This window comes from Anopheles stephensi, chromosome 2, assembly GCF_013141755.1.
Source record: "Anopheles stephensi strain Indian chromosome 2, UCI_ANSTEP_V1.0, whole genome shotgun sequence".
NCBI classification, from domain to species: Eukaryota; Metazoa; Arthropoda; class Insecta; order Diptera; family Culicidae; genus Anopheles; species Anopheles stephensi.
Window position 1 is genome coordinate 42,309,795 of NC_050202.1, and position 213,621 is coordinate 42,523,415.

Below are 213,621 nucleotides of genomic sequence, written 5' to 3' on the forward strand. Positions count from 1 at the left end.
GTTGTCTGTCTACACTTCTCGTCTATCCAACAACATCGTGTAACAAGAACAATCGATCAAGTGGAGACAGAAAGCTTAAAGTACCGGTTTAAAAAAAAACTTATAAATAGGCGAAAAAAGAGCAATCAATAACACTTTTTTCACAGAGTTAGCGCTGCTGCTTTTAGTGACACGATACAAATGTGTGCTGGGAAAAATAATTTAGTGTTATTTTTAACCTTTTTAAGATTTTTAATGAATAACAAAATGATGGTTGGTGCAAAAAATCTTCTTTGGGATTTTATTTTAATTCGATCGCTCCTTTGAAGGATCGGAAAGAACCTAGTATGACGATGGGAACATTACTAACTGTGGATGTTGCAGTGCAGTTAGATATTCACGAGTCCTTGAGATCGTAGAACAAAATGGTAGGTTTTATGTAGGAAGAAAATTTCCTTATGCTTTTTACTAACTCTTCTTTTCCGTTTGGTTCAACAACATAGAAGGTTTTACTTTGACTGTTATTGCTGCTATTGACTGCTATTACCCATAGCTGAGTAGTCAGTCCTGCGATGGTTGGAAGTCCAAAATTCAAATATGGATGCAACCAGAATAAGTGTACAAGAAGAGATTATGTTTTGTATTATTTTTTGCGAGTTTTCTAGGAAGTATACACGATCACATATCCCGGATACAGACTCGTAGAATATCGTAGAACTTCTATCTGAATACGACCGTCCAGACAACCAAAAATCAAAACAAAACAATCAAAAATCTGGATTTAACTGTAGTGCGTGGAATTTTATCTTGAATATAGGAATATAGGAATGATTGCCCTGGCACCCATGAAATTTTTTAAGGAACGATCTTTACTGGTATGATGGATACATTGAAACCTTACCGTGTATAGGAGGCCCTCGATGCTTTTGAAAGGAGAAAAAAGTTAAACTAGGATGGATGGAAAGTTAAACTAGGTCCTACCCCGACGGTTCGAAGACTTTTTTATGTACACCAAAGCAAATTATTTAAATAGCTGTAAGTGCCGGGCCAAGCCTCTTGGAGACCCTAGGCGTAACGGATGTTGGGGTCCCTTAAATGCGACACTTATCCAAAGCAGTCGATGGGGCCCTAGAATCATCAAATAAATGGATGAGCACCTAGATTTACCTTCGATTTACAAACATTAACGAGCTCTAAAAAAATATATAAGAAAAAATAAATCAATTATCTTTAAAAAGGGAAAATTAAAAGTATTTTCATTCGGTTAGTTGACAGAGATTTTGAACCATTCAACTTTAATCGTCGTTGTGCTATTACTCCCGTTTCTTTCCAACAAGAACCAATTTTCTAAAAGATGAATATAAGAAGCATAGGACTATAAATTTAAATGTTTGCTATCATCTGCCATAGTTTTATTCTTTTGCTTCTTATCTCTATACGAAAAAAAGTTATTAACACTCTCGGAACAAACATTTGTAAACTGCCGTCGGAAAATATCTAAAATAATCTGTTCTTAACACTAATAGTCTTTTGCCACTCGGAGTACTAATTTCGACGAAAGAACTTCATCACTTGTGCCACTGGTTTTATCACGATCGATAGTAAATAGCCTATCGACACGAATCACTGGGATGCTGGATCCAATGCACTAATCCCACCTACTAGTATCCAAAGACATGGGACGCGTACATTGGCATCAACATGGCCGCCGCCGCGGCTGCAGCTGCCGACGCTGGCATCAGCCCATACGTGTACCGTTCCTGGGGCATGTGAGTTTTGGTGTGCTTCTTGAGGTGATCCCGACGGCCAAACTTTTTCCCGCACGTCTGGCAGCCGTACGGTCGGATGCCGGTGTGGATACGTTTATGGCGCGTAAGTTCCTCATTGCGGGTGAACGTTTTACCACAGCTAGGTTCATCACACTTGAACGGCCGTTCGCCTGGGGAGAGAGAAGATCGGAACCATAACCGGTACGTTAGTATCGATCACGAAGAGGATAGACCGAGCATTGGATAGACCGAGCATTGCATGGATACCTACCGGTATGAATGCGGATGTGTCCCTTCAGCTGACCATTGTTGGAGAACGCTACGTCGCAGTGGGGACATTTGAACTTCTTCGGTCGCTGCTTTCGGCTGGCCAGTAGCTTCGCCTTTGCATCCTCACTCAGCACACGCATGTACTCCTGCTCCATCTGATCGTACGAAAACCCGAGCGGATCGATCACAGAAGGCATGGTGCCGGGTGCGCCGAAAGCTCCCACCGGACCAGGAACTCTGAGCGGGTCCGCATGCAGCTGGCTCGGTAGTGGATGTTCGGCCAGTTGTTGCTGCTGCTGATAGCAATAATGGTAGTACGCGGCTACATCCGCCGAAGGATAATGCATCATCGACGGGTCCGCGCCGATGGGAAGCTTCGATCCGTAGATCTCACCACATTTCACTGGACTGTGCTGGCTGTAATCCGTCGGTTCGGATTTAATCGTTTGCTCACTTTCACTGTCACTGTACGCGTCCGATTCTTCACCGTTCACACGACTTGGGCTTGGTTCACGGCTGCAGGTTGCCGACGGTAACACCTCTTCAGGTTTTGCTTCCTTACCATCCCACGGACGAAACAGCCGCGAGTACGTTTGCGGTGGCGTTAGTGTTTTGGCCGACATTTTGTTCACTTTTTTCGGATACGGTGCGATGCACGAGATGTTCACACTTGGATAGCTGCGCGCAAAATGAGATGACTAAGCAGGGAAGCGTACAAATATAAACGAAAATGCCCTCCAGAATCCTGGACACGTAAGGACACGGAGCGAGATGGGACGATCTGCGGGAAGAGGACGGGATGTGTGTCCTTTTTTTCGGGATGGGATTCGTTGGATGCGAGGGTTTTCCCTGCCTGCACCAAAAATCCAACAGACAGTCTGTCTGCGAGGGATCGATAGGCACAGGACATCGATTGTAGCCGAACACAGTCTCGCCAAGGATGCCTTCTTGCCAAACAGAGGGGTGCGTGAAGAGGCCTTTTCGTATGGCTAGCACCAAAGACAAACCCTAAACGGGGCCAGCACCATATTTCCTGCGCGTCCTTGCTGCGTAGCCTCCTCCCAGTTTTTTTTTTCTCGTGCTCGCCGGAACGACTCTATCGCGATCAGGTTCTTCCGTAGGGGTTGCTTGCATGTCGCTATCTTTTTCACAACAACTGCAACTCTGCTAAGCGTGTATTAACCGCAGAGATTCTTCGTAAGCCGGCCGAGATTACACTCTCCCTATTTTACAAACCTGGACTGTTGTTGATGTAATCATTCCCTGCTACCCCGCCGAGGAGTGGTGAATATCTTCCAGTTTAGCAAATGGTGCATAATTTTTGGCCGTACGTCCTCCGGCCATGCGTTGTTAAATTGCCCACCGTGAAAAGGCATATCACACTCAAGCAGGGGACTGAGCAAGGGCATCTTCAGCGTAACACATCGAGGGCTTCGTTAAAAGCAAATGCACGTAATGCCAAAAATGCTACTCCCGAAAAATTGGATGATCGATCGAAGAGATCGAGCTGTCAAAAATAGTGCATTTTTTGCGAACGGTTCCACTTCTCGCCGCAACATCTTCCAAGTGTCCGTCACTGGGCTGGCATTTGTGCTAATTGTGACGGATCGTCGGAAAGGCTTTCTACGAAAATTGTCTCCGCTCCGGTCGATCCGGTCGAAAAAAAGGTTTCTACGCCTGAATGTCATCCCTCAACAAAAACCAACTGAACGCTGGCCGAAGAGCCCTCGGAGCACGAGTACGAATGCTATTCGAAATTTATTAGTGGTTTTTATTGCACCTTCCTTTTGCGGGACAATCTCGAACCATTTTCTTTGTGCAACGTTTTTGTGTAACAATGTAAAGCGCAACGTTTAATGTAACAATGCAGCAGCCACACTCGCTCGCTTGAGGTGCAAAAATGCATTTTTTTCTCTTTCCGAAAAGGGATCACATTTGAAGATAGAAAAAAACAGTCGTATCACCTCAATCGGTGGCCACATTGTGTTCAAAAGCATTTTTTTCGACGCAATCGAACTAGGAGAGGATGAAACAGGATCAACCGTTAGTCCGAATGGTCGAATTTCTGCGTAAATTTCTGATCGTTTTATTGTTCTCGTTGACATTGCGCATAAAAGCCGACACTTGAATAAAATGGGAATCGAATGATCGATAGGTGCTCTATGAACCGTACATGGCTGAAGGGAACAAGAATAAGCATCTGTGGTTGGAATTGTAGGCAAGACAGATTGTATTATAAGTTTTAATATGGTTTGCTGGATAATGCTTAACTTTGTAGCTTTCCGCCATCTTTGCTACGATCACATGCACGATATCCGTTTCACCACGTAGTAAAACATTGGTCGTTTAGATATCCCAATCCTTGGGCAAAATTATTCAGAAGGCTATTTTGCCTGGATTATAATATTCATTGAGAACATGAATTGTCCAAACCCCGAGCGTCCATGTCCAGCGAAGGTGAGACAATCCATTTTATAACGCTACAATTGGAACTCCTTCAAGGATTTGTACCGCAAGCTTCCCGAAGTGTGCTTTCCGAGCTTGAGCCCTTCAAAGCCGGCTGCCTTCCAACGCACCTTTTTCCTTGACACAATCAAAGGAAAGAGCACGAGTCACACGTGCTCCTCTCACGTTGGATGCTTTTCACACCTTTTCCCTTCTAAACACCGCGCGCGCACGCGGATCGCGCGGGCGATCGTAAAACCCTGTCCGGGCCCTGCACAAAGGGCTTTCGTAGAGCCCAAAACGAAACCTCCCGAAAACGCCATAAATAATGTGTCACACTTTGTCAACAGGGTAGCCCAAGTTCCTTTCATTCCTGTGGTTGGCCGCGGTTGCAAGCTGCGGCGGCTACCTTTTAAGCGGCTGCTGCCCGCTACCCGTGGACCGTCGCTAGTTTTATCCGAGGTGCAGGAGCTTGGGAGAATTAATCATTTTTCACTCAAAAACTGGATTCAGCGTTTTCGTGAACGCTCTCGGACAATGGTTAGATCGTGGCGAGTGCCCGCTTCAGATCGCCCGGTGTCCTAGAAGTCGCTTTCACTGTGGTTACTGTGAAATTATGAGACATCGATAGCGCGACAGTTCGTCGATAGCATCATCTTCTGAGCTCAAAATTAAGCAAATTTTAAGCTGGTTAATGAGTTTAGAGAAAATGTGGGGTTCTGTAATGCAATCTCATAAGGACTTTTCAAATATTTTCTTTCAGCGATACGTCATATGCCAACAAAAAGTTATTTTTGTGGGAAAAGTCGAATCTCATCCACAATTCGTTTATTGTATAGAGCACTTCAACCGAGAATCATTGAATGATTTTTTTTGTGCAACGGTTTTAGTTTTATATTGTAGCTTGAATCTTAACAAACACCATGTTTGTTTCTTTTGAAAACTTAGAAACACACTTTAAATATAAAATAAATAAATACGTTTTCTTATATTTTTGCATATTTTTACGCACACTAATACTTATTTTTATTGAGTTGAAAATCTATATGTTTTATTGGGTATCATAACTATAAGGCCACTTACGAAAATCCATTGTTTTTTATATTATTCCGCATTTAAAAATTCGGTAAAAAAGCACTTCTCATTTTGGTATCGATTGCTTTGTATTGAATTGTACCTTTTGTTTATAGCTTTGGGCACGACAGAAAGAGATAGAGATAAGAAGATATGGAAGACGAGATAACTATAAAAACATTGCAGGAGGATCGATAGTTTCGCTAGTCTTGTTCGTAAGCAGTTAAACGTGCTTCTGTTGCAGTAAAAGAGGGGTGTGCGTAGCAGCCGTTGACCATAGGAAAAATCTAAAAAAATATTTCTGATATTCTTTGGTCTTTCACATTATGTCCAAATTTTTGCATAATTTTATCTTTTGTTTTCAAAATTCACGATGCTCTTAAAACAATTTATCTCGCAAAAAGGCCTCCCTACATTTATTAAGCTCCTGATCATGTTATACGAAATGTACCAGGGAAATTTATTCATATTTTGAAAGGTGAAACTCAATAAAAAAATAAGCATTAGTGTGCGTAACAATATGCAAAAAATATAAGAAAACGTATTTTTTATTCTCTACAACTTTGCACAACATCATTTTAACCTATGTTTTCAAATTTCTAGTTATTCTCAAAAAACTAGTGACCCTATTGTTCTGTTACGCACTGTATATAAAATTATAACGCAAAATTACTATAAAATAAATGAAATAATATGGATTCACGAATGACGGCCTGGCCATATTGCTAATACATTTTATAAGTAAGTAAAAAAACCTTACATATCCTGAATAGAATGTATCATATATCGATATAGCATATATCTTCTTTTTTTAATGTCTACATTGTTTTCTGAATTTAAAAAGTTTTCGCTCATAAAATTTTAATGAATAGGTAATAAGACATCTAATCCTATGAATCATAATATGAAAATCTGCATCTCAATTATATTAGCGAAGAAAGTAGTTTCCGTCGAGATTTGCTGCATTATGTGAGCAAAAATGTGTTTAAAGTAAAAAAAAGTGTACATTACTTAAAAATGTGTAAAAGACGATACAAGTTTTTAATTACAACTTGCTGCATCGCTGTGTTAAGCCTTTCTACGTACAGACGGTAAGGACTGTAAGCAATACATCCAGGATGTTATCTCGCTCTTAAGTCTAATTATCTAAACTGAAAAAAAATATTAATTAAAAAAAAAGAAGAATCCCTAAAACATCAAGCTATGCAACGCCAACTTTTTATAATAAAAGTGGGGTTGGATAGTGAAAAGGAAATCTGGAAAAGGTTAGCTAACACAAAGCTGTTCATAAAAAAGCCATAAACAGTCTGCTCTGAAATAGAGATAAAGTTATATAGAACACTAATTCGACGAGTGTTCAGATCTTGAGATTTTAGAGCAGAACTTAAGATACTAATTTTATTAAATTATAATTATATTAGGTTGTTAAGTTCGTTTTAGGTGTGAAAATTGCATGCAGAAGGTCCAAAGTAATATTTAAAAAGAATAGAAAAATGTTCATCTAACAATACGACCTGTCCGTTGCCAACGAGCTAAGCAAAAAGCTTACCTAGGACACCAATTAGGGTCGTCCCGAAGAGTTTTCGCTGGACGATAATTCCTAGCCTTTTCGCGGACAAGTATGGACCATTCAGAAAACCACAAAACAGTACTTTACCGACGGGTTTTTTTTTTCAATTAAAATATGGTACAGGTTTTGGTATATACAGCAACTCCAAAGAACTATTCCACAAGTTGAGTTTCACCATGTTCTATTTATTTTGCAGCAACCAACCACCTGATGAGTACTCAAAACATCAAGCTTTGGTAAGAGTTTAGACTTTTTTTGACCATCAATTATTGAAGTTCTAAGTTCTCGGTTTGATAAAGCATTTCGCATTTCACTTCAATGGATTCCTTTTCATGCTGCTAACATCTGTAACAAGGAAGCGAATGAATTAAGAAACCAGCACCACTGTTGGTGACTTTTACATGTAAACTGTTTCACGAATTCATCCTCTCTTCACGAGAGATATGTATGCCTTGATGGGAGAATTCGTACCATGCGGACGATCTTGGGAATTTACTTTACACGATCTCTTCTACAATCGTTTGGCTAATTCACCGAAAAGGAGACCGTTAATCCGCATGTTGTCGAAGCTCTTGTCATAAAATTATCATTGAACGATCAGCTTTAGCGTATAAACCGAGCTCCAACGAAAGCATACAGTCGCACTGTAGAACATCGTGACATAGACCAGCATCTTTAGTCTTGTAAACATATAATCCCGCTAAAGAATCTCTGTTAACATCTGCGGGATGCAATAGACAGACAACAAGTTGATGCCTCCCTATAACAGCTCCCATCAGGGATCTAATGGCGACAAAAGACCTGCGTTATATGAAAGTAATTTGCGAAAGAACATGACTTAAGCCTATAAGTGTCAATTCTCCGTTTACTTTACGGATCCAAGTAATAATTGTTGTACCGTGTACTTTCATGTATGTAGCACTGCACGTAGCACTATACCGCAAGTTTATCGAAACACAGAAGTTGAATATGGCAACACGGATTATAATGAATCGAATAAGAAAAGCTTAATTCTTCTAACTTTCGTGGACGCAAAACGGTTGCATTTTTGTCTTTGTAGTTGCGATACCACAAATCCTTTTATAATTTACTCTTAGCTTGTGTGCTGGCAACTGTTCAGAAATACTGAATAAAGTATAACACTGTTCAAGGACTAAGGTAGATCAATTTCTTTGTAAAACACGAGCCCTTGATGAACAGCATTCGGAATATCCTTGCAGAAGAGCTCTTCTACACCGATACTCTTGTAATATATGTACAGCTCCTATCCTGGAGGTAGGGCTGTACGGTGCAGATTCGACAGCGGCCACATGGCAGGCCCAGGGTTCAAATCCCATCCAGACGGTACGACTGACTATCCAGCTACGGCAAAAGCTAAGTCACAGCAAGCCAGAAATAGCAGGCCGTGACCTTTCGAGATTGAAGTGCCAAACAAAAAAAAAGACATGGAACAGGACCAAGAATATGGCACCTATCACCGATGCTTGTTGTAACTCGTTTCATTAAAGTATCCAGAATTCCGAGAAAATATCGAACCGGTACCAAACGTAAGCTAATGAATCCAATATCGGCAACACCCAGCACCAATCACTAGCTATATTTTCCTCGACCCCAGACCCGAACCCGGGATCTGTTTTGCGAATTTACCGGGCAAAAATGAATGGATTCGCTTCAACCTAAATCAACAAACCGGCATGACACGGTAATTGATCTCATCAGCATGTGCATTGTACGCGTCCAAACACCGTGGTACACCGGCCATCAACATCTTTCAACACCAGCTTCATTTGCTCCCGTACAGGCACGGGTGCAGGACAAATTGAACCAAATATTAGCATAATAATTCCTTTCACAACCGAAAGCCTTTAAATTGTGCCGAAATGGGACCAACAGACGCGTGGCACGCAGAAAGAGAGAGAGAGAGCGAGGCAGCTCGATTAGGATTGTTTTTGCACAAGTAACAACACCGCCACAGGTCACACCAAGCTGGCAAGGCAAGGGATTAGGACATTTTTGTGTTTGGTTTGGCAAAATGGTTAATCCCATTCCGGATCATTTCATCGGCCATCATCAGAGAGCGAAAAACCGACCCGCCCCTCCCCCCGGTCCCGAACCGGTGCAGCAGAAAGGTGTGAAATGGTTTTGAATGGTCGAAATCCCTTAAATCGATGCACTTTCCAGCTCGTTTTCCCAATTGTTGGACGGATTAGGAGCTGTTGCTTTTGGCTTTCCCTTCTTCTGATGGTCTTTTTCTGGACCCCCAGAACCAGCAAATGAATGAACGTCCTCTGGAGGACCATTTCAAGCACCGTTCCGGTAATAAGGTGAAGATGAAAGGATCTCCAGAACAGTGGAAGGATCACAGAAGTTAGGAGGATTATCGGGCGGCAATGTCATGTTAATTAACTCACCTTACCGTTACGCTGCATTAGCTACGGATTCTTGACACCCGCAAGAACCAACCGTAGCTAATCCGTGACGAATGGCGGGCACAACTCAATTCCTTCGCTATCGACTCTTGGCGCAATCGTCGTCGATACGTGTGACGTCCAAGCGAGACGAACTTTCAACAAACTCTCGCAATGGAATTCATAATCCACCGTCCCGTAAGGTGAGCAAACCACTCCAACTCCGGACCGAATTGTGGCTTAAGGGTCCTGCGCCCAATACAACATGGGAGTGCTTGTCTGCTTGGTAAGAAGGTAAGGCCACCGGTTGACTCTGTGGTGACCGGTACCAGTTCCTGCGGGTATCATTTGAGGATAATGAATGTAATGAAAGACGAAAAACCCAACCGATCAATTTGCTGAGACTGCGTTCAAGATGCGGTTTTTGACGATCACCAGGATGCAGCGTCTATCGGGACCGAGGAGTGTCCCTCGAAGGATAGAAAAATGCTACAAACCTGGGCTGGAAGGAAGCTCGAAGGGAATGGCACGATGTGTAATAAATAGGTGTACCCACTGCGAAGGACGCGATGATGACGCTTCTCCGGTCGATCATTGTCTCGGATGAAAGGTTGCACTGTTTGTTGGAACGGCGCAACAGCCAGCCGCAACAGAAAAGAAGGAACACGGAGGGAACCGGCAAAAGGTGGCAGTATGTGCGAAACGAAAGTCAGCGTCAGACAGTCTGGCATTTGAAATAAATCCTGACGTTTACCTTTTTTCGCCTCCACGCCCAGGCACCGGGGCGACGCAAAAAGGGACGACGACGACGACGACGGTACTGAATCGTTAATATTACTTCCAGGAATTGTACGCTGCAACACGAACGCTTAAATATCACTGGGCAATAGTCTGGGCTGGGCTGACAGTCGATAGGATAGGAACACCCAGCAGAAGCAGAAGGAGCGGCTCGCGAGGAAGCGAAGTTTCTGTTTCAATAAAAGGATTTACTCAAGTGCCACTCGGTGGACAATGCGAAAATTGGTTAAATTAACTGCGCTTTCGTACTGAATTTACTTACGCCCTGAGCACAACATTTCTGTTTCCACTTCGAAAGGAAAGGTAAAGCTTTACTGTGATTGCGCCCTTTTTTGCTGGTGGTTACGGAAGCGTGGATGGTCATGGCACGTTTTCCATCATTTCATGCTTTCAATAAAGTAACGTTCGAAATGGTGAAACAGACACTATTACAAAGGAGCAATGGAGAAGACTATTACAAAACGAGAAAAGACTGATAAAATATATAATCTACCTACTTTTGGTTGGTGTAAAGAGTTCCTTTCGTATTAATAATACCATCGTGAGCTTTTGGCCGTGTATTCGCCAAATGCTGCAATGGCAAACTTTACATGGATGAGGCAGTTGTTGTATTTTAATTTGAATTGGTTGGTTGAATTGGCTATAGAAATGGTTGGCAATTTCCTACTTTATAGGCGGCGTGCGCCTGGACGGGAATCGTTCCCCCGTCTTGCCGTGTGAAGACCGACATCGCTATGGCGTTGGATAATGGACGATTAGTACAGAGCATTAATTTGATCGATGCAGACGCAAACAAAAGTCTCAACAATCAGCAAGAATATAGAAGAATTCTGGGCGGATGAGGATTTGCTCAGCCAGACTTGCCTTCATCGTTGGGTTTCCTCAACAACTACCATCGATTGCCCAGCCCAGCGCTCTCGTCGGTGGGTCTATAAGTAAGTGATCCGACGCCCCGGACCTTGTTTGGCTCGCGTAACCCTTTGGTCTGCATATGTCAACCCAGTCGATGATGCCTTTGGTTTGTCGGTTGAATAAAAATGCTAAAACGCAGCTATTTTAGTAAATAACAATTGTACTCCTTAAGTGATTAAATTTCTTTGACCACCATAACAACACAGGCATGAAGTTCTATGTAAAAGCAGGAGTGATGATCGCTCTCTAAAGTAAAACAATTTAAACATATTGCATTCTCTCTGTTTAGCTTTATAAAGTTTACGCCACTTACACTAAGATTTGTTCATTATGGAACGAATTGATTGGATTTTTCAACTTACACAAATTTCAACGAATGTTTCAACCGAATGCCAGCTCTAAAACGTCCTGCTCGCAACCGATCAATTTTGTTTTAATTTTTGAAGATCGTTATTCAAAAACAAGGATCATTATTCTTATTACTTGTTTCTGGATTGATCAATTGGGAATAAATATGGCGTTACGGCGAGGCCGTCTTACGCAAATAAACTTCAATCATGTATGATCGTTCCTGGGTCCAAATCTATGATACTTCACTTCAACTTTCTCCAGAAGTGTTATCGATCTCCACAAGGCTTCTGTGCGATGCACAAAAGTCTGATCGTGTAATGGGTCATTTTTTGTTTGTTACCTCTCAACGCTAAGAAAGCTACTCAGCATGACTTTAAGTACCATGTAAACGGGGAACCACATAAAAAAAACCCGCTTACGGCCAGGACACGCATTGCTTGTCATCCTGCCGGCTAATCGGCATACAGCAAACAAACAGCTCACTATCTCGCTCTCGCACAAAAGGTGCACCAACACCCTTCGACCGAGCACTGCCGTGACACCTACCGAAACTCATCAGCGGCACCGGCAGCATTATGAAGATGTTGTCCATAAACATCACTTGAGAGAAGTCAACCTCTGAAAGGATGCTCAACTGAAGCAGCACAAGCCGAAAATAAGGCGGTTTCAATGGGCTGGTTTGTCGAGTCCCGATTTTGCCAGTGCCAGTACCCAGCAAATGACGTTGCCTTTTTTGTGACAAACGGTGACCGCTTTTGTGCTGGAGAGCGCGGGAACAAACGAATCGTGCCGACATGTCGGCAGCGCGATAAAGGTAAAGCTCCGGTTTGCAGAAAACCTCTAGCTCTAGTTTCTACAATAGTCCTGCGCTCCATTCCATTCCGACCCCGGGTGACAGTTTGCCGAAAGAAAAGGCCGGTAAGGGCGGCAAATGCCAGTGGCACAAAGCGGTACCACAACAACGGCGATCGTACAGTTCAAAGGGATAGAACGGCTGTAAGTCACGTGAAATGTGAGCAAAATAGGTGCGAAAAGGTACTCCTCCCAACAAAATGCGTGATAAAGGTGCGCCGTGCGTCAGCCTAAGAGCTACCGATGCGTTTTTGCAGTACTTTAATGTTTCAATCGACCAAGAGCCACACTCCCGTACCGTACCATCCCACACAATCTCGTATGGAGAGGTTCAGAAGTCCCGGTAGTCACCGCCCTTCACAAACAAAACCAAACTCGAGCTCAAACCTTTGCACGTTCCATTCCGGCTAGATGACAACTTTGTTTGAACCGTGCTGGGAATCCCTCGGCCCATCACCAGCAACGCCAACCAGATGGGATCGATGGTTTAATCGCTCTTATAGAGAACCCCTTTGTGCCCACGACAGGCCACGACAAACGATACAGTTTGTAAGGAATGGCTTGTAAATCGATCCAATACCGAGCATTTATGTCGTCAACTTCCCGCCGTTCGCTGAGCCCCTTTCTTCAACTCTTTGCTTGCTTCAATCGGTACCAAACCGATCGATCATTGTAAAATGAAAGCTTTCCGTTTAGAGGAAATGATGCTGCACGCGCTTTAAAGTTGAATTTGTAATCGCGTCATGTTTCCCATACTGGATGTGTCACATCAGCGCTAATCGTGAGTGATCGATCATCTTTAAAGTGTTTAAATTTTTGTGCAATTAACATCCGAACAATACTAAGTGGATAGATTAAGTGGAAGTTACATTGTTGAGCTAAGTTACGTGGCAAATGTAATGTAAAAACTGTTACAACTTCAATTTTCTATAGCGATAACAGGTTAATTCTATAGGCTTTCCCAACAGGTTAATTCTACATGACGCTTATCAGGCAACAAGTCTAATGAACAGATAAAAGATGCCATCTCCTAGTTTCCAATTGTACATCTCTTTGCTGGTCTGTCACTGTTGAAGCTGTTTATGATGGTAAGTTTATTTATGTATACCTTTTGATTTAGCTTCAACACCTTCGATTCGATTTTGGGAAAACTCGTGCAAAAATTTTCAAAATATCAGCTTGAACGCTTCGTCTAAGAGACCTCATTCAAAGGGCTTTAGTCAAGGGGTCTCGTCTTTGAGGAGACAATTCGAGAGTTTCGTCATCCAAAAGGCCTTCACGTGCAAGAGGAATTGGCTTTTTTCATTGGTTAGGGCTAAAAGTGTTATCTTTTAGGATTACATGGCTCTCGTTCTCCATGGTGTCAGGGCATTCAGGGTAGTTTAGCGAGCCTTATAGAATGGCGTTCTTATTAAAATAATTAAAGAGAAATCTACTCTCGTTAAGGCTCTTGGTCACACATGTCAAACATACGGCCCTCGAGTCCTTTAAATCTGGTCCGCAAAGGATCGCTTGAATATTCAACTTCTGGGAACTTTGCAGTAAGTTTTCCAGTAGACATGCTGACGCCTCAACTTTGACAATTGATTGTGCGCTAATTGTTGTAACTGCACGTGTCAAGTAGTGCGTTTTTCCAAACGATTCTTTAGCTTCCCACTCAGCCCGTTGAACACTCCGGCAGCTGGAAGCATATCCAAATTTTGCTCGACACACGAGGTTTAATAAGTGTAATAAGACTGATCGCTCAAGTCAACAGATGTCCATCAACGAGATTCCAGTCGACCTTTGCGTCAGAAGCACGAAAGGTTTAGCCTCTGAAATATTCATCTCAGTTTCATTTATTGAAATTGTTATTAGTAGAACACTTAGTTGGTATCCCTTTAAATCTTAATTTCATCTCTTTTCATTTCCTTTCGATATATTTCAAGGTCCGCCCAGAGACTAAACCTATAAATACTAACTTAAAATATAGTAACAAAAATAATGGTAATTCTAAGTAATCCTCTAGTAACCGGCCTTCCATCCTGCCCGAGATTCTAAATACGACGTTAAAGGTGCTCTAGGCCTACAACATTGTTAGATCTTGACTATTCAGGTACGTGTAACATCAAGCAACGGAAAGCCAGAAATGGAACGCCAAGACCTCTCGAGATTGTAGTATCAAAGAAGAAGCTGATTAATGAGTCCTGTTTGCAGGGAAGACAGTCTGGACGAGATTCGATATCGATTCGATGTTTTGCCTCATTAGTTCGTCAACAACTAGTATGGTACTGGCGACTAGACAAGCACCTTGTGGAATGTGATTGTCATCTGAATTCCTCTAATGCTTTACGACCTTTGCTTATAACTGCTCTATAGCAGATGCTTCTATTGCAGCCGGTCTCTAGTGATCTTCCCCGGCTGCTTGCAGACGCTTAGATTTCAGCACGATCTGGGACGGCTGTGGTGTTGTTTATGAATGAGTTCCACTGCGAGATATCTCAGGTTCTCCGCTAAGCATAATCCGTACTAAGGCTCGCTTGCTGTTATCCTCACTGCAGTGCGTGATGGATGCAAAGGGTCTTGAAGACGGAGAACCTATTTCGGCATTAGTTCAGAGGAACTTTACCAGAACTGATGAAGTGCGTGGGTTCGGACTTTTAGTGATAATCAAACATATTTTTTGGCTTCGGGGAGTTAAAATCGTGCGATGTGGGAGTAGTTCATTGGATATTATATAGTTAAAGACACATTAAAGGTACGATAGCCATTGTACAGAAATTGCAAATGACATTACTCTATGTCTTCTATGTCCAACCATAATTGCTGCTACCCTTTTTTGTATTATGCAGCTCGTTGAAATTGCTGTGCAATCTCTCTTTTTTCTCTGTCCGGGTAATATGGCCTCTTTTGAAGCAGCTCAAAATCAAAAACCTTTAAGTCTTCCCACCATCCACATCTTCGTTCTTCCTTGGCCCTTGTATCTGTCCGGTCCTTTGAGACACGATCGAAGCTCGCTCTCTAACCACAATATTACCGACCAAAAATAAAAGAATTTTGTTGCGAAATCCCGACAAAAACACAAATCAATGCGAAAAATTTCCATTACAAACACACCAGCACTCTGGCCCATTCTGTGTTGTGTTGAATAATTTGCTAAAACCACTTCCATTCATGGGGCCCGTGTGTGGGCAACTCTTGCCATCAAATTCCAACTTTCTCACCAACGGGTGGTGGTGCCTGGTGGTGTGGCCCAACACCACCGACCCGTTTGGCGTTTAACTCCTGCTGATACGCCCGCTGTTTGGCGTCGTGCTGCGTTTTCCTTTCATTAAGCCATCCCCGGGGAAGGACAGGAACGGGACTCACGTAAGAGAAGGACGCGCGCGAGAAGACTAAAGGAATGTATGCGTGAGGGATGCTCACATCCGGCCAAAGGGAAAATGACGGTTAGTGGTAATTTGTATCGATAATTTTCTTCCATTCATACACAAAACATACACTGGCTGGTTAGTTCCGGGTCAATCGTTGACCCGGTGACATAAGTGCAGTGGTACAACGGGGTGTAATGCTTGGGAACTTTGTGGTGACAGATGAGGCAATGTGAGCACGATGGACGGACGGAAGGACGGATGGACGTACATCCGTACAAAGAAGGAAATCAATTTGTGCACGGTGGGCGGTTATATTTTGCGGTTCTGCGGAAACAATTTCAACAGCTTTGCTGGGCGCTGGGAACTGAATCCGTAGATTTTGGAAAAGGTTTCCGACTGGTAAGAGATTTATGATGCAAAACGGATGCAATGTAAAATGTGGCTCCACACAGTCGAGTTGTCCGGTACTTATTTTATCTGTTTTGTTTTACTCCCTAAAGGGCACTCCATTTAGCGGCGCACTGCAACAGGTACTTAAAAACTTTCCCGGGGAAAGGCAACATTTTCTTTCTCCCAAGAGGGCGCTAAGTAAATAACGAAGCGCCTCTACGCCCGACGATAGCTTACATCCGGTGTGATCCGTGATCTCACTGCTCCAGCACGGTCCGTGACAAGGATTAATCCTGGCAGTAGAAGTACCATCGTAGAGTAGTCGGGATCGTGACCACGCTTGAGCCGCGCACCGCACAAAACCGACAAATCCGACATCCGACATCCCGAGAAGAGGCGCCTACGGTCATCGTTAGCTCGCCAACACACCAACCTTCCGTTTCATCCCCCACAGTCGGAGTTGAGAGGAAAAGCGAAAGTGAACCGACAAGCGAGCAGTCGCACGTTCCGGTGAGCTACCACCGCAAGCAGGACCCAGTGCGCAACCGTGGAAAACGGGAAAGCCCGAACGCGTTCTGCTCGGGCCACCCATCCTCGTCGTGGTCCCCCCAAATCCCTGTGCCCTGTGCCGAGCTTTCTCCGTTGCACATCGTGCGATGTCCCTTTTGCTCGGGTTGGGGCCGTCGCCAGCGAGTCGTCACTGTTCAGTAGTCCAGTAGCGTTTGTGACTCGCGCTTACACACGCTCGGTCGGTCGCGTCGTGTCGTGTCGGGGCCGGTGAACAGTGAAGAGAGAGCGGTGGACAATCTTTTCCTGTGCCCTGTGGGTTGCAGCAGTAGTAGGGTGCGTGCGTGTGTGTGTGTGTGCAGCCGTGACTGCCTGGTGTATGTGTGTGGGCACGCGTTTGTATGTGCATCTCGGCGAGAGATAATAACAAAGGCCGTTGTGAAGGAAAGCGACGAAAGTCCGCTCGCTATCTACCTACCGGAGCCCCAGCGGGTTAAAGGTAAAGGTAATAAACCCGTCCGTGTGTAGGTGCGAATTGTGCTCCCTCCAAGCGTGTGTGTGAGCGTGTGTGTGTGTGTGAGTGTATGTGTGCTGATTTTCACGAAAAGTGTATGTCAGTGTGGATGTGTGGGAAAACGGTGCTCGGATGAATGGAAAATAGCAAATTATAGCGGAAAGAACAGCCCGTGAAAAGCGCAAAAGCCGTTCACATATTGGAATTTTGGGGCGTGAAGACATCCGACGCTATGTCGAGGGAGTAATGAAGTGCGTGCCAAATTTTAAAACGAGGACAAAACAAGCTCATGTGACCTGATGATGGAAAAGCCCCAGCGCGTGTTTCTGTTCCCCATTTTATGAATCAAAGCTCGAGTTGTCCTATCGTTGACTGCAAAAGTAGCTCCATTGTCCGCTCCGCTTACATCATACGGGCCAGCAGAAGGACTTTCAACTTAAGCTTCGAGGAAAGCCCTTCTGAAGTCTTGCGTTCCTGCCCTGAACGGGGTATCCAAAATAGAAAATCAATGAAATTTTCGTGCCTCGACAGGCTGGGAGGATGTCCGGACCGGACTCGTGTTGAGCGCTCCCCGTACACTAAGCGCGCTCGCGTTCTTGTTAAAGAATCCATCCTTTCCATCCCGTCAGAACACAGATTGTTCTGCCCTAAACCAGGACGAGCCGTCCCTCTAGTCTTGCTGCGCTCGTACACTCGTGAGATCCCCAGTTATTACGTGATGGCTTGCGGATGAGAGCCGCAGCTCATTCCTGATTTAGAAATAGTAGCCACACCGGTGTGAGGTTGAAGCATGGCAGACTGGTCGTTTGTTTTGTACTGCCTGCCACAGTCTGCCAGCCTGCCGGGTAAAGAACGTTGCCTCACTTTTGAATGGCGAGCTCTCGTGTGGCGAACGGCTCGATTTTTGGCCCAGCGAAATAATAAAGTGAGTGGTACGCGTACCCGAAATCTTCGCTTCGGTGCGGATTTTTTTTTTGGGTACGATTTGTGTGGGGGTCGCCGTGCCTACGTCACGCATTTGTAACGATTTTTCGAAGCGCCCAACATTTCAGCCAGCCCCAATATCGTGACCGAATTGTGTTTGGATATTGGATATTTCTAATGTAAAGAACGCGGCGGATAGTAATGGAGAGAATTATCAATAGTCATGGTTGTTTAATCGACTGTCAATTACGATACGTTGACACGCCACATCGAGTTCAAACTGCACTAGAAGTTCTGAACATGCTTTGGCCTTACTTTACTACTTCCAAGTGCCCATTAGTTGCATTTTCTTGCTCGCTCTCTCGCTCTCCCTCTCTTGGTCGTATCGTTATGATGAATCATGTTCATCCGATCGAGAAACCCAGTGCCTATAAAAGTAATGCCGATACTTCCGGAAAATCCTACACATAGTACACGCGACCACGCAGGCCGAAATGAATGCAGCGTGGAGCAGGGGCACCAAATCGATAACCGTCCAACCGGCGCGGTGCCAATGAGAAACAGGACAGCAACAAAATCCTCGTGACCCGCCACCATCATTGACATGACCAGTTGCACCAGTTCCAGCACAAACCATGGATGGGGCATCCATCGTGGAACCATGGATCGTCGTCTAGCCCCGGAGTAATAAAACACCTTAACGAGCAGGATCCTGTCGCTTCAGTTCTGTCGGCACCGCGCAAACTGTGGCACCGCGAGGGCATCCAAGTCCCGGAATGCAATGGGTTTGGGGACGGTTTGCCCTTTTTTATTTGCGTCTCCTTCGGCATTGCTCATCATCCCAACTATCGATCGGGTGTAGCTTGTGTGGTGCTAGAGCATCGGAACGGAAATTTCCCTCGACTGCGGCTACGATAATTCCTTCTGTGTCCGTACGGGCAATGCGCGTGTGAGTGTTTGTGTTTCCCTTGTTCCGACATTCTGGCTGCGGAAGATAATGCGAACATCTTTTGGCAGTTTCTGGTCACACAGAAACAATCCCCCGCACACGAAAGACACTTATTTTTGTCTCATTAAACTCGCCTCTTCCGACTCGAAGCTGCCTGTTTGCTAGACCTAAAAATACAGGCATCATCGATTCTGGACAACCTCACAATAGCCTTTTGGTTGAACTAAATTGGATTTTCAGTATGTGTGTGTGTGTGTGTTATGTGTAGATTTTTGCTGTATATTATGCTAAACGTTACTGTAATTGTGCACTAAACAAGAGCGAACCTTTGCCTTAGTGGATCGCAAATCTAGTGCAACGTGCGGACAATGGGCTAATACAAACATAAGTGAAGTGGCCAGCATAAAACGCAGTTACATAATTTTAGTGTGGCACACGGACTCGCTTGGTGGATGGATTAGCAACCAAACGGGGTGGGGGCGGGGGGCTGGTGGAACCGGTACAAAAATAGCAGCCACAAACGGAACTTGGCGGTGGCACAAAGCTGTGGTGCATACTGGTGGTTAGCTAGTGTTTGTTTGTGCTCTCGGGTCATCGGGTTTCTATCGACCTCCCGTGGATGTGTACTGCGTACTCACACCCATACAAGCGGCAAATGCTAATCAGGGGTAACGGCGGGCCCGATGCCCTAACCCCCCTTTACCTGAAGGCTTCCATTCTTGAAGGCACGTTCCTGTGTGTTCGCACGAGATGCGAGCTCACCGTGCATTAATAAGTAATTTTCTTAATGAAACCGCCGCATTCATTAATATTGGCTGCTCCATTGAGATGCTTTCCCCCATTCACGAATGCGATATTCCGTGCGGAACCATGCATTTTTCTTTAAAATGAGCACAGGATCACTTTAATATTTTAACAACTAATAACACACAGGAACGACAATAAACGAAAATGGTTCTTTCTAGTGTCAAAATGTACAGACTTCAGGATAGCTGAAATCAAGATGGCAGTTTCTACTCCGAACTCTATGTGTAGTGGACTGTGAGATGAATTATTGACTCCTGATTTATTGTAAATGTCATTTGACATTTTGAGGCGAGAATTCTGAACGTTTTCTAATTCGACGGCTATGCAACCCAAACTAGTATCCAATGGAGCTATTAAATGTTTTCTAAAAAAAAAACAAATAAAATAAAAATAACTTTGAATGGCATGTGCCATTAAACAAGCAAATTAAACTGTTTGAAATGAAATGTCGATGAATTCCTAAATGAATTTCACAAGGCAGGAGCATATATGAAATCCCAGCCTAACCTTTCTCTTTTTGTACAATAAAAGTCCAGCCAAAAGGATAGGAATCTAGTAATGGCAGGCCAAGACAACTTCTTCATACACATTGTCATCTTAGTGAGCGTCCATTCGGAATTGAGATGAGATTAACCCACGGATGTGCGTAGAAATTAATATTCGCAGCTTTTTTTCTCGTTCTGGGCTCTTTGATGACAGGTCGATCCTCTGTATTAGCTACAGAATGATTGAGTAAAGCACTCAGCTAGAGCTGCGGTCACTCGAGAGCTCCTTAAATAGATAACACGCTCACCGCCTAAAAGACTTGCCATATGACGCTTATTTTTAGTGATTATCAGATGGACAGTGTCTTCTCAGATATGGAATATGTCTGTCTTGCCCAGGATATCCTCCACAGTTTAGACGAATGTCCTTACCCTTGGAGGCATTCTTCACAACGATACAAGCTTAAAAGGCAATAAACCTTTGATTATTCTCGTTAGTTTCTGCTTCATTTGTGTTACGTGTCACAAATTTCCGTGGTCTGAAAAGATTCATCTTGATCATCTTGAAAAGTGTTCCTTCTTATTATTGTCCACTTTATCTTGTATCCAGAAACGGCTAGCACATCGCTAGTTGAACTCGAAACCTTCGTAATTAACTTTCGCATGAGGAAAACGGTCCAGCAAGCGGGCATCGTCGGGCCCGATAGCTGCAAGACCGTTGCAAATTGAATTGCTATAAATCCACAGCAAAGCTGCATCCATTCGGTACATCCTACCTTAAAGGTACGACACGACAATCTACCTTCGGCATTCATTTCCTGTTGCACGCACACAATCACGTTTATTAGAGCAATGTTTATTCATAAAACACACTTTGCTCTAATCACATTAAAACGGGTCGCCACAGTGTGGTGTGCCTTGTTTATCTCGAGCCGAGAAGGATCGGCTTCCTCGCCACAGGCTCCACGCTCTCGACGCAATCGGAAACAAATCCACATGCAATGAAATTACCGTCGAAAGATCTTTGCTTTGGTAGTGGCCGTGCAAGCTCTATATAGATATCGACCTGCTGCACCAAAGCCGCAAAGCACGTAAGCACAAATATCATTACTTGATCCGATGCCGTGCTCTATCGTCGGCAAACAGGCAGTCTGTGTTGGCACTGTTGGAGCGGCGTTCGGTACGCATGAACTCGAACGGAGCACCAGCAGCATCCCGAAAAGAAAATATAAACGAACAAAAATGCGTTGAAAATGTAAATCGGCTGAACAGAAAACAACATGATGTACGCACACACATACACACCCGCCCTTTCATGCTAAGTGTTTGCTCCCCTGTAATGTCGATGCTTCTCCCTACGCACGCCGAATGGGGAGTAACGCCAAGCTTTTATCCCTAGTGACGATAGCAGCGAGAACGGGCAGCGAATGAAGTTCACCCCGGCCACGGCCCTGACGACCGAAAAAATGCTGCTAAATGTTCGCACCACTTTTTTCGGTAGCATCCGGTTCATTCTTTTCGCCTTCGTCTTCGTCTCACGTGAGCTGACAGCATTGACGGGGGAGGGGGAAAAAGGGTCGCCCATTTGGTCCTGTGAAAATCGGAACTGACAGCGCAAAGGAGAACTGTGGTGTGTGCAGGAGGGCAGAACGAAGAAAAGCGAAGGAAAATTCACTTGCCTCCCCACTTACAGTAGTAGTACGTTCAGTACTTCGGTTCTACTTTCGGTCGGTGGTAGGTGCGATTGCCTACATTTAGGCGTCCAGATGGCCCGACGGCCCACCAGGTAGTGTGAAGAGCAAATAAAGCAATTATTAAACCGTGGACGCGAGAGGGTTTGCAAAGTGAAAAAACTCAGACACTCAGCCTGGCCAAGGTCACTTCGAATACCTTGAGCATGGTTGACGTATGGTCCTAATGGTCAACACAACACTTTTGAGTGTTAAAAATCTATTATTCATCACAGAGTGAATTGAAAAGCCGGTGTGCAGTGGGTGTGTAGTAACCTAGCACGTGTGGCCACTTGTGCACACTCCCGATTGGTCTGGTAGAAGACACATCAAAGACAACAGTTTGTGATGCAGTTAATAAGCATTTTTCCCAGCTATAACACAACCAAGGGGAGGTCTTGTGGTCGTTTGCCACTTCTGGCCTTACTCTTGACTTGATTTACTTTTTTAGTCGGACCGTCAATTCCTTCTTACTGGGCTACGGTTAAAGAAGGGAATCGATATAAGGTCCCTCCGGAGCGAAAATCTTGCACTACAGCCAAAGCTTCAGATGACAAATTGGAAGGATATGCAAGGTAAAGCTTGAAGCCTTGGGACTAGGAATAAGGCCCCGATGGAAATGGCATAATTGGAATTGAAATCGATTGTAGGACGGCGGCAGCCCGCGCTGATTGATTATTCGGTTTCGAGTTATCGTGGTGCCGTGCAGGCACTATTTGTGTACCGGAAGTCTTGCTGCACCATCAAGAACGCGAACGATAATGGCGTGTGCAAGCAAAGTCACGAATATTTTCTTATCAGTCTTCGCCACCTTCGCTACCAGAATGCTGATTCGTTTTGTGAAACGAATGTCTTACTTCCTTACTAAACGAACCACCGTCGATCACTAACTATAGTGATCATAGTCGTGAGGATTTCCTCCAAAAAGAAAAAGCCATCAATCCAAAATATCGTTAAACTACAAAAGGCACAATTGTTCGACCGAACACAAACGGATAAAAACCAAATCCCATAAACAGCGATGGGAAATTGATGCTCGTGCCGTACAATCATACCTCGTGCTAGATGTGCTCTCGCATCTCGTTACCAACTTCCAACGCTACGATCTAGAGTCCTCGATCGTCCCTCCATTTCTACGAGCATTATCCTGCCAGATGAATCCTTCGCCGCAGCCCCGGGACGGAAATGGCAAATGCGAATTAGTAGACAGACGCAAGAGCCAAACATTAACTGGGACCGGGTAAAGCATGCGCCCGCTAAACTATCCTTGGGGAGAGGTTCGAACGTTTATTCAACGGTTTAATGAAATCAACTCGAGTACCCAACATCATCGACCGAGCTAGCGAACGAACAAACGACTCCAAGCGATGAATGGACAAGCGAGTGGCCGGAATTGATTGCGAACGCTCCTTCTCGTGCGCTCTTTTTTCTCCTGTTTTTTTCTGTTCCTCAATTCCACGTTTTCCTTTTTATGCCATTTCTTTTTCCCGGGGAAAATCAAATGCTATTGTAAAGGTGCCACTTGGTTTGACAGTGATAGCGGCTTTTCTTTTGCGCTATGACGCACATTAACCGAGTGAGATCAGCGAGCAGGAAAGAATATTATTAAACGGAGAGAACACCACTCAATGTCATACTAATGCTTGTTTGATGACTATCGTTTCGTCTAACCATGTCTTGCTGTTGCTTCTTCTTCTTATGCTGCTACCGCTTTGCATCCCTACGTTTGGCCGGGTAGGATAAGAAAGGCGAACCCCTCATCATCATCATCATCATCAGTAGCACCATCACGTTCTCGCACACCGGCAGCTAACCATCCAAGACTTGCGATGGCCATCGGTATGGCAGGGCGTCGGCAAACCCGGCGAGGTCGCTACTGGCACATGGGCATCGTATTCCTGGTGTACTCCAGTTTCCACGCGTACTCGGCCTCGATCGGTGGGGCCAGCGAAGAGAAGGGTGGCCTCGATCTCGGCAACCTCGACCTGTCCAACATTACACCGAACCCAGCATTCTTCGCTACCTCTGCCTCGTCCTCAGGCGAAACGTCCGGCGAAACGGACACTACCGGCCCGGACGAGGTAGGTCCGACGGAGGAAACGAAACCGACGGAAGGCCGCGTACATCATACGCATCCGACGTGGAGACCGAAGCGTGAAAACTGTACACCGCCGGCGATCGAACAATTCCCGCAGCCACTGATGGGACCGAACGTGCGGAAGCATGGTGGTCTGATCATACACGTGCTGGTAGCGATCTTCACCTTCCTTGGGCTGGCAATCGTGTGCGACGATTACTTTGTGTCGAGTTTAGACAGAATATGCGAAGGTAAGTTTTCTCGCTCGTTTGATCATCGAAACTGCCACCATTTCATCTCGCTTTTCTACTCCATTTCAGAACTCAAACTCTCACCCGATGTTGCCGGTGCCACGTTTATGGCGGCAGGCAGCTCAGCGCCCGAGTTGGCAACCGTCGTCATTGGGGTGTTCTTCGCCAAGGACGATATCGGCATTAGTGGCGTGATTGGATCGGCCGTGTTCAACATCATGTTCGTGATATCGGTGTGCGCCCTCTGCTCAGGCACCGTGCTCCAGCTGAACTGGTGGCCACTGGTACGAGATTGCACCTTCTACACCATCTCCATACTGGTGATGTTGATCGTCATCTTCAACGATGTCATCTCGTGGATCGAATCGCTGATCATGCTGCTGTTCTACGTCGTGTACTGTGTCGCGCTGCACTTTAACACTCCGCTCGAGAAGTGGGCCCACACCTGGAACCTGCCGATCAAGCTCCCCACAAAGGAAGAACAGTCGGCACTGGTCACGTACAAGAACCTGCCCGAGACGACCTACACCCAGGGTCAGCAGCCAGGCCAAGAACAGCAGCAGCAGCAGCAACCACCAGCCGATCAACCCCCGGCGGTTGATCAGGGTTACTCAGCGTACATGGATCCAAACGCAAGCTGGGACCCAAATGCGGCCTGGGGAGAACCGGCCCCGGCCGTAACGAACTCATCGGTAGCAAACGTAAACGATGCTTGGAACTCCGGTACCGGTCAGCAGAACTATGCGTACGAAGATCAGTACGGCCAGGACGGTCAGAAGACGCAGCAACAGCAGCAGACACAGGTCGTACAGCAGACGGCTGTAGCAGCACCGGCCGCAAGCGAAGACTACTACAAACCGAAGGAACCACGACCACAGGACTCGCACAACCCACTCGAAAAACCCGTCGACGGAGGTATCCTGGCACAGGTGTCGTGGGCGATCGTCTACCCAATCCACTACACTGCCCGGTTAACCATGCCGGACTGCAAGACGGAAAAGTATAAAAACTGGTACCCCTTCACCTTCCTGATCTCGATGATCTGGATCTCGTTCTACTCGTACTTCATGGTGTGGATGATCACGATCATCGGCTCGACCCTCGGCATCCCTGATACCGTCATGGGACTAACGTTCGTGGCCGCGGGTGTGTCCGTCCCGGACGCGCTTAGTTCCATCGCAGTGATCAAGGAGGGGTACGGCGACATGGCCGTCTCCAACGCCGTTGGGTCGAACGTGTTCGACATACTCATCTGTCTCGGGCTGCCGTGGTTCATCCAGACCGCCATCATCAAGCCCGGCTCGCACGTGAACGTCATCTCCAAGGGACTGACCTACTCGACGCTTTCGCTCCTGTCGACCGTGCTGTTCCTGCTGTTCGCTACGCACCTGAACGGCTGGAAGCTGGACAAGCGTCTCGGGATCGTGCTGATGTTCTGGTACCTGCTCTTCATCACCGTCGCTTCCCTGTACGAGCTGAACTTTTTCGGTCAGCTCAATCCACCCGAGTGTCCGAGTAAGTCCGAGCCGTCCTTGTTGCGTTCTAGCTTGCTTTTCTCTAATGTATCTTGTACTTCCGACAGGTATCTACTAAAGCGGGTACCAGCGGGCACCAAACACCAAACAAGTATCGCCTACGTCCACCCCATTATTCTTCCGCACATGTACTTCTTCCGCAGAACCACGACAGTAACACTTTCTCCCTTATTACCAAATAACGTTTGCTTAGCGTGGAAGGCATCCAATATCTTCCAGCTATTTCATACATTGCGTTTAGCGTCCGTTTCTATATCCATTTTCTTTTTGTGTTTGAAGCAGGTATGTTACGATCGAGACAATTGCCACAGCAATGATCGTCTTCGGGTTTTAGCGTAGACATTTACATACGATTGTATAGTTAGCCAAAATGATATCATCCTTAGTGACTGTGTGCCGGCCGGCATTTTGTTATGGTAACAGCGATTGCTTTCTTAGTTTTATTGCACAGTTGTGCCGATGATAGCGAGCTGATAAAAAGCCACGTTATAGCATAAGATGTTACGATTAGCGTTGTTGGTTCTGTTCCTTATTTTTTTGTTTGCATCATTTTACTTACTACACCGGCCAATGTAGCAATACTTGCACCACCAGGATTTTATTTCACTTCTTCATACTGACCAGGAAGGAAGCTTTCCAATTCCTGTTCCCCGCCCCAACAACAAAATTTAAGCTCTAGGACCAAAAGGATTAAATGACAAGTATTACCCTGTTCTCGCTCGCAACTCTGAATAGCTAATATGTTATCGTGATCGTGATCGCGATCGCAGCAGTATTCCGTTTTGCGCAGTATCAAATCCCATCGATCGTTTCCTTAGGACGTAGAATTGTGCATTCTACTGCATCACACTTGCGAAATTGAGAGAGGTAGAGGTGGCATGAGCGCTCGAGCAGATGTGTCGCGTATTAGGTGTAAATACACTAATTCCCATTCCCCGCCACTAACGAATGCGATCAAAAACATGTAAAGAAAGGCATTATTAAGCAAGCAAACTTGTACGCTCTGTATAAACACACAAGCACACCCACACACACTCAGCGTCATGGCAATATTGAGCTGTTAAAAAATCACAAAAGAAAAACACAAAAAAGAGTCAAAAAAGTTAAACCCACACCTATAGCTATGTCTAAACAGGATCAAACCAAACACTCATTATGTCCTCGTTGTTGTTCCGTGTCTGTTTCGGTTTGGCAAAAATTGTAGTGTATCCGTGTACAACCACCACCATCACTCATCTGCTAACGCGTCGCAGATCGCTTTAACTTGATTGAGCTGCGCCTTAGTCATTCCTTCATCCGTAGATGCTGTGAGGTCTACACTAACTCTATTTAACGGTCCTATTCCACTATAAGAACGAATAAGTATTAGAGACAATATATACATACTTACATAAATATACATACATATATATTTATCATACATCTAAAACAAAAGCCGTCACGGGTACCGAAATTGCCGAGAGAGCGCGAGCTAGGGAAGATGAAAACACGCCACATATACACCAAAACACGTGCATCCAACTGTTACTGTTCTTCGTTAGGCGCCTAACAGCTGTCCAGGTCAGTTTTGAATTAGATTGGGTAGCTACAAAACGAACCGAACGACCGAAAACACCGTCGTCGTCAGGCATAAGAGGATAAGCTGACGCCAGACACTGTGTCAGACTATGTATGGGGCAAATTATGACTACGTTAAACGACCGTACCGGAAAGCGTTATTTACATACTAAATTAAAGGTATACATATAAATATAGGATAAACAATCGCTGGCGCCGAAAGGACAATCCGGAGGACAGTATCCGGCAAATGGTACACCCCTTCACTCGCTGTCCTTTCATGTACTTCCAGTTATATAAGGCATGATCCCATGCCACTATTTACTGCTGATTGTTGCCCTGTTGTTGTGTCCCTTTTTGTTTAATTGTCCCTTCCGATAGGAAGTGATCTACCGAAGTATTCAGCTAAGGATCTAAAATCGGCTATGGAAATTGTTAAGTCACAGCTATAGATCACCAGCACTCGACAACACTCACAGACAGAAAGATTGCGGGTCGACAAATGCTAAGCGTGCAAATCGTGCTTATACAGCCTGTTCATACAGTATTATACTGATTTTATTGTTGCAGAGTACCTATATCCACGGTTCAAGTATAACGCTACAAAACGCACGAACTAAAGCATTACTTCAATGTGAGAGGCGTACCACTCTACAAGGCTCTGTTAAGTTGAGCTATAATGCTGAGCTGGGACTCCATACGGTCCATGAGGTGCGAAACCAGGGTTGCCATATGGTCTATTTCTATTAGTTCCTGTCTGGCATGGAAAATTTAGATCTAATGTACTGGTTTTCATATTTTATATATAATTTAAAGTTAACGAAGGATTTTTTGCTTGGTTATGAAATTACATAAAAAGAGGCAGGCTAAAACGATACTATTAGACATCCAAGAAAGAGGGTTGAATTTTCTTCTGCAGCTTTGGAATTAACCTTCCTAGATTATCAGAGAATAGGGCGATTTTTTAACCAATGTTCTATTCACCATGCTGAAAGTGGTGGAACTCGTTGAGTCAAACATACAAATTCTTCAACACCATTTAGTCTCGAGTTAATAACGATGAAGAAAAGTATAAAAATGCTCTTGAAATTATTCTAGTCAAAGGATAATTTACCGACCGGAAATAGGTAGTAAAGGATTTAAAATTAAAAGGCATTTCAAACGTGCCGGGGGGGGAATAAGATCTTCCAAAGATAGCAGACCTCGAGCAGAGCGGAAGTTGACCTTATCACGACACTTGTTTTGTAATGTTTAGTATGTTTTTTGTAAGATGAAGTTGTTTTGCTTATATTAACTTACATTGCTTATATAACAGTATGCAAACAAGAAAACAAAAAACAACTGGCATATTTTGGGTATAACTTTGAGGAAAAGCGACACATAGAATGAAGTTAATGGTGTAGCAACCGCTTACTCCAGTGTAAAACACGCTCGTATAAAAGCAGTTCCATCTATTACACGTCAGTTAAACGTTTCGACGTTGGAAAAGGAAAACGAGGACTACCAGCTTATGATTATCCTTTACCAAAAACCATAAATTCACCACCGAAAAGCATACACAAAAAAGAGGGCATAAATTCACCACGAAGACCCTCGGAACGTAGAAACACCACTTACACATACAAACGCAAGGAGGAGTATATACATGTAGCTCCGCCCCTAGTTTTTCACCTTCTTTTTTTCCTCGTTATCCCATATTCTTGTTCGCTTATGTTACACACGATTGATGCACATAAACTGCAATGCAATCATAGATGCAACATTGCACCGACCGCACTCTCAGCTGCAAGCGCATATAAGTATAGTTGAGCACACGCGGACACGAGGCGTAGGTCGTGTACCGTCGTTGGTACCTTGGGGATCGACATTGTCCGGTACCAACCACGAACAACGGTTAGTCTTCGTTCGGGACGCAATCACCATCGGTTGCCTTTCAAGTGTCCATCTTAGCTGCTGCCTTAGCTTGGGAAAGGAATCGTGTGTCGTGTTGTGTTGAGCGTGCCGATGATCCACGCCGGTCAGTGCTCAGCCGCACACGACGTTCACAGGCAGAAAGGAGACACGGAGGATCATACTATCCTGACGATGGGCTAACTGCCGTTCATGGTTCATCCACATCACACGTTCAGTAGTATGGGTAGTAGCACCAGCACCAGTATTTTCAGCACCGTAGAAAAGTTCCGATTGAAATTATCAAGCGACGTGTGCAGGTGAACGAGAAACTCAACAGAATTGGTTAGAATGTGCCCAACTCACCCAATGGATCGTTTTATTTAGAACGTAGGACGAACACAAAAAACCTACATTCTACACGCCAATATCAAGCATGTATGTTTCAGATCGTGAGGATCGGTCAGCGATACAACCGCAGCCGCTGAACTCGGCCAATACGTTAGCCAAAGTCTCTTACAAACCGCTTGTGTCACAGGCTGAATGGAAACGGCCATGGAGAGACAGCCACATCACCGCGCACATTATTTCCATCGTATCGTCGTGGACTTACAGATTTTAGCATGACACCGTTCGAAACAACGAATCTCTAATGTCAATTGAATGCCTCCGTACTGCAATACTGAAGTAAAACAGAGGGAGAGAGAGAGAGAGATAGAGAGAGAGAGAGCGCAGCAAGTTAGTAGAAAAAGCAACTCTGAAAGCTTTGGAGATCAACTCACCAAACATCTGCCAGCTAGTTTACGGTCTACATTTGTGTTTGCAATATTAGTTCTTCCCTGTCGCTACAACATTCTTCCCACTCAGTTCCGGGAAAAGGGGACATAACGTTACGTTTAGATAAAAAAAAAGATCGGACAATTAGTATCTAGTGGCAGCTAGCTAAACATGTCAATCAATCAATCATTCAACTCACAGTATAGATGTAAACGTTTGAGAAGGTACTAGGCGGTGCGGAGGGACACTCGTGTTGCGTATCACAGGACCCACAAAGAGGCCGACATGCAAGGCGACTGCTCTAGAACAAAAAAAAACATGATCGAATGCACAATAAGCAACTAATAACCCTGCGTTGACTTTCTCTCTTAGTAAAACAGAACAGCAAACAAGGTATCGAAACCCATCAACACCCGATGTCTACCGTCTACCTATATAAATATATTAGCTAACTCTCTATCCAGTGTGGTGGGGCACTCATAGAACTATCATTTCGCACACAAAACTTGCGCGGGCAAATACTCTTAATACTTTACGGAAGAAACGAGTTGAGGAACCCGATAGCCATGAAGATCTTTGTAGAAATTCAGTACCAACAAACATCCTGCAGCATGGTCGTACGTGAGAGGATTTCTGTAAAATCATCTATGTTACTGCAAGTCCCTTTCACTCCAAATTGCTAAACACCGACCGTTGAACTATTGATGTCAGCACATCAAAAACAACAAGAACAACAAGAATAAAAACAACAACTAGAATATGGGTCGAATCTCAGACCATTCACCAGTTCACCAACGGAACGCAGGCAATGGATTCGACCGCTATTGGACGTATTTGGGGAAGTGAGGACAAAACTATAAAATTATAAAACCAAAACAAGTCTAAAACCAAACAAACTGCTCATGCTATGAGATGTTAATTGTTGAAAAAGTTAAATAAAAATGTAATGATAAAATCGAACACGTGCACAGAGTCATGTTTTCACAACAGAATATGAAAGAACGGCAACACAACGGGTTTGTAATATTGAATTTTAACCAATTATTTCAGACAGTTTCAATGGTCCAAGTTATATTAATTACTTTAAAATCATATTGATTACATTTTACATTATGCAAACAGCGACTAAAATTCAAATTGCAACCAAATGCCCACGATGTGTGATAACTTTTGTTTGTAGTGCTGCTACTTGCCAACAGATGGCAGCACACGCAGGAAAAGAGAGTTTCATCAGAGTTTGCTTTCCTTCGTACAATGACCCATCACAATTGCTCCCATAAGTGATTGTAAATGGATAACAATAATTTGTGGAATGAAGTAATAGTAATAATGAAACTTTAATATTTTCTACATCAAAAGATTTCTGCTGAATTAGCTAATAGGACTATGGCTTCAGGCTTGCTTTCGAAAAGGGTGCATTCGCTTCTGTTTTGAGTTCAATTTTTCAACTCTATAAATAGTTAACTTATGTGATGCTGTGAAAAAAATGTGGTACACGGCTTTTACTTTCTTGTAGTCTTAGTAGACTTCTAAGTCCTAATTCCCGCTTCTATGTGTAATGAGTTGATGGTATTATAGATGTTTGTTGCTCACACGACTCATTCAAACTCATACCTAATTTTCTGTCTCTCTGTACGCCGAGCATACTATCCAGCAATGAGCAAATCAAGTAAAAGATCCTGAAAACAGCAGGGCAAGACCTATCGAGTTTTTATAGTATCATAAAAAATGAATTATTCTTATTTATTAATCCAGATGAACCTTTTGCTTCATAAGATAAAAAGGGGCTTCTATGCTAAGGAAATGTTAAGCACAGATCTTTCATCTGGCAGGAATAGGTATCGAATCTCATCTGGATCATAACCTCGTAAGTATGACTAACTATCCAGCGACGACCAAATGATGTTAATTCGATGGCCTGCAATGGCAGACCAAAATAGTTTAGTCACCACGTACTGATCTTGCTAGTAGACAATGCCTGGGTTCAAATTTCGCCCCGATTGTGCGTGCCTCGATTAGCAAGATATAAGTATATTTCGAGTGGCCTGTTGGTAGAGTCGACGACAGAATTCTGACCGTAATGAGGTTATCCCGTAATGAGCACAATTTACAATTTCAATTAAACACTTTCCATTTCTACCGCGTTGCGTATATTCAGCTGTGGAGAGAACGAGATAGAAAATGGACTGTACATACGGTTCCGTTTGGGCCATCGCACGCATTTTGCTTCTGTCAAAACGCTTCAATACGCACCGGATTTTTGCTGTGTGTAAACGAGGCTTTAGTGGTTTCCAAGAAAGAGATGCATTTAGGTAAAACTGCACTGCTCTGCACAAAATTTGTTCAGTAATCGTTCACGATAAAAGAGATACGGTAATTGAAGTGTCTCACTGAAGAATGAGTGGTTTTGTTCCAAAATTTTAGCTAATCTTCTCGCTCTATTATCTGTCAAATCGTAAAACAAAAAAATAACAAACAGACCGGACCCGTCCTGACCGCTGATAGCACAAACAATCGCCGCAACAGACTATCCGGACGCGAAATCAGAAGCTGTCCATCTTCTACACTCCTCGCACGGGTCCCCCCTTGCGTAGAACTTTACTGCCGCCGGTCGCCGGGTTCGGGTTTGTGGGGGTCGGAATGCTAATTTAATGTAACTGTATGAGGGATGGTCGTGTGCGTGCCATTGGATTCGTCTGTACCTCTCAGCCACACCGTCGTAACCACTCGTGCTTATCAGTGAACGACAGTGAAGTGAAGAGCACCAGTTAGTCCAGCAGACCGAAAGCGAACCGCAACTTTGATCACGATCGAAACGTCGTTAGTGCTTCAACGAAATCCGCCTTCGAAAGGTGTGTGTGCAGAAGGGTAGCAGACAGCCCAGTCAGGCCCACTGAGATCGTCCCACCCCTCTCACCAGGCTACCGAGCTTACATAATCATCCATCGGTTGTACTGAAACTTGTCACCTCCGCAGTGTTACCATGGCAATCGAACTACCTCGCGTTAATCTAGACGAACCGCGCTACGACCAAAGTACCTACCTGAACCGTGCCAAGCATTTTCTTATCGTGACCAATCCACTGAATGCTTTCGCTACCGAGGAGCAGCTAGACCGGGCCGCCCGAATTGTGCGCGACTATCGGTAACGAACCCTGAAACACTGATCTGACCTCCCGCTTGCTGGTGGCGCACTACGTGTACTTCATGCTCCTAACGCATGCATTTTTGCTTTGCTTCCATGGCCTGCTTCCGTTTCGTCCTGTTTTTTCCCTCTCTCTGAATACACATGCTATAGCGCCGGTAAACCCGTCCCAGATGTCACCAGTGTCGATGAGCTGTGGAGCGCCAAATATCTGTACGATAGTGCGTTCCACCCGGATACGGGCGAGAAGATGCTGCTCGTCGGTCGCATGTCGGCCCAGGTCCCAATGAACATGACCATCACGGGGTGCATGATGACGTTCTACAAGTCGACACCCGCCGTCATCTTCTGGCAGTGGTTCAACCAGTCGTTCAATGCGGTGGTCAACTACACGAACCGCTCCGGTGCGTCACCGATCAGCCAGGAGCAGTTGCTCACCTCGTACTGCATGGCAACAGGTGGCGCCCTGGTGACTGCACTTTCGCTTAATCGTCTCGTACGGGTATGTACTACCGTGCCATGTCATCTGGGGGATTCCCTGGTCGTGGCATGTGCCCCGGGCAAGCAGCTGTTGAGCATCAACGAATTCTGATCATACCTCTTTCAGAATGCTCCTCCGCTGGTCGGACGTCTCGTGCCGCTTGCCGCTGTAGCCGCCGCCAATTGCATTAACATTCCGCTGATGCGCATACAGTAAGTATATGTTGCCAACGTCGCCCAAACGTATGGTTGCATCAAATAACGCTGAGCGCACCACACACATGTGGTGCTTCGTTCGCACTGCAGGCTACGGGAAGGCAGAGGCACATTGCAAAAACGGGAGTTCAAAAATAGAACCACTAATGACGCGCAAATCGCGTTCGAGTGGCAGTGACAATGTGTCTTGACATTGGGGGAAGACTCGTCGTTATTTATGAATCAAAAAAGAATCCCAAAAAACACATGTGTGGAGGGATGGCCGCGAGCTAAGAGGGCCAAGATAGGCGGTTAACCTTTTTTCTTGCTCTCTCCATCGCTTAGGGAAATCAAAAACGGCGTTACCCTGCTGGATAAGGATGGAAATGAACTGGGTCAATCGGTCCGGGCAGCGAAGGAAGGCATATCCGCCGTCACTTTCAGTCGTATCCTGATGGCCATGCCTGGAATGGGTAATTTTAAGTAGTACGGTTTTTTTGTGAAGGATTTTTTTTATACCATATCTTTCCCACCCATTCTTCAGTCTTCACTCCGGTGCTGATGAATACGCTTGAAAAGCGCGGCTTCCTGCGACGCTTCCCGTGGGCAAATGCACCGATACAGACGCTCTTCTGTGGGTTGTGTCTCACGTTCGCCACCCCGCTCTGCTGCGCGCTGTTCAGTCAGAAGGCGTCGATCAACGTGGCCAGCCTCGAGGAGGATTTGCGCGAGAAGCTACGCAAAGAACGGCCCGAGCTCGATGTCGTGTACTACAACAAGGGTCTGTAGATCGAGAACGCTGCTAAGATCGGGGCGGTCGCACGAAACCGATCGTTTGCCGTTTGGATCCGTTTGCATTTAGTACAATGAGCTTTTATGCCCGTTCGATTCGGACAAATCCGAACAGTTTGCACGTTTATTCGACTCACCACACTCCACTTGCTGCCATATTATTGCGTCAATCAAGACTTCTCTTCATCCTTAAGCGTGCCAGCGCCAGTCCCATACAGTAAAAACAAAATAATTACTTGTATATGTGTGTGTGTGCGTGTGTGAGGGCACGCGTGTATGACAATAAATGTAGGACACTATCTTCGTATACTCACAAACCGCAAGCGTCTGTTTAGCTGGATGATGTGGTAGATCTTTATCATATGGCACAAATATACGCCTGGTTGTAACAAAGAATGCCCTTCTCCGTGTTGCTTTCATTCGTGAGGGAAATGATTACTGAATCGCATGTTTATAGCGCATCATCAGTCATGTCATGAGAATGACACCGGACGTTCCACCGGACGTAAGCTGAAATTGAGATGGAGCGTTTAGTATAGTAGGAAGAAGTAGAATACTTCCAAATTCAAACACCAAAGTAGCCATTGCTTCGATCCCATATAAAAGCAGTTGAAGTCTTGAAATAATACACTTTTCTAAGTTATCCTCAGTGTTTAAAAAGCCGCATCAGGTGTCCGGGACCGCGCAACAGGTAACTAAAACGCACAAACGAACAATTAATTTAATACGATCCTTCTTTATTCTTCTTTATCCATGTTTTTTGAGTTTCTGTACGTTTGTAGAATTGGTTCAGGGTTTGCTATAATAAATCAGTAACACTCACTCCGTGCGCTTGCTTTTGTTCTTGCCGTCACGGAAGTAGTAATGCGAAACAATTTCGTGCCTGTAAGCCAAGAGCAGTCTCTTCTAAAGAATGGGGATAATTTTTCAAAAGTGTGAGTCCTCTTAATCCACAAAGCGCGCTGCCACAGTCCAACGCAAGGGACTTCGAAAAAAGATATTCAAATTTAAAAACAAAAACAACTAAATTTAGACCGATAGTTTAACAAAAACACCGTGAAACAAGGATAAAGCGAAAGTGTTCGTACTACGCAATGATCGCAAAACCATTTCTTCAAACCCCCTTTACTATTGACCACGACTGGTGAACACATGAGCGCTCATAAACGCCGGTAAACGCCTGTTTGCCACTCTAAATCCCCTTTGCACAATCGGGATTTGCTCTTTTCCAATTTTCCCCACTATCCGTAGCCTAATCCTGCCAACACGAACCTTCTCTAATTAAGCAATTCGTTCCTTCACGTTCCATTTTCTACACTTTCGAGCCTTTTTGCTGATTGTTTGATGGGTTTTGATGTTTTACTACGCCGGGGCATTTTGAAAACAGCATTTCAAAACAAACTGAGCCCACGCAAACTGTTTGCAGCTTAATGAAACACATTTCCACACACAAATTGTATTGTATTGTTTGTTTGTTTGCTTGTTTGTTTGCCGTGCGTATCTCGTATCGTATCTAAAGGTGCGTTCACTCACACTATTGGCTCTAACCAATACTACCGCAACTACTTGTTTGTTCACAACAATGCTGTTAATGTTCTGCTCCGTACGACGTAGTTTACGAAAAACTGGCTTTTTCCGTATCCGCTATTGACCGAGCTAGTAGTAGTTGATCGCACGACCGAACTAGTAGTAGTTGATCGCACAAGTAGCGCAAGTCTCTATCGCCTTTACACACATACACTTTCATTTCGTTTGCTTTATGGAGAATGTCCGATTAATTTAGCATTTGCTTCGCTTCTTTAAAGGTATTCGTTTACTTACTTCACGTATTGGTTTCTATCGATTTCATGCACCTCACTTACAGTAACAGTCAGTCCATTGCTCACACTGAAACAGACGCCGGGAATTTACCAGAATAATGAAAAGGAAAGCAAAAACAAAAACACTTTCAAGGAACCGCCAGAAGTGCTACCGTATCATCTTAAACATTAGGAAATCCCGCAGAGATGCATTAGAAAAACGACATTCATAGTACGACAATCGGAAGGGGATAGGGGGGAAGGGGTGGGGTTCGTAAGGAGGGAAGCGGTCAGAATACGCTACAGACAGTACGCGCGGGATGGCTCGTCCACTCTTCTACCCTTTAAGAGGAGGGTGGCGATGATGTTATGCTGGCGCGCTTCTTCGGACACGGTTCCTCCGTATCGACGCTCGGGACTAGAGTTTCCGTGTCCACCGGCACCGGTATTGTGGAACCGTCGTCCGCATCCGCACCGTCTATGCTAGCGGGATCGGCCGGAATGACGGGTGGCTTGTTGTCGTCTTTGTTTTCCTTCGCCGCTTCCAACTCGGCCGTTTGTTTTGCCGTTTCGATGCGCTTCGACAGCTCTTTGTGGAGTTTCGTAATCACATCCGGGCGGGACTGTGGGACCGAGGAAGGAAAAATGCATTACGATGCGGATGCATTCGAAAACGGGAACCAACAGGATACGTTACTTACCATCACAAGAAATACTTTTATCTGTCCAGAACTGTCGATCGCTGTGAGACGTAGACTTTTTTGACTCGGTTGTTGTGCGACCATACCGGCCCATACCTGGAGGAAAAGTAATTGTAGGCGTTATCAAACCGTTCCAAACCGTATTTGATGATTAAGAAATGTTGTTGGAAGATTCAAGATTAACAAGTTCAACTCATGTCGTTGCAAGTACTGTCATCTCTTTCATAACGAATTCAATCTGTTCCGATGTGTTTCAGGCGTGATGCTTCAGGTTCCAACTACAAATTATATAAAAAGTAACATAATCCGTCCTAATCCGTAGCATGGACGGCAATTTTTTTATAATAATCTGTTCATCTTGGCTATATTCACCGTTTGGTCGGATACTCTGACCTTTGGACTAAAATTTCACAACGATAAAGCAACCAGGCGATAAAGATTCCGTTTTTGCCTATTACTATCGTGCAATTTATGGTCACATAACTCTGTTTTGTGGACGGATTCTATAACTCATTTTCGGGAAGATATTGCAAAAATCACAACAGCTATAACTGCCGTTCACGAGGACATACGGGGCAATCTGAGGGCAACTGTACCCTATGCTTTCTAACGTCTTCAGAATTATTATTAATCGCTTGTTTCCATTTTGGCAACGAGTATCAAACATTTGGTTTCAGGACCCCATTCGCTCGCTATGCTGGAGCTTTTGCTGGGAGGAAGAAGTATTGTTGTATAGCATTTTGATTTGCTCATTGTGTGAGAATTTAGCAACTTGAACCTCGCTATGATAGAGAGGACTGTTGTTTTGTGGAGCAAACGCATGAGTTAAGTGTTACAAAAAAGTACAACCATTGGGATTGGCCGCTTACCTTAGTGTTAATTAAAACACGCAGATTTCCAGACTGTCGAAACACAACGCGAGATTCATTGTTGTCTTTGTCGTTAAGTCTCAGCGTACCGTGGCCACGCTCCTCCCAGTTCGACTTGGCAAACGCAAACAGCTTGCAATTGATTTCGACCACATTCCGCTCATCCTCCTCGCCCGTGATCGTTTCCACCTCCTCGTACTTGCGTTTCAGAGCACCCCGGCTTTCCTCGTACCGGCGAGCAGCTTCCTCCAGGCTTTCGCGATCCTTTGGCTCCCGGCTACTGCCGTCGGATGAGTCTGATCCTTCCTTGCCGGGTGTCGTTCCCGTTGCGTTTGCTGCGGCGCTAGTCGTATTGACCGTACCACCTCCCGCCGCTCCACTGTCACCCGCCGTTGCAGCAACGCTCGTGGCAAAAGAAAAGCCCGTGGTCGGTAGATTGTTTCCACTAGCGGCGTTGCTCAGATTTTCACCCGTCACGCGCTCATGCACGTTCTGGCCGAACACAAAACCGCACGAAGCTTCACTGAGCGTCGATTTCTTAACGTTCGCAAACAGATTCGATTTTGGCAGGGAGGCACTCTTTAACTTTGCCAGTGGATCGATATTGTTGCTGCTGTTACTATCGCCAGCGCCATCCCGATTTTCGGTGCCCGATTTGCTACTTTCTGCCGAGCTGGCTTTCGCATCCGACTCCGATGGTTCCTCCTCGCTGAACTGCGTCTTCAGGAAGGGGTTCGTGGAGGCGATGCCGACCGCGTCGTTGCCATTCTTGTCTGCCGCTCCGTTGCCTTCTTTGATGCCGCCGATTCCGCCAAAGGTGAGCTGTGATGGTTTGAGAACGCTCGGTTTCAGGTTAAAGCTGTTGCCTAAGCTGCTGGCACCGGTGCCGCCGACGGACCCGGCGAGCGATGGGGACGATGATATGCTGTTGCTCGACGAAGATCCACCACCACCGCCGCCGCCGCCACCGAGAAACGAAGACCCGCCAAAGGTGGACTGTCGTAGGACGCTGGATTTCAGCTGGAAGCTGGACGGCTGCACAACACTACTCGAGCCATTGCTACTGTTGGATTGCGATGATTCCTGTTCTTCATTCAACATGTTGTCTTCTCCTGTTTTTTGAAAGAGGCAGAAAGGATACACGGACATTGTCGGATGAAAACATTGCAAGCAAACAATGTCGGCAGCAGCACCGGAACAGGGATCAGTTTCGATGCAATTCGTACGAATGGCAACTTCCCGCCACGGTGTGCCCGTAACATTCTACAAGCTTATCCACTCCCCGAAACACACTCGTCACACTTACTTTCAACATTCGCCATTCGCCGTAACAGAAGATAGATTTCGTGCCCTTAGGTCTTGGGGGTGGTGGAATCTTCCAGGATGTTTGTCCTCACGATTAGGGCGAGTGTCCGTGCACGCCACGATTCTGCAAAGCGTGTTTGTGGTGCTGCCAGTGGTAAAGGCAACCAGCGCAAGAGTTGTTGCGAAACCGCAGACAATGGATATTGATAAAAAGTGCTAGGGGAAAACGTTTTGTCAGCATCAAAACCGACCTATTCCACACACCAATCGTCAATCGCGCACACACACAAAACGATCTGAAGCAAGGAAACAGAGGCAAAGTGGACGACGCTGCACGACAGTCGAATACCCGGAATCATGGAACAAATCGCGATGACATTACGTGAAACAAATATCGGTTAAAATTGTATATTTCGCATCCTTCCGGTTGATTGCAAGTGGCAGAAAATGTGTTTCAAACAAATTCTTCTTAAAACCCACTTATATTTCGATTAAAAAATACATCCAAGATAAATCGGTTGGTTGCGTTGAACCTCATCGGCCTGGTGAGAACCGAACCACTTGCTATAAACACCGCCCCAGATGAAACATCAACAAAGTCAATTCTAGTTGGATTTGAGCTGTCAAGAGGACATTTTCTTTTTCACATCAACAGAAGAAAGACCCAGCAGCGTCGCCAAAGAGAGATTTATTGTGTACATTAATTTTGTTTTTATCTGTAGTTTTGGTGCGTATCCTTGCCTGCTGTAAGTGTTGCGAAAAGGATAACACGGGCAGGATGTCGCTATCTACGGTTCTACCCGCGCCTTCCAATCCCGTTTGGGATCGGGACGATGAACGCAAAATGAAGACACCTTCGATGGGCGCGTTGGTAAGTGCCAAGGTTGCAGCACCTCCGTACGGCCAGCGCAAGGGCTGGATACCACGCACTGATGCTGACTTTGGCGATGGAGGCGCCTTTCCGGAAATTCACGTAGCACAGTACCCGTTAGGTAAGAAACCAATAGCAGATTAAGTCGGTTCCGTTAACACACCATGCAATTGTTCTTTGCATGACACAGGTATGGGCGCTCCCGGAAATGCGTCCAAGAAATCGAACGCACTAGCGGTGCAACTAGACCAAACCGGCAAGGTGAAGTACGACGCGATCGCTCGTCAGGGTCATGCGAAGGACAAGATTGTGTACTCGAACATAAATCAATTGCTTCCGGCTGAAGTGTTGGCCGAGGACTCGGAAGAACTGCAACTGCCTGACCAGGAGGCAATCAACGAGATCACCGAAAACACGCGCAAAGCGCTGGAAAAGTTGACCAACCAGAAGATCGTATCGGCTATGCCAGTGCGAGCCGCTGAAAAGCAAGCACCAGCTCAGTACATCCGCTACACACCGTCCCAGCAGGGCGACGCATTCAATTCCGGAGCAAAGCAGCGCATCATTCGCATGGTGGAAGCGCAAGTGGACCCGATGGAACCGCCCCGTTTCCGTATCAACAAAAAGATTCCCCGAGGTCCTCCATCACCCCCGGCGCCGGTACTTCACTCACCAACCCGGAAGGTCACAGTGAAAGAGCAGAAGGAATGGAAAGTTCCACCTTGCATATCCAACTGGAAGAACGCAAAGGGCTACACCATTCCACTCGACAAACGTTTAGCAGCAGATGGGCGTGGGCTGCAGCAAGTGCACATTAACGAAAAGTTCGCCAAAATGGCCGAAGCACTCTACATCGCCGATCGAAAAGCACGTGAGGCCGTCGAGGCCCGTGCCCAGCTCGAGAAGAAATTGGCCCAAAAAGAAAAGGAAAAGAAGGAAGACATGCTTCGTCAGATGGCACAAAGGGCTCGTGACGAGCGAGCCGGTATCCGTCATCCGGATGCAGCTGGTGGTGAGGGCATTGCCGCCGGTGGTGGATCGGCCACAACCGATTTACGCGAGCGTGATGAGATTCGTGCTGAAAGACATCGGGAGCGGGCACGCGACCGAAATCTTGCTCGGGCCGCACCCGAGAAGCGGTCCAAATTGCAACGCGAACGAGAACGAGACATCTCCGAACAGATTGCGTTGGGCATGCCGGCTAAAACGAATCTGGCAGGAGAATCACAATTCGACCAGCGGCTGTTCAATACCTCCAAGGGTATGGACTCCGGGTACGGGGATGACGAAGCGTACAACGTGTACGACAAACCCTGGCGTGAGTCGGGCACGCTCGGGCAGCATTTGTATCGGCCAAGCAAGGCCGTCGATAACGATGCTTACGGTGCGGATCTGGATAAGATCGTAAACACCAACAGGTTCGTGCCTGACAAAGAGTTCAGCGGTACGGATCGTAGCGGTCAAACCGTTCGCCAGGGTCCGGTACAGTTCGAGAAGGAGGAAGATCCATTCGGGTTGGACCAGTTCTTGTCGATGGCCAAGAAAGCGCCGAAACGAAAAGACGATTCAGCGGCAGGGACTAGTGGCAGCAGCAGCCGGGACAAGGATCGTAAGAAGCGTAGAGATTAGATGGACACAAACTCAACACCGACGATCACTCGGTCACGATGTACTGTCTCTTTTGAGTGGAACGGTAAAATTGCTATTAAATAAATTTTAACGGATAACGGAACAGTCCTTCGGATGTCGAAACTCCTTCCTAATGTTTTTCATACGCATCAAATAAACAAATATGATTTTTTATGAGAATAAACGGCCCATATTTCAATCTCTTCCGAGACTGTGAGGTTCCACGCGTGTACCGCGCTCGTACGGTATCAACCCTGCATTATAAACGCACCTGCACCATTGCGAGCTGTCAAATGACGATGGAATGCCAAAATAGAAAAAAGAAAGCAAAAAACATTGTTTCGTTTGAAACAATTTGCCGAAACAATTGTTCCGTAGCAGGGCCGTGCACTTGTGCTACGTTTTGTTTCTTTTAATTTAAGTGCTCGTTTGAAATCGTAACCGCATAGTTCCGTCGGTTCAATGATCACGTTTTGGGGAGAACCCATCATTGTGCGTAAAGCAGATCGCGTATAGTTCGGTCGTCGGTCGCAGCGCCGTGTTGAACAATTCTCAGCTCGCGGACAAGATAACTGTGCAGCACTCGTTGTCATCATCGTCGTCATCCTCCTTCTCCTACATTGTACGACAATGACCCAGCCCCTGTTGGGTGGCAATAGAAGAACAAGCGGACAAGTAGATAAAACTGTGCATGGTTTGTAGCAGCAGTTCGGAGTGCTGTCACCGTGTGTACGTACCGTCGTCTCTAATTAAATACCATCACAGGCAGTGGCGGTGTCTGCGCTAGGCATTGCTGATATCCCATAAGGTCATTGGGGTAGATATTTTCATGCCCATCTGTTTGTTTTTTACGCACGGCCATCTTTGACCGGTACCATCATCAATCGAAGGACCGATTACGAGCGATACGCGGTACTGTCCGAACGTCCCCCAAAATACCAACCTTCTCGCAATTGTAAGCCCTCAGTCGGGTGGGGGACATGAGTAGCAGTAGCGCCAGTGCTAGCACGGCCGGTGGTACTACTACTTCGGCCGATGGTTCCACGTCCTCCTCGTTTTGGCGCAACAACAGCCGCACCATTCCCGGGCGACCGACAACGGTCGGAGTGAATCGCATCGGGAGTGGTCGTCCGATCGGATCGGGATCGTCCGGTGGCAGCTCATCCTTTCAGGACTATCAGGACTCCGTTAGCGATGCGTGGGATTTGGGCGATGACGAATTTTGTATCATTTCCGGCGTAGTGGACACGCGCATATCAAAACGAGCTTCACAGACGGCGGCACTGAATGTGATTAAAACCCATAAGAGCGGCGCCGCTGGTAGTGGTGGTGGTGCCAAACCCCAGAATTCCGTCCGCTCGGACACACCGGAATCAAGCGGCGCAGCTACAAGTGCAGGATCGGGGCGGGTAGTGGCAGAACATCCCGCCGATGAAGGGTCGCACGTAACGGCAGTCATGCGAATAGAGAATTTAGATATCCAAACTCAGCAGCAGCAGGGACAACAACAGCAGTCCAGCGAGGGAATGGGATACGTAAACGATCAGCGGTAAATGAGTGCAGCAAGTGTAACTATGGACTAATCTTACTAACCTATCCTTCGTTTATCCTTTTAGCCTCCGCCAACGGTTTCATGCGTACCCGGGACGTCCACAGCTGCTAAAGCTCTCCTCAAATGTAGCCTCCAAGGATGTGGAGTGTGAATCAAAGTACGAAAAGTTTAGCAACATTCTCGAAGCCCCACTGCTGAACCTGATCGCGCTGAAGGAACTCAGCTGGTCCGGCGTGCCACGCAAGATGCGGGCCGTCACGTGGAGGCTTCTGTCCGGCTATCTGCCGACCAGCCTGGAACGCCGTCAAACGGTGCTGGAACGGAAGCGCGTCGATTACCAGAAGCTGGTGCAGCAGTACTTCGACGCGGACCGTCGGGACGAAAGCCAGCAGGATACGTACCGCCAGATTCACATCGATGTGCCGCGTATGAATCCGCACGTGGCACTGTTTCAGCAGAAGCTGGTGCAGGAAATGTTCGAGCGAATACTGTTCATCTGGGCTATTCGGCATCCGGCGTCGGGGTATGTGCAGGGTATCAACGATCTCGTAACACCGTTTTTCATCGTCTTTCTGCAGGAAGCTGTAGGAGCGGGTACGGAGGATTGCACCGGCGGTCGGCGATGTGAAGGACCATTTCTGATTGTTGTTATTTTTTTTTCGATATCCCCACAACAGATAAAGACCTGGAGCAGTGCCAATTGGGTGACCTCAGCATCGAGCAGAGGGACATCATCGAGTCCGACTCGTTTTGGTGTTTGTCCAAATTTCTCGATTGCATCCAGGATAATTACATTTTCGCACAGCTCGGTATACAGGCAAAGGTTAATCAGCTGAAGGAACTGATCCAGCGAATTGATGGTACACGATACAATGGTTTGCTATACGTCCATATGGCCTACAGTACTAATTCCATTTTTTCCCGTCACTCTTTTCCCGCAGGAACGCTTCACCGACATCTGCAGCTGCACGGTGTCGATTATTTGCAATTTTCTTTCCGATGGATGAACAATCTCCTCACACGTGAACTGCCACTGTACTGCACTATCCGGCTGTGGGATACGTATCTGGCCGAGTCGGACGGGTTTGCGGTGTTTCAGCTGTACGTTTGTGCCGCCTTTTTGTTGCACTGGAGGGAACAGTTGCTTCAGGAGAAAGATTTTCAGGTAAGCATGCGTCCTGCACACGAATTCTGGCTCGATAGAATAGTTTAATTAAATTGCTCCGCACAACCCACCCACACCAGGGACTCATGCTGTTGCTGCAAAACCTGCCCACACACAACTGGATGGATTCGCATATCGGAGTGCTGGTGGCGGAAGCGTTTCGCCTTAAGTTCACCTATGCCGATGCCCCCAAGCACCTCGAAGCCAAAAGTTGACCCGGAATGACGCTGGACGGTGGGTACTATCACAACTACTGTAGAAACTATTTGTACAAGTTTATTTGAAACCATTCTGACCGTGCGTCCGCCACAACTAAATGGGTGGGTGGGAGGGCTAAAAAGAAAAAAATGTTCAATCCACTTCGTGACGGTATTATAACACGAGTAGGGATGAAGTGTGCGATAAACGGGTGGGACGATCATACATGCAGGATGCTCTTGTGGAACAAGAGCCGCTTTTTCTACTTCTAGACCAGAGGGAACAACAAGTCAAGAAACAGGTGCTCTCGCGCGGTACTGTGGTTGCGTTTGGTATTGTTTTTGATTTTTTTTATCAAAAAAGAAGGAAAATCACTATAGTTATCGATCTCTGTATAAAACAAACAAAATCATCGAATTCAGAACGTTTGTTGTTCGTACCGTTTTTTCCATTCAGAATCAAAATCTGACACCTATATACAAACGAAAGTCGCCAGGGTAGAGCAGACGCGCGGGTAGCGGTGAACACATCGAACGGGGCAGGTAGTGAAAACAGCTGAGTGAGAACGCGAGAAGAACTGAGAACTGCATGAAGGGTAGGTCATTTATGATTGTGTCGGACACAGCAGAGGAGAACAAATAACTGCAACCAATTAGCTAATTGTAAGAAAGGTAACGAATAAATCAACCAATATAAGGGACATCTCAACAGTAGTGAAGCGTGAAAAGCTCGTGCGGAGACGATCTGGAAGATATCTGGTAAAGGTAAGTAACTTACCATCTTTCAAGGCTAATTGTTTTATTCACCAAGAATGGCCCGGCCCGGCGTATTGCTATGGTTCATATTTAAGTGTGGGAGGTCTGCAATCCTTTTCCAGAAATGTATGCCCAAAGCTGTATCATACCTTCATCCACGACTGTAACCGATCTCCGACAGGAAGTGGACTTCAACTGAGACTGTTATGCCTCGTCCCACCTTATAGGTCAGGTTGCTCGAAAACGTGACGTGAATACATTAACGTCCAGGTCTCGTAGTGTTTTTTGGATCGCAGGACATCGTACAGCACGATTCTTCTGTGGCTCTGGATCCAAAGCTACAATCGTTTTAAGGTAGCAGAACCACCTCAAGATCGTCGCCGTCAAGTCAACAGATATTGTGACACCGGATCGGATTATATCACGGCTAGAGCTTTCGACAAGCTTATTGAACCTTTAGCAAATCCTTAAAGATCACGCATTCCAGTCAGTTGTACATTTCGCACACCACCACCGCAGTTGTCCGTCCGATGATGATGTGGAGAGCAACGCTATTCACCAAACAGGACAAACAATTCACTGTTTCAACATCCGGTGGATATTTCGATTCCTTGGAGAAGAATTTAATTTTCGTGACATTCTATTTCAACGCCCTCCTGGAACTCTATTTCAGCACTTCTTTCCTAGTCACCTAGTCAATTGTTTGCACTCTCCAGGGTTTCTCAAGCAAGATGATAGAAATTGGCGAGTGAACTTCTCTCACGATTACTCAGCACCACACAAGCATCTAATTGTTCCAAAAATTATAAATTATTTCCTCTTGTCTAGTGTTATATTTACTCAATATTCAGCTAGATAACCCCGTCGTAATAAAACGACACGGAAACGAAATATCCACCGGATGGTCGGAAACAAGTCTTAACAGAAATGAAAAATCCTGATGACATCCCAACATGAGTTTGAACTGATCGTGTTAATTAAGATACTGTTTTTGTCATCTCGGGCGGGAAACGCTACGCTTTTGGATCATTTCACTATTTGTGTTGAACACGAACAACCCGTGCGAACAGTTACTTTAGAAACTACCACTAAAATAAAAAGAAGCGATGAAAAACAAAAAATACAGCACGCACCTCTCAGTAACAGTCCGCATCGTTAACGTCGGCCGCATAATACGAAAACAGCACGTCTTCCAACAACGATCCAAAGCTTTCCGTATTCTCTAACCATCGCTGACGGCTGGCGACGATCGCGGACAGGTCGAGCGTTTGCACGCGGTTCAAAAACTCTTCCGCACTTACGGAGGCAAACTGCCGGAACAAGTCCACATGCCGGAGCGTCTCGTCGCAACCACAATCGTCTCCCGGTTGGCGTCCGTACGCCGTCGCTACGGACGTCATGTGTGGATTGTACGTTACCGACAGCAGATTCATGTCGTTCAGGTTCACGATGGAATCGATGATTTCATCCGCATTGGCCGTACTGCACGCTACGTTACCGCTGTTGTAATCGGCATCGTTTCGCCGCTGTTGTCTCGGAGGTGCTGCGCTTCCACTAGTGCCCTGTTTTCCGCCGGAAGTGGCCGTACTCTGATCGGACGCATGGTGAGTCGTATTTGCTGAGTGCGCACCGGCTTCCAAAGAAGAGCGCTCCGGAGGTTTAACTTCCGAGTAGTTCGTATCGATTACAGATAATCTCCCGGGTGTGGATGCCGGAGCCTGCTGGCCGGCAACGCTGGTTGCCACACCTGGCACCGTGGAACTTGACGCGGATGTTGCCGATGAGTCTCCTTGCAATCTGGACGCGAGGACGTGGTAGTAGTCGAGAAAATTGTACCGGTTTAAGTATGACATCAGCTTATTGATGATTGCGATCGTTTCCTTCACCACGCCCAGATCACAATCGTCTCCGAGGCAGGCGAGCAGCACCCCAAGGCAACCGCGCAGCGAAAGCTCATTAAGTACCTTCATGAGGCGTGTTTGAATCTCCCGGTCGGTGAGGGTAACGATTTTCTTATGCTCCTTAGAGAAGGTTACCGCCGGGAAGGTGCCGTCGATCATTCCTTGATGTTGAAACTGCCGACACATGACAAGTCGCCAAAACTGCAGCGCATTGATCTTCACTTCCCAGTAAAGATCGTTCGAGGCTGCGTGCGATAGGACGGAAAATACGCTATCCAAGCACTGGGGTTGTATTTTGTGATTGGCGTAGATTTCCTTCACCGTGTTCACTGCTTCACGGCGCACCACACCCTCACTCTCGCTGTCGATGACCTCAATGAGGTGATTCTAAAAAAAATGAGGGTTATTAAACATGCCGATTGGATTGAGCTTAATATGCTCACTTACCATTAACGAGAGCTTCGATAGGGAATGATCCCACAGCAAACGGATCTTGACCATCAGCGTCAAACACCGCAGGGCTGACGCACGCACATACGCTTCGGTATCGTTCTTTGCTGCAGCTTCCACTACCGGGATGATATCACAATCGAGAATGTGCTTTTGAAAAGCGGGAAATTCTGCAAGAAGCAAGAGTGCAAACGAATTAGAGCGCTTTGAGAGATGTATTGAACCGTCCGCTCTTACTGATTTCCGAAATGCTGACGATCGATGCGAGCAGCTCCAGCGCCGAATCTCGAGACTCCCAGCTGAGATCGTGCAAGCGTTTGTAGATGATGTGACCCACATGCTCCAGTCCCGAGCCGGATATGTTATCCATTAGCAGAGCAAGATTCGGTGCCAAAAAGTGTTCGATAGACGTTTGCGTGAGCTTTAGCGCCAGTACGACCAGCTGTGGAAGAGGGAGAACAGGTGATTAATTGATAGTGATGAGTTTTGTTGACATATTTGAAAATGAATAATATTTAAATATTATTAAAAATTATTATTGTTTCAATAATGTTTAAATAGAATAGCCACTACAACTGCATACGATCCCGGACTATTGTTTTTAACGTGCTGAGTAAATCTCGAAGAGAAAGCCTCAATTTTTCGCATTAACGAATAACGATATCACAATGGATTGAATTTCGCTCGCATCCTAATCCAACGAACTCTGGTTTCTCATCCAGCTTTGTGTAGCAGGAGATGGATCAGGATAGGATAGGAACAATACAGAGGATATTAAAAAAAGTAGTCAAAAAGAGCCCCAAGAACTTTATGTTTCTTAATAATAGATAGAATTGATCAGATCTTTAAACTTTAAATGTCCTCTGAGTTTTCAATAACTATTATAAATACTTGATCGATCCTTCACGTTGCCGCCATAAACGAGTTAATCAATTCGTCTGTCGTAATAAATATTTCTTCTTTCTTTTTCTTTTTCCTTCGATCAGTTTGTCGACCATTGGGTCTGCTATTAACAATCAAGAAGCATTATTACACTCACCCTTGGCGGAAGGTTCGGGTTGGCCAGCAGGTTCAGCATAAAGTTCACGATCGCCGTCGATTCGATGCACTCCTTCCAGGTGATTTTGAAATTCTCGATCAACGACATCAACCCGTTGATGATCGCCGACAGCAGGTTCGGTTTGCTTAGCATAAGATCCGCCTTGCCGAACGCCCCCTTTTCTCCCTCGACCGAGCAACACATATCGGGCAGGAACTCTTTCAGCAAGTACACGAACGCTTGAAACGCGATGACGGCCCGCGGGCGCGGCAGCTTGTGAGTGGTTACAATGCCCTGTATCGATTTGCATGCCAGCTCCGTTACGTTCAGATTGTAGGCCTGGAAAATGTCCCGACAGGCGTAAATCAGCCGGATGGTAAACTCGCAAGCAATGTCGTACAGCTGGGTGCAAAACTTTTCAATGTAATCCGGCAAATCTTTCGTCGCAAAGCATTGCATTTCGTACACAACGGGAAAGAGCTGCAGCAGCAGTATCTGATCACCGAAGCGTATGCTTTGATTCTTGAGCACCACCTCCTCGGGCGCACGGTCTCCGAGAATGCGCCACAGTGAGTGATGCGTTTCGGCCATAAGCATCACATTTTGCACGTTACCACGCCGTATGGAAAAGTTGACGTAGTTCAGAAAGTTGATCGTGTACCGATCGAAGGTCAGATCTACCGCGAACGTGTCGTCCGGCGGGATTTCCATCGTGCACAACCGTGCACAGTTGGCAAAAATGTGCGTTTGCCAAATTTTCGCCAGGTACGTGTGATCGTGCATGGTGTCGGTAAACTTCCAGAGATTTCGCTCGAATTTGTACGTGTACAGTATGAAGTACGCCACCCGGGTGCGTTGCTTCGATTCGATGATTTTGCGAAACAACGTTTGCATCAGGTTCAGCAGGGGGGAAATGATTTTTTGCGAATTATAATCGTTCACCAGCACAGCATCGTCTTGCTCAGGGCTTTTCCAAACGCAATCGATCAGCGGCGACAGGATGGTGCGTACGATCTCCTTTACCTCCTCGTAATCGCCCATCGTACAGAAGCGTTCCAGCACTTCGTAAATGAACAGCGACGTTTCGCGCGTTATGTAGATCGTCTGATAGCCGTTGTAGTAGTCGAGACAAATGCGCCAAGAACCGGACTGCTTTATCCAGGCCATGCCCATTGCGTGGCGCGAGATCGCTTTCAGCACCAGCACATGGCCCAGCTTGATGGAAGGATTTTGCATCTTTCCGTTGCGCTGAATGCACTCCTGGAACCGGTCCAACATACGGCTTCCGTTTTGGATGCGCGAAAAATCCCACTCATTCTCCACGATCATCGCCAGCAGCTGCAGCGTGAACGCGGCAACATCCGTCGATGGGGGACGATCGCTTTCCCATTGCTGCAGGATGGTTTCCAACCATTGAAACACTTCCGGCGATTTCACCAGCTTCCGATGGTCTGTAAACAGTGATCCAACAATGGTGCATAAGTTGGCGAACAATCAATCGTGATTGGCGATAACGATGTGTACATACCTTCACAATACTTGCCGGACAGGTGGCTGACAATCATTTCCAGATAGACATCGTTGTTGATCTTGAAGCTGCGGTTCAGAAACGCATTCAGCACCTTGTGAAACTTTTCCTGGCACGTATCATCCGTACGCGGCTGGTGCTGTTCTTGATCCATTACGGTGGGATTCATCGGTGCTGAAGATGAAGCGATTTCCGTGGCCATCGCCTTGTTCTTATCACTATTGTTTGCTTCAGTTGAAATGCACTCGTCGCGTTACTCAAAGAGCTGCAATATCACCATTTTTTTAGAATGCGATTCCGCTTGTAAGAGCACTCGTTCGTCACTACTCGCAAGGCACTAGGCGTGGGCACGAAATCATTCGTGAGTTGGGACCAATTACAGCAACATAATCTGCAACTAAACCCCGAAACGAACCTTCCGAAAATGCGCGGAAAATTCAGATGCAAATAATCGTGTTTTCGAAGAGATTGTTGTGTTATGACAACCGTCTGCCAAACAGCATGTGACAGATCAAAATACGACGCAGCAAAATGCGCAACGGCCAGGTTGCTTTGTTTTGGTCGCACTGACGTGTGCCTTCGAATGGAATTAATTCCATTGAGGGCCGCTTTTCTTTTAACTTTATTTTAATTATATATTTTACCAAAGAAAACTGCTCGTAACGATTCAGATTCACGTAAAACTTCCCGTTTATCCATCGCGAGCTTCGCACGTGTGGGTCTTACGGTTGTCAAAAGACATTCAATATGGCCGCCTGGTGACTGTTCGAGCCGGTAACCGGTCCTTTGCACACATTGATTTTGAACTTCGCTGGAAGCATAAAAAACAATATTCTGTATGCAGCTGCTGTCCGAGAAAAAAGTGCGTCGAGCAAAAGTAATTTCTCTCGCAGTATGCACTTCTAGCAGATTCGGTACTGCCCGTGTTTTTGTGTGGTAGCTACAAAACATACAGCGATACAGTGCGATTGCGGAACGTTCGTGCGGATTTCCACAGTTTTACTCCATTGCCATCGACTTTCGGAGCCTTTGTGTGTGTGTTTTGGACCTTTGGAAAAAAGGTCGCAGTGCTACTAACGTTTGTCGCGAGGGTGTGTATAGAAAACGTCGTTCGGAGTAGTGGCCCTTGATTTGAACATGTTTGTTTCGCAGAACATGCCTTCGTCTTTGGAATGGTACTGCTGCTACTGTTTCGATCTATGCTGGCCTCTCCCCTTTACTGCTATTTCTTCCGCCGAACTGTGCAAATGGTGAAAACTGTAGTATCTGTTTACGGTTCCATCCGCGTCGTGGGCTCTTCCTTCCTGGTGGTAACCTTGCCACCCCGTCCCAGTAGTCCTTATCGCTCTTTTATTCTTCCGTTCCGTTTTCAAGAAGGTCCGGTTGGTGTACGGGGCGAATCGCGCAGTGCGGTGATTCTTGTGCTGTCTGCTGCTGTTGTTGCCCTTCCCCTTCCCTTCTGGTCCGTTGATCTTCCCCTCTTCCGCTGCGCTGTCCGGTGTCGTAGTTCGTCGGCCTCGTTCATACTCCATTCCGCTTGGTACGGGCACGCGCGACAGCACTCTTCCTTGGCGACACAGTGTGAGTGTGTGACCGAAAAAGAGAACGCGCGTGCGAGAGAGCGAGAAATGGAGTGAGCGAGAGTTTGCGTTGGGAGCAGCGCACTAGCAATAATACTAAAAACAGCAGCAACAGCAGTGCGATAGTGCCAGCGATTTCCGAAACCGAAAAGGGTGCGAAGTGCGACAAAACGTTAGCGCAGAGGGCTTTTCTGCCGAGGGAGCGTGAAAGAAGAGGAGTGTGTTTGCCGGGATGAGTTTTGTACGTGTGCTTCGCCTGTAGTGTGTCCAATGGAAATTGACAATTTGTGTGGTAAGGCCAGGCAGCAAATGTGAAAAGAAAATCGTGCCCGTCCAGCACCAGCGAAGCGCAGTGCAATTTCCATCCGTCGTCAGGTCACCGTGGTGGCTGTTTGCTATTTTCCCGGAAAATCTCTTCTCGGCTACTGAACGGGTGGAATTACATGTGGAAATAAGTGTTTGCCTATTTTGCAGAGCCTTCTCTTGGGTCTGTTTGGTCTGTCCAAGCATTGTTGTGTGTGTGTGCATATGCGTGTGCATGTAAAAAAGTGCGATAGTGCACCAGTTCTGTGGTTTGGTGTTGGCTATTTTCGGCCATTCTAGTTTTTAAGCGCGTACAAGTATTTGTGCAGTGTATCATACCGCTGTAAGTGCGAGCGTGCGTGCGTGCATTTTTCGTGTATCGTATTCACGCCCAGCCGTAACACGCCGGCATGTTGTTTCGGGCCGAATGTGTCACCATCCACCGAAGCAATCTTGTTTCTTTCGCAATGTGCATGTGCGTGTGTGTGTAGTGATAGTGTGATCAATTCTGTGTGCTGTTTGATAACCGTACCTATTTTCTCATTTTTTACACGCATAAATTCATCCCGTAGTTCTCGAAGCTAAAACAGAAAATAAAACATGAAATAAAAAGTGACAACCGGAATCGATAACGCACTGGTACATACGCGGCGTGCATCTAGCAGGCGTGCATTCGTGCTTTAATCCGATTCTTCCATTGTGCCAGCAGAGGTTTGCGTGCTAACTTAATGTGCAAAAACAGTCCGGTAAGCGCCTGAAGCGTGCCGAAGAACCCAGGGGGCAACGAGTAACAATTGAACCCACAGGCTCTGGGATACAGCCATCCGGCAGCACAAAATGTCAACATCGTCCGAAAGGTGCGTATCTCATCCATAGTATCCACCATTAGCCAACACAGACGATTCACCTAAACGCTTGCTTCTATGTTTTCCGGCTCCGTCGTGCACACCAATACCAAAATCCGTCATTACCGACATGCGTTCTGCGTGCGCCGCTGTCAACCGACCGGATGGTTGTTTGGGGCGAATGCTATGCTGCTGGCTCAAAGCGGTTTCTATGTTGTGTTGTTGACGATTTGTTCATTGCTTTTGCGACTTTACAATACGTGTAAATGTGTCTCGGTTTCGTTTGTCTCCTGTGAATGGCTCACCGCGACAAAATCAATACACACAACACGTGCTGTTTCCAATTGTTCCCCGTATGGTCAAAGGGCGCATAACCCCAAGTTTTTCCCATTTTTTTTAAAGGCAACACTATGTTTATTTCGTCGCGATCATTTTAGTTTAGAGAGCATTCTTCGACGGAATCGTTCAGTAGGCGATGCTATCGAAAATCAAGTAGCAAATATGGAGCGCGATGATGTACTTTCTTCTATGCGGTGTTCTGTTCTGTCTGACTCATTCTTCTATTAGTATGTTTCCGATAACGTTTCAATGCAATTTGTTTGATTTTATATTTATTGCATTATTGACTTTCTAAACACGCATTAACCTATTTATATCCTTTTTTTCTATCAATTGTGTTATGCAGGGTGGAATGGGTGGAAATCATCGAGCCTCGAACGAAGGATCATATGTACGCCAATTTGACCACAGGTGAATGTGTATGGGATCCTCCTGAGGTAAGTAAACATGACAATGACTATTCCACACTCAGTTTTGATAACTTGAGCTTAGTGTCAAGAAATTCCTTTGGACACCTTATTTGTTGATCTAATACGAATTCTTCTTCATCTTTGCTTAATGATTTGTTTGATCTTGCTGGCCATTTAATGGCATACTAGACTTATTGATACCACGTAGTTGAATAGATGTCAATTTTCACTACTGGGGAACGGGTCGGCTGGGTTTTGAAGCCCCCGCTCCTGGCGTGTTCAGACCAGCACCGCTATCGTCTCGACCACCAAATTCTGCTCAAATTAAACGCCTTCTTTTCTCAGTTCAAAAAGATGTTGCAACTTGCAACATTAACTAAAAACTTACAAAAACTGGGTCAGATAAAAATTCTCACAAACTTAGGCTTGTTACGGTACTTTTTTCTATATTGTTATTGCGAGGCAAGATGTAGTTGTTACAAAAAAATAAGAACGACTTAGAAGGATTGTTTTGCATGATTGCACAAAAATAAATGAAAGGCTGCGGAGTAAGTAAGTCAGCACACAAGCGAAACAAATTTCATTGGTTTCGCAGCTCGATGGAACAATTTTTTGCTACATTTTAACCTAAACGAAACTAGAACGATGCTTATTGTGCGTAAACATAGAAAAAATACATGTAGAACTTGTATGAGAGTCACCAAAAATGGATGGAAAATGAATTCTTACAAAAAATAACGCTTCTCTCCATGGACTTGCTTTTTTTTTTGTGCGAAAGGAAACCATGTAAGTTCCTGAATGGAATGTATTAAGGATGATGAGATCATTGGCAAATAAATACGCTTGGCGCGCAGGTCAAGGAAGTTTAACTGTTTTATTTTTTCCGCGTTTTTGACTTTTCGCTTTCGTGGCGTTCTAAAATCAAAAACACTGGATGACCGCACGACGACACTAAAGACGGCAAATAAGGCGTGAATGTTATCGAAAGGGAAAGATATTGTGATACACCTAAAAATAAAAATATAATATAAGTAAGAAGTATTGGAATTTTTCTCATATTTGTTACATTTTTTATCTGTTTTTGGCGTGCTTGTATCGATATTTTAAAATTTACAAATTAAGGAATTTGTATCACATCTCGTTCGGAACATCTTCAGTTATGCAGCCATGGGTGTAACAGAGCCTAGAAATGGAAGCCCAAGGCCTTGCGAGGTTAAAGAGAAAGAGAATAATCAATATTTTCCCATAAATTACGTTTGGTTTTTGATACATTTAATATTATAGTAATACTTGTCCTTTTTGGGAAAATGGAGCGTGAAATACTTTTTCCAATGAAATTTCAAAGCTGATCTCTCTTGTTGTTTACTGCCGGCTAGTGTTTCTACAAAAACACTCCAATCGTCGACTAAATAAGGCATCTTCATGTTTAGAAGAGGAAAGCTTTCAGCGAGAGTGTGCTTGTCTTGTAGTGAGAGTGCATTACATAGAGCAACCACATGAAGCGCATCATTGTAACGCTTTTCACTTTTGTTGTAACTTTGTAGACGGTTTTTTTTTTCATCGTTTTTCCAACCTGCACTTAGTGCAAATGCACTGGCGTAACAAACATCGATCTCTTTAGAAACGATCGTGTTTCTTGCAGCTGTTCTGTAAGATTTAAATGCTGGCTTCGTTTCACTTTGAAATTTGTATTGTAATATGTGAAGCGAAATGAGCAACCAAAAGCTTATGGGATTTATCAAAATTATGTCAAATATTTATAATATAAAGGTGCCAAAATTAAACGGCAAGGTGTATTCATGTAGTAAGAATACAAAAATTAACCATACAATTGTTGATTTTTAAGCGGAATTAATGTTCTTTACATAGATGCTGTCTAGCGGAATAGCTACTGTAATGTTATTTACCCAGTCCACGTAGAACCGCGATGAAGACGAATAGCTGGTGGCGAATAGTGATATCATTTAAACTGTTTTTTTTCTGTAACTTCTTTCAAGCAAACGTAAATTATTGCAAGCAAGCAAGCAAGCGATGGCCTGACGACGAAAACCTTGGCCGGTGTTTGTTTACCTTCCTTGTACGCGTTTCTTGCTGTTAGCAGTTAGCGGATTATTTATTATTTCTTGGTCATCGTCTTGTCTGCTCGCAAAAAGTTTAGACTACGCGCCAGAGATTCCACGGTCTAAGGGAAATTGTTGTTTTGTTGAATGAAACAATGGTTTATTTGTCAACAGCAGCAAACAGCTGGTGAAGCATACGCACTGATCGCACTCACCGCGTACATTTGCTGGAAGGTTAGTAAAGTTATAAACGATTGCACAATAGTTGCAAGTTGTTCTACTGTTGTGAATGGTTTTGTAGTAAAACTGCTCCAGAATGTAAGAAGTACGTGCCTGTACTTGGTGGGAATTTGGGAATGTAAATGAGTAACACTTTAGAACACTGTGCATACTAATTGGCTTTAGCATAGTTCGGCCGGACATTGGAACACAGGGCAATAATAAATGCGAAATGAAGATGACGAAAGTGGACAGGATGTAGCTGATTAAATGGATAAATACGCGCTGTTCAAGAACTGGTTGGAATATCCGGTGCATCGTTTACGCACCAGAGTTCTATGCATTTTGCATTGAAAAGAATGCGGTCAGCTGTAAAACACTCAACCGTCAACACATAAACCGTTTATCTGGACAGTGTTTTATAAGACAAAGTTAGTTTTGAATGTATGATGTGGGATCTATTTAAATTGAATTCTTCCAAACGGCTTCATATTGAAAGAAAAAATCGTCAACAGAGCTGTTCGATACAATCTGTCGCGACAGCTGCTTTGTGTGGAAAGGTTTTTTAGTAGGGCTGGGTTGACTGATTCTCGAGATGATCCTCGAAATTTCCAGCAACGAGCCTCGGATGACTCTTTCTTGTCGCAGGTTCTCCGAGTGATCAAACCTTTTAAACTCGGCTGAGATTCCTTATTTACTCATTACTTCATGGTAAGAGTGTAGTTGAAGATTTGACCAGTGGAAGACTTTCCGTTTCGGGAAGCAAATCATTCATAGAAATTTGTGCAAGTCTCCCAAGCACCTTGTACCCATTAATTATCAAATATTTGATCCTATTTGAAACAGTTTTGCTGACCCAATCGTACCCACCCCGATTGGGTGAATCGAATCGATCGGATTGGACTGGACTCTCGATAAGCCGTGATACATCTTGAGAAAATTGGATGGAAATTTGTACGAATCAATAGAGTGCTTCATTTTTGATTCTTCTTTTTTTTTGCTTCTTTATTCCATTTTCTCGGTCAACAACTCACAACCACTTCTCCAGTAATACAGAGGCGGAGGTCTACATGTGTGTGCATCATCAGCAATGATCATTCCAAATTTTGCTTTTTCCAGATGTTTATGTAAATATACAACAAAAATAAACCACGAACCGCTTTCGCCTGCGAGTGAGCGCCATTGACGTGCTGCTGTAGTGTGTTGTGCCGTTGCAACGGATGCTTGTGCTGTGAATCACGACGTACAGACAGGGCACAATCGGGAGGGAGCATGGGGAGGAATTGTCTGTGCATTTTTTTAACATGTTGCTGAGAGAGCTGCCGAATTCAAAAACGGAACCAGAAGCATTCGTTGTGTTGGTTGCAAAATTTTACCGATAAAAGTACCTGGCCAGCAGCACCGTTTGACCGACCTGCTGCTGCTGTTGCGACTGAACCGGAGGACCGGCTTTCTTCCCGTGCTTCTAAACTCCTCCTCAAAGAAGGCAAAGAAAGTAGCCTCAATTGAGTGTTGTTATTAGAGAACTGTGTGTAATTGTGCTTTGCTACTCAAACGCGTAATTGTTTTGACCTCAAATTCCCGAAAAAACGCACTTCATTCAAGGCAGAGCGGTAGGTTGCATTAGCGGAGTCCGTTCTGAGCTGAAATCTGCTGAGTTTGGGCTGCTGCATGTGCACGTCGCGCTAGCTATCTGCATATGGATAAATCCAGTCTTAGAGGTAAGGCGAGCTTAGGGATGGCAGATATGTTAATGGGGCCAAACAAGAAGAGATATTGCATTAGTCAATAGCTTTAACACTTTTAATCGATGTAAACTTCAACCGATGCAAAGTTATGCTTTTCATACCAAGATGAATGTGTTAAACGATCCCACCGTCTTATCCTCTATCTAAAAACATCTAATCAAGGATGAAAATACTCTCCTATAAGGCGGTGATCATTGGGTGGACAACTTCAGAGTGATCTTTATACATACTGTCGCATGATGTGAAAGTGTCTTTTTGTGGGTTATTATAACCCTCAGAGACATGTCCATGTGATTCGCAAACTGGACACAAACAGAAATCTTCAAAGAGTTCAACAATCCGCAAGGATATGAAAGGATTCTAGAATGCCTTCATTTAACTGTGAATTGATGCACCCACCTCATCTAATCCATTACGCTTTATAAAACAAACCATTTTCAAATTCTTTACGTTCATGCATGTGGCCAGACACTGTTACGTGTCAGAAGGGAAAGTGCCCTCCATTGCGCTCGCATTATATGGCGCAAGTTTCGCAAACTATAGTTGATGCAAATGCTAATGTTTTCGCCACAAACAAATGAACCGCGCAGAATGATTGGTCTATCATTGCCACTTATAATTGAAGCATATGAATCGCCTACAACAAAAGTCACTTTTACGAAGTGCAACTACACACGTTTCGCGGTTTATGATGGGGGGCCTGGCTTATGGTACGGTATGGGGTCATGGTGAATTAGGATGTACACACATCAAGCGACTTGCTCATTTGGAATACATATAATAACCATTTAAATTTTGTTGCCTTGCTTTACTTGTTTTATGTTGTTTTCCTATAGCTGCCGTTAACGGTTATGTACTACAGTGAATTCAATTAGTATTCGTCTAAAGTGAACAAAATTATATACCAGAAGTCAAGTTAGTTTTCTTATGCATCGTGCTTTTCAAAGATTGATTTCTATAAATGAGCCGTCATTTGATTATGTTTCTCAATGAATAGCAAATCTAATCAATTGGATTTCTAGCAAGGCTCTGAGATAATATTTCCACAATCTTTGACAGGTTCAAACGCAGTTTAAACTTCATATTTTAAGCCGTGCTCAAAGACTCACCTACTGCTTTGTAGAAAAAATTCGGAAGGTCTAGTCATTGGGCGGTCCGATGGCAGAGACGACAACGGCGCCGGTCTTCCCACAGCAGGACCGGGCTTCAAATCCCATCTAGATCGCTTCCCCCTACGCAGAGCTGACTACTTTGATACTCGTAAAATTAAGTCACGGAAAGCTAAAAATGGCAGGTCGACACCTTTCATGGTTGTAGGTTGCCAAGGAAGAAGAACCGTTGCTTGTTTTAAACTGAACTTCAATTAATGATAAATTATCATTTAGAAGAATTACTGATGGGACAAACAGTACGCGAGGGTCGTCAAAAAATGTTGCAATCTCGTATGATGATTTCAGTAAAATTCCTTTTCTTCTCTTTTTGAAGTTCACCCTTAATCTTCCTCAAGAGAGAGACGAATTTTTTTTCAACTTCTATCAAAAATAATTCCGCTCATCAAGACGATCAAGAGTAAGGAGTTTGATTCGACAACTTCACTTACTTAAACATGTCTTTCTTTGACTAATCATCACGCAAACGATGAAGGTTGTGGCCTCTGTATGTTGTCATAAAAGGCGTGAAACGGACGGTGAAACGAACGGAAGATACAGTTCCGGTATTAGGGCCGGATATTAATACATCAGCTCGTGGCCGCTTCGGTCGGTACACACGCAGCAGTGCTCTGGTGAAAGGGGGTGTTGTGCTAAGTACGACATATCTGATGCAATGATTTCACTCAAGACTCGGGCGCTTAGCTAAGATCAACTGTGCACAGGCCCGCGTGAAGAAAAATTGCAAAACTTTATGACTGGTTTTTCTTGACAGCAGCGGACGGGAACGAGCAATAGGGGTGATAAGAAAGTGAAAGTGAAAATAGTAAATGGGTTTATCTGGACCGTAATATCTCCAATATGAAAAGAACAGATAATGGATGATTATTATAGTTGTTTTATTTCCGCGAGTTTAAAACACTTTTATGATGCAAAAAATAATAGTAAGAGGTGTCCAATTTAAAGGGATGTTGAGGTTAAATACTGCATTTTAAAACGTCAAACGAAGCATAACGAATTTGCTTTACTCATCCGCATAGCTATTGATCGCTGGCATAAGACTGTGTTTCGTTCCATGTTTTGATCGTTGATGGGTTGCCAGAGTTTGCTGTATCATTCCATTCTCTATTCCGAAATAATTTAGGCGTTATTCTATGCGCGTACATATATGTGTGTCTGGCAAGACCAAAGGAGCAACAAGTGCTTCAACCGATCCAAATTGTAGGCGATCAATTGAGTTCTGCTACGGTTTGACATTAACTTTATTGGTACGCTGTGTGTGTGTGTGTTTGTGTAAAGCTAGCGGTTTAATGGGCAGCTTTCAGTGTACGCGGCCTATGTTTGTGATGTTTGTGAAAAGAAGAGCAACCCGTTAGCGACCGACCGACCGACCAACTCGGAAGGTTGCCCTCCGCAGGGCACAGCACAGCTCGTTGTACCGGCCGTCGCAACACACGGGCTATGGTTGGTTGATTTTTTCTTTCCCTCCTTTAAGAGCTCTTTGTTTTACTGTGAATCGGAGAAAAGTTGGTCAGCTAGTCATGATGATCTCCATACTTACAAACCCTTGAATGGCCGTTACAACCGTGGAAACTAGTATTCCGTGCGCTCCTGCCGCCACAACAAGCAACACCTCTTGAGGCGACGTACCTTTTTGTGCCGCTGTATAAAAGAAAATAAAACCATGTGGATATTGCTATTGCTTGAATGCTCGCTCTAGTTGCAGAGTGTCTAATAAATAATGACAGTTATATTGATTGCATATTATTTGTTTGGGAAAGGGTCAGTATTTTATTTTTATCCATCGAGAATACGGTGGTATAAGGCCAACTTTAGGCGCTTTATTGTGAGTCGTAATCCGCTATTGTCACGGTTATGTCGGTAATTGTGCAACTATACACTAGATAATCGTGTGGAAGATGATATTGTTGAAATTGGAAGATTTAATGTGTCTTTGCAAAACAGAAACATTCGCATGTTTTAAATAACATCAGAAGAGGTCTACGTTTGAGTGCATTATCGCTGGATGATATGATTCGATTGCTAGTGCAAGCACACATCCCGCGCAATTTTCACTGAATCGCAAAAGGAGAGAATACTGCTGATAAGAGCAAATGTATTTAAATGTTTTTGTTCGGTTATCTGTGGCAAGACGTGCTTGCAAACACTGGGAGATGTACACTTCTGATGTGCAATACGATTCTGTGGCAAACGGCTGTGTGCAGTGATTTAGATGGTAAAAATATGCTCTAAAACATTTACTCGAATCAAGCAATATTAAGATATGGAAACGATTGCCTTTTTAAGTTAAATGTATCGCTCTTATCATTTACCATAAGGTGAACCATTCGTTTGGTTAAGCGTTAAATTTAAACTGTACTTTGGAGGCTAAAATGAGAAATTAACGCGCTTGTTGAACATCTTGAACATGCCAATAATGTCCGCTGTCCTTCTTTTTTGTTTTGGTAGGTCAAACAATACAATCGCATTCACAACCAGCTGTACAAGCCACAAAAAGAAAAGTTTCTGTATGTTTTTTTTGTGTTATTTAGCGGCTACTTCTATTGGCATTCGCTGCATCAAACACCGCGAAATCATCAACCGAACGGAAGTAATGAATTATTTTACGTTGGCCCCGCTGGCTGGCGGTTGCTTCAAGAAGGCTACTACTCATGGGGACCCTCAACCGTGTCCATACGAATTGGACTTGGCACTAGGCTTTTCTCTGCAATCGTCCTTTATAAATATTAATGTAGCGGAGCGGCCATTGACAACTTCCGAGGGATCGGGAGGGTAACGCATGGCTTACCGCTGGCAAGATAATGCCATGTCTGCGCCTCCTTGCACGAATCATAGCTCCACAACAAGTGTGTGTGCCTGTTACAATAGATGTGCATAAAATTGTGGCATTATTCAACTTTTCAAATAGTTTTTCTACCACCATTTATTTGCTGTGGTACATCTTCGCGATGATAAGATGACGTGCTGGAAATCAGTTGTTTAGTGAAATTAATGTTTTGAAGCGATGGATGCAAGATATTACTTTTAAGTGGTAATATCGTTTGCATTATTAGTACAAAAAGCAAATCTACTACCAATTATTCTTTCAAATCGTACGGCCAAGAAAATTTTACAAAAATATTGGGACTCCTTACCAGGCGTTCCTTCACCGATAACCGTGCAGCCATGGCTGTCTTTAAAACAGGGTTTTTTTATCTACGCTTTTCGGGATTTAACGATCTGTTGCTTTTTGATTTGATGGCTTCAGAATGATTGGAAAAGGTGCTTCGTTATAGGTTTTCCCAAACAATTTATTGGTCACTGCTGAGGTTCGTTGGGGGGGGTCGGTTCGTATGACGATATGACGTATCGCTTCCCACCTGGCTCTTGTCCTCGAACCCAGTACTAACTGTTTTGTTACGAATAAAATAAAGTCAAGGAAACTAGAAATGGCAGTCCACGCAATTTTAATGTCAAAGATGAAGATGAAGTCCTAGTCTATATTGTTTGGGATATCCTTCGCAATTTAGAGAGCTGCCATGTTCACTTGGCCTCTAATTTTCTCAATGATAAAGCAACCGATCAATCTCTAGCGATCTCAGGCAAGCCCCCTAGCTTGTCTAGATTTTTTATCGTTAGTTTATGTCGTGTTTTACGATCCCACAATACTGTTTTGAGGGCGGATTCTTCTATACCGTATTAGCCGTTTTGTCTTTCTACAGAACAGAGAACATTTTGTTAGTGTTTCAGTGTTTCAATATATTCAGGGATAACACTTATATAACAGATACTTTTTTTATGAGATTTCGCATAAAATATTTTGTAACGCGAATCTGCAGTCAAGAATTAATTGCATCACACTTCAAACGCTTATGTACATGACCGAATCGCTATTAAAACATGTCCAAAACAGCACTGTTGGGTATTCGTAAAAAAAAGCAATTCGTGCAAACAGAACGTTCGGTGGCATTAGTCATCGTGACTGCAGTTCTTCATCACACATGTGTGCGACCTATGCTGCGATGATGATGATGACACCATTAGCCCGGCGGCCCCTACTGTAATGTGGAACAAGTAGAGCTAACCCGAAATGAGAAGACCGCAGAGGGAGCATAAATAACACACAAAGTGGAAAATGAAAACACAGAAGAAGCGTTTGGCCATATTAGAGGGACGAAAAAGCAACGACGAAAACTAAAAAACCATATGCGCCACCAACGGTGCGGGCACACAAGTATCAACACCGCCAGCGTATATGTACGTGCGAGTCCTCTGTGCCATTCACCGTGATTCTTGACATCCGAGACACGAAGAAGACACGCGCGCTGCTGCACGCATTGATTGTCATATTATATGGCGTGGCTCGGTTAACCACACGCTTTTCACCAAACAGAGCATACGCCCGGGATTCTCCTGGCGTCGAATTTTTTGAGCAACGCATTATTTATTGCGGTCGCAGTTCGTTCGTCCCCGGGCCACCTTAAGACTATTGTATGCAACAAGAGAGGCCCAACACCAAGGGGCTTAGCCGTGATGCATCCGTGGTTTGGATGTGCTTTACGGGCGGGCGGATCGTTTTATGAAGTGAGGCGACAGAAAAGGAAACGGCAGCTGTTTGTTACACTTCCGGTGTTGGTGGTGGTGGATGGCGGTTTTGATTTGATGAGTACGGACAGAGCCAGCACTACTGACAGTGGTTCAATACTGTGTTGGTGCTGCAACTGACATGGTCTGGTCGCTTGACTCTCTTCCTGTGTGCTTTTGGCATGTGCGGGCATTTGTAGAAAAATGTAAGATCACATGTTTTTGTATGATTTTTTCCCGTTTGTTTTGTTTTTTTTTCGTTACCCTTACACTCCCTTGAGAAATATCGTTTTCCGAGAAATATGAGCACGTCTTTTCTCTTTGAGCTCCACGAAAGACACACGTCCCATGTTTCAACTCATTCATACATTCATCGCTAAGACCACTTGCACCATCGTGAAATTTGATCATAAAATGTATCATATATGTTACATTTTGTATTTATAAAAAAATGATGCTTATTGGTTGAATGCTTAGCCAGCGTGTGTGTGAGTGTGAGTTCCAGCAAGGCTGCAAACCATTAACACAACATTTCTAGTGTGTGATTCAGTACGTGAAGTTTAAAAATGATAGTAATAAAAACCCTCCTTTAATAAGTTTTCTGTTGCGTGCTCTATCGACCTCTAGCTTTGTCTAATGCTTGGGTCTCTAAAATGTGACGGAGCTTCATGGGCCGAATTGCTTCACGCTACCATTGTTTTGACCTGGTGCCTGTAGGTGCTGACACAAAATCATTTCTATCGAAAAGTTTCGATAAAAAAAAACTAAACAGTCATGTGAATTTAAGACAAACAAGGTATAGTGAGACGACTAGGATGTTTGTTTCATTTTGTTTAATCACTGAACAACTTCAAGTTTTCTAAATACGAATTTATAGAAAGTGTGGTGATTGGCGAGATATTTTCAGAATATTGTTCGTCTGTTTGGAATTCAGAAATGTTCAGTGCGTTCCAACAATCAGTGTGTTATTGTTTCATGTTGTCGCTTTAGTTTATTAATTCGACATATTTAGGGACATACATACATATAGAAAGTGCAGCCAGCGTGCACTTAAAAAATATAAATAAAAAAATTTTTATAAGTTCATAAAATAGCACACACCTCGATTCCTTCATTTAGAACTATTACTTTTTCCATTTTTATCACTTATTGGTTTTCTGATGTACTCACCAGAGGATTGATAGGATCTTCAAAGTCTTCGAGGTTGTCTTGAGACTGTGTTTCGTACTCATCATAAACTTGTTGTATTGTTTCTGATATTCAGTCCTAGATGAAGCTCTTAAAACATGGCAATCTGATGACTGGACCAGACTCAATCAGTCAGCTAACAATAGACGATCGTCGACGAGGTCGAGGAGGATGCACCTTGTAAGGGACAGGCCCCTTTTCAGTGTCCAAGGGTCCTTTAAATGCATGACAAAGCCTCATTGCCCTTTATGAGCTTATGGTAGATCACCTTTTTGCACGGGAACCCTTGAAAGCGCAGTGCTCCAAGCATCTGCCTAATTTTGTTATAATATAATCCACCCCTTAGTTTGGTGGTCATTTTTAATGTTTCTATGCGTTCATTACTGTGGGTTCTGCATGATAATTTCTGACTCTATCGTGCATAGAAACTCTGGCAACAATTCGCTTTACGTCTCAGATTAGGAATTGCGAAAGACGAAATTTACCTTTTGTTTCGAGTTTTGTTACACCTTTGTAATTGTCAAATTATTATTGCTTCATGCGACTGGCGTAATTCAATCAATGGTTTTTCGGTGCCGTTTGCTGCTGCTCTCACCATCGAGGCAATATACCACTGAATCGATCTCAACTATAATTGTTCCGTAGAAAATCCATTACCTTAGTGACGCATGATCAAATTTGTACCACGCACTACTTAGTCGTGGGAGGTGTTTCATGTGGCGGGTGGGAATTTATTCGGTGCAATCAGCATCATAATGTATCAACAATGCGTGGTCTGTGCAGTGTTTCAAAGCAATAAATTGTTACATAAATAAGATAGCATCGATAAGTAAAGCTTGAAAATGTGTTACAACACAATACACAGGGCAGTTGTACCCCTTCAGTAAGGAAAGGACATTTTTCTTGGCGTTACGGCTCATGATATATGTTTATACCATAATCAGTCCTTGCTTTTTGAGGAAGTAGGCTTTTTTGTAATGGACAACATCGCCATTATAACTGGGCTACCTGTGTGATATAAAATATAACTAATTACAAGTACTTGCTTCTAAATCGAATTCCATCCCCCCTTTTTCCAGGGTGTAACTATCAAGCGCACAGATGCATCGCAGTGGTGGGAGCTGTTCGACACAAATACCTGTCGATTTTACTACTACAATGTTGCCTCACAGAAAACCGTTTGGCATCGGCCGCAGAACTGTGATATTATTCCACTGGCCAAGCTACAAACACTCAAACAAAACACCGACCCTAGCGATCGGAAGGATGCGACACTCCCGCATCATCACCACCATCACCACCATCATGGTACGGGCGGCAGCGGTGGCAGCACAGGAGGTCTCGCCGGGCTTGGATCACTCGGCGGTGCATCGAAGCTGGGTGGCAGTGGTACGGTAGGAAAATCTTGCGGCCACCGAACGGCGACGGGCGTTACGGACTATCGTGACAGAGACCATCACCATCGTAGTTCCAGCTCCGGGCATCGTCGGGGTGGCGGTGGCGGATTAGATCAACGCAGCAACAGCGAACTATTGGCCAGTCCACAGGGAAGGCACAGTCTGCAGCATAGGTAAGTTTCACCGGCACTGTGTGATACTCTGCTTTCTCTCTCTCTCTACCTCTCTCTACACTTGCAAAAGTATATCAAAACGCGCGGTAAAGTGCGTTCAAGAATGATCTCCCGCAATTATTTCTACATACACTTGCTGTTGCAAACAAGCAAGGTGTTATTTTTGTTTTTGTATCTTTTGCTAAGTATTGCTAGATTTTTTTGTGATTTACCGTAATCTGTAATAGTAATGTGTCGCCCTTCTCCTTTTGCGTCGTTGTATTTTGTGCAAATATTTTCTATACGCAACTTGCTTATCTGTCTTGATTGAGAGTACAATTGATATTTGTTTTTCTTAAACATGTTAAGGACGTTGTACGTACGTTGTTTAAGTTTTGTTCCCTCTTTTCAAACAGTCATTTTCTTTTCCTTCTTTCTTTTTTATTTCATAAACTTTTTCGGATGCTTCTTCACTTTTCTTCGTCCGCGAAATCGCCTCTCCATATGGCCTCGTCCTTCTGGACATGGTGACGATCGAATTTTTGATCAATTCCATATTTGCGTAATTTGTACTTTTCCTTAATGTATGTGTGATTTTTTTGTATCGATTTTCGGAATTTTGTACTTACAAACGTACATTGATTTGAATATCTTTTTTATTATCGTGTATTTCCTTTCTTTGCCCCGTGTGTTGTATTTGTAAACTAATTTTAAATTTATTATCCCCGATTTTGTTTCTTCCTTATATTCCCTTGATCAAATGATGCCTTGCCCAAAAAAAACCTCAATTTTCACGATTCGATTATGCCTCCTTACATGGCATCCCTTTGCTTTCCACCGTACTTACCTTTGTTTGCCTGTTGTGCGTGCGTGTGTGTGTTGTGCAAAACCTTTTCGGAATGGCATTTGGCCTGCTTGCTCTGGCACATATGTTTTCCCAAACTATCCGCCCTTGTTTGTTATGCAATACTATCTCACACTGCCATCACCGAAATTCCCTGCCGACCGAAACCAATGCCCCCGTGAACCACACATTCCACCAAAACGGGATAAATCACACTCTCCCTGGTTCGGGATGAATCCTTTGGCTTCGGTGACAATCAGATTACCACCGAAAATCTTAACCTCTCCGCTGGCTGACGGTAGCAGCAGCCACTCCTCGATCAGTCGACTGGATTCGCACAAATTTTGCAGACACGGACAACAACAGTCGAGTGGTGGTGCTGGTGGTGGCCTAGGGACCGCTGGCATCGCCGTGCCATCTTCTGGATCGGTACGCGGCAGTCAGCGCTATCCGGGCAGTTATCAGCACGGCCATCTTCATGCGTCGCAACAACAACACCAACAACAGCACCATCAGCGCTTCCACCGTCACCATCATCCCGAAAGTTCGCTCAAATCCTCGGACGCAAGTCTATCCGGTAGCTACCGGCGTCTGCACGGTGGCGTTGCTGGCAGTGTACCTGATGCTGGCCTGAGCAGCTCGCTGCGGTACGGAAGTGGTTCCAGTGGTTATGCTACGAATGGCCATAGCAGCGGTGGCGGCAGTGGTACGGGTAGTAGAAAACACAATCCTGACAGTAGTAGCGGGTAAGTGCATGGACGGCGAAGACCTAGATTTATTAATTGGATGAGGAGGGAAGGAAGGAACTGGGGAGGTGGTGGTGTGAACAGTGAAATGTAGTGTTTGTATTTGTGTGTGTGCGTGTGTAGCTGTATAATAATATCTGCATCCGCTATCATTGTCTCACCCGCTGTAGCAGTGTGTAGTAGTGTCGTCTGCACGTCTTTATTGGCAAATTACTAACATACTCTTCATTTGGTTCTGGCTGGCTGACTGGCAGCAGCAGCAGCCAAAACAAATCACATGCCCCAAAATTAATTCCACAACAATCATCTAGCATCATCATACTAGGGAGGAGAGCGCTAACTGAGAGGGAGTGGTGGTGGTGGTGGTGGTGATGATGATTTTATTTATTTGCTCATCACATCCAGCAGTATAACGCGATTCCTACGCGACTAACAACATAATTGTTCCGTGCCTTTTTGATTCCAGCTATCGTATGCTACAGGAAAGTTCCAGTTCTCACAACATTCCCCACTCGGTGATCGTCCCTTCGCCTTCCGCGTCAACGGCGGCTGTGAGTAGCAGCGAAAAGCTAGCGCTCGGTTCGTTGCATCATTCGTCCGCACTGCCACCGCCGCACCAGATGCTATCGTACTCGATCTCCAACTCGTCGGATCTCGCGGCTGGCAGTCTTTCGTCACCGTCACACTCGTTGAGCACGCCGCAGTTCAAAAAGAAATTCATGCATGACGGTGGCTCATCGAAATCGTCCTCGAAGGATGGCGGCAACCTTGTAGGCGGTGGAATGGTATCCAAGCACGAAAGCTTCGATTACGGTGGCAGTAAGTGATGGTTCCGATTTTAAAATAAACGAGAGCGCACCTCTCGTTGTCATTCAGTAGTGTGCAGGTCCTTAATTAGTTTGTCTTTTTCCTAGATCCGAGTGCATCATCAATTTCGCTGACAAGATCTGGCAGTTTTCTATCGTCTGCGGGGATAACGAGCGGCGTCGGAGGAGCTATTGGTACTCCCATTTCTTCGCGACCGTACGGGCCGTCTGGAAGCGGAGGAAGTCATCATTCTTCCAGCGGTTCGCACAGAAAGGGTAGCTTTGATGGGAACGGTGGCAGTGGCAGTGCTGGAGGAGGCATTGGAGGTAATGTCGGAGGAGCTGCAGGAGGAGGCGGCGGTGGAGGAGGAGGAGGAGGAGGAAGCGACGATTCGATGCATGAAAAATACTTTAAATCGGTGGAAAATACACCCATCACGCGAAGGCGTCACACAACGTCCTCGAAATCGCCGTTGCAGCAGCAAAAGCAATCAAGCGATTCTAGTCCCCAGAGTCCCATTAGTCCACAACAGCAGCAACAGCAGCAGCAGCAGCAGCAAGGCAAAGTGCAACGGCCGTCAGCATTGTCGGTGGAGTTATCTTCCGGTAGTAGTTACCAAAACAACGGCAGCAACAAATCTAGTCATAAAAATAGCAATACCAATAGTAGCAACCCCGCAGGTGATCAGCCCAGCGACCTGCTGTACAATGCTGATGCTGCGGCAGGCAAAGCGGACAAACATCTTGATAAGATGAAGCACGATCGCGGTGCCGGTAAAATATCTCCCGGTGCGGTGTCCATGGGCGGGAAACAATCTCCATACCCGCCCAACATTTCGGCATCCTCGTCCTCTAGTCATCCGATGGATCAAACGAGCGGAGGGAGCAGCGCTGCCAAAGGCAGCGGAGGCAAGGATCAGTTTTCGTTGAACCTGAACCAATCGAACCTCGACCGGCACAATCGAGTGCACGATCAACAACAGCAACAAACGCTGGAGAAAAAATCGTCCGGATCGACGCATACTGTCGCTTCGAACAATTCATCCACGCACAATGCGAAACATGGAAAGAAGACCAAGAATTACAACAATCACAACAACACCGCCAGTGGCACCGGGTTCGATTTCGATTACGACAACGGCAATACCTCGCCTCTGTACTGCAACTGGGACAAGGTAAAGTTGTTGTCAGGCTGAAATGAAATTGTCTCGCTGAGCTGGGTTTAGATGGATCTTTTTACGAATGTTTTGTTTGACGACTTTCTTTCAGAAAATGCAGGAACATTTGCTCCCTTTGCAACACTATATACTAGAGCAAGCGAAACTGTCCGGCTCCTACGGGCTGGGTGATCTGGACTCGGATTCATTTCACTCCGACAGTCAATCGGAGCATTCATTTTCGGGACACGAGCCGGACAATGAGGACTCCGATCATTCGGACGGACATGGTGACTATTTGGCGCATTATCCTTACGAAGAGTATGGCGCACGACATGCCCAGGATGGCGGTGTTTCGTACTACAACTTTGATTTAAATTTTGGCGATCGAGACGAGAAAGAAGACATGTAAGGATGCGAGGCTAAATATTTGGAAATTTTTTGTGACTAATTAAATGATTTCCTTTGCCCGTTTTTAGATCCGAGGAGGTTACGGCCAAATTAGAGAGCATGCCAGATCAAATATACAGTCCAGTGAAAAATCACCCTCCATTGCACAAATTTCCGTCGCCTGCATTCCAGGGAGGAAGGCCGGGTCTTGACCCGACTGGTTTGCTGCCAGATACCGTTGACCGTGGTCCTCCCACAGTGCCGATGGGCAGCGGTAATGGTACATTTGGTTCGAAGACTTCTTACCTGCAACAGATGGCTGCAGCCGCTGGCCAGCATCAACAGCAACAGCAGCTGAGCGGAGGAATGCAGCCACCGCAGCAGCAACAGCCGCCACCGCACAAACTCAACAAAGCCACACTGTTGCAACGGTTCCAGGAAAATCTAACACTCGCAACGACGGGCGGGCCGGGAGCAGGTAGTAATGGGAAGATAGCCGAGATGGCGCTGCTTAAAGAATGTGACATCGAGAAATTTGCGCAGGATAATCTCAACCTACACTCTAAGGGCATTTTCCGCAAGAAATCTTCCGTGCGAGACATGCTTAGTTGGACGTCGAACGCGATAAGCCGTCCGATGCTGTCGCTTGCACGGGACAAGGCGGGCAAAAAGATGGCAACGGATCTCTTTAAGTTGGTTCAGATATACATGGGTGATAGAAAGGCACGCTTAGGCATGAGCCTGAACTCGGTCGCGATAGACATCGTGACGATGGCGATGGGTCAGGCACAGTTGCGGGACGAGCTGTACATTCAGATCTGCCGTCAGACGACGGAGAATCAGTGTCGAGAATCGCTGATTCGAGGCTGGGAGCTGATGGCAATCTGCCTGTCGTTTGTACCACCGTCGCCTACGTTCCAGCCCGCCCTGCTGGGTTACATCAATCGACATCGGGACCCATCGTTTGCGACCAGCTTCCCCGAGGTCGGTAAATGGCCAATCCATGTGCAGGTTTCTCACTATGCTACGATAGCGTGTCGGCGACTGGATCGGATCGGAAGCTCCGGTAGGAAGCAAGCTAAACGGCCGTCGGAGGATGAGATCAAGCAGGCACGGGAACAAATTTTCCGCGACAGCATGTTCGGCAATACGCTTAATGAGGTGATGGAACTGCAGAAGGAGCGATTCCCGGATCGTCAGCTTCCCTGGATACAGACAACACTTTCCGAACAAGTAAGTTCATCTTAACGTCTGTTAGCACTCTCAATATCTCTCTCAAGAATTGCGTTAGTAGTCGGAGAAACGGAACGGAGAAAGAACTATGTTCACCTGATATGAGAAAATACTGATTGCAGAAAGTCTTCAAGAGTGCAGAACACAAAAAAAAAATGCTGGATGGATGGCTCTCATTGCTCAAATTGCAGTTCAATATTCTTTCCTTGGAATTATTAATTATTACATGGGACGACTTCAGAACCCTTTTGTATGGAACAATAACAAATTTTATACTTATTATCTCTCCTAACCAGGTGTTACTATTGAACGGAAAGCAAACTGAAGGCATTTTCCGAGTCCCGGCCGATGTTGACGAAGTTAATATGCTGAAGAATTTGATTGATCGCTGGGAGTTTCCAGAAAACAAGGGAACGATGGGTGAGAATTGAGTGAAAACGAAAACCCAGACGGTTATTGTAAACGAAATGTGTAATGTTTCAGATGCTCACGCTCCTGCCAGTTTGCTAAAGCTGTGGTATCGCGAACTGTACGATCCGTTGATTCCGGACGAGCTTTATGATGAGTGTGTCCAAACAGAGGACCCCGCTGAAGCGGCCGCTATTGTAGAAAAGTTACCAAAAATCAATAGATTGGTAAGTGTTGTGTAATGTTTTTCAACAAAAGATACGTAAGCAAACCTAAATCTCTCTAACCTTATCTACTCCCATACAGGTTCTAACGTATTTGATACACTTTTTGCAACAATTTTCCTTACCCGACGTTGTGGCTAATACAAAAATGGATTCATCCAATCTGGCGATGGTATTTGCACCCAATTTGCTACGCTGCCAGTCCCAGGATCCGAAAGTAATTTTAGAAAATGCCCGCAAAGAGATGACGTTCATGCGCACTCTGATACAGCATATGGACACAACCAGTGTGACATATTTGGTGTAATAGGAACCATGGACTACAGCAGCAGATCAAAATGGGCAAGGAACCAGATACTTCATTCGCTGTTTGCTAATGCTGGGATTAATAATAGATTTGCCGCCGGCACTGGTACGGCAGACTTATTCACGGGTTCATAAGCGACTTTGCCATTGCCAAAGTACGTAGCAAAACACTGGCAATGTTTTACTGTTGAGTAGAAAGTTATTGCAAAGAGAAGCGAGCGCTCTTGTCGAACAATATTATCAACTTACGAGAGTATAAAAACCATATTTTGTGCAGCATAAACCCCCTTTTTGGATATCGCACTGCGCGTAAGAACGGTGCACAAATGTGTTTGTGTGTCGCACTGTCTCATAAACCCTACTACAAATCTACACCATTCAAACGGAAATCGGCCAAATGGTCTGCACCGTCTGAGCACACAAATGCTATGAAAATAATATACACAAACACGAAGGAAAAATACCATACAAATAAACACACACACACACACACAAACATGTTTTGCCATGCTGGCTGGTTATACTTCGTAAAATGTAACAGTTGAGTCGAGATCAAAGTCGCTTTTGAGGATAGCAAATCATCGATGCATTATTTAACCGAAAGGCTTCATAATGTAAAACGGAATAAAATATTAAAGTTACACACCCATAAGAAACATCTTAAACATCACAAGGCAGCACACAACACCACTCACTCGCATCCATACATGCATGCTACAAACAACAACTTAAAGGAGGAAGCCACATGTGTTGGTGCAGAAACTCTATAGCACATCGACACACACACTCACACTCACACCAAAATCTGTGAAATATCCTGTTCAGTAATATAAAACATATGGTAAAAAATGGAGCTACTATTAGTAACTGCTTACTGAAATTAGAAACGAAAAAAGGCCGCATAATAACGAAGAATAAGGTGCAAATGCTATTACTTTCATAATAAAACATACCAAAAGCAACAGCAACTGTTGGACCGACGGGTTTAGCAGTGAGCATCAGATAGCTTCTAGAGGAATACGATACTTCAGAAAACCTTTAAACAACCATCCGGTTGCGGAAAGCACAATTTACACAAACGAACTGAAACATTTAATGCCCAGCAGAGCGCCTAATAGGGAAGCAGCAGTAAAATAACCAAAATCTGGTACGCAAGACCACAAAACAGAAGCGTGTATGTGCTCGGTTCACGTCCTCCCAGGAAAGAGGTTTCCGAGTTCACTGCGTTGTTCTGCTTTTTATTTCACGAAGAGAGTATAAAGATTTCAAAATAGGGCGTGGCTAGGGTTTCATCAGCAATTTCCATCTTGTCATATCTGTTACTGTGTTTCATTGTAAGGTTGGCGCAGCAAGTCGAACGTCGTGGCGTCCTATTCACGTGGACGCCAGTGGCGATAGTCCTATTCACTTGATAATCTTAGAAGCTACGCGATTGTTTTATACCAAAATTAATTATTATATTTCCGAACAGGAGGCAGATCTGCACGGTAGCTGGTTACGTTCGCTTGCTCTCTCGTTCTTTCTCTAGCTTGGTTAAATTGTAAGATTTGTGTAGATATATTTTTATAATGCGTTTGTTCGAAACCATCGATTTTTACGAATGATTTAAGGCGTATAAGTAAGGCAATACCAATGCTCGTGTGTTTTGCGAACGAACGGCGCGTGTGAATCGGTGCATAACGTTTTGTTAACCCAATAGGTCCAGTACAACAAGGGGTATCTAATTACGAATCTTTCTGTCTTTGCTCTCATCGTGTTGGGATGCGTGTAACCACCATCTCTATGGCCTTTTTCGTGTAACACGTAACGTAGAATGCAATACAAACATGCTCTTGTTCAACCTGCAAAACACAAACACACAATGGTCGTAGAACGAGAAACCAATAATAATGCGTCCATGTTGGGGCAACGAGACATGAGCGAATCCATACACTATTTTATGCAACAACATTGCATCAAGCAAGTTACAATTAGCAAAACAAACAAACAAACAAACACTGAAGCAGGAAGATGCAAGCAAAGAAATAAAGAGCGCCGAACAAATACTGAGATAAAAAAGTATATATATATATATTCTATATTGAGAGAGAAGTTTGAGTAAAAGAAGCATACACAAACCAATTAATAATTTATTATGAGGACACTAAAAACATAGATGCTAACGGGACGAGACAGGAGGACAAAAATGGAGAAAGTGACATTAACCTGACGCATTATTATGCTAAATAAAAGAAACAAAAATACGATATAAAAATGAGTTTCATAGTAAATTACTGCAGTGTGCGGCAAACGCGCGCTGTACACTGCTGTGGTGTGCGTTTTGTGCTGTTGTCGTGGTCCGATTGAAACATCTGTTTTGCTCAGGGATCTTCTGGGCTGCTCCGAGTGCACCGCAGTACCCTGAGCAATCAGCATTAATCTACGTCAATTTGATTCGGATCCGAGATGAGGTGCGTACCGGGAATAGTGGCTGTAGTATTGCTGGTTAGCTTTGACTTTTGTATCACAGACGATAATGGCTCGTGAGTAGATAATGATAAGTTACGTTTTACTAACACACTGTACTAAGACTCTGTCCAAAATCTCCTGAACTTTCAGTGAAATTGCGATTGCTGCTCTTGTGCTAGCTCGGGGAGGATCAAAGGGCATACCGCTGAAAAACATCGTCGAAATACAACCGAATCAGACTCTGCTGGCTCGCGCTCTGCACACCATCCGACAGTCCGGTGTATTCAATGCCATGTGGGTATCGACCGACCACGAACAGATCGCTTCCGAAGCTGCACGCCACGGTGCCACAGTGTTTGCTCGCTCGGCAACGCACGCCCAGGACCATTCGAGCTCGTTAGCAGCGACGCAAGAGTTCCTGCACGCTCATCCGGAGATCAACCATTTCGCCTTGATTCAATGCACTTCACCGTTGCTGCGCGCGGACTATTTGATGCAAGCTGCCCACCAGGTTCGTGCGTTTACGGACAATGCGATGGGCATGATGCCATCGTGCGCTTTCAGTGTGGTGAGAAGTTACAAGCTGCGCTGGCGGATCGCGGATACTCTTAACGGGCGTTTGCAAGCGATCAATTTCGACCCAATGGCTCGCCCGAGGCGGCAGGATTGGGATGGTGAGTTAGTAGAAGCAGGTATGTTTTACTTTTCCCAGCGGCAGCTAGTGATGGATATGGGCATTTTCCAAAGCGAATGGTGCACAGTAGTGGAGGTGGACGAACAGGACGCGCTAGAGATTGACAGTGTGCGGGATCTCACGCTGGCTCGTGTTTTGATTGACATGGAATAGCATTAATCTACAACATAATTGCTTACTCGTGTTTTGTGTGCCAAAAACCTTGTTGTAAAATAGGTTGAACATGGTTGTCATAAATGCTAAAAATTGCCACAGCATTGCTTGGTACAATTTCTAATAATTACAAATTTTCCATTTACTGTTCAATAAACGTATATCAGTAGTATCTTAAATGTGCTGATAGTTTAGACAAAAATATTGCAAACAAATAAAAAGAAAGGAAAGGATAACTAATAATTTAGGAATTTATATTCGAAGAAAACAACAACATACGATAGATGTTGTAATGTGTTTTTTCTAATATGAATTTCCTGATTTAAATGCAAAGAGTGAGGCATTGTTGAGAGAGATCGCTGAAAATGATGACCACATCTGTGTATGTTAATCAGACTATTGTTTCTTAAAGATCGCATGCCGACTTTTCGGAAACCTAGAATTTTAACCTCAATTTTCATTTATTACGAGGCGGCTTCTTCGCATCTGAATATTCTCAGTATCAATCAGCTGCTGCCGTGAAGTGCTTTGAACATGCTGGACGTGACTGTATTTAATGCGAAACATTGTATGACACCGACGAGGAATATAATTCTATATCTTGCTCATCACAGAGATGACATGACGGTGGTGGGGGGTTACTAAGCTTGCCGATGGGCCTAAGTACTGAATTGATTGCATTAGATAATTGCTGTTTGTGCGTTACATTGTTCGGTGGTTCGTGAGGTGTGTGCACTTAGAATTTTCTTAGCCACGTACACACCCCTATGCATGTGTTTGCACGGTTGGTTTGTTCCTGTAAATGAGCAAACTTACTGTATACTACCATACTGCTACGTGTAGTTTCTGCTTTCAAACATACATTAACCCGTAAAGAGCGCCAGCAACAAACCGGGGTTTACCACACGCAAAGGTTTTATTCTACTCGTTTGGACATGCACTTAACATACTTGGTAGTAATGTTCGGAAAAACGAACCGATCATCTACCTTGGCCATATCATCGTACGACACCACGTACGTCTCCTCGTAGCCGGCTTTCGCTGCAGCAACTTGCGATCCGATCGCCGTGAAGCAGGTGGATGTCAACGGTAAGCCAACGCCCTTGCAAAGGGGAATTCGTGCACGCAGAATCTCCGTAGCAATGCCTCGTCCCCGGTAGTTTGGCGCCACCGAAAGTCCCATCGCTCCCAGATACTTATCGACACCGTATCGCTCGTACACGTTTGCCTCCTTCATCGTGTAATCGACCAAATCGTAAATGCATTTCCAAATTTTGCCTTTGCACTGCGCATAAAAGAAATGAACAGGTAGGTTGAGGATAGGGAAGATATTGCCACCCCTTGCAAACGGTGCACTCATACTTGATACTCTTCCTTGTCGCTTTGCTGGGAAACGTACAGCATGTTCATGCCCGCAATTTCATCGCTTCCCTCCTTGAAGCACACGAGCACCAGGTGAAATTTGACGAATTCGCGCCACAAATCAGCTATCTCATCTACGCTTTGCTGCTCACTTACGATATCTACCGGAAGGAAGAGATTAATCAACGCAAACTGTACGCAATCAATTGCAGCGTAATGCTCACTTTTGGCACGGCACGTCGGTTCATCGTAGACGAAGTACTCCATCATGTGTGCGATCGCTTCCTCGAAACGATCTTCCGGCAGATCCTGCACACGGTACGTAACCAGTTGATCACTTTCCGTATCCTTCGCCTGGAACGTATGCCAAACCGATGGGTACGGTACGTTGTCGGGTCGCTTCCAGCTCATCGTGCAAGTTTGTGGTCGACTTCTTGGCCGTACTCGACAAAGATTCTCACGCGCTCGTTTGCGAAACTCGAGACTGTTGTTGTGCTTCTCGCCGCGTGAAGCAACGGACTGAACTGTGTGAGGAGCAGGTTGATTGTTTGACTATGGGAGACCTCCCCTGGGCGGCGCACCCTCAGCATTTCGATCAACGACTTGACTGCTCGGAAGAAAACACAAGCTTCGTGCGTCAGTGTATGTGCGCCAGAGTGATATGCTTGTGTGAAAAGTTGAGCGGCCCTCGTCCAGATAATAGGGCAGCTTGACTAGTAGTAGTTGATAAGGTGACCTTCGTGTTTTGCTCTAATAACGTGTGGATGGCGATGAGATATTTGCATCCAAGTGGCCACCGCCTCCTATCGAAAATGTTATCCGTCTTCAAGCGATCGAGCCAAAATCTTTCCTCCGGAATGTTTGTGATGTATAGATAGAAGACGCCGCGCCAGCCCTCTCACAGGGGGGTTCCCTGATTAGACCTGCTAAATTTGCAGCAACGCATTTTTGGAAAGGGGAAAGAAGCCCAGCGTTGATGACAGTAGCATTCGCATTAATGGAAGATAACGATGATAATACAAGACCACCCCATATGGCCACCAGTCATGGCCACACTCGGTGCATACTGTGTAACGTTTGCCCGGGAACCACTGATAAGGGTGAAAAGGAAGTAAATCGTTTTGATGCTGATTAGTCGCTTGCAAGATCTAGGCGTTTGTGTGTGTGTGTGTAAGAGAGTAAGTCGTTTGAACTAGCGGTTTGAGAGAGCGACACGGTAGTATGCTAGGAAGATAGTTGGCGCAAAAATGTGTTAAGTCACTATGTCAACATCGCACGTAGCTTGCACACACTAGAATTGGATTTTTATTTAGCATGCGTCTCAATGGTAAGACTATATACTTTTGCATATAAACGCAGATATACGGCAGATAAACGGCTTGATGGAAGAGTTGGCTACGATGCGAGTTGCTTACACGAAGGGACCGATATCAAGTCCCGTCAGGGAATCTCTCCGTGCGCAGGATTGAATATTACAGAGTTGCCGAAATCCTCGGATTAAAGACATCACTGACGGCGTTGAAGACCCGCCACCCCGTACCCGTAGCAAAGCAGTCGGCCCTGCGTACGGTGAAGAGGGCCAATGGATGTTGCCGCCTTTGCCACTGGAACGCCCCATTAATTCAATTCGGCCAGTTTATAAGTATCGAAGTCAGCGTAGTGCTTAATGTAGTACTTAAAACAATACGTTTGAATAGAGCCAACAATCTCAGCATTGTTTCTTAAACCATGAAATTTTGCAAGTTGGCATTCGGCGGACAAGTCTTCAATGTTTTTTTTCTTCTGAGGCTGTTCTATTAAAAACAAACTTTCTCTGACGCATCGCTTAGTTTGTCTTCCGACTATGTTTTCCTCCTATCAGTATTGACATATTCACCCTTATCATTCAGCTTTAATATTAGCCTCTTGAATTAGCTTGCACGCGACTGTGTTGTTGTGTTTCTGCAGCACTCGTCAATTGTGCAGTTGCATAAGGCAAATGAATATCAAATTTATAAAAAATATTTAAAAGACTCTGTGGCCTAAAACTGGAGTTTTAAAAATAATATCTATCGAACATCTTGTCTAACAAATATCAGACTCTACCAATTGTCTTGGGATACTCGTCGATTTGATATTCGATATCGCATTACCTGCTGCAATCGGTTGCTGCTAAGCCATTCTGAAATTAAAGTCGTTTCGGAGATAGTTCAGGATTATATGAATAACATCCCTTGTATGAATAACATCGACGAAGAATGCTATAATCTCACAATTTATTCCCGAAATGTCCAGGAGTTTTTTCGAATTGAGACTCAATAGTCCTTTAGAACTCATTGGAACATAGCTGATAAATGGTTTAAAACTTTAATTAGATCTCCCAACAGCGATCTAACTGAGTAAACCTTTTGTTTATATAAATTTATATTTCCGAGACTTTAGTCTGTGTACCATGCCACATCCATCTGACTCGCGAGGCAACCAAAAAACCGTTCCGTTCGTCTATTTAAAAATGTTCGCTGGGCAGCGGCATGATAGCAGCACCATCCAAATGAAGCTGGTGCTAACGGTTTAAGCGTACGCGCTTGCGCGGTCTTTGTTGTCAATGCGCAAACACATGGTTTTCCCTATCGCACACGCTCACCGAAAAGGTTGTGCGTGTGTTGTTATCATTTTAATTCAGACGACAAACGTATCTGTAAGAGTTGAGCTAAAAAGGAATTCAAACCACGGTTAAATGTAGCGCAGTGTACGAACATCTTTCCAACGTAAAACAGTGATTACCCTTGCCTAACGTATCATGCCCTGGGAACGACCGGACAACGTGCCTTACCCGAACGTTTGGTGGACGTTCGATGCACCCGATCCGGACCGTGAGGATGGTGCGTTGGCTACGTACCGGGTGGAGGATTTGACGGAAGATCGGTTCGAAGATGCCGTCAAGCTGTACACCGAGCATTTTCTGGACGATGAACCGCTTTGTTCGTATGGTCGGGTGCGGCACAATGCTCTGTCGTACGAGGAGGTTGTCAAATTCTGGATGCACGTTTTTAGCGAGAAGATGACCATAGTGTGCTACAAGGAAGGATCCAAAGAGCTGGTGGGGGCCAACTTGCTGGCAGTGAAGTGTGTCAACGATAAAACAGATATAGCCAGTTTGGTATGTATGAGTGTGTATACATACACATGCAGGCATTCGTCCATAATAGAACTAAGGCTCATTTGGTTGCTCTACTTCGTTTGCAGATCACTTCCGAAAGTATGCAAAAATTGGTCGCCGTTAATGAGTACATGACCGACACGGTGAACCTGTTCGAGCGGTACGGTGTCGATAAGTATCTGACGGCATACGGTCTTAGCGTAAGCAATCGCTACCGAGGACGAGGAATTGCCACTGAGATACTTAAAGCCCGTAGACCGATTTGCCGTGCGTTTGGCTTACGTCTGTCGAGCACCAATTTTACCGCCATCGGTTCTCAGATACCTGCCGCGAAGATAGGCTTTCAAACGGACCTGGAGATGATGTGAGATCAATAATGGCACAAACGACCAGTCACATTTACTAAACAATTATTTTACCTTTCCAGGTACGATGATTTTGTGAAAGTCAACCCGTCGTACACATTTGAAGGCATTAAGAGCAAAAGCATAAAGCTGATGAGCTTGCAGATCGAATGAGCAGTATCCTCGGGATGAAGTGTGAGAAAGTTGTGGAGCAGCTGAACTTAATGTAGTTACATAGAATAAATAACAATTTGCCAATGTTTAGTAATGTGAACGTACCGGTACTTTTGCTAGATAGTGCGATAACAGGACGTTATCTAGATGATGGTGCACGTTTGATATGCTCACAACAAGTGACTGTTGGCTACTGAGCTTGGGTGACAACAACCTTCGCACAGCTGTGAACATTTTCGGGCATGGTGTAATCTAGAGAACATTGTACTAATCCATTCATGGTGCCATTTCATAATGAATCATGCCATACTGTTTCTAACATATGTAATTATCATCAAAGTACAGATACAGCTAGCTGATACGTTGGGGCGAAAAATCAGTTAATTGTACTGAATTCACATGCTCTGTAAATTAATATATAATTTAGCATGCGATGTAGAATAGTAGTTTAAGCACCTTTCTAAATCTTTTTCCTAGTAATTTATAGCTTTTCCTTAAATTCTGTTCAGCCGAGCATGCTTGAATGATGATTTAAAAATAAGATTGGAGTAAATTTTAGCATCACTGTCGTAATATCATGAAATTTTTAGATAATACTGGTCAAGTTCAATCTACTTCCAAAAAAACAACAAAAAGAGTCTATAGAATAGGTCTTCAAACAACCGCTCTCAGGCCAAATGTTAGCAATTATAATCGATAAGATATTTGACTGTTTTTTTTATCATGTATGAGTTGTACATTTGCCTATTTTTTATTCTATTAGAACCACCTGGTTGTATTGCTTAAAATTAATTTACAGATCATTCTCTCTTCACTTAAATTAGGAGACATTTCCTTCTCCAAACCGTGAAAAGACATATAATAAATGGCTTAAAACTGTACACCGATTAGGAGAGAGAGACACAATATTGAAGAAAGTCATTTTGCTAAAGTAAATAGAAAGGTAAAAAATAGAAAGAAGCAAATAGAAAGGTCGGAAGGATTTTATTGGTTTAAAAAACCTTGAACATTTTCAACAATCTGTATTTAAAATTCAGCCGATGCGAGCAGTATTCGAGCAGTTTCTCCAAAACCACTGCTCGAATCGATCCGTTCAAGCGCTCGCACGGATTTCGCTAGTTGGGTTGCAACGTTTGGGCCAAGAAAGTCAAGACATGGCTTTTCTCTTCAAGATAATGAGCTGGTGCGAAATTGAATCTTGAAATCCAGCGCGAGCAAAACAATCATTTCAAAACGAACTGCTTGACCAGGAACACAACAGCGAGGAACGGTCCGCGACAAACATACCCCACAAGACTATTGTCGTTGGTTGTTTTGTAAAGTATGATTACCGATCGGAGAGTCTAATTGGAGAGGTGTGTACAAAGTAAATATGGATTGAATTGGATCCGACTGTCGAAAGCAAATTAGTTTCCGATTGTATCGAAAGTGTGTGCTCATAGCGCATGGCAGTGTGGTGTAATGATCGATTGACCGTCGTCGCAAAGGATTGTTATGGCCGTAACAATATGCACAGTACCGAAAACGAATGTGTGAAAAGTGAATTGGTTGTTAGGTAGGCAAACAACAGCCAATCGTTGTTTGCGCGTTATGCAAATCGTGTGTTTGTGTGTTCAGTAAGCTGAGTGAAGATCAGTTCTGTTAGGAATCAAGTGCAGTGTAGTTTCGATTGAAACATAATCGATGTATTATCGACAAGTACCGCATCAAGTGAAGGAGTTAAAGGAGGCTTTCTTAGCCCTCCCGAAGCGACACCAACAATGCAGTGAGGTGTGATCTTCTGCAGACTTGTCCAACCGTGTGCTGCTGCTGATGCATGACGGTATGCACGGTGGGCCCCCGTAAGCGTGGTGGGCTTTTCCTAAAGCGCAAGGAACCCATGCTTCGTGCGGAAATAATCACTCTGCCCTCGTGCGTTCGTTCCACGGCGAAGTACTCGATTGCGCAAGTGGTTTGGCTGAACGGACCGCGGTCACTACTTACATTCGTAGCCGTGTAGCGTGTTGTGTGTTGTGCTGGCGGCTGTGGACATGGATCGTGAATTCCTAGCTAATGAGTGAAAACATAGTACCGTGCTGGACAAATAGCTGGGCGTTACATTCTTATTATAGCAACGCAATTAGTTCCCAAACTCGCTTGCGGGGGCATATGAATTAACGCTTAAGTAACATAAAATCGCATCGCATTAAATGTGACAAAATCTCCTCAAGTGGAACACTATTTTGCGATCGATCTTAGCGCGATCACGCATTGCAAGACAAAAAAATAGCAGGGACAGAGATTTTTATTTTCTTCGAAAAGAGCAAAACATTTGAGGAAATTATGTTGCTTATCAAACACATGCACATGAGTGTGCTGCACACACACACACACACACACACACACACACACACACACTCAATCATTCCCTTTTTGCAAATATGCTCTGGGGTCCGGTGCGATTGAAGAAGTCCTCCCCGATCATCGCTGAGGTGCCTCGCCGCCAATGATCGTTCTGTTTGGTTCAAAATAAATTTTAACACAGGTTCCGCTGGCCGGTTTTCAGGTTTCAGACGGGCATCACCGCGAGTTCACCGAAACTGACTTTCCCGTGAGAGCAGCGGCAGCATCAGCAGCCACCAGCAAGAAGCAAACTTTGTTAGAGAAGAACTTCTCGGTAACACGAACCCAGTTTGCCAGTTTCTGCCATGCTGCTGCTGCTGCTGCGACGCTCGGCCAGCCAAGCACCACATACTCACCCAACAGCCAGCAGAGACGTAGGGTGGAAGGCGGGAGGGGGGGCACAACGGGGGCGACGCACATCGAAGCCAAGAGGGTTCAATTTGAATGAGACGTTTTTTTTTTGGTTGTTGGCTGTGTGTCTTCTCTTCGTTCGAGTTATTTTTTCGCGTTCGAATCACCGATCCGTTACGGATATATACGTACCGTTCGGGGGTCTTGGGGGAAGCAGCGAATGGAATGGCATGCGGGTCAGATCTTGGCGAGCTCCGGTTTGGTGGTGCTTTTTTATTGTTTTTATTTTCCTACCAAACCCGGCCCACTGCTGTTTGCCGACACTTGTCCCGGAATCGTGGCGGAAGGTGTGCGTGCACCCGACGGTTTCTGTACCCCTTAAACGGTTATGGTCGCGGTTCAGTTCATCTGACCAATGTCAGTGCCCACACGGCCCACGAATAGTATGGTGGTAGAATTGGTAATTGGGTTCAAAGAAAATGTGAAATTTGTATTTGTTTCAGTTTCCGTCTGTTACGCGTTACTTTCTTTACCCTTTACCACATTTTTAAGGGAAGTTCATGAACGGTTGTGCATAGCTGGATCGAAATGTTAGGGACACATTAAAGGATTGTTTTCATAATTAGAATTATGTGTCAACGTTTTAGAATTCTGACGCGAATGATTCTACATGTTCCAGTAGAACACGTACAAGAACACAATATCAAGCTTTGAAATGTAGAGGATCAGATAGATCAGAGAATAGCCTGTTACTTAGTATTAGAGATCTACCTGCTGAGCTAAGTTTGGCGCTCAGACATACTTACAAGATTCGAACAAAATTATCAGAAATAATCTAACCGCCATCGATCACGATCCTACCTGTGATGGGAAGATTTTTTGCCTCAAAGATCGAGGAAGTAATCGACGCTGGCCTAACAAAAAGGACCAGGCAGGTCGCAGTTGGAAAAGGTTAGACTTTTAGATCAGTAAAAGCCGTTGATCATCAGGAAGAAATATTTAAGAAAAGGAAGGAAAAGGATAGGTCTTTCGACACTGCCACGGGAATACTCCAGACATTACAAGGAAAACAGCATAACAACACACTTGCGAATAGAAAGATAACACCTTAAAGAGGATAATCTACAAATTTTGCATAGATTGAACACATTTAGCGTACCAAAAGTGACAATCCCCTCATTGGATCTTAGCTCCAGCACGTTTTACTTCAACCTTTTGCATGCTTTAGAGCCTGTATTGTATGCTCGGAACGGAACACCTCACACACATTGTGCGAAAGTTTTTAATGTTGCTGCAAAGCTCTCGATTCATAGAATGGAAATAGAACTCCGCCACCCACCCCCTTTACTCACTGTCGATCGTCCGTCCGTACGCGAATCCTAGGTGGTGGTTTGTGGCAAAAATAATTGATTACATTATTCCTCCTCCCGTCCGCTTCTTTCTTGTGCCTGGCACCCGGAGCAATGCTGCAATGAGGGCTCATTTTCAAACTTTCAGTGTGACTAAACAGTCCCGTTGGGGTACACCGCATAAATCAATGGTTTTATGTCATGGCTGGTTTATGCTCCTCCGTTCCGTGAGGTTTTTTGTTCGAGTTTCTACATACGAGCAGGAGTAGTAGTGGTAGTGGTAGTAGGTCGATCAATCGATCGATCGATCGTTTCGGATCTAAAATCGATCGATCGCGAGCGACCGCTGGGAGTGGAGAACCATGCCAATCATGCAATATGAAGTCATGCGAATCGGCAACGCATAGCGGCTGCATCTGACACACTGTGCTTGGACAATTGCAAACGTTCTGAGTGAATAATACGCGGGGTGAATAACACAAACAGCTAAACTCTAGGATGGTGTGCGTAGGATTGATTTACAATCGGAAAGTGCTGAGATGTTCGTTTGCTGCGCCAGGTGGTGTTTGATCGCGTGTTTGTGTGCTTGTGTGCCCTTTTATATGCGTCCGTCAGTGATCTCCATTCTGATTCACCCATTTTTACACAGTGATCGATAGTGATAGATTGGCTGCCAGAAGTGTAACGTTCTAACAGGAGATCATTGCCGAACAACGGATTGGAAACGCGCCGATTGTCATGTGATGGTGAGTATTACTGGTTCCCTTACGATTATATGTACATTCATGCCTGTGCCCACTGGCAAGCCATCGGTGCTTAACTTTCAATCGTTAAACTTAAAAACAAAACATTGCATAACCCGATCGACGCCGTTTCACGCACTGCGCTGTAGCGCTACAATAGTAATGGGAAACATCTATCGTTCTGAGTGTTTGTTGTTGTTGTATATCGCTCCATCATCTAACGCTCCATCCACCGTGCTCATTACAACGCGCGTGGGGGTATGCCTCCAGTGATGTGATTGATGAATGTCCAAGAATAATCCAATCTTCCTTTTATTACCTGGCGACCGGCCGACCTGCGCACTGCGGCATAAAAACATCGCATCAACAGGCACGATCATCGCAAGAGCACGGGGCTTCTTGTCTCACCGGGCACCGGCTCCGCACACCAAGAAGGAGAGTACCAGTTAGTGACCATTTAACACATGGCACAAGGCGAAATGGTGCGAAATTGGCTCCAGAGCACCACAGCAGTACCGAAAGATCGACAAAACACCGCTTTCCCTGCTGGTGCTGGTGGCGGTCTGTCTTACCTCGGCAGCGGTACGACTTAAAAGCTTTTCTGAATCCATCATACACTTTGACGCCAACGATCGCGCTTCGATGGTCGATCAGTCCCCGTTCCCGGACGTTGACGATGACTTCGGTGGAAAAACTACAGCTGATTGAAGCATCAATAGTACACTCGCTCAGGGACTCGGTAATGGACAGACTCCAGAGAGGCCAGGGAGGGGAGAATTGGAGAACGAGACGCGCTACAGCTCAACTTTGTTGTTGAAGTGCAGGTTTGCTGCCTAGTGGAGGTGTCGAAACAGTGCGCCCAGGCATTCGTACGATGGTTCCCATGAAACGGGAGACGTCGACGGGACATCACTGCCGCCGAGCATTAGTGCATGTGTGTGTGTGTGTGCGGGGGGATGGCCCATTGATGTATCGTTTTGAAGTGCTACATGAAGGGACGTTATACGTTCCCTTTCCCTTGACACGGACGGGGGCTTGACGGATTAAGCAATCGTCTCCGGGTCGCGCAGTGTTGGATGATGCGGATGACGAACAAAGCAGTTCCGGTCGTCTCATCTTACTTGCCCGGGCGAACGATCCATGCTTGGTTTCTGGGGTGTGTGGACAAGAGAAATAAGCATTCAGAAAAGGAGATGTGTGAACAAGCATATAGCCCTCCTCTACATTCAGGCCAGGTTTCCTGAATTTAGAGTTTCCGATAACAATAGTGTGATGTGTTGTTTTCGTGTTGTCTCTCTTCGATGTTTTGCCGCACTTGGAGATTATGTTTCATTTTATGGTTTTGGTTCGTTCTTTACATTACTCTTTATGTCTGCAACTGTTTAAAAAAATCGAGTTAGTTCGGATGATGATGAAAACTTCAGATAACATAATGTAACATATTCTATTTTGCCTGAATCCTTCATCCAAGAAGACCTGGTCCTGCTGGAAACAAACATTTAGCTATCTAAAAAATAAATGTTCGCATTTCATTAGCTCTTTCTGACTCTTGATGGTCTGTTATTACTCTGTCTTGGATACAGAACTATCGGACAAAATCCTCCGATGGAAGACTGCTTAAAACAAATTTAATTGGTCACTGGGAGTTGGAAGCTTCTACTGTGGATGACGCACCCACCTTTGCAAAAATATCTACTGATTGCTTTATAAACTACTTGTTCTCAGACATAGTCGGCATAGTTGTATAGCAATGTTGAGCTTGTGCAGGACGTTTTTACCTGTAAGGAAGATGGTCAAAATCTGTCTCAAATTTTGTCTATTTCTTCACTATATTTTACGGATAGGTTATGTGCAAGTGTTACACGTTGTTTCGCTTTCATTAATTACCGCCATCAACCAATAAGTGGATATAATTTAAAAAAGGGTATTGAAATGAGCAGCGAGCCAAGATGTATGGCTGGCTACTTTCTTGTGCACGTGAAAGTTCTTTCGCTTGATTCCGCATTTATTACACTGACCTTCCCGGGGCGGTTTTTGTCGACCTGACCGTGGTACCGCGGTGGAGATTTTTTTTTTCCCTCGAGAAACTTTCGCGCGACTACGGCCACTTTCAAAACCACCATAACAAAACCTGACAGTCATGGTGTTCGAAGCTCATTGTTGGGCGGCGGATGGTACAGCGAGCGTACAGCCCGCCCTCCGCAGGGAGCAAACACTTTCACTTGTGGCCACGGTGGACCATTTTTCTTTTTTGTCACAACTACGCGTACCACCGTAGCTTAACGAGAATACTATCGAGTAGAGGACGGCGGGCCGTCCCGGTCACGATTGTAAAGGATCAATGTGTCTGCAGTAGTACGTAGCACGCGGCGGTTCCTTTCTTACGCAGCATTGATGTCTTTCGAACGCTATGCCGGAGAGCCGTTGCGGAATCGAATGCTAAAACACCACAGCCGACTGTAAGGCCGTTTGCAAACGAAACTAAACCTGCGACGATCGTCGTTTCATTCTTTCGCTGTTCGTTGTCCGCTTCTCAGCTCCAGCATTAGCTTAGCGTAAAATGTTCATCCGAGTCTTTTCTCAAGGAGCCACCACATGACGCTGGCTGTGGGTGGTCTTCCGAGACGTGTCAATATGCGAGGAAGATATTGCGCATACTAATTTGAGCGTTCCCCACGCTGCAGCAACGGCCCACCGTCATCACATCCCATATATTTATGATGTTCTTCTTTTGGGACCGCCAATTCCGTTCGAATCTCGAGGTCTTTTTCGTTAGTCGGATTTCTCAACTGTAAGAGATGGATAGATCCGTTTAGTCATCGACCTTATCAGTGTGCTAACGATCATGGTGAGCAAACAAATCTGCGAGCGAGATGTGACTGGCTCGGAAGAATAAACACTCATAAACAGCTGAACCAACGACGTGTCCTGTGCCGGGGACAATATTGACCCTGTTTGTACTGATTTTGTATCAGTTGTTCGATCGCCGTTTGCTAACAGCACGTCAAGCGGGCGGGCGGTGTTTGTTCAAACCGCTGTCGAGATAGTCTCGGCGGAACCGTCATTGGAGGCAGCTGCAAAATCGGTGGGAAAAAACCCGTCGGAAAATATGACCGTTCTATTGCCAGCTCATCGCTGGTACGCCGTTGGTCCTCCCTGGTTTCTTCTTGCTTTGCCCGATCCAATTGAACTGATTTGTCATGCCCCAACCGTTCCCAGGAGAGATTTCCCGACTCGGTTCTTGGTGTGGCATTATTTCCCACGGTTTGGCAATGATACAACTGCAACGCGCGGGTCTGCGCGCCTGTGCCTGTTGTGCTCGTCGAGTGTAGTGGAAATATTTATTTAGGCCGACGGCTGGTAAGCAGGCCAATCGCCCGGTGTGTGTTGCCGTTGCTTGCCGTACAAATGCCGTTGACATTGGAAAACCGAACACCGAACACCACCACCGCATCGCAGGCGCAGAGCACAGATTGGAACGAGCCACTCCGGGGGGAACGAGCGGCGTTAATGCGCAGCTGGAGAAGTTGTGGATTTATGGTCGGGCTCATTTCATTTCAGGACCCGCATAAAGCTGGGTCATGGCCCCACCGACCGTTCTGAGTTGTCGGTACGGTTCACACCGCGCTGCTGGGTGAAATTAATAAACCAATAAAGATAGATCGTGTATAAACGCGTTACCGCAACGATCTTTGCCGATGTCCGGTGCGTGCGGTGGAGCGGATCCCTCGTCGGTTGGAGCCGGCGAGTCGAAATGACGGCGGAAAAAGTCATTTACTTCACGGTCACCTTTAGCCGGCGATCGGCACTCCCAACCGCTGACAGGCTACTGGCAACACTGCATCGTGGCGCCGAGGTCATGCTTGTCCCGGCCTGGAGGTAGGGTTTGGTAAAGGTTCAGGTAACTCCTGCAAGGTCTGATCCGAGGGTCTGACGATTCAGACAAATTAACCTTCTTTGGTTTAGGCGTGTGGGACGATCGAGCTTTGCAGTCGTATTCACAAAAGGGGATATCTCATATGCGATGATTAAAATTAAACGGTTCTCCATCATTAGTAATTTGAATACTATGAAACTTGGGCATTGGGGTTTATGATGACTTAAGTCAGTTTGTTTGAATGGGTTTTGACATTTGACTGCAGAATTTCTGATTATTCACTCGGTCGGAATGATCATCTGTGATCGATACCATACCATACGATCGTATGTTTGATAGATGCTGGTTTTGCTGGCTAAATATCAGTTTCTAAAATAAATCCTCATAGATTCTACTGCTGAATGAAGTGATAAGAGTGTTCGCATGAAAAACCAGCGAAGGATTGTAGACATTTCAATTAAGACACCTCTTGAGTTGGATCTCTCTGTTTATGATACGCTTTCCCAGAAACCAGTTCTCCATACCTTCATGCACCGTACGGAAAGAGAGTTTCATGCAAGACAATGTTGCCACCCGTTTTTAGCCATCCGGCAACCAGCAAGTAGTGTGAATGCAATTAATTAGCTATCCCTTTTACGGTTGTTTTTGGACATACCGTCCAAGCCTCCGAGCACAGGCTCTGCGATGAACTGTCAAAAAAGCACTCTGCTCTGCCGATTGCATTGATTGCGATTGGGATCCTCCAATCGCGTACAAAATCCCAAACGAACCTCGGAATGAAAATGGTAGCTGGTAGCGTAAAAGGCGAAAAACAAAACCGGACCAACTGCGTCGGACGAAACGCGAACGCGCGCACTCACGACTTTTCCAAGGCGGCAATTACAGGCAACCGATTTACCATCGTCGTCGGAGGAGGACGGCGTTACTAGTTATCGCGGGGTACCGGTAGGTAGAGTGGTAAAACTCCGGAACCGGACAACCGGACCCCTGGACCAATGGGCACAGTGTACCAACCACCGCCCCAAGTCCACCGACAGTGCATTGACACGCTGGCAAACTCATGTGCTTCGTCGGTTTGCAGGCACCTTCACGCGTTGTTTTCTTTTTGGTGACTTCGTGCAACACACACACAACTTCCCCACGAATAACGTCGATGGAGGAACGGTTTGACAATATGGAAGGCTCCACCGGCAGGCCCGTAGTTTCGCGGGAGGCTGTAGTGGCAGTGAAAACGATCGCGCGTATGCATCGGAACGGGCTGGAATGATCGTTTGGAGAAAATAAAATGTAGGTCAACAACTCTCCTCCGACGTCAGCTCAAACGTCACCTGCATCCTCTCGCAGTGGCCGCACCGCGCCCTTTTTGCGCCATCAACCCCGAATGTGTGCGATCAGTCGCTCTTACTCTTCATCGATCTCCTCGTGTGTGAGTGTGTGCGCGCGATCAAGAAACGATCTTTCTCTAGTTCTCGCGGGAATGATCCGGTTACCGCCTGTCCCACTATCAGGTTTGGATGTTTTGTACGATCTCGGCTAACGTATAATGTATTCAACCAGCCAACACTCACATTCACCTGCTCAAGGGAAGTTGCAGCATCCCCTATCCAAACCGGACACCTCATCCTTCTTGCAAACATAATCTTGTTTGGTGAATTATTATGGAGGACGCCTTAGTGGTTTTTACTTTCATAAATTAGTTTTGAGGGAGGGAAGGCAATCATCATCTCCGCTGGAAATCGTCGCTGGGAAAAGAAGGAAATGAAGTTGACAGTGACCTCGCCTCAAACCTGCCCGAAAAGCGAATCAGTGACAGGTGTAGGCATGGTAGCCCTTATCCGGCAGGACCAGTATCGCCGTTAGTCTTCGGCGGGATAAACGACACATTGTGACACACTGGAATCGGCGTCCACCACACCTGCTATAAAACCGTACGAATGCTGAAAATGGGATCTTGGCCGTTTCTTTCCGATTGACACGATTCCGCCCGACTCAGTGCGGCGGATGAAAGGAAGCCGAAAGCGGGACTGACAAGGGGAGCACGGAAACGTGGTGCGCTTCACGGACGACCGGGGGTTCTCTTCACACATATGCACACCGTTGGCATTGGGCATAAACCAGGGCGGCGGCAAATGCATTCGATCGACATGAGCCAGCATCGACCAGCATAAGCTAGCTTGTTGGGATGGGGAGTGTTGTTGGTGAATTCAATTACAATTTCAAAGGAAATGATGCCGATAACGGGTTGCTGCGCTACAACGATCGGCACGAAGCACGTGAACCCCCGAGGTCGTGACAGCCGATAAACCGGCCGACGAGGAAATGCAAACAGCTGTGTGGAAAAGATGGTAGTTCCGTGCAATGGTTGGTTGCAAGCACACTGCACCGCTCAGATTTGGGCATTGCAGTTTGAGGAATCGAACGGCTTCCTTCGTACGTTCATTAGCTCCACAACCATGATCCGGCGATTGAGCTTGCAGCTAATACGGTTTCAATATTCACGAGATGGAAAAACAAATACGCGCCACAAGAGGGAGCGAGCGGATGGTCTGGCGGCCGGCGACAGTGCATCATCTCGGTACTGTAAACCTCCCCCCAAAACCCGTTTAACAACTTTACGCGAGAATATCACAAACACGAAGAAAGTGCAAACTTAAAAGCTTAAAAAATCGCTCTCTCTTTCGACCACACCGATCGCCCAGAGGACAAGTTCTCGGGCTGCGTATCGACCGCCATTCAAAGGTTCGAATCGGTTTCGTGGGCCCCGAACAGCACCTCACAAAGCCCTGATAAGTTGGTGGAAAGAGGCTGGTGATTCGTCGTCGTCGTCGTCGCCGTCGTGGCGAAGAAAGGTCCCGGAAACAGCTGACACAGTGAGACAGCCGAGAACATCCACCACACTACTACTTTGTGTGTGCAGCAGTGCGTGTCAATCGTCGGGCTAATCTAATCGTGGCGGCGCAGAAGTCGCTGCTTTGAGCCGTCTCTTCTCGGTCCTCTGTCGCTCTGGTGTCCCGGCCCCGGGAAGTTTTGCGAAATAATTGAGGGTGCTGCGTGAGTGCCTGTGTGTTTGTCACACGCGGGTCAACACTAGCGGTGGTACCCGACACCGTAGCACCGCGGGTCAGTCAACTTTCGCAGTAGAAGTGTACTGTGTCGCGTCAGCCTGCCTGATAATGGCGGTTTAAGATAACTGTGGGCAAAGCTTTTCATCTTTGCCGTCGCACTTGGCCAAAACTTCCGCCAATATTCGAAACGAGGCATCTTAGCTCTAAGCGGACGCTAGTTCCCGAACTTTTGCTTGGCTTTGACCTCCTCAGCCATAGGAGGACTTGTGTTAGGCATCGAAAAGAAAAGCTGGGAATAGTTAATTACACGGCACATTAACAACGATCATGCGATACCTGTGTGTGCAATGGCACTTGAACGGCGGCTGCTTCCGCTTCCGTACAATAATTTCCACCTGAAGATGAGTTTTTGTTTGAGCACTCGCCTGTTCCATTTTTCGTCACATGCCTCCTAACTGCCCTCACTCCAGCTGCCGGAAAACGTCGATTGCGAGCAAACCGGAAGAAGGGCTGTGTTTCACCTGCCAACGTGCGATGAATGCTGGCAGTTGAACAGACGGAAGAAAAAGCGCTAGAGAAGACCGAACAACCGTCTCGCGACACGGACCTGGTCGTCAGGTGCTGCAACCCTAGCGCTAGCGGACGTATTCTAGCGTATTCTAGCTCGACAGTAATAGGATTGAGTTAATGGTTGAAGAAAAGCCGTTAGCGAAACGTGCCGTGCGCTTCTCAGCCGAAGATCATGGGATTGATCGTATCGGCAACCTTCACAGAAATCGGCTCCATCAATATATCGACATATATGCGGATGGTGTCGAAACGACTGTGTCCGGGGGGCGCAGCGTAAGTCAGCTTTCAGTTAAATCGGATTTGAAGAGATTTCTTGCCTGGGCCGTCGTGTTCCGTTTAGGCTTCGCCTAATGATATTGATCTCTCGCTTGGTCGATTGACCAGGGTAGTTAAGAAATCTTCCTGCGGTTTTGCTGGAAGAATGCCGGTTAAAAAAGAAACTAAATAGCATTACTCTAAAGAACAGTCTCCTGTGAGAGCTTGCACATGCCGCCCATCGCACGGGAGATTAAGGCGGAAAAGCCTTTATGTGGCACGCCTGTGTGCGTGAGGGTTTGTTTTTGGGAAACAAATATACAAATCTTTATTGGCGTTACAGGTGCCGCTCACACGTGCCCCGTGTGGCAAGGTGTCGATTTCATGTGTTTGTGCCCCTAGAAACAGCTAGGACCCCGCGCGAGAACCACCCAGAGGCCTAACGGTGCCTAACGGTGGGGGATCCGCTGATGCCGTGACCTTTTGCGGTGACCAGTAATCAACACAAACATTCAAAGTGCCTTTTTTCACACGTGTTTTATAGCCCTTGCAACGCCGCGACCCTATGGTCCTTTCGTGACCACAACGGGTGAAATCTTCAGGAAGCCACGTTGGGAGAAAACCACACTTCACATGGAGACAGGGAGAGAAAGAGAGAGAGAAAGAGATGTTAATTGAGAACGGAGGACTTTAGGGGAAAGCACCAGCTCAGACTTCGAGATCCGATCCTACCCGATGCGTCCAAGGAGAACATTCGGCATTACTGCTGCTGCCGCCGTGGCCACACAGTGTGCGTAACCCAAATTTCACAGAACGAGGTTTATTTCTTTTTGTGCCGTCCGAGCGCTTTCTTTTTACGACCTACCTGCCTACCAGAGAGCTCTAGGCGAACGTTGCGATGCGTGGCTGCTGCGTGTGGTAGACAGAGGGACCTACAAGGGCACAGGGAAGAAGGTTTTCTTCTCGTTTCGTACAGTGACATCCGTACGAAGCCCACAACCAGCCCGATGACCGCTGACAAATGAGCAAAAAGTCCCCGAAAAATAAAATCACGAGGTGGTCGGATCGTTTTGTCTGTCTTTCTTGGAGTCTCAGCCCGATCACTTCGTTCTCGCAGCTCCCAAGACAGATGTGGGGATGATTGGGGTCGCCAAAATTGTGACGATAGCACAGCATCGATGACGGGCCGGATGAGACGGATAATGTAGGCAGTTGTACGAAGTATAAATGTCTCGTTAAGCGTTTAACAAATAAATTATTGTACTCCAACGTTTAAACCACAATCCAACCCAGGGGGGATTTATAGAGGCCCTTTAAGAGGATGTTTGTTATGCCTTACAGCTTTACAAAGTCAACCATAACAGACTTCTGCAATCAGCAATATCGCTAAAAACTGCGTAAGAAGCGATACACGCTCTGGAAGCCATTAAGCACAATGTTCTGGCACACAATTCGTGAACTCATTTTAAAAGATTTATTAAAACTTCTCTGCCTTCTTATTATTTCAATGAAAGACGGCCTTCTTATTTCGCAAAGCTTCAAACCAAACATTCCATCCAGGACGCCAAACGGGACAAAACCCTCAAATACCTTTCTTTCAATACGTAATCCTTGAATCCACACCTCCGAACGCCATGCAACGTCGCCCCGCTCATTATCCACGTTTTGATGCTATAAATGGGGTTTTTGTCACTTGAAAGTAATTACTCGACGAATCACACACCCGTGCACGATTTCATGGTTTCGTCGTTCGGCGCAAGCATTGTGTCAGCCCGGCACGGCACAGCAGAAATGTCAAGCATGTTACTACTGACTTGTGAATGCACATCACGCTGACGACATGTGACACGATTGGCAACAAATTGCATGCATCGCTGGGATGCTGCCAATCTCTCTCCTCCTTTATGTGTGCCGTGGCCTCCCAAGACACCATTGCGGTACCCATGGCCATCCTCTTCTGCGAGAAGAGTGGGAAATGGCCGTGTGCTTCTCCTTCGCACATAAGGCTCCGAAACCAGTGCGACAACCCATTTACGGTCATTACCGATTATTTTCCTTGCTGGCGTTTATTCCCGGCAACACAGCAGCGTTCCTTGGCAGCCGTTTTGTACAAAAATGGAACTACCAAGGTATCGCGGTGCCGCAGGACGACACGGTTTGCGCTTCCCAGGTATGAAAGCATTGCGACAGAGCAAAGAGAATTAATTTCATAATTCTGCCCGTCCCATTTCTTCCTGCGCGTTCTTCTTCCGAACGCGCGATCGGTTCGCCAAAAACGGTTCGTTGCGATCGTAGCAGCTGCTGCAGACATTTGTCTTCGTTCTACGTTTTTTTTTTTTGGGGGGGTTTGGTTTTGGTTTCGTTTTTGCTTTTCGGCGCCCGACTGACGCTGATCATAACATCTTTTATTGCATTATAATTGATTAATAACCAGGTACAAAAAAAACCCTTCGCAAGATACGTCCCATGGTGATCGTTTCACTTTCATTTCTCGTCCGCCGATGGCGTTCATCTTCCGGCGACGACGTCAGGCCGATACCCCACGCACTTCGCACGATCGCACCTTTCGAAATGGACCCTGGGCCATTCTCCGGCACAGTACGTTTACAACGTTTGCTGGCTGTATCGTGTCGTGCGCAAAGCTTCTCATCAATCCCTCCATAATTGGACCACACGGCGGCGCACACGAGTATCGAACCGCGCCTCAGCCACGGGCACGGGTGGGTGGTTGGTTTCTAACGCGGAACAATGATGATAAAAAATTAGCCAGTGACCTTTTTCGCTGACAGATCCCGGATGCTAAACAGATCACTCAGTCACGATCGTGTGTACACTGAGGTTTTTGAGTGCTGTAAGCGCACTGAACTTCCCAAATCGTTTCGATCGTTACTGTGGGTACTTTAAGTATCTAAGGATAACTGGCGTTGGGGAGTGTATCATCAATGAACTCTATCTTTTGTCAGTAATTCTGTTACAAATGTTGTCCGATTTGTTTCGGTATATGAATGCGCATCCCAGCCCCAATCATCTTCAAATTTAATGCATGAAGTTTTAAATCGAAAAACTTTAGCTGACCAGATTAAATTTAAATAACCGAAGTATGGTTGTACAATTTGGATTAATTTGGCCCAAATTAATCTGGCTTAAACTTGTCTAAAATAACCTACTTTATCTAATCTGCGTGTAATGTGCTAAATTGAACGGTGGCAAATTTTACTTCCATACGATGTACGTCCGTTGAATCCCGTTGGGGCATGATGATCATTTGTCAATAATTAATATAAGCAACATGCTAATGAGTCCGTTACGCACTTCTCAAGCTTCAGATGTGTATGTTGCCATAAGTTCTTGTTTTTTATGATAAGATTTTTGCGAGTTCTACAGCTGTGGATACTAGTCGATTTCGTGCAGTACAAGCATACTTAGAATGGGATTTATCAATTGTGTCTCTTAAATTAACCAACGACAAAACACTGTTTGAATCATATAATGAAACTTTTGAATCACTCGGTGGAATGTCTCAACTGGGTAGGCGATTTTATGTGCAGCTCGGCTGTCGAACTTTGCAAATTTTATGTGAAATTTCGGCCAAGTGTTTGGTCCGATTCTGTCAAACTGGCAAACTTGCAAAATGTCATTGGATCGTTCGTTTACATCACCACACTCTGGCCATGCACATTCAAACAGGTTTTACGCGAAAATTAGTCGGCAATATGATGTTATTTACTACTTCCTTCATTCACACAACTAGCGGCAAAATTCCACTCCCAAGTTACAAATTTCCTCTATCCCAGTCTAACATTCCATTCAACGATTTAAACATCCCATTGATTGAAAGAACCCCGGTAAAGTGAAACGCATGCGGTAACCGTGTACAGCAACAAGCATCGTGCAAAAAAGACATCAGAAAATACAGTAATTTTGTAAAAATTAACTATAAACATTTTTCAAAACTAGAGTCATGTAAAAAATGTGTAAACCCTTTCATGAAATGTGAAACAAACACAACTCGTTGCTCTCGGAATGTCCAAGTTTAGTTAGACGATCGGATACTGTATTTCGCATGGAGCCTTCAACTGCTAGCGAAATGGGCAGAAATTCTGACAATTCTGAATATTTTCCTAATTATAGTAACGATCGTGTAAGCTGCTCGTTTGTGATCGTCGTGTGTAAGGGAGTTGGAAGTAAAATTATAATTAAGCTTGCACAAATATTAGCTCGTCTTCAGCTCCCAAAAGTTTTTATACTTTGTTTTGTATAAAATATGTCCACTGTTGAACTCTACTACGTAACATCCACACATTCTTTCTTCGAGGCAGACACACGGAATGCATGTGCAAAAACACCTCAGTAGAACTCACACTTGAATCGTCCGTAGTTGCATAAGAGTATAGGTGTGTACACTGAGCTTTTTGCGTGATTCTGCGGCACATCAACACAACTCTTCGCAAGAGGACCCAACCAACCGGGGTTGCTTGTCAGGGGCTGGGGGGTATGGTACTGTGCGGCTGCAGCAGGGGGAAAAATATTTCCTCATTGTCTTCGAAACCGTTTTTGGATCCGTTTCGTGAGATTAGTGACCGTTGCTGTGGGGACCGTCCTACCCGGGGTACAGCGATCCGGTCGTGCGCGACCGCCAGTTACATGGCATTGGGGGCCACATTATTCTATCATTTGGTGAGATCACTAAACGGGCAGTAACAAGTTCATATCCACGCCCGTTTTTCCTCCTCTTAGGTGGTTCGCTTCTGGCACAACGGTCGAAGCTTTACAAATATTCTTCACGTTATAATAGTACTTCGTTGCACTGGCGGGCAGACATTTTTACCTTGGCGACGACGCCAGAGTACCACTGCTCTCTTAGCTAGCTGGCTACTGATGACGTTTCCCGATAGAAAGCTGTGGGCTCAATGGGGAATATGCTTGGGTTGTTGGCAAACCGACACCGACGCTAAAAGGTTACTAAACCGTTCCTGCCACATTCTGCCGGAGAGTATCAATTCGGCATTGAACTTGCCATTCTGTGCGCATGGGCCGATACCACCACTGTCCTCCATCCAGGGGGTGGTGGGGGTGCATTTATAGTAAACCTCACCCCTCACCGGCAGTGACCGGACCAAATTAACATTTTTTTCCATGAATTATTTTCCGATTGATCTGCGCGCGATCCGCGCTCGCCGTGCCGCAGGAGAAACCCTGGCTGGCATGCATGGCACCACAGGCAAGGATTCGCACCGTTCGCAACGTTCGCTTATCACTTCCAAGCGATCGCGGATGAAGAACTCGTGGCGCTCTTCGCCACCACGTACGCGAGGCGGGTCTATTCATGCTCAGAATCTTGTTTGCTGCGCTGGCTGGCTACACATCAAATTAGAGACCAAATCAACGACGCCCAAACGCGCCGAACCGACAGAAGAAGCTGGAGGAAAAAGCCAACCTGTGTGTGAGCGTACCGAGAATCTCGCTCGGTGCGGTAGCTGTGAACCGGAATAGAAACCGAACGCACGAGGTGGCTTAGCATCGTCCAAAGTTCCCGCTACGTTCTGGTAGAGCAGGTTGGTGCCCTCCCGGATCCAACATATGTATGCAGTTTTGCCTGAATCGCGCAGCGCTGCAGCAGTTATTTTTGATAACAAGAGGTCGTCCGTTTTGGAACATACCGAAAGGCAACAGGCTCAAAATAAGCAACTCGCGGAACCTGTTTGCCATCCCGTGTTCCCGTGCTGTTCCTCGCTGTGGTGGTGCCTTGGGGCATGTTTTACTCTCTACCATCCCCCCCCTCCCCCCATCCACACCCCATCACCTTTTTTGCGTTTATACTTTCAGCTCCGGCTCGCGCCTGGCTGTGGGTTGATGGGGAAATGTTTTCTTCTTTGCTGTACGACGACGATTTCACGCGCACCGTGTCAATGTCTTCGGGTTTGTGACCGGGTTGTTTTCCGCCCTCCCCCCCCTCTCCCTCCCACGGGAGGTACAAGATGCATCCTTCCTCCTCCCTCCCCAAAAACCAGTATTGTAATATGTTGGAAAACATTGTACCAATCACGGGCCGCCGGTTGGTCCACTGGAGAGGACAAGTTCACGGCTTTTTGTACTAACTCGTGTATCTCTGGATGTTGGCGATGTTCTTTTCCCTTGTTTTGGTGGGGGCACGGTTGTTTTTTTGGTTTCTCTTCAGCATCACCAATGTTGAAAGCGAAATGCCTACACTCAATTGCTGGAGATTGAGTTCGGGTACAGGGAAATTTCTTCCCGTTTTTTTTACAGTAGACAGTCCAATGATAGCGCGAGTGCCCTCCACTGTGCACTGACAATGGGCTGGGGTTATTTTAGGGTACAGCAGTCTAGATCCTACGTATCTGCCACAATCTAGAGGAGAATGGCGAAATGGCTACTTCTCCTGGCAGACTGGCAGGCCTCCTCTGCCCATCATTAGCCACCTAGCGATTAACGGCGGATCGCATTCGTGCGGCGCACTCAAAATCCGTTCGAACAACGGCGGTTCACCGATTAGCTGGCTTTTTTGGTTGGAAAATTTGTTGCAGCCAGTTAGAGAAGGTTTGCTCCCGTCAGTACACCGTTTCGCAAATTTCGGAACAGTTTCGAAGCGTATTTACGTCATCCAAACAGCGCCATCATTATTTTATCATGGAACGGCAATCACGTCGTCATCTTCGCTTGTCTCGTTCGGTTTGGTAGGTAGCAAGCCTCCAAGTGCTCCAATTTCGCTGGGATTTCTGGAGGCTAGTTAGACGGGGTCGGTGTTTGGCAGATTGATTTATGATCGTCTGTACCTTCTGAAATGCCCGCTCGAAGCAGAACGGGAACGATGCGCATGATTGGGATTTTCCCGTAAATAGAGCGTGTATAGGAAGTGTGCGGAACTTTTTCGGCTATCTCATCATAAACACACTGAACGGTTCGAGTCGAGTTAAAAAGCTGGATAAAATCTACAGCTACTATCTATCATTCCAGTGGAAGATTGATGGAGAATCAATCCTCTTGCAGAACGAATTTCCCTAAATCCAACTGAACAGTGAATTTTCCCCAATTTGCTTATCTTCACCATCACACGTCCTTGTATCACTATAAAGTATGGGCAATTGAACACATCTACTTCGATGGGGTTTGCATCCCCCAGTATTCAAAAGGCACTTTCTCCCGTACCTGCTGCGTGAACCAAACAGGATGCAGTCATCAACGGTACGTTTCTACGCAGTTCTCTTTTTTATCGATGAAGCTTTCGACGCGTGCTGATTTTCAGTTTGCATGTTCAGGCTGGATGTTAATCAAGCGCAGAAGCATGATGCTGCATTTCCTAAGCATAAGCTTAAGAAGCCCTTCCAAAACCCGAATCTCAATACCGATTGACAGAATGTAGGTCGCAACTATCACTACTGACGCCCCAGGCCTACCAACGACGCGCTGGCCTTCTGACCTTCGCTTGATCAATCAAACAACAGCCAGTTGATCGGGAGAAGGTTTCGTCGGTCCAATCGATTGGCAGCGTCCTCTTCACGTCCGGTCTGATTTTTTATTTTTGCACTTCATTTGTGTTCGCCCCTCATTTGCTCTGATCTGATCTTCAAGATCTCGTACGGTTCGAACCGATGGACGGCGCTGGACGTGACTGCATCGTGCGGAAATCAATTTCATTCAGATAATTCATCATTATCGAACCATTAACCGACTTCATTACCCCACTATTCGTCACTACGGTTGGAGATGGCGAAAGCCTGCTCCAGATGGACCAGTTGGTCCGAACGAACGGTACAGTACACATCCGGGTTCGGTACGAATGAATCGAGTAAATTCCCGGCAATTTTGCTCGAACGGAATTGTTTTCAGCTTACGATTGCGTTACATGCGGTTACAGGCGTAAACATTGCCAGCATTTTCCTTGCGCCACATGCGCCCGTCTTCGAGTTGTCGCCGTATAAAGGCCACACCTCTAGCCAGCCAGCTCCAGGCTCCGTGTGGCATGACTCGCGTCAACGATGTTCGCTTTGCTTGGCAACCTACCTACCTGGCAAACGGTAATTAATTGTGTCGCGGAGAAAACGGCTTCTTGAACGGCGGTGCGATCGGTCGACTTGCATCACACTACGGCTGAAGTCTATCGATCATGCTTGGGAGCCTGGGATGCTGGATGCAGGCCAACCGTTCCAGTAATGCAATCGCTCATTACACCAGTGCTGCTGGTGCACTCTCACTTTCCAACGGGTGCTCTCTGTATTAATTACGGGCAGGAAAGTTAAATGGGTCGGCTCCCTTCATTATGAAGTCAGTAAAACCCTCTTACTGCTCTAGTAAAGGCCCGTTCTCTGAAGTACTGACTGGTTTGATAGGTAGTTTTTGTTGAATATGTGTTTATTTAATTTTGTTGTAATGACGGATCTGTCAACATTATGATTTGTTTTTGTTTCGTATTTATGAAAGGTATCCATTACTAAGAAAGGTGTATTTTATTATGGTATTTTTTACGATCGATTCGGAAAAGTATCGCTCAAGATATTGTCCAATGTTCAATGAACTTGTAATATTTTTGTAGGGTAAAATTTCCAATTTAAAAATTTCCAGCATGTGATTTCTATAGCCAACTTATCTTGCCCTTAGGATACCACAACCCGTTAAGGTACCGTTAGAATCAGATCTACGCTGCACTTCGAACGTTTATATACGAGCAAATGGTCTGTATCATCGATTGATAGGCATCGATAGGATCGAGAAAAATTTCGTTAAATTCATTCGAATAACTTATTGCCCGCGTCTCTCTATAACGGACAGCATTATCCCAGGCAGAAGATCTTTATCTTGAAGTCTCACGATTGTTGTTGGCGTTGTGGCTCCATCTGATGTCGGCTAGGCTATTATGAAGAGCTAGAACATTCTGATGTACCATTTATGCTTTCATCCTCCACCTCGTGACATGCGCCCGCTTTCGATATCATTGAGGAAAGCTCCACCGGGTAAGGGAGACCTTATCCATCATCACCGATTGGTCGCGCGCAGCTCATAGACGAAATAACACGGAAAGAAGACACGCCATAGGAATGTGTTTATGTGTGCGAGTGTGCCTGTCTGCCTGCCCGCGACACGAGAAAGAACTCTGCTATATTGACGGTGCGCGGGTTTGCCGTCTGCCACTTGCTTGTCTTGAGAGCGAAGGTTTTCGAGGATGATCCACTCCAGCCAGTACGATATCTCGCCACGGATATCACACGGGGCTGGTGCCATGATGGCGATCGAGCGGATGAGCGAAAACAATAATTCGCCGGGCAGGATAAGCAAAACGGGGTGGGGGGGACCAGGGCATCAGGAGACCTGGTCCATATCCACGAAACGAAAAATCGTGCCCGGGTAATAATAATGTTTTGCGCGAGCCGGGGAAACTCATTTTTCTGTCCCCGCATGAGACACAAACCTAGCGTTCAGCATTCCGTCGTGCGGGCTTGGAACGGTGGAACTGGTGAGGAATAACGGTGGCGTCGACGTTTTGGTCGCGGATCAGGAGAACCGAGCGATCAGTGTTTCTATTCCTTCGTTTGGCCCTGTGACCTGCCCGGGTAACAACCCTTCTTTTCTCCCATCGCACGTTAGAAGACGCAATAAGAGTTGGCGGTGGAAGATTCAGATCGACCGATCCTCCATGATGGTTTCGGTTTTCTGGGACTATCAGGCGGTTATGATCTTTTGGCGACCGGCATTTCCCATGGCTGCTGCCCGGGACCGCTGCCAGATCGGAACAATTACTGCAATTGCTGCCTGCAATCGGGATTTCTATTGCCTTCGCCTCGGCTGTTCGTTTTTCTTTCTTTTTGGTCCCGGTCGGTGTCACGCTTTTCCGCCTGTGCGGACGCGTGCGGACCGGGGCGGACCTGTGCTGGTAGCGAATCGAGAGTCACCCTTCACAGTTCACAATATGCTGCTTGCCGCGGGGATGCTGACGCGAAAGTTCATCCGGAGCCTGGCGCAAACTAATGAAGGTGGGTGTTGGCGCGGTGCCAGCTTGACTTCTCCACGGCGTCACCGATATCGTGTGCCACACAAGCACGGGTTTTGGACGGGGTGCACGTTTCCACCCGTAACAAGCTCGCGATGATCGTTTTTCTAGCTTGCGGGCGCAACACTAAACCTTCGTTTTGCGACCGGCTCATCACGACGGTGCGCGGTTGGCGTTCGGGCGACAACGGATTCCTGGGCAGGAGGAAGTATTGTCGCGCTCGACCACAGGTTGATCCTCCTGCTTGAAGCTTCTCGTTCAATTTATCGCTTATTGTGGTCCCTTGTTTATGAAAGTATGCTTCTACTGCTGCTGTTTTACGGTCGTCTTCTAGAGTCATGCTATTTGTACAAGCGATTGTGGTTTCGATGCCGTCGGCTATATTGATTCCGATTTCATAGATTTCTGGACAACCACACACACACACATACACACCCGCTCGCTTTGGTTCCTTTCTTGAAGACGTGATGCTGCTTCACTCACTGCAGAGCACATGTTGAGCGTGGTTCGTCCGCGAGCCCCCTTTATCCATGGACTGTGTGTAACGAGGTACGGTGTCATGATCGTGCACATTCACCGCGCAGCTAACGGTGCCGCCGGATGCCTCCCGGTCGGTGGAGCAGCTCGCCGCTTTGAGGTGCTACGGAAAAAAGTAGGTCAATTATGGTTCATAGTTCAAGCTATAGAGACGGGCGTTTCATAGGGATGCCCAGAAACCATCCTCGAAAAGCACACGGAAAGAGAAAGGATGACCGTGGTTGGACCCTGTTCGAAAGACGATCATCACGTTTAGAAAGGTGTCTCGTGCAGTATGTGCGACGCCTGGTACGTCGTCCTGCTGAATGTCGCAACGGCTGGGAACAGGTCACACTGTTTGTTTGGTTGGTTGAAGTAAGCGTCCAGCCAGCCTACTTCACTAGCAGCAGCATGACTTCTACCCAACATATCGCCGGACACTGCCACTGGCGGCAGGGTTTATGTTGCAACCGCCTGTCCAGGCAAGCAGCAGCACCAGCAGCTTCTCTTCTTGGAAGGTATAAATCGAACACACAATTCTCACACTGCTATGGCTACAAATTGTACCTCAATAGAGCACCTCTCCAATCGCTTGATGATGGTGGTGGTTCGAATTGGTTCTTGTTCAACGGGTGGTGCATCCAGGCTCGCGGAGATCGATGGTGTTTTGTTTTATGAATATTAATACCATACAAAACCCTTTTTACGCTGCGGGAGCACACACGGGCGGGCAAGGGGTGTTATTACGGTGGCGACAATGTTGCAGCGGATCTAACACACAACTGTCCCTATTTTCCCTATGCGCGGTCCTTGATGATCGGGCTTCATCGGGTGTGTGGTCTTGTTGTTGGGATATTTAATCGTTCTTCATTCAGTTTTATATTGTACCTATGATGATACTCGAGTGTTTGCGAAAAGCTGTCTACAATGGCAAATCGGTATTATGGATCTCACAGGCAAACCATTTAGACAGCGCAAAGTTCTTCATCAGCTTCTTGCTCATATTGCCATATATTTTAAGAGAATTAAATTCCAACAGTCGTTAAAAGTGATTGTTGCACCTTTTCTAAGGAAATAATTGGCTTGGAGATGAAGTGACCAGTTTGCTGCCAGCTTCTTCACATAGGACTTAACATTTATGTTGTTGTCGGTGCTGGATTAAGATGCCAGATAGTTGGAGTTTTGGACGACTTCAAATCACCTCTCTGTTTAACAGCGACCATTTGATGACAGCTAGGACAGCTAGGCAACTTGATGAGAGCCGGAATATTCTGGCTCGAAGTCATGCAAGTGGTTTGTAAGTCTTCTGTTAGAGAATGACCCTTATATAGACAGATAGAGTGATATTCGCTAGCTTTAGAAAGCAAATATTAACGATTTTAGTAGCCAAAGGTTGAAGTACAATTGAGGATTTTAAAATTTCTTTTTCACGAGATCTTCTCGGGTTGGCATGGAGCGTATCCTACCGCTACATCTACTACACCCAGGTATTGACGAACTTATCCCCGTTATTGTTAATATGGAACCAAACCGTCATAATCGTTATCAATTTCTGCAAGCCCCATCAGACCAAAACGCTCAATTATACTGAGGCCTTAAACCGAACCCTCCTCCTGGCTGCCCTACTCGAATTTTTTGCACTTGCCATTTAAAATCTATACCACCACGGGTTTTGTTCTCCTTTACATTTATCGCGTTTATTATATCCCTGGCCCTGGCACGCATGCAGATCGCAACTTGTGCATGCTGCGAAACGATTTTCTACCGTGGGTCCACTACCAATCGCTGTTATTATCCATTTTTTGGGCGAAACCATGTTCCTACGGTGGCGGTGCATTTCGTGTGCATGATATTATGATGGTGCACGCCCGGGAAAAGCGTCTCACATTTGATTCCGGAGGCGAAACCCCCGTTCACCACCCTGCTTACGCAAAAGCAAGGGTGTCCAGCAGCAAGCACAGCACATTTGGCCAACGGTCAAACGAAAGACAGAGACAGCCAGTGTGCAAAAGGAGTAAATTACATTTAAATGAAGCGCACGGTTAGCTGAGGGTACTGTTATTAAAAATAATCATCTTGTTTATTTCGCTTTATGTTCGGGTGCGCTGAAGAGCTGAGCTCTACCCGGTTAAATAAAACCTACGAGCCACCAACGGGCCAACCCAGAATCGGCAGGAAGCTCGCGCGCGCGCCCTCGGTAGAACTGTGTGTGTGTGTGTGTGTGTGTGTGTGGAAATCGACACGGAGCCGTTGCAGTCGACACTGCAGGGGCTGCTGCATTTGCGTGGCGCTGGGGACTTCTCTTTCTGCATTCTCATTTCACTATTGCACTGTTGCAAACACTCACGCTGTGTTGATGGAGCACAGCATCGCAGCAGCTTCTTCTACCTGATTTTCCCCCCACCAAACGGAGGCCACATTTATAGCTCTAGTCGAGCCCGTTCTGGTCGGTTCATGCACCATAAATTTATCGACACTCACGCGAGAAAAACACAACCACCGACATCGTCGCACTATACGCCCCGACGAAGAGGAGAGCGACTTCCAGATCCAGGTCGGTGTGTCTCTGTCGATCTGTTCCGTGCCTTCACAAACTATTAATTAACATATTACATCGGCGTGGAGCAGGAATTGGGAATGAATTAGTTGGTATCGATGAAACCGAACGCTGTCCCAGTCCGGTGTGTGTGTGTGTGTCCGCCGCCGCCGCCACGACCACCGCATCCACAGATCTTCCCGGGGTATCTGCTGGGCATTATTTATGGCAAATTTATGCACTATCGCTGTGTGTCAGCATCAGCAGTGCTACACGGTGTTCCTGGGTGGGTGAAAACAACAATAAAATCGAGCACGAGATCGCGATCACGAGCGACGCGCAAGCCCTCCCGTGGAAACATCTTCTTCTGGGTGATCTGGCACTTTGATCTGTGCACGGTGGGACCGTCAAGATCGGCACGGGGAAGCAGGCTCTGCTGCGTTTCCGGGAGCGCCCTAATGACCTCTACACAACAGGGGGGATGTTGGATTGCCGAACTAGTCCCACAACTAGTCCAATCATAATCGTGTGTTGAAGTGAAGTACGTGTTGCCGTAGCAGTAAGGTACTTTCACGAGCACCAATCAATTTCATGTCACCGTCCAAACCTTCTAGGCACCGTTGTATCGCACACCTCCTCACAACATCATTGAAGTTAATCGTGTGCTAATTTGGCTGCCTAAATCCCACCCGCCTGTTTTCGAAAGTATCGGAGAATCGCCTTGCGAATGGTGCTCCACCAATTTCTACATCATCTTCACTCCGGCTCGCTGAAGGAGAGGAGCCCGCCAGCTGTTGTTTGCTGAGGTGTGCACAGGAGCGAGGGAGATTGCTTTGCCACCATTAACTAATGACCGTTATTTTGCAGTTCAATTTCCGACATAATTATTTGGCCCGGGCGGGCGCGCGCACATCATCGTAACGTTGCGCGGGCGTGCGTCATTAAAATAGCACACACACACACACACACACTTCTTCATTATAACTCGCTGCTGCTGCGGGAGCTCGAAGTGGAAGATTGAAGAAACAGAAGGCGAACGGTGGTAAACAAAAAAAAAACAAACCGCCAAGCCGCCCCTCCCTCGTTTTCTACCATCCTTGCCCGCGAACGGTTTTATTGAACGAAATTCGGAAATTGCAGCCGCAATTATCGCGCGGCTGTCTGTTCTGCCGACCCAAGATGATGGACTTTCGAGGCTAACGCAAAGAGCACGGTACGGATTCTCCGTCTACTTGATTCTAGAGCAATGCCATCTCGAAGAGTTAACGAGTCGCAAGATGAATCATCTCACGAGTGATTGAGCAACGAATGGCAGCTTACGAATTGTGAATGCCATGCCAAGCCGCCATTCAGGTAATTCGCTTCGAGGGCGCCCGATCAGTCGGCGGCAAACTAAAGAGCTTCTGCCTGTGCATGCCGAACGAAGGTGAGAGATGCAGCCGTCAAAGATGCGCGCAATCGCTGCTGTCAAGGGATCGCTTTTAGCGCTTTTCGGTGCCCGGCGCGGTACCATTCTTGGTGCGATGCTGCTACTTGGTAGACATTAAATGCGAGCGATGCCACTCTCGCATTGCCATTTTTGTCGAACGATCGTGTGCAGCGGGCTTCTTCGTTGTGCTGCACAGTGTTTTGCGGAAAAGAATAGGTGTTTAGTGGTGATGGTCGAAGAAGGTTCTACAAAATTGAAGTTTTTAGTTCATTTTCGGGTGTCAACTGATACTTCGGATCTATCCGAAACGGGGACTGTTGGAAGGTCATTCCTTGCGTTCCTGTAGAGACAACTGAACAGTATTAAGCTGCTAACCTAACATAGAAGCTCTCCAAGAGTCGTCGTCGACACGAATTCCAAAAGTATTCGATCAATGTACATGGACGATCAACGATTGACGAAGGTCCTTAGATAGTTCCTTCATCACCTTCAATACCTGTGAAAACATCTTCTGGACGATCACATCTGTACAGTCCTTAAAATAGCTTTTGACATGGCGAGAAACGACTTTATCAACGTATTTCTCAAGCTATCCACATCTTCCTATATCATAATGATGCACTTAACTGTCGCTGTACGGTGTTCACTATATAAACTGTGCAACTTTCTCACCTTGCGCTTCGTAGACGTCGGTGCTATACTCTTGACGACCGAGGTGCTATACTCTCCCACCGAGGCCTTTCGGGCGTAATTCAATACTCAATGGATTGTGGCTCGCCTTGGTAGATAGAGGCTTCTCCATCGATCTTCATAAAGTCATGAACAGTCAAACATTGTAATAAGTATGCTGAGTGAAAACCTTTTTTGTTTTCTTTGACAGTAATGGTGACCGTGCATGGCAAGGATTTTAAACTTTACCTTCAACATCAGCTCGTAGTGCTGACATTAACAACCTAGAATAATGTAACCTTGCAGATGTAGATTCACTTGTTTCTCATTTCTAATCTGACGTAGCAGTCTCATCTGCATGCAAGAAAACAGCCAATTCGGATGACTGAATTTCACTTATCCTTAATGCGAATGAATCTTCAATATCAGTCCCCCTCACCCATGAGCAGAAAGTGTGAACTGGTTCGAAAGAAATACTCTCACATAATTTCACATGTGGCGGCGGCAGCTGACCCGAAGTAAACCATCAAGATCGAATTGATTAGTTTTTTCTTGCTTCGTGTTTTTTCCGTGCGCAGAGCCGTGAATGGATGAATGGTGGGAGAGCGTAGCGAGGAGGGTTGTTTGGTACACGGCCGGCTACGATTCAGCACAACAGCTGTCGAACGCTGGCTGTGGAGATGATGATGATGCTGATGATCTGTTGGCCACACAGCGCTAGGAAGGGCTTGCATGGAACAAAACACAAACTTCCCAAAACACGCTCCAAGTCTCGGGGACAAAGGGTGGTGAACGGTCGTGTCATGGTGGCTAGTGGTAGTAGGGGTGGACAGCCTAACGCGCGCGTCCGCGCACGCTTGTTGTAGCATTAGATCCTCTTTCACCTTTCGCTCCGAATAATGGATCGTCATAATATTCCGTTATCCGTGGAATTAATGTTGATCGACTGGACGCTGGAGAAATGACGATCGTCGTCGTCTGTACGATCGATACTTGTCTCACGGGTTTCTGCTGTGGGTTTATGTGGCCTGGGCGAATCTCAATCGCCCTCATTCACAAACGATGATCGCCGCAGGCTCGATCGGTAGAGTAAATGGTTTTTGTCTTATTCGCACCCAGACTGAGGTTTTGAGAGTGGATGATCATGCCGAAAAGTTATCTTGTTGAAGCATTTGTACACCACTCGTATGGTTCCCCCCGGGGTATTGGCTAGTGGTGGCGTGCTGATTACGGCGAACGATTAAATTATCGATTATGATGATGCAGATTTGTATTTGGCCACTGTTAACTGTTATTCCACCAAAAGCGCCAAAGTAGAGCAAGCACTAATTTTACCATTTCCACTCTGTTGCTATTGCCTTCCACAGGTTTCCAGTGCCGCGCATACCGATGGCAAGCGGACGGCAAATGCTTCTTCTACTACTGCTACGTCGACGACGACGACGACACCGAGAGCAGACGAGTGCAATCTCGGCCTGAGGTTAGTATCGAATGCGATGCGCAACACACATTTCTATGCTTTATTCAAATCGTGATTTGCAAGACCCACAGCACTAGAACTTGTCCACGCTAGAACAGGCTTTGGACCAATGCACGGTAAAGTAGGATGGGAGTGTTGTGCTTTACTCTGCGCGTCCACGCCTCCTTCAGCGCCGGTCGGTCGCGGGATAGGTTTGTCTAGTGTGTTCCCCCGTGTTCTTTTCTGCTTATGCAACACGACAGTATTTCACAGCAGCAGCAGCAGCAGCAATTCCCGATCGCTGCTTGTCCGACGCGACGCGTCTAAACGCAATTGCTCCGTTCTCCGCGCGTTGCATTCGGAAGGTTTGCGGGAACGGCGCACCGTATACACCAACGATCGGTCAGACAGCCTGTGAATATGCGCGCGGCTTTGTAAGTAAGCTGGACAAACGGTCGGTGCACGGAAGCGGGCGGACGGGAGCGCCTTGGCCATGCTACTGCTGCGTGCACCATTTCAGTGTACGCGCGGAGGTAAAGTTCTCACGCTCGGATAAGCGGGGAAAACATTAGAAACCGCGAAAGGCTCGCCCGAAGATGAAGGCGAGCGAAAGGCGAGGCGAACGACGATGGTGGCGAATTGTAATTTATTTTATTGCTGGCAGCTATTTTGTTATTTTACGCTACTCAAACCCGCACTCTCTCCCTCCGTGCGATAGTGCGATTCCGCGCTGAGCGTTGCAATTTTCGCGTTTTTCTCGCCGTTGCTGTGGTGCTGTGCTGTGAGCGATGATGTTCTTCTTTCCCAACCGGGACCGATCTGGTGGATCGAGAACACGACTACGGCACGATCGCTGGATGGTGCTTTCATTCAGTAATATTACTGTTCGCCCTGTTCCTTGACCGCGGTTTGCAGGATCCATCAATGAGCAGTGTGAAGTAAGGCGTTTTTCTCCGGTGTCGTGGGCATGCTTTGAGCTCTATTGCACCCCGTCGTAAAATGTTTCAAAATTCATAGCAATGAATTCCGTAGCAAAAAAACCTTCCAAGAGGTGCGAAGTTCTGCTCAACTCACGTGCAGAGGACGTTCTTCCGTTAGCTTCAATTTACGACCATTACAACCGAATCAAGAGATGGACTCCTTCGGTTCGGTTCGATGATGACTAATGTGGTCGGTTCGGACCCATGATCATGTACAGGGACTTGCACAAAAAAACGGCAACAGAACCTTCAACCTTGAACCACCACCACAGCCAATCTGCTCACATAGCGCGTACCGTATTGTCATTCCTCCCACCACATACGGTGCGACAAGTATCCGTTATCGGTTCTGGTTTGGGTTTGGCCCCGTACCAGCTGCAACCACCGTCGAATGAGGTCGAACAGCTGTTTTGATGTATCGATCGTGAACGGGAAAGGTGTACAAGAGTATACGGTTGCAGAAAACCTGTTCCCCAAACTGCCAGCAAATCCTGCATCTCTCGATCCTTGCTTGCATTACATTCCGCGCTACGACGTTTGGTTTCGAGAGAGCGATCGACGATTCCACAACTAAATATCAAAGAATGATCGAGTTAGAAAATCGTACGGTCGGAATTTTAGTAACTTTATCTCTGCTTTTATTTTATTCCACTTTCGACCGCTTCTAGGGGGAGTTCCGATGTTGCAATGGAAGGTAGAGAGACAAGTGCACCATCATCCCTGCTACTGCCGGCCACCTCACCCCTGCTAGTATCCTACAACTCTCCGAGCAAGAAAACGCTCCTCGCAAATGGGAGCGCACAGCCGGCCCATGTCACCTCCGGGACGCCAGTATCGCTGCGGCCGAAAGGCCACTACCGCTCGTCTTCGCTCGAGAACAACCCGTTCCATCCGCTCGGCAGCAAACCGATGGTGGGGCTTAACATCGCTCAGGCCAGCTTCACCGGTACGCTGAAATCTCGCCGTGAGCAGAAGCGGATATCCGACTTTCTCAACAAGCAATCGTCATCGTCGTCGTTGGGCCTCGGAGCGACTGGATCGAGCGGTGCTAGCTCGCTAACGCTCGTGTCCACAACGCGAGAACCACAGTCCGAGAGCAGCCTGCGGAAAGCGCACTTCGAGAACATCCGCGAGATATTCGAGAAAAACAATAGCAAAAATGCCGCCGCTGCCCAGCAACACCACAATCCGTCCAAGTCGGGCAAATTGGCGGGCGGTCACCAGCTGAATGCTACCGCGGCCGCGATGATGGCGGCCAACGTCGCGACTGCCAGCGAACTTGCCAACCACGGTGGTAGTGCGTCGACGCTCGGCATACCGATCGATGACAAACCACCGAAGATACAGTCCTGCAGTGGTATTCTAGGAAAGGTGAGTTGCTTGCGATCGTGCAGCACCGCAAAGGCTCTTATCACTTATCTCTGTTTCAATCCTCTAGGGCAAACAAGTGATCCGTCCGATTGCCTTCAAACCAGTTCCTTACAAATGTAACACACCAAATTACGGTGCCCCAATCGGTGGACGCCTGACGGAGCTTAGCGATCGGTACGGTTCGACGCCGTCGCTCGGTCCTACGATGAGCCTGCAGTACAAATTCGGAAGCACCACAGATCTGCACCATCTGCAGCAACAGCAGCAGCAGCAGCAGCAGGGCAGCAGCGGAAGCAACGGCGCCACGCCAATCGCATCCGTCGGGCCGTGCTCTAGCAACGGATCGATGGGATCATCCTCGTTCGGCACGCTTGGTGGCAGCATGATGAGCAACAGTTACCACCAACACTATCACCACCAATATAGTACCTTAATGCGTAAAGGGTCGTCCACCATACCGTTCAAAACGTACGACAGCCTTGAGTCGATTCTGAAGCTGCCGGATAGCATGGTGGCGTCCTATCCGAATCCCAGCCATGGGTATGTTTCCCGATCGGTCCCCAGTCTCCAGGGTGCTGCATTTAGCTCATTGCAATCTTCCCTTTCCCAGCCTGTACCACCAACAGGATGCACTCGATATGGCCCCATCGCCATCGGATTCGGGCATATCCGAGCTGGAAGCTGCATTGCGCGATCGCGATTCCGAGCTAGCGTACCTGCGGCAAACAATGGAGCACAATGAACAAGTAATATTCAAAGTTCATCAGGTTGGTAGTGTGCTGTTGTGTTACCGGGCGTATTTGGTTGCAGAGATCTTTGGGATTTTTAAAACCTTGGGTTCATTTTCTAACGATCTTTGAACAAAAAAAAGGCATCGCTAACAGTATGGAACAGAAAAACTTTGCTTTTCCCCCGCTAATTCATGAAATGGGTTCGACCTAAATCTAACGCGTCGTGTGTGTTGCTCTCCCTCGATCCCTTCCCTAGGATAAAGAGAAGCACTGGGAGCAGGAACTGAACCGACTGAAAGCGATCCACGAAAGTCGTCTGCGCGCTGGAGCCCAAAAGGTGCACAAGCTTGAACAGCTGCTCATGATGCAGACGTTCCAGCTGCGACAGGACAAGAAACGGCTGCAGGAGGACAACGCCCGGTTGCAGACGGGCATGGCACAGGCGAAGGATCAAACCGAACAGCACAAATCGGAGCTGGAGCAGCTGCAACTTAGCGCCAAGGAGCTGAAGGACCAAAATGGAGATTTGCTGGACGAAATTCAGATGCTGCGGCGAATAATCAGCGATCTGAAGGAGCGTCTGGAGGAGAGCGAATGGAACCTGTGCCAGAAGAATGGGGAGGTGGCACTGATGAAAACTCAACTCAAGGATGCACAGGTTAGTTTTAGCTACTTCGCGGCGAGCATTAGCACGTTCGTTTATTGTTATTATAACGCTTGCAGGCTGAAATATCTACGAAAGATCAGGAAATTGTGCAGCTCAAGGCCGACCTGAAGTTGCAAAACTACGACGATATCAGTTTAAAGAAGTCTGAGGTAACAAAAGGGGCCCATCTTTTAAGGAAATTTCCATCATGCAACTAATGCATTCTCCCTGCTGTGTTCCTTGCAGATAAAAAAGGAGCTCGATTTTGATCTGGAAATCTCGCAACTGAATCGCATCGTGATCTTCAAGGATCAGATCATCGTGCTGATGAACAACGAAATACAAAAGTTACGCAAGGAACTGTCCGATATTTCGATACTGCGAGGCTATGAAGGTGCACCGACCGGTCGGTACACCCGGTACAAGAAGAAGCTTGAGCTGGTGGCACAGAAATTTGAGGATACCGATCGCACGCGCAACGACAGCAACAACAACAGCAGTCAGATCAGCAACAGCAACAGCAACAGCAAAGTAACCAGCCCACTCCAGGGACCAGAGTCTCCGGACGGGGAACGAAACGAGGGCAAAGCAGCTTCGGCAGTGATCTCCAGCAGCGACATCATCAGGAACTATTTCAACAGCAACAGCCAGCTGGAGATGAACAAGAAGCTATTCCTGAGCTCGCAGATCTGCAACTATTCGGACGAGGACAAGTCCAACATTATCGACGCGTATGGTAGCGGCAAACAGGTCGACATGACGGAGATTACGCTCGATCTAAGCAGCCTGCTACCCGGCGCTTTGACCGTGGTGACACAAATTCCAGTGGAGGAGATAACAGGCACCGTTGTGGATAGCTATCACCAGCACAGCTCATCCGATGACGATTACAAATCCATGACACCGACGCAGGAAGATCACGAACCGGAAGACGAGCGTGGCACGACGCTGACCGCGCAACCCAATGCGGCGCACCAGCCGGAAAGCGCTGGTGAGCTGGAACGACTCAACCGTGAGCTAGCGTCCTGTCGGGAATGTTTCGAGCAGGAGCGTACGAAGTGGGCAGAAGAAAAGGAGAAGGTCCTCATCTACCAGCGTCAGTTGCAGAAGAATTACGTCGACATGTGCAAGCGCACGCAGCAGCTCGAGGAACAGCTGAAGACCATTCGGCTAGAACAGGGTCTTGACACGGTGGTGGAGTCTAAGGTAGAGCGTATGTAGAAAAAATTGAGAAGCTGAGATCGATCTATTCGTCATAGACTCCCTTGCCAGGATTCTTGCCTCACACTTTCCCTTTGTGTGTGTGTGTGTAGAAAATATTTTTCATCAAAAGCACACCGATCCGATTTAGTTTCAATTATTCACACGCACACTGGCTGATAGATGTAGATGGGAGGAGTTGGCGATACTCTTAAGTGATTGAAAAGCGTGTTTTCTTGTAAGTTATAACAATAATTACTAAAATGCAATTTGCTCTTCTACCTGCGCCCGAGCACTGTCGCTTGTCGTAGTGAATGATCACAAATTTAAATAGTCATTTGCTGTAAATATATTTCGTGTTTTCGCAGTAAGTTAGTCCCATTAGCGGAAGAACGGCAAACCAGCGACGACATTCGATTCAAAACCGAGATGATCCTCGCCACGGACAATCTTGAAGAATCCACCCTCTCCCCACTGAGCGCCCCACGAGTTTGCACACAGCCAGAACTTGACGTTGTTCTCCTCACCCCAGCCCATCACCTTGACCGAGTGCATACCAACGCGTAGACCGAGCGTATGCCGGTACACACCACTATGGTACTGCACAAAGTCCGTGTACATGGTGAAGGTGGCCTGAGCCGGTCCAAAGTTGAACACCTCGTACATGATGCGTTCCTCGTCCTTCGGTACCATGTACGCCACCCGTCCGTAATGTTTGTCCTCTGCGTAGGTAACGTTGTACCCGGGCTGGCAGACCCGCAGACACCGAGGCGCTTCGGCAGCATCTCCCGCCTTCTTGCAAACATCGAACGGATACGATTGGCAGCCTTCGTTCGAGCCGAACGGTCCACCACTGGTAATACCACTCTCTACCCAATAGTTCCACACCGCACTCGGCACACCTCCGTCACAGCCAAATCCGCACCGGTGGCAACAGGAGAGCACATCGTACGCACCAAAGTTGAACTGAGCCTTGCCCTCCGAATGGACGCACCAACGATCGGTCATGGTTGAAACGGCCGCCACAGCAAAGCTTGAGTCGCAACATCCCTGACTGCGCACCATGTTCATGCTCGGACAGTAGGACCACTTTTGACGCGCGTCGAACGATGCCGGCAACGGGTCCTCGTGCAGCTTCAGCACGAATCCTTGAGGCAGCTGGAATTTCATCGACTCGTCGGACAGCACACCGGCACGGTACTGGTCGTTGCGTTTCGGATTAACGGCCGCCTTCCAGGTGGTGGAACGGTTGTTGATGGCCTGCACAAAGGCAGCCTGGGACGTGACCACATTGCCGTACCCGGTGCGAAACTGTTCCGGGGCGTACTTTGCTTCGGCAAAACGTGGCCGATACGGTGCAAAGTTTTGGTAGTAGTTCTGGGGTTGCTGGTGCTCCCCGCTGCTTTGCACAAACAGCTTCAGGCCAAGGTTGTTCTCGGCGCTTCCCACTGCCTGGGCGCCGTGAAGGCAAAGCACCAGCCCGATAATGGCCAACGATGGGACGAATGCCATTTTGATTGCGATCGGCGCAAACGCCAACTGTACCATTTTGCAACCATCGCGATCCCTTTAAATACTCTCGCCAAATCGTTATCAATGATGCAACCGACTGTGGCTGTGAGGTGAACGCTCGGCATATAGATTTGTTTATTAGTCTACTACCTATACCCGGGTGGGTCCCGTGCGCTGCATTGTTTTTTGTTGATGTCTACGGTGTTGATAAAATGAGCATAGACCACCAACACTTGACGGGTTAAAATGAGATTTAATACATTTTGGATTTTGCATTGCACTGGGATGAAATTTGTTTCTTATCTAATGATCGCGTGATTTCCTCTTGTTCGACTGCTCCCTGACACGCGTGCCATTAGCTGGAGGAGCATCATTCAATATCGTTGATGCTTGATATCCTTTCGCTCCTCCTCGAGGCGCATCCAACCACCCAGCGCTGACGACGCGACCTTCTTGTCCAGCACAATCTTTGCCCTCTTGATGCTACAATCGACCGTGTCCGTTACCGGCTTTCGTTTCAGATCTGGTATTCGGCCAAAGCTTTTCACTCGTCCACCGATAAACTTTACTCGCGGCTCACGCTCACCACCGCTTCCCGCCGGAAGAACGATAGCGTCAACTCTGTTGCGTATGTCTTGAGCGAGTGCAATCGCCTGTCGGCAGCTGATACTATCTGGACGATCCAGGATACGATCGCGGATGTGATCGATTTCGCTGAGCAAAAATCCGGTCGGATCATTCGGCAAACACACTTTGCAGCCCGGTTTTCTTGGCTGCTGTGGATCACGTTTCTGAACTGTGTTCAGTATTTTCGCTTCCTCGGCACTACCGGAACCGGTGGAGCTGCTCCGATGCTTGGTGGAAGTATCCCTGGTACGTACAGGCTTCGAGTCTGTCGTTGGCTTCTTTTTAGCTTTCCCACACGGTGGACATGGTTGCTTTGCTAACACGCTAGAGGTTTTCGTTGCAGCCGGTGGCTCTACGTACCGATCAAATCGGCTAACGGGTCTCGCCGACCCCAATGGTAACAATGGGGATGCATCGGTTGTTCGATTCAACCGAGGATTTGGAGCTGTTTTTGGCCGCACAACAATTTTGCTAGACAAAGGCCTCAGTGCGGACGCTTCCGCAGGTTTCATAAGATATGCCTGCAAATTTCGCAACATTTTCTTTATTACTGCAACACAGTTTATGGTTAATGATAGTTACAAATATTTACCATCCGACAGGGGCTGTCCCGAAAAAAGTCACGGAAAATTTTGGCACCCACAGTTGCAGCCATTTTCAACAGACGAACTTACGAAATGGAATGAGAGATTACGGGAAACGGTATAGATTTAGAACAACCACCACCAAAGGCTACTTGGCCCTGGTGTTGTGTGAACACCTTTTTGCGATTAAAAATTAACTCCATTACAACTGTTTTCATAAACTTTGCTGAGTTGAAGTAAGACAAATTCTGGATGGAGTTTTGTCCGCCATCGATTTTTGTTCTTTTTCTGTAAATTGTTCAAAAAATCAGCAAATCGAAACCAATCAAATCTTTTTAGAGGATCATACAGGCCGCTTGCGTTCCCATTTTTTAAATTTAACACGCTGTTTGCCTGCGAACGTGCTCCAAATTAGTTGCTGTGCAGATTGCATACCGTCAGGCGACTACACTTCAACTGAACCGGTTCTATCACATCTCACACCGAGTGTGATTGAATATCAAGCCGAAATTGAAACACGCACTGTGACCGGTTTGGAATAGATAGTTTGGAGGCGGATATTTTGAATTGAACCGAGTACATGCCCTCCAGTTGGCCACCAAATATCGATGCATGATGGTTACTTTATAAAAAAGGTGTCAACTTGTCAATAATGTTCATTTAAATTTAATTGTACAGTCTTTCATCTTTTGTTTTCAACTAACAATTTAAGCTCTGGCATCTAGCATAACCTACATTTAATTAGTGAAAATCAGCAACATTAGCATGTTCTGCTAAGCATCGCGTGGTTCAAAGTGATTCTGCTTCATGGCTTAGCGTCTGGTAAATCAGGCTGTCCACACAATGGCTTAAGCGACTTATTGGCACCACATATACAGGTTTTCAATTCTCACTATGGGGAAACGGTCCGTATGGGATTCGAACTCAAGAATTTACTATCCGAGATGATCTTCTACTTACTACGAAACAATTGCAATACGCCTCATCAAGTTCATAAAACAACCTTGTCAGTGGCAATCATTGACATGGAGTGCAATCACTGACCATGAGCGATGCAAATAACAAAGAGAAACATTTGATGACAATTGATGTGGTATCATTTTAGTTTAGTAAAGTACCAAACCTAAACCAATCTTTAATTGAAAGTGCAACAAATTCATAAGACACCATTCAAGATTAATTTGGAATCAGTGCTAACCCACTTCGAAAGCGAAAGCAAACTTCTTAGCGATCATTCAACTTTGTTCAGTTCTCTTTCGTTGCATATTCGCGTTCTCCCCACCCGCTTCGTTGTGTGGGCTTTGCTTGCGCGGGCTCTGTTGATTCAAGGTCAGTAGATCAAGTTCAATGAAAATCAGAGAAAAAAGCCTCCACAGCTTCGCGAGACCGTTGCGTGCGGTACCACATTCGGGAAGGGAAGAGTGGTGGTGAAAGATTATTTTGAGTTGTTTTATACACACAATCGTAATTTTCAAGGTAATGAAAGTCGGTGTAATGCAATATTTTAATGCATTACAAAAATGTTGATGTAGATTACCAGTTGATAAAATAAATAGAATGTTGTTAAGATTTTTTAAACCAAACAAACAGTTATAACAGTTGATTTAATATCAGCTCAAGCAAATTCTATACAATCTGTAGTAATAATATAGAAAATATGTATCCCAACATTTTCAAAACTAAAGGTGGCCAATACATGAGTCAAAATGCCCGAAAGCTACATTTTTGGCAGATTATTACAAAAGCTTACCCTTCCCGTAAGCCGTTTGACATTTGATTGCTTAGAACGCTATCAAAACAGAACTTGACAGTTTGGTGCCACTTTGCGTTCTGAACCCATTTATGCTACTTGGGTGCCGGGCTTTCACTTTCCTTCCGTTCTTGTTTTGCTTAACGCGACAGTCAACTTTTACCGTGAAATTACCATTATTACGTCGCGTGGAAGACCAGCACCAAGCATTATTAATCACAGATTTTCCTTTCTTCACATTTGTCTTAACTGGCGCTGTGGTTGAAAAGCGGAACAAGGGCTTAGCGAAAAGCGAGGTGAAAGCGAAACAACAAACAACACCATCAAAATCACCGAAACGGAGCGCGACACAGGCACCCCAAAACGCGAAGAAAGTTTAGTCCATCGCTGGAATCTGGATCGATAGGCTTGCTGCAGCACTCGCCCGGTCGCGTACCACATTTCTGTCAAAATCCCGCACCGAAAAAACCGCCCAACGCGTCCACATCCATAGCCAGTGTTCGTTGCTGACGAAGCGCTTATCAATAAAATACGAAGCTTATTTGCACACCTCACCCATCAAGGCAAGCGGTGCTGGTGAGCGATTCGAAACAAAAACGTCGCTAACCGCTGACACCCCTGCTATACGTGCTACCTCCTCCTGGGGACGTTTCCACTACAATACGCAACACAACCCGTCGTTTGCAACGCCTGCTACGACTAGGAAAGATTATTCGTCGCTCACACCTCACGATAGACGGGTTTCGACGGGTGGGTTCGGTCCTGTGCGCGTCCGACGGTGTGCTTCAGTGTGTGTTGTGTTCTGGCGGAACGTGGAATTATTCCCGTGCTTCCCAGTACCGCGTGCGTGATTTAGTCGGTCTCCGTTCACATCCGGTGTGCTTTCGGGTGGAGCAAAGCAAAGCCAGTGCTGAATTTTCAATTCAAACCTCCTTGTCACCGAACTTGGTACGTGCGTCTTCGCCTAGAAAATGGTCACCGTGTCGAGCGTTCTGGGCAGCACCAGTGCCGTCCTGGTGTCGCTGTTCATATTGCGCAAGGTGTTTCCCTGGATTTATCAAAACCTTATCGGACCAAAGGTGTTCGGCTGCCGCATCAACCTGAAAAAGACCGGCGAATGGGCCCGTAAGTATTGCTTCCGAGTTATATGTATGTGCCACAGTGTTGTGTCCATTGCTAGAGACTATTCGTCGACCGTTCGTCTTCTGGTTTGCGAGAATGTCCTTAGAATCTGTACGATAATTGGAAGATACTAATGGTGGAACTGGTTTATTCCAATCGACGTCCACTTCCTGATTGGAACCAGCGCGTTCCCGCCTGCTATCCAATGTGTCACACAAAGCCAAACAAACCCACCGTCTAGATTGTGAATAAATTTGTGGCACAATATTTCGGTTCTTGATGCCCGTGACACTGGCGCCGATAAAGTGCGAAACCAAAAATATTCGCAATACGAAACCGGTCTGGTGGAGGCCATTTTTGTTGTTGTAGCATTTAAACTAAAGCTCGTATTCACTCGTATCATTTCGAGCTGCGAAAACATTTCCCCCATAGTTTATTCGAAACTATAGATTAATTTTAGTTTGATCCATGCAGGACTCCTACAACAAAGGCAAATGGTGAATTAATGGTACGTCTTTTATCCGGTGAACGGTCGGAATCTAACAGCAATTATGATGCTATTAAATCACGTTCTTAGTTCCCAATCCCTGTTTGATGAAGTATTCGCGTGACAGTCTCAGTGTGGGAAAATATCCCTTTTTCACAGATTTAGTGTGGGGCTAATTAAGCCAAACTCATGTGGAAACCAGTTTAATACCCATACCAAACTTAGTATAGGCTGCCCAAGGACTGATAAACCTCTTGCCACATTGCTAAAATATTGAGACCACCGAAAGCAAAGGTCGCCTGAATACGGGAGATAAGAACAGCTTTGATCGTTGTAGAAAAAAGTACTTTAAAAAGCTGTTTGTTTTCGGTTGGTAGACATGTGAGTATGATAGGTGACAGGCTGGGCCACTCTTACGTACGAATACATAACACCATTCCAACTTACAAGCGGATTCAAGCTTTGTGTATTTTCTCCATCACAGCTTCCGGTGCATATTCCAATGGAAGTCACGAAAGCGCAACTGATTAAATTCGAAGTAAAATAAGCAACCGGTTGTAAAGGGGTTTACCACCACGCCACTATTACTAGGAGGTGGGCAGTAAATTTGGGTGCTGATCGATATCTGCTGCTGTTAGCATTGAGCCATCCGACGACCACGACGAGTCTCTTGAACCTAAAAGTCTTGGGGCTGTTTTTTTTTGGGGAAGGAAAAGAAAGTTACCTTTTAGCCGAAAATTCCTACCCATAAAACCGGTTTTCTCCAACATTTTGGAGTGGACTCACTTGGTGCTGGCGAATCGAAACTGGCCAGCCTTACCACGTTTGCTTCGTTGTCGAAGGAACATCTTTAGTTTTAGATGGCCTGCTCAAAATTCTTGACGTATTACATATCTTCACGGTAATTCTCTATCTCAGCTAGCTGTGAAACGTTACCATAGGAGTGATGCCAACAGCAAAAAAATCATTCATGCTTTAACTTGATGCTACTCACGTTTTGCCATCATTCGTAAAGTGCTAATCATGGCGTACTATGTCATTTGCATCCCAGCTACGGGAATACAGGAACAACAGATCCTCTAGAAGCAGGACAAAAAACGACACAGGCAAGGAACACACTCATCTATTTTAAGGAGCAAAAAGTTAACAAACGCCGGGAATAATAGTACTCTCCAGTAATTGCGTCAATTTTGTTATTTTTCTTCCCATTGCCATCGCGCCACTGTGTTAAGAAGGCTGGAGGAGCGAACGAACCGAGAACCTACGCCATTTGATGATTTAAAAAATCAACAAAACCCTCGATCGCTTCAACCTGAAGCTGTTCTTGCTAGAAGGGAGCAGCCAGAGTGATAAACAGAATCGTTGACGTGCTGCGAAACATGTGAACAAAAAAAAAGTGTGTTCGTACTAGCAATATTTGTCCACCAAAGCGTGAAAAATGACTTCAGAGACATTCAGTTACCACCAATAGGGTTAAAGATGGGACAAGCTCTAAGAAGAAGCTTTTTGTAACGTTTACAGCTGATCGTTTCCGACAGCTTGCTGTGGGCAGATTAGAAGATCATTCCGATGATCGATGCCCAGCACACAATGCTTGGGGCTATTAAAATGGCAAACCCTCAATCATGCGCATGTGCGCGCAGGCATCGATAACACTCTCTCACCCTTGCATAAAGATATGACTGACCCTTGGGTTGATCAGGCTGCCCTCCAACTGGTTGACATTGAAACGAACTACCCCTTCATGAGCAGTTCGCTGCTGGGATCGATGACGATCCACATAGCCAAGATCATTCGCCGATTTTGATGTGGGTGAAGAAAGAAAATGAATGCTATCGGTCACTAATGGTCCCGGCCCGAGAGAAGGTTAAACTCTGCTGCTTGCTAATCTATTCTGGTGGTCTGTTCCGTTGCTTGCGCTTTGGTGTCTTATGAAAGGTTTATTTCAATAATCGTTAGGTGTATGTGCATGTACGCCCGATGACCTCAAATTATGGGTGCGAAATTGTGCCCTTCAAACCAAAACAGATCATTTGCTCACGATCGCTTGAACGAAGGGAAGATTAATTGCGCTCGGAGGAGTGTGTTGCTGTGGACTAATGATTTGTTTTGTGTAGTGCATTGAAATCTATTACAGGTTAATATAGTATAAAAATATGCTATTATTCCATTGCCTAGTTATCTTCAAAGCTCTTTGAGGATTGTTGAATTGAAAAAAAGGATCAAAATAAAAGAACTCACTTGGAGGAATTTCTTGAGCATTGTTCTTCCTTCCCTGCAGAATATCGCCCTAACTTTTTTGCTATATCTAGAGCAAAGAATTTTTAGAGCTCTTGCTGAATTTTTGCGACTATAAGCTTTTTTGATTTAAGTTTCGGTTTTGTATAAGAACTGAAAGACACAAATATTGTTCAGATAAATTAATGGCCATAGCAAAGCCCAATGAAAAACGATTGGAGATTTCATGTGGCAATGCTTTTCATGTAACTCTCTTTTTCTATACTAATAATCCAATTTTTTTTTCTTCCCCTTTACAGTCATCACCGGTGCAACCGATGGCATAGGAAAAGCATACGCTCAAGCGGTGAGTATTAGGGTAGTTGCACTGGATAGAATAAACTGCATTGGACCTTCCTACCCACAAACACACACACACACATATATACACATCATGAGGAACGCGGAATGAAATGCAGTTACGTCCCGGCGAAGGTTGACTGGTAAAAGTCAAGTGCGCCGCGCAAACACGATCACGCGCTGCTTCGTTGGTGTAGATCGATTCGATCAAATCATTTCCTACACGCAACACCCGTTAGAACCTGTGTTACTTAGCCACCGCAGGGATGATATCCATGTGGGAAAGTATACATATCTGATGATTGTCGTTTCTGAAAAAAAAATGCTCAGTGACGAGCTTTGATGGTGCAATGTCATGCCTTCATAGGTATTACATGTATGCCCAACTTCAAAATCTCCTACTTATAACACGATTAATTGTACTGTGAATTAGTAGCTTCAGTTTTAAATACTATCAGCTATAGTATCAGGTATAGTAGTGAAGGTAAACACCTTCAGCTGTTGCTCTGTGTGGGGGTTCGAGTGCAAAGGTCTCTAATGTTGGTTGGTCATCCAACATGCACAAACACACTCTTCCTTGCTTTTCAGCTAATGCTATACGGTTTTATTGGAAGAGAAATTCATCACCACCTCTCTTTCATGTGGAGCTGCACAACTAACTTTGGCCCGGCCCGGTCAACAATGAGTTGCATAAATGAGTTTTCTTGTGCGCTTGTGGCGAGAGTTTCTTTTCTTTTGTGGTGGGTTCCGCCGCACCAAAAGGGTCAGAGTCGGAGGCAAATTCAACGGCAACAGCAGGGTTGAATCGATTGAGCCACTAGCTAGCTAGCCACTAGAGCGCTGCGGAAGTGAGGTGGTTTTTGCTTTCAATCTTAAGGTGGCGATGACTCTTGGTGCGGACATCGTGGGTCGTATGCACGGATAACAGCAAACACAGTTTCACTTTACTTCATGATCGTCATGAAGAAAAGCATTTCTTTTGTACGTTTGTATTGTGCGATCTTCATGGAGAAAGCTCCAGCTCGTTAGACAGAGGGGAAAAAACTGCATATTTACATTTGATTTTGTTTGCTTGAGCTTGAGCAATGGTTTCCTGTTTGGCTAGTATTAATTTCTCGTTCTTCCTTGTTTTCTTTCTAGCTTGCCCGAAAGGGCCTCAACATTATTCTGATCAGCCGAACCCTTTCGAAGCTTCAGGATGTGGCCAAAGAAATTGGTAAGCTGCAAATCACCAACGAGACCCATCTTACACCAGAATAATGTCCGATTCTCGTTATTGGTTTCCCTAGAAACGGAATTCAAGGTGCGCACGATGGTTATTGCCGCCGACTTCACTAGTGGAGGAGAAATTTACGATCAAATCCAGCGACAAATCGAGAATATGGAAATCGGCGTGCTGGTGAACAATGTTGGCATGAGCTATGCGAACCCGGAATACCTGCTGGAACTGCAGGACAACGAGAAGCTAATTAAGAATCTGCTCAGCTGTAACATTCTCTCGGTGACGCGCATGTGTCAGCTAGTTATGCCCGGCATGGTAAAACGGCACACGGGTGTTGTGATCAACATTTCGTCCCTATCCGCCGTCATTCCGGCCCCGCTACTGACCGTTTATTCTGCGTCCAAGGCATACATGGATAAATTTTCGGAGGATCTTGCCTCGGAGTACGCGAAGCACAACATTGTGGTGCAATCGGTGCTGCCCGGGCCGGTAGCTACTAACATGTCCAAGATTCGGAAGAGCACGTGGATGGCCTGTTCGCCCAAAGTGTTTGTGGGCAGCGCGATAAACACGCTTGGTCACACTCGTCAAACTACCGGGTACTTTCCACATGCCCTGCTTGAGCTAGCAATCAATACGCTGAGCTTCGTTTCGCCACGCCTGATGGAGAAGCTCACAATCAATACGATGCAAAACATTCGGGCTCGTGCGATGAAAAAATCCACAACTCGACCATCGGCAGCGCCTTCGGGTGAAGCTACGACTCTAACTACTTCGTCTTCGTAAGGAAGTTGAGATTGCTACGACAAGATGGGTTCGATGAGCAGAGATCGAAGCTCGGTTCTGTTTCATGTTTGCGATATTACTGATAGAGAATTAATTCGCATTTGGAGCTCTCGATTTAAGCGAACGGTTGCCAACAACGATTGGCCCCGGATTCTAGCTTTACCAGTAGTTGTGTACGAAATAGTCAAACCGGCTGGGCATTTAACGATAAGATGGATGTGGGGTTGGATGAGCAAAATGCGCGCAGGCAGAGATTCAGTGTTGGCGAAAGTCCGTTCACCAAGAGCATCCTAGTCCGACATATAAATGGGAAGAAGGCTACATCGGAACGGGGGTGCAAATTTAGCGTAATGTGTATCGATAATTCCAAGGCTTCATCTATCAACCGGAGGCTGTATGTAAAAGTTGGCTATAAAAACAACGCACTGTTGCACCCAAAAATAAACGAAATGTTTTCCAATCCAACTACTTGCACGTTACTCGTTCGCTCTGTCGTCTTGAGGCTGTATCGCATGCAATATAAGCGGTTGATGGCGTTTGTAAGAGACATTTAGATTCATTTCGTCTCTATCTGTAAGTTTTGGACAGGTTCATGGCCTGGACAGGTATATGTGAATGAATATTCTATACTATCGATCGATACGATCAACATTTGACCCTACATGTGATAAATTTAATGAATGACCTTGAAACAAATCGTTTTGTATTAGAATTAAAAAAAAGGATTGGTTGCCACAATACGAACATTATTTGAAATCAACAAGAAGTCGACAAACGGCTACTTTCAAACGAATTGTCTATTAGCCGTCTTTTACCACGCATTGTCTGACGACAGTTGTTCGAATTACAATTGGGAACGCTTTGTTGGGCATCGTCAAATGCCAGTTTGTTGGCTGGGTTGTCAAAACGTTCTGGGTCGAAGAATTTAACCGCAGTCAATGCATTCCAGCGTTAATCGAATAATAAAACGCAACACAAAGAGACGCAGTAATAGGTAAGTGTTGAAATAGCTGTAGCAATAGTTAGCGAACGTTTCAGTGGGGCAATCAACAAAGCTTCAAAAGTATAGCAAAGCAAAGCATAAAAGCTCATACTTTTTATAAAGTAAAGCATAGCATAAATTGTATGGTTATGGGCTTTCTAATCCAATGAGTCAGTACTCATATTGCTTGTTTTAATTACATGTAATACTTTGTTGTCATATAATTGTGCTGTAAATCATTTTGGCCATATCGAACCGTGTCAATCGGTCCGGTTGTGAGCAAACAACGAACAAAGCCACCAGAGCGAATTGCGTAGCAACGGTACAAGTAGGTTATGTTGTTAAGACACAAAGGACGGTAGAAAGCTGTTTTTCTTCACCAGCTGATAGCAAGACGCGGTGCGAAGACTCTGTTTTCCCAATCGGATGATGATACTGCTAGCCACCAGCTCCAATCTCATTACGCTCTTATCTGCGCTTGTGTGTGTCTGTCTGCTGTGTGGTAGTTTCGTTCGTTCTCGGAGCAGATCTTTGTTGACATGTTTGCTGATTCATCATCGCAATCGTAAACAGAGTTCGATTCCATAGTCCCCCACAGGCTTATCTGCCTGTAAACTGCCATCCATGCAAATGCATTACACAAAAGTCGACGGAATAGTTACAATTGCTGCTTTCTTTTCGTTGTAGAAAATGTTGTTCCATCTGGTGATTGTGGCGCTCGTCGCCATCAGCCAGACAGGTGCGGCCAAGGCCGGCTTCGGCAAGAAGTACCCACTGTCATCGAAATTCATCGAAGAAATCAACGTAAAAGCGACCACATGGCGGGCGGGCCGTAATTTCCACCCGGACACCTCGCTCACGTACATCCGCGGCCTGATGGGTGTTCACCCAGACGCGGACAAATTCCGCGAGCCCGAGCTTCTGCACGAGCTGCACGACGGGGACGATCTGCCGGAGAACTTTGACTCGCGCGAACAGTGGCCCAACTGTCCGACTATTCGCGAAATCCGCGACCAAGGATCGTGTGGCTCGTGCTGGGCGTTCGGTGCCGTCGAGGCAATGTCCGACCGTGTTTGTATCGCTTCGGGAGGTAAAATTCATTTCCGCTTTTCGGCCGAAGATCTCGTGTCGTGCTGCCACACGTGCGGATTTGGCTGTAACGGCGGATTCCCGGGTGCGGCCTGGAGCTACTGGGTGCACAAGGGTTTGGTCAGCGGTGGACCGTTCGGGTCGAACATGGGCTGTCAGCCGTACGCGATTGCTCCCTGCGAACATCACGTTAACGGAACGCGTCCTTCGTGCGAGGGCGAAGGTGGCAAAACTCCAAAATGTGTGAAAAAATGTCAGGACAGCTACAATGTGCCGTATCAGAAGGACAAACGGTACGGGGCACGGTCGTACTCGATCGCACGCCACGAGGAACAGATCCAGAAGGAAATCATGACCAATGGGCCGGTGGAGGGTGCGTTCACCGTGTACGAAGATTTGCTTCACTACAAGGAGGGCGTCTATCAGCACGTAACGGGCAAAATGCTGGGCGGGCATGCTATTCGCATACTGGGATGGGGCGTCGAGAATGGTACGAAGTACTGGCTCATTGCCAACTCATGGAACAGTGACTGGGGCGACAATGGATTCTTTAAGATCCTCCGGGGCGAGGACCATCTCGGCATCGAAAGTTCCATTTCGGCCGGATTGCCCAAGCTGTAGAGGGACAAGCGGCAGGCCCACCGTAGCTGCTACATACGTATCATTCCGGAAACAGGGAGGCAAAGAACGAGAAAGAGGCTGATTTATCGATCGAGAAAGATTATTCCGCTTTCAGGGACGACCAAGAATAAAAATCTCCCGTTTTCCGTTTTTCGATAAATAATAACACTGAGGTGTACGCAGTTGATGCTGAAAGAAATTTTATTTTCAGTCGGATGCTTGTCTCATACCAGCGGTAACCCGGCGATGATCTTCGACTCAATGCCCAGATGGTTCGATCCCCGCACAAACTTAAAGTACCCGCGATCGCCCCAATCCTCGCCGTACGAGTTCGCAATAAGCCAGTACGGCAGACCGCCTTCTCTGCCCCAACCGATAATGCGCACCGCATGCTTGCCGATCTTCTCACCGTGCACGTGACGGTAAACGCCGGACTTGTACAGCAGCACATCCTCGTACACGTCGAACCCAGCCTCCACCGGTCCGTTGGTCATGATTTCGTAGCGTATCGCGCGCTCGTCCCGTGCCACACTGTACGCCACCTTGCCGAACAGCTTATCCTTCGAATAGTGCCGATCGGCACCGTCGTGACAGTGGTGCGTACATTTGGGCGATATTTCCACGTGACAGTCGTGGAACGGATACTCGCACGGTTTGAACGGATACGGTTTGCAACCCTCGGTCGAGTTGTACGCTCCGCCGCTTACCAGCCCCGCGTCCACCCAGTACTGGAAGCTGGTTCCATCCAGAAAACCACCGTTACACCCACTACCACAGTCGGCACAGCAGCCCATCAGATCTTCGGCAGCCAGCGCTACGTTGATGGTCGCGTTCGAGTGGATGCAGACACGATCGGACATCACGCTGGCAGCTGCAACGGCCCAGCAGGACCCGCACGTTCCCTGGTTGCGGATTTCACGCAGCGAATCACAGTTCGGCCAGTGGGTCCGTGCATCGAACGACTCGGGAATGTCGATATCGTACACGTACTCGTACCGTCTGATCGGTACCTTGAATCCGGTTCTACTCTCCCCAATACCCTTCAGCGACCGGAACGCATGAAAGTGGACGTTTGATCGGAAGTTGGTGTCTGGTTTCCAGCTACGGGCACGAGCGAGTACTCGGCGCAAAAATTCATCGTTGAACGGATCCTGACCATGGCGCTCGGTAGCCGACACGAGGCAGCAGGATAGGCCAGCCGCTACCAGAGCCAACGCGGCCAACTTCAGTTGCATGTTTTCTGCTCGTCCGACAAACTCGACCGACTTTTACCGACAATCGCTTGCGGTGTGGTTACTTACGAGGGTGAAACACTATTGTGAATGGGCCACGAAAAAGTGGACATCGGTGGGCGAGGTTGTTAGCACCCTCCGACATGGTGGTTATCGCTGTCGATCAGCGAATAAAGATCCCGGGTCAATAGCCGGAATGTTTCTAAACAATCTGCTAGCAAAGCGGAAAATGTTCAGCGAAGCTGTTTTTGTTGGAGCATGTAGTGGTGAACGCAAATGCTAGCCATTCAAACTAGGCGGCCATGCCTTTCGCTTGGGGGGTCGACGAGAATGGTATGCATGGAATTTAGAATTAAATAACGTTTTATTTAATGAAAAAAAGGTAACGATAGTCAGCAAAAAGTATACATTTGTTTATTCCGTAGGCAAAGTTGTATGGATTATCGCTAACCGATTTTCAGTTCAACGGTTAATTCAAATGAAATGTGAAATGTCAGACGGTAGGAAAATTTCGAAATTCGGCATACACAACGGGATTCCGCGGACATATTGGGCTGACGTTTCGAGGAATACACGCACAAGGTGTTTCTAGACGATAAGCCCCAAGAGATATGATTGATGTTTTGCCATGTGACGTTCATGTTCCTCCGAAGGTTCTGTTTTTATTTTTCATTCAAATGCATTTCAACTTTTTATCCCGCTTTTCGTGTAAATCTCTACTCCAATAATTTTAACAGCTGGCCAAACACCCAAGCCTTTCGCTATAGCTATTTTTGTACGAGCTTCCGAAACCACCGTGACATACGCCGTAAAAATTATCATGGCGGTATCGAAAATCGCTACTTCACTGCCGCCGCCACCGTCTATAGCTACCTCGGTTCGCTCCAAAACTTTTGCCTGGCTGCAGAGAAGCTATTGCGGCGATAGGAGGAGTAAAATATTTACCACACATTGCGGAAAAACAAGCTATCAAGTCGGAGCTAAAGTTGGGGGTAGCATCAACACCTACGACGACGAATCAAGCACAAGCCGGAGCCGGTTCGTAAGCGGGCCGCATTTCGTTCGATGGAGTGACGCCGAAAAAGTGTACGTGAAGCCGAAAACATCTCATTACGCCTTTTCTAAGAGCGAGTGAGGAAAGCTACACAAAAAAATAACCCATGGCCATGCAAAAAAGCCCAATCGCCGCTGCTTATCTGGCTCGGGGCGGCAATCCCGAGCGACCGAAGTCATGGACGACTTAACCAATTTCGCAACGATGCGGTGGACGGATGTTTCGGCAATCGGTTCCTTCACTGTTGTTGTATTTGTATTGTATCTCTTTTGCTGGAACAAGCACTTTGTCTGCCGGCAACATGAATTGTCATCACACTACCTGGCCCTGTGTCAGAGTGTGCGGATATGATGGTATGGTGTTGATTGTGGGGATCTTTCTACTCGGCTTTTCAAGCTTGGAACACCGGTAAATGCGGCTAGCATTGGAATTGATATGCGCTAGCATTGGATTTGATATGCTTCTGTTGAATATTTACGAGCTTTCTGCAGAGTTTGAAAGTTTGCACTGCCTTGACCGACCGTTTACCAGTGTTAAAAATACTGTGCAGTTACCATTGTTTTCATTAGCTGAGAATTCTGAATAGCAAAACGCGTGCTTGGGAAATAAGTAAAAAGTGCGTAAAGAGTGAAGCGAGTTTGTCATGAGGATTCGGAAATAACATGCCGGACTGGTTTGTTTATGCGTCCTCCGAGCGCTTGGTTGTATGGCTGTGTGGAGTGTAGCGCAATCCATTGAATGTATTGGTGAACGAAAACAGGAAAAAGAAAAGAAAACGCTATGCCTACTCTGATCGCGGATTATTTATTTATTTGCATTTATTTTGCACAGGACAGGTACCACTCTTGACAGACGTTCAATCAAAACCCTGTAACTGCCGAGATATTTCGTTGTCGCTAGCCACCAACTACCGTATTCGATCGTAATGGTAAGTGGCATCCCAAATGGGATCCAAAGAGAGCAACACGATTGTACCACCATTCTCTGACCCGCGTTTTTCCACAGGAACCAGAATTGCTTGAGATACTGTGCAAGCAGTTCTACGAATCGCGCGATGCCCAGCGCCGCGCGGAGGCAGAAAAAGTGCTGTACCACTTCCAGGATGATCCCGACGCGCTGTCCAAGTGCCAAACGCTGCTGGACCGTGCGGACTCGAGCTTCTCGCAGCTGTTTGCCACAACCATCCTGACGAAGCTGGTGACGAAAAACATACAAGTGTTGCGGATGCAGCAGCGGGTGGACATACGCAACTACGTGCTTAACTATTTGGCGACCCGGCCGAATCTGCAACCGTTCGTGATTCAGGCGCTAATATCGCTTCTCGTAAAGATAACGAAGCTCTGCTGGATCGACATGTACGAGCAGGAGTACGTGTTCCAGAACATCCTGCAGGACGTGAAGGAGTTTCTCGGCGGGTCGGTGGAGCACTGCGTGATTGGAGTACAAATTCTGTCGCAACTGACCGTGGAGATGAACCAACAATCGGAAACGGCATGCAATCTCACCTTTCCCAAGCATCAGCGCATCACGGGCCTGTACCGTGACAAGATGCTGTACGACATCTTCATCCTAGCGTGCACCTTGCTCAGCCAGGCGAAGGACAATGTTTGTAAAAACTTGGCCTGTCTCGACGAAGCGCAACAGGGACTGTTCACGCATCTGCTGGAGCTGGCACGGAATTGTTTGAGCTATGATTTTGCCGGTGCCACGGCAGACGAGTCGTCGGACGATATTGCTACGGTACAGATACCGATCAACTGGCGGCCAGCGTTCCTGGACTCGGAGTCCGATTCGCTGAAACTGTTCTTCGATCTGTACCACATGCTGCCGACGCATCTGTCCAGTCTGGCACTGTCCTGCCTGGCGCAGATCACATCGATTCGGCGTTCAATTTTTAGCAATCCGGAGCGTATCAAGTTTCTCACGAAGCTGGTGAAGGGCGCGACGGACATTCTCAAAACGTCGCACGGGCTGAGCGATCCCGACAATTACCACGAGTTCTGCCGACTGTTGGCTCGGCTTAAATCCAACTATCAGCTCAGTGAGCTCGTGATCGTGGAAAACTACCCGGAAGCGATCCAGCTGATAGCCAAGTTTACGGTACAATCGCTGCAAATGTGGCAGTCGGCGCCGAACAGCATCCATTACCTGCTGTCGCTATGGCAACGGTTGATCGCGTCACTGCCGTACGTGAAGTCGCCCGAACCGCATTTCCTGGAAACGTACACGCCGGAAGTGACGAAAGCGTTCATTACCTCCAAGCTGGACGCCGTCCCCGTGATTGTGCGCGAAGGGCTCGAAGATCCGGTAGACGATACGGACATGGTGCAGCAGCAGCTGGAACAGTTTTCCACCATCGGGAGCTGCGAGTACGACAAAACGTGTGCACTGTTGGTGCAGCTGTTCGATCAAACGGCCAACCGCTACCAGGAGATACTGTCCAGCCCAACCACTGCAAACCACATCGATTTACAAATCTGCGAAGGACAGCTTACGTGGTTGGTGTACATTATTGGGGCTTCGATCGGTGGCCGGATTGCACCAGCCACGCACGACGACCATGAAGTGCTGGAGTGTGACATTATCATTCGAGTGTTGCAGCTGATGACGCTTACCGATTCGCGGCTGCCACAGTGTGGCTGCGAAAAGCTGGAACTAGCCTTTATGTACTTTTTGGCGCATGTGCGCAAGACTTACATCACGGAGCACATGCAGAAGCTGAAGATGTTACCCCGGCTGTCGGAGATACTGGGCGTGAGCGATGACGATATGACCATGCTGACGGTTACAAGCCGAAAGATGTAAGTGGGGCCACGCCAAAACATTTTTGGCATGATGCTTGCGAATGCTCATTCGGATTCTTGTCTTCTGTTTTTGAAACGATTGCAGCATAACAAACCTCAAATATTTAGGAAACTCGGAGCCTGTGCTACGAAAGACGCTTTCATTGCTAAACGACCTTACCCTAATGTGCTCTTCCGTGCGAAAGCTCATCAAGTTAGACGAGATCCAGTTTATGCTGAACAATCGTACGGTAAGGATGGATTTTATCGGTTAAGAGCGAAGTGCACTCTGGTGCCAATGAAAAAGAAGACATTTTTAGAATTTTTATGATTAAATGTTTATTCTGCCGTTTCTTGGAAACAAAAAAAATCCTTACCTTGTAGCAGAAACCAGAAACGCCTCAATTAATGCATGTCCTCTTTGTTACACTCCGCAGCGCGAACATTTTTCGTTCCTGGGTTCTGGCACGGTTGCGGCCACCCGATGCCGTAGCATGTTCTACACCTGTCTAGGCCGTTTGCTGATGATGGATCTTGGCGAAGACGTGGAACGCTTCAACACCTTCATGATGCCGCTAACGAAAACGATCGAGAACATCATCATGATGAACTTTCCGAGCGAAGAAGCCAAGAAAGAGCTGATCGGATTGTCGCGCGATTTGCGGGGATTGGCCTTAGCGTTTAATGCTAAAATGCCGTACATGATGCTGTTTGATTGGATGTAAGTGGCATGTGAGAAGCTGCATGATCGCGAACAGCACTCATTACTAACGGTGTGCTTTCTGTTTGTACGACCGTGTGTTTCAGCTATCCCGACTACTCGCCTATCTTAATTCGTGCTGTGCAAATGTGGGCTCACGATCCTACGGTAACGACACCAGTGCTGAAACTGTTCACCGAACTAGTCTACAACCGATCGCAACGTTTGGTGTTTGATGTCTCTAGTCCAAACGGCATACTGCTATTCAGAGAAACGTCCAAGTTGATCTGTTGTTACGGTAAGAGATCCTATCTTCCTGCGCAAGATAGGATGTAAAGAGCTGTCGATTGCCCGATTAACGCGAATAATGTACTGTTTGTTTCCTTTCCCGCGCACCAGGTGAAAGTATGCTGTCGCTAAATGTACCCAGCGAGCAGATGTACCCCATGAAGTTGAAGGGCATTTCAGTATGTTTTCAAATGCTGAAGCAAATCCTCAGCGGAAACTACGTGAATTTTGGCGTGTTTAAGTTGTACGGAGACAATGCACTGGACAATGTGCTTAACATGACCGCGAAGCTGATATTGACCATCCCGCACGAGGATATACTAGTAAGCCGTCGTTCGGGACCTTGGGTCGGACGCATTGTTTAGTGGCAAAATGTAATTGTGTGTGCCCTCTTTTGTTGCAGGTTTACCCAAAACTATCACTATCGTACTACACGCTTATACAGTGCTTAGCCCAGGATCACATCTTATACCTGTCCACGCTGGAACCACCGCTATTTTTGTACATTCTAGAAAGTATATCCCAAGGATTGAATGCATTAGGTAAGATTCTTTGAATGCGTAACGTATGATGAGCGATGGGTGGCATCCCATCGGTGGCCCTCCGTTCTCTCCGCTCGCGGGAAAATTAAACTGACATCATTGTACTAGACGCACGGGTACATTAATTACATTTTTCATTTTCTGTTACAGAAACCGTAATTTGTTCATCTTGTTGCCAAACGTTGGATCACATTGTGACGTACATTTTCAAGCAGCTACAACTGAATGGTGAGTACTTTTTGGGGATTTGTTGAAACCCAAATGCAGTAGGTTGTTACTACATTTTTAGATTCATTTAATTTTATTCTTCAAAAATATATAAACGATCACGATGATATGCTCTGTTTGAAAGCGTGTACAGTCGTACTAATTTGAAATACGATTGCCTTATACCAGGGGTGTCAAATTGGCAGCCTGTGGGTTCCAAACTCCAAATCTGTTATTCAACTTCTTTCGACAGTAAAAATTCAACAGGTGCAGATAGCCAAGTTGTTTCAATTTTGATTCCTGGAAAAAAAGAAGCTTCCCAGAAAAATATTGCCACCCCTTTTCTCTTGCGGCCCGTTGTGGGTTAGCGCTAAGGACCCAGTGATATTGCTGTCGTAAAAATAAAAGTTTAGATAAACTTGAAAATGAACATAAAATGTTTGTTCAGATTCTTGTGGGTCAAGACGATATCCCAATTGTTATGAATCCTACTGACAATAACAATTTGTAAAACAATAGAATAATGGAAAAATCCATTCTTCGTCTTTGCTACTTTCACGCCCTGGTTTTCGTATTCAGTTACCTCTTATTATGAATTCGTTGAAGTCTATTATGTCTTGGTGTATAAATGTGCCATGTACACGTTACCGTATCACCCAACTAATTTTCATAACACAGTAGGCAGTCAGTGTTTGACACACCTGCCCTAAACCATAACAGGAATCCAATCTAAAAAATGAACTGGCAGGCAGGTAGGCAATTAAAGCAATCTTGAACCATAATCATATAATAATCGGAGGCTGAAGAAGACAATTTTTCGAAGTGCATTTTTGTTGATTTACTTTGAATTAAATAAAAAGCTTGGGAAAAAAAGATAGCGCGTTGCAGGTTCCACCGAGATTTGAACTCGGATCGTTGGATTCAGAGTCCAAAGTGCTAACCATTACACCATGGAACCACGTTAGGGAGGGCGGGTTTATTTTCGTATATTAACCAATGACGGTACCTGGTCAGTTGCTCAGTTCAGCGTTCGACGCATTGATAGTACTGTTACGTGCATGTTGGAAGGAATGGAAAACATATCCTGATTCTCAACAGCTACCGAATCGCAACCTAGCAAGATTTTATAAAATTTTATTACCCACTTACACACTTTTCCAGTTTCTACATTCCCGAACAAGAAGCATCGCCAGATAGTTCCGCCGGAAAACAACATGTTTTTGAAGGTGATGGAACTTCATCCCGAAATCCTGCAGGGTCTGCTGTCGACCATGATGAATATAGTAATGTTCGAGGACTGCAAACATCACTGGTCCATGTCCCGTCCGTTGCTCGTGTTAATACTATTGTACGAGGATTGCTTTCGGTAAGAATGTTCGAGCTAGAAGGAATCGAGCCAAACAGCGGATTACTAACGAATTGGTTTGTTCCTTTTCCACAGTCGAATCCGTGAAACACTCATCCAGTCCCAACCCGTAGCAAAGCAGCAAAACATGGCCCGCCTATTCGAATTGCTAATGGATGGTATCGAGCGAAACCTGTTAATTCAGAATCGCGACAAGTGCGTAATTTGAAAAGCGAAGCTATTTATCGCAAAATGAAACAACACTACCAAATAGCGTTGCTTATAATTTACAGATTCACGCAGAACCTCTTGCAGTTCCGTCGGGACATGAATGCATCCCTCAAGATTACACCGCAGCCCAACTCGACGGCAAACGAAATGGTAGAGTATTGTTTCCTAATTTCACATGCTTTTACACTACAGTTCATCCAAGGCAAAACCGGACACCGTGAAACCGGGATAATTCAGTTATGTCATTGAGAATGATTTTCTTACCCTAGGGATGGATAATAATTGTTTCGTCCATCTCTTTTTAATGGCACATTTTGGAAATAACTAAACTTTGATAAATTGACCCATGAATGCACTAATACGGGTTTCAATTTGGCGTGTGAAAATCTAACATTTTGCTCTGTTTTGATAATTTCCTATTCATTTAGGCTAGACTTTTTAAGACCTTTTTTTAAATAGTATGGAAGCATCATGTTTCGCCGCTATGTTTAATGATCCAATCTAGTAAACCTGGTTATGCTTTGGTGTGAACAGGTGAAACATTATACATAACATAGTAGGCTAGTATATTTTTCGTAAAAAATCGATTAAAAATCGATAATTAGATATACTCTGTAAAACCCGATAGGTTAGGTGTTCACGATCACGAGTGTAGGGTAATTGTTCCCAAGAACAGAAATAGAGATATGACGTGTGATATTGTGTCTGATTGCGAGAGAAAGTGAAAATGATGGACCCCGACATTTCGTTGCGGAACAAGCAGAATGATTTCAATTAGAAAATTAGGAAACTTCGGCTTGGCTTGCAACTGGGTAGGAAAGTTTTAAACAACGTTGTGTGGAATGAGAAGTCTGAACAGCATGATTTTAGGTGGCATTTCCATTTACGGCGAAAGGAATGTCGTTTCGAACTTACTAGGTTCGTTCAAATGAATGACCCAAGTCCAACACTTAACTGTATGCATGTAAACTTAACTAAATTTTGAATTAGGTTTAGCGAAACTACCAGATTCGCTCCGCTCATTTCACAAAAGAAACTGATTCCGTTCCGTCCCGAAAACAAAAACGAAATTTCCCATCACTATCACTAATGAAATCTTTCGGTCGTTTTCTAGGACGATTAAAACGAGGAAAAGCAGTTGGCCAGTGTTGCAGAACAGTTACCCCCAGCAGCATTGACTGAGCTCGCGAAACAAGAAGGAAACAATGGTATCCTGTTTGATGTATGAAGTTGCTTTACGACGAAGAAAGTTACATACATGCTCAACAGCAACAGCAAGGAAGTGACCACAAGCAAACAAACACACGGTGTACAGTGAAATGAAATCGTCTCGCCAACGGCAGGGAATTGTTGTACTTTTTGTACCGAAATTGTAACGCGCGCGTCACGAAGCCGTGCAATGTGTGCAATGAACAGCAAAATACCGCGATTTGAACGAATATTATCGGGGCTCGTAAAATCCTTTATGGAAGAGCAGATGAAGGAAGGTAAAATATTAGTTTTTTTACATTATCTCATATAAGCACTTCTTTTCCATATCTTCTTCTTTTTTAAATCGTTTTCCATCCCCGGTAATAATGCATATTTTGGACACAATTTGAGTAACTTAGTGGTTGCTGTTCTGCGTACCGGCAATTTGACTTGCTTCTGCCCTGAATTGGTTGATTAGTGTTTGTGATGATGAACAGCGGGGTTGCGTTTCATATATGTTTTTTTAAATTCCATATTTTAATAATCTGCTGCATACACACCGGAATGGCTACATTCCTGTCTTTTCTATAGTATACATAATTTAAAGGCAAAGCAAGGCACGTTTACAAGAAACCGGAAGATCGAATAGCGGACAGGGAAGCTGTGCAGGCCGGTTTCAAGTAGAAGAAAAGTAAACTTTGCCGAGCATGTTAATAAAATGGTTCAGTTCAGTTAGGCCAGCTACAATTGGTTCCGTCTGATGATCATCCATCGCGCATCGAGATCGTTTCACTGTCTTCGACATGCGGGAAAAACTACATCTTATGGTTTACAATAGAGCATAACTTTAGGCAAAGGCCGGCTCAAAGAAAATCAAACCGACAGTCCAGGTTTAAGGCGGGCCTCACTGACTGACGCACTTGGCAAGGAGAGGAGGAACACGAAACAAGAAGAAATTGCGCAAACGATCGAATAATTTTGAATTTGGATCCAGTTGCCATGGCGATATGTGTATAGAGGAACCCCAAGAGCAAGCACAGATGATGGTAAAATGTGAGAAGTATGAATAAAACCCGAAATATGAGAAATGCGAACGGTTCACTGCACACCCCTAAGCTCCAGAATGAGAAACAGCGGACACGGCATGCTATCGTTGCACATTTGTCCTTCATAATTTATTCTTCGATTGCGGTCAACACCACTTGATGGATGATCAAACCACATCCTCAGCTCACTCTGGCAGTGGTTTAGCCGTCCGTTCCTTATCTTCCGTCAGAGCCCTTGCGTCGTGCAGGAAAACCGGCACCTCGAGTCCCTGCATTTTGGCCGCGCGTGTAAATCCTTCGTTGGAGGTGACCGTGACAGCCCGATGGTACAGCCCGAAGGCGAACACCTGCAAGCTCCGCGGGCGTATCTTTCCACCCAGCTTCAGTGACTGCAGCTCCTTTGGGGCTTGCTCGAGAGGCACGTCTGGCAGCACATGAATGCGATTGAACAGCTCCTTGGCGCGCACTTTCTCCTGCTCACCGCCCAATATCGACAGGATGTCGTGGAAGGAATCGTACGCCGTTTGACAGCAGATCAACCGTTTTCCCTCAAACAAGCGGTCCAGCACCGGTTTCACGGGTTTATCCCGCTCCCAGCAGGCCTGTTCGGAGAGTAGCGGCTGTTTGTATTCCCACCGAGCAGATCCGTTAGTCATCGCACTGCAGTACGCTATAAGCGTCGTCACGTCTACATTAAGCAATCGTATTTCATCCTTTGGATTGGTGGCTTCCGACAGCACCGTGGAAGGACCTGCTGTCGCCGTTACATCGTTCCGCGTTTCTTCTCCCAAATCATCGGCCAGTATCACCACACGCACGCCGATCCGCTGCAGTTCCTCGATCAACTCTTCGTCCAGCTTGCTCAGGAAGCGAAACACTACCGTGGGCGGTCGGAACATGTACGGGAAGTTGCAGGCAGCCTGCACATACTCTTCCGCCTGTTCCAGTATCGATTTCGAGCCGTAGCTCGTCCGCCCATACACCGCATCGCTGAGCGACTTTGGATTGCGGGCAATCACCTTGACCCAGGTGGCACCACCATCGCACACGATATCAACCCGCAATGGGCAGGCCCTGTCCTCGACCGGAAGCGGATAGTCGACGTGTTTCACGTCACTGCTCGCCAGCAAACAGTCCACCAGACACCCGAAATGGGTGAGATTGCTGCAAAGAATGTGGTTGATGGTGACGGTCCGATTCGCTTTCACCCGGTTCAGGAACTTTAGCTCTTGGCTGATTTTCTTCTGAATCTTTTTCACTCCCTCGATCGTGTTTCGCTGCGAAAGGCTTTTGAGCAGCTTTTCGCCAAGCTCGATTTTTTCCTGCGCCAGTTGCGTCAACTCCTCGATGGTGTGTTCATAGTTTTGCATCGTTCCTGCCCGTGCGTGTGTGAACCGACGGACGTATTCAACGGGCGACACTAGCAGGATTTTCACTACTTAAAAATAAACTCATGAATCGCTAGCAGCCTTTCGATAATGCAAAACGGACAAACCAACCACCGTATGGTCGATGAACACTAGACTTCAGCAGAGATTGAATTTTTGCTATTGGAGATTTTGTTTTGGTTTCACTTCCCTTTGTTTGATGTTTCGCTTATGTCAGTTTGACGTTTTGTGCAATCCGCTTGAAAGGGCGAGTGAAGAATATGCAGAAGGGAGGACGGGGAGAAGGAGGGATAAAGTGCATAGTAGATTTGATGCGTTTTGATCACAATTTCCCATTTTTTCCAACAGCTGTTCAAAAAGCATCAAAATATATGATCAACTTTTTTACCACCAGTCACACAAGAACAATGCACGCAAGCTTAAACGGCAATTGCTAACTGAAATTGTATTAGTATTTATTATAAAAATGCGTTGAGTAAATCCTGTATGTTTGTTTTCCTCTAGTAGTCGCTTTAGCAAAGAAAACAAGTTTGATTTGAAATAGGCACCTAAGCACGCTTCTCTCGACGTGCGTCGGTGGTGTAATGGTCAGCATAGTTGCCTTCCAAGCAGTTGATCCGGGTTCGATTCCCGGCCGACGCACTGAAACACTTTTTGCTGCTGCCCGTCCTAGTTTTTTTGTTATCATTAACCAGCTTAACTTCCTACTATTATACCTCTCGATTAACACCCCTAACCTAATTTCCAACATAAAGGGTTAAAGCTACGCAACATAATTCCGTTTGTATGCAACATCCGGGACAAACTATTAGGCTAAATATACTCTGAACTGCACTTGAAATTGACGTCCTTCTGCTGGTTTGTTGGATCAGGGAAAGTTCTCCAGGAAAGAAACTCATATCGAAGGTAGTTCTGGAACATGTTTTTGATTTTAGTGTGACTATACGGCATATGTGTAGTCACTTTCTATTCTACTATATAATTACATTTGATAAGCCCAAGCATCATTATTTTCGGCGGGACAATCGAAGGGGTTTAAATGTTTAAATTATTTTTTAATCAAACCTGTAGCTTATATGGCTGATAAGGTGTGTATCATTTATCCAATATATTTTATTTATTTATTATTTATATTTTAAGCATTACAGCTTACCGTCATATTGTCGTTATCGAATATTTGATTAAAGAAAAATCGTTACCGATGCTACAGGGTTAAAAAATACAAATAACCTTGGAACATTCCTAGGCATTTGCATAAATCATGAAGTGGGTCGGAAAACTGGCGGAAAACTCAGAGTCCTGCATTTTTTGCAATGCACTACAGGTAAGTCTTCTTCGCCTTTATTTCTCGCTGGAATGCTTTTATTTATCTAAGCCAGAGATTCTAGTAAAGTATGTTTTATTCATTTCACAGTAACACGCGTTCGAACTATATACAGAGTTGCATTTTTCCAGGACATAAAATACAAAGGAAATGAAAAAAAACTTAAGAAACAATGCTTTTATAAGTAGTAGTCGTTCGGGTGTAGCAACACGATGCACATACAAGCACATCCTCACATCAAATACACAATGTGCAATGCGTTTAACACGATTAAAACTTTAACGTATTTTTCCTAATGCTACCCTCAATTGATGTAAACAGTGGTCGTGAGCACAATCTTGTCCTCTCATAATGTTCTGCAAAACAGCTTGCAGATTAATTACAAATAAATTCCATCTCGTTTAAGCGACAACACAACACCATGGGCGTTGATCTGTGGGGCATTCTGGAGGAGGAACAAAGAGCCAGATAAGCTTGATACTAACGTGGCTTGCACACAAACATTTACCTGTTTTCCTGTCTTACAAATTACTGGCATCGTGGCACGTCAAACTTCCACCAAACGACTCTGACACAGTCAACTCTTCAAAGGGTTCCTCCCGATCAACACCCTCCTCCTCCGGTCGATCTTCCGCTTCCAAATCATTATCGGCTTCGTTCGCATCGACGCTTTTGAACTCATGCACTATGTATTCTGATTCGCCCCAGGTGCTGTTGGCCGAACCATGCCCACCCATGAAATCACCCGTGGGCAGTAGCCCCCCATGGCTTTCCTCGACTGGTTCCTCCTCTCGTTCCGCGTCCGTTTCAGTGTCGAGATTGGGCAAGCTGTCCACTGCCGTTTGTAGGATTGCTTCCGATGCTGGCTGGTAGCTATTGTCCGGAGCCATTTCCATGCTGGTGCTTCCCAACCGAATGCGTTTTACGATTGGCTGGATATCGGCGCTACCGTTGTGGTCGTCCAAATCGTCGGGATCTTCTATTTCCGGCTTGTCGAAACCCAACCCACTAGTAGCGCTGTTGCTCCAAGGCACCAGTTCTCGCCCTTTGCTCTCTTCGCTGCTGTTCCGGCTTTCGCAGTTGTGCCACGATGGATTTTTGGAAATTATTTTCCCATGCTTCGACACCACCAGACTGTGCGTGCACGGTTTGTTGCGACACCGGTAAATGCGTATGCCATCCGGGCGCCGGTGTCGCAGTGAATATTGAACTCCGTTATGCCAAATGAACAAATCGCTTGCATCCGGCGAACTGGCTATCGAATGGTGCGTTCGCACTTTCGCGTCCGGTATGCTGTCGTTTACTGGCCGCTGCTTTACCGTGTATGCTGCTGCTGCCGCTGCTTTATCTTGCCGGTCTGGTGCAGTCGGACTGACCGCGGAAGGGTTTAGCGGTGTGTGCGAATGGGGCCATTGATTCGATGGCGCTATTGTGCCACTCGGGTAACACAAGATTCCGGCCTCGCACTTATTCTCCATCCGTTTGCAGCAACGCCAGTACTGCACTCCATCGCGACGAGTGAGATAAAAGTTGTACCGATTGCCTTTGTACCATTTTGTTCGCAGATTACCGCTGCTAACACTGCGAGGCACGGTGCTGGTGACGATGATCGAGGCACTCAACGAAGCAGCAGTAGAAGTGGGCACGGTCAATTTCGGTCCGATAGATGATGCCGGGTGGTTCGCCAGCTTCGGCATGAGATGTCTTAGCACATGTTTGGTCTTACCGTACACCAGTTTGCCATCCGGTTTCTTGTACACTTTGGCCATGCAATTGGGATCATCCGTACACTGCCATACGCTTGTGTCGTCGGGTTGCGTTTCGAGGTACGCGTAAGACCGTCCACCCAATACCATTATCTTAGACTGAGCTGTTTCCTTGGAGTCCTCACCGTCCTCGGGCTTCGGATGGTGGTGTGTACCGGTGACGATAACACGTCCATTGGGCAACATTTCCAGTTTCGCAGTGCAGCGGCCAGTGGCACGATTCTTCTCCCGACAGTGGAACACTTTTGTAGCGTCCTGTAGAGGTTGAGAGTCAGCCGAAGCACAGTACTGATAGCCTTCAAACCTTATCGTAGGTTTTCTGCCAGGAGCGGTACTCGGTAAGAGCGTCACGAAGTCGGACGATCCCCGCCCAACGTCACGGTAATCGGTAAGATCGGGCCGGTCGTGTGCGTGATCGATGGGATTCGATATGTCGAGGCCCCCGGAAGCGAGCAGCTTCACCGAAGCGGAGCAACCGGCAAACAGGCAGCTGTAAAACTTGTCGCCATTTTTTCGATACTGCAAAGGAACCATCTCGTACACGTAGTGTTCGTAAAAGAGTTGGTTCTTGTTTAAGGAATCCTTCATAAAGGAGTAGTCGTGCGTAATGATCACCTCCCTCTTGGGAACGACGGCGGAGGCCGTGTGCAGGTTGTTGTTATTGCTACTGCTAGTGTCGAGATCTTGCTCGTCGAACGTGTCCGCCGCAGCATTGTTGCAGCTGTTGTTGAGTTCGGACACATTCAACGTGCTGGTGTTGGTAGTGTCATGCTCAATGCCTGCTACAGCGTCTTCCGCGAGTGGCTCATGACTGTGCTCGGCATCGTACCGGTGATACAGTAGCCTCGTGCTCGCATCCATATACACGGACCCGGAGCAACCCATTTGCTTTTGATACCGACATCGGTACACGTTCAGACCGCACGAAAGTTTGCTGTGAAGCCAGTATCGATGGCCTTCGAATATCATGGAATTTCCGAGACACGATCGAACAAACCTGTAATCGGAAGATCCTACTTCAGGGCACTGTTCAAGCCTCGTTTGCCGCGATGCCATGTTCCGTTCGGTCAACGGTTTTGTGGGTGGTGAGACGGAAACCGTGGACGTGTCGAGCGCTGGACTGTGGTTGTGCGACACGGTTGAACATTCGTACAACAGCCCATTCACATCGATTTTTACCGTTACGGCGCAGTCGTGGGACGCGTGGCACATGCACCGGTAGTACGCCGAACCGCTGCGTTCCTCCTTCCAGTTGAATTTGTGTCCCTTGTAGAAGACGGTTTTTTGGGACCGACCCAGCAACTCGTATTTTTTCGTACCTTTCGGCGCACTCGACACCATCGACTGTCGGTCGAGCGATTCTTGGGATTCGGGCGGCGGTGGTCGATGGTTGTGTGTGGGATCGGTTACGAACTGTATCTCGTCCGTCGGCGCGATGATTAGTTCCACCGGGCACTGATGGCGACTGTTCCATAGGCAGCAGCGCCACCGTTTTGGCTCTTGGCCGTCGCTAGCATCTTCCCGCTGACTAAAGCTCACAGCATATCGATGGCGTTCGTAGTGCAGCGTGTCAATGCCATCCCGATTAACGATCAGATACGATGGCGAAGGTGTAGCCGCTGCTTCATCCGCGGACTGTTCAAACGGTACCGTACTCTGGCTTCGTTTGATCGGTTTCTGTACTGCTTGAAGCGGAGAATGTGCGCCATCGGTTGGCTTTCCTTTGGCACCACCGGAAAGGTGAGATTTGCGAGGGCTAACATTACTTTGCTGCACAATCGACGCCGTCAACTGTTTGGCCGGATCGTGATTGTGCTGACGTCCATTTTCGTACTGTATGATGGTGCCATTGTTGGTGCAGAATAAACCCGCCCGGCAGGCCCGTGCTTTAAACATTGTGCAGCGCCAAAATTCGCGCCCGTTCTTCGTGGTCTGCAATCGGTAGGAATAGTTGTTGTGGTAGATGGTATTTTTTCGCTCGTTGTTCTTATGGTGTGAAGCCGTAGACTTCGGAGACGTTTTCGCCTTCCCACCAAGCTCGCCTTTATACAAACCCTTTACCCAATTCGATACAAATTGGCACAAATTGTGGGCAGGCGGATGAAGCTGATCCAACTCCAACGGCTCGGCTCGCTCAATGTACTCCCCGTTGATGGGATGATTGTGGGGCATCACTTTCGGTTCACCCTCGCCCGCGTTCGGTATAACGTGCCCGTCCTTGGTGAAGGATACGAAGGCACTGCACATTTTATTGGCGCGACATTTCCAACTGGAATCGCCCTTCGCGTTTAGATTGCGCAGCGAAAACCGATAACCCGCGTAAACCAGCGACACTTGGCCGCGATCATTTTTAAACAGCTGGTATTCCTTCTCACTGTCAGCATCGTTGGTGGGAGAATATTTTAGCAGCTTCACAGGACTTTTCCGTTTGTTTTTACCGCTGGCAGGTTCTGTACCGCTCGCGATAGCACTTACAGTATCGGCAGCATCAGGAACAAGGATACCGGGATGGTTGTGAGCCGAATCAAAAACCACAACCGGCAAGGACGCTTCACCGTCCGTTTCTTCGTACCGAATTTTCACAATCCCCTTACAACCGACCACTTCCGTGCATTTAAACAAAGCGGTCCCGTCGGAGAAGGATTTGTCTTTCTTCATACGATTTTGTTTGTAGACAAGCATGTCACCCTTCACGATCAACTTAGGGGTGTCCCACTTTTCTGGATACTGTAACGGTTTCGGTAGCACATCCAAGGGCGGATGATTATGAGCTGCATCCCGGTACGGAACGCAGGTATTGTTGCGCAGCAGGAGCACTTTTGCCAAACAATCGCTGCGCATCATGCAGCGCCAAACGATCGATCCGTCGGGGCGAACATTTTCTCGGCTGAACCGGTTGCGCTGGTAGATTAGGCTCTTGCCATTGCTACGGTTTAGGGCGAAATAATGTGTTTCTTCCTCCTCTTCGTTGACATCGCTCTCGTTAGCCGGATTATTGTCATCGTTGCCGATTGATGCATTTGATGCTTCGTCATCGTAATCAATAGCGCTCGTTTCTCTATCCTCCGGTAGCTGTGGATGGTTGTGCTTCTGGCCATTCATTTCGATGCTTCCGTCCTGCAATATGCGCACGGACACACGGCACGTTTTTTTATTCATCTGGCAGGTCCATCGCACGGATCCGTCGGCGCGAACTCCCATACTAGAGCGGGCATAGCGATATCCCCGGAAGACCAAACTCTTCGTGTTCCGGCGGTTGGTGACGTATTTGTAATTCGCTTTCGCTGCAGGAATCACCACCTTTTCAAGCGATCGATTCGCCGCTTCGTCCGACACATCCAGCAGCATGGTGTTTAGCAGCGATCGCATATTAGCTTCCGGATCATCCTGCTCCTCAATGCATCCGTTAAAGTGAGCAAAACTCATGTCCGGCTCAGGCTCAAGTTCAGGTTCAGGCTCAGGTTCAGGTTCCTCGGGCTCGGCATCATTACCGATAGAGCTCGCATTGCTTTGCTCCATACCTTCATCCGGGTCACCGACGATCACCTCCATCGCTTCCATGGCCGTGTTGGGCGGAGGATGAGTGTGATCGATATCATCGAACTTGGCGATCGTCTCATCGGGATGCAGCACAATGGCGGCACGGCAACCGTGGTACGTTTGGGCGCAACGCCACAGCGAAGTGTCGTTAACGCGCTTCCCTTTTTTGGTATATCGGTAGCCGGCGTGGATGAGCGTGGTGCCATTTTTGTGATTGCGCACAAAGAACCACTCGTTGTTTACAAACGTATCGTCGTTGATATGGTATGCAGTTCTCTTGCCCTTAGGCGATGGTGCCGGTGGTGATGGCGGTGGTGGTGCTTTTTTGGGCGGATCGATTGGATCGGTGGGGCCATGGTTGTGGCGTCTGTGGTTGGTCCACTCCAATCGCCCGTCCGGATGCTCGAACAACGCGACACGGCACGTTTTTTTGTTAATCTTGCACACCCAGCTGACACTGCCGTCTTGCCGCGTTCGAACCCTACAGTACCGGTAGCCGGCGTGTACCAGCGCTTTGTTGCCTTTCTTGTTCTTGATCACGCGGTAGTTGCGCGTAGGTTGCGATTTGGACGTTGCTTTGGCCGTTTTGCTTGGAGTAGCAGTAGCTACAGCAGGCGTAGCGGCAACACTCAAACACTCGTCAAACGTCTTGCGGGACGATGTTTTGTCCGATTTGCAGACGGTGTCTGTCGCGGGGTATGCTTTACTCTCCACGCCACCTTCATCTATTTTTGGAGCTCTTGTCCTGCTGGGAAGGGTGTTTTCCACCATCTTTGGAAACACATGTTTGATATGGTCCGGCTTTCCGTGCAGGTGCGTTGCACTCCGGTCGACGTACGCCATTCCGTCGCTCGTCATGATGACCTTTGCGCGGCAGATGACACCACCCCATCCCACACAACGCCACAGACTCATACCGTTCGGTCGGCAGTAGGCATTCACGTAACGATACCCGTCGAGCATCATTGTCTCGCCACCTTTGGCCGTGGGAAGCATTTCGTACGAGGTAGTTCCGGTTGCGTTTTCTGGGATTCGCAACGTTTTCTTAATTGAAGCATGGTCGTGTTCGCCCAACACCTCCACCAGCCCGTCCTCGTGCTGCACAGCCTTCACACCGCACATATCGTAGTTGCGCCGGCAGCGCCATTGTACCACCACCTCACCCGATTCCTCTTTGCGAGAAGATTCACGCACATACAGATTTCCGTCGAAGTAAAGACGCGTGCGCCCGTTGGTATTTTTTACAATTTTGTGTCCGTAGCCGCTTTTAAAGACCTGTTTTTTGTGGACTGGGATCTGCTTGCAATCCTGCACGTCGGTATCCTCCGGTGATATTTTCGCATTTGTGGTGGCAGTGTCCGTTTGGCGAGCGATTCGCAGTTTAATCTTTGGCGGCGAACCCTCGCCTTCGGTACTGACGCTGGTAACGTACGACGGCTGCACCTTATTTGGCCCGCTGACCAGTGGCTGTTTCGCGTGCGTGTGCGTTCCAACTGTGGTGAATTCATTGTTCGGCGTTTGGCAAAGGGCGGCCTGACAGCCTTTGTAAGCTCTGCACTTCCAATATGTCGTTCCATCCACCCGTGTATGCTTCATGCAGTACTTGTATCCCTTGTAGACGATGGAACTTCCGTTCCGTACGTTCGTAACGTAACGGAACGGCTCATCGTCGCTAGATTCGTGTTCCAGTAGTTGCAGTATTTCCTCGTCGGTTGCCGTGTTTCGCACTTCTCTACTATGCATGTGATCTATACAATTTGTCTGCAGCTCGTTGCGATCGGTACACTCTATGATTTCGGCTGCACAGCTCTTGACCCGACACTTCCAGCGACGGTTGCTCTTTTGCACGTACAGGAACCCATCCTTCACTATGCACACCAGCCCGGTATCGTTGCACACCTCGCGGTATGGAAGCTGCTCCTCTTCCAACTCTGCCTCGGCGTTCGATGAGTAAGGGCAGTCCTCCAACAACGGCAGCAAAGAGGTACTGTTGAGATGACCCATGGAACCATCGTCGTCCATGCCATAATCATTCCAAGGGCCGGCCGGGTCGTCTTCATCGAAATCTTGCGGTTCCTCTTTGATCGGCATCTCACACACGACTTCATTATTCTGTTCAGAGATAGAGCGAGATGAAAATTTGTAGTGTTTGTATGGGGAAGTGGAAATAAGGAATTTGGGAGATTCAAGCAACAAAACTTACATTATCGTATCCATCGTTTACGTTGGAGTATGATATAGTAAATCCGCCATGTGCTCGCTCTGGCATCAACTCCAGTAAATTTTCATTAGCATCGTCATCTTCATCGGAATCGTTCAAGACACCATTCTGGAAATATAATTTAGTAGTAAATACTCCATTTTCGTTTTTAGTGTAGTAAATCCCATCCAGACCGCCTACCCGTACGCAGGACTGACTGTTCAACAACGGGTAATTTCAAGTCATAGAATGTCAGAAATGGCAGGGCGAGAACTCTCGGGGCCAACGAAGAAGATGAAGTAAATTTTCCATACGATAACTAAGAATACAGCTTAGTAATGTGTGTTATCGCTATCAAGCAGTCGAAATGATCTAAAGAGTTTTAAGATATGACTAAAATCAAAGGAAGTTAGCCATATCCCGGCGATATCGATTCTTGGTATCTGCATTAGGATCCAACGATCTTCGACGAAAAATTTTCGTGATCTACATATTGCTCTCTCACTTTCTGTTCCCCGTTCACGAACACATGTTTGCCATATTTAGATTAGGCACGTGTATCTGTGACCGCAACACGAAGAAACTAATTCATGACGAAGTGAAACGAAATGAAACGCACACATGTTCAGGGACGAGAGGTTGCTTCCGTAACTTGAGCTTCACAGAATTATATGGGGCATCAGAGAAAAAAGACACTCGTCTGTCCTTGGAGAAATAATGTTAAAATGTGAAATGCAGGAATCTGAAGAGAAATTATGTGCACATGAAGCACAACTCGTGCTCGCACCAACTCTGTCGACGTCATTATCAATATCCACGTCCTCCTACACTCATAGAGATAGAGGAATACACACGAGTACTGGAACATGCGCACGTATTTCGACATATCTCAGGTAGAGTGCGCGCTACAGAAACAAAAGCCGATAGAATGTGGAATATCAAAATGGTACCTACCTCGTTCAGAATAGTCGAGTCCACCACCGCAACGGATGAGTCGGCAACGCTGGCTATGGGGCCGCCGTCCAGAGATGTTTCGAACGTGCCGTATGAGGACTGCTCCGTAGTATCAATGGGGAAAAAATCGGCCGCACTGATTTCAAACCCCTCCGAGTCTATTTCCTTCTTGATGTATTTAGCAGGCAGCAATGCTGATTTCGAAGCGGTGTGAACTTGGCCGCCTTCCGACCGCAGTAGGGAAATCTTGTGCCGTACATCATTACTGCGGCACTGTTCTCTATAGCGATGGAACTCTTCTATTTTCGCTACACAGCTATAACATATCAGGGCATCCGGATCGGTAGCAAACGTGATCTAGGATGGAAATACAGACATGTAGAGGTGTAGAGCAATATGGCTCAAAAAATAAACATAGCCTCTACTTCTACTATCTAGAATCGCAACAAGTTAGTTCAGAACTCTATCTAAGCATTTCCAAGAATCGTTTTAATATGCGATTCAGAATGCTGGCATATTTGGAATTGCTCTGTACTTACCTCCACAGTGGTACACTCGAAGATTTTACTTATAAGCACATCCTCAGTGTATCCGCCAGGGAAAAGTTTCTGTAGATGGCAATTTCCTTTCAAACATAGCCGACAACAGCCATTGAAAGAGCTGTGCCCTAGCGCTATATAGTCCTTGCGGGATTGGTCCAATGATTCTTGGCATCCATTCTCCATGTTTTCTACCGGCGGAGAGCTACTTTGCCCGCTATTCTCCATGGCCTTCAAGCACTAGATTCAACGAAATGCAACAGCTGCTTCCGCACTGTCTCCGCTTTACACGCATGCAATCGACACCTCACTGCAAATTTCTGATGCTATCTGCCGGAAGAGCGTGAAGTTATTCTTCACCAAAGTTGGACGTCCAATTTTCTCTCGCTGTCGCCCAACACAAAATGTCAAAACGCACGATGGTGCCGCCACCACCACAACCACACTCACACGCGCATCGTGTGTGCAGGGCAAAATACAGTCAGTTGAACTGCGAGTCCTCCTTTCCGCTGTGATCTATTTTCCTGTTCAGCGATATTCCTGGCGTCGCCGATCCATTTACGCGGGATTGGAATTCGCAAACACATACACACGCACGCACACACAGATGGGCGAATAAATAGGACCTTCCGTTAGGGTGAATCCCATTAAAAACACGATATATATGTGCAAATCATTCCTCAGTCCTTTTTGTACTGCTGTGTGCAAATATTGGAGGATCTTGTCCATAAAAAAACTACATCTTCCTCAATGCAACCCCCTCCAGGTTGGTAGACAGTTCTCAATCAAAACAGGTAAACATTATTCGTAGCGGCTATCGAATTAGGTCCAGCAGCACCGTGTTAATTTCATGTTTGCTCAATCAGATTGAACTAACTTGGGACGCCGATTTACTAGATTTCACGTTGAACAAATTTTAACTACCGCAAAGAACACAATCGTAGGTCCGGTAGAGTTCGTACTTTCGTAAGACTAGATGTGCTCAAACACGTTCCGCAGTGAGTGTAGGTATGCTTCTCGTTTATTATTGTACCACATACAAACAAACAGCTGTCAGGTGCGGCGTCTTAGTTTACGCTGCACGTTTGTATACTTCAGCCGCGATTTTCGGGTTGACGAGATTGAGAAGCCGTTGTCATCATCGGTTGAGTCTTTGGACATTTTTAAGCCTTTCATAACTACATTTTATTGCTGTTTGTTGTTCAAGGCACGCAAAGAAGGTTTGTTTAAAGCAGTTTTAAGTGCTACATACTCATTTCCACGCCGTTCCCGTTTTCCAAATGATACTCTAGTGATCTGTTATCGAACGAGTGCCGGCAACCGGTTGGCGCTAGTGACACGGTCCCACAGCACGGGCCACAATGATAGGGGCCACGAGCGCGGAGGCAAAGCGTACTGCCACAGTCCATTCCGGCGATCCTTCGCGTAGCGCTCTGCCTTGTCAAGCGTTCGATAGTACTGGTACAGTGCAACGGCATGCACATCTTTTCGATTTCGTACGGGCTTTGGCACGGTGACGGTTAGTTTGGCAAATCCCAAACTCAGCAGTGCTTCTCCGATGTCGATGTGCTGTTTTGGCCCGGTCAAATAAACGCGGGATTCGGCGTGCACTTCGCTAGACGTTGTTTTCATTGGCATGAAACATATTTCCTTACCGGCTACCACGGACTGAAGCCAGGAGTAGCCGTTTGCGTTAATGTCGACACCATCGATCTTGATCGGGATAGTTTTGTTTGACCAAAACAGTATTTTCGCGGGTGGATGGTGTTGCACAACGAGCAGTGGGCCGTACTGTTGTGATGGTTCAATTTTAGTCACCCGACCGAATTGCTTTATTTGTTCACGGATGAAGTGATTCGGTATGTCGGAAGATTTACCGAAGATGGTGAACTGGAAAGCAGACGGGTAAGAGTTAAAGTCACACCAAACATTTATTTGCATCCATATACACTTACTGGACGTATTTTCCTGTAGGCGACGATAAACAAAACCCCAGCTATTGAGTAGCTTATGATCTGCGGATTTGATGAACATAATTTTATAGTACCTGGTAAGTCGATTGCTAAGAGTTAAGGGTGTGCAAAGTGCACACTTATTTGAGACACAGTATTGAACACCGGCGACCACCACACATGCCGAACGGGTAACGGGTAACTTACTTCCACTCCTTTTGTATCTTTGCGCATAAAGTTGGAAAATTGGTTCCACCAACTCTTCCCAGTATCGGATTTTTGTTCGGCCGCCATTGTAGGATGATGATCTCAGAACAGCCGTCCAAAGGTGAAGGTCATCAGTTGCAACACTGAAATGACGTCGAAGCAAATACGACCGAAAATTGTTTGATGGTAACGCAAATTTTAGCTCCTGCACTTCTTTTTCGGATCTGCGTTTGATGAACTTTCGATGCAACAAATAACAACAGAAGCAGCTGACAATTTCATAACAAACTAATGACGTCAGCTGACCTGACAGCTGCCACTTGTTACTGTAGGGTGGGGAAGTGCAATTAACCCTCAATACCATGTTGGTGAAGCACACACGCGGGAAGATTTGTTTGAAGAAATAACGTAAAGACGTTAATGTTAGCTTCAAACTGTTTCGAATTTAGTAACGAGAATTTCATGTTTAAATACAGAAACATTGTAACGGGACTTGAAGGATTGTTTAATTCCTTCCATGCTTGGCACGAAGATTTAAATGGCAAAAGAGCGTAATTAATTGAGCTGGTAGTTCAACCACGTGACAAGAATGAAACGCTTGGCACTTGGGCTTCCTTGGGCTTCCTTCCATGCTTGGCACGAAGATTTAAATGGCAAAAGAGCGTAATTAATTGAGCTGGTAGTTCAACCACGTGACAAGAATGCTCGAATAGTGCGCCTCCACCAAGAAAATGTGTGTGTGTGCGATTTGACAGTGATGAGTGCAGCTATTTTGCAAGCGATACAAGAGAATGGTTCCGAGCTGCAAGATAACCAATTACATCTTAACTATTAACGAAATTATAAAAAAGAAACGTAGCATCGAAACACCGGTATTACATTTGTTGTGGAAGAATAGCAATCTTTGTTACTGATATTTGATTTGGGGTTTCAAAATTTTTCCAACTATCGTATCGTATTGCATGACAATGTGCACAATTTTAACTGCATTTTACCGAAATGGATTCGTTGTTTACGCTCGTTTTATTTTGTAAATACGTTTGGAATGGTCAATTATGTGATAACTTCGATGGAATCTTTACTGTACTGCTTAATCTATTAGTCGATTGCCATGTTTGCTCTTTCCTAGAGTGTTCGTTTGCGGTGCTGCAAACACTACTCTGTTTAACGAATTCCACCAGAAGTGTGTGTTTAACCAGCATAAAACACGTTGTTTTCGATAACATTCATACTAACCATTCGTGAGGGTACTAAAAAAGACTCAAAACCGGAACGAAAGTCAGTTTTTACTTAATCTAGGTGCACTATTAACAAATCGTTTCTATCACCGGCAACATCGAATCCGAAGAGGGGTTTTGTTTTAGAAATGGTTAACCTACCAAACAGATATACTGTAAAAACGTGTGTACCAACTATGCTAGCTTTCGTAGGACTATTTGTAAGTGTTCCGGGAGGAGTACTATCATTAAGATGAATGACTGACTAATATCAAATCATCTGCTTACACTTTTATATACGGTAAAACGGCTTTTGAAAACAGCAAATAAGCTCTGTACATTGTTGGTAAAGAATATGTGCTTGCTTCAGTGTTTGTAGTTTCTTATTGCATCGAAACCCCGTGGCGCGCCATACGTTATCGGGGTGAGATGGTGATGTGGAGTGTTTGGTAATTGAAAGAATACTACAGGAATGCTACGTACTACGGAGGTAGTACGAACCCTTGGGTGAGCGAGCCTAAAACAAGGCAAGAAATGGAGCTAAATTCCTACGTTTAACGAAACGCCTTCGCTTTTAACTTGCACATCAACATAGAAAATGTGGAGTATCGCAGCTGGTTTGAAGATTGTCCTTAAACGGTAGCTAAACTATCGTATTATCTGAATAACGCTACTCCAACGAACCATAGGAGCTGCTACGCCCGTTCATCGACGGATAGCGATGGCTGGATGTGGCCGACAGAGAGTTCGGGCCACTGCCGGTACCCAGCCCTGGGCTAAGCCTGATCGATCCTGGCTTCCGGATGAAGTTGGTCGTCATTTCCGTGAGCGAGTAGTGGCGCAGCTTGGCGTGCGGGTTTAGACCAACGAAATCGCTGCTGCTATCGTTGCGCAGAATGTGCTGAAAGTGTTGGAGGCTCTGCTGATGCTGCAAATGCTGTTGCTGTTGCTGCAGGTCGGTCATCTCACCCGGCCAGAGGGAGAGCGAAGATGCGATCGAATGTAGCCCGTCCGATAGTCGATGACGTCGCGATGCTGCGATGGAGTTCCGCTTCGAGGATGACGACCCCATCTGTAGCAAAGCGAATGATTGGGAGTGGGGTGGGGTTTGTGTGAGGGGCGAGATGGAAAAGAAACCAGAAAAAATAAGAAAAACGGCGCAGGATTAGTGCACGGGCACGGGCAAGCTATTGGTTTGAACCAACATGAAAGCCGGTGTAAAAGCGGTGATGAAAACGAACAAAAAGATTCTGCAAAACTAAAACATTGTAAGTAGAGAACGTGAGAAAGGTAAACACGGGTAAACACGGATAAACCAAAAGTGGATAGTACAGCCATAAAGAAGCCAATGGTGGAATTAAGCTGGACGGATCGATCTGCCGATGCAGCGATGCCTTTGAAGTTTGATTTTGTTTTTAAGGGAAGCAAAGCATTCTAGTAGAGAGAGGGAAAGGATTTTCTATCATCTGTTGTCGTACACAAAAGTTTGCAAACGAAACGGAATATCCTTCCCTAAACAAACAAATTACATGTTGCGCTCTATCTATCGGTTTAAATTTTCTTGTCGAACGAAACAACATTGGGAAAATCATACACTCTAATTATAAACATTGGAAAAAAAAGAAAGGCTAGTACAAGGTTGCGGTAGGAAAATGACAACATGTTTTTAATTATTTGGTCAGTTTGAGCGCAAAGAAAAATCGGTTGATGTTTAGATTGTTTTCCAAGGAAACTAACTAAGAAAGATAAGATCTGTGAAGAATCTTTGAAGAAAGCCCTCAATTAAAATCCATACCCATCTCCTCCAAATATCACCTGTTTTCGAAGCGGCTAGTATTGATATTACAATCGAAGAATATGTCAGCGTTTTCAAGGACCACTTACACTCGCCGGGTTGAGAACGACAGTGATAAAAATTGGGAAAAGTTTGAAGTAATTTTTAAGAACATTTGAAACAACATGAATACGAAAATGTTGAACAAGAAACAAGGACGGACGTATTGCTTAATTTTAAGAATTTAATGTTCTAAAATTGTTGCTTTTTCCTTCCGCAACCTGTACTGGTAAAAAAGCGATTGGAAAGCCTAAAAACACACACGTTAGCTGATGAACCCTTCAAAACTGATTAGTAGAACAAATTATGGTCTTTTATTATTTAGCCCTTAGGGTTCGGCATGCCAGAGAGAAGGAGAGATATGAATGCAGCAAACAACAGCATTACTAAACTCAGGAAGATAGGGGCTAAAAAAAGCTTATTATGCTATAATGTAAGCTAACGAAGCTAATAACGAAAATCAGTTACAAAAGACTAGAATTAAGGAGACATAGGAATCGAAAGTCAGCAGCTGAAAATTGCGGTGCCAATAAGGTTAACTTGCGCCTCATTGCTTTAAAAGAAATAAAGAAGTAAGAAATTTGCATTTATCATACACATAGAGGGGCAGACACAAAGCTCTACAGGCGAGGTGATCTCTACGCAGGGTGAAAGCGAAGCGATATAAGTATAGCAGAGCGGAAGTTAGTTTTATGTTACCTTTACTGTTGTCGGGGGTCTAATGCAATCCAGGCATATGTGTAACAGGCGCAAGTGTTTGGATTGAACAGTGTAAATCGTGTTTGTTTGTTGCGTTCGCCAAACGAGTTTTGAGGACAGAGGGTGTGTTGGCTTAGTACCATCAAACTTGCAACAGAACTGGATCAGTTAATAGAGGTGCAGTACAAGAATCTTTGCAGAGGAAAATAACGTGCTGTGTGTGCCTTCCAGCATTAATCTGGGAATGCAAAATCCACAAACCATGATAGCACACATTCCCCGATTAACGCAATGGAAGGATTGAAAGAAGGAAATGGTGAAGATCAGTGGCAGGAGTGATATGGGAGCATTTGGTGTGTTGTTGTACGGAGGGATGGAGGAGGGTAGAGTAGAGTTCGTAGTGTTTGTAGCAGGTTTTATGTGGCATAGTTCATCACAGATATAAGGAGTTTGAGAAAGAGAAAGAGAGAAAGAGAGAGAGAGAGAAAGAGAGAAAGAAAGATAGAAAATACATTGATAGGAAAAAGAAGAGCTTCCACTCCTCAACTACAGAGTGTGTCCACAACTGATCGTGTTTCTTAGCAATTGCTGTCGGTGAACCACTACTCTTCAGATATACTATTGATACGATGGCTGGTGTCTCTATTAACTTACCTTACGCGTACGCCCTTCAAAAACACAGCGAGCCTTCCTTCGGATACGAGGGAGTTCTAGCAGTCGAGGGTGGTCAGTTTCGTTTGGCAAGTCAGTGTGTTTTGTTTTGCTTTTTGGAGGAAGAGCTAGAACTACATTCGGCAACGCGAGAGATACATACAGAGGTACAACACACGTGGGGTGTGAGTTGTGCAGATGTTCTTTCTATCGGACAGTAGAGGTGGGTGAGGCAACGACAATGTCCCTTCTACAAAAGGCTGGCCGACTGCGGTGCGTGTAGCAAAAAGTAGCAACAAAACGAGTGTGTGTACGTTGGAGTGATTGTTGTGATTGATATTAGTGTACGAGAGTGTGTGAAGATACGGGATTAGAGAAGAGTTAGAAATTGTTGCTTTGTGAGCTATATATAATCAGAAGGAGTCGGAGGACTCAACACAAATCGAGAAAAAATATTAAAACATACAAAACCGGATGATACAGATGGGTAAGAATAATATAATAAACGTATGCAGTATGGTTTGAGAAGTATGTTTTTTGAAAATATGAGACGTTCTGTAAAATCTGAGCTCGGTTTGAGAAATGGGTGGAATCCTCTGTGTTGTTCTTACCGGAATGTACGGTTTCTGTTTCCGTATTGTTTGTCCAACCTGCACACGTAACAGTGATTGGCTACATTAAGCGCAAGCTTCTTACAGTGGCTAGTGGTACGATGCTAGCAGTACTAGTAGATGCAACATTAGTACGCTTATGGTTTGGGCAATGTTCCATACGTACCGTCCATTTCGCTCATTTAGTACAACAGCAAGCAAAGCTTTACCAAGTGTGTTTATGTGTTTGTGGGCGAGTTTGTTAGTATATTACAGTACAGGTTCTCTTTCAATGCTATACAGATGAACTTTCCTTCAACGAGGAGCTCGATGGATCAATGTTTCAAATAAATATACACATAATGAAATACTGTAGAAGCTCTGGTGATGGTGATGTGGAGAAAATCAAAAAATGTTTTTTTTTTTCTGTTCGGGAAACGGATTTACAAGATTGCTCTTTAGTCGAAAAAAAATGTATGAAAGCAGTGTAAATCGCAAGAGTAGCGAGCCTAAGGACCTAGAAGTACTTCTTATAGCACACGCACACATGAACACATATATAGGTATAGAATGAACAAACGGAGCAAACGGTGGTTGCACACTACTGAGACTGATCTACGCAGAACAAATCTCATAAATCTACTCAGGAGTCTCACCTGGCCTTGGCCTTGATATTAGAGTTTCGAGTGTACAATCTTGTACTATCGGTCTTGTTAGGCACGGTAACGGGGTTTTGTTTTTAGATGTGAGAAGATGTGATTGAATTGGCTTAAATCTTGAGTTATGAGGGTTTTTTTTTCTTTGCAGTTGTGTGATGGAAATTTTGCTTGCAAGAACCATTTGCTTTCTATCATTCGCATATGCTTCTATATTGTATAGAGAGGCAGATTCAGGGAGATCAGCAATTGAGAGACTCTGTTAAACGTTTACCTCTTTTGTAGTATATCTGGAACGAGTAGTTGAGGAATTAGTTCATTCGTTTTGTTTTATGAGACTCTACAGACGAAAAAATAAAGGAAGATAGATGATAAAACGGTGTAAGATGCGATGGTGTGATGGAAATGAGGTATGAGATCGTTTTTAATACTTTTAAAAATTTGTTGGTGTGTGAGTGTGTGGGAATCGAGTGTTTGATGAGTATTCTAGAGGAACAGTTTCGACATCATCACGCGGATGCTCAATGATCCAACAATGATAAGCAACAGTCTTTCAGGCTGATTACAGGTGTTATCCTTACAGGACTTGCAGACATTTAGAATCCCTCCCACTCTACCGGCAAACATGTTGCTGTAAATGAGTAAATCGTGGCCAGTCTTCTTCTCGTGTTTGCCGTTTGTTGGTATGTACGCTTATAACGCGAGTACTGTCACGTAAAACGAAACGTGTGCTGAATACGCCAGGAAACGCCACCCCATTACCACCGCCAAAAGCACCACTTTCTTTGGCCAAATAAATTATGAAATTTAATTAAATTCATCATCACGCCTAAACGTAACCGGCAAAGGATGGGATGGTAGCTATTCTGCTAAACGTGCTTTACCGCCAAAGTGGAGGGTTGCCTCCAAGTTGTTTTTTTTTGGGCGAAGGAAGCTTTCAAACATCCGCCATGTTTTTATTTTTATTTCGATATGCGCAATTTGTGTTGATGAGCTTTCCACAAAATCCCTTCCCTGTTTAAGGACGCTTTAAGAAGCGCAACCCGAATACTATTAAAGGCACGCCAAGGGGTTTTATACGTTGCAGGGAGCATTTAGACTCCAAATGCTCAATCGAAAGGTGCGATTGTGTTCAGCCCTGTCCAGGTGTTTCTTTAGGGTAAGCAAGGATTTCAAAATTTCTCCTGCGTACGTGGTGGAATAAATTGTTATTGGCTGCTTGTTGGAACCGAACCGAATGTATCAGTTGGGGAAAAGCTTTCAGAATGATATCTGATAGTTGTGTGCTGTTCGAATTCTACGCGTTTGAATCTTCCAATGAAAACTTAAATCGATGGACTGGCTGGGGTATCCGTAGCCCAGCTACGGGTCTAAATCAACTCAAGCAAGCCAGTAATGAATGGCAGAGAGGCTCTTGCGGTTTTGGTGTTATAGAAGAAAATATTCCACTTGGAGAAAGAATGGTGCGAAACATTATGCTTTGTCTTTACCAAATGTTGTTGTCGTCAGTCGATCGATGGCATGTGAAATCATTAAACACATTGGCCATTAATGAAACATTCTCTCTCCAACCATCATCAATCATGATTAGTTAGCATACATGCAAACGCTGCTTGAAGTTCATCGTGTACAACGCTTGACACATGGATCATTAGGGCGCTACATGAAACAGGGTGGCCCAAATCAGCAAATGAGTTTCCGTTTGGCAAGTGCCAAATTGTGCCGTATAGATTGCATTGTATGAAATCTTGAACGAATCAATTTCGTTACTTTTTACATTCCGTTTTGCATCTCCTCGTACCATTTGGTGCAGGAAGGAGGGTATTATTACCATGATGGGGCTGGCTATCATCAGCATGGTCAGTTGATGAGCCAAAGTGTTATGGGTAATGGCTTTTCATTTCATTTTCAATCCACCCAATCTCGATCATTGGGTGTGGTTTTGAATAAAATGATAAAAGGTGCATCCTGCAACACAAAAACAACACAATCTGAGTAAGATTTACTGTGTTTTTTTTTGCATAAATCAAATATCGATTGCGAATGAAGTAACTGCATACAAAACATATATGAAAATACATTATATATATATAGAGAGAGAGAGAGTGAAATCGAGCATTCAAGAGTGACAATCATAACGGACACATGGACACAAAACAGGCAGAGATAGACACCGAAAAACGGGCGCACGAAAAAAAAACAACAAAAGGATAGCAAAATAAAACAACGTACAACGAAATCTGTCCTCTAGAGAGATATTCATATAAATATTTATGTTAGGAGAAAGAGAAAAAAGATAAAATAAACAATAATCACAGAACACCAACTGGATATGAGTAGTTAAAAATGTGAAGAAACAAACAGAAAAACCATTGTTCCAGAGTACGTTTTGCATAAAACTGCCGGAACGAACATAGATCTGAACCGAAACCGTAAACGATGCAGACAAAAAAACCGAATCGGAAACCGAAGAGATAGAATAACAGAAGACAACGTATAATATTATTCGTTTACATGTACACGTTCACGGACACTCACCTCGCGTTGTGACCCAACAAGATGATATTTCTGGAAAACAATTGAAATATATGGGTTTCGGTTTTTTATTTGAGCATTTAGAACGACTAAAAAACCATTGGCATAATTGAACATCAAAACCAGTTGCGGGAAGGGGGTGGAATACGAGGGCAGGAATGGTGACAGTAAGGGAAGGAAGCCAGGAAAAAAGGCTGGGTTGGAAGGTTTGGACTGATGGGAAAGAGACGTATACATAAGGAAGGTGCCGTGTGTTTGGTTTTTCCTGACTTTGTGCCATGATGTTTTGCTCTTAAGGTTGGGAGAAAACAAACGCAAATATGGCGCTCTAATAAGTCGCATACCGACCGACGATGAATTTCCGAAAAAAGTGTTAAGGGATGTGTGTTTGAACAGCGTTGGTACCGCCGAACGAAAGTACAAACGTATACGAAACCGGGACATTGAGGCACTCTGACGTGACTGGAAGAATCCAGGATCGAAATTTTTGTGTCATGTCTGCTCAGCCAATTTTAGTGCTTCCTGCACGTACGGTTCTAGTCTTTCAGTGGCCTTGCAATCCCATTTTACGACTACTAATCGACATCTAAGGATCTGATTCTACTGGACCATTAGTAATCCGTACCATTATTAAACAACAAACGCTTGAGAGTGATGTTTCGACTATCGACTACCTACGTTGTTAGCCAAACCTTGTGTAAATAATACCGCAGCGAGTAGTACTGTTTGTAGGTGGTGAAGGATTCAAGAACGAGGCCAGGAAAAGGATGTGATGTGGAAAGGGAGCGAGTATGATTTGCCAACACAAAACAAAAACCGACAGTAAAACTATTCAATAACTATAATTAAGTGGACAGCGATTAGTATAGAAGACAAGGAAGAGATAACGAAAGGAGCATGAGGGAGCTCCAAAGACAGACATACAGAATGGAAAGAGTTCGATCAGCGGTACGGCAAGAGCCTAGCTCGGAGTAATAGATGGTGCGATCCAAATGCGATCCTTGTATCAAAAGACGCATAACACAGTAGATAAGCACAATGTGTTGTATGATGATAAAGGGGAAAGACAGACAGAGAGTGTGACAGAGAAAGAGAATAAGAGAAAGACAGACAGACAGAGAGTAAGAGCCACATTGACAGGTGTGTGTGTGTGCGCGTGAGAGCGAGAGAAAGTGAAAGAGAAGTTAAGACCGACAGCAGAAGACGAACCGAGAGATCGATAACAACCAGCGTATCTACAGTGCGTCGTGTTTCGCCAATTTCCTTTTACAATGGCACAGCATTTTTGTTCCACCTAGGTGTGCTAATATTATGATTTGCCAGTGTATAAAACAGGAACATAAACTCTGTTACTCGATTTACAATGATAGATAAGCCAATCATAGAACAGAATTACTAGAAACAGAATTCAATTTATGCTTTCTAGCAGCTACTGCGAATGAAAACTGTTTTTAGTTTAAACTTTGCATGAGAGCATTTACTTAGGAGGAAAAATTAATGTTTAAGAAATGTGTAAACGTATCATGTAAAAAATAATACAAGCTTGCCTAAAGAAGAATGAAGCCTGATATAATAAACAACGGGTTAAAGAATAATACCGTACAACAAGATGATGCAATTTAAAGCGCTTGGTTCAGAGATAGTTTAATCTGGATAAATCTAACATACAAAACAAAGTCTTAAAAATTACTAAACTGTAGATGTAGAGCTAGTAACGAGTGAGTCAGTTTAAATTGGAAATAAGATAGAATTACCACTACTAATGCTAGGTTCAATTATCGATAGGATACGGTAACGTAACGGACAAAATTGGGCTGATGGTTATGTTTAACACAAAACCAGCATAGCTGAGTTTAGATAAAAGAACGGAAGAGTGATAAATTGTATCACTAACAACAAACTGCAAGGTACTGTTGTTCGCTTAAAATTAATAGAATAATTGAAAAGAATGAAATCTCGATACCAACCCAGAGGAGAAAGTTTATAAGAAAATTAGCAACCACCAAACAAGACTGTACTGTACATGAAGAAGCTTACTAGAGAAGCTCGCTAAGAGAATACAGGAAGTGCCACATTGGTTTTTGATTTTGAAGAATGATTGATTCAGAATGAAACACTACGATAATTGTGAATGAATGTTAAACAGCAGTAGGACAGAGAGGCAGGCAGACAGAACAGAAGGAGAGATAGTAGAAAACACAAGCGTACAACAACTTTGTACTTTGTCCATTAAATTTGAAGTTGGCTTCGTTGCCGTTATGTCTCAGTAAGTTCAGATGTGAAATGTTCTTTACGGATTCTTTTTCTTCTTCTCTAAGCTGGTGAGCGTAACGATCAACGAAGGGCCAGTGAAATATACAGTGGTGGTTTTTTTCGTCCTTTTAGTATACAAACAGAAGTGGGTATGGTACATTTGAAAGTTTAGAAAAAAGTTTAAACACAAGAAGAAACTAGTAAAACAGAAACGATTCGGTTAGAAAACGGAATTGGATTTATACTTTGGTTGGTAGTTTGTAAATTTTTGGTTGGTAGTGGTGTATAATTGGCGGATAAAGATTTATGGATATTTGATTGATTTCCTACCGAATTTTCGTAATCATTATCAGCAGTATCACAACAACATTGGTTTCTTAGTAATGCGCGACCAGTTTTTCTGTAATTTTCGAATACAAACAATTTTAGTTGTAATCATGATTTTTTTGGTTGGTTTTTTTTTGGCTGAATGGCTTATACATACACACATACATACATACGCATATATATGATCGCACCCACCCACCCACACACGCACATACACACGCTCATACACTTCCTTTCATTATCAGATGTGTTACATAAAGGGGGAGCATAATGATGCACACACACACGCACACGTACGTACAACACGCACAACGACAGGAGCAGGTGTGGTGAAAATGGGCCAGTGACGACTATATTGGGTGGGTAAGGACAAACTACTACCTACTTCATGTAAAGGGAGCGACAGAAGCATAAATGAAAAGGAAAACGAATAAACTATATTTGACATTATTTATGATGCACGCGAAAGGACTGATAGTGATCAAAAACGCTCAAAAAAGACAAACACGCAATACAATTGTCAAAAATCTTGCTACAAAAAGGGTGAAATATTAGAGATCTATTATTTGGAGCCAGCAGCGCACACGGTAGGAGGCAAAAAGGAATCAACTTTAGAGAGGATCGAACGGAAAACAGAGGATTCAAAAAAAAAGAAGGAAAACTGTCCTCTTTACGAACTGGTGTGACACATGCAACAAACGGAACATCCTTTTTAATCAAGCGAACAAGGGATGATAAGACAACCAACACGTTCCAGGTTCCGGTGGACTACCTTAGATGCAACAAACAAACAGAGCGAATGCTTATAGGACGATAAGAGATAGGAGCAGAAGGTATGCACAGAGCGATAGGTGTGAGATACAGATGGGCGAGAGGACATAAGACGGAATTAGCCAAAACTTGTAACCGAAAGGATCAAAGGCCGTAACTAACTTCCGTGTAAGACGCAGGGGAACAGACCAAAGAGTCTTCAACATAGATTGCAAACACTTTTCTACCAACTGAGGTGTGCTCAACAGACGGTAAGGTTTCTGGGAGGGATTTGATGGGCGGGTGGAAAGAGTGTGTATAGAGAAGGAGTAGGATTCTCCAAAAGGGACAATCCGGCCAACGACTGCATGTTGAGACCGATTTAGAGCCCACGGATTTGCAATGATACGTAAATATTGATCGTAAATGTAAAGAAGCATGGCAGGATGAGATATGTAAGCTTCTATTTTTAATGAATCAAAATCTAAACAGCTTGTACAAGACACGTGCGGCTAGGCCACAACTTCCACTCAAAACCAATTGCCTCGTTTGCTCCACTTGTGGTTTTATCGAAAGAGAATAGAAGGATCTGTAGGAACGATAGCGCAGCATAGACCGAAAGGAGCACTGGAGCAAGGACGTGCGTCCCGTTAGCGTATGAAGCCGATGGAGAGAGAGAGAACGAAAGACAGAGCGAGAGAGATACAGAGAGAAAGAGGAAGAGAAGTAGAAAAGAGTCAGGAGGATGGAAATAAGGGAAAACGGTTGCAGATGAGGTGTAGAAAATGACAGTCAACTAGGAATAATGTTAAAGAGACGAGCTGGGAACATCGACATAAATACATCCGGCACACTGGGCCTGGGAAAGTACGGAGACAGTGGACGAGTAACGCAAGAGAAGATATACTTATGTATATATATAGAGAGAGAGTACAGTATATCAAACACAAGACCAACAGTATAAACACAAGTAGTACAACAACACAAGAAGAGAAAAGAAGTGTCCGAGTGAAGGTGGGGTGTGCGAAATACGGGTGACTTACCGCAGCAAACGGGTGATGTAATCGGGCCAATTGTCCGGAAACATTACGAGAAAGAAACCGACTGCTATCAATATGATACCGGCCAGCTTCATACCGGCAAAGTGGGCCCCGTACAGCACGATGTCGAGCGCTGGGGAAGAATCGGATGGTACGCAATGGATAAGGCACTCGACCTTACTACCAAACTGTGCCGTACTTTGTCTCCACTTTTGGGCATGTTTGTGGGGATGTAGGATCAACTACTTACCAGCCGAAACGGGTACGGCCGTTATGAGTCCCAGGGTGACAAACATGTTGTACGTAACGGCGCTGCTGAACTGTGTGAGGATGTGGAACACTGTGGAACAAAAGACAGGAGAAAACGGAACGTTCTGGCTGGCTGTTCAAAGTCTAATGGCATGTTGGACAACGCCAGAACAACCTTACCTAGCAGTAAGACGCTGGCCATCAGCAGAACCACCCAGGGAAGGGTTTCCCAGGGCATAATTTCGGCACCGGTAAAGTAGAGTGCTATGCAGACCGGCCACAGGATAGCTGCGTTCAGAAAGCCGATGATCGAGAACGTGAACGCAATCTGACCGACGGGCGGATCGCCCATCACCTTGCGAAACATCACTTTGAAGACGGCATAGCCAGCAGCGGCCAGTGCTGCCAGCACCACCCCGCCCAGCGTCGGGCTACCCGTAATTCCGTCCATGTAGGCCAGCAGCGCAATACCCGTATCACAAAGTATCACAGCAACAATCTGCGAGAAAGCGTTGGGAGAGTTTTGATCAGGCGTGTCTTATCAATTGTGAGCATTGTGCATACTGACCCGCACGCCGACAAACTGTTCCTGCAGTATTACCCATGCCAACAGGTACACGCAGGCGACGTTCGTTGCGAACAGTGCCATAACGTCCGTGGCCAGCAGGGCCTTGAGCGACAGCGCGTACAGATAGGTGGTGAGCAGCCACAGGATGCAGAACGTAAGACAGCGGTTCAGGAAGCGCCCAATCGTAAAGCCCCGGTCACGGAAGCCGCGCAGAATTTCACCCAGCACTTCGCCGGTTCCGTCGCACTTCTTAATCGCAACCCGCCCGAGTATGTAGATCGGGAAGAACAGTATTGCGAAGTTGGTGCAGAACCACGAGGCAAAGAAGGGCGCATTGAAGACGTGCGACGTAACCGGCGGTACGACGCGATCCGATGTGACGATCGGTTTGGCCGTGGAGGGCAGAAACGAAGACGTTGGCCCAAACCCGTGCACTATCATGGCCGAGGTGGAGTTTTGGTCCGGCGCTGCTCCACCCGGCACCGTGTCAGTCGTTCCGTCGGTGATGAACGCGGTTAGGTGTGGAGGTAATGTGGAAGCGTAGGTGTTTCGGCGCAGGTACAGGAACTTGATGCAGTGAGTGGCACCGACCCACGAAGCCGTCACAAGCACCGTTACGCACACACCGAAGTACATCTTCTGCGCCAACTCCGAGCAACACGACGCTCGGCATGCCTTTAGTCGCGAGGTGGATGGCGGGCTCGAGGGTGCCGGGTTCGCGGAACCAGGGCCACCACCACCGGGGCCCGCTCCAAGGCCACCGCCGCCGCTGCCGAGGAGTGCGTGTGGCTGTGAGGTCGGTGTATCGCAGCCGCCGTGCATTCCACCGGTCACCGTGATGCCGATCAGACTGTCCTGACCATCGTGCTGGCTCGAGGTCACCGAATCCGAGTGTGTAATCTGTGGCACGTTGTTCGTGAAACCTCCAAAGGGTCCATTTGGGGAGTCTCCTGGGGAAAAGAATCGCAGCGCAGAAGGATTTTGATTATTCGTAAAACATGCATGACACACCTGGACTAGAGACTAGCGACCGACCTGTCACCACAACCGAGGGAGCACGAACGCGTTTCGGGTTGAAGATGGCCGGTATTTCGCTGTCCCGTGTCATGGCGTTCTCTACCATGTCCGCTGTCCCTTGTAGCTCGACTTGACCTTGCGTGGCGTCTCAATACTCCAGTTTAACATTTTAGGCGCACTGGTGGGAATGTTAAAAAAAAGATAAAAAATACGATTAACGCATCCACCCAATATTTTACGCCGACTTTTGAAAACAATGAGTTAATTTAAAACTTGACAGCAATTTTTAAAAGTGCATTGAATTATGCATGTTTTATCAAAGCCTGAAGCTAAGGCAATCCAATTGTTGGATCAGTTTTATCCAGGGATAGTTTGTGATGATTTTAATCTTTTCTCGAGTAATGCAGTGGCCATAAGACAGTGACCCCGATTTATGGTTCGACAAGACCGGAATTCGTATCGCATCCTGAATGTTCCCCAATAGCAATACCAATAGCTTTCCGAAGCTATACATGGTAAACATAATTCTTAAAACCGATTATCAAGTCGGCATGACCATGCTTAGTTCAATTTAGAAAACATTTTTAAAGCTCTAATTTGAATTTGTTTGCCTTTTTCGAGTTGTTAACCGAGCACCAAAAAGAATTCTCGAGAGTAAACGTCTCTCAACAAAAAAGCGTGTCACTATTGCGTTATCTTCTGCACCAACCTATGTTAACGACTCACAGATAAGTTAGGAAAATCCCAACGACAGCTGTCTGTGATGAGGCGACTGTTCAGGTTCACAGTACATTCGTATTGTTTTCTTTCAGAAAGGGTTGGCGTAATAGTGAAAAACCAAATTCTCTGCAACTCGATTGCATAATATTTAAAAAAAAGCTCTCTCACACAATGGCGATCAGCAGATCTTGGTTCCGGCTATGTTGAAAGCGTTACAGAATACACCACCGTTGATTTATGGTTGCGAGTGGGATTTTGAATAATCTAATCATTTGCTTCCCAGATTTGTCATTCTGTTTTAATCAGCACAATCTCTTAGAGTATTTGACCGACTGGAGCTAAAACAAGAAAACATCTCCGGATTAACACACTTGTCAATAAGAAAGCTAATAGTGCCGCCACACAATTGTACTGCACCAGATGGGGACTCATGCGTACACCAGCCCCACGATGAAGTTATGTGTTGCAGCTAATAAGCGGCATCTGTGAGCGCTTGAAACTGACACGATAAAACGATAAATCCATAAATTCTTTACTGGGGTGCGGGCGCTGGAAACGAGAGCCGTCTACAACGAGCAGCTCGAAAATTCGGTACCGAGACACCTGTAAAAGCTGCGCTAATACTTTCCCCCGAAAAAAAAACCCCACAAGCACGGGTGAAAAACAAACCTCAGCTCGAAAAGCGTCGCTCATGCGCGGGGTGTGCCACGGCCATCATTGCAACGGGGACACCAGGGCTCAGATGAAATTTCGTGCTTTATGAGGTCCATTAATTCGAGTGTCCTTCTCCGGCTCGGTTTGCGTCTGTTCGCCACGGTCTAATCAGTCACGGCTGAACGTTTTGGCCCTACTGTGCTCGGCTTGACAACTCGACTTAGTTTCTTTTCTATCGCGCTGCTGTGCGTCTGTACGTTCTTGGCGGATTATCAACCATAAATCATTGCGTGGTCAGTGAGTCCCCGCTTGTCCGGGAGGTGCTCTGATGCCCTTCCAAGTGCAAGAACGCGTCGGCCTAGGTCGTGAAACGGGGCCGAGAATAAGGGAATATTTTGGGCAAAAGTGAAGGGATACGCTTGCCCAAATTGTCGACGACGAGTAGAGTTGAAGATCTTGCAAGACAGCATGGAACATGTACAACAACAAAAAAATGAACAATTAAATAGCATTTTTATGCAAGGTGGAGCAAAACTTCCTTTCAAAAAATTTCATATACCGCTAAGTGGGCACGAATTTTGGTGGACAGGTGACATAATTCCGTCCCCTTGGTGGTGGTGGCCAAAACTCGAGAACGCCAACGAATTCACCAGTTCGTCCGGTATTTAATCGAGTTCAAAATCTCCAGACTTTCCTGACCACGATCAACAAAAACACAACTATACCCACACACAAATTACGCCCATGCCGCCTGGGAAAAGGGAAGGGTTCAGGCCAAGACAGAGCGAAGAATACAGGCGGAGTGGGAGAAATGAACCGAAAAATCGCAATCGTTTGAAATCGGCTCACCGTTGCGCGTTGGGCAGCCGGGCGGGCGCATGTTGGGTAGCATGTTGCGCGCATCCACCATCACGGGAAGCTCAGTTACGAACGAACGCCGCACGCAAACGCAGGTGTTAACAGAAGCGGTGTCTGCACGAAGCCGCCGAACTGCGCCAAAGCGCACCGTTTGACTGTTGGGTGGAACCAGACACCTGCCCATAAAGTTGGCCAAGCTTCTTTTTTTTCATCCACCAAGAATTCAAAGTGTCTCCAAGTGTGCTTACACCTTGTTTTCTGTGATACGAATAGTTGGCAAGTGTTGAACGTGTTTGTGTTGTGGTAGGAACGTACCTCGCGGAAAGCGACAGCCAGACGACTGGTAGTGAAAAATAGTTTCGTGAACCACAATCGACTAGCGCACCAGCAGCTCATCATCCATCGTTACGCCATCCTCAAGCCGTGGAGCCCACTGGTGGTAACGCAAAGTTTGTGTGGACACGAACCGAATGCATCGTACGCCGCCACTACACTAGATCACTGCAGGTGTCCAACAATCTTCCCGGTGGAACGACACAATGGCCAGCGGAACACCCACCAACATGTCCCTCCCCGGATGGCTGCTAGTCGCGGTAAGTGATGCCGCTCGGAGGAACACGCTGCGTCAGGTGTCTGGCTCCCTGGCGCGTCCATGCAACAAACAGTCAGCATCTTCATGCACTCGGTGCTGATTTGATCGATCGATCAAGAGCTAGCCGCAATGTGTGGTGCCGATTGAAAGCTGGGACTGATGTAACGTAGCGTACCCACAGCACAGTTGGTTGTTTGGCCGAATGGTTAATCACGATAAGTTTTCGTGTTGTTATTCTGCGTTTTTTGTTGTTGTTGTTGCTTCTTGGCTACCATTTTTCGATCATTTCCTGCGTCGCGTGGGGAACTCGATGAGAAGTAATTCAGTGTAATTGCAATCGAACCGTGTGCGTACGTACGCGAGCATAATTTGCCCCAGATTCGTGATCGTTTGTGAGGTGGAAACGCTCGCTGGGAAACACGGCGCTAGCTTATGCAAACTTTCGGCGATGCTGTCAAAACATAAGTCAAACCGTGCAAGCAATATACAGATATTCAATCACAACACAAACTGTGACCAAATTGCAGTCAGCATATCGTTAGAGGCGTGTCTTGTGGACATTGGGCAAAAGACGTCGACCCTTCGCTTGAGAAGCTAGCTACGGGGAGGGGACGCGTGGTAAGGCAAACGGTGCTTCAACTTTAACTGGACGAAACTCTGTTTCGAGGTAGCGTGCAACCAATTGCAACCGGAGGTGCAACAGGTATGCAACGTCGGAGCTAATAATGGTCGTAGCCTGGAGGTCACAAAACAGCTGTATTTACACTATTTCGTTTCACCTGCACCTGCTACGAATCCATTTCCTGTAGTTAATTGACGAGCTAAATATATGAACAAGTCGCCGATACGGGTGGAACGGATTTACACCGATTCCTAGAGCCCCCAATGCATTTGCACTTCAATTGGTTCAGCACTGCGTGAAGTTATCTGGAGCTGAGGAAGGACGATTTGTGTGGTAGCCTGCCTTCCGGGGTGGAGGAACTCCATCTCGACCGATGTAATCCGATGGTGGTGACCGTTTGGCAGCTGACGAAATTGTTCCGCACACTTCCACCCGGCAATGTGCAATGTAAGAAGACGAAAGTGCTTGACATTAGTATACTGATGGCAAGCTGAATTTTACCCACGCTCGCTTGTTGCATGATCTTTGGTAATGAATATTTATGATCCACTGCAGACAGCGTGCGGAGCTTCAGTAATAGATTCGAAATTGAGCGGAACATTTGCAAGAAACCGGCACCTCTTGAGAGTATGTTTGTATCAGCTTTGATTAGGTGTTCATTCCACTTTTTAACTCATCCGAAGCACAATTTATCGTCCAGATTTTGGGTTCAGTTGGCCAGCTCTGTGTCTCCTTTTTTTATTTCATTTCTTTTTGGATGTCTAGTGACATCATATGCCTTTGAACTAGTCCACTTTTTACGTTCACCTAATCCAACAAATTTTCTCACAGCAATGCTGCAGGGAACTTCTGGCATACCGTGCGCGCTACATGAAAGGGTCCACACAGGTTACTCCATCGGCCGGGTTTGAGCCGAGCGTGAATATATGGTAAATTAAGTTTTCCACCATCGTTTCGCACGATTGATCTCACACAAATGTTTCGTGACGCTTATGCAAACTATCGCCCAATTGTCCAGACATTGGGTGTAGATAATTTGAGCTTAATCTCTCACGTGTTAGTTGCGGCAATAAGTTCAATATTACTGCGCCCAAAATCATAGAAGCTCTGTGGCTAAACAAGAATGGTACAAGATGTGGCGTTAGATGGATTAAAGAACATTGGAAGCATTAGCAGGCAACAGTAATCTAGATTAGATGTTCCGTAATGGAATGGGAACGTATCAAAGGTAAATGTTTGATGAACCACTTTGCCAGCACCACGGCTTAGTGGGGAGGTTTTGTTTGATAGAGTCAGTTCTTTTGTGAAATATCCGGCTCGCAGCATTACACCACACCAAGGGTTATTAAAGAATGGAATAAAAAAAATCAGGTACTCACAAAAGGCTTCGCCCATACAGCACTGATCCAATTTCCTATCGAAAGGTTTCTTTGATAGAAATGATCGTGCCTGCCTGGAGATCGATCGTTACAACCTGCCAACAGATGAAGCAGGAAACAATCAACAGCAGATCTGTCCGGTTAGACAATCACAAATTTAACAGTCTATTAGTCAAGGTAAATCAAACGACATATTAGTGTAGGAACGCGAGCCCAAAACGATAGGTCCGTAAGACAAGGTTTATTTGGTTAGGTCGCTTTACCACCGCTAACGTGTCAATAACAAACGTATAAAATGTTTTATGAACTGGGGCTAAACATGCTAAAACCAAGCCTGCTCTTGGGCTGCTACTAAAATCGAGATCAACCTCTCTCTAAATAAGCAACGACACCGCTTAGCAGACAGCGTCGATTAGGCAGTTTAATCCGTATGCGTGGTCTAAATTGAATTCATGGCGATCCGGTGTACATATGGCTAGTTGCCACCACGTACGGCTCGTAATTTTTTGCCATCTAAAGAATGTGCAGCCACACATAAAAACCGGGACGGGACGTGGCTGGCGTTTTGGTTTGGCAAAACTATGTCGTCAAGCCTGTTTCTCAAAGCGATCCCCCTCCCCGGTAAGGATATCTATAACTGTAGGTGACTGCATATCACTACCAAAGACGACCTGACTGAACCAAGGCCAAACCGAACGGAAAGACATAAAGAAATGCTTTAATGTGTGTCTCCTTCGAAACGGTTCCTGATGATTGGTGCCGACGATAGCGTTTCGTGTTACAGTTCGCAATGGGTTTCTGATTGTTGTCCCGCTTCGTTCGTTGCTGTTTCTTAAGTTAGTCGAAAACAAAAGTGAAAGTCTTTTTAAAAACTGCCGCAAAACCATGTCACGGAGAATACATTTACTGGAGCGCAAAGGCTAGTGATAGGTGTAGAGAAAGACGAGCGTGCAATTTCGTCCGCGTCAAGGTGGATTACTTTCATTCGACTAGTCACTCGCTGTGCAAAGCTGTACATTTTATTAATATGAGCTTTTAATGACGTCAATTCGTTAATATCGATTTATCGTTTGGCTACCGATAGTAGGTGTTATTAGCTCGAGGATCACTACGATCGAGTTAAACCCGGTAGTGAGCAGAAGAACCTCCAAAGACCTTGCCGCATCGGCCACCATGCTCCGTTGCACTCGTTCTAGGATTCATTAGGTTCTGAACATGGTAGGAATTTAAGCAGAAGGAAAAAAAGAACACTATGTTAATGCTTCAGTAGAAGCGCCATGGCGGCTTTGCAACGCGAGGAAATTGAAGGAATTTGTTAAACAAGCTACAATTGTCCATGGAGTATTGGAATGCTTTTCATGGATCACTGATGGTGCGTTGATTTTTTAAGATATGCTATCAAGATGTAAACGATAACGGTGGGCCGTAAATTCGCCTGTCAGAAGCCCGCGATACCTGAAACAATTTGTATGAAATAATTCACGGTTTTATGATCATCATTGCTGGCACACTCAATTAAGGCGTCGTCTTTCAATCAGGAATTATACATCCCATCCCATCCATCAACGGAAAACGAAACTCCGACCAATTTCGCAGTTTTTGTTACCGTTCTCAGAAAAGCAAAGTATCACATTAGATGGGTTTTGCGCGGAGGTTACAGTAATGGCGGCATGCATGTCGTATTGATCGCTGTTATGTTGCTTACCGTAGAAACCATCCCGCAGTGAAGTAACGAGTGGTTATTGTGGCCGTCTACTCTAGACATTGCACCGCTCAAAGGGCGACTTCGTGTTTCTATTTTCAGGCCTTTTTTAGGCGCTACATTCTCTCTCTCTCTCTCTCTCTCTCTCTGCGTTGTTTTATCGGTCTACCGAGGGAACCCCATAATTGGATTTGCGCTGGAGTGATATATTCTGTACGCAACCGATGAAACAATCCAACAAACAAACACGAAGCTCGCATCCACTCTGGAATGAGAAGTTCCAGAAAACAAAACCATACATCGGAGTGCATCGGGAGCTTCTCGTTGAACTTTTTCTTAACACATTCTTACACGGGCTCGACACTGCTGGGCTGATCTGAGCGCTGTTATAATTAAATTTAGCTAAAACCATAAGCGAATCATGGCACCACGGCCGGGCCGGATAATCGGGGCATTAATTTGAACGCAGGGGTCGCCGGGGGTTGTGTGGCGTCTAGTTAATCCATGACGTCCGTGGGACATTAAACCATACTTCACCTGTGACGAAATTCGAAAGTTTTGTCACGTGCAGAGCGCCACCATAAATTATGAACGATCTAGGCAGGGTCTCTCGATTTCAGGTACTTTTCAATGCCAAACATCATGCGAACTGTATTGCTGAGAAAGACATTAAGATCAAAAACGTCTCAAAAAGCTAGCTTATTCAATGCAACGCCGAGGCTTTGTACGTGTTTGTGTGTCTGTCTGCACACCAAAAAGAAGTGCCATAGCGCACAGTGTGTACGCACGTACGTAATCGAAGCAAAAGCATAAACAACCCGAACACTTCATAACACATGGTGCCGGGCGTAATCAAGTTTCCCGCCAGTTCACTGCTGGCTAAGTACATTTTTGCCATGTTCAGCGCATCGCTACTGCTACAACACCAGCCAGCCTGTTTGCTATTTCATTCACAAGCGCGTTCCGAACATGTATGAACGGGTGGCTGCATAATTTCTTCCGAAGCGTATCGAGCCAGTGTATTTCTTTTTTCTTCTTAAGGATAAGGCCTACAGTTTCATCTGGCAGCAAATGGAAACGTCACGTGGTTATTGAAGGGTTAAATTTCCATTTAATTTGCGATCGGCAGAAAACCTGTGTAACGCCCGTTTCACATTCACGCACGCACGGTAGGCGATTGTGTGCAGGCTGCTGAATGATCGTAGCTAATAGAATGAGTTACGCGCTAATGCATCAGTTTCGGTATGGATTTAATCGAACGTTTATCCGATTCAGTCACCGATGGCTGAAAGGGGATTTCTCAACGCGATCTCAATACTGTGGCTCGCGACGATCGAGCGTTCGATTCGATTTTGGATCGATCGCTACCACGTGCTGCCTGCCAACTGCTGCCGGTAGATCCATCTGCAAGACACGGCACGCCGCCGCACGTGGTGTTGCGTGGTTGTCGCCATTGTCTGGCAGTCAACTTCCTCGTAGAGGGTGTCTCCGCCGTTGGCCACGCACTGTTTGTTTTGCCGTTAGTGGCCCACTACTCTCGTGGCTACTTTCAACACCTGCCGCATGGGCGTTTAAGGTGCGATTAAGAGCGTGCATTTTTACATTATTGATGAATTGGATGGATTGAACCCCCGAAACCGAAATCCTGCGTTCCAGCCACTGGCGACGGCCTTGAAGAGGTTTTTTTATCGCTCTGTTGTTTGCTTCTTCGTTTCGTTTGGTAAATACTTGGTAAATCATGCGAAGCTGAACTGCTCGCGGTGTCTTGTTGCGCTAGGTCCGGCGTCTCGAACTGAGTTGAGCATGTAAAACGTATCAAATGTCTTTCTTTTTATTGACATGACTGCCATAAAGTGTCAACTTAAACGGTGAGTAGTTCAATTTACCTTCAACGGTGTTGCTTTGGGATCAATGTTAAGAAACCTGAACCGATTGCCGCGGATACTTGCAAAGATTATAAAACGAAAGAAGCTGCCTCTAAGTCTAGTAATCTGTTGAAAAACTGTTACTGTTACGTCGATTAAGGGGGTGGTCATTGGTTTATGACACGAAAGGATCGGTATAGAATTTCAACCGGGGCGTACCTTGGAGTACGCTGGAATGGATATTTGCCAGGTAAAATCCGAAATCGTCTGCTGTGTGGGATTAATCGGTTGCTCTCGGAATGGTCTTGAGTAATCCATTGATTTCTAATAATCAGGCCCAATGGATTAATCCGTATTGCTTCATATACTCAGATTGAATACGAATTGCATGTGTTAAACACCGCATTTATAGCCATTTAAACGAATAAGCGCCTCATAAACGCTGCAGAGTCAAATCATCAGCCGTTTTCAAATAAAAATCACAGTGTTAAATCTAAGTGGTTCTGAATTGAATACTGAACATTATATGTTTTCGTTCATTAATATTCGTTAAACAATGATTACCGTATGAATTCATTAGTTTATACATTTTAAGTGTTAATTCAGATTCTGCTCCAACCGACTACCGATTCACCAATCCGAATTCAAAAGATAAGGCATGATACCTATGAATATTCTAGAAGTCTTAGCCCACTTATTGTCCACGATTAATTGAAACTATTACTGGGCTTTTATTAAAGTTCTATTACTAGAAGACCACACAACATCCGTCCTTGCTTCCGGAATCATGATTATTTTGTAAATGTTTTCTTGCAGGTTGCAATTTTGAATTGGTATGAACCGTTGGTGGCATCGTACAATGTAGCGGAACACAGACTGGACTATATTAAATTGGGTGAAGGTCGTGAGTATAACTATCAGTAAGTACACAATATGCACCTCAAGCTTTGTTGCTCATAGCGCATCCTTCATTACGACCCGCGCCACTCATGCCATCCCTTTCCCGTTGCCGTTCCAAACACACAGCTACAACGATGGTGTAGCATCCAGTTACGATAAGCGCAAATTTTACAAACGTCCACAAGCCTTCAAGCAGCCATACACGCTTAAGAACTTCCCAACGCCAGTCGAGCAGATTGCCACGAATGAATTCCAAACGCATCCTCAGCCACAAACGTACATGTCGCAGGAAAGTCTGCTGCCGGTGTACGAGTCACACGAGAAAACCGTGCAGTACGTACCGGCGGACTACTCTGTTTCCTCCAAGCCAACCTCCGCCGAACGGGGGTCGCCATATGCTTTGACCCATTCCGTCGGTCCGGTTTCGTATACGGGCAGTTTGGCCGAGCGAGTCATCCAGATGATTCAATTGCATCATCCACCTAGTGTAAAGAATGTCAGTGCCGCTGTTTCTACCAGTAGCACCGCCAACGGTATCGGGACGGGCTTCCAACAGACCAGCGTACAGTACCATCAACATCCCGGAAGTTATCAGTATTTCAATGCGCATCCAGCGCCATCTACGTACGAGCTGGTACGGCCCATAAGCAACTTTCCACCGCCAAGGCCTTACATTGCTCCGGCATTGACCACTACCAAGGCACCGTATGTTGCACCGTTCCTACAAAGAACGTCTACCACAACCACCACCACCACGACGACGACTACCACGCCTGCCCCACCGCCGACTAGGCGACCTCCCTACGTGGCACCGGGGGTCACGAACGATCCGCTGCTCAGTTCGGTGTCCCTCACCAACCAGCTCAAGTATACCAGCTCCAGCAGGCCGGCGACGTCCAATCGGCCGGCCACGTCCTCGGGCAGCGGCAATCCGCTGCAACCCTACGAGCCCGAGTTCGATATAGATATACGGATAGATTTGCGCGATGATTCCGCGTAGTGTTCGTAAATCTATTCTAGCATAATTTAAGCTGCCTATTTCCATGCACCATTATTTCATACGCCAACGTGACAAATAAAATGTTCAACGCCGAAATCGAGCCCATGCCGTTTGTTGTTTTTCTTTTCACAATCGCAAAAATTAGGACAACGCTAATGGAGTGTCCAGACTTAGTCCTGCTAGTGTTTCTACATGTTTTCCCTTTTCCCTTTTGATACGTTGATTTATGGTTTTCAACAGGGTTAAACACAAGTCGTAAGTTATCCTGTATTACTTTTTAGGAATGATAAATATTTATGCTTTTTTGGATATTTTTGTTGCAATGCTGCAGCATAGAACAAATGGATCTGATAATTCTATATCCGGGGGACTTTTACCGCACGATACAGTTCAAGGTAAGATGGAATGCGGCATTAAAAGCACATAAATTATATTTTGTAGGTAGCTCTAAAAAATTTTCACGTCATCTTACTATCCCATAAGTGCATTAAAGGAGTTGTTTTTCCTTTAAGCTGGGAAGCTGAATCTTAAAATATTTGGAAAACTGGCATCAAACCATTAAAAATCTTAGAAAAAGAACTTTTTCTTTTTCTCATATCAGCATTTGTTGTAGAGTTATCCATACTAATCACTAACTTAGTTAATTATAGTCTAACATAGTATTATCAATATAAACAATTCTTACCAGTCAACCTGAGGTTTACGCTTTAATTCAAAAACAAATTTACCGATGAGCATTCGACTCCTGCCATATGCTTAAAATTTCCGGCTTTCTGGTCTGAAATTTTTCCAAATATTTACCAAGATTAGTTACAATGCATGCTCAAGAGCAACGTAACACAGCAAACCGGATTGACATGAACTCAAGTTGGCTCAAGAAGAGCTTACAATCCAACACACAATCGTCTTCTATATCGTCTTACATAGACTGTTAAACTCGATACCCCTGAATAGGGTGTTTATTGCGAAGCAAAACAAAAAAACAATAAACGCGACATTGATCATCCTTACGCAAGCTTTTTTACAACCGAGATACATACCATGAGAACTCGGGCAGATGTTTGCGGGCTATGAATTTCAATCGATTTTTCTGCTATATCCATATTCAAACTCTAAGCGCTATCTGTGTGAAGCCTGCGGCTGCGAAGATAAATTATTTTACCGAAAAATACTACCCCGAGACCATTAGTCTTGATCAGCCATAGTCAAATGTCATTCGAAATTAATATTTTACATTCCTTCCAACTTCGCCAAACTGGAAGATAATACAACAACAACAAAAAAGCAACAACAACCCTTCTTTCTTTTCGCTTTGTACGGCAAAATGTACTTAACAAGCCTATTTGTACCTTTTTGGTGAGTTGAAGGAAACAAAAACAGACGATTACCATTAACAACTTTGAGCCTCGATGTTTGAAACAGGCCCGGCGCGTTCACCATTCCTTTCTTTAGCGCATTGCAAAATCATTCTCCCCGAAAAGATGCAAAGGTGTGTGTGTGTGCATTTTCCTTATAATAAAGGCATTTTCGCTGCTGCGTTCGTTTAAGCTTCGGATTCAAATTAGACCATTTAATTTGCATTTCCACTAGAAGCCTTCGCTTAAACAAATCGTTGGAAAAATAAATACAAATGGTTCAATGGTTTGCACTCCTGAATTAAGAAAAGAGTTCCGAAGAGTTTTATTTAAAATGTTAGCACAGGGGATGTTTTTGCTGGGACACTTTGCAATTTTCCACAGAAATATACAAATGCCACAAAACGAACAAAAGTTGGACCCTTAACTGAAGTCTTTTATACTGTTTCATGTATAAAAATGCTTATTTTCTTGATTTGATTTAGTTTCACGTTGCTTTGCTACATTAAAACTGTAATTTATTAAGTTAACAAACTGTTGATTTGAAGGAGGTGCTTTATTTTAAAATTACCACAAGAATTAATTTAATTTTGCGTGAATGCTGTGCCTTTGAAGCATGTTGAGTCATTAATAGCCGAGAGCTTAGCCATAGCTGTCATGGAATGAAACAGCTGCTACTCCGAGTTGGCTACCGAATGATTAGATGAGGCTATAAAATAGAGATTTTCCCAAGGATTGACAATGGTCGCTAAAACTTTTGAGTCTCCTCAAACGATGTCAGAGTTCATTGTCTAGAAAATATATTTCTCACTAGAGCCCAGCCACTTTTTCTACGTGATAACAATATGAACAACTTCACCTTAGGTATGGACGATGAGTTTTATACGAAAATGTCCATCCGGCCCGAGAAACCGGTATTTCTCATCAGATTCTGCTGCAGATCAGATAATACTAAGTTTACTCAACACTGATAAATGGCTGGAATTAGATCCCTTTTTATACGTTTTTATTCTTATGAAGTGATAGTGAGTGAGTGATAATATATTAAAAAAAACTCTAAAAAAATTAACCCAATTTTTCGTTCAGGAATAAAATTGATAATACGAACAAATTTGTATTAGAATCCTTCACTGTTCATCAAGGATAACACTTATCTAGCAAACACAACTAACCTTTTTTGAACACCCATCGGTAGGTCAGACTCATTAAGCCCACAGAACATTACCAGATGCCGTTGAGAACGCTCTATGTCTGGCAGTAGAACGACCAACGCACAGCTGAGCCTCCCATTAATGTCTTGTTTGAATTGTGTGTTCCTACCAGGTAGAAGTCACCAGGCAGGGTTATTAAATTAACTACAATAGTGTGCTTCCCAACATACCCCCCCTCCCCATCCCCCTCAGCACCATTTAACCATTCATTGATTATTAACCAACCCAACGAATGTTCAGTACAATCATTTTGGGTAACGCTATGAGCGACACCACGTGCCACGCATGGTGGTTACGCTATTGCGGCGAAGGCGAGTGGAAAAGAAATCGATCTAGGCGTAGAATTTTCGTGGTGATGGTGTCCACCAGCGTCCCGAAATACTTAAAGCATTACAACACGTGCGACTAAACTTAGCCATTGTGCTAGTAATGTCTGCAAATCGTCATGACGAAAGCATCGAGCCGGATAGAGGCCGAAATACGAAATCAAATACGTTAATGGCACACGCAATATATGGGCAACAGAACGCTCGTTTGTTGGAACTTTTGCCACTGTGCTATAGACAGGCGAGTTCCAGTGCTAGGAATTAAGCTTACCACACGCCACGACGGAAGCAAGAAGCTCCAATACCACACACGCACACGCAGGTCTCATTCCTTCGGTGGTTCCGGTATGGTTTGCGTCCTTTGCCATGGATAATGCTTATCAGGGCGACGATTCAGGACTGCAGTAGGTGTCCGGGCGGAGGGTAGGCGAGCACTCTACACCAAGCTACCGGCCCATGGATGAGTGGTCGATCTCGTTATGGATACTAAAACCTGTTACGATGTCGGTTCCGTTCAATAAGATTATTTAAAATCGATAATGCCACATCACTTTTTGATACCTGGTCGGCCGTGTGTGCCGTCATGCGTTAGCAAGACTTAGGGCTTCTTATCCTAACGGATTGTCTCGTAGCCAAGCCGAAATGTTTTGTGTGCGACAGCGTGTCTTTTCGTGTTTACTTTGCAGCAGCAAACCTTCAGGCTTCACGTAACCCCACGCTGGCAAGCAGGACGACACACACACAAGTTTACACTGTACAGCCTGCAGATTGCTAAACTGCAAGCCAAACACTGTCCCGGAAGTTTGCTGAATTGCTGGATGAGGGGGGTGTTTGAAAAGGAGGGTTTTGAATAATAAAACGTCCGTTTGTTTCTAGCGGCTGCTTATCTTCCTTGCAGGGCATCATTAACGTGGCCGCTCTTTGTAAACCATTACGCTCGCAGGGAAATATCCGGTGTGTCAGCGTAACTGTACACGACCCGTTTAACATGTACAACAACATTGCATTGCACAATTTTTTGTTGTGCACAGCAATGACGATCCTCGACGGAGACACAAGTACCAAAGGACATTGCAACAAAAAATGGTGTGTTATTGATTTTCTATGGTTAAAAATTTAACTCCCTAGAAGATTGCTGGTAGCAGGGACGACTCTGGCTGCTATATTTAGACCGAAGAGCCAAGTAGCGTAAGGGAATGGGTTAAATAAATAATTTGGAAAAAGGTAGTGCTTTTTTACACATACACACACACACCGAGTACATGGAACGGTTAGTTCAAGGTACGGGTTAATCATAAGTATCTTTGGTTTCGTACTGTGCCTTTTTTGGAAGTCGGTGATGTGTTGCAATTTTACAAGCAATGTAGTAAATAAAATTCAAACAAAAGTTTAGATTATTTGTTTTTACTAAGTTGTTAACTTAAATAGTTTTTTTAATCATCCAAAACGGTCTGGCCATATTGCTTTATTGCTGTTGCCTGAGACGACTTGGACCAATTAATGCTCGAAGTTTCGGAGCCAGAAATGGTTTTAGCAATTCCAGAAGTAGTTGTAGTTGTATCCTACATATTGTCTTCGATTTCAAATTCTTTAGTGGTGCAATTGGGCTGTTCATACTGGACTGTATCATAGGAATGTGAAATCTTGTTTGAATTACCAACAAGCTAGAACACTATCCATCTAAAGCATGATCTTGCCTGTCCCTTCTAAGAGTTTATGATGGCTTTCAGCAGGTTTTGTTTCAGGAAGCCCCTATTAGTGTTGGGCGATCGCATCGGTCTTATCTACTGTTACTGTTATTTAGCCTAATTATAACTTGCTGGTTTAAACTTAAGTCTATTTCCTGATTAAGATAACACTTCAATGTTATGTTACCACCTAATCCGTTATTTCATTAAAAATCACACTCACACTCATAATTGTGAAAGGAAAATGAATAGAATATTCATATTTTACACTGCATAATGTTTCCCAACCCGTTTTACTCACTTTAATTTTTCACAACCCATTCGGCCATTTGTTGAACTAGATTTACACGGTCTTTTCCCATTCCACTCACAGTAATGAGTTCGACACTTGGTACAAAGGTGACAAATGACCCGGGGGAACTGCTAACATTGCATAAAAATATGCATACTTTCATGAAGCTTCCACGAAAAAGAAGCCTTTCGCATTGCCATAAAGAGGCTTCAAAAGGAGAATGAGCAGAGGAATTAATGTTCCCATGGGGACGCCTAGTAGCTATTGGGCCAGATATGATGTAGTCTACTAGAAAAACCATCTCCGATGAAATTCTCAAATGCCAACTTTTGTTATTTTTTTTATAACTCGTAAGTGGTTATGATACACTGTAGAGGTTGTATATGAAAGTCCTCACAGCGTCTCTTCCTTAAAGTCCTAGAAGTAGAGGAGCCTTCTAGATGCCTTTATAGCCTTATTTTCGCTACCAAGTAATGATGAGAAAGCCAAATGTTCAAGTTTTCTTTTCCTATTATAAATATCCACGTTTTCCTGAGTAGAATTTAGGACTTTTGTCTCGTCAAACCATCCAATATGGCAAACCTTCGATTAGTCGATTTGACTGCCTCTTATCATCCGCAAACGATAAGAGTAAGTATTTCCCTTTACTAATTTATACTTTAAGTTCTATACGCTTCTGTAACGGATTCTGCACCATAAATCATCACCATCCGTCCCTTAATGACACTTTTGGGTATGATTTCAGCCTTACAATACGAACCACGCTTTATCTTCCATTGATTTTTCGTTCTACCATAAAAATGTCCTTGACTCTGTCCCGTGTGCGGCAGGGTTTCGTAACGAATGTTATGAAAAGGAAAGCATACAAACATTTACCACAAAACAGGGAAAACTTTTGTTTCACTTACATAAGTTGCTTTCATTGATGCTCCATTTTTCCCATTCACACTGGTCGCTGGTACAATAACACTGGAACTGCTGCGGTTATATGTTTAATCTAGAGGAGATTTAAATAGTCATCTCTGCTTTTCTTTCATTACAATTAAACACTGTTTTGTAAGTAACACAACCTTTAGAACACAACGCACCACAGCTGGAGGGAGGGGGGGAGAGAAATAATGATTCGGTTGATCGTTAAACACTCAGAGACATACATAAATAGCAATACTGCAGGTATAAAACGGCGACTTCAAACACTTCCTCCTGCACGCCGCATGCAATCGTATGCTAATCCTCACTATGAACATCACACTGGTATCACTAATAGCGTTAGTAATGACGATGTACTAAACATTCGGGTTTTTACTTTATGCCTCTTGAAGGACCTCTTTTTTATACCGATGGCACACCGAACTCATATCGCAACCACTTCACACCGAGAGCACATAGCGAACGCGACTGGAACGCGGGAAGATACGCGACCTTTCGCAAGGCTCTCTCCTCTTGGATGGCAACTCACAGTAACCAAATACTACACGAAGCCATACGACGCACCAAGCACGTTCAAAACACTCCGGCCATCAGCAACAGCGGCAGCTAGCTGTCGGTTCCGTCGTGCGCAGTAAATGACCACGGTCATGGGTAACAGGAGTGAAAAACACAACACACACACACACGTACATCTAATCAGAACCCCACTTGGCCCTTTCACATCCCTTGGAACGGTGCCACCCATCCTCGTTGGGGTGGGATATTTTGGGTACATTCTGCTCTTTTCCACCAAAATTTGACGGTCAATGTAGCAACAGCTAATACGCCCTTTTTTTAGAACATAATGAACTTGAGACCACACACGCACGCACGCACACACACATACAATATCGATTGAAAAACATCCTTTGGCGGACCCAGTGTGGACATATGGGACAGGGGGTTGGCAGGACACTTCCGTGGGATGGAAAATTCTCTTACACAAAACGAAAAACTAACATCTAATTACGGTAGATAACAGTATTGATCACCGAATCACAAACACACCGTTTTGTAACACAAACGCACAACGGCCAGCTACAGAATGCTTGGGGCAACACAACTGGTGGCAACGGGAAAATGAACGTGCGACTCGGCCAGCCTGCTTGCTCTGTGCATAATGGCTGCGTACCATCCTGTGGATCTCTATACTTGTGGAATTCGTGAAAACCCGAAGCAAGCTTACCGTCCTGTCTGCTCGGCGCAACAGAGAACGAGATATGTATCGGGGAAAGCTCCAGCCCTTGCTAATGTGATCCCAACACTCACCGGAACTCACGGCGCACACACTGTTTGGCGTAGTGTATATTGGGACTCCGTAACGTAACGCTTCTTCTCTGGTGTATGTTTTCGGGACGGTGCTTAGCAAGTGAGTGAATTTGAGCTTTTTGCCTTAAACTAGCATGGTAACACATACGAAGATCGTGACATACGACCTAATACTGATCTTTAATAGAATTTTTCGACGTGAAGGCAAAAAATATAATATTTACCTTCAAACCCTAAAATTAAAAGTAACGTATGCCCCGTTTTCAATACCAGTGGATCTCAAGATCGAAGCTTGGATCGAGCTAATAATTCATATTTTCAACGAATCGACTTAGATTTTTTTTTGTTAAATTTAGTTTGATCTATTATTGTATAAACCGACAAATCGTTTTTTCATATCATTTTGTTATTCCCACTCTATTCACCGAATTTTAAATTCAAACAAATTAATTTTTGGTTTTGCCCCATTCTCTCTTTCTATTTTTAAACATTAACACAGTTAAACTTTGTTATAAAAAATAGGTTTTTTAAGTTAAATTTGTTGTCTTTATCTACGGTTTTTATTCTTACCCGATGGTCCGATCATTTTAGAAACGAAAAATAAAATTAATATAGATAAAGTTAAGATGTTGTGGGTGCCTTTGTTGATTTTGGTTTTATTATACCTTGTGGCAATATCTAAAGCAGTAGTTTGAAAATCGGATGCAAAAGTGGTCTTATTCTATTGTCTGTCACTGTAGACTAGAGTAACAAGCCACCCAGTGGCGGGGAGAAGAGTGGGCGGGGGCCCGTTGTTGTCCAGGGAGGAGCCTTGTCTTCCAAGGACCCTTGCCGCCCAAAAGGCCTAATTTTGCATTATCCTTTCCCTTCGTGTAAGGGATTTCTTCTTTCACTATGATTTATCTTTCAAAAGACTTTTTCGGCAAAGTAGCAATACTTCTTTTGTTCCAAGGAGATATTGTAGTAAGAGAGTACGTAGTCGAATAGGCTTCATTGTCCAGGTTTCCATCTAACAAATTTCCTTATCATATGAGAGGTCTTGATATTCAAGGGACCTGGTCTACCAGAAACCTAGAAGTCCTTGAATCACGTCTACTTAATAATCTCGTAGACAGCGCCTAAGGAATTTCTCTACAACAAAATACTCTTGTCGCCGTGCTCAGAATTCCCACCAAAGTCTTTTTCATGTTTGGAGCCATTATTCCAGCTAGCAATAAAGCAAATCACCGACGCTCCTGATCTCAACGAGCCTTTTCTAGTTTGTATTCGACAATTTAATTCCTTCTTTATTTGTTTTGATTTCTATCTCTTTTTCTTCCAATACCTTTCTCATTTCCATGAGTATTGTTGTACGCTCATACTCTCTAAGCTCTCTGATTTTAAAATTTATTGTAATGCAAGATCTTTGGACCGACTACGTCCAACTACGTGGCGAGAACTAAGAGGTGTTGGAGAAGCAGAAGCAATTAAAGATAATAGTTAGTAAGTTAATTATTTAATTTAGCTTTAAAGTCATAGTGTTTAAGATTTTACTTTGAGTTTAGCCCATAGGCCGTCCACCCAATGAAAATTGAAATGAAAGTCTTAGCCTGATCTGGGAAAAAGTCTGCAGTCTGGGAAAAAGAATAGACAACATGATTGTTACGGCGGCAGAGATAAAGAGCGTTTATAGATGACGTGAGTAATTGTCTTTGATCCAACACGGACCCGTAGCATTGGACGACTCAGGCAAACTCTAAGCCGCACACAACTGCCATAGAGTATCCGTAGGCAAATTGGGTCCCTGAAATCACCACCCAATTTCCGGTGGTGAGGCGACCGGGCGGTCCGGTGGCCGAGGCGACAGCGGCGCCGGTCTTCACACGGCAGGGCCGGGGTTCAAATCCCATCCAGACCGCCTCCCCGTACTTAAGGCTGACTACTTTTCTACGGGTAAAATTAAGTCACAGAAAGCCAGAAATGGCAGGCCGAGACCTCTCGAGGTTGTAGTGCCAAGGAAGAAGAAGAAATCACCACCTGATTGTTGAATTCACCAGCGTAGTGGCTACACTCTAGAAGGAAGAAGGGGATAGTATTGGTTGCAGCATATTTGCACTATCTTGATGTGATTAAAACACATGCATCAGGACTTTTCTTTGCATTCGTGAATGAATCGTGATGAATAATATACCAAACCAGCAGAAAAGTGTAATGGAATGCTTAAATGAACTGTGTCAATCAATTTTATTTAATCATAGATGAAATTTATACCGAAATCTAACTACCAGCTACTGAAGTAATGTTAGTAGGCAAATGCATCTATACCGGGGTTTAAAGCCCTCTCGTACAACCATTTAATTCACTGCAAAACTGCTACATTTTCCATCGGTATTAAGCTACAGATTAGCAGCTGTAACCATCAAAGGCTTTGCAGTGGCATAATTTCTACTCCACAACCATATAGAATCAGCTCACTCTCGTCCGGCAGCAGCGATACACCCTTCAAGTCCGCAATACACGTATTAGTGGTACGTTCGACTACGAGCTTCTCGTAGTCGGCGAAATTGGTCACATAAACTCGTTGATCGATACCAACGCTAATCATTCGACTATCATCAAGCAACTTCAAACCAGTTACTTGGGCAGTATGCAGATATTTTTCACACAATTGTCTCAACACCCGAATGTGTGGCTTTCCCTCAAGGAAGGTACATTCCAGCAAAGATACCGCTATCGATTGATCATCACCTCCAGTGGCAAACAAAAATGTCGCCTGATCGACCCGCTTCACATCGACGGCATTAACTCCACTGCTATGGTGACGGTGGCGATAGAACGGTTCATTAATGTGGACTGCATCCCAAAAGCATAACAGTCCATCGGTGGCCAACGAAACAAATATTGACTGTTCGTCCATCTCCACGGTGGTCATTTTCAAAATACATCGCCCGTAAAATATTTCCTTCGTCAACGCTAACGAAACCTGTCCAGCGTCAGTAAAGGCAAGTTGGTAGATTCTAATAAATCCATCCGAACAACCGAATACGATCCGATCGTTTGAAAGAAAGGCGGCACACATGAACTTTGTTTCCGGATCGAAGGTAGACTTTCGATTCGTTTTCCAGCGCGTCCGCTCGGAATCTGTGGCCAGCAGCATATACTCGCACTCTTGTTTGATGCGGAAGCTTTTCAGATCAACGCTCGTCACGCATATCTGTGCTCTTCCGCCGGCAGAGATGACCAGCAGAGAGTCAGTTTCTGGTCGGGGTTTCATGATGATTGTTTTTATACTCGAAATGTGATTAAACAGATGTTTACGAGGTTCTTCTACTATCTCACCCTGGTTCAGTACATTTATCCGAAGAATGTTGTCTTCACCTCCGGAAAACATTAAGTAAGAATCGGCACGCCCTACTACCTGCAACACATTGCACGATCGAGTGTGCCAGTTAAACCGTGGTAGTCTCAGTTCACTACCAACATTATTTCGCATCGTAAACTGAACATTTTTCAGTCGTTTGTGTTGAATGAAAACGTAGGAGAAAGTTTCCGAAGCTTGGTCGTAGTAAAAATCCCAACAACGGTGTCCTCCGCCACAGTCAAATTGAACGTGTATCTCATTGGTGTGATCGGCCATAAGGAAATGTGAATCATTGAATCCGAGATAGAGCGTGCCAGCGGCACGAACCATCTTACGATCGATCCAACTGATGATCGATTTGGTAAAAGTAAGCAGCTCTATCTTTCTTGCGACTGTATTCACAAACAGTTCACAAATTCGTCCATCGTGGCCCGTTGTTTTTATGTTAAATCCATCCTTTAAAGCTTGCAGAGAATTTTCTTCGATTGTGAAAGAGGTGATGCCTAGCTTTCCATGGACATTTGTCAGTTTAAAAACATGATCAGTGTAAGCTTTGTCAAAGAGATACAAATGTCCCGATCGGTCGGCCATTAATGATAAATCCTCATTAAGCACCACAAAGGATGTTAACCAGCGTTCAGCTGAGAGAGGTATTCTGTGACTAGATACGATTGTTTCAAGTGTCTCGTCTAGCACGATGCAGCGTCCACTAACATCGCATATGGCAACATTCTTCGATCGAGGGCAATAGTTTAAGGACCTGATCGTACCCTCCTTTACATCTGAAACCTCATGCTCACACACGAATGGTTGCTGCAGAAAAGACACGGTTGCGCTCCTTACGAGACGTGCACAGTTCTTTTCACCGACGTCGTAAATTTTGATACTGCAGCCACCACCGGCTAGGTAGAGGTAAGTTGCTCCCGTTTCTATTAGGCTACATTTGAAATCCTCCTGCTTGTCGATACAGTGTCCTATTGTGCCATCGTTCTCCAGCAGCCTAATCCGACTTTGGTTCGTTACCGCAACCATACATCCGTTGGGTAAGAATTTAATTTTGGCCAAATGTTCACCAACTGGCAGTACTGGGCTTATGTCCATCATATCAGTTTGATCTCTGCAGAGATGATCACTATCGTCGATCAAGTGTCGTATGCAGTACTTGTGCAAATTTCCATTGCTTGCCGTTATGAAAATGGTGGCCCTTTGCGGATCATAGTCCATGTGCCACAGCGTTGGTCCTTCGTCGATTCGTTTTTTCAGCACCAAGTTTCCATCCGTCGTCCACAGGCAGAGGTGAGAGTCTTCGCCGATCGATGCAACTAATGTTCGGTGTGCTAAAAAGTTGAGAAATACACACAATTATAGCTACAAAAGCACGTTATGATAAAAGCACCCACTGCCTACCTCCATTTATAATCCGACACTGAAATACCCTGGCGGTGTGGGCAAAGCAATACCGTTCCTCGCGAAGCGAAACCGCCTTGGTACAATCTTCCCTGCTAACGGATAATTTTACATTCCAAAACTTTATCGAACGATCATCGGAAGTGGTGGTCAGCAGACCGGAATCAAAATCACATGCTATTGAAAATATCACTCCATTATGTGCTGACACACTTTTCAGCACCTTCCCACGGCCACCTGGGCCAGCTGCAGACCAGATCAGTAGCAGACCGAGAGCAGTTCCGGAAAGGATCACTACGTTCTCCCATTGCCGACCAGTGATGGTGGAACAGTACAGCGTAGATCCATCCTCACAGGGGCTTTTATCGACCAAATCCCATTGCCGGGAGTGATTGTTATTATCGCGCTTTAATAATGCTGCCACACCGTGGCACGTTACAATGCACAGCTGTGTAGGAGATAGCAGAGATATGCTGCTAATCCAATCGTGCAGTCGTCGTCGAATGTGAGGCACCGGTTGTTCATTCCGTTCTTCAGGCATAACAATCATTGCACTGTCGCCGAACGTGTGCGTTTGGCAATCTAAAACAGCACAGTACGCTTCACGACCGGCGTGTATAATTACGAGATATTTTCCCGACTCGATAATGCATGCTTCAATGCCATGGATCTTATCTACAAGCCGTGGCAACTGGGCAAACGTACGATTGGTCCTTCCATTCGGTGTGAGGTACACCAGCAGCAACTGGTTTCCAATGGCTGCGAGAAGTCGAAAAAGAAACCCAATATTTTAGAGCAACGCTTATTTTACACGCGTTTACGAACTGTTAACGAACCTATTAACAATTTTTCACTACAAAGCACTCGAATGCAAGCTGCATCAGTGAGAACACGCATCGTGGAACGTGCCGGCAGCGTTTTTCTTTCGGTACGAAGTTTGTTTATTATTGCTTGATAGCGGCTCGTGACAGGCAACCGCAATCCGGACAACAGTTCGACATTTGACGTTTGGGATGCGACGAAAAATGGGATTTTTTTTCGCAGAATCTTTTTTAATGTATCTTCAGTACGGCGTTATACTGCTTCTCTGGTACATTTGTACATTTTTGTATGCATATTGTACAGTTCAAAAATTTATTCAGCTCGAAAACAACAGAAGGCCATATTCGTTCATTGGGGAACAAATAACAAATCCAACAGTTGTCAAATCACCGACGACAAATGTCAAAATGTGTCCCACCAAACCAACCTGTCCTACCTTCACTAACGCGAAGTCGTCCAATCTTTTTTTGCACGGATGGGCTGGCAAATTCGTGAAGAAATTGTTCTACAACTTGTTCAAAAACCGGCCCACAGTTTAGTTGAACGTGTGCAGAAAAGGTTTCCGCTGTTCTTCTAGTGTTTATCGCGCATACGATCAACCCTTAGCGTCACCAGCTTGGTTGAATATGCGGTGTACGGAAGCGAGCTGAAAAGTTCTTCGTTTCCATCTTAGCGCGCCTCCGTCAAAACCTCACGGGCTGGGGTTACGTGTGTGCGTGTGTAGCAGCGTGCAAAGTGTGTGCGTCCCGAAAAGATACCGGGAAGATTGGTTGGCAAGCGGAACAATATTGTGCTCCACCATAGCAACTGTGGTGGGCAGCTACTCGGTGTGTGAAACCAAATAACAGGAATATCGATTGTTGACAAGCCGTGGGCCGAGCGTCAACTGCCAAGAGATTTTCGTCATTTGCATCGCTTTTGATGTTGTTGAAGTAAAAATCTCCGAGCACAGTAGGTTGACAAGGATTCCGCGAAAGCTTAACCATCAACGTCAGCGTTGGTTCTCTACTTGCGACTTTGAAGAGTAAAATTAATGCTGGATTTGGAGTAAGAAAGACAGGCCTGCATCATGTCTTTTCACCCCAGACCACCGGGAACAACAATTGTTTCCGCTGGTATCCCGTACATTGCTCCACCAATAGTACAGGTAGCGTCCGATAGCAAATGCTTCATGGAATACGACTTGTGGCTAACTCTCTCTCTCTCTTTATTACAGCAACCGATGATGCCTGCTATGAATCAGCCACCTCCCTCAAACCGTGGCGGAAGCTTTCGTTCCGGAGCAACGATCGGCTCTCGTCCACAGATGTACAACAACAAACCTCCGCCACAACCAGAACCCGTGTACGATGGGCCGATTGTGACTGTGTTCGTAGGCAACATCAGCGAGAAAGTGCCCGATCCAATGATCAAACAGATACTGGCAACATGCGGCACAGTCGTTAACTGGAAACGGGTGTCCACCTTTGGTTTTTGTGAATATGAGTAAGTTTTGCCTTGCATTTGCACATTGAATCGCACCTGGTAGTGATGGTTTCTTTTCTTGTACAGTCCTGCGGGAGGTGCCAGAGCGGTGCGCTTGGTGCACGACCTGGAGGTCGGTGGCAAAAAGCTGGTAGCGAAGGTGGATGCCAAGAATAAAGCTCTGCTTGATTCGTTCCGCGAGGATGAAAGTAATGCTGCTGCAACGAACGAAGTATCCGAAAAGCGGGGCGATGACGATGCAATGGAAGCCATCGGTCATATACTGGAAGACTTTAGGGAGGAGCTGGCTGCAGCAGAACAGCAGCAAGAAGAAACACAGGCAAAGCAGAAGAAAATGCTCCAAACGGTCGACATTGAGGACGGCAAGCGGGACATCATTAATAAGGAGATTGGAAAGTTCCGCAAATACACCGAGGAAGAGGAGTTGAAAAAGGAAAAGGAAAAGGAGCGCAAAAAGCGCGAAGAAAAGCGAGCGGAAGAGAAGCAGCGCCGTTCGGTATCGCCCCGCAAGGATAAGAAAGCTTCCAACTCATCACGGCGGCGCAGTCGATCGCGATCGCGTGACCGTGAGCGGGATCGGGAGCGTGAGCGAGAACGCGAGCAACGGGAACGCGACAAGGAACGGGAGCGGGAGCGTGAGCGCGAGCAGCGTGAACGGGAACGCGAGCGTGAGCGTGACTTGGAACGGCAACGCGAACGTGAAAGGGAACGCGAGCGGGAACGGGAAAGGGAACGGGAGCGCGAACGTGAGCGGGAGGATCTGAAGGTGAACCGCAATCCGCGCGATATTCAGAAGGAGAAAGAAATGGAAGAGGAGGCACGGGAGCGGAAGAAGGCGGAGAAGAAGGCCCGCGATAAGGAGGCAGCGTACCAGGAACGGTTGCGGAACTGGGAGGCGCGTGAAAGGAGGAAGGCAAAGGATTACGAGAAGGATCGGGAGAAGGACCGCTGCAAGGAGGAGGAACGCGAGAAGGAAGCGAAACGACTGAAAGAGTTCCTCGAGGACTATGACGACGATCGTGATGATCCAAAGTACTACAAGTGAGTTTGATTGATGCTGTTGTATTCTGTCGTTCCGATAGTAATGTGTGTTTTTGCTTGTATCCCATTTTCCCAGGGGCCGTGAACTTCAGCGAAGACTTGCCGAAAGAGTTCGAGAAGCGGATGCCGATTCTAAGGACCGCAACAAGGAGCAGGAAGAGTTGGATGAATTGAAGAACAAAATCTTTAGCGGAGAGTACGATAACCCAACGCTCGAGTTCGAGAAGGCCAAAAAGGAGCGCGAGGATCTGTACAAACCGAAGATACTGATCGACGTCAATCTGGAGCAGTCGCAACAGCGTGAGCGAGAGCTTGAGCGAGAACGGGTCCGTGAAATAGAGCGCCAGCGTGCTAAGGAGCGGGAGCGCATGAACAAGGAGCGTTACGTGTTAGCTCAAGCTTCGCGGGAACTCGCTTCGGTCGACGCAGAACCGATCGAGTCCGATTCTAGCGGACAGGACAATTTCAACTCACCAGCCGGCAGCGCATTGCAGGCAGCGAACAGCAGTGCATCAAACGGACCGGGTTCCGGTTCGGCCAGCATAATGGATGGCATGGGTAATAGCAATCATCACCACCATCACCACCACCATCATCCGCACCATCATCATCAGCATCACCACATGCACCACAACGCGTCGGAACAGCGTGTAGCGTCCGCTGGTCAGCATCCTGCACATGCAGGTTCCGAAACGCGTGATTCGTTCGGTCTGATGGGGCATGGTAGCGGCGCAGGAGGAGGAGGCATGGGTGGCGCCAGTACAATGCTGGATGATGATAGCTCGCGGCACTCGATACGGTCAAACTCTCAGCACGGAATCCCCGAAAGTCCGGAAGCGAACAGCAACAGTGAGATGAACTCGATATCGGACAAATCGTCCCATCACCATCATCATCATCACCACCAGCTACTACCGCAACAGTCCGCAGTGGGCCCGACCATTAGCTTAAATCTGAACGTGAATGCGAAAAAGAAGAAGCTCGAGATGAAGGATGTGTTCAACAGCCTTGACGACGATACGGAGGAATCGAACGGTCCCAAGAAACGAAAGCTTGTTCCATTAGGTAGGAGTGCGCTTCGAAATCGACCACGAAAAGCGTGACGTTATTAATACCCCCTTTTCTTTTTTGGCAGAATATGAGGATGGCCGGGGCCAGATGGACACTCCGATCGGAACGGCAAACAGTACACCGGCGGCGGTGGCAGCTGCCGCCGGCACCGCACCGAAATCATCGAAAGGCAAAAAGGATGACGCATCGAACCGGGAAACGCAGAAATCGCAGGAAGAAAAGCGCAAAAACATAAAGAGTATTATCGACAAGATACCGACGGAGAAGAGCGATCTCTTTAACTATCCGCTCGACTGGAACGAGATCGATAGTACGATCGAGAAGAAAATACGACCCTGGATCAACAAAAAGATTATTGAGTACATCGGGGAACCGGAACCGACGTTGGTCGATTTCATCTGCTCGAAGGTGTTGGCTGGCAGTACGCCGCAGGGCATACTGGACGATGTACAGATGGTAAGTAGCTTTCAAGTGGGTAATAAGCTAGCGAGGTCTGAGTTTAAGCTGACCATAAACATACGAGGTGGTCCGGTAGCCGAGGTAACAGCGGTTCCGGCACGTAACACGGCAGAACTGGGGTTCAAATGCCATCTGGGCCGAATTTTAAATCTCAATTTGAACCGCGTCTCCGTGGCAAGGACTGACAATCCAGCTACGTCTTATATTAAGTAAGTCTAGTAAAGTTATCCTATAACTGACAGGATCTAACAGATCGTTTAGCCAAGAAAGAGAAGATAATTGTTGAGTCGCTTGCCTGCATTGCATTGTACTGCCATGAGCGCTAGTGGGTCTCGGGAGCTCGGAGACGGTTTCATAAAATTGAAATCAGCTTTATCATGAGCTTGGGGCAAATTTAAGGTATGGTTTCTAGACTCAAAAGGGCCGGGATCTGGTGGGCGATACCGGTGCCAGTCTTCACCGCGGTTCAAATCGCATCCAGACTACCTCGCTGTACGCAGAACTGACTACATTGCTATTTGCTTACCTATTTGTTTTTTTCATTTTTACTTGTTTCGGTCCAGGTTCTCGACGAGGAAGCGGAAGTGTTTGTGGTGAAGATGTGGCGATTGCTAATCTACGAGGTTGAGGCAAAGAAGGTTGGACTGGCGAAGTAGGTACACGGCATAACGCAGCATAACAGTAGAAAGCGGCATGTCACAAATTACTGGACGAATGGCTACGGACGGAATGGTGGCCGGTGCAGAGCGTGAAACCGTTCACGCGTGTTCCCTCTCTACCCAAGACCGGTGAGTCAGTCGGCAGCGGTCGGTGAAATAAATGCTGTCAGTTTGGTGAACTTGATTAGACTATAGCCCGTTAACGCTAGGCAATTTGTTCAACAAAATGGGAGAAGGCATGTCCTTGCATCCAATAAACCTTTTGTCGCGATAATTCCCCCGGTCGCCCTGGCAGAATCCTTTTTATCGCAAAACGACGACATCGTACAATCCATGAACACGTTAACAATTTTCACTGCACATCGCGCAACGTAAAGCGAGCTAGTGTTTTCAGTTAAGCAGGAACGACAGTTAACTATCATTCACAAGCAAGTAAAGCAGGAAAAACATTGGGAAGTAAGGTTGATTTGGTTGCGTAGTAAGGGGCGTTCTACTTTCACACCAAACAACGATCAGTGAGATTGTGTTGCCATTAGCTTCCCCTTAATATATTATATTTTTCATGCTTTACTTTGTAGATACAGGACAATGGCACTGAATTTGTGGAAAGAAGGAGCAGGTAGTTGAGGGCTTGGTTTGGTTTGATTAGTACATTTCATCCAGAAAGAACTCTAAACCCTCTGTAAAGGTGTTGATGCGAGACAAGAATAGCAACAGCGGTAGTCTCAGAATTCCTTGATCTATTTGAATGAATTTCCTTCCTTTTTGACGATGCGTGTAAAGAAAATGCTTACAATTCATGAGAAAGTAGTAAAACGAGAAAGCTCCCAGCATCTCAAGAGCAACATTGGAATCATTAACTTTGACGAAAAAAACAGGAACTTTGAGGAAAACAATTTACCAAACTGCTAGTGCATCAAAGCCATACAAAATACACACTCAGCCGAAGGACATGCATGTCAGGCATGTCTTCTGAAGAAGAAAAGAGTAACGTGGTAGTTGATTCTTCCTTGCGTGTTTAGTGTCTGAAGCACAGAAACCAGTCCACTATCTACTAGTTGCTGCTGCAGCTGTCAATCCACTGTTCGACCTAATTCCCATTCTTCTTTTCAGTGAATGAATGTGAAAGTGTGAAACGGCAACGCTATGAAGAGTGATTTGGATCCTCTTTTGGCGGAAGACAGGCGGGAAACTGCTACATGTAAGTAGAGCGATTATTGTTTGTCTTCCTCCCTTACAACACACATTTGAGAAATGCTTGCCAACATACAAATTGCCTACGTCCTTGGCTGATCGATTTGCCGGTCAAGTTTGTCTTCGCCATTGAAGGATGTTGGTGATGCGAATAAAAAATACGAATTTCTGAAGTACGATGGCTTTTTGGATAGATCCTTTGCGAAACATGAGCTTCTTTTTCGATTGCATGTTTCTATAAAATGTCTCTTCTCATTTTGTGTCTGCCATGATGCTTCGTCTGTTCATGTAGACGACCTTGACATGACAGGCTGGATCGTCCGGTGACATTCTCATGACATGACCAGCCCACCGGATGCTGCTCAGTCTATATCGCTGCACGATTATAAGAGCATTTTACAGCTATAGAGTTCGCTGTTGTAGCGGTTTCTTAATTATCCTTCCAGACAAACGGGTGTATAAACCTTCTTTTTTCTTCTTTTCGGATACGACTTAAGGCCACAAATGTTCTACAAAGCCACTGCTCTGTGTGGAGTAGTTCTACCTCTTGCTGTGTAGTGTGACTGGTGTTGACTTTTCACCCGTCACGGGTCACGTTGTGGACGATTGTCGAGATCCGATCCATGCCAAAATGAAGGACAATTATTTGATTTTGATGAGTGTGTTGATGGCACAAGAAAAGAAAGCTGCAGTTATTATGAAGAAAGCAAATATATGCTTCACCTTTATTACTCTAGTTTCGCGCATTTGGCAAATTGGAGGCCAAAGTAAATGCATTTCGTGCCACTATTGCAGTAATTCCCATTCCATTCCACGCTTCGTACGCTTTTTGCACCGTAAGCCGTTGATCACCGTTGTTTCATCGTTTTAGACATTCTTTAAATACGCACATACACATTTAACGGAATGTTACTGTTCTACTATCCTATCGCTCCGATGCACGACTGTTACACCGTGCGTACCTCATAATATCTTCAGCGTGTAAGAGGAGTTGCCAGTATGTATATTTATAGTGCAAAACGTAGCACTACTGAACACGAACGAGTGTAGCAAATGTGGGTTTTTGTTTGCGTACGTGTGACGGCACGCACACACAAAAAAGAAGCGACGAGTAACGTTTAATGCTTGACACCGTTGATCGTTCATCGTTCACGCACGTAGCAGTAAATCAGCAGCCAAACCCGGAGCAATCTAGAATGTTTAGCATAAGCACTATACCAGGAATATACCAGCATGTTCCCGCTTCAATCAATCAAAGAGCACTAAAAGTCTAGCCTTCGCATTGCAAAACGTTTGATGTTCGAGGTCCCACACGATCCCTTTTAACCCATGTATTGATAAGTCGCCGACACGGGCTCGAGAATGCGCCCACGCCTGTCTTGTACCGATATCTTCTGTATATGGCAAGAACGACACATCAGTCTACCTTCGTAAGGGTAGCACCGTTTATCGGATTCGTCCGTCAGCTGCATACCGCACTCCTCGCAGATGTAGCAATCCACATGGAAATCTTTATCCATCGCCACGACCCGTACGGTGTCCTCCGTTCCTTCCATCGGAGTGATGCCTGTAAGGAAAATCGATATCGATATGAACACAGCACAGGGTTTGATGGCATGATCTGTCTTACCTTTGCCACAACTTGCACATTTCGGGGCAAACATGCTGTGATAATCGTTAACACAGTAAATCTTATTGTCCACGTCCACCGTGAAGGGAACGCCGTCCAGACACTCGTTGCAAACGCAGCATCTGAAGCAACCGGGATGGTACGATTTGCCCATCGCTTGAAGGATCTGAAAAACGTAAATAGTTGGGTGTTTATCAGTGGACTTATGGACAATACGGCATCAAAGTAGTCAACTCTGCGTGACATTTCTGCCTTATTTCAAATTTTAAATATCAAGCAAAATGTTCGGCGGCAAAGTTGAATTAAGTTTACGGCCCTGCTCGTGACAATACTTACCATCTCCATAATCAAATGCCCACATATTGCACACTTCTCAGCCGTCTGCTGGAATCCAGAGTACTGCGGAGGGAAAAGAGAAGAAATGGGAACGAGCGTTTAGAATTCGACTTGTTCTTGCCATCTTCAGCACATCTGCACGGCTACCGTACCATGTAATCTTCCTCGCAGTAAACACGCCCGTGCACATTGTAGAACGCCTTTCCACGCAACGCACGACCACACGAGCAGCAGATGAAGCAATTCGTGTGGTACAGGTTGCCCATCGCTTGGCAAGCCGCACCGGCTCCGGTCACCTTTTCCTTGCACGTATGGCAGATGCCAAAATATTCGCCCTGCTCCTCATTCTTCTCCATCTCCTCCTCCAGCTGGCGGGTTAGTTCCTCAATCTTCCGCTCCGCTTCGGTTGGCCCGGTCGGTCGGGGTGGGGTGACGTTGTACGGGAGCAGGTTTTTGGTCAAACCTTTTGCTAGAAGGGGAAGCGATCAAACAAAGGAAACGTTAGTAACTTCTACGGCATACGGATTTCCGGGCATCATCTTCCTTTGAATAAATTTGAAAATTGCAAATATTTCTTACGCTTTCCCGATCCGGATCCTGTGCTGAGTTGTGATGGAGTTGGCGAAACGGCACCCCTCAATCCCATACCCATTGGCCCCAGGTTGTGCCCACCGGGCCCCATCGTACTCCCATTGGGTGGAGCCAATTTAGCACTGTGCGCATTGCTCGTGGGCTGAGTAGCGGCCCCTTTCATCTGCTGGCTGTTTGCGAGCTGATTCTTTGCCACTTCCATCTCCTGTAGCGTCGCGTACTGCCGTTCCTGTCCCACCTGAACGGGCATGGCGGCGGTGGTGGAACCACTGGCAACAACGCCCGTCGTCGGTGTGGTGGTGCTATTCGACGGCGGCGGTGGTGATGTCAGTGGACTTGTTTTCATCGACTGCAAGGTGTTACTGCCGGAGTTGTTGTATTTGGTGCCGCTCGTCATACAAACGTAGTCCGACCCATTGATGTCCTCGACGAAGCTTTTGCTCAGCGAGCTTGAACCGGAGATGGAGCTGCTGCGTGATGGAGACTTGTTGTTGTTTTTCTGTTGAGTTTTGAGCGCTTCCGAGGATTTGGGGGGCTGTAGAGTGGAAGACAAGGTAAAAAGTGTGATTATTAGAGGCTTGCAAATTGTGCAGGAACTTACCAATGACGGTGCATTCGAGGCACCGAGCTTTGGCGACTTCTGGTAGTCGTACGGCAGTGCGGCAGATGCCGGAACGCCAGTCGCGTGATATTTCACGTTGGGTAGCTGTACCGGTTGGGGTTGTTGAGCAATTTTCACCGCTATGCTGCTATTGGTCGGCGAGTGTTGGTACTGCTGCTGCTGCTGCTGCTGATGGTGGTGGTGATACATTGCCGTTGCCGGAGAGTGCATAGGACCTGCAGATGAGACCGTGCTGCCAGCTGTTCTGTAGCTGTTCGCACTTGCGTTGGTGGTTTCGTAGATGGGTTGGGATTGCGGGTCTGAAGGATGATGGTATTGTTGATGAGCCTGGTGCTGATGCTGATGCTGCTGCTGCTGCTGCTGTGCGTGTGGCATGGCATTGGGACTTGGAGTTGTGCCGTCTGCCCGCTGGTGATAATAAACCTGCATTGATCCTTTGGTTGCCTGCGGTTGTGCTTGCTGCCCCGCCGATGGTGGGGACTGCAAATTCTCGTAGATCGGCAGTTGTTCTGCACCCGTCAGTTCTGGGGGCTGTGGGGTGTGCGCGTATCGGCCAGCCATATTCATCATTCCCGGATGCTCGCGTCCTGGCATAACAACGCCGTTCGCTAAAACATACGGCTGGCCAGCAGTACCAGCCGGAACCTGAGGTTGGGCCTTTATGTTGTGCGATTCAAACTTTCGATGGTCGTACAAGTGCGCATCCATAGATTGTTGTTGTTGCTGCTGCGAAGCTGCCGGATAGCAGTCGATGTTTTCGTACACCGTTTGATAACGCGAATCGTAATAATGTTGCTGCTGATGCTGCTGCTGCTGCTGCATCGATCCTACCGAGGAGTTGCCTGTCCTGGGAATCGTACCTCCGCCACTGGCAGAGTGCTGGGATGCGTTACTCATCGAATGGGTGGGGCTGTTGTTGACCCTGTACTGATAACTGCCACCAGTAGAACTGACACTATTGACTCCACCACCAACCATTCCAGCCGTGGTCGAAACAGTAGCATGCGCACTGCTGTTACTCTGATGCTGCTGCTGCTGCTGCACGGGAAACTTGCTTCCAGCGGCTGCCGCCGCATGCATCTCATTCTGGTACCGATCGTACATTCGGTAGTCATTCATGTTCACCATTGTGGCCATCGAAGCGGCTACTAAAGCAGCACCATTGCCGCCGCTTCCGCTCCCGGGAATCGTTCCCATTGTGCCGTAAGCATTGCTGTCCGAGTTCGGGTCCTGTGTACCGCTCCCACTAGGGGAATGATTTGGTCGCGGCAGGGAACCGATCGTTTTTCCTCCTCCTCCGCCACCACCACCACCACCACCGCCTTCTGCGGCTAAACGCATCATGTGCATTCGGGCGAGCAGTGCTGCGTCCGTATTCTGGGTATGCATCTGATTCGACATTCTTGAAAGTAGTGCAGCAGACACACGATATGCTTTTTATCCCCGGATATGCTGGATTGTCGTACGAATGTTTCGTACTTTACTTTAGAACGTCGCCTTTCGCTGTACACGAGCCTCGAAACGGTGTGCGTAATGATTACCCCTTTTACTATAATACTGATCACTGTACGGTTGCAGAGTTTATGTTTACTTTACCATATCGCTACTGCACATTATTCCTGCTGTCCCTGAGTCGCATTATTACTCCATTATTCCAATTCCATTACAGTAAAAGCTACTACTTGCACAGTTTGCACTGTTTTTTTCTTCTGGCCTCAAGAATTTCACACACAGTCCCGATCTACATGATGCTGTCATCCAAGTACCAAAATGACAAGCATCGTATAGACGTCACATAAGCTGCGAGCTGGTCGCAGCAAACAGACGCGGCCAGGCAGGTGCGACTTCTCACTATGGTGAGACATTTGAACGAGATTGCTCACGCCTTAGCCAGTTCCACAAGCACAAGCGAAATTATTTGCTGGCACGTGCAACGCTAATTGTGGCATTCCTTTGTTACTTCCATTAGGCCACATTAGAGTAGTTTATGTAAGTTTTGTATCGAACAAAATCGAGCAATAACAACAAACATAACACAAACGTGTTGATACTGCTACTCGTCCCTAGATGGCAGCACACGTTCTAATATCATCGAAGCAGTACTTGATCGATAAAATAATGATCTCGTTTGATCTATTTATCAGCTCATGTTCGGTTGGGCACGATCAAATTAAACTGCACTCAATAAAATATAAAAAAGTTTTTTTTATTCAATTTATGTGTCAATTTGAGTGTGTTTCTAATGACGAAGAAAACAAATGTATACGATAATGGTTGTGGCTTCTCCGAGGTAGTTTTTATCATTTGGTTACAATTACAATGAAAATTGAACTCCCTTCTATTTGGTCCCTAAAAATTCGTGTCATAATTAGCAAAGAGCATCCCGGTGGTTGCGACGCCGATATCGCTGTTCCCACCCGACACGACAGGACTGGTAGTCAAATCCCATCTGGATCACCCCTCTGAAGAGAGGATTGACTATCCAACAATGTTTCCAACTAAACATCCAATTAGTCATTAAATGGCTAGCTTGAGCGAGCAGGTTGTTAAGCCACGAGGAAGAAGAATAATTAGTAAAACATTTTTACATCTACAAACTTTTTGTTTAAGTACTATTATAGTTTTCGTTACTAACACTTAAATTCCAAACTAATCCAAATTTAGTATTACTAATGTTACACCCTCCACTCAATGTATCCTGGTGTTACAGATCTTGTATGTAAAGACTTCCGCGTTGAACGCGTCGGTCGCTATGATTGCGATGATGGTCCATTATGTTCACTTATAACAATTACAGGTGGTGCTGTTGGCTCTTTCCATTCTAACCATATTAAAGTGTGAGCCTGTTTTTTGTGCTTGGTTCCTCAAGGCAAGCTATTGCCCATAGCCTGGAGTTCTGCTTCACTGCACGTATGCTGCGCAAAGAGAATCATAAACGATTTTGCAATTAGAAGTCCAATTATTCGCTCATTACAGCTTGCACGATTGTTTTCTGGTGATCAAAAACTGCTGACACTTGTTTGAATTGTGCCAAGCTAAGATCCGTCTGGTTTGTGTATTAGAAAAGTGCTTGTTTTATTGATTTTTTAGCATTATTCTTTTTTTAATCATCTTGAAGTCTAATTCTTGCTTGGTCAAGAACTCTTTTTTAGTACATAACTTTGAAGCAAACAAAGAGGAGACAAGCAATCCAAAAAGCACACACTCACATCATGACGCATCAAACTCGCTGATGTTTCTATTATCTTAACACACTTTGGCGCAATGGAGGCATATCTAAAGACGTACGCATTACAACAGTTGATGAATCGTCTTTTGCTGTCACATCCGGTTCACGGGCAATTGTTTAATCATCGTGAACACAAAAAAAACCATCGTCAAATTGGGAAAGGATGTTTGACGAAAATAGCGTCGCTACAAACCACTGCACACGTTGTGCTGTGCTGCAATAAACAGTAACAAAAATTTATAGATTGCTTTTTCTCGGAACAACTTTACTGCTGATATCTGATCAAATGAAAAGAAAACCGTTGTACTTTGACCCAAAACGCTTTAGGAAAGACCGTAAATCAATGACGTTTTGTAGGGGGTGGGTTTAGTTTTCCAGTAACTTTGCCACGGTAGCAGGGATGTAGAAATTGGAACAGAAATCATCCCTTCAATGGCTAGCAAGTGCAGTGCAGTAGTTTATTAAGAAGCACAGCGCTACTTATCTCATTCGATCGTGACTTGTCAAAACATCGATCATGTGCTTTCATCTTTCATGGCTGTTGTTTGCCAGTTGCCTAAGACAAAACTGATCCGTCCGCGGCAGACCTTCAAGCGGCAGTATGAGTTCTCTTTCAAAGGCACCTAGGCAGGCGCCCAGTGTGGTTATCATTTGGGGTGGTTTTTGCGACCGGACTAATCGGTTTTGAAATCATGTTGAACTTTGCAATATCTGAACAAGACGGAGACCAACGCACAGCGCTAGTATCGGGTTTTGTTGAGTTATTTAGCTGCAGATATTTTTAGAGCAAGGTAAATGGCCAAATAAGCTATTCAAGAGACCTAACATCTGTGCCTTACTATATTGCCTTTGAAGCAGGTCTTTATTCTATCGCAGAAGAGCTGATTTATTCCAAAATGGATTGGAACGTATGAGGGAGGTTGTTCCTACTAGCAATTAAAATCAAATGAAATCGTTTGTAATTTTCTTTTGTTTTTTTTTGTGGTTGAAAGATGAGTATAGCAACTTGTGCGTGACGCGAAAGATGTATTGTAAGCTTCATTAATGAGGTTAGAAATGAAGGATAAAGCTAACGAAGCGAAGCGACTGGAAAGACGTTTGTCGGCTCAAGACGGGCTTTATTTTTGATAAAATTTGACAGAGTATGATCAACTGTTTCCAGGCAAAGGAGTTTGTTGCTAGGAAACAAATCGATCCTCCGACCGATCTCGCATAAGACCGTCAATGGTGACGCAGACCGATGGCATGGAATTGTACACAAAATAACATTGGAATCCCATTAATGCCGCAAACAATGGCAACCCTATATCCAGCTATGTCTCTAAGGCCTTTAGCATATACAGCAATCCATATAGTATGCAATATTTTTTGAAAAATTAAATTACTTTAGTAGTGAATATTGATGAATTGTAACGTATGCATTGCGTCACTGTTCAATTTGGTTCAATATTTCGAAACCGAGAGTTCTACATTTCATTAGGAGGCGCATTGCAGTCTCGTGTTTGCAGTGAATGTGCACACGCATTGAATTAGCACCAAGATTGTTGAGCGCGGAGAAACCTGCTTTTTCCACTGCATGAAAAATCCCCAATCGATAGTAAAACGCGCGCTAGATGATGGTTTAATCAAGGTGACGTCATTGTATTGAAACAATGATCGGATCATCCCCTGAGCGATCGCGACGGACACAGTACCGGACGGAACCGTACAGAACATAATGATCTGTTTTGAACCCATAATGGGCACGTGCGTTTTGACTCTGTTAATAACTAATTTGCATATTTTCAAAATTTTTCGAAAACGGGATCACCATTTGCATATATGCTAATGGATATATGTACAGTAATTGGGCCGGATCCTTCCACGCGCTTCCTGGCTGTGAAGGTGCAGTAGAACCGGCTCAATCGACGCCACAGAAGAAGACACCCAGCCAGAAATCTTCGACAGATCGTGGTCAATAAAAACGTTCGTCAATCGGTGTTTGTATGCCTGCGATCGATTGCGTGTAGTTGTGCACGTATTTCGTTCGTTTGTGCGCCGCGACGACCAAAGCTCGGAGGAGTCGTCGGGCAGGGCTACCGGCAGCGATCGTTCCGAAGCCTCGCCACAGTGTTGAACGGATCGCGCAGAGAACAACAGCTCATTCGCGAAGCGAGCGAAACGCGTGCGCGGCATTGCTTGCACGGTATTTTGCGTTGACCGCCGTCGTCGTGGTCGTCGTCGTCGTCGTCGTTGGAAAGTGTGTCCTCCACGTTTTTGGAGATTAGCGTGATCGTTTGTGTTGGCTGTGAACGGTGGTACGGTGTGGTAGATTTAGTTAAAGGTTACCTGAGTGCTACTATCTTCTGGAGGGTGTTGTAATATCGAGCAATATAGCTAGCAGACCCTGCGAACGAAAAAAGCCATCGCTAAACGGAACTGATCGTAATTACAAATTCACATACGTGCGCACGTGGTTCTAGTGGTGAATGTTGATGTAAGTGCGCTGCTCGGTCGAGGGAAATAATTTTATTTATTTTGCTGCCGTATTGCATCAAAACCTCAAAAAAAAGCTAACTTCATTTGGGCCGTTCGTTTTTGATGGCCAAAAGGCCTAGGGGAAAGTGTTTGGAAGGACACCTTGCACGCTTCAGCAAACCGTCGCGCGGAGGCTCGTGCACAGTAGCATCACCGTGCGCTGCGATACCATTGTGACTGATTGTGTGTGCGGATCAGTGGGTTGGTGGGTTGGTGAGTTAGTTGGAGGTTCCACATTTTCGATATTGCTCCACCGAGCGCGGGCCACGCCGGTTTCCGCAAGAATACGGTACGGTGCGTGTAGGAGAATCGCACTCAGAGATTATCTCTGCAAGCGACTGATCTGGATATGCAACGGCACTGGCCAACAGTGCCAAGCAGGAAACTGGTTGGAATTGTTGGGCTGTAACACCGAGCTCGAGACAAAAGAGAGACCTCGAGATCGTGCCAAGTGCAGTGGTAACACAGCAAGTGCGATCGGGGGAGAGAGTCATGATCAATCTTGGCGTGGAGGTGTGCGAACTTGTTGTCGGTGGCGCATTTCTTGGAGATGATAATTGAGCTCTGTCGGTCGCGAGCCAACCTGAATACTTGCTCTGGCTGTACTGTGGATGTCGATTCTAAAGTGCGCAACCAAACACACACACACACACACACACACACACACAATAGATTTAGGACAAACTGGTTGTTGTTGGAACAAGTGTGTAAATTAGGCCCCGATTGTGAGTACAGTTTTGGCAGACTGGGTGGTTGACACCGTTTAGTGTGGAGCAAAGCTGACTAATTAAGGTGGAATAGTTGATTTCCGAGACTCGTCCGATAGAGGATCGCGTCACGCATCGTTGAAGTTGAAATGTTCGCTTGCAAGGTTACCGAAGGTGCATCGCATTCCGTACCGCAATTTCGGAAGTTTTCAAAGCGTTGGTCCGATGGTTGGAATTGCAATTAAAGGAGCGTGTGCATGTTGGAGCCGGCCGAATGTGCTGTTTGTGTGTGTGTTTGTGTTTGTATACGTGCAATTGCGTTCCTATGCGTTGTTGGCAGGGGAAGGAACCGAAAAACAGAAATAGAAACGATTGTTCCCATGAATGAAAATCGAAACATGCGCTTACATTGCTCACGTCGGAAACGGCTCAGAACTCTAGGTGGTAGAAAGCTCGCGCTCTTGGCGTTACATACACCAGCAGGCCGTTTGTTTCGGGTTTCGGTTGAGATTGTGTTTGACGTAGTCTTTGTGGCGATTCGATGTGTGTGCACTGTCAAGATCATTCGAATTACGCACAAAGGGCAATTGCACCGGTGCATAGCAACATTGAAGCGTTTGTCTTGTGCTAAGTTTTAATTTTGGGAACGATTAAATACTTATTTGTGTGCAATTATTTAATTGTAAAAAAGGTTCCTTTTATTTTACAGCTTTTTATGTTTCCCCAAGCACAATTTAGTCGGTATTTGGCCTTCAAAAAATAAAGTGCAATTAACGAACAATTGCTATCGATGCGTCACTCACCCTCCACCAGCTACTGTGATTCCACATGCCAAGCCCTTGCCTTGCCAAGTGGCCAGAGCACTGGTACATGTCCAGGAGAAAGGCTGGATGAACCAAGATGATATGGAACTGCTTTTCGAAGAAGATACAAAAAATGGGAAAGAAAACCTTGAGCTCTTGCACAAGCTCTTAAGTAACCTATACTGCTTCTTGTGTTCGAACAGTTCAGGGCTATCCTTACGGAAGGGGCCAAGAAGCGGGAGGCCTGAGAGCAGACTTTTAAACTCTTAACTTAATTCTTCTGACGTATCATTTGCTAACCCTTTCAAGGAGAGCCTTTGAGAGAAGTATAGTCGAGCAGGTTGTAAGAAGGAGAATTAAACCACCAATGACACCAACTCACTTCATCTTTTGGGAAGCTAACCTTGTGCACGAAGTGCCAGGGCCGGGCTATCGAGTGGAGTCCAGACTTATCTCCAGGAGACATCCGGGCCGGGACTTAACTCACAGTCATCCGGGCATTTTAATCTGAAACCTTTCTTCTCGTGTCGTATCTCTTAATACGCCTTTTAAGGACTTACCGCGAGAAAAATGGATGAAATGCATGGAAAAAGAAGACTTGGATGAAGGGGAAAACCAAGATAAGATTTACAGTTGAGTAATTATATCGTGGAATTGTGCCACGAAGGATATCGCCATAAAAAAAAATCGTTCAAGAAGTGGATAATGGCACCGATTCTTCACGACACGACAGGATCGATCTCGAATCCTATACGGTCCGTTGCCGCTTACCAGAAAAGAAAAGGGCAGGTCTGTCGAGAAAGTAGGACAAGGTGTATAGTTCTTGAATGATTTGACTGATTCCTCTGGAAATAGCTGAAATGTTGTATGAGAGTGAAGAAGAATGTGTTGCCTTGTATGAGTTTAACACAGTTTTTATTATAATTTTTTTCTCAATCCACTGCAGTGCTGGACAACAGACAGAAGACGTCTCAATTTTTCAAAATCATATAATTTAGGTTAAGATGCCAATTTTCAACAAATCAACGGTAGTGCCGGAGTTCAAATCCCATCTAGGCCGCCTACCCGGTACGCAGAGCTAACTACCTTGCTGCGGGTAAAGCTAAGTCACAGAAAGCCACAAATGGCGGGGCCGAGACCTTTCGAAGTTGTAGTGCCAAGGAAGAGTAAACCGTTACCATCATATACACGGTTTCAAGAAAACGAAACACATAAAGGATCAACTGATGTTTCCAGCTAAACTATCTTCGTGAAACGCCACCCTCAGGCAAGCGACAAATGATGAGCTGTATTACCTTACCCATACACCAGATATTTTATGATCTTGCTTTAATCCCTCGGCACTGGAGAAAGTAAAGTCTCCCGAGAGTGGATATTAACGGAGTTATTATTACTGCTTCGAAACACCCCACGCACATGCAACTCCTCGTGACGCGGAGCTATAAATTCACCGGAAGTGTTGAATCCGGATCTATTAAATTGCTCGACAGTACAGCACTTAATTTGTTCACAATTTTGTAAAACAGTTCATAAACCATAAACGAATTAAACGCGTGTTAAACGAACGAACTCTGGCACTTTTCAAATGTTGACCGTTAAACCATTAATTTTACGGCGTAAGGCAAATCATGTTGCCACTTGGTAGAACATCCGCGGAAGGTGCTAAAACTACAACTAACATCAACGGCACAAGGCTGTGTTAGACGATAACAAGTTTTGCAGCTTGTTTGCTGCAGCCAAGCCCTAATGGCTCATTTTAGTCAGGGCTAGTGGGCCAGTACGCGGCGTACTGCATCCATTCTCGGCGTAACCGAACCGCAACCGCGCACAGTTGGGTGTGCAGTTTAGGGCGTGTGAGTGTGTTATCATGTTTCCGGGGTATGCACGGGGAAGACACTTTTACACCTGGCAAAGGAGGCGCTAATGACGCGCGCGCTGGCACGCACTCACTCACGCTCGCTCGCACGCACGCCATTCACGGTTGATGGACCGTGAATATGAGTTCATAAGTCGAACCAATTCTATGCCACCAGCAGCGAATCCTCATCCCTTCCCTTCGAGCCGGGCCGCCTTTTTTGTTAACAATGCGCGGAATGTGAAGTTCACAGTTGAACGATCTTGTTTCCGAGCGGTAACGCGCACGATCGGATGATTGACAGGACGATGACGACGACGACGAACAACTCCGCGTAGTAGTTGTACACTCCTCCTGCCGGAGCGCTATCTTTCACGCCCAGGGTCATCAGGTGTACCAAGCGATGCGAGTGCGAGCCGTGTGCGCGTGCCGCGGATTAGACAAACTTGTTTCGCTACCACCAATTGACAAGGACGATCAACAGTTGATCCTTGCACACGATCCACCGCGCGGGCAGGGAGTTTGACGATACGGTGTTACGCAATCAGGTTAATCTGCTTCTTCCGATTGTGCGTGCGTGACACTGGACGGGGGTTTGGCGTACAGCAGAACTACGCTAGTTGCTTCCCGTAGCCATCGTCGGTACGATTCTTCGTGCTCCTATCGAAACCACCAACGCCCAAACATAACGACGAATCGTTTATATACATGGACTGGACGGGAATTGGCATCAGTTCGCTTTGGACTTGCCGCCGAGCAGCACTTGAGCATCGGAGATTAATTACCCTTGCATCGTTTCGCCCAACAGAACACTCCAGAGATGGCACCACGATCGCGATTGGTACTGCAGCTACTACTGCTGATCCTGCCGGTTCAGCTGACCTGGGGACAATATTTCGGCCAGCAGCTGAAGAGCGTCATTCGATGGCAGGCAGCCGACTTTGCGTTCCCGACACCGCAGGAACGGCAGCAGGCGCTAGCATCGGGACGCTATATTCCCGACAACTGCCTTCCGCTCGACATGGATGTGGATTATTCCAGTAAGTTCGATGACACACTTTAGCGCACGTATAGGACGATCTGTGAACGATATTCAATTTTTTTGATGCTGCAACCCTTTGCGTTTAGATCCAGCTCGTTCTCGGCTGTTTGTGACCATTCCGAGGTTTGTGGATGGCATCCCCTATACGCTGGGCCGTGTGAGTAAAACGCAGGGACCATCGGGTCCGCTGATAGAACCCTACCCGAACGCAGCTATCCAGGCTTATCCGAGTAGCAACAACTGTGACGGGATTGTTTCCGTTTTCCGCATAAAGGTGTGTGTGTGTGTTTGCTTAACTTATGTACCGAAACTACAAGTTCCAGGTTTAATTTCCGATTCCAACCATCAGATAGACGAATGTAACCGAATGTGGATTCTCGATACGGGCAAGATTGGAGAAAAGCGCATCTGTCTGCCACAGCTGGTGGTGTACGACATGAAAACCGACACAATGGTGCATCGCTATCGAATCCCTGCCGACCAGCTCGTGTGTGAACTGTCGCTGCTGGTGAACTTGGTATGATCGATCTGCTTCGTTAGTACGTGGCTTGGTTATGCAATGCTCATTACATTCTGTACATTCTATTCTACAGCTTGTCGACGTCCAGGACCCGTCACCGCTTGGCTCGTGCAAGAATACGAAGGTGTACATGGCGGATGTGACCGCGCCGGCCATGATCGTGTACGATATGGCAAAAGGCAAATCGTGGCGCATAACGAACAAGCAGATGCACCCCAACCCGGACTATGGCACCTTCACCATCGCGAACGAGAGCTTTGATCTGATGGATGGAATCGTGGCCATGGCTTTGTCGCCCCGCATACCATCAGACAATGTGGTATTTTCATCGAACTACGGCACCAACTGGCGCCCGTCCAACGATCGGCTGATGTACTTCCATGCGCTCGCATCGCTCACGGAGAATGCGGTCCGCACTTCGGTGCTGCTTAACGATACCATTTGGGAGGAGAACACGGAAGCACTGCCACGCGCCTTCCGGCCGATAGGCACCCGTCCGTCACAAACCGCCGCTCAAGCGATGGACAGCAACGGGAATCTATTCTTTGGGCTGGTGGCACAGAATGCGATCGCCTGCTGGGATTCGACGACCCCGTACAACCCGTCGAACATGCGCATCATTTCACAGAACAGTGAAACGCTGCAGTTCCCGAGCGGCGTCAAGATCGTGCGCAACCGCAAGGGGGCCGAAGAGCTGTGGGTGTTGACGTGTCGTTTGCAGAAGTTTTTGACCGGTACGCTCAACACCAACGAGACCAACTTCAGAATACAGGCCATACAGATTCCGGAGTTGCTGGGATATAAGAGCTCGTGTCGAGTGTGAATGTATGCGTGCGCGTGTGTGGAATGGCTCTGCGGAGGTGAAAGCGAACGCTTACAAATAAATTCAGTTACCAGTAAGATAAACTTAAAATGGTTTCTATTTAAATACTTTTTGCTGACGCAGATCCTGGTGAGAGAGTAATAGAGTAAGAAAAAAAATCTTTTTAAAGGCTGCAAAGCTCTTTAACCATTTTGGTCGATTGAATAATATAGTAAAAGTTCAACATTAAACTTAAATAACTAAAAGCATCTAGTTTGGGTCCAAAACACTTTTTTGCGACTATTTTGATAATTGGTGCTTAAAAAACCTGTCTAATTGTTCCTGTAACGATAAAATTGAATAAACGCTCATTTTGAACTGGTCTACTGTCAGTGGGTCATTATACCAGCCAAACTGACAGCATGTTTACGTTCGTTTGACAGCCAGGCGTTTCAGAAAGAGACGGCTACATGTACCGGCACATGCTCTCTATCTCTTTCGCACGCTTGGTCGTCATCTCTGCCATCGTATTCATTGCATGCATTTCTAGTTTACTTCAAAACATTTGTAAACATTCCAAACAAATCGCCGTTTTTCGAGGCAGGTGCCGCGCTGTAAAACGAAAAGAAGGGCAAGTTAACACCCACCTCGAACGAGCAAGCTGGAAAAAGGATAAAGGTAAAGCGGCATTTTTGAGCTCAGAAATCATCACCATTGTAAAGCACAACGAACCTAATTTGCGATCTGTACTGCTGCTCATTAAGCCGCAAATTTTATGTATTTATCTTTTCACACAATTTGTAGGCCTTTCTGTTCGACGACACGCAACCGGAAAAAGGGTCATCTAGCATCACACATCTTCTCGCTACGTGGACCGGTTCGGAAGAGTTCCATCCAGTGGCATCCGACGCACGATGACGAAACTGTTCGAATGGTTTATGGCTGCGGCCTGTTTTTTGAGCGTATATTTTGCCATTATTCTGCGCCAAGTGAAACATGACGTGTTGGAGCAGTACATGCTGGAGATTCAGCTCTCGCCCATATTTTTGGTGCTCATTTTTGGTGTAAGTATAGAGCCATGCCGCAAGATCAGTGGCTACGCTTGAGTACTGTTTACATTCCGTTTTTTTTCGCCTGCAGCTCTACTCTGCCACGGTGGTACTGTATCGAACTTTCACCTTCAACAACTGCGAGGAAGCTGCCAAGGAACTGATGGAACAGATTAAAGAGGCTAAGGCTGACCTGAGACGGAAAGGTCTGGTGTTGAGCGATTAACGGCAGAGGGTGCAGTATGGTTTGTAAATAAATGTTTTAGGAAAAGGTTCGAGAATTGTTGAAAAAAAACTCATGCATTCAAGCCTTCAATTCCAATGTGTGAAAAAGAAAACTCCGAACCATATAAGTGTATATACTCAAATTAAGCTTCACATTGAACTTGTTCCAATTTCGTTAGCTTGTATCTTATCCAAGGACAGTCTATAATGCATCGTATAATTCTTATTGCTGTAAAGATACTTTACAGAACCATAACAAAAATGATTCAACCTCATTCAAATGTTAGCATGGATGTGCTAATTAGAATAATATTTCTCAGAACCCGTTCAATACCGCAGCTCCACTGTATGAGTAATGGTCAAAATGGTTAGAGTCCGCCACGAAGCTTTATCATTTTTGCTATTCAAATTTATGTAAAACGTTAGTAAAAATCTGTTGGCTATAACTTTTTCTTTAACGAAAACCTGTTTCAACCCGAAACATCTTCAACAACAAAAAAGAGCAGGAACAGAACGATCGACATACGCGATCGCGCAAAGGGGTAGAAGATTTTTTATTACCCAAAATCTCGGGCCGGTTCTTGTTCTTATGCTTTCTCGTATTACGTTGTGGATGTTTAAAAATATCTGAAGCCCCTGCATTAAACACCAAGAATACCCACTTTCTGTGAGCGTCTTGAGCGCTGCTGCGAAAGCTTCACATGGAAAGTGTGATTGTGCAAATACCGGTTCTGGTTCTGTGGGGACATTCTGCGCTTATCGTCCATTCCAATGCAGCTTATTTGAATGCTCTAACGAAAAGAAATGTTACACTATTCAAACATTTTATTTCCCAGATAACAATTGTTGCACAACAGTTCATTGGAAAGCAATAACCAACCTATAGTAAACACGTGACGCGTTCTTCCTTTTTTTAACTGGAACGATCGGCTAGAGCAGAGATGTCAAACGAATCGCCCGCGAGCATTTTCAATCCCCGACCGTCAGCAATTCGGAGCTCAAGTTTAAAGAACAATCAGTTGGGAAATGATCGGTGCAGTCGGGAGTATTCCCTAGAAAGCCCCTGATTTCGGAAACTTGGCTAAAGACAACTCACAGGAGGTCCATACGATTGGTCTGGGCTAAATTCGTCTTCGGTTGACTATTGGACCTCCCAACAAGACTATGCAACGTGTGTTTAGCAGCAAACAAGACGATTGATAGTTTGCGTGAGTGATCGTGCGCCGATCCAATCTGGCATCGGGTCATCGAAGGTCGCGTGATTTAATTCTGTTAGAATTATTATGGGGCGGTCCGGTGGTCGAGGCGACAGCGGCGCCGGTCTTCACACGGCAGGGCCGGGGTTCAAATCCCATCCAGACCGCCTCCCCGTACGAAAGGCTGACTACTTTTCTACGGGTAAAATTAAGTCACAGAAAGCCAGAAATGGCAGGCCGAGACCTCTCGAGGTTGTAGTGCCACAGAAGAAGAAGAAGAAGAAGAAGAATTATTTTCATGGG

At 45.7% G+C, this 213,621-nt stretch overlaps 28 protein-coding genes and 2 non-coding genes across 70 annotated transcripts; 16 read left to right on the forward strand and 14 right to left on the reverse strand.

Annotated features, from left to right (window-relative positions):
- Nucleotides 1–1,357: 1,357 nt before the first annotated feature.
- LOC118503612 (early growth response protein 2) lies at nt 1,358–3,739 on the reverse strand. The gene is made up of 2 exons (XM_036037087.1): nt 2,020–3,739; nt 1,358–1,918 (listed from the first exon to the last, which is right to left on the reverse strand). Exons 1-2 carry the CDS (start codon nt 2,639–2,641, stop codon nt 1,641–1,643), a joined length of 900 nt encoding a protein of 299 aa, XP_035892980.1. The 5' UTR covers nt 2,642–3,739; the 3' UTR covers nt 1,358–1,640.
- Nucleotides 3,740–16,878: 13,139 nt separating this feature from the next.
- On the forward strand, nt 16,879–31,134 carry LOC118503026 (probable sodium/potassium/calcium exchanger CG1090). 2 transcript variants are annotated; one of them, XM_036035851.1, is made up of 4 exons: nt 16,879–17,183; nt 23,826–24,415; nt 24,485–25,930; nt 25,998–31,134. In XM_036035851.1, exons 2-4 carry the CDS (start codon nt 23,917–23,919, stop codon nt 26,006–26,008), a joined length of 1,956 nt encoding a protein of 651 aa, XP_035891744.1. In that variant the 5' UTR covers nt 16,879–17,183; nt 23,826–23,916; the 3' UTR covers nt 26,009–31,134. The 2 variants fall into 2 exon arrangements, with proteins under 2 accessions (XP_035891744.1, XP_035891743.1); XM_036035850.1 differs by having other exon boundaries at nt 16,881–17,177.
- A 1,323-nt stretch (nt 31,135–32,457) lies between these two features.
- Nucleotides 32,458–35,181, forward strand: LOC118503034 (sideroflexin-1-3). 4 transcript variants are annotated; one of them, XM_036035868.1, is made up of 7 exons: nt 32,494–32,547; nt 32,654–33,026; nt 33,151–33,318; nt 33,472–33,820; nt 33,926–34,011; nt 34,339–34,466; nt 34,538–35,181. In XM_036035868.1, the coding sequence occupies exons 3-7, from the start codon at nt 33,158–33,160 to the stop codon at nt 34,780–34,782; spliced, it is 969 nt and encodes a 322-aa protein (XP_035891761.1). In that variant the 5' UTR covers nt 32,494–32,547; nt 32,654–33,026; nt 33,151–33,157; the 3' UTR covers nt 34,783–35,181. The 4 variants fall into 4 exon arrangements, with proteins under 4 accessions (XP_035891758.1, XP_035891759.1, XP_035891760.1 ...); XM_036035866.1 differs by having other exon boundaries at nt 32,463–32,547; nt 32,654–33,318; XM_036035867.1 differs by having other exon boundaries at nt 32,479–33,026.
- A 320-nt stretch (nt 35,182–35,501) lies between these two features.
- Nucleotides 35,502–39,806, reverse strand: LOC118503032 (ran-binding protein 3). The gene is made up of 4 exons (XM_036035863.1): nt 39,461–39,806; nt 38,155–39,266; nt 37,286–37,381; nt 35,502–37,207 (listed from the first exon to the last, which is right to left on the reverse strand). Exons 1-4 carry the CDS (start codon nt 39,474–39,476, stop codon nt 36,929–36,931), a joined length of 1,503 nt encoding a protein of 500 aa, XP_035891756.1. The 5' UTR covers nt 39,477–39,806; the 3' UTR covers nt 35,502–36,928.
- Nucleotides 39,807–40,089: 283 nt separating this feature from the next.
- Nucleotides 40,090–42,082, forward strand: LOC118503030 (puff-specific protein Bx42). Its single transcript, XM_036035860.1, has 2 exons — nt 40,090–40,451; nt 40,521–42,082. The coding sequence occupies exons 1-2, from the start codon at nt 40,238–40,240 to the stop codon at nt 41,957–41,959; spliced, it is 1,653 nt and encodes a 550-aa protein (XP_035891753.1). The 5' UTR covers nt 40,090–40,237; the 3' UTR covers nt 41,960–42,082.
- Nucleotides 42,083–42,194: 112 nt separating this feature from the next.
- LOC118503031 (TBC1 domain family member 22B) lies at nt 42,195–45,587 on the forward strand. Of its 2 annotated transcripts, XM_036035862.1 has the most exons (6): nt 42,195–43,508; nt 43,576–44,105; nt 44,189–44,371; nt 44,453–44,676; nt 44,757–44,910; nt 45,331–45,587. In XM_036035862.1, exons 1-5 carry the CDS (start codon nt 42,940–42,942, stop codon nt 44,889–44,891), a joined length of 1,641 nt encoding a protein of 546 aa, XP_035891755.1. In that variant the 5' UTR covers nt 42,195–42,939; the 3' UTR covers nt 44,892–44,910; nt 45,331–45,587. The 2 variants fall into 2 exon arrangements, with proteins under 2 accessions (XP_035891755.1, XP_035891754.1); XM_036035861.1 differs by having other exon boundaries at nt 44,757–45,587.
- An 830-nt stretch (nt 45,588–46,417) lies between these two features.
- LOC118503028 lies at nt 46,418–51,051 on the reverse strand. Its single transcript, XM_036035853.1, has 5 exons — nt 50,548–51,051; nt 49,020–50,470; nt 48,218–48,422; nt 47,978–48,150; nt 46,418–47,917 (listed from the first exon to the last, which is right to left on the reverse strand). Exons 1-5 carry the CDS (start codon nt 50,747–50,749, stop codon nt 46,766–46,768), a joined length of 3,183 nt encoding a protein of 1,060 aa, XP_035891746.1. The 5' UTR covers nt 50,750–51,051; the 3' UTR covers nt 46,418–46,765.
- A 294-nt stretch (nt 51,052–51,345) lies between these two features.
- On the forward strand, nt 51,346–74,697 carry LOC118503027 (hornerin). Its single transcript, XM_036035852.1, has 12 exons — nt 51,346–51,461; nt 53,003–53,287; nt 53,961–54,051; nt 66,051–66,541; nt 67,625–68,110; nt 68,577–68,929; nt 69,025–70,091; nt 70,186–70,481; nt 70,553–71,696; nt 71,993–72,116; nt 72,180–72,331; nt 72,411–74,697. Exons 2-12 carry the CDS (start codon nt 53,268–53,270, stop codon nt 72,633–72,635), a joined length of 4,449 nt encoding a protein of 1,482 aa, XP_035891745.1. The 5' UTR covers nt 51,346–51,461; nt 53,003–53,267; the 3' UTR covers nt 72,636–74,697.
- Nucleotides 74,698–75,003: 306 nt separating this feature from the next.
- Nucleotides 75,004–76,256, forward strand: LOC118503037 (N-acylneuraminate cytidylyltransferase). Its single transcript, XM_036035870.1, has 2 exons — nt 75,004–75,156; nt 75,233–76,256. Exons 1-2 carry the CDS (start codon nt 75,080–75,082, stop codon nt 75,927–75,929), a joined length of 774 nt encoding a protein of 257 aa, XP_035891763.1. The 5' UTR covers nt 75,004–75,079; the 3' UTR covers nt 75,930–76,256.
- Nucleotides 76,257–76,806: 550 nt separating this feature from the next.
- On the reverse strand, nt 76,807–77,987 carry LOC118503039. The gene is made up of 3 exons (XM_036035873.1): nt 77,516–77,987; nt 77,292–77,452; nt 76,807–77,214 (listed from the first exon to the last, which is right to left on the reverse strand). The coding sequence occupies exons 1-3, from the start codon at nt 77,700–77,702 to the stop codon at nt 76,846–76,848; spliced, it is 717 nt and encodes a 238-aa protein (XP_035891766.1). The 5' UTR covers nt 77,703–77,987; the 3' UTR covers nt 76,807–76,845.
- A 1,880-nt stretch (nt 77,988–79,867) lies between these two features.
- Nucleotides 79,868–81,674, forward strand: LOC118503038. Its single transcript, XM_036035872.1, has 3 exons — nt 79,868–80,430; nt 80,517–80,794; nt 80,858–81,674. Exons 1-3 carry the CDS (start codon nt 80,071–80,073, stop codon nt 80,946–80,948), a joined length of 729 nt encoding a protein of 242 aa, XP_035891765.1. The 5' UTR covers nt 79,868–80,070; the 3' UTR covers nt 80,949–81,674.
- A 492-nt stretch (nt 81,675–82,166) lies between these two features.
- LOC118503029 (leucine zipper putative tumor suppressor 3) lies at nt 82,167–115,361 on the forward strand. 6 transcript variants are annotated; one of them, XM_036035854.1, is made up of 9 exons: nt 82,167–82,303; nt 85,680–85,776; nt 110,061–110,173; nt 111,801–112,503; nt 112,571–113,043; nt 113,114–113,270; nt 113,491–113,892; nt 113,958–114,050; nt 114,127–115,361. In XM_036035854.1, exons 2-9 carry the CDS (start codon nt 85,774–85,776, stop codon nt 115,099–115,101), a joined length of 2,919 nt encoding a protein of 972 aa, XP_035891747.1. In that variant the 5' UTR covers nt 82,167–82,303; nt 85,680–85,773; the 3' UTR covers nt 115,102–115,361. The 6 variants fall into 6 exon arrangements, with proteins under 6 accessions (XP_035891747.1, XP_035891752.1, XP_035891748.1 ...); XM_036035859.1 differs by having other exon boundaries at nt 113,114–113,249; XM_036035855.1 differs by having other exon boundaries at nt 82,167–82,314; nt 114,127–115,349.
- Nucleotides 115,362–115,405: 44 nt separating this feature from the next.
- LOC118503033 (cathepsin B-like) lies at nt 115,406–116,636 on the reverse strand. Its single transcript, XM_036035864.1, has one exon. The coding sequence runs from the start codon at nt 116,626–116,628 to the stop codon at nt 115,462–115,464; it is 1,167 nt and encodes a 388-aa protein (XP_035891757.1). The 5' UTR covers nt 116,629–116,636; the 3' UTR covers nt 115,406–115,461.
- On the reverse strand, nt 115,406–117,973 carry LOC118503036. Its single transcript, XM_036035869.1, has 2 exons — nt 117,812–117,973; nt 115,406–117,740 (listed from the first exon to the last, which is right to left on the reverse strand). The coding sequence occupies exons 1-2, from the start codon at nt 117,872–117,874 to the stop codon at nt 116,967–116,969; spliced, it is 837 nt and encodes a 278-aa protein (XP_035891762.1). The 5' UTR covers nt 117,875–117,973; the 3' UTR covers nt 115,406–116,966.
- A 1,674-nt stretch (nt 117,974–119,647) lies between these two features.
- Nucleotides 119,648–126,213, forward strand: LOC118506151 (very-long-chain 3-oxoacyl-CoA reductase). Of its 2 annotated transcripts, XM_036042907.1 has the most exons (4): nt 119,648–120,678; nt 123,700–123,746; nt 124,880–124,955; nt 125,029–126,213. In XM_036042907.1, the coding sequence occupies exons 1-4, from the start codon at nt 120,525–120,527 to the stop codon at nt 125,745–125,747; spliced, it is 996 nt and encodes a 331-aa protein (XP_035898800.1). In that variant the 5' UTR covers nt 119,648–120,524; the 3' UTR covers nt 125,748–126,213. The 2 variants fall into 2 exon arrangements, with proteins under 2 accessions (XP_035898800.1, XP_035898801.1); XM_036042908.1 differs by lacking the exons at nt 119,648–120,678; nt 123,700–123,746 and adding an exon at nt 124,472–124,720.
- A 399-nt stretch (nt 126,214–126,612) lies between these two features.
- LOC118506149 (cathepsin B) lies at nt 126,613–128,605 on the forward strand. 3 transcript variants are annotated; one of them, XM_036042902.1, is made up of 2 exons: nt 126,613–126,741; nt 127,417–128,605. In XM_036042902.1, exon 2 carries the CDS (start codon nt 127,420–127,422, stop codon nt 128,437–128,439), a length of 1,020 nt encoding a protein of 339 aa, XP_035898795.1. In that variant the 5' UTR covers nt 126,613–126,741; nt 127,417–127,419; the 3' UTR covers nt 128,440–128,605. The 3 variants fall into 3 exon arrangements, with proteins under 3 accessions (XP_035898795.1, XP_035898796.1, XP_035898797.1); XM_036042903.1 differs by lacking the exon at nt 126,613–126,741 and adding an exon at nt 126,790–126,810; XM_036042904.1 differs by lacking the exon at nt 126,613–126,741 and adding an exon at nt 127,194–127,339.
- Nucleotides 128,606–128,615: 10 nt separating this feature from the next.
- LOC118506150 (cathepsin B-like) lies at nt 128,616–129,960 on the reverse strand. Its single transcript, XM_036042906.1, has one exon. It carries the CDS (start codon nt 129,672–129,674, stop codon nt 128,664–128,666), a length of 1,011 nt encoding a protein of 336 aa, XP_035898799.1. The 5' UTR covers nt 129,675–129,960; the 3' UTR covers nt 128,616–128,663.
- A 571-nt stretch (nt 129,961–130,531) lies between these two features.
- On the forward strand, nt 130,532–139,106 carry LOC118504286 (ran-binding protein 16). 3 transcript variants are annotated; one of them, XM_036038562.1, is made up of 13 exons: nt 130,532–130,757; nt 131,557–131,653; nt 131,731–133,526; nt 133,615–133,759; nt 133,946–134,229; nt 134,316–134,506; nt 134,608–134,819; nt 134,900–135,038; nt 135,189–135,266; nt 136,407–136,611; nt 136,687–136,806; nt 136,884–136,971; nt 137,936–139,106. In XM_036038562.1, the coding sequence occupies exons 2-13, from the start codon at nt 131,651–131,653 to the stop codon at nt 137,942–137,944; spliced, it is 3,270 nt and encodes a 1,089-aa protein (XP_035894455.1). In that variant the 5' UTR covers nt 130,532–130,757; nt 131,557–131,650; the 3' UTR covers nt 137,945–139,106. The 3 variants fall into 3 exon arrangements, with proteins under 3 accessions (XP_035894455.1, XP_035894456.1, XP_035894457.1); XM_036038563.1 differs by having other exon boundaries at nt 131,562–131,653; XM_036038564.1 differs by lacking the exon at nt 130,532–130,757 and adding an exon at nt 131,065–131,133.
- On the reverse strand, nt 136,132–136,203 carry Trnaq-cug. Its single transcript has one exon. It is a non-coding gene; the product is annotated as a tRNA-Gln (tRNA).
- A 25-nt stretch (nt 139,107–139,131) lies between the features above and the next one.
- LOC118504289 (UPF0415 protein C7orf25 homolog) lies at nt 139,132–140,673 on the reverse strand. Its single transcript, XM_036038584.1, has one exon. It carries the CDS (start codon nt 140,426–140,428, stop codon nt 139,244–139,246), a length of 1,185 nt encoding a protein of 394 aa, XP_035894477.1. The 5' UTR covers nt 140,429–140,673; the 3' UTR covers nt 139,132–139,243.
- A 343-nt stretch (nt 140,674–141,016) lies between these two features.
- Trnag-ucc lies at nt 141,017–141,088 on the forward strand. The gene has a single exon. It is a non-coding gene; the product is annotated as a tRNA-Gly (tRNA).
- A 740-nt stretch (nt 141,089–141,828) lies between these two features.
- LOC118504285 lies at nt 141,829–151,222 on the reverse strand. Of its 2 annotated transcripts, XM_036038560.1 has the most exons (5): nt 150,770–151,222; nt 150,231–150,587; nt 149,280–149,405; nt 142,279–149,188; nt 141,829–142,215 (listed from the first exon to the last, which is right to left on the reverse strand). In XM_036038560.1, exons 1-4 carry the CDS (start codon nt 150,995–150,997, stop codon nt 142,292–142,294), a joined length of 7,608 nt encoding a protein of 2,535 aa, XP_035894453.1. In that variant the 5' UTR covers nt 150,998–151,222; the 3' UTR covers nt 141,829–142,215; nt 142,279–142,291. The 2 variants fall into 2 exon arrangements, with proteins under 2 accessions (XP_035894453.1, XP_035894452.1); XM_036038559.1 differs by having other exon boundaries at nt 141,829–149,188.
- Nucleotides 151,223–151,929: 707 nt separating this feature from the next.
- LOC118504291 lies at nt 151,930–153,231 on the reverse strand. Its single transcript, XM_036038587.1, has 3 exons — nt 152,929–153,231; nt 152,725–152,784; nt 151,930–152,659 (listed from the first exon to the last, which is right to left on the reverse strand). Exons 1-3 carry the CDS (start codon nt 153,013–153,015, stop codon nt 152,069–152,071), a joined length of 738 nt encoding a protein of 245 aa, XP_035894480.1. The 5' UTR covers nt 153,016–153,231; the 3' UTR covers nt 151,930–152,068.
- Nucleotides 153,232–153,803: 572 nt separating this feature from the next.
- Nucleotides 153,804–184,651, reverse strand: LOC118504287 (putative thiamine transporter SLC35F3). 20 transcript variants are annotated; one of them, XR_004905286.1, is made up of 11 exons: nt 184,456–184,586; nt 183,387–183,571; nt 167,333–167,492; nt 166,298–167,247; nt 165,910–166,228; nt 165,731–165,820; nt 165,484–165,613; nt 161,114–161,143; nt 157,333–157,597; nt 156,679–156,916; nt 153,804–155,217 (listed from the first exon to the last, which is right to left on the reverse strand). XR_004905286.1 is itself a non-coding variant. In XM_036038578.1 (11 exons), the coding sequence occupies exons 3-11, from the start codon at nt 167,418–167,420 to the stop codon at nt 155,111–155,113; spliced, it is 1,800 nt and encodes a 599-aa protein (XP_035894471.1). In that variant the 5' UTR covers nt 167,421–167,492; nt 183,387–183,571; nt 184,456–184,586; the 3' UTR covers nt 154,964–155,110. The 20 variants fall into 20 exon arrangements, 18 of the variants coding, with proteins under 18 accessions (XP_035894468.1, XP_035894470.1, XP_035894458.1 ...); XM_036038578.1 differs by lacking the exons at nt 156,679–156,916; nt 157,333–157,597 and adding exons at nt 158,850–158,865; nt 163,694–163,763 and having other exon boundaries at nt 154,964–155,217; XR_004905285.1 differs by lacking the exon at nt 153,804–155,217 and adding an exon at nt 163,694–163,763.
- Nucleotides 169,544–177,706, forward strand: LOC118504290 (rho GTPase-activating protein gacII-like). Its single transcript, XM_036038585.1, has 3 exons — nt 169,544–170,139; nt 176,523–176,626; nt 176,733–177,706. Exons 1-3 carry the CDS (start codon nt 170,086–170,088, stop codon nt 177,604–177,606), a joined length of 1,032 nt encoding a protein of 343 aa, XP_035894478.1. The 5' UTR covers nt 169,544–170,085; the 3' UTR covers nt 177,607–177,706.
- Nucleotides 184,652–186,904: 2,253 nt separating the features above from the next.
- LOC118508255 (WD repeat-containing protein 6) lies at nt 186,905–190,414 on the reverse strand. The gene is made up of 3 exons (XM_036047874.1): nt 190,300–190,414; nt 189,464–190,222; nt 186,905–189,393 (listed from the first exon to the last, which is right to left on the reverse strand). The coding sequence occupies exons 1-3, from the start codon at nt 190,358–190,360 to the stop codon at nt 187,115–187,117; spliced, it is 3,099 nt and encodes a 1,032-aa protein (XP_035903767.1). The 5' UTR covers nt 190,361–190,414; the 3' UTR covers nt 186,905–187,114.
- Nucleotides 190,415–190,706: 292 nt separating this feature from the next.
- Nucleotides 190,707–195,977, forward strand: LOC118507465 (RNA-binding protein 25). Its single transcript, XM_036045960.1, has 6 exons — nt 190,707–191,432; nt 191,502–191,770; nt 191,837–192,811; nt 192,888–193,876; nt 193,947–194,338; nt 194,905–195,977. The coding sequence occupies exons 1-6, from the start codon at nt 191,355–191,357 to the stop codon at nt 194,995–194,997; spliced, it is 2,796 nt and encodes a 931-aa protein (XP_035901853.1). The 5' UTR covers nt 190,707–191,354; the 3' UTR covers nt 194,998–195,977.
- Nucleotides 195,081–210,952, forward strand: LOC118507467 (protein yellow-like). Of its 5 annotated transcripts, XM_036045963.1 has the most exons (6): nt 195,081–195,129; nt 196,114–196,201; nt 209,293–209,524; nt 209,613–209,800; nt 209,876–210,043; nt 210,120–210,952. In XM_036045963.1, the coding sequence occupies exons 3-6, from the start codon at nt 209,305–209,307 to the stop codon at nt 210,867–210,869; spliced, it is 1,326 nt and encodes a 441-aa protein (XP_035901856.1). In that variant the 5' UTR covers nt 195,081–195,129; nt 196,114–196,201; nt 209,293–209,304; the 3' UTR covers nt 210,870–210,952. The 5 variants fall into 5 exon arrangements, with proteins under 5 accessions (XP_035901856.1, XP_035901860.1, XP_035901855.1 ...); XM_036045967.1 differs by lacking the exons at nt 195,081–195,129; nt 196,114–196,201 and adding an exon at nt 203,376–203,393; XM_036045962.1 differs by lacking the exons at nt 195,081–195,129; nt 196,114–196,201 and adding an exon at nt 204,698–205,078.
- LOC118507466 (LIM domain-containing protein jub) lies at nt 196,887–201,139 on the reverse strand. The gene is made up of 7 exons (XM_036045961.1): nt 200,970–201,139; nt 199,353–200,888; nt 198,740–199,286; nt 198,313–198,629; nt 198,161–198,223; nt 197,825–197,990; nt 196,887–197,761 (listed from the first exon to the last, which is right to left on the reverse strand). The coding sequence occupies exons 2-7, from the start codon at nt 200,772–200,774 to the stop codon at nt 197,517–197,519; spliced, it is 2,760 nt and encodes a 919-aa protein (XP_035901854.1). The 5' UTR covers nt 200,775–200,888; nt 200,970–201,139; the 3' UTR covers nt 196,887–197,516.
- Nucleotides 210,953–211,335: 383 nt separating the features above from the next.
- On the forward strand, nt 211,336–212,192 carry LOC118507468 (dolichol-phosphate mannosyltransferase subunit 3). Of its 2 annotated transcripts, none has more exons than XM_036045968.1 (3): nt 211,336–211,526; nt 211,653–211,912; nt 211,989–212,192. In XM_036045968.1, exons 2-3 carry the CDS (start codon nt 211,763–211,765, stop codon nt 212,121–212,123), a joined length of 285 nt encoding a protein of 94 aa, XP_035901861.1. In that variant the 5' UTR covers nt 211,336–211,526; nt 211,653–211,762; the 3' UTR covers nt 212,124–212,192. The 2 variants fall into 2 exon arrangements, with proteins under 2 accessions (XP_035901861.1, XP_035901862.1); XM_036045969.1 differs by having other exon boundaries at nt 211,348–211,479.
- Nucleotides 212,193–213,621: the final 1,429 nt, after the last annotated feature.

Bases quoted from the DNA above. Each gene is read 5' to 3' on its own strand.
- LOC118503032 (XM_036035863.1), bottom strand. The intron at 37,382-38,154 runs GTAAGCGGCCAA...CTTTTCCTCCAG, and splicing joins GTGTTTTAATTAACACTAAG to GTATGGGCCGGTATGGTCGC. The intron at 37,208-37,285 runs GTAAGTAACGTA...TCGGTCCCACAG, and splicing joins TAAAAGTATTTCTTGTGATG to TCCCGCCCGGATGTGATTAC.
- LOC118503026 (XM_036035851.1), top strand. From the start codon at position 23,917: ATGGCCATCGGTATGGCAGGGCGTCGGCAAACCCGGCGAGGTCGCTAC. The intron at 24,416-24,484 runs GTAAGTTTTCTC...ACTCCATTTCAG, and splicing joins TTTAGACAGAATATGCGAAG to AACTCAAACTCTCACCCGAT.
- LOC118503612 (XM_036037087.1), bottom strand. From the start codon at position 2,641: ATGTCGGCCAAAACACTAACGCCACCGCAAACGTACTCGCGGCTGTTT. The intron at 1,919-2,019 runs GTAGGTATCCAT...CTCTCTCCCCAG, and splicing joins ACACATCCGCATTCATACCG to GCGAACGGCCGTTCAAGTGT.
- LOC118504291 (XM_036038587.1), bottom strand. From the start codon at position 153,015: ATGGCGGCCGAACAAAAATCCGATACTGGGAAGAGTTGGTGGAACCAA. The intron at 152,785-152,928 runs GTAAGTTACCCG...TCAAATCCGCAG, and splicing joins AAGATACAAAAGGAGTGGAA to ATCATAAGCTACTCAATAGC. The intron at 152,660-152,724 runs GTAAGTGTATAT...TCTGCTTTCCAG, and splicing joins CCTACAGGAAAATACGTCCA to TTCACCATCTTCGGTAAATC.
- LOC118504285 (XM_036038560.1), bottom strand. From the start codon at position 150,997: ATGGAGAATAGCGGGCAAAGTAGCTCTCCGCCGGTAGAAAACATGGAG. The intron at 149,406-150,230 runs GTAGGTACCATT...TTATATTTCCAG, and splicing joins ACTCGACTATTCTGAACGAG to AATGGTGTCTTGAACGATTC. The intron at 149,189-149,279 runs GTAAGTTTTGTT...ATCTCTGAACAG, and splicing joins TAAACGATGGATACGATAAT to AATAATGAAGTCGTGTGTGA.
- LOC118504287 (XM_036038575.1), bottom strand. From the start codon at position 167,420: ATGGTAGAGAACGCCATGACACGGGACAGCGAAATACCGGCCATCTTC. The intron at 167,248-167,332 runs GTCGGTCGCTAG...TCTTTTCCCCAG, and splicing joins TCCCTCGGTTGTGGTGACAG to GAGACTCCCCAAATGGACCC. The intron at 165,614-165,730 runs GTAAGTAGTTGA...ATTCTTCCCCAG, and splicing joins GGCCGTACCCGTTTCGGCTG to CGCTCGACATCGTGCTGTAC.
- LOC118506149 (XM_036042902.1), top strand. From the start codon at position 127,420: ATGTTGTTCCATCTGGTGATTGTGGCGCTCGTCGCCATCAGCCAGACA.
- LOC118503028 (XM_036035853.1), bottom strand. From the start codon at position 50,749: ATGGCCACGGAAATCGCTTCATCTTCAGCACCGATGAATCCCACCGTA. The intron at 48,423-49,019 runs GTGAGTGTAATA...CCTCTTCCACAG, and splicing joins ACCCGAACCTTCCGCCAAGG to CTGGTCGTACTGGCGCTAAA. The intron at 48,151-48,217 runs GTAAGAGCGGAC...TGCTTCTTGCAG, and splicing joins CGTCAGCATTTCGGAAATCA to AATTTCCCGCTTTTCAAAAG.
- LOC118507467 (XM_036045963.1), top strand. From the start codon at position 209,305: ATGGCACCACGATCGCGATTGGTACTGCAGCTACTACTGCTGATCCTG. The intron at 209,525-209,612 runs GTAAGTTCGATG...CTTTGCGTTTAG, and splicing joins CATGGATGTGGATTATTCCA to ATCCAGCTCGTTCTCGGCTG. The intron at 209,801-209,875 runs GTGTGTGTGTGT...TCCAACCATCAG, and splicing joins TTTCCGTTTTCCGCATAAAG to ATAGACGAATGTAACCGAAT.
- LOC118503031 (XM_036035861.1), top strand. From the start codon at position 42,940: ATGAGTAGCAGTAGCGCCAGTGCTAGCACGGCCGGTGGTACTACTACT. The intron at 43,509-43,575 runs GTAAATGAGTGC...TTATCCTTTTAG, and splicing joins GGATACGTAAACGATCAGCG to CCTCCGCCAACGGTTTCATG. The intron at 44,372-44,452 runs GTACACGATACA...CTTTTCCCGCAG, and splicing joins ACTGATCCAGCGAATTGATG to GAACGCTTCACCGACATCTG.
- LOC118504290 (XM_036038585.1), top strand. From the start codon at position 170,086: ATGGCCAGCGGAACACCCACCAACATGTCCCTCCCCGGATGGCTGCTA. The intron at 170,140-176,522 runs GTAAGTGATGCC...GTTTTCTTGCAG, and splicing joins CCGGATGGCTGCTAGTCGCG to GTTGCAATTTTGAATTGGTA. The intron at 176,627-176,732 runs GTAAGTACACAA...CCAAACACACAG, and splicing joins GGTCGTGAGTATAACTATCA to CTACAACGATGGTGTAGCAT.
- LOC118506150 (XM_036042906.1), bottom strand. From the start codon at position 129,674: ATGCAACTGAAGTTGGCCGCGTTGGCTCTGGTAGCGGCTGGCCTATCC.
- LOC118504286 (XM_036038562.1), top strand. The intron at 134,507-134,607 runs GTAAGAGATCCT...CCCGCGCACCAG, and splicing joins CAAGTTGATCTGTTGTTACG to GTGAAAGTATGCTGTCGCTA. The intron at 136,612-136,686 runs GTAAGAATGTTC...CCTTTTCCACAG, and splicing joins TTGTACGAGGATTGCTTTCG to TCGAATCCGTGAAACACTCA.
- LOC118503034 (XM_036035865.1), top strand. From the start codon at position 33,158: ATGGCAATCGAACTACCTCGCGTTAATCTAGACGAACCGCGCTACGAC. The intron at 34,012-34,338 runs GTAAGTATATGT...TCCATCGCTTAG, and splicing joins ATTCCGCTGATGCGCATACA to GGAAATCAAAAACGGCGTTA. The intron at 34,467-34,537 runs GTAATTTTAAGT...CCCATTCTTCAG, and splicing joins GATGGCCATGCCTGGAATGG to TCTTCACTCCGGTGCTGATG.
- LOC118508255 (XM_036047874.1), bottom strand. From the start codon at position 190,360: ATGCGTGTTCTCACTGATGCAGCTTGCATTCGAGTGCTTTGTAGTGAA. The intron at 190,223-190,299 runs GTTCGTTAACAG...GACTTCTCGCAG, and splicing joins TAGTGAAAAATTGTTAATAG to CCATTGGAAACCAGTTGCTG. The intron at 189,394-189,463 runs GTAGGCAGTGGG...TCAACTTTTTAG, and splicing joins GTGTCGGATTATAAATGGAG to CACACCGAACATTAGTTGCA.
- LOC118503027 (XM_036035852.1), top strand. From the start codon at position 53,268: ATGTCAACATCGTCCGAAAG. The intron at 54,052-66,050 runs GTAAGTAAACAT...CCCTTTTTCCAG, and splicing joins GTGTATGGGATCCTCCTGAG to GGTGTAACTATCAAGCGCAC. The intron at 70,092-70,185 runs GTAAAGTTGTTG...ACTTTCTTTCAG, and splicing joins TGTACTGCAACTGGGACAAG to AAAATGCAGGAACATTTGCT.
- LOC118506151 (XM_036042907.1), top strand. From the start codon at position 120,525: ATGGTCACCGTGTCGAGCGTTCTGGGCAGCACCAGTGCCGTCCTGGTG. The intron at 120,679-123,699 runs GTAAGTATTGCT...TCCCCTTTACAG, and splicing joins AAAGACCGGCGAATGGGCCC to TCATCACCGGTGCAACCGAT. The intron at 123,747-124,879 runs GTGAGTATTAGG...TTTTCTTTCTAG, and splicing joins GAAAAGCATACGCTCAAGCG to CTTGCCCGAAAGGGCCTCAA.
- LOC118507466 (XM_036045961.1), bottom strand. From the start codon at position 200,774: ATGTCGAATCAGATGCATACCCAGAATACGGACGCAGCACTGCTCGCC. The intron at 199,287-199,352 runs GTAAGTTCCTGC...TCCACTCTACAG, and splicing joins CCTCGAATGCACCGTCATTG to CCCCCCAAATCCTCGGAAGC. The intron at 198,630-198,739 runs GTAAGAAATATT...TTCCCCTTCTAG, and splicing joins AGGATCCGGATCGGGAAAGC to CAAAAGGTTTGACCAAAAAC.
- LOC118503039 (XM_036035873.1), bottom strand. From the start codon at position 77,702: ATGAGCTGGAAGCGACCCGACAACGTACCGTACCCATCGGTTTGGCAT. The intron at 77,453-77,515 runs GTGAGCATTACG...TCCTTCCGGTAG, and splicing joins ACCGACGTGCCGTGCCAAAA to ATATCGTAAGTGAGCAGCAA. The intron at 77,215-77,291 runs GTATGAGTGCAC...TTTTATGCGCAG, and splicing joins GCGACAAGGAAGAGTATCAA to TGCAAAGGCAAAATTTGGAA.
- LOC118503029 (XM_036035854.1), top strand. The intron at 110,174-111,800 runs GTTAGTATCGAA...GACCGCTTCTAG, and splicing joins GAGTGCAATCTCGGCCTGAG to GGGGAGTTCCGATGTTGCAA. The intron at 112,504-112,570 runs GTGAGTTGCTTG...TCAATCCTCTAG, and splicing joins GCAGTGGTATTCTAGGAAAG to GGCAAACAAGTGATCCGTCC.
- LOC118507468 (XM_036045968.1), top strand. From the start codon at position 211,763: ATGACGAAACTGTTCGAATGGTTTATGGCTGCGGCCTGTTTTTTGAGC. The intron at 211,913-211,988 runs GTAAGTATAGAG...TTTCGCCTGCAG, and splicing joins TTTTGGTGCTCATTTTTGGT to CTCTACTCTGCCACGGTGGT.
- LOC118503030 (XM_036035860.1), top strand. From the start codon at position 40,238: ATGTCGCTATCTACGGTTCTACCCGCGCCTTCCAATCCCGTTTGGGAT. The intron at 40,452-40,520 runs GTAAGAAACCAA...TGCATGACACAG, and splicing joins CGTAGCACAGTACCCGTTAG to GTATGGGCGCTCCCGGAAAT.
- LOC118504289 (XM_036038584.1), bottom strand. From the start codon at position 140,428: ATGCAAAACTATGAACACACCATCGAGGAGTTGACGCAACTGGCGCAG.
- LOC118503037 (XM_036035870.1), top strand. From the start codon at position 75,080: ATGAGGTGCGTACCGGGAATAGTGGCTGTAGTATTGCTGGTTAGCTTT. The intron at 75,157-75,232 runs GTGAGTAGATAA...CTGAACTTTCAG, and splicing joins ATCACAGACGATAATGGCTC to TGAAATTGCGATTGCTGCTC.
- LOC118503038 (XM_036035872.1), top strand. From the start codon at position 80,071: ATGCCCTGGGAACGACCGGACAACGTGCCTTACCCGAACGTTTGGTGG. The intron at 80,431-80,516 runs GTATGTATGAGT...CTTCGTTTGCAG, and splicing joins AAACAGATATAGCCAGTTTG to ATCACTTCCGAAAGTATGCA. The intron at 80,795-80,857 runs GTGAGATCAATA...TTACCTTTCCAG, and splicing joins CAAACGGACCTGGAGATGAT to GTACGATGATTTTGTGAAAG.
- LOC118503033 (XM_036035864.1), bottom strand. From the start codon at position 116,628: ATGGTACAGTTGGCGTTTGCGCCGATCGCAATCAAAATGGCATTCGTC.
- LOC118503036 (XM_036035869.1), bottom strand. From the start codon at position 117,874: ATGGCTGCAACTGTGGGTGCCAAAATTTTCCGTGACTTTTTTCGGGAC. The intron at 117,741-117,811 runs GTAAATATTTGT...CGAAATTTGCAG, and splicing joins GGGACAGCCCCTGTCGGATG to GCATATCTTATGAAACCTGC.
- LOC118507465 (XM_036045960.1), top strand. From the start codon at position 191,355: ATGTCTTTTCACCCCAGACCACCGGGAACAACAATTGTTTCCGCTGGT. The intron at 191,771-191,836 runs GTAAGTTTTGCC...TTTCTTGTACAG, and splicing joins TTTGGTTTTTGTGAATATGA to TCCTGCGGGAGGTGCCAGAG. The intron at 194,339-194,904 runs GTAAGTAGCTTT...GTTTCGGTCCAG, and splicing joins TACTGGACGATGTACAGATG to GTTCTCGACGAGGAAGCGGA.